This window comes from Rutilus rutilus (genome assembly GCF_951802725.1).
Source record: "Rutilus rutilus genome assembly, chromosome: 1".
Lineage (NCBI taxonomy): Eukaryota > Metazoa > Chordata > Actinopteri > Cypriniformes > Leuciscidae > Rutilus > Rutilus rutilus.
The window spans coordinates 46,972,051-47,260,408 of NC_140209.1; the positions used below are offsets into that span (position 1 = coordinate 46,972,051).

The following is a 288,358-nucleotide window of genomic DNA, read 5'->3' on the forward strand; positions in this document are numbered from 1 at the left end:
TGTTTTCTAAGACCAACCTGTGCCATTCTCTTAACAGCTTTGTGTCGCTAGCTGCCGTGCACCGAACGATATCCCGCTGTTTTTAACTTTGCGGAACTCATTACTTGAGTGAGAGGGTTATTGTCAGTATAGATTGTAAAATATGGGGTATAGAAGAGGTAGTCATAGAACTTTTCACACACCACCCATTTAAGTGCGAGAAACTCCAGCTTGCCTGAATGGAGCCTGTATTTTTTCTCAGCAGGGGACAATGTTCTCAAGCCATATGCAATGACCCGTAATTTTCCTTCTTGTCTCTGGTAAAGTACTGCCCCTAATCCTTGCTCAGACACATCTGTGTAATACAAACGGGCCTTCAAAGTCAACCGGATGTTGAGATGGCAGCTGTTGACGACTCTTCCTCTCCTTCTTACGTGCTACTTGTGATGGAGTTTCTGATGTGCTAGCCTGAAGCAGCTCATAAATGGGTTTCGCCAACCTAGCAAAATCTTGAATATAGCTTCGATAATAGCTCAGGAAGCCTACAAGGCGGCGCACTTCTCCAACGTTTTGAGGTGTTTTGTCGCAGAGTACCCTCACAGCCTCCAGATCTTTTGGGTCCACTCTTACTCCATCTGCAGACACAAGACGACCTAGGTACCAGACCTCTTGCTTAAACAACTTGCACTTAGCTGGACGTAGCTTGACTCCATGCTGCTGAAGAGCTCTGAACACAACTCGCAGTTTCTCCACATGCTCTTCAAAGGATTTGGCAAAACCCAGCACATCATCCAGTTAGGGCAGGCAACACTCATCACGGATGGAATCTAACATCTCTTTCCATACTCCACTGAAAAGCGGCTGGGGTATTTGATAGACCAAAGGGAATCCTTACCCATTCAAATAGCCCCCAAGGGTTCACAAATGCGATCAAGTGCCTCGACCCTTCAGCCATAAACCCCTGGTGGTAAGCCTTACCCTGGTCGAGTATGGAGAACCAACGGTAACCACCAAAGGTGTTCATGAGATCCTGGATTCGTGGCAGAGGATGGCGATCGGGCACAGTTTACTTGTTTACTTATTAGTAGGGCTGTCAATCGATTAAAAAATTTTAATCGATTAATCGCATGATTGTCATGAGTTAACTCGTGATTAATCGCACATTTTTTATTTGTTCTAAATGTACCTTAAATTAATACTTTTCAAGTTTGTAATACTCTAATCAACGTGGGCATGGATAAATATGGATGCTTTATGCAAATGTATGTTTATTATTGAAACCATAGTCAACATAGAGCATGAAGACAAGACATGTTTCAAAGGTCATAGATGTTTTTCAAAGAACATGTTCATGTCTATTAGACACATGTAGAAAGAACAAAGAAATACCAGGTTCCCATTACTTCTCTTTCTTTGCACTGAGCAATTAACACAAACATGTTTAGATTTTTGCATGACAGGGCAGCTCTTCTGAAAATGCTAAATGTACATTTATGATTTATTATTAGGCTACATTATAGTTTGTCTCTCTCTGTGCCCATTTTGATGAAGCTAAATTCTCAATAAAACTGTTTTCATTGGTATATTTTACTGTTTCTGTTGTCAAACAACGGAATGAATATGAAATGGTGACTGAAACGCGACCCATTAAGACATAACCAGCTCTCCCTTCCAAGATGTTAATCTGCACAAAAATCCTGATAATCGAGCCGTCGTCTGATGAAATCAAATACACATAAGATAAACACAATATCTGTTTTGCGATTTCGGCTATACTTGCATGTAAAATTAGGGAAGCAACATCATATCTGTTTAACTGAATTAAAGCGCTGCTCCTCTCTCCAGCGCGAGACGCAGAGAGAGAGCGCGAGAGAGAGAGAGAGGCGCGCGCGCGTGCTGGGAGAGCAGTACCGGCGGTACCGGTAGATTCTCAGAAACTAAATAAGGTTTGGGCGCTTTGTTGAAGGGAAAAAAAAAATCGCTAAATGGGTCAGCAATGTCGCTAAGTTGGCAACACTGTGTATCTCCATTTCTCCAACTAGGTTTTGGGCCACGGGTCAAACAGAAAATACGCGCTGCGTTAATCGAGCGTTAAAAAAAATAGTGCCGTTAATATGATTTTGCGTTAACGCGTTATTAACGCGCTAACTTTGACAGCCCTACTTATTAGTCAATACACCATCATAGTATACCGTCTTTTCTTCGGACAGACACTACCGGGGCAGCGTAGGGTGATCAGGATTTTACGATCCAACCCTTGGTAAGCAAGTCCTGAACATACTCTTTCACCTCTTTCAAGAGTGGCTTGGGTATGGATGTGTAGGCCTTTTGCTCAGGGATATCATCCTTTAAGCTCAAGGTCATCTGTAGACTGTAGATCTGTGGATGTTCCCAATGTTGTTTTTATCACGGGCAAACACAGATGACTCTTCATTAAGTAGTTGTTTCTATAGCTGCTTGATTCCTTGATTTTAAATTACTCAAATCTGTCAGCTGCACTGGCTGAGATGAAGAAGTTTGCTTGGTTCAACTTGATCAGTCTGGATAATCTTGCTAATGGTTACTATTTCTCCAAGTATAGCTCTTTTTGGAATGGTCACGTCATGCTTAGTGTGATTTCCAACTGGGACTCTTATGTATGACTGCCCCCCTTTGTGAATCTCAATCAGTCCTTCTCCAAGCTCAGGATGTCCTAGAGGTGAGACCTCATCACTTGGCTCAAACAGGACTGCAGGGTCAGAAGTGTTGAAGTTATGAGGTACCCTACATTTCATATTAGCGACCTGACCAGGCAGAATAGTGAAACTTCACGGTCCTACCTTCACACGAGCTGTGTCTGCATATACTTTGTCTGCACGTATGAAGCCAACTGACTCCTCAACAGGATCATCTTGGATATTTACAGTGCTACTCATCAGGGAATGCAAGGTAGTAAGAATGTCTGCACTATCTTTTGGCCCTGTAATTAACTCTGAGATCACATTAAACCCCAACAGAGGCCTCTCCAACTGCAGCTGACTAATCAGAAAAGGAACTTGGATGGAGTAATGAGTCCCGTCATGGCCCGGTAAGCTTGCTGTTGCTTCGACCCATCCACTGAATGGAATTCCATCCCCACTGATGGCGAACACCTCCAGACCAGCTAAGTCCCACTATTTCAGATAAGGGGCGAACATCTTGTGTTGGTAGGTACTTTTTCCTCCAGTTTTGATCGATGATGCTAACCTGTGCTCCAGTGCAGAGAAGCATGCTCAGTCTATGGCCTGCAATTTCCCCTTCCAGTAGACACTTCTTCCCAACAAACTGAACAATCTTTTCTTCTGAGTTCTGAGGTTGCCTTGCGTATGGTTTCCTTGCAGTACTACCTTTGTGATTCCACGACCCAACATTAACTGTATAGTTACGGCAGGGTGACCCTGGTGTGGGGACTGCAGTCTGTGGCGCGCTCTTTGGCCTGGTGCTGGGCGCTGACCTTTTTTGTCTGTTCAAGTTGCCAACAGCCTTGTGACCCTCTTCGCCAAACAGTGATTGCAAGTCTCTACTTTCCCTCGCTTAGTACAATCTCTTTATCAGTCTGTTCAGTAGTAACAGATGCTGCCTTAATTTCTGAAGCCTCTTCAATCTGAGCACTACAAACATGAGTGACTATGTCGTGGCAGTGACTGCAGCCGACACTGTCTTTCCTCTTTCTCACTTGTAACCTTTACAAGCTGTCTAAGAAGTATGTCATCAGTTATGTCTCCTGCAGCGACAAGTTTTTTAAACTCACAACGAATCTCACTGTACTTGGGCCCCAGACCCTGACAAACCGTAAAGAGAAACACTTCTTGAAAGGTCTTAGCATCATACCTTATATCAGCTGTGCTGTGTTTAGAAGGAAACTGGATCTTTTGTTTAAAGGTAGGGTAGGTAATCCTTTTTATAAAAAAAAAACATTCCAAATTTGTTTAAACTGTCTTTATATACCAATACATAATTAAAATGTAAGTACTCTGAAAAAGAAAATATAAAAATCGAGTGACTGTAGACCTTTTAATCTGCAATAAACACAGCTCATTATTTCCATTCACTCCCACCCCCTCCCTTCTGAGCTCCTTCCAAAGCCACGCCCCCAAAACACATGAACGCGCGACGCCAAACGCTCAGGCTGGAACAAGACGCATTTATTACTTGAGACGAGTGGAGAGGAAGGAGCGCAGTACATACAGTGACATCATGTCAGAATCACATGTAATAAAATACCTAACTTTATCACTATGAATATAAACAAATAAGATTTCTTTTAGTACTCACTATCAAGCTAGCATATCGATAATGGTAAAGTTTCATTCGGTAACGAGCTATATTTATAAGGCAAAACTAAAAACAGGTTGCATTGATACACGTTTTTCCATTACCATCAGTTACACTGTGATGAAGGTGAATTTCGTGTAAGATTCATAACATATACGGTGTTTTGCATGTAAGAGTTTCCATGATGAAAACATTGTTGACTCTAATGAAGACTAACGTACACTCCGAGTCCGGAGACAAGTACCGCATCGTCGGTTCGAGGACAGGTCCGGGGTTGAGGGCGAAGCAGAGGAGGTCGTTCAAGAGTGCGGGCAGGGTCCGAGGAAGTAGTTTTTGCCTTGTTTGCCTTCGCTGACTGCATATGCAGGTGCTTTGAGCTGAATATTTCCGGGAACGGTGACATGTGATGAGTGCACGCATGGCAGCGCGCGCAGTGGGGCTCGGGCACGAGACATGAAGGCATCTGATTGGTTCTTTACATTCACACCGAATGGCAGTGATTGGTCAGAGTTTTTACTGTCCTGCAGCTGCTACAGAGGTCTGATTTTTTTCATTCCTTTTTCTAAACACATAATGTATTGACTACTATCAGGATGGAAGGACCATTTCACCCAGTATAAAAAAAAGTGTTTCTGAACAGGATTACCTACCCTACCTTTAAGGCCAATGATGCAATAAAGAAATTGCTGTGGGTTTTCGTTTTCTCCTTGGCGTGCACACATAAAATTTTGATTTTGAAATTTTGAAATTTAAAATCACCTAAGTGAGACTGTAGCAGTCCTCTTAACTCTTGAACTGTCAAATCCTCTTTTTCCATTAACATCTCCTTGAAATGACCAGGTTTAGTGATTTTCAGGACCCTATTATAATTTCACTCTCGCTAAAATGTTCTTGTAGGCCCTCTTCAATTTGTCGACATAAGCTGTTAAAGCTGATCTCAGAAGTGGAGTCATCAATCTGACCTCCATGGACTTTGAACTCTCTCCGTGAGATATATAGGAGTTCTCTCCTGAACACCTAGTCATCGGTATTGTGTGGAGTAGGGCAAGTCTGAAAAGGGGGTGGGAAATAGCTGGGCTGTGGGGGTGTAGCGTAAGGACTCTTAGCTTGAATCTTTCAGCCATGCTCCTTGTACATTTTCAACATCTGCTGGTATTCAGTGTCTCCAGTCTATGTGTGGGTGTGACTAGTATTTGTGTTTGTGTCAGATGTTGTGCGATCAGAATAAACCTGAGCTTGAGCTGTACTTGTGACGTGTTGTGTCTTTTTGTGCTTCTATGTGCTGGGACTGAGTAATTTGTGTAATTTTGTCTCTTAGATCAAGTAACGCCGCCATTCCCTCATCTTACCTTCCCAACAGGCTCTTACCATACAAAAACCCACTTACGAAATCAAAACATCCCTCTTCATCCCCCAGTTCTACTTGTGATTCTTCCCTCTCGTCGATTTGGTCTATGTTTTTAACGATAAAGTAGATGAACTCTAGTTTATCGCTAAAAACATAGACCAAATCTACAGCAGACAGTTCACAGAGTGCTTTCCTGATTTCCCTCACCAGGCTTCTTCTCTTGTTTGTCATCGTACTGACCTCCATCAGTGGTCCACTGTTAACAACAGTCAAACAACAACAGGGATTCCATTCAGGGATTCACAGCAAGCTGGTCTTCGGATTCTTTCAGATAAGCTCCACTCCTCCAGTAGGTGGCGCCATTCTGGACGAGCCCCCAAGAACTGTAGCGGGTACAGGATCTCTGTATCAGCTGACAGTTAAGCGTTCTTAGCAAATTTGTGGAATGGTGGAATAAACACAGGGCAACAATGTGCGTGTGATCAGCTCTGGTCTTGCTGGGTTATCTATTTTGCAAAATGTTCACATTAGAACAAACACAAATGTCAAAAAATACATTGTCACAATAAATCTTTTTTTTTTTATGCAAAACTTCACTGTTTCAGTCTCATTCTTGCAAATTACACAGCGTTTTCATGAAGATCTGTCCATCAGTCAATCACTGTGTTACTCATTTGCATATTCAAAACGCTGTTCAGTGTTTTGACTTTTAGAGCTTTCACTCAATTCAAATCAACTAAACAAACACAAATTCAAACAAAACATTTCTGTGTGTTTTACCCATTTTAGACCACTCACATGCATTTTTAAAGTAAAATACACTTATTATGAACTAATATAAGGACACATTTAAACATGTTCACCTTAAATCAGTGGTTCTCAACCTCTCCTGCAGGGACCCCCTGACAGGCCATGTTTCTGTTTTAACCCTGAAATGGCACACCTGATTCAATTAATTAAAGGCATAATGAGTAGTTGACTAATTGATTAATTGACTAATTCCTACTCTTCCTACTCTAATAACTACTCATTAATTGAATCAGGTGTGCCATTTCAGGGTTAAAACAGAAACATGGCCTGTCAGGGGGTCCCTGCAGGAGAGGTTGAGTACCACTGCCTTAAATCAACACTGTAATGCAGCATACATCATCCAATCGCGGGTGAACATCGCGATTTCATTTTGTGATTAACCATGTAAAACTTTATCAAAACGAATCAATTTGCAACACTTAATATGCACTAACATGTATTCTTTCAACATCCATTGAGATTGAGACTGAGACTGAAATATAAAACAATCGACTAACCAGTGGAATAAACAGGTGCATGTTATCAGCTCCGGTCTTGCTGGGTTATGGCGAGCAACGCAGCAGACCCATCGCAACACAATGCACTCACATCTAGCGCCCTCCTCTGGTGTGGCAGAACCACCATCCACTCAATGTATTTTCACAAACAGCGCTAATATTATTTTCATCATTTGTGAAGAACCAACAATTGGGGCACCACATAAGCGCTGCGGCAGTTTGAAAAAGGCAGCTGAGGCAGGCGGTAAAAGCATAACCAGTGTAACGAGAGGGTGCCCCGATCACACACTGCACTGCCATTTTTTTTTTTTTTGACTTTTTTTAATTTAGAAAAGAGCAGTGTGCTGCAGTTTTTTTTATGTTGCTAGGCAACCACCGAAACAGCTGTCCTGTCAGTCTAATCAAGGATTAGGCTATGTGAGAGCTCTAGAATCTTTGGTTTGCTGTTAAGTAAACTGTCATAACAGCTTTTTATTAACTTTATTTACTTATTAACATTGTGGTAGTTGCGGTTCATGAAGTCATGCCACCTTAAGTTTCTACTCCATCATTGCAGTCTCCGGATGTTCAAAGCAACTGTAAACTTCCGTCACCACAACGGAAGGCCTCTCCATTCATTCGATTGGACATCGGACAGTGGGGAAAAAAACACGATGGCGTCAGGCGCTTTTCTGCTCAGAGTCGATTTTTTTTTAACTTTAGGCGCTCAGAGTGCTCCTACAAAAACGCGAGGCGCAGCACGTGGCTAAAACGCAGGACAAAAAGTGCAAAATGCTCACTGCCAATAGATAACAATTTTAAAAAAGGCGCCTCTCACTGCAAAAAACGGGGCCTAAGGGGGATGCAGAGATGTTGCTGCGTCTTTATATTAACATTTCTGCTTGTTTAAATGATCAGCTCTGTAATTGACTGCCTTGCCTATCCTATTGTTTGTGACGCCTCTGTTTCTGGGGCTTGAAAGTGGTATTTGCGTAGGCTGACAATGAAGGAACGTATGTGTTCCCAAGATGAACTAACTTCTTACGGGTTTGGAACAACATGGGGGTGAGTAATTAATGACAAAATTGTAATTTTTGGGTGAACTATCCCTTTCAGTCCCTGTGAAAAGAAAGTTGCAACCTCGTTGTTGTGACATAAAGGGTGGGGTTTATTTTAGCGAGCACACCTCCTTAGTTTCCATCCCTCGCTCATAGACTGACGGTTGGAGGAGAATAGTTAAGGATATTCAACCAAAGGCTATAGAATAACACTTAAAGGGACTTTAATTTAACCCAAGCTGTCAAACTGACATCATCAGAGAAGGAAGGCCATTCCAGAGCGCAAATTTTCAAATTTTGATTAAAGGGTAACTAAACCCCTGGTCAGAGCCTGACTCCACCCACTGGCAATATTTGAAAAATGCTAGAAAAGTGGGCAGACCCCAGCGGAGATAGAGGGGACGAACCGTGAGCGGGAGACGAACCGTGAGAGTCCTGCTGTCAGACTCTCTAAAATGGAGAGTGACTCACAGGGTCGCAAGACGACGTGAAGCACATGCATCTGATGAGTTTTATCGAGTTGATGTCAATAGTGCGCGCTCTCTGTAGGCATATTCATATTTTGCCACTATGTGAAAAAATCCAGCAAAATGCGCCGACGCGTTTGTCGACCCCAGAGGATTAACTTTAGCCTAACCATAAATTGTGATTAAAATATATATGATCACTCACATCAAGACGCCGCTGTGGTGGTGGAGTCCATGCAGGAGGAGCAGCGTTTGGCACTGCGTCGCTTTTCAGCGCGAGCTGTGTGGAGAAGCCCATTTCCACCTCTATTGCGTTGGAGAAGCAATCCCGCGTAAAATGCAGGTTTCACACACACAGTCTTCTTAAATCTACGCTAGCTCATACCAAGGGCGTGGTGAGCTCGTACCAGGGGCGTGGTGAGCTGGAACCTGCTTATGTCACCTGCCACTGCTTATGTCACTTGCCACGCAAACATCCAATAGGAAAATTCAACTGCAGTAGCCACCGTTCAACCTGAAGAGGGCAGCACTCAGACGTTTTTACACCATATATTGTAAAATTAAAACACTTTATACCCAAATGTCAAAAAAGTTACTCGAATCAATGAACAGCACTAATAAAGCCCCATTCTTACAGATCATTAACTAAAAAACAGTTGGTTTAGGGTTTAGTTACCCTTTAAAGGTGCCCTTGCATGGATTATTTTATTATTTTAGAATGTTTCCTGGGGTGCATTTATAATGTTAGTATGTTTTTTAGATCAAAATTTGTTATAATTTAGAAATAAAAGGCATTTTTCCTAGCCTGATTTCAGCCTGTGATTTGAACACTCTGTTTGAAGGGGCGTGTCTGCTGTGAGACTTCAGTGTAAACGCCCACTGCTGTGATTGGCTGTTGTGAGACTTCAGTGTAAGCCTGTTGATCACGTGAATGAAGATCTTATCATTGCAACGCAGTTTCTGCACTCTCTCACTAATGATTTCAGCAATGCAAACATGATGTACGTACAGTAAGAGCTTCGTTGTGCAGTGTAACAGCGTCATTGATTTCATAACGAGTTTTGGCAAGTGTCCAGATAAACTCGCGCTGTGTGATTGACAGCTTGATTGGAAAGGGATCGTTCTTTGATCGCTATATCTGTATATTAATCACAGTAAGATTATTTTCATCCTACTAAGAGAAACGACGTGAAGTTGATCGTTTAGTCACTGGCTTGATTTACTGATGCATAAACAGTACTGAACGACTTTGAGAGAAAGATTATCTGTCTGAACTTGAACAATTACACATCAGACATTCACATAACCCACTGGTTCTTCAGAGGCTCGGATGAAGGAACTAAAAAAATACCTTTGTGTTCATTTGTACATCCAAACACTGAGAAACTGCCATGCTTCGCTCGTTTGCAAGCCATGATGTCTCTCGAAGAAAAATGATTCGGACGATGATTCGGCTGCGCAGGTCCGCCTGGCCTTGAACATGGGCTGGCATATGCAAATTTTTTGGAGGCGTCAATATTAATCCCGACTGTTGCGTCACAGTCGGTGTTATGTGGAGATTCGCCTATTTTTCAGGGGTGTTTTTCAAAAACGAGATTTAAATAAGAAAGAGAAAACAATTGTGTTTGAGACTCACTGTATGTCATGTCCATGTACTGAACTCTTGTTATTTAACTATGCCAAGATAAATTCAATTTCAAATTCTAGGGCACCTTTAAAGATTACCATGACAGTTTTTAACTGGTAACTTGAACGGATTAATTGTTCACAAGACTAATAATGTGCGCTAACAAATTAAATAGAGTAAATTTTGATTTCATGACGACTTTAGGCCTAGTAGTGGATGTTTTTTTTTTAGAAGTAGGATGGATAATCATTCATCCACACAGTCACACAGAGCCGAAACACAACCAAAACAATGTTAGCTTCCGCAAAATGCATGGATTTTTTTTAACAGTTTGAGGGTCAAAAGTAACTCATATGATATTCATTTTAAGTAAACAGTTAACTATTTTCTTATTCCTTAACTGATCAAATGTAGCCTATAGCCTATGTAGGCCTACTACTGAAAGGCTAAAGTGGAAAAGAGACAACTCTGTGAGAGAAAAGCGCAATTTCCTGTAATCTGCTCATCACAGAATGAGGAATCGAAAGCAACACAGTCTTTCACAGACCTGACCGTGGAAGACTTGCAAAATTGAGAGGAAAAATAAATCAACGGGGAGACGTCAGAATAACAAAGAAAGCATATCACCTGAATCACTCTTCAACACTATGCAATATTTTATATTTAGATATTAATTAAATTGGATAGGTGTACAAGAATATGCAATCAGTCTTGCTGATAGAGAGGATCGAGACGCTCAACGGCTACAGCCCAAGAAATTGAACGAATCTTGTCAATTCACTCTTAAGTAGTGTTTCAGCGACATCTGGTGGTAAAAAGGCGTATATATACATACACACAAACTCATTTGAATGAGGCAGATAGGAAACAACAGATAAAGAGAATTTTAGCAAATCGTATAGACTATTAATTTCTTACCACTGCCCACAACATCATCCTGAAACAGGAAGTGTGTGTGTGTATATATATATGTGTGTGTGTGTGTGTGTGTGTGTGTGTGTGTGTGTGTGTGTGTGTGTGTGTGTGGAAAGGGTTTGAAAGTTAGATTACATGAGTGAGTATATTTGAGGTTCATTTTGATATTATTTTAAATTAACTTTCGAAATGATATCATCATACTGATTTTAAAGTTAGACAAACCAGCCAATGCCACAAAACATCACATAATTGAGAGAATCCATTGCTGATAGCCTACCAATGAAATTTGGCACTGTTGTTTTCCCTCCAAAAATGATATTCCTGCTGGATGCAAAGCAACTGGCTTTGGAACGAAATTGAATCTAGAAATTGATTACCAATTAAAACACTATTGATAAGAAACCGTAGGCCTATTTTGTTAAATTGTTGGTAAAATTTTTTCATTTTGTGTGTTAGAATTAACAAAAACGATGTCCATTCAAAATGAAACCTCTTGCAAAACAATGATTTTCATGTCAGGTGAATTATACTTTTTAAATTCTGAATGCAAGACATTTTCTTTTAGGTCTAGTATTTGGGTTAGTGATAATAATTATATTTAGCTTGATATAAAATTAGCCTAATATGTCCATGTTGTGTCAATACAAGATGTAATTGACAGATCAAATACATTTAAAGGGATAGTTCACCCAAAAATGAAAATGCTGTCCTCATTTACTCACCCTCATGTTGTTCCAAACCTGTATGACTTTCTTTCTTCTGCTGAACAAAAAAGAAGATATTTTGAAAAAAGTCGGTAACCAAACGACTGATGGACCCCAATAGCCGCGTTTCCACTGTCGGGCCAGGGCCGGGCCGTGCTAGTGCGTGCCAGGGCCAGTCGCGTTTCCACTGTCACTTCCGGGGCTTGATCGGGGCTTACTCAGGGCCAACGGCCAGGATTTCTGGCCCGTCGAATACCTTGGGCCAGCTCGGGCTAGAGGAGTGGTTACCAACAGAGGAGGAGTTTACCGTTGGGAGACGGCAGCGCCGGATGATTCTGTCAGCATTTAAGACTTAAAAATAAAATAATTTAAATCGCGTTCATGTTTGAATGCCTTCTGTTTGTGATGCAAAAGACTATGCGCGCTAGCCGTTACCATAGTAAACATAGTAAACGCTTGAAGATACGCATAGTAAAAAAAAAAAACATAGCGAACGCTTGAAGAAATCAGACCAATCTTAAAGGCTATCACAGTCATGTTTTTATTTTATCTGTCATAGCCTACGTCTCGTCTCTTTAAAACGGACTATCAAAAAATAAAGTAACTTTTTTTTCGGGAGCTTCCTCTGTTTCTCTGACTGAAAATATCTGTATGGGAGTCGAGAGAGTGCTAAAGCTCCTCAGGTCGTATGGCATATATTTGTAGAAATTATCATTTTTTCTAAATGTGATGTAAATATGTCCTGTAACTAAGTTACCAGATAAAGAAACAGACGCGACTGAAAAAGTAAGTGTGTCCTCTTTCTTTTGTGAAATAGACCTAACGGTAATTTATTTCTGCGTGACTAATGTGCAATTTTTACATAATTTTTACATAAATTAATTCATTATGATCAATGTATCACTTTTTATTGTAAACCTGTGGTAAAACATCGATGCTTGGGTTTTAAATATTCAAGTAGCTGCTAAACAAACAAACAAAAAAGCTAGCAAACGGACGCTTTTATCGTGTTTGTTTTCAACGCTGTTTCCAGTGATTTCTGATTAGTTTTCTGATAAAACTTCCATTTGTTGGTGAAATGATGGGTTAGTGTGACGTTGTCCCAGAGAGGCGTGTTACGGGCGTGTTTTAGTGAAGCGTTGGGGAGCTCCTGGCCCGACAGTGGAAACGCATGCCCGGTGCTATTGGCCCGAGGCTATTAGCCCGGCACGGCCCGTTTAAAGCCCTGGCCCGGCCCTGGCCCGACAGTGGAAACGCGGACTTCCATAGTAGGAAAAAAAAAAAAAAATACTATGGAAGTCAATGGGGACCAGCAACTGTTTAATTACCAACCTTCTTTAAAATATCTTCTTTTGTGTTCAGCAGAAGAAAGAAAGTCATACAGGTTTGGAACAACATGAGGGTGAGTAAATGATGACAGCATTTTCATTTTTGGGTGAACTATCCCTTTAATGCAGATAAACCGTTTAGGTTTAGTGGCACTAATTGTTTTAGAATGTAGTCTGCTGCCAAAGATCCATTCAAACCAATCACAGTTGAATGTCTTTTCTGCAGTGATTGGATTTTTCGATTCAATGAATTTATTTGATTCACAATACCTGATTCTCCATCAGGTCAAACAGATCATTGACTCTGATCTAATTTATGGCTTAGTCCATGCTTTTCTATATATGGCTCTATTAAGCGCATATTTCCGTATCCAAGCAACAGATAAGCTCTTTCCTCACGCAATATTCTCTTTGCAATTAGATAGGCCTACATAAAACAAGTGCTACTCCCTGACGGTCTTTTTTTTTTTTTTCTTTCTTTTTTTTTTTTTATAATCCATACCGGAAAGGACAACTATTTCCGTGAGAAGAGAAAAGGTTTGAGCTCATACGATGTAGACACTAGACAGATCATTTTAGTCCGTTGATTCGTTCTCTCGCTGCTTGCTTCTCATCGGAATTGTTTTTGTCCACTTTGACCAAAAGAGGGGGCAAATTAAGTCTACTTCATTTCAAGGGACCGGAATCCGAATCAAAATTGCAAATCTGTATTTGTGTTATCCTGTTACTTAAATAGAAGGGAAAGCAAATATACAACAATTTATACATTTAATAAATATTTGCACTTAATATATAGTCTGTAGGCCTATAAGCACTTGCAGGCCTTGACATTAAGCCTTTTAAATATGTCATTCACTTGTCCGAAAAAATAAATAATTTGTGTTGTAAATATAATTTATTCTGAAGCAATATTCTTATCAGTGTTCAATCAGCTTTGATATAATTAAATCTGCATATTGTCATATCTGCACATTTAAAGAGCATTTCCCCCCTAATCTTATTAAATGTATCCTTCATCTTTCATTTTAAATTCCTAAATTTAGTGGATGAGGGAATGGGTTTACAAAAAGCTGTTGCGGCAGTGTGCATTTTACTTTCACTCTTAAATTAGCGCCAGTTCACCCTTCAAGGAGTTTGATTGACAGGCGATCTGACCTATCGACCTATCTGTTTACCATCGGCATCCATTATTGAAGTGCGACATTGAAGCGCCATCATGATACTTCACATCATTATGGGAACTTTTCACCTTCAAAATCAGGAAAACAGCTCTGAAAATCAGGGTTGTAATATCTTTCCCGTTTACATATTTGAAATCGATCAATATAATGTTTTCACTGACAGATTCTATAACGTTTATGTTTGAATGTTGAATATTTTGTTACATTGCAGAAAACAACTTCCCAGCTTGAAGAGTCCAACAACTGGAGCCCATAAAAGAGAAAAGATAAAAGAGTCTGTTTTTAGTTAAAGTAACACTAAGTAACTTTTCAACCTTCATAATATATTTCCAAAATCCTTGTGATGGTACATCGACTTAAAATAGGTTGAATGACACGTCTGCCATAGCCTGACGGGGTTTGTATAGTTTTTAATCGTACTTTTAAACTTCGGGGTTCGGGTAGTAACCCCTGCGCACAAAAAGAACTACAAAATTCGACTGCTTTACGGCATAGGCTACCTCACTTCCCCCAACACGTCCTCACATGCTGTTGGACTTGTAAGTATATTGCTTATATTGTATATCACTCGGACAAGCACCTGGCGTTCTTGTTGATGGATTAGTAGACATCTTCGGAGGCTAGCTGTGCTTGTTCGATGTCCGACGATTTGTAACGCGTTGTGTTTATTCCCCAATCGAACTCGTGTAACTGTCTGTCACACGTTCTACCGTCCACAGCATTACTTGATAGACAAAAATAGGACAAGAATGAGCGTCAAACAGAAACAACCCGCTTACGGGGTGTTCGAGGCGCACATACATACAGACTGCCGAAAGTTAAACAGGGCGCGCGCAGCTCTTAAAGGGGCCACACCTTATTTCCACTCGTTACAGCTTCTATCCGACTGAACGGGGACCGGTATACAGGGGGGAGGGAATCAGGCCGTGAGTGAAGAGACTGCTCTGCGTGAGTGGTATTTACGACAGTAACGTTAAATACAAGTAGTCCACAGCGACTCTAGGGGTCGTTGTTTGACCAAAACGGAAATCCTACATAGTGGGGCTTTAATAAAGAAAAAAATGTGAGTTTTCTCAGAAACATGCTGTTATAAAGAGTGGTTGCAAAGTACACAATGATTAATGTGCTCTCAAAGTCACTCTTTCAGAAAGCGTTACGAGATCCAGATCGAAAGGGAACAAATAGTTTGTCATTTTAAAATGTTAAGGTGCACCAAATGAAAATTACACCAATTTTGAACCCAAGTTCATTTAATTCTCACAGAAAAGACAAAGTGTGCACACCACTTGTGCTGGAGCCCAAAGTATTAAAAAAAAATCTTTATTGTCAATTCAATTACTCTTCTCTACAGCCAAACCACAAACATGTGACGAACATAGAACAGAGCAGAGCTGAACATGCCAACACACACACTCTCACACACATTGACACCTACAGTGTGAAACAGTCTACACAACAACATGACAGAACACTTTGAAAACAAAGACAATAAAAAAGATGAAGTAAAATCACACAACTTCCTATGCGGCTCTGCCTTGGGAGGAAAAAAGAGAAACTTCACAAATAAAAAAAACATCCACTGAGGAACAAACCATCGTTTGAGAATGAACAAGAGACAGGCATCTAAAAGTGGGCGTCACAAGTCAGGTTTGCTGCTAACATACAGTAAGCACACAGGAAACGTCTCTTCGTGTTAACTTCACTGTTTGGCTCTTTCTTCCATGCGAAAGCTCGGCTGAAATTTGAAATGAAACTACAGAAAACCAGCAATCAGCCCCTTAGTGCCGATAAAGGTTTCGGGGATTGCAGAAACTGATTTTGGATCAGTTACTGAGAATCGGACACGGTAACACAGCATTTTGCATTACACAGACGGACGGAGCCCTCGAGCATCCTGCAGTAATAAAATAGAAATATGTTAACAAAAAATAAATTCATACAGTATATAGGCTACTGGATATAGGTACTTTCTTTTCAATTTGTTGGTTAATTATTTATTTATTATTTGTGTTTTACATCAGCTCTACGTAATGTCCTGAGTGGGCAAGGCTTTTCTGCAAGTGTACGAGTAGGAGAGAAAAAAAAGATGCCGGTTGGGAACGAGCTGACATGAAGAAATGCTAACCTATAGGATGGCCAGTTAAGAGCATGTGTAACCATGACAACAGGTTCTCTTGTTTTGCACATTCTGAAGAGGAAAGCATAAGAACAGATGAGGTCATCACCTGTTGCGCTGGAGAGAGAGACAGAGAGAGAGAGAGAGAGAGAGAGAGAGAGAGAGAGACTGTGATGGCCTGTGTAGTGTAGTGTGAGCCGAGATGGTCAGCAGACCTCTCTCTCTCCCCAAAGTGTTTCCATCAGTTTTCGTGGGACGGATGAGAGCGGGTGTGTGTGCCGTTTCCCACGTGTGCCGCAGTTTCAGTGATGTGAGTGACAGGTTGTGTGCTGCTGGTTTGGATGCGGGTGTAACACGGTTCAGATTAAAAGCAGACGAGGGGATGGTAAGACCCATTCAGCCTGTCGGTGCTCATGTAGGTGCACCGAACAGCCTTGCAACCTTAACACTCTTTAGTGTACAGAAGCAATACATTGCGATTGCCATGGTAACAATAATTTTGTCGTCTGCAAGAAAGCATTTGTATAAGAGTGCAAAGGGTAATATGCATTTTTTTTTCAGATGCAATAGATATCTGAACACCCCCGAAATAAAATGACAACCATAAAGCAGTTTGAAAAAAAATTAAATGTTCCTTACAGTAGTACATTTCGTTTTAAGGGTTTCACAGACTTGTCCTGTGAAAAGTCAAAAAACAAAACAAAACAAACAACAAAAAAAAAAAAAAAAACACACACAAAGGAAAAGAGATAACATGCATCTCTCTCTTTTTTTCTACAATACTGTTTGGTGGCATTTTATTAGAGGAAGGCTCATAGTATTTTTTTTTTCTTCCATTAGTTCCTTTCTCTTCTATAGAAACAAGTGATGGGAAAATAAAGATAATAACAGATAAACAAAAAGAACCGAAAGTCATAAAGACCCACACTGAGAAACAAATGGGGAAAATACACTAAGAGGAGGAGAAGAAAATGTGATTAAAAAAAAACATTATTCAGCGAGAGAAGTCACAGATGACGAAGGTCAAGAGGTCATGACTGCTGGCCGCTCCACTGGCCCTCCATCGGTCGACGGAGCAGTTCCTCTACATGCCTCGCTACATCCATGGTGTCGTCCAGATCGAAATCGCCATCAGGGTCCAGCATAGGGTCAACACTAAGAGAGAGAATCTTAGTAACTCGCACACAATCTAGGTGACATCAATAGATATTTTCTGTGCTGGGTCAAAAAAAAAAAAAGTTTAAAAGTGCTAAACACATATTGGAATCATAATTACTTAACTAACAAAAATATTACATATAAGAAAAGTATGAGCCATTTTTAGATTTTGCACAAAGTAATAAACTACTAAAAACAATGTACATAATCTAATAATAGAAACCTCTCATCATGAGCACCTCTAAATAATTTTCCAAATTATAACCTTGTTTATTATGAAATGCTCTTAATATGCTGGTTAATAATGCTAAATGTATAGAAAAAAACAAAAGGTCTAAAGGCGTCATGCGTCAACTTGTCACACACCTGGTTTAGTTAAACGGTCAGAGTCATCTGTATGACAGATACAAATAATTGTATTTGCTGCATTCTCGTTTTCTGCAGCATTTCAGCAAAACTTAATTTTTCTGCTCACTGCGTTTCAGCTACTGTTGTTAAAGGAGAACTCCGGTCAATTTTAACATTGAGCTCATTTTTTTGTAAATTTGGAGTGCTGTCAATACAGAGAACAACGACAAAAATCGGTGTTGCCTACACCGTGTTATCCTCTTTTTAAAAATTGCACCCTGTTGACTTCAATGGGGCAATGTTTAAACCTGCTTTTAGCCTCTTAACATCCTTGATGTGTCATTACAAGTGCACAGGTCATGTGAGTGAATCCTTCAGAGTGAACACGAGTGAATCTGACTACAGTAGATGTGAAAGATAAGAATAAAAATGATGTTATTTAAGCCAGCGCACATACCTGTATTTACATCCTGTTTTCGGTCGAAGCCCATAGTAATCGATTGTCGAGTTCACACGCATAGGTTTAGTTACCTATGATCACGCGCGTGAACTCGACAATCGATTACTGTGGACTTCGACCGAAAACAGGAAGAAAATACAGGTATGTGCGCTGGCTGAAATAACATCATATTTATTAATATCTTTCACGTCTACTGCAGTCAGATTCACCCGCGTTCACTCCGAAGGAATCACTCACATGACCTGTGCACCTGTGCAGATGCTGGTCATGTGTGTGATACGTGGTGACGCACAACACAGACGCGCTGCGCTATTACACTGCGTAAACTAACTCGAGGCCCAGAGAGAAGGAAATGAATAGTGGAATAAAGTCGTTATTTTTGTTTGTTTTTGCGCACAAAAAGTATTCTCGTCGCTTTATAAACTTAAGATTGAGCCACTGGAGTCACTTGGACTATATTAACGATCTCTTTAATACATTTTCTGGGCCAGCAAGTTATAGTGTCTTAGAAGCCTATGGAGGAGTGATCCAGCTCTCAGATTTAATCAAAAATATCTTAATTTGTGTTCCGAAGATGAACGAAGGTCTTACGGGGTTGGAACAACATGAGGGTGAGTAATTACTGACAGAATTAAAATTTTTGGGTGAACTAACCATTTAAAACAACTGCGTCATCTGCAGCTCTTAATGTGGCGCTTTACGACTTTAGCGGGAGAGAGAAGCAACACGCACATGTAACCCTTGTGTTTTACACTGTTCTACACTTTTGTTAGTTATATGCAGTAGCCTACCGTAGTTTCCCTGTAGGGGCCACTGTATGAACTAGTTGACTGAGACGTAGATATTGAGAAAAGAAGACTGTTTATAGCTGATATACACGAGGTGATCAAGCGCTGCTTTTGAAGTGTTACAACTGCACGATTTTCTGACAAAAGATGTTTAAACTTTTCATCTAAAATTGTTGAAGTATGTTCATGAAGTATGTTCCCATTGATGTTTATTGAGAAACGTTACTTCTGCGAACTCTGTTGAGTTTCCGTGTTCAAATAAACGTTTAGTCGATGTACTTTAACTGATTAATGATCAGAAAATTGTATATATGTTATAGTGAAAAAAAAAAAAAAAAAACAGTTAGACTAGAGTTAAAATGATGATGTTAATCGAAAGTATTTTTGTATTTCAATACACGTTATACAAACGGAGATCGGGGAAACTGATATTCTTGATACATTTATTTTATGATGTTCCCATATGAAAAAAACAAAACAAAAAAAAACAAACTGTTTCTTGGACCTTTCATGCAGAACCTGGACTAAATATGACTTTTCTCCATTTCAGATAGGGTTGTGTTGGACCGAGACATCAATACATTAACTTGCTCTATTAAATGTTCCGTGTACAATAAATGTGCTGGCTGTTAGCGGATTCACACTATTTGGCCTAAAGTTTATTTTTATCCTCCTAAGAGTCGAACCTAGCCTATATTCAGTCGAACCTACATATAGTCGAACCTACATATATAGTATATATAGTCGAACCTACATAGTCGTACCTATATAGTCGAACCTACATATTCAGAGTGATACAACACTTATGGTGTTATATTGACAACTGTTACAGTGTTACACACAGAGCGAAAAGGCTTTGAATGAAGCGCGTTTGGCTCTCGATAAAAATGTTAGAGGATGTAGTGGTGAAAGATTATTATCATAAAAGACTCTTTAGATTGGTAGACCAATCACAGCAGACTGGGCCATGTGACCAATCAGAGCAGAGCAGGCTCTCGGAGAGGAGGGGTTTGAGGGGTTTCGAGAGACCCCTGAATTCTTTATCGAACCATTTCAGACACTTAAAAAAAAGGTGATGCTGCAGTGAATATTATAAGAAAAGTAATCTGTTTTTTATTTATCATTTTTTGTTACCTTGAATGCATGTAACCCTATTGTAGGAGACTTCCAAAGCAAAATTAGGAAGCTTTAAAATAGCATAATAGGGGCACTTTAAGAATAACAACACTGATGCAGAAACATAAAGACAGACGGAAACATATATCTGTGCACTACTCACATGGGAGGATAGAGTCCATAAGTGTGTTGAGGATTGACAGCTGGAGATGCCGCATGGTCCATGTAGGTGGGGTTTGCTGCAGGGTCAGGGTTAGGTGTCGCAAACCTGTGTCAACAGAAACGCACACACAGATAGACACCTATTTAACATCACCTGTTATTTTAGCATTATTTATAAACTATTCTTGTTTTTATTAATATTTTGAATTATTATTTTAGTTTTATGTTTCAGTTTTCATTTCAGTTTGATTTAGCAATTTTGTTTTGTTTGTCAATTTCATTAGTTGAAAAAAAAAAATATATAGTTTTAGTAATTTTAGTACTTTAACTTAAAATGATTTTCTGAAAAAATCAACGCTTGTGATTTTTATATTTATAAAAAAATAATAATTGAGAAACGAGTTTGAATCCAGTCCGTGTTTCAGTATGTATTGATACAGCTTCCCGTAACATTTCCTGACATCTTTCTACTCTCTTCCTCAATAAAATGTCTGTAAAAACTCAATAAATAATTAACCAAAGACATTCATTCTATTCAGCTCTAGTGCACAGCTTGCTACACAAACCAGTTGAGTGCTAGCGGTCAGAGGCTAACCCTTGTAAAAAGTAAGAGCTTGTTTATTAAAGGAACGTGTCGGCTTTTTGGGACTCTAGCTTATTCACCGTATCCCCCAGAGTTAGATAAGTCCATACATACTCTTTTCATCTCCCCGTGCGTGCCGTAACTTTGTCTGACGCACCCACCGCTAGCCTAGCTTAGCACAAAGACTGGAGGTAAACGGCTACAGCTAGCATACTGCTCCCAATAAGTGACAAAATAACGCCAACATTTTCCTATTTACATGTTGTGATTTGTATAGTCATAGCGTGTACAAATAACAAGGTCACATGAAACACAGCCATCTTCTAACTGTATACATACTGGGAACTATATTCTCAGAAGGCGAAGCACTGCTACGTGGGCGGAGTGATTGCTACTACACGCCGTCCCAAAAAGTCGGCGTGTTCCTTTAAATCACTCCCTCAGAATGCTGATGAGAAGAACTGAATTATCTGAATCTGATGGTGTATAACTCCCTGCTGAGTTTGACCGAAGTGGACAGCTTGCTAACAAGACAGACGGAGTCGGTCTTGTTGGACAGATAATGGACAAATAATGCTGCTAATGAGGCTAACAGATCTAAGTATATTCTGAAGAGTGGAATGAGAGCAGAGTCTCAGGTATCCGTGGCAACCTGTAACTGCCACTGAGCCAGGCCAGGGCTAATGCAATGCGTGCAATTAGATTTACCGCTCTGAGATGACAGGTTAGCTCCAGAATATCAGAGATTTAAAGACCTGTACTGAGGTCAGAAAAACACACAGAAACAGTGGTGTGTGTGTGTGTGTGTACTTACTCTGGCACTACTTGTTTGATCTGTGGTTTGACATATCCGTCCACAGCTTTAGCTAGAGAAGTGTAAAAGATAAACAGATTATTCCTAAACCATAACATAACACTGGCTCACACTGCTATATGTACACATGAATACAAATGTGAAAGAGAACACACACAGACAAACACACTAGATTACCCTGAGTGATACACTTTCATTTAAACCTAAGAACATAAACACACACAGACACACACACACACACACACACACACACGTTTACTTAGCTATATAAATCAGAGGTGTCAAAAGTATTCACATTCATTACTCAGGTAGAAGTATAGATACTAGGGTTTAAAAAGACTTCTGTAGAAGTTGAAGTATCAACTCAAGCTTTTTACTCAATTAAAAGTATAAAAGTACTTGTTTCAAAACTACCTCAAAGTATAAAAGTAATGTAAGGGGAAAAAATGCAATTAATGCTCTCTCTCTCTCTCTCTCTCTCTCTCTCTCTCTCTCTCTATATATATATATATATTTGACGCGATTTGCCCCGATTTCTCCCTCGCTTACCGCATCTAGGTTTCCTTCGGAGGAGTTTTGGCACTTCGCACAACCAAATGTGACTACAGCCTCTCACAAGTTAGAAAGACACCACAACGCCAATCAGTTTAGCGATGTGTATTCAGGAGGCGGGACTCAGATCTAAACAGTTTGTGTAATTGGCCAATTTTTTTTTTTTTTTTTAACGACGACAAGCCGGAATGAAAACAAGCCGAAATGAAATAGGAGTAACGAGGCTATTTTTAAAATGTAAGGAGTAGAAAGTACAGATAATTGCGTGAAAATGTAAGGAGTAGAAGTAAAAAGTCGTCTGAAAAATAATTACTCCAGTAAAGTATAGATACCCCAAATTTCTACTTAAGTAAGGTAACGAAGTATTTGTACTTCGTTACTTGACACCTCTGATATAAATGGGGACATTCCATAGACGTAATGGTTTTTATAGTGTACAAACTGTATATTCTCTCCTCTTACACTAACCCTACACCTAAACCTACCCATACATTTTCAAAAGGCATCATTTAGTATGATTCATGAGCTGTTTTCTTCATGGGGACCCAAAAATTGTCCCCATAACGCAGCAAATACCTGAACCACACACACACACACACACACACACACACACACACTGTATTTATAATGATTTTACTGGCTATATTAAATTAAGCAACTTTGTGCCTATTGTGAGGATTTTAATGTGATCATTAAGTTTCCTAAAGACTGCATAATTATACTAATTTCACAATCCTTCCTTGTCTTGTGACTTCTGAGTATGGTGTTAAGACAGATGTTTTAATGGTATCTCTGATTTAAACTTGCAAACCAGTATTGGTAAGTTCAAACTAGTAAGTTTAATTCAAGTCTTTTTAAATGAATATTTTCAAAATTCTCAACTCTCTTAATTTTCTTAGAAATTCTCTTAAAATATGTAATGAAATATTAGTGCATATAAATAATTTAGAATATATATATATATATATATATATATATATATATATATATATATATATATATATATATATATATATATATACACTACATTTTTTCTAGGTTTTTGAAAGAAGTCTCTTATGCTCACCAAGATACAGCAAAACATTTCTTATTCACAATGTTGAAAAGAGTTGTGCTGATTCATTTTTTTTTTTTTTCTGGATTCTTTGATGAATAGGAAGTTCAAAAGAACAGCGTTGATTTGAAATTGTAATCTTTTGTATAATTATAAATGTCTTTCCTGTCACTTGTATCCTTGCTGAATAAAAGTATTAATTTCTTTAAAAAAAAATCATACTGACCCCAAACATTTGAACGATGTATAAATAAATTCAGTAATGTCAAAAATTCTGTCTATAGATAATTAAAGATCAAGCTTACACAGAGGAGGGGTGTAGTATTTGGAGAAGACCTCATCTTTGGGCCGGTCGGGATAGAGGTACAGTAGATGATTCAGGTCACTAATGCGATCTGCCAGGGAGCGGATAGAGAAGTCTTTGGTTGTGTATGGCATGAGGTTCCACACCATCCTTTCCCCTGTGAAGAACACACATACACACTCTTTTGTAGAAGCTTTGAAATAGTTGTATGTGCATTTAAAGCCACTTTACATAAAGCACATAAAATGTCCCTACACTCTTAAAAATAAAGGTTCTAAAAGGTTCCATTTTTGGTTCCCCAAAGAACCATTCATTGATCCAGTTTTTATCATTTACAATTTTTTTTAAACATTTAAATGCCTTTTATTTTTAAGAGTGTATTATAAATCAGAATATTCTAAAGTGCAATCAAGCCATGGCAGTGGAGGAGCAGAGTAATGGTTCTACCTGCTTTGTTAGGGTTCTCTGCCACCCAGGCTATGGTGATGCCACCGATTTCCGAGTCACTGAAGCGCAACAGGAAGGTTCCGTTTGGTTTGGACATCAGCATGTCCTGAGCTTGCTGTTTATTCACAAAGCCAAGAATTGCTCTGGGAAGTACAAGCACACAAACACACGTGAACACGCATGCAGAAAAGGGCATTTGCACACAGAGAGGCTGTTATCGTGTGTGTTCTGTTCAGTTTTATCATGATTTGTATACAAAGGAATACAAGTTATGGGCCACTGGGGGTTGAACAGGAAAAAGATAAGAAAATAAAAGATAGAGAGACAGATCTTATCAAACCCACAAGAGGTCTCTCAGACCTTACTCCTTTGTTAATCCATCCATAGTTGAATGTCTTAACCGGGACTATCTCTCAATCAGCCAGTTGCCATGGCAAAGAGCACTTCATTATGAATACATCTATTATATATAAATCAAAAAGGAACAAAATGACCAGAATCCAACAAGAATGTGATACATTATGATAGGGGTGTCCAAACTCATCACTGGAGGGCCACTGTCCCAACAAGCCTCAAAACACCTGCCTGGAAGATTCTAGTATGCCTAGTAAGGCCTTTATTAGCTGATTCAGGTGTGTTTAATTTGGGTTGGAGCTAAACTTTGCAGGACAATGGCCCACCAGGAGCAGGACTGGACACCCCTGTGTTATGTTACTCTAAAAAATTATTAATTACTAGCTACTGATTACTTCTTCAACAGTATAATTAGATTCATTTACTAATTACTCTGTCTAAAAAATGTATTGCATTACTTATTACTAATTACTTTCTAAATCCCATATCAACCTCGACCAGTTGAACAATACAAGGATAGAAATGAAACTTTTAAATCTATCAAATAAATAATATAAAATTGCATCAATTATTCTTGAACTGACCAAAGTATTTAAAGGGAGAAGGTTACATTAAAAACATACATTTTAACATTAGACGTTAAATGTTGATGTTAAATCCACAATGTTTTATATAGAATTGTTTTATAGTATATCTATACAGTATTTAATGCAATTAAATCAGAAGTAACTGTAATTAAATTACAGAAAAATTAAGAGCAATCCCTCACTTTACTTTTTCAAGGGAAAAGCAATTAAACTACATACATAAATACAATTTATTATTCAATAATTTATATTTCAGCCAATAATCATAAATAATTGTGGCATTTTCTTGCTTGTCAAATAAGTGCACTTTCCATTGAAAGTCACATATAACCGAAAGACGAACAAATGTCACAGTTATTTCCTCATGAGATTCACTAGGTCAGACAGTGTAAATGGCACCGTTGTCAGATGAGTGTGAGAGATGTCTTTGTTATGTGAGGAGAAACAGCATTTATCCTTTTTCTGTCTGGATTGGTCATTGACTGAGCAACAAAGAGAGATTTTCTTTTTAGGCTTTACACATGGATGAATTGTTATCTTCAACATTAAATCTGTAGGAGTGTGATGTTTATATTTCTTCGTGTTCTCGCAGAAGTCAGTTCTTACCCATCATTCCAGTGGGGCTTCAGGTGTTTTTTAGTAAGTTCCATGACACCATCAAACCACTGCCAAAATGTGAAGTTCCTGCCTGGTAAACTCTCCTATAGTGACAAGAAGCAAATCGGGTTTTGAATTACTAACATGATATATTATATATTCTTAGATCAAGTAAATGATGTTGGGAAAAAAACAAAGATTTACCTAAAGTTGTATTGTGGAGTTCTAACAATACAACTTTCAAAGACAAAACTAAAGCTACTCAATGCTGTCAATATAATTTTTTTTTTTTTTTTTTAAATAGATATACAGTGATTGATTGATTGATTGATTGATTGATTAATTTGTTGCTGATTTTGTTGTCACATTTAATAACTTGAGAAATGTGAGATAATGTGAGAAATAAAGGGAAAACTTTGCATAGAGCTGATACAACTTAAGAACTTTTCTTTCAGTTCTTCAACTTCCTTGATAATTGTTACAATGATTGTAGATTTTAAATCATGTCAACTTAACATTTTAAAGGGACAATTCACCGAAATATGGCAATTATGTCATCATTTACTCATCCTCATGTTGTTCCAAATGTGTATGACTTTCTTTCTTAATAGAATATAAAACAATATATTTTGAGAAATGTTTTTTGTCCATGCAATGTAAGTAATTGGTCTCCATAACTCCAACATTCTTCAAAATATTGAAGAAGAAAAAGAATATTGAAGTAGAAAAGTTATACAGGTTTGGAACATCATAACGGTGAGTAAATTCACTCACAATATTAAGTTAAAATAATTATGCAATTGAACATAATTAGAAAAAAGCAAATGCAAACTGTTGCCTTTCTTTTTTTGCCACATCTATTTTTCTAGGACTACATCTATAGAGTGTGTAAAGATCCAGTGTTAAATAAGACATAGTAGCATGTTGTAGACTAAAACCTCTTACTGTAAATGCATGTACTGTATGAAGCTTGTTTCCTCACAGATGCTGAACATAAAAATAATAATAAATGAAAGTATGAAAAAACAATCTGCTGAATTTCTGGTACGTGTTCCTCACAAGTGATGTGTTCATTGGAAATGGACATGGAGTTGACATGAATCAGAGAGTAAACAGCTAGAAGTGCATGTGCTACAGCGAACGTTCAGGGTTTATGAAACACAGGCATGACTGCTTAAATCAGCTTAAATGAACTACATGTTCATTCTGTTTTTAATCAGTGATCCAAAAGCAAAGTCACATTACTTAGAGAGATGAACGCTTCCTGTCTTCAGTCCTGTCTCCATCTCTTTCACTTTAATCACTCTATTTCTTAGAACACGGTGTCCCGTGCCCTGACCGCTTCAGTAGTTAGCATGGCAGACCACACAGAGACACACAAACACACGGATGCACTGATGTCTCTTGAACGAACAACGGGGTTTAGATGTCAAAATTTGGAATCTAATTTAAACATGAAAATAAATAGAATATTTGGTAACACTTAACAATAAGGTTCCATTTGTTAAAGGTACAGTAAGCCATTTAAAAAAAAAAAAAGGTTTTGAAAATTGAAATCAACACCCGACCCAAACAGAAAATATCATGAATATTTGCTAGATGTCTGTTCTGTGTGTGTACAGATGTCATGGTTTGACTGTATTCGTCGTCTGACTATATGCACCAGTCACAGGCAATCCACACTCCAATCCAGAAGGGGGCGCGTGTGGTAATGCAGTGCTGTTTGCTAACAGCAAAAAGAGCAGCAGAAGAAGAGACAATCTATGCACCAACCCAAAACAAGAATGGCCACTCACCATTGGCGAGTTCAGATGGAACCTATGCAAGAGTGCATTTTGTAAACTGCTTAGTGCTTAAAGGTGCAATAGGTGATTCTCTATTTTACAGAATTGAATTTTGTTACACTGGTTGAAAGTCTCCTCATATCCTGATAGCAATCACTATGTTAAACGGTCTAAATGTATTTTTACAAATATATATCGTCCGTGGAAGGCGTAGGACCATAAAATGTAAATCCAATCATTATATTCGGTCCGAATGAAATACGATATCCTACCTGCCTGTCAACGTTTGTTTTTACATACCCTCGTGCACCCTGTTCGCGCAGACATCATACGTCATCAGCGTGTTTCATGCTATGCAGAGTACAGACAGAAGTCGGTCACGGAGCAGCGCAAACAAACAACAGCCAATATTTACAGTTCCTCCAAAACAACCAGCTTATGCTGCGTTCACACCATAGCTACCGTAATTAAGAGACAGCAACCCGTGATGTTCGAACCAGAGCTGTTCACGTCCTCAGACTCGGAATTATGCGTTTCCATGTCAACAGTATCAACACCGCAATGAATCTGCAGCAGTCAGGAACAAGCTTTCTAAGTTGTTTACGTTCATTATTATTGTAATGTTATGTGCTTTGAGACATGAGGTAGTTTAACGCCGTCTCTTGTGACGCTTTGCCAAGAGCAGCTGTGTGTGTGTGTGTGCCTTCATGTGTTTTGGATGAGGCTTAGCTTTGGACAGCGATTTACAGGGAGGGTGGGTTGGTATGCTTGCAATGCTAGCAGGCTAACGTTAGCATTTCCCAGATCCCCTACTGCAGCTTTAAAACAATAAAGGATGCTGTACTATACGAACTAGGGGACTAAATGCCGCTAAGTGGAATAAATTGTAATTTGCACTACTCTCTGTTCAAAATAAATGAAAAGAAACCTAGCATTGGGAATTTGTAGCTTTTCCTGTTGTACTGAACTCGCATCGAAACGTGACCCCAAAACCAAGGTACGTACCCCTAGTGTATAGTATATGTTTTTCATGCTGCTAACTGCACATTGCTAAGTTTCTGGATTGAAAACCATATTTAAATGTGCAACTGAATCTGATTGAACAATACAGTCTGATACTGTATGTCAAATGATCAGTGCATTAAGTCTTGGAGTGTAAATACAAAATAACAGACCTGCCACTTTTTCTATGTAATGTGTTACTTTGTTCATTTTTTTTTATTACTAATATTTACATATAAAATAGTTCTAAGCACTTATGGTCTGTCCTGACAGTGATTCTTTTTTTATTTCATAAATAAATAGCATAAGTTTATATTACAAGCGGTTTATGCATTTATTTGGTTTTATTGTCAGTACTGGGCTTTTGTACTTTTTTTTTGTACTGTGTTTGTGGATGACAGTGTTCGTCTGCCACCACCGAAGACCATTTTTCACCCAGGAAAAACCCTGATGTTTCCTAAATATCTGCAAACATATGTTTTTTTTATGCTTTGGTACAGTAAAAATAAGGCTAATTAAATAAAATACACACAGCACCTGTAATGTTAATTTCAACATTTACTAACACATCATTAAAATCAAAAATTGTATCTGTTAATATTATTGGTAACACTACAGGTTTCATTTACAATAAGGGTTCATTAGTTAGTTAACTACATAAGTTAACATGAACTAATAAAAAACAATACTTCTACAGCATTTATTAATCTTATTTAATGTTAATTCCAACATTTACTAATACACTATTAAAATCAAATGTTGTATTTGTTAACATTAAATAATGCACGGTCTGTGAACTGACATGAACAAACAATGAACAACTCTATTTTGATTAACTAACATTAACAAAGATTAATAAATACTGTAACAAATGTATTGCTCATTGTTAGTTAATGCAGTAACAAATGAGACCTTATTTTAAAGTGTAACCATATAACATGAATTAACGATGAGCTATTTAATTTAACAAAAATGTATAAATACTGTAAGAACTATATTACTCATTGTTAGTTAATGTTAGTTAATACATTAACTAATGTTAACAAACTTTTTCACATACATTTAACTTTTGATTCAAGCATTTCCACTAATGTTCTCAGACTTTTGGACCCCACGGCATGAAAGAATCAATCGTGAAGATTACTTGGTGTCTATCTGTGCAAGTGTGTGTATAGTGAGTATCAGTGACTTGTGTGTAAATAAACAAAGCCATAAACGCATACAATGCCTAAATTCCAAAGGCCTCTGTTGGGAACACTGCCCGCTTAATGTAGCAGATCAGCACATGGCCATTTTCAAAGGCAACCACAGCCTTAGGCCTGCCTGCACATCAAAAGCTCTCCGATCAAACCTCACTTTCTGAATAACCATTAACTATTGCAATGGACGAGAAGCAATGTCAATTTGATCGGCTAACATGCTGCCCCAGGTCGGCGGATCGCCACTTAAAATGAAGAAAACAGAGCCAGAATGATGAGAGACTAGTTTAGGATTAAGCCATCTGTGAGAACATTGCTCGATAAAGGCAGTGCTGTTGAGTAACAGAGCAGCAGGTCACAGTCATGGTCGAAAAATTTGTTACAAAAGAACTGGCCATGTTGCTTTCGGCTTAACTGAAGCTCATATAAAGCTCATGACCAATAGGGAAGTACAAAAATACTTGTATTGAAGAACAGCTAGATGGAGCGCAACTAAACGCAGGGGTTTAGTTAATTAATAAGAAATGTTTCTTGAGCACCAAATCAGCATATTATAGTGATTTCTGGATAATGTGACACAGGAGAAAATTCAGCATTGTCATCACAGGAATAAATTGCATTTTAAAATGTATTAAAATAGAAAACAGTTATTTTAAATTATAATATTTCACAAAATTACCATTTTACTGTATTTTTGATCAAATAAATACAGCCTCGGTGAGCAAAATTTACTTATTTAAAAATCAAACTTTTGAACGGTAGTGTGTGTGTATTTATATACATGTATGTGTATACATATCTAATAAAATATTTGACCTCACTAAACCAACAGTCCATTAGTCTTTATCTTGCATAATCTATTTTTATTGATCTATTTATTTTTGTTGTTTTCTTTGATATGTATTTCCTTTTCACTGGTATGGATAGACAAGGAAAAACAGATTTTACAGAAGAGTTCTGACCTCTTAAACTAATTCAGTACAGTACTGTGGTTGAGATTGAGTTGTGTATTTACCCTGTTAAACTGTGACCAGGTCATGGTCATGTTGCGGTATTCCTCCGGGTTGACGCTGGAGCTGCTGAAGGCTTTCTGAGCAAGGAAGACGAGATTCCCCTCGGAGAGACCTCGATTTGACTGCACTTCTGCCTTGTACTTCATATTCAGAGCCTCACACAACTGCGGCCACAACACCTTGTCAGGCACAATAAAGGGCACCCGTCCCTGAGAGAGAATGAAAAATATAGGACCTTATCAAAAACTTTATTCATCAGGCAGGTTCTCAGTGGGTCACAATCACTTTGGTTTTAAGCAAGGGCATACAATTTAGTAGGGAAGCAATATTCAGCGACTACTGAATTACCCCTAGCAATAATTTTGATCAAACAATTAAAATAAATGTATATGCAACCACTGTTGTGATTTTGGCCGCATCTGAAATACAGGGGTCGTACCATTGACATTACATGAAGGTTAAAGTAATTACGTTAGAAAACTGATCTTTTAAGGATGTGCATTTAATGCATGCTGTAAGGTAAGTGTTTAAAACGTGAACAGTTCAGTTGAATGTTAAAGTTGACTAAATGTTGTCAAACTGAATGTGCATAGCAAACTGAAATATCCACAAAAATACAAACAACACTGAAATAAGAGCATGTGGTTAATCTTTCGATCAGATGCACGTGAAAGTTGTGCTTGTTACATTAGCAACAGTAGACTCCTGGTTGCATTTTCTTCTAAAATCATTGATGGTCCAGTTAATATTTGATATAAAAAGAATATACACAACAGCGTCAATAAGAGCACCCTGACCCCTAAAAACACTGCAATTTGCACACTGCCTGCAAGTGCTCTACATACATTATGTATATGTACTCTGATGCTGATGTACTGTATGTTGACGATTGCACTATATGGACAGAGTAAAGTTAAGTATCTGTTAAACAGCCTTCTTGTCGTCATTACTGACTTTTAACTTATAACATTACAGAATTGATTAATTGAAGTCAATATAGACTCAAAACCTCAAATCTCTGATCACTTTTTTGGGTGTTATGCATGTATGCTTGTTTATTATTTATGATTATAACTATTTTTGCTTGTTTATGTAATTTATGATATTCTATCACAAAGTACAGAAAGCTAAATTGTAATGTTGTTGGTTTACATAATCAAAATCATGTTATGAGTGGGTTGGCTACCATGTCTATAAATAAAGGCTTTAGATTACTTGAAATTGTAGTCAAAAGTGCAAAAATGTCCCCACCAATCTCAAAATGAAACCTACGCCCTTGGTTTTAAGCTTGTTTTTAGGAAAAGAACAGAGAAATTTCATCACAATATAGAGGGGTATATTACATCAACTCCTTCACTCACCATATCCTGCTTGATTTGCATAAGTATCTAACATGTTCTGTACGCATGCCATTCACTGCTGCCCTTAAGAAAAATTTATTAGTGACTCATAATGATATGATACTAACTAGACATCTCTTGAAAAACCTAATATGAACTACATGTATGTTTTTATTGTGCTTTTTGTAGTTTGACAGCCACTGGTCACCATTCACTCACTTCTCCTTTTGTGTTCCAGGGAAGAAAAAGTAATACAGGTTTGGAATGACATGAGGGTGAGTAAATGATGACAGGATATCCATTTATGGATGCACTGTTCCTTTAAGGAGAATAAGGGTACAGTAAAGGAATGTTAGTCATATGTCGTTAGCCATCCAATCAACACCCACGCTATGAAACATGACAGTTTTGTTTGTTGTGGGGAGTTTGAAATCCTGGTGAGTGGGAGAGTTACATTACATTACATTACGTATGGTTTGAAGAATTAGTCTTGTGTGTTGTCAAGTCAGGGGTGATTTTTGATGTTCAACACGGTTATAGGATCTTTATTTATTGCCACATGACCTGGGAATTTATTTCCACTATTTTCTTGTGATTTCGCCATACAACGGCCTCATGAGCTTATAACAGGGACAGTCTCCCTGGTATTAAGTACTTTGCTCAAGGGCACAATAATGATGGACTGAACTTTAACCACCACACCACCCAACCAAAGATGCACTGATGTTATCAGGAACTAACCGGTTCAGCAAATGCATTGTCCCATAGAACTGTGGCTGTAGCGTTGTTGTCTTGACTTCCATGGACAATTACCACCACAGGCAAAGAGAGAGTCTGGGGGGGAAATGTGTGGATGAGAAAAATGAATGAACCAAGTTGCAATTGATTTTATTATACATAATCACTTTAATAATATTAATTGAACAATAACATTCAAAAATGTGGGGTCAGTAAGATTTTTTCTTTTGAAAGAAAGAAATTATACTTTTGTTCAGCAAGGATGCATTAAATTGATCAAAAGTGACAGTAAAAACTTCTATATTGTCCAAAAAATCTTTTTATTTCAAAATAAATGCTGTTTTTTTCTTTTTCATTCATCAAAGAATCCTAAAAAAATTATCTACAAAAACATTAGGCAGCACAACAGTTTTCAATACTGATAATAATAATTTTTTCTTGCACAGCAAATAAGCATATCAGTATGATTTCGGAAGGATCATGTGACTGAAGACTGGAGTAATTGCTGCCATTAAAGAAAGAAATAATAGAAACGTTTTGAAAAGTTTTGAAACAGTAATGTGTTGCATAAATATAACAACTATAACTGTTTTACTGCTAAATATACAAAACAATTATTTCGACTGAATTAACCAAAAAGCAACTCCAGTCTAAAATGTACATAGTCATTTTTGTTTGAAAATTAATGACAATCTATGTGATTACAGTTTTTTTTTATTCGCTTTGGTACTATTTTCACAAGTTAGGTGTACATTTTCCAAACTCTTAGTGCTAATATCACAACAGATCATCAAAAGGGCACTTTTTTCAAACATTTCATCATGTTTTCAATTGTGTAAGTACAATACACAAAATCATAAAGTATCCTTTTCACAACACAAAATAAGTGTTTCATCTACATAAATGTTTCATTCACAGTAACTGCCTTTCATAAAGCTCTTACTATCAAACTTTTGATTTGCATCTCTTCTTGTTCAGTTTAATACATTTGTCTATTATTTAATCCAACTAATCTTAATGGTTAATCAATGAATCATTTGGTACACCTATAGATTTCTATAGATATTGATTCTATATACAGTTTCTATAGAACTTGTTTGCAATTTCCAATATGGAAAATCAGATTGATCAGAGACGCATCAGTAGAAGGGAGACGGGCGGCATCAAATACAGCATTTTACATTACAGTATGTATGCCATGTGATACTGTAAACATGGTAGAGACATGGTAGTTACATTACTGTAACTCAACCTTCATCTGTAAAGGTCCACTACAGTATATTCAGGCAAATAGTCAAAATCATTTACTGTATTCATCGCCAGCAAACTCTGTTCTAGCACAAAACCTCATGGCTGTGCTTAATCACACCTTTTGATAACACACTGGATAGATACTATTACAAACATTATGGATTCAATTACATAAGTTAGGTTATGCACATGTATTTTCTAATGTGGCATAGCCTTGTATTACTGTAATTATTTCAGCAACAATGGTGATTTGAAACATGTATCTTGCATTGTTTGCTGTTGAATGAACTGATTGTTAAAAGTATTAAATTGAAAGAAGATCATACTGTTGTGTTTCGGTGATTAAACCAAATGTTCTCATTACATATTACAATAATCTTGTGTTTGAAACAATGATTATGTGGACTGAAAACATGTGCAACTGACTGAAAGCATTACATCAGGTTTTGAAAGAATGACTAGCTGTGTTACAAGTGTGATCAGTTTGGATTTTTGTACTAAGAGTTTTGAAAATGTACACCTTACTTGTGAAAATAGTACCAAAGCGAATAAAAAAAACTGTAACATAGAAATGTCTCAGTTATAATTATTTCTACATCCCTATATGTGGTTCGTAACAGTTCATGAGACAGTTCAATATTACAGTTCATCTCAATCTCACCTTAACCTGAAACACCAGTTCATTTCCACCAACACTGAACTGTGATTCAAACAAAATGGTGAACTTCTCCTCTGTAACAGACTCCGCTCCTCTGCGGTCTGAACGCCTGATCCGCTTCAGAGACTATAGGACAAATGAGAGAGAGAGAGAGAGAGAGAGAGAGAGAGAGAGAGAGAAAGTTGATTTCTTCTTCCCATTTAACATGAGTCACTTTCACACAAAACACCCTCCCAAAAATACTTAGGCTACATCTACAAATGTCATTCACAGTATATGAATCACGAATGTTAAATTAGACAACAAATTGCCTAACCAAGTGTTTATAATAAAGAAAGTTTCATGTTTTTCATTTCATGTTTTAGTCATTTAAAGTCATTTTAGTCATAGAAAATACAGTGTACAAAAGTAAGACAGAATTACTTGGGTAACAAGTAATTGTTACACTTTCTGGTTAACAAATGTACAGAAATAATATAATTATTTTGTTATTGTTTGTCATGGTTGATATGTAACCGAGAGTAGATCTCTGTTCTCTGAAGGCACAGAGTAAATTATGAATAAACTTAAATGGTGGCTTACAGCGTACTTTGAAACATTCACACACTCTCACAGACATTTTTTCTAAAGTTAGCCCCCTAGACGGCCACAGTGCACTCACCATGTTTCTAAAGTGTGCACTAAGGGTGCCTGTGGTCTGGTGGTACTCCATCACACAGTTGTTATTCAAGATCTCGCCACTGCTGTCACTGTTAGACAGACACATATACAGAGAATATTATTCAGCATGTAGACGTAAAGATGGAGATAAGAATTTTAACCAAGATCAGAGTCCATTAAGTGGCAAATGCAGCTAAAAATTGGGTTTGTGCAAAATAATGTGTGTGTGTTCATAAATGTAGGATTGTGTATCAGGGTGCCTAATGAAACATGCTTTGTTTTAGCAGCTCGAGGCATATTAGGCCAATTCACAATGAGTAATCAACAACACTCAAAGGAGTTACTAAATACATTGTGTTGTGTTTCTGCTCACTTTCTGGTGTTTTCATTCTTGAGCAAGGCCTTGGCCTGTTGTTCGCTGATGATGGTGGCTTTAACCTGCGGTGGGTTCATGTGCACGTTGAGTTTCCCACCTACCAGCAAACGCACTGTCGCAGCAAATTTAGTTTGTGTTTTCAGCACCTGAGGAGGCTGCTTTTCGATGATAAAGGTACTGCAGAGAAAACACACACACATATTTGCTGTAAATCCTAATCCATAAAACATACAGTATATCTACAGGAAGAAACACATGTACACTATCGTTCAAAAGTCAAGGGCCAGTCAGTTGTTTTAAAGAAATTAATATCTTTATTCTTCAAATATGCATCAAATTGATAAAAAAGCAACAGTAAAGACATTTACATTGCTACAAAATTTTAATAAAATTTTACATTCGCTCGCAAAAAAAGTACAAGTACTTTTCAAGTGCATGTCAACTTATTCTACTAACCCTAACCCCTTATTCTACATGCCCTACCCCTAACAGTCTACTAATACTCAACTAACACTAAGTTAGTTGACATGTATGTGACATGTTACATAAAGTCAAAAGAATGTCTAAAAACCATCAAAATAAAGTGTAACCAAAAGCACAATTCCTATTAAGCTCAGTTGTTTCAATGACTGCTTGGCCTGAGGCACCAAACACACACACATGAATGTACCCCCACATTAATCCCCTGTGGTAGGCGTGAACACTGACAAAAGATATGATGAGAAAGAGAGTGAAGGAGAGCAGAAGTTTGTAGACATCCCTAGTGTGCCACAAAAGTGACGACTGAATGTCTCTGACAAATGGCCTCTGTTGATTTCTCAGAGATTCACACGAGTATACACAGGGTGAATGTTACATAAACTAATTTGGCACCGAGATGTTCATCTTTTGATCTCATAAAATGTGAGAATGAACAATGTGAAAGGATTTCGTCATCATTAAAAGGAAAAACTGCGTCATCATTATTCACACTCATGACTATATATTATGACTATCTTTCCAGAAAAAGACTGGGGATTTCAAGCTTCAAAAAGGATGCAAAAGCATGATGGAACTATCATAAAGAGGTAAATTTGACTTGGTTGCTGAAAATTCTGATTTCCCATCACAGGAATAAATAACATTGTAAAATATATTAAAACAGAAAACACTTATTTTATTTTGTTTTGTATTTTATTTTGTTATATTTCACAATGTCATATTTTTCGGTATATGTTTTTACTGTATTTTCGATCAAACAAAAGCAGCCTTGGTGAGCATCTTACTGGCCCAAAACTTTTAGTAGAGTAAAGGACATTTAAGTTGCTAGTCATTGAAACTTGACATATGCTCTAGTTTTCCTAGGTGCATAAATAATGGTTCATCATGATAGAAGTAGCAATTTCATGAAGAATGAACTTTCATGAACTAAGGTATATATTTTCTGTGAATAATGACTTGAATTTCCATCTGTTTCACAAAAAAGCTACTGTACTGTTTGGCTTTAGAAAACTAGGAACATAGTGCATGAGTTGTGTATGGCCCACTTTGATACATTTATAATGCTTTTGCATCCTTTTTGAAGCCCATTTATTGTCATTTCATGGAAAAAGTGACTGACACAATTTGTGTAACACATATTAAAGAAAGTCAAACAGTTTGGAATGGCATGAGAGTAAGTATTTTTGGGGTGAAATATATCCCTTTAATATTTCTTTTTAGATTATTCATATTCATTATTCATATAGGTAGGTTGCAACATATAGCTACTTTATGGGGGTGCCTCAGGGCTCAGTGCATGGACCACTTCTCTTTCCCATCTACACCGTCATTCAGAAACATGGTTGTTCCTATCAATGGTATGCTGATGACACACAACTCTATCTCTCATTCCAGCCAAATAATCTGATGGTAGCTACTCACATCTCAGCCTGACAGACATTTCGGACTGGATGAAGGACCACCACCTTAAACTAAACCCTGCTAAGACAGAGCTGCTTGTGATCTCTGCCAATTTCATCACAACTTCCATTCAGCTGGGTTTGTCAACCATAACTCCATCCAGGACAGCCAGGAACCTCAGAGTTGTGATTTATGATCAGTTGAACTTCACAGACCACATTGCTAGAACTGCCTGGTCCTGCAGATTTGCCTTATACAACATTAGGAAGATCAGGCCCTTGCTACACAATTCCTTGTCCATGATCTTGTTTTATGCAGACTGTACTATTGTAATGCTCTCTTGGCAGGCCTTCCAGCATGTACTGTCAAACCTCTGCAACTGATTCAGAATGCAGCAGCAAGGGAGGTCTTTAATGAACTGAAGAGAAAGCACATCACACCTCTCCTCATAAACTTGTACTGGTTGCCAATTGCTGATCGCATCAAATTCAAGGCACTGATGCCTGCCTACAGAACTAGAATGTGCCCTCCAGAAGCTTGCGTTCTGCAAGTGAACGGTGCCTTGTGGTACCATCTCAAAAAGGCACAAAATCAATTTTTACGGACCTTCACCTGTTCCCTGCTGGTGGAATGACCTGTCTAACTCAACCCGAGCTGCTGAGTCCGTAGCCATTTTCAAGAAACTGCTGAAGACGCATCTTTTCCGGCAACACTTGACCCATTAATACTAACACTTACTATTCTATATCTGTTTAAAAAACAAAAACAAAAAATAAACACCTTGCTATGTGTACTGTGCTGGACTAACTGGAGACAGGTCACGGCACTTGCATATTGCTGCCGTTTTGTTAGTTTGTTTGCTTCTGTTGCTCTCCTCATTTCTAAGTCGCTTTGGATAAAAGCGTCTGCTAAATAATTAAATATAAATGATCAACCCACAACCCAGACTCTATACTGAGTGAAAAAATAAACACACATACAGAAAACTGAAAGGAAGCTGATGTATGACTTTGAATGTGGTTGGAATGTCACCATGGCAACTAATATGATGCTTTCAAATGCATTGTGAAGTCAACACTTAAATAGTAGCAATGCCTAGAAAGAGTGCATATAATAAAAATGCATGATGTTGATTACAGTGAGGATATTGGTTGTGTTACTCCACTTTGCAATCACTTAACCTTAACTGAACTGCTACTCTCTCTCTCTCGAACACACACACACACACACACACACACACACACACACACACACACACACACACACACACACACACACACCTGGTGACTAAAGCTGAGATGATGTCTGTGATGGTGCCGTTGAGTTCGGTCAGCAGCTCTTCGATGGGGCCAGGAATGGGCAGCTGCTGTCTCAGATGCTCCGCCCTCCGGATCTGCTGACGATTCTGCCAAATGGTTTCTGCTAGCTTCTCACACCTGTGCACATGCGACATAAGCAGAAATGTGTAACGAAAACATGAATGAAAGATCACAATTTGTGTATGTGTAATGTAAATGCAAAGTGTTTGGGTTAATCTGTAGTAATTATAATTAACTTTAGCTTAAACAATAGAGGTCTATGATACATCCGAAGTAAGTGTGTGTGCGCACCATGACTGCAGTATGTCCAGTCCTCCCTCGGGCGGCCCTCCGTTGCCAGCCAGCTGTTGACGTCTCTTCCACTGAATCAGCTCATCATCAAGAATCACCGTCTGCTGTTTCCGTAGCAATGCCAGTGTCTTCTGGTGTTTCTCTGCCAAGCCCTGAGCACACACACACACACTAGCTTGAACAGACGTGAACATATGTACTGTACTCATGTAAATGACAACGGCCCTCAAGTTTAGTACTGTACTTGAAAACGAATGTGTAACATCAAGTGGAACTGTCGTTTTCAATTTAAAGAAGACATATAATGGTAAACAGTATCTTTTGAAATGAATGTGTTCCTCTTGTTACCGGGTAAGCCAATCAAAACAGAGGTAATTTGTGTATGCCTTAAAGTCGTGATAAAACAACATTTTCTTCTGTATTGTGATGTATACCCAAGTGAAATGGATTATCGAAGATACATTTTTTTGATAAATAGAATGATCAAAACAGCATTTATTTGTAATAGAAGTCTTTGTAACATTGTTGTCTTTACTGTACCTTTTTTATTAATTTAATGCATCCTTGCTGAATAAAAGTTTTAATTTCTTGTTGAAAAAAAACTTGCTATAAATGTTTAAGACGTGGCTCTTAAAAGCATGTGCTACTAATGTTACAGTTTGAGTGTTGCATTATGCTAATGCTATACACACACTATTCATTCCGAGCGTGTATGTGTGAGTACCAGTCTGTATTTCTGCAGGGTGTTGGCCTCTCGGGTCAGCCAGGCCTCTACTGTGGCTCTCTTGCTGAGCAGGCTGGGCTCTCGTAGCTGTCGGTCTGCTGGAGGCAGCGTGGCCAGGCTTGATAACTGAGCTGCACAAAGCAGAGGAAGATTTATTCCACAAACATAAGTTTTGGAAAATCAAATTCCCACATTCTCGTATGTAGAAGAGCGATCTGGGTATGAAAAAAGTGGGTTGTGAATCTAGCAATTCCTGTGACAAACAGTTTTCTTTTTTTATTATAGCAATTATCTTTACAAATAATGCTTATTTATAAATTATGATTTGACTTGATTTGTAATTCAATGGTATTCTCAGGAATTATGTGAACATCCAGACTGTTTTAATAAGGACATTTTTTGCTGTATGATGAGTTGAATGATAAAATAGTCATGGCTATGTGTGTGTGTGTCCTGTAGCTCAAACAGCAAAGCATGGCTCTTACAATGGCAAAGTTTGATTTCCATGCAGGGAATACATGAACTGATGAAAAGTATATTTTGAATGCAAGGATAACAGCGTTTGCTGCATGTATAAATGTAAATGTGTGTGGACATATACCCTGTATTCTGAGGCTCTCCTGGTATTGTATAATGAAGTACTCCTGGTTGTGCTGTAGTTTTCTGAGGTCATTCTCTGTGTCCTGAGTCAATATTCGGAGCTCCTCAAACGCCTGGTTTATCTGATGGTACTTCTGCGACATGCTGTCCATCACCCCGCCCACCGGTGAGCTTGACTGCCAATCACAGACACACATGAGTGACAACCAACCACAGTTCAACGTTCAGTTTCACTAAAATTATGTTTCACAAAATTATAACAGAATATATTTCAGAAAAGCATAGAAGCATGATATATAATTCAACTTTTTGTATGTTTTTGTTTTAGGTTTGATAAACTAGCAGGATGAAGAAAGTTTGTAGATACCTTTAAAACAACCTGATCAACGGTTCTTCATTGAAAATCCCACAAACCAAAGCTTCAATATGTATACTGCCCTTATCCTCTCTGTCCCATTGTGTATGAATAACCCACGCAGGTGAGGTTATTCCTCTATTCCCACGTAAGACTGGGTGCACGTATATGTGTGTTTGAGCAAACTAAATATTGTTTGTGTAGTGCATACATGGTATGTGAACATAAATATTATGCGTTGAGTGGATGTACAGGTGTCCCTAACAACATGACTGGGCATTTTCATGTGTATGTGAGCCTCTAGATTTACTGATATTGTCTTTAGTTTTATGATTTTATGGTATGTCAGTTCAGTTCATAAAATCTGAAATTTCCTCTTTTACTCTCATAAAACTGAGCACTTTCTTGGCAGGTATCGTCGAATTTGTGTGTAGATTAGTATGTGTATATTCAGCTATGTATGTTCATCTACACATGCACAATGCAAATGCAAATTCTATTTCTGAAGATTGTAAAAGTCATTTACAGCAGCCCTGTTTATTACTCAATGCCCATGATTTAAACCAAGAAGACAACATAGTTCTCTCTTTTTATAAATGGTACAAACCATTTTTAATGGCTAGTTCAAACAAAGTGTTTATAAATCAGTCGAATGTAGAGAGAACTCTGGGAGTAAAATTATGAGGTCTGTAAAAATGTTGGAATCATATGTTATGGAACAATTCACAGACCTGGGTTCCCACACATTTTGACCAGTGCAATTCTGTGTATTTTTCCATGATTTTTTCCAGTTGTTTATCAGGTATCAATTCTTTAAATTAACAGATTTATTACTAACTATTACACTTATCTGTGTAACAAAAGCGCAATAACTAGACTACCGTTCAAAAGTTTGAGGCCAATAATTACTTTTTACTTTTTATTATTTTTATTCAGCAAGGACGCGTTAAATTGATTAACAGTGACAGAAAAGACTTTCATGTTATTACAAAAAAATCTATTTAAAATAAATGCGCTCCTTGCCTTGCATCAAATAAGTATATTAGAATGATTTCTGAAGGATCATGTGATAAATTTTCAGTATATTAACATAAAATCAGTTATTTTAAATTGTAATACTATTTTACAATACTAATGTGTTTACTGTATTTATGATCAAATAAATGCAGACTTGGTGAGCAGAAGAGACTTCTTATCTAATCTTAACTGTGTGTGTGTGTGTGTGTGTGTGTGTGTGTGTGTGTGTGTGTGTGTGTGTGTGTGAGAATGTACAGTATGTGTGCGTGCGTGCATGCGTGTGTGTGTGTAGTGCACAAATATATATATATATATATCATTAAGATTAGATAAGAAGTCTCTTCTGCTCACCAAGTCTGCATTTATTTGATATATATATACAAAATAAAGATAAAGAACACATACAATTAATTTTAAATAACCCGTTATTACAAATGAACTGATAAACCGACTGCCTACTCTGTCCACTCACATTAGTCGCCTCTCTGACGAGTCTTTGCTCCGTGTACAGGATGTGTTTGATACATCTCACCAACTCCAGGGGACATCGGTCATATGTGCTCTGAAAACACACACACACACACACACACACACACACACACACACACACACACACACACACACACACACACACACACACACACACACACACACACACACACACACACACACACACACACACACACACACACACACACACACACACACACACACACACACACACACACACACACACACACACACACACACACACACACACACACACACACACACACACACACACACACACACACACACACACACAGAGTCAGAATTAGAGGAAAATAAACACAAACGCACACCTCCATCTACTCGGTCTTGTTTACATTAACACACTCTTTCCTGACTGGCCTGTTCTTAATAATGGCTTTATCATCATGCACTGATATACTGTATGTCAAAAACTCTCATTTATTTTTTATTTTGTATATCTATATTCTCTCATTTTATTGAGAAACATCTCAAACAAACAAGAGATCTAAAAGAGATATAAAAAGAGATCTTAGTCTGCATGTTTTTCAGTGTGTGTGTGTATAAACATTTATTCAGGAGCTTTTGAATGTGTGAAAATCAAAAGTCTGATCTGTTATCACTATTTAACTCATTCCTGAACTGTACTCGCAAACAAAGAACAAGCAGAACCTTCAGCTGTGAAGCATAATGTCCTAATTTGATCTTGAGTAAGAAGCCGTCCTCTCCCACTTGATGCTCTGCTTTCTTCTGTAGTTCCTGGATCAGGTTGTCCAATAAACGCTTGGCTTTAATCTCCTCTTGAGGGTTCTCTAAATCTATCGCATCCCTGACAGAGGACATACAGACACAGCAAATAACATTGATGTAATAAAAAATGTCAAAATCTGCAAATCAGTTGCAGTTCAAATGAGCTCAGGCAAACTCTTCACATACCAGAGTTGTCCCTCTATCCACTGGGACAGGTAGTGTCGCACCTCTATGGGGAAGTGTTGCCCGTAGAGAGACTGCATCTGGTGCAGAGCATCTCCCTGCAGCTGCTGGGCCTGGATCCACACTGCCATTTTCACTCTGACAGAGACACAGCGTCAGGTACAATACAACAAACAAGTGAGAGTTAGGGAAAATTAGAAATGCAAAAAAAAAAAAAAAAAAAAGGGAATACCAAAGAGATGCTCACATTACCACGAACATGTTTAGGTCACATTTCACCCCAAAAATTATATTATATATAATTATGACATTATTATAATGACAATTAAGCAACCTCCCACCAAGCCATTTGTCATTACTGTAATGCTAAAATAGAATTATATTTTATTACAGTTTTATATTAAAATAAAAAAACATTTTTTTTTCCTATATTGTTTTAAACTTTTTTATTATATTTCACATTATAATATTTGTAAAAATTATATATAGACAGTCATTGCTCATATATTTTAGAAAATTATAAAATATATATATAATATTTACTACTTTAATATATATTATAATTAAACACTATATATAATATATAATATAATTACACATTATATACAATGTATTGTATAATTATATATTTAAAGGGGTCATGACACGAGAAATCAAATTTGTCATATAAGAGGTCTTTGTACCTTTAAAATATCAAGATTAAGTTTAAATTAAGTTTCAGAGCTTAAAATGTCCTCCTCATCATAAACAAAGCAATTATTTAAGCACGCTCCAAACGGCTCATTTGGATATTGTGGGATTTGGGATGTCACACGGGCAAATATATTTGCATATGCCTGCCATATAGCGATCATATAACACTGATGAATAGTTATACATCATCGCATCATAGGCCCTGCCTTCTGGCATTCAGTCGCTTAAAGGCTACGTTTGCCTACACTGGATGTGAGCATCACATTGCGTCAATATAGATTCACATTCAGTTTCTGACATACTCCGCGTGCTTGTGTCTGTCGACAACAGGACAAATGGAAGAGTGAAAGAGCTTTTGCTTTGACACGTCTCTGTACAGAGTTCAGAAAGACCTCAGAGTCAGAAACAAGTGGATGGTTTATTTTAATGGCATTCTGGATTGCGTCTGAGGATTATATGTTTGTTCTGAGCATTTTGTTTTGTGAGAGTTCGCAAAGAAACTTTTTTGAAAGCTGAAGAAGCCAAATGTATTTGATCCGACAGCTGCATCACAAACCATAAGTAAATGTTTTTTGTAAATGACAAAACATTCAGATGCAATAGCGAGTGGGCATTGTCATTTCAATGACAATGACATAGAGGATCAAAATGAGGGTTGCAATCATTTTTCCGCATATATATGTGTTTTTTGTACATCCATGTCATGACCCCTTTAATTAAAAATACACTACCATTCAAAAGTTTAAAGTTGGTAAGATTTATTAATTATTTTTGCTCACCTTTGCTTACCAATGCTACATTTATTTGATCAAAATAGTAATTTTGCGAATTATTATTACAATTTAAAATAACTGTTTTCTATTTTAATATATTTTAAAATGTATTTATTCCTGTGATGGTAAAAATATATATATTTTTTGTGAATAATATGTATTATTAAAAAAAGCTCATACGAACAAAATCCAAATCCATTGTCATAACGAGAATGTAACCTAAAATGTGTGCTTTATTGTAATGAAAATAATGTACACATGCAAATAAAAAATAAATTTGATAAAGTACTAAAATAGTATTATAATGATTATTAATCTTCATATATTGGTTTATATATTGGTTGACCACCATTCATTTGTTAGCTTGTATCTGTGTTTGTGTGTGTTAATCTAATTCGTTTTAGCCGTCAATATAACATCCCCACATGACTTGCTTGTCTCTCAACTACAGGCACTGCATAAAGCATCAAATTCTATGCGCATAAACACACTCGAAACTACATATTCAAACATAACTCCAGGCAGGGTCATCTGATCAGTCCGCTGACAGTTTTTATGGTGATGACTGTACATGCGGAAGTGTTTCCCCCTGAAGTGCACTAAGTCAAGGTTTCTTGCAAAACACACACACACACACACGGCTGTAAATAAAGTCATTTTCAATAGAAATTCACAAGATTAATACCTTGACATATTTAATTTTTTAGATTTATCTTGATTATTAATTAATCATTAATTAAACTTGATCTTTAAAAAAAGTGAAAATGAAACTGCAATCGTGTCAAAATTGGTTGAGTCCCTGGACTTCAGTCTGAAAATCCCCTGCTCGGAAGTTGCTGTGGTAAGAAAGTGTCTTCAAAGAACATAAACATGCAAGACAAAGCAGCAATTTAAATGAGCCATGTGAGAAACCGTTGCATTTGATTTGTTTGAGCTGTCACCTATGAGCATATGAGCTTCAAATCAAAACGGAAGTAGCTTGTAAGAGAAGAGAGTTCACAACCCGCCTCTTCCTGTCCAACTTGTTGCGTGTGTGTTTGCATACGTGTGAACATGTGTGTGTTTCCAAGCAGTGCAACCACACAGACATGTACATGAATTGAAAGCTGCACACCTACACAGACACAAAAACCACTGATTTCCAGTCAGCTTGCCACACACACGAACACTACACTTATAAAGAAGGCAGACACAAAAGCCACTCATTGCCAGTCAACTAACCACAAAGACAAACACTTGATTCCGGTTGATGTGATGGATTAAGGAGACTGATGTTTGATGTGATTTTTGGATGGTTGCTGCTGCTGAAATCAGGTCAGATGTCTCTCTGATCTTACGAAGCATTCCTGACCTTGACAGCTCACTGTACCCATTAACACTTCCTCTCACACCTCACTTTTGGCCTGCTCTCTTCACCACTCATTCAATCCTATTAGATATTTGTTGGCTGCTGATAAGCCTATACTCTTAAAAATAAAAGTTGCAAAAGGGGGGTTTCACAGCGATGCCATAGAATAACCATTTTTGGTTCCCCTAATCTTTCAATGAAAAAAAATCGTCTTTTTTTTTGTGTGTGTGAAGAACATTTTAATCATCTAAAGCAGGGGTGACCAATCCTGTTCCTGGAGCACCACTGTCCTGCAGATTTTAGCTCCAGCCAAAATTAACACACCTGAACCAATAATCAAGGCATACTAGAATCTTCCAGACAGGTGTTTTGAGGCTAGTTGGAGCTAAACTCTGCCGGACAGTGGCCCTCCAGGAACGAGTTTGGACATCCCTGATCTAAAGAACATTATCCACTATGAAGAACCTTTTCACAATTGAAAGGTTTCATCATGGATGTTAAAGGAACACGCCTTTTTTGGGGGACTCTAGCTTATTCACTGTATCCCCCAGAGTTAGATAAATCCATACATACCCTTTTCATCTCCGTGCGTGCCGTAACTCTGTCTGACGCACCCACCGCTAGCCTAGCTTAGCACAAAGACTGGAGGTAAACGGCTCCAGCTAGCATACTGCTCCCAATAAGTGACAAAATAACGCCAACATTTTCCTATTTACATGTTGTGATTTGTATAGTCATAGCGTGTACAAATAACAAGGTCACATGAGACACAGCCATCTTCTAACTGTATACATACTGGGAACTATATTCTCAGAAGGCGAAGCACTGCTACTTGGGCGGAGTGATTTACTCCAACTCTGAGTGAACTCTCTACCCCTCACCACGGGGCTTCTCAGGTGCTGCGAGCAAATCACTCCGCCCAAGTAGCAGTGCTTCGCCTTCAGAGAATATAGTTCCCAGTATTACTAAAAACATTGTATTATGCATGCCAGGTCAGTAGTTGGCGATGCCACTTTGTAAAGAAAGACTATGCGCTTGCGTACATAAGTATTCCTATACAGAGCACTTGTGGCAAACGGCATGCCTATAGCTGAACACTTAAAATACGTGTGCATGACGTCACTGTTTTCACAGATTTTTTTTTTGTTTACACGGAGACGATCACAGTATTGGTTTAAAAATCTTGCACTTTGAAACCCGTTTTCAAAAGTTTGTGTTTTCAGAATTATGAGTTAAATTACAATTCCCACATCTTTGATCATCGTGTCACATAACGCAGCGTCTCACATTTGCACACAGAATGTGACCACACATGTAGTCCTAAGGCCAGAGTTTTATGATTATAAGGGCCAAACAAGGTTTTCAGTGCAGCTGTGAACATCATACATAAAACATCTGAAGAGGCCATTTTACACGAAGATGCTCTTCTTCTAGACTTCTCATCTGCATTTACCTACAGTACCTAGTTCCCTTGAGGCTAAAGCACAGATCAAGCTGTGATTCCATCATATTGTGAATTCTGGACTTTCTCTCCTGCTGAGCGCAGTATGTTAAAACAACAGAGACTACCGTCTCAAGCTTGTTTGTTTCTACTGGGGCTCCTCAAGGAACTGCGATCCTCCCAGTGCTATTGTCCATAAGTACACATAACACGAGGGATTCAGATAAGAACTTTTAAATTGTAGATGATACAGCGCTGGTAGACCTATCCTGAATATCTGAGGCCAGTTGCATGAAACCGGGTTTATTTCCTACCCAGGGGTGCATTTCGCGAAGCCAACTATGGTCGCAAGTTTCGTCGTTATCTACAAAATTCAACAGAACTTGCAAACACAGATGTCTAACTATGCTTTTGGGAAACGGCCACGTAAGTTTGAGATAAGTTTGAGCAAACTCTGGTTTTTCGGGCCCAAGAAGGTGAATTGTTTTTAGCTGGCTAACTCTCGCAGGTTTTTTTCTGGGTTAGAGATCGCAAACCAAAACGAATCAGCTGTGAGCAAAGTGACATGTATCTGATGCAATAAAGTCACTCCCCCCTCATATCTCTTGCCCCATATTAAAGCAGTTTAGTGAAAATATTTTGCTGCTATTTATTTTATTTATATTATATGAATTATAATTATGTATAATTCATATAATATATCTATATAATAATTATATTAATTGTCAATTAAATTAAAATAAATATATATAATATAATCTTTAATATATAAAGTTTTTAATCTGATTAAGTTTACGTGTATTCTTCTGAGCTCTTTGTGAATCTGTATAAATTATTATTTAAATTCAGTTGATAAATGCATTCATTTTTTCATTCAGCTGCCTTCTCAATCTCTCGCTGCAGCAGCATTTATTCCTGCCTTGTATATACATTTATAAATTCTTGATATTTATAGAAGTGAATTGCACCAGCTCTCTCGCGAGAAGTGAATCAAACTGATGTCAGAGATAGTCTTATAGTTTTGCGACAGTCAATCACTCTTTGCGGACACCATAGAAATGAACGAGAAGTGCCGTAAACTGAATCCTGTCGTGCAATTGTCTGTGACTTCTCTTATAAAAAAGCATTTTTTTCATAAACTCTATGTAATGTAAACTCTAAAAATAGATCAATCCAAAACTAATGTTTAAGACTAGCCGATGGGCTGTCGATTCATTAAATTATAGGCTGTTTCCTCACAAAAGCGGTTTATTCTGCGTAGTGAAGTCTCTCCTCCATTGACATCCATAAAAAAAACAGCCTCTGGTCTCCTTCCCTGCGTACCATTGCGGCAGCAAGAGTTAAGCTTTTTTTGCTAACCTTGCAGGCTTGTCTTCAAGTTGCTTTGCTGACGCTCTCCATGTTCCATGTGATTGGCTGTTTGCTGCACATGACACTCTCTAGAGTTAATCACAAACTCTGGCTCAAACACTGAGTTGACAGGCAACGATTAAACCGAACGTTGTGAGCCCACTGAACCTGATCTAAACCAGGTTGGATCTGTATGGTTTGATCAACTTTAAACCTACTCTGAAACTAAGAGTTTATTCAACAGGCGGGGGTGCAGATAGAAAGTGTGGTAAGGTACAGTATAGAGTCCTGGATAAGCAGTGACAACCAAAATGACATTTTATTGACCTCTCGGTATCTATTTCTGCAGAATCATACTTGGTAGCTCTGCCTACAGTAAAATCTCATTGGTTGAAAGTCCCACAACACATAGCTGTATATTAAACATCAAATCTATTCTGATTGTCTGCAACTGTGTTGCCTCACATGGTTTCATGTTCATCGTGGACAGACAAATTGCTTGCCACTGTAAATTCTGGTCAGGGAACAGTGTTAGTAAACATAGAGGTAAATTCCAATATCTGTAAATCTATAATATCAACAATGTCTACAGCATTATTTAGGTCTATATCAAAAATTCCCAAACACTTCAGGTAGGTAGGTTCAAAAAGAAAACGAGGAAAAACAACAACAACAACAACAAAAATCCATATTTTTGTTGCTCAAACAGAGTGAAATTTTTTAATAAATCATTAATAGTCAAAGTTAGGCTGTGTATGAAGCACTGTGGCCTTCCTTGGCCTCAGGACCTTTATGACCTCTTAGTTGTGGAGGAGGCTAAGAAAATAAAAATACACAAACAGTACACTTCTCAAATACCTTGAACCTCCACCTTCAGGGAGGAGGTAGATAATTCCTCCTCTCAGTAAAAACAAATTACAAAGGCATTTTTTCATTCCCGTAGCTGTAAGCCTTTAAATAAGGACAATGCCTGACTCTGTGAGGGGATGTGCACCATGGGGGAGGGGACTGAGTGCATATTGTCAGTCCCTGTTTTACTATGACTTAATTATGATTTGTCTAGTATTTGTCTTATGGGTTATAATATGTGCCAAAAGCCAATGTGCAATAAATGGTATTGTATTTTATCATAACATTTTATAGACATATCTGGAACTTTTATTTGATCGAAATTTTGGTAACACTTTATTTGGAACTCTAATGAAAAGTTTGTAGGTGCAAAGTAAATCAGTCAACAGAATGTGTTAAAGGTACAGTATGTAATATTAACAGCTAGCGGTTCAAATGGGTACTGCAGTCCAAATTCAAAATATTGGATAGGGTTGTTTCCCCGCTACCTCCTCCTCAGACTTGACGCTCACGCGGGTTGCGCAACGCACAATGGAAGGCGATGAGCACTTACACTTGTAAATTGATTCATCTGCGTTTTAATATGCCTCTGGACATAGAGCTTTTCAGATGGATGCCGAGGCTTTTTAGGTTAGGCAGAATCTGCGATCTCTGAGTTTGTTTGCTGACTTCCGTGGCTACAATACGCTGTGTTTTCCACCAGCTGGCAACCCGGGGTGTCTAAATACTATTGGGTAAACTGGCAGTGGGTGAGATCACACAGGCCAAAACAAAAGCAGACATTTGATAACCTTGATAACTCAAGGTAATAATTTTTGTTCCCTTTCGTTTTCGGTCACTTCGACATTACGTCAGAAGCTGACATTATGGGGAAACATCTTTCTCCTTAGCTTTTGATGTAATGTCTCATTCCCTCATCTCAGGGAAATGAGGTTACATTTATTAACCGGAGACATTTTCTACTAATTTCCATCATTACATCATTATAACAGCAACAACAAACAATTGTAATTACATCTCAGTAGGAATCACATTGCAATTAAAATCACATCAGAATAAAAAAGACAATCATTCACACAGACATGCAGACATTCATTTTACCTCTTATCTCAAGCTCTCTGTTACCATCTAAGAACAGGAACTTTTGGAGAGGAAACCTGGAAAACCTGTTTGGAAGAGAGACAGAAAGAGAGAAGGAGAGAACTGTATAAGCATTTTTGTCTTGGCTTGTACAATTTTAAGCAAAAAAAAACAAACAAAAAAAACATTGAGAAGTAGAAGTATACATTTCTGTATGAAGAAGTACACAATGCAACACTCCTATTTAATTAAACAGAGATACTGAACACGCCAGGTAAGAATACAAGAGTTGAAATGGATAGTTCACCCCAAACTGAAAATTCAGTCATCAAGTTGTTTTCAAACCTATATGAACACAAAGGAAGATATTTTGAAGAATGTTTGTAACCAAACAGTTGATGGTCCCCATTGTATTATTATTTTTTTTTTCTACTATGGAAGTCAATGGGGCCCATCAACTGTCAAGTTATCAACATTCTTCAAAATATATTATTTTGTGTTCAGCAGAAGAAAGAAACTCATACAGGTTTGGAACAACTTGAGTAAATGATGACAGAATAAAAATTTTTGGGTGAACTATCCCTTTAAGGTCTGCAAAACTGTTACTTCCTCTCAGTCTGTTGTTCTTTCCTCAGAGGGAAAGAAAATCTAAGAGAGAGAGAGAGAGAGAGAGAGAGAGAGAGAGAGAGAGAGGAATCTGTCTCCACTGACAGTTGAAACGTTAAATGTGAAGCATTAAATCTTGATCTATGGTTACTGGGTGCATTCACAAACGCTGAATGGGGAAACTGAAGGAAAAACCACATTCTCTGGACAGAGAATAATCAACTGATTGGATAACTAAACATATGCCAAATTAACACTCATATTGAATGCAAAATGGGGTTCTTTTCTACAAAAAACAAAACAAAAAACCCCGCAGTGTAGGGTTTAGTGCATTCTGGATTGATCCCTGAAAATCGCCTGATTGTCTGCCATGAACTAAGACTATGACTTATCTCTTCTAAATCAAAAATATGACCAGCTTCAGTTCAGTCAGTTTTGGCTGTGTATTTTGTCTGCACTGCACAGGATGAGAGCAGGGTTCAAAACTAACACTTGCCAAGCACAAATATTAAATAAAGTTGCTCGCCAATTGGCTGATCATTTAGTTTGAAACAGCATGGTTTAAATCACATTGTAAGAATGAGAGTCAACCCTCTCTTATGTAAGAGACTAGCTTGATTCAAATGAAACAGTCTGCTGAAGAAAACACATGTGCCTTGCCTTCTGACAACTTCCTCTAGGATGCCTTGAGGAATTTTTTTTCCTCTAGAATTCCATGTGGCTAAAATACATGGGATATTCCTTGCATTCAACTTTCAAAATGAAAAGGAATAAATTCACAATGTGTCGTCTTCATGGTTTTGTGCAATTTCACTGACAGATGGAGCTGTCATCAGCTTGTTTACGATGCTGCAAGTGACACAATGACCTGCGCGGTTTGTCACTCATTGAAATTTGTGTGCAGTTTTATCTACAACATTTGGTCACAATTCATTTTCATTCTATGGAAAAGATCAGCAAAAAACACTATCTATATTTACATCCATTTGTAAATATAATGTTTCGATCAACAGCTATCGACAACTCAGTCGACAATTATCCCTTTCGACACAAGCGTGAAACCCAAAGGTACAAATTCTTGCCCATTTTCAACACAACTGACTTTAGAAAGCCAGCCAGGATTAGACCCCATGGGGAGGATTATGTAATCTCACAGAGAAACTCTCTCTTGACAGAGGCCATGGTAAGATAAGAGGGAATCCATGCAGAAAACCATGCGCGACAGATGTTAATGAGGCGAGGAGGGGAAATTTGTGCGTGATCTGATGTGATAGCGCAGAGAGAGAAAGACAAACATAAACATTTGAGAGTGAGTGCTTGTGAGGAGGAACAGATAAGCAGGGAAGAGAATACAAACACTGCTTTAGATGGCAAAGAGGCATTTGTATGCAGTTTCATTTGGTGAGTGGCAACAAGTTTATACAGAGTGAACTGTCACACATATCAACACAAAAACACTCATCCGACACTTTGCAGGCAGCTGGAAGGGCCGAGGTCAACTTTCTTAAGGGGGCAATGTTCAAGCGGCCACAAACACACACACCATCTGTGTTTTTATTGCATTTATTGATGGCCGCACAAAGACAACCCTGAAGCTGTCGCGTCACTCACACTGAGCAAATACTTTCAAGCTGATCTCCAAAAGAGCATTCCTTGCTCTCTCACACTCTTCCATCCCTCCAGCTAAAAAAGGCTAACATGATGAAGCAACACCAAATCAATCCACCACCATTTCCACACTGACTATCACTCGCTTTCTCTACAGGGAGGATGAATAAAAGCATATTTATGGCCGGTGAGGATATAGCAGACCCGACAGCAGGGAGGGACTGGTGCCAGCTGACCTTATGCAACAACAACATAATGTAATATAATAATAATAATATATATATATAGACACACACACACACACATTCCAAGATCAGTTCTCTTCAGATGTAGTTCTTGCTTTCTGGGAATAAACAAGCCATTTTCCCTCTCGATCTTTTGACAGAAATTAGACTAGAGTTAATCAATAAAACAGTACTTTTCTCTTTAGAGAAATAATTCAGCTGTTATGTACTCATTTCTGAAGCCGTATGATGTGCTTTCTTCCATGGACCAACAAAGACGATATTTTCCATACAATGAAAGTGAAAAGTGACAAGAAGCTATGGCATCAAAAAGACTAAAAAGCTAAATAAATAAAAAACATAAAAGTGGTCTATTCAACTTGTGCGCCATTTTCTGAAGTAATTTTATAGCTATGTGTGAGGAACAGTCACAGTTATGTTCTGTTATGGTCATGTTTCTTTGTGTTTTGACACTGCCTTCATTGTCTGCTAGTTTGACCCAGTTTTCCTGTGTGTCTGATTTTTGTATTCACCTGTTGCCCATCAATTATCTCATTAGTACCCTTGTTTAGTTCTGGTATAAGTACTCCCTGTTTTGTTCAGTTCTTTGTCTCTTGTCTATGTTTGATGGTTGTTATTTTGCCTGTCTTTATCTTCATATTACTCATTGAGGATTATTAATTAAAGACTATTGACTTTCATCTTTGTCGTAGTGTAGTCTATACAACCAGTCTGTGATGGGAACATACTCAAATTAAATAAAACATACAGAAAATTCATGCATATTCGCTTAATTTCAATAGTGCAGTTCGATTATGAATATGGGAGATCATGCGATTAAAAGTGAATAAGTACTTACATTTTTGACTACGCTGAATACAGCATAGCAGTCAAATGAGCTACTGGTTATGGTAATTTTATGGTGCTTTTTGTCATTTATGGTCACCATTCACTTTATTATATGAAAAACATCAGAGTGACAATTCTGCAAACTTTAGCAGTTGCATGGAAGAAAGAATGCCATACAAGTTTAGAACGGCACGAGGGTAAATTATGAAAGAATTTTGTTTTTTGGTGAACCAACTTTTGGAGTCAGGTGAGTAAGTTTGTTCAGAAAAATCTTCTTACCACATATAAAAACAAACCATCCGGGACAACAGAGCACTGTAATAAATATGGACATGACACAGTAGGCCTAGTGTCTGGGGGGAGAGTCCACAGTCTGGGGGCTACAGCCTGAAAGGACAGGTCTCCCAGGGTTTTATAACGAGTCTTTGGGACCATTAAAAGACTCTGGCCTGAGGATCCAAGGGCACGGCCTGGGGAGTGTGTGCATAACAAATCAGCAATGTATTGTGGGGCCTGACCATTTAAAGCTCTAAAAGTTAAAACTAATATTTTAAAATCAATACGAAATTTGATGGATAGCCAGTGTAGAGAGGACAAAATGGGTGTGATGTGTGTCCTTCTGGCAGATCCTGTTAAAAGCTTTGCCAGAGCATTTGAACCGCTTGAAGACGATTTAGAGCAGATTTGTTAAAAAAAGTAAAAAGAGAGTTACAGTAATCTAAACGTGAAGAAATAAAAGCATGGATAACCATCTCAAGATAATGCAGAGTCTGATAAAAATTGCCCTCAATTTTGCAATATTTCTTAGATGATAAAAACAATTTCTGACCAAAAGTATAGAATGGCAGTCCAAAGACAAACCAGACGCTAAGATTTCTGAGGCTCGACTGGACAGAGGAGCTCAGAGAACCAAGGTGTTGAAGGATGGATGGGATTTTGTTGTCTGGGGCAACAATTAGGGTTTCAGTCTTTTTCGAATTTAATTGTAGACAGTTACTAGCAAGCCACGATTTTACACAAGAAAGAGAATCCAATAAATCTGTTAAATCCAATAAATCTGAGCAATACAACTGTATGTCATCAGCATAAAAATGGTACGGCACATTGTGCTTTACAATGTTGAAGAAACATGTTGCTTTAAAGGAGAACTCCGGTCAATTTTAACATTGAGCTCATTTTTTTGTACATTTGGAGTGCTGTCAGTACAGAGAACAACGACAAAAATCGGTGTTGCCTACACCGTGTTATCCTCTTTTTAAAATTTGCACCCTGTTGACTTCAATGGGGCAGGTTTTAAACCTGCGTTTAGCCTGCTTTAACATCCTTGATGTGTCATTACAAGTGCACAGCCATGTGAGTGAGTTTATTTAGAGTGAACACGGTGAGTAGTCAATTGTCGAGTTCACGTGCGTGATCATAGGTACTAAACCTATGCGCGTGAACTCGACAATCGATTACTGTGGACTTCGACCGAAAACAGGATGTAAATACAGGTATTTTCGCTGGCTGAATTATTATCATTTTTATTCATTCCTTTCACATCTACTGCAGTCAGATTCACCGTGTTCACTCTAAATAAACTCACTCACATGACCTGTGCACTTGTAATGACAAATCAAGGATGTTAAAGCAGGCTAAACGCAGGTTTAAAACCTGCCCCATTGAAGTCAACAGGGTGCAAATTTTAAAAAGAGGATAACACGGTGTAGGCAACACAGATTTTTGTCGTTGTTCTCTGTACTGACAGCACTCCAAATTTACAAAAAAATGAGCTCAATGTTAAAATTGACCGGAGTTCTCCTTTAAATTAAGTGAGTGTTAACTCAGACGCTACATTACAAAAGGGGTCGTCAATGTGGAAATTGCAATCACCAAGAATTGAACCTTTGTCTAATTTAATAATAGTAGATAAAAACTCAGAAAACTCGTCTAAGAACTCTCATGCAGGACCAGGAGGTCGGTAAATTAAAATACAATAAAGAAGTCAATAAAAGAAGTCAGCCGCTACCACATCTCAGTGAGGGCCATGAAATCAAGATTTTCATTTGTGAACAAGTCTCCCAGATAAAGTGCCTTGTTCGAAATGGAGCGGGCATTCAGTAAAGCAAACCGTGTTTGCTGGGCGCAATAGACTGGAGGTGTGCGCTGACTGGCGAGACACCTCGGCGTAGCCAGGGCACTAGTATCCACCGTGACGGTTCGCAGGACATGCTCACACGGAGCGAGGATCCAGGCTTGCCGGGTTGAAAAGATCCGATCATGAAGACAATTACTGGTTACAATTTAGAAAACTCTTCGGAACAGAATCTGTGTCTGTTTGTCTGAATCTGTGTCTGTTTGTGTGTGTTTGGTATCATTAGTCTAAATCCTGATTAAAAGGTCAGTCTATCTGAGAGCACAGGCAGTGACTCATGCCTGTGTGTGAGCTGATGAATGTGTGTGTGTGCATACCATCTGCCATTGCATATCTGATCAAGTTAGACAAACCCTCCAGAGAGGCCCTCATGACATCTATAAATACCTTGGTCTCTAAAATACCCTAAAACAATATACAACCAAGATTATTTCCAAGATTGAAAAGAAAAAGTCAGAAAATCATAATCAGCAAACGTGAATTAATATGTCACGCATCTGGCGGAGATTAATTTGTGAGAAGATAACGTGAGCATCAAACTTCCTGCGCAGGTAACAATAGCAGCCGACTCAACCGCTGTAATCGCCACGCCTACCACTAACCTCCGGTTGCCATGACGATGAAGCGCTTGTGAAAGGTGCATTATGCCTAGAGGCTATCAGCCGGTCGCACTTACTCACCAAGAAAACAACACACACACACACACACACACAAGAAAACATGAACACTTACAGGCAGTTTGTTTCTTTTTTTAGGATGAGCATGAAAAAAGACATATCATGTTTGAATGAATCCACTCTGATTACCTGCATCATATGTCCATTAGCACAACGTATGGAATCTGCTTTTCACATTTTTAAGCAAATGCTTGGAGCCGATATGAGTGGGATGGATGGATGGATGGATGGAGGGAAAATGAGAGAGTACATGAAACATGGAAGTCCAAAGGTGAAGTGTTTAAACTCAATGATCCTTGGACCAGACAGACAGACAGACACACACACACACACACACACACACACACACACACACAACATATCGTACACAGTATGAATAGTTTGAAGTGTTCTGTGAAGTGGATACATTAATTAAAGCATTAAAGCACAGGAGGAACACAAACCAATAGATTAATTCACTCTTATACTGAATCCCACAAGCCTCGCGATTATTCATTCCCTGAAATGAACACAGAAACACCTAAAATAAGGCCAAAATGGGGAAATTATTAATAATTTTTTTCTAAATGATCAATGAGTAATGACTATATAGCTAAGCAATGTTATTCAGAGCATATGTTGACTTATTGATTCCACTGCGCTGTTTCCCAGTTCATCTGTAACGCTTTAAAGAGCATGTGTACAATAACGCCACACAAAATGTGCACGGCTCTCTTGGGCCCTATTAAGACCAAGGCCAAAGTGACTTTAATAGGGATGTTCATTCATTCATTTATTTAGTCAAGCGAATGGATTGTTTTCTTGGGACTAGGTGGACAGCAACATCACAGCGCTTGAAACTGGGTGGACACAAATATCTGTCATATATTCTCTCATTGCCTGTTCCAAATTATATCACCATTAATAAACACAAACCACCATCACGAAAGACCTCGCATTCTCATCCCAGCAACGGCAAAATGAACGACAACAAACTACTTTTTGCACATTACTAAACAAAATACAGATTAAAAAATTAAAGCTGCTGAAATATGACATATATGTGATGTGTGTGTATAATTTCAGAAACTACTAAGTTTCTAGTGCTTACTGTGCTAAACACAGCAAAGAGAAGAAGCATTCGCCTGAGGATGTAACCATAGAAACGGTAGGCAACTCTAGCACTTTCTGTTAGGATCAATAAAATGAATTCAACAAAACAAAGCCTAACTGTCATTATTTATTTAAATACCAAAAATGTATCAAAAACATTTAGTTCTTAGTTTAGAACGTCCTGAAACAATCTGAAGGTTAGTTAGCTAGTGAAAGTCACTAATTATTCACACACCTACTATTACACTTATTATTCTTAAATTGCCCTTTACTCAATATTTGTGCTTCTTTTTAAACAGGAGCATATTTGGATTTTTAAATTGCTGATATGTTTTAGGCATCAGGTCAAGAATGTAATTTAATTATGTAAATTCAGAAAATGTCAATGAATGTGGCTGAGCAACTTGGACTTTGAAAGCAATCTGTTGTCTGTCTGACAGGAAGGGCCTCGGCCAAATGAGCAGCATACCAAGTGGCGTTTATGAGACCCATCATACTGTTTATTGGGATGCTGAGGCTGACTGTGCCAAAAGCTTTGCAACTTCAGTACTTAATAGCCAAATTATCTTCATTTGCTCTAAATTTAAAGTGCCCAAATAATGTTTTTGTCGAATATTACCTTTCATGCAATGTGTAATGTAGCTGTCTGTGAATGTAAACGGTCTGCAAAGTTGTGATGCAGAAAGTGCACGATAAATAAATATATTGACTCTCAAAAGAAAGAATCAACTCTGAACAGCCTGCCTAAACGAGTCATGGGAATTCGAATCCCACTTTCGTGAGGGCTACACGTCACTGGGTAACACATTTGCATAGTGCCCACCTATAGTCTTCATTGGCTGTCTGAGAACAACGTTTACTTTGACCCTCAAATGCTGTAGCTGGTGTCTCAAATGCTGTACATGTCGAGAAGGCACTGTTTCTGCTCTGCAAAAGCAAATTCTGCTTTTGATGTAAAGAGTCAGAGGTTAAAATTACCACAGCGATACAACAGCAGTATAACCTTTTGACGATTGCTTCTCAAATCTCTGTGAGGTCTAAATGGGATTTATAAAACGCTTATCCATTAAAGATGGGACAGTATCTACTTTATTTGGACCAACTTGCTCCTCAGAATCACAACCTGTAAGTATGATTAATTATTGATGTATATATTTTCTACCGGGTATTTAAAATACATAGTTTTGTGTTTTATATTGTGCTAGTTCTCTAGACTGACTAACTCACGTTATTACTAACTTAGGCTACTGATATAGTTCTGCTAAGCAGCTATGGGCTCACTATTAACTAAAAATAATGCATATTATCTGATGTTTTTACTATTTTGAGTAATGATAAAGGATGGAGCAAGATTTGTTTTACAATCTTTAATGTTACATCAGTCATTCATATTAGTGCTGCTCGGCTAAAGTATGCGCCATTATTGATACAGTTAATGCAGTTCCGGACAGTTCACCGCAATAAATAAAAAATATACACATCGGTTTGTTGATGAACATACAGTACACTTGTTAAAGCTGATGCTGATGCAGTTGCAACATCTCATAATGTACCTCAAGCTGAGTAGTGTATCACTCACTGAGAAACGTCCTTCTCAAGTAATCCTTGCGATGGAGGTTCGGGTTGAATAACTAGTTCTTCCAATGTTTCAGCATCGGACTTGCACTCAGATTGATCTGGTGAAATCGACTCCAATACTGTCTTCACAGTGTGTGCAATCACTGAGGATTTAGGAAGCCTCCAGAGCAGAAGTTCATTTAAGGTAATGGAGGTTCGTTTCCGACGCGCGTGGTAAGAGGTAGATCAATCACAACAGTCTAACCAATCAGAGCAGAGTAGGCTCTCGAAAAGGAGGGATTTAGAGAGACTGAATTATTGGATGAGTCGTTTATGAATCATTGAAAAAATGTGGTGATGTGCAATGTATATTATGAGAATTTTTTTTGACCTTATAATGTAATGTAAACCTATTGTAGGAGACCTCCAAAACAAAATTAGGAGCCTTTAAAATATCATAATGGGGCACTTTAAACTTTGAAATTGTTCTGCGAGAACAGCGACAGATGTTTAGCAAGACTGGTATGTGGAGTGTCTCTGTGCATTTGTGTCCGTCTGTCTATTAACAGGCCCTTTGTGAAGCTTATTTTAAACCTCACACACTTTTTAAATGCACAACATCTGATCATGTTTCTGTTAGAGTCTAGTATATATGTGTGGGAAAGGGAACAGTATATGTGCATGGTACAGTAAATGTCTCTATCTGTATCAGCATGTTTGTGTGTTACAGTATGTGATTTCCATTTAACTTCCGTTGAACTAGGTCGGTCTGTAGGTGTAGCAACCAGTTAGTAAAGCATCTTACATGCAAGACAAACAGAGGATTTCATAAAGCTGAATTGAACTATGGACAGATGGTCCAGTTCTGTTCCAGGGGAAAAGCAGCTGTCCTGTACACATTTCTAAACACACTTTTAACAAAGGTGCACATAACCATCTAAAAGCCCAATTTTACCTGAATGATAAAAACTCAAGTTCAGCGCACTTTCAAAAAGAACATACAAAGACAGACTGGGAAAGGTAGTAGTGAATGGCTGTTAAAAATAGAGAAGAGAGCTCAAGAACGAAGGGAGGAAGTGAAATGGAAATTGCGCTGTCTGGACATGCGAGGTGTAGAAACAGACTGAACGCTGGTGGAATGAGAGGAATGAGAGCTGTTAAGACGAAATGATCAATAAGTAACTTCATAACTACTGGTTGCCATAGAAAACTCAAGTTTAAAGCGTGCCGGAGACACAGTCAGAAAGAGAAACTGGCATACTGACTGACACACACACACACGCACACACACACACACACACACACACACAGTGTTTTCATGTTTTATGGGGACTTTTCATAGACGTAATGGTTTTTATACTGTACAAAATGTATATTCTCCCCCCTTACACTAACCCTACCCCTAAACCTACCAATCACACGAAACTTTCTGCATTTTTACATTTAAAAAAAAAAACTCATTCTGTATGATTTATAAGCTTGTTTGATTTATAAGGCGTTTTTCTAATGGGGAACAAAAAAAATTCAAAACTCACTGATATTACTAAGTTTGTGAGGGCATTTGGTCCTCACAATGTAGGGTTTACCTGGTACACACACACACACACACACACACACACACACACACACATACACATATCTTTAACATTGGCCACTTTCATGTTTCAGGGCTTGATTTTTCAGATTTCATCATTTATTTTTCCTACTTTTTAAGCAACTTTACCCAGAATTTTTATCTTAAATTCTGAAGAGCCTTTAAAAAATATGAATTACATTACAACTGTCACACAGTTGTGCCATTATTTCCACCAAAATTAGCAATTTAAATAATTTAAAAGTTCAGCATCTGTCAGTCACTACAACGTTATGTTGTGTCTCATTTGGGAGCCCCAATCACCTCTTGAGTTTTAGAAAAAAGACCAATGGAATTGGTGAGTGGAATTTGCATACCGAGCCATTCCCTCATACATATGGGTATACAAGATGGCAGCAAGCATCTGCACTCATTCAGAAGTGCAGTGAAATTTCCCTGGGTGCTTCAGCGCAAAGAGCAGATTTCCCTAAAAGAGCAAGCATGGTCGGTGAGCGTCTTTTTAAAGATGCCTTTCCGTTCGTGTGTTTCTGGATGCGGTCATTTCCAGTCTTCATCTGACGGCCACTATCACTGTCACACATGCCTGGGTTGAGACGGCGTTCGTGGATGGTTCAAGTCTGCACTGACCATGACCATGTCAGCACCGCGGTCCCAAATCTCCCTCCTCGTGAAGGCTGGAGTCCCCTGTGCTGTTACCCAGCCCACTGCCGTCCCTCAGGCCACTAAACCCTCCAAAGTCCATCGAAGCGACTCTGATACAGGCAGCCCAGAGATGTGCGAAGCTGCTCTCAACCCGGAGGAGGGCTGGGTCTAGAATCTTTGTTTTTTTCTTTAAACTGTTCCCACATTACCCACATTTTCAATAAAAGAGCAGTTTCCTCAATCTCTGGGCCATTCAGGGCGTGATCAGGCAGTGAGTGATGCTATGCTTCCTCATTCCCAGCCTCTCCTTCCACATTCACCACGAGCCAAGAAGTCACGTTTCGAGGACGTGTTGCCTCCTCACGCATCTCTGGCCATCCCTTCGCGGGATCCTTGGAGCCAGTTATGGAGACAATGGAGACGTTCTGTCCCCCCTGCTATAAGCCTGAACCACCGCTCAATGGCCAGGGCCCTCATCTCGGCTCCTCAGCATAAACCTGAATGAGTGGATGCGTGCCGCCATCTTACATACCCGTTTATATGGGGAGTTCTTCAGCATGCAAATTCCATTCGCCAATTCATTTGGCCATTTTTCTAAAACTCAGAGGTGATTGGGACTCCCAAGTGAGACCCCATTTGTCAGTCAACATAAAAAAAAATCTTCGTCCCCTCCATCAGGGAATGAGGGTTACATCAGTAACCAAGATGTTATTGTACTTGTTTATTCGTTTGAGGACTTGTTTATTAAACAGACATCTGTGTTAGTGAAGAGCATGTCTGAAATTTTGTCAAATTATGCAAAAAGTGTGCAAATTTTATTTAATTGTATTTACTGAAGGGGGTGGATTGGAATCCACTGCTGCTTCAATGTATATGTAATGAGTGATTATAATCAAGGTATTAATCAATATTTTTCCTTCTAAATATCAAATGAGTTGAATGACTTCTCTGGAGATTTTACTTTATTATAGAAGTTACCAGTGTTATTACTGAAATGTTCTTTTCATGTATTCTTTAATGTCAGTATTTGATATTTACAGAAATGAAACAGGGACTTGTTTTGTGTTTGAGAAAGGTCTTCAACATGTTAAAACACACTGAAATCTATAGTTTAAGGGACCATTTCTCAGTTAAAGCCTATAATTTCCATTTGGCTAAAATGTCCTATCCTGAGAGAAAGAACTTATCCTGATGTTTTGAGACGAGACTCCTGTTTATAGTTAGAGCCTGGCCAAATCCAACCTTGGAAAAGATGTGTGTCGGTGTGTGTGTGTTAGTCTTCTTGCTTACAGGTTAAGGAACCACTAGCATTGTTGGAGATTGACTGAGTTGTTGTTCTGGACATGCTGGCGCCCACCAACCCAAATCTGCGACCTGAAAGGTCACGACGTGCCTAAGTGTCCGAGTGTCAGCTGCATAATCTATGGAGATATGCTTCAGTCTATCTGTATATGTGTGGAAAATTACTATGTTCATCTATTTCTCAGCCAGTGAGAATCATTCAACCTGTAAGCAATGACGTAGCTTAGACGAAATGGTATAACTGCTGTGATCAACTGTAAGCGGGGCGGCCTACGAACTCCTGTGTGAGTCTTGAAGCTGACTTCTGCTGATGAAACTGCAAACTATCTTCAGTAAAACTTTTCTTCAATTTTTTATAATTCTGACTCCGGGTCTTCTTTCAAACATCTGGTCCTTGGGTCCTAAACTGTATACCCCTAACATTACCATAGCCTACATAAAATGCTAGCTAGTATTTAGCCTATAGGCAAAACAAATGTATCCGAATTTTATGGAAAAATGTTTAAATAAGAAACGCACATACACCACAATTTATTTCCAACTGCAGTGGCAAAACCCATCCATCACATCCAATCGAATCTCTCCAGATTGACTAGAAGTAGCATAATTTTAGCTGTCTTGGTATCTTTCATATCCTCCTTCAACTTTGGGGTGTAAAAATATTTCCAAAAATGGTTTTCAGAGTGTTTTAAAAGGAAGAGAACACTTGCAGTACAAAAAATTTCGTAAGACTAAAAACCAACTTTCAGTTACGGCTAAAAAAGAAAGTCTGAGACCACAATGAAAAATCTGAAATTAAAAACAGAATTTAAAGAGTAAGTAACTGGATCCCATTAACTCTTTTTTGTACAGGTTTTTAGACTTTCTTGCTTCCATTGAAGCTCAAGATGTTTTTTGCATCATCAGAACAGGTTTGCAGGTTAGAGAACATGATCATCAGGTTTGACTTAAACATGAATTCAATTCAATTCAATTCAATTTGACTTAAACATGTGGAGTTCATGCAGCTCAAGTGCTGAAAAAGAAGACAAACTAAATACTAATCACTTTTTGATTTAAACTTTTCACTCATTTTTTTTTTCACTATATAACTAATAATGGGGGAAAATAGTAAATTAGACAAATGCAAAAAAATTTTAAATAATCAAGCATTTGCAACCCATTGCAACCCCATTTGTGTTAATATACACACATAGTCAACAGGAACTCCGCATAAAAAACTGATTTGCATAACTGATCACGAAATGTCTTTTTCAGTATTACTGTTGACATTGTATGTTTTCTTACAGTTTCATGAATTGTTGTTATGTAAAGGAGGAACAAAGAAAATTGAGATCTGAGACTCCCAGACCACAAGGCAATTGTTTTAGTCAACACGATGCAGAGAAAGAGACACTGACCTGTTTGCAATTGTATACACAAACATGTTGAAAAGATACCAAACCAATAAATTAGATTTACATTTTTGAGAGAGAAAAAAAACAAAACAAGTGGTGAGTGGTGTATGAGTATGTAAAGCTCACTTTCACTGAGCTTCTCAGAAGCTTCTTAAAGGGACTTCTGGGGTTTGTTAACATGTTGATGATCAGTTGCTATTGTGTTCTGGGTGGTTACTAGTGTTTGCTTACTGGCTCAAGTCAAAAGAGCACACACCTGTTTTTAAAGAAATTTATACTTTCATTTATTCAGAAAAGCTGATAAAAAAAATAGTAAAGATTTTAACATTGCTACAAAAGATCTATTTCAAATAAATGCTGTTCTTTTGAATCCTGAAAAGATGTATATCAGTTTCCATAAAAACATTAAGCAGCACAACTGTTTTCAACATTAATAATAATAAGAAATGTTTCCTGACAAATGTTTCGCTTACATTTCCTTTCAGGACTGTCACACACACGCACGCACACACACGCGCACGCACACACACGCACACGCACACACACGCACACGCACACGCACACACACACACACACACACACACACACACACACACACACACACACACACACACACACACACACACACACACACACACACACACACACACACACACACACAAATCAGACAGACAGTTTCTTTTTGCAGACCACAAGCCTATTTTAACCTAGTAACCCAGAAGTTACCAGGCATAACACTATTACATCAGTATGAAAAGCATGGAAGGTGCTTGTAAAACATTAGTAAAAAACTTTTGAGTTTGATAAGTTCCAGCATAATGAGGGAGAGCACAAGTTCAGGCAACTCATCAGTGCACCTAAATTTCCAATAAAAGACTAACAGCTTGTAACTTGATGCTTGCAGAGGGAGGTACATTGCTTGTAAAGCAAACGTGTAAGTGTGGCTGGCATGCTAACAAATCGCAGGTTCAAGGCTCAGAGCAGGTCAGTGCTAGTGCTGTGAACCATATGTCATCTGCTGATGACTGCTAACACCTGTGACCATTGCCGCTGTAAGAAGAGTAGTCAAAAAGAGGTCAATCTAAAAGAGAGAAGCAAGTCCTATGTACACCAGCTAATGCTGTAAAAGTATCAATACAGCATGCTCTGGCAATTACTTGAACTGATTATAAGCTAAAGGATCATTCAGTAGTAAGCTACAGTACAACTGATACTTTTCTATTGGTAACTTGTTTTGAGGTTATTATACATTTAAATAATGATATAGCCATCAGCACACTTGCATAGTGACACAATTTTGAACCAAGAAAAAAGCTAAAAAGAAGGAAAGGAAACTGGAAACCATATGCATAAAATTCTGGCCAAAATATATTTCAAAAGTATTGTTAATATATCATAAACAGCATGGCTTGAAGATTTTTTTTTATTAAAAGTATATTTTGTTTCAACCTTCAAATTGCCAAATACTATACCTTATAGGGCAAGAAAATGCATTTCCAATCTTAAAGTACAATTTGGGTTTGGAATATAGAATGAAAACATATATAGGCCTACTGTAAAAAAGGGCCATAAAAGTAATAAATGCTATATTTATATAATTTTTGGCATACAGGAAAATCAGGACCACTTTTTATAGTAGTGTACTTTACTTTTTATATCAGTCTGTACTATACTACAAGTGCACTGCTTTAAAAGTGCACTACTCAAACTGTACAGCGGTTGCTGATGGACTAATACAATTATATAAAGTCTGACTAAAAAGATAATTAAGTCAGTTGTTAGAAAGTTAATTGAGCTGCACAGTAAGTGAACTTTCAGGTCAACATTTGAAATTTTGTAAAGTGGTAATTACAATCATTTTTTTCCTCATTTATAGGTTGCTTTTGATGGTATCAGCCCAATATAATAAATGCCATTACCAAAAAGGGCATATTTTGATTAGACACATTCTCAACAGTGTATTATTAGTAAGGGTTTTAGGCAGCACACATTGACTCAAGACAATATGTAATTGTCTTGGTCACTATGAGCCAGCTATGAAATTGATTATGTGATTCTGGTGTAGCTTAGTTTATAAGATGGGAGTGGAAAGCAGAAGGAAGCAGATGGGAGTGGAAAGTTCTGTGCATTAGGGATGCACCGAAATGAAAATTCTGGGCCGAAAACTGAAACCAAAAATGATTTTTTTTTTAAAGAATTATTACTTTTATTTAATTTATTACTTATTTATTATTAGACTTTTAAATTAAATGCAATCATTTTACTGAATCTGAATAAAAAATAAATAAATAAATAAATACAAGCCAATAAAATAACCACACTTTTATTTAAAGTAACACACAAAAATTGGAAAGAAAATAGCCCTATATTAAAATAATATTAAATAGAAATAGATCAGTATATTATTCATCATTCAGTTCTATGCAACAGACTCAGAGATTTAACAATTTATTTTTTGACTGATTATCAAAATAAAGTATAGTCCTTATACATAATTACCTTATACATAATTATAGTCCTTATATATAATAATAAAACTATTAGGCTATTATAAGAGCATGTGAGCAGATCAGTGAACAAGAGGTAGTCTACTAGTCAAACAGAAGTCTACTACAGATAATTTCATGTCAGCGCTTTATTTGAGCGGACTTTGCTTTTCCGGTGAGCGTGATCGGTACATACATGAGTGGAGAGTTTGGGCCATGATCGACAGAGCAGAGCAGAGCAGAGGTCGCAGCGCACACACACGGAGCGGAACATTGAGCAGAACGCGCACACACACGGAGCGGAACATTCATGAGCAGAGCGCGCACACACGAAGCGGAAAAGCGGAGCTGCTCGTCAAGATACTTTTTTTTAGTTTTTAAAAAGTGATCTAGCCTACTGAGTACTGACCATGCGCAAATTAAAGAACACAGACAACCGGATCATTTACATAACGAACAACGCAATCTGTGAAGAGCAGCGCAAATTAGTGTCTGCTTTAAGACATGCTTTTTTGGGCGTTAAATAATGGTGCAAATACCAGTAAATTGACTAGCGGAAACATTAGTTCACATTAAATCACCTTGCATGAATCATTTAAATACTCTTATCCCATACATTTTTCATCTGAAAGGGAATCTCCTACAAATGCATATGCAATAAGGTCAGCCGCAAAAATAACCACGCCTTTTCAGCGCAAATTTTTCACTGTGTCTTTAGTAAATCCTGACTGTAGTTTTTTTAAAGGGACTGTGTGTAGGAATTTCTCCCATCTAGTGGTGAAATTGTATTTTGCATTCAAATGAATAATGCTCTCCAGCGCCTCACTTTTTCAAATGCCCGTTGCATCTACGGTAGCCGTTATGCACCAAAAAGCTATGACAGGATGTCTTATAATAGCACTTCGAGTTTTTATTCGGGTGAACAGGTTTGTTATTTAAAACAAACTGAAACTTGAAACAACGAAAAAAATAATGTTACCGTATGAATTACTGACTGTGAAAAACATTAACTATGGTAATTAGTAGTAATGCCTTCTTTACTCGTTATATTTTTTGAAGTACATGCATTGTTAGATATCATCATCATCAGAGCCTTCTCTAACCTTACTTTACTCAATAGCTGCATGGGCGTCAGTTTGGTTTGAAATGCGCTGGGTACAGAGACCCATTCGGAAGTGCATTTTCAGAAGTGCTGGGTACAACGACGCATTTTTTTTTCTTTTTTTTCTCTTTTTCGCAGGTCATGTTTTGAAATATGATGTCCTGTAGCTAAGATTACTAATGAAAATAAATCAAAATGTATACAAAAATGTGATGATGTCCGACTCGTTTTATGAAGAAGAAAGCCTTAAGTTTTCAAAAAGCATTAGACATATGACCCACTATTCTGCTTCAGAAACCATGTTGACAATATGACATGACGCGGTTTAATGTACCTAAACAATGATTACCAAATTTCTCTCTCATATTGCTCCTCATAACCACTGAAAACGGTCAAAAAAAATCGAACCTAAAGTCAAATTATTATGGATGTTATATGACACTAAGCGTTTCAGCTTCACATTTTCAGCAGAGCAGCGGAGCGGCTGTGGGTTGACTCCACACGGTTCTCCAAAGTCTAATAATTATCGACGTTATCTGAAAAAAGTGGTGGGTACAAAATGACTCATGACGAAATCTGGTGGGTACGCGTACCCACCGTCCCCCCTCCCCCCCGAAATCGACGCCTATGGCTGCTATTCATCAAAGAGCCTGTTTAACTTTTAACTGTAAATGTTCTACTGTCTATATAATAAAGTACACAACCAAGCAATGAAAAAAAAGCTTGTAACATTGACTTACCTGTCGAGAAGAAAGCAGGCAACTTCAGGGTCTCTTTTGAAAGCTTTCTCCTGCATTAGCTATCCCGACATTAACCCTTGTTTTTGTAATCTCCGGTCACGTTTCCTTTTACGGTCTATTTTGGACTTTTTCGACGACGAGGACTCATCCTGTGACTCAGCATATGTATGAATGAACGGTGTATAAATAACCGTGCAGTGCAGCCTTTTAAACTTGCCGGGGCAGTGACAAGCGCCTCTCACTGCTCTGCTCCTCCGCTTCTGCTGGCTTCAGTCACGTGACGCTGGTTCTGAACGAAAACGCGTTGTGGAAACGCGTTGGCCTAGTACTTTTTGTCCCTCTCTGCTATTATAGTTTTTCAAGATGGCGGAACTACATGGAAGCCTCCGTGGACCTACCCGTCCCATGTATATAAAGATAATAAATTCTTCGTTTACGAGGATTAGTCTGATCATTGGCATAGGTATTTGTACACCATTGAGGGCATATTTATTAATAAAAATATTGATTTTAGATAATAAAATACCTAAAAAGCTACACATAGTCCCTTTAACGCCACAAGAGGGTTTGCACAAGCTGTTAGTAAATCTGGCCCTATATCAAAATTCATCTGATGTAAGGCATCTCTAACCATTCCACTGTAATTCTACAAGTCACTGCTTGAGTCCTGGCCTGGTCAGAGAGGAACAATATTATCTAATACTCTACATGTTTTTGCAAACCCTTGTTGTATTCACACATCCGACTTAAAGGGGTCATATAATGGTACATGCACTTTTACAAGTTGATTGTACTGAAATGTGTGTTGGCAGTGCCTGTACACAACCATCATAAAATGATAAAAATCCATCCAGTGTTTTTTTTTTTAATCTTCTTATATGTTTTCCCCCATCTCAAATCGAGCCGTCTGACCAAGTGACGTCACATGGTCGGACGCCCCTCCCACGATTGTTGATTGACAGCAGCGTTTCAACACAGACCTCGCTCGTGAGCAAGCTGTCATCATAGTCCGCGCGTCATTGTTGATACGCTGGAGCACTGTCTATGAGCAGAATGGCGTCTAAGCGATTGTGGTGTTCTGTTCTTGGGTGTAATAAGGAACACAGCAGTCATTTTGATGTTCCTAAATCCGAACCGCTGAATATTCCCCACGATCAGCGTCAATGCTTTCATGTTTGCGCGAATCATTTCACACACCAGACTGCTTTATAAACGAGAACATTGAAAAAGGTATTAGCTCCTGTGTGAGTAGGCCTATGTGTTGTTTATGTGCCTAATAAATGTCATAGTCTCACAGACTGATTATTTTTAAACAGATCAGTCAAATTTGAGTGCTTCAGCACTGACAGTTGTACCCAACACTGCATAGATAACGTTACGCATCATGGACAAGCCTACATTTATCGAAAAAAAGTTTTTCATGACCATTATCTGTAACACCAATCTGTCAATGAACTAACGTATACATCAGTAAACACATAGCGTTCGTATCTCACTACTCTATCCTGCCAGTACATACAAAGATATATCAAAGTGACATTACGTTAACCAACCATTCAGAAACGTCCTGTTTTCCGACTCCGGTTCAAATTGATACGGTTGCACAGTGTCCTCAGAAACTCCCGCTGCCATTCTTCAAAATATACTCTCAACTGTTGTCAAGGCAACACAAGTGTGTTGTTGTGGCAAAACGCCCACAGAACAGAGGGGCGGGGCGAGCAAAGCTCATTATCATTTAAAGACACATGCACTTAAACGGCGTGCTGAAAACAGAGCTGTTTTTGACCAGGTAAAATGAGTGTTTTCTTACAATACTAATGAGAATTTTTAATTAAAGTATATTACAAACTTTTAATTTAGACCCTAAAGAATCATATTAGCTTGTACAAAAATGGCATTATGTGACCCCTTTAAAAACACATGACAAAGAGTCAAAGCTGTGTGTAAGTGTAATCTTTTTAGATTTTAAAATACTTGCTCCTATCCTAGTTAAATATGCAGAGACAATATGTAAGCCCTTTGTAGGCTGAATTCCAGAACAGCTGTAAACATAGCAAAACATTTCTCTGTTGTTTGACCAGCCCAGCACAGCAACATTGCTCAACCAATGGCATGAGATCGAGGGGCGGGACTATCTGTTTGTTTAACAAATGGCAGATGGGGAGTGTTCGAAAAACCTGTCTGAAAACTGTTATTTTTGCATTTTTGGGCACTGAAAAACACACTTCCATTTTAAATCATTAGTGGTTGAAACTGTAAAATTACACAAAAGCATTTAATTATAGGAAATGTTAAAATCCAGCATTCTGAAGGTTGTTGTTATCCCCTCTCCTTCCTTCTCGGTCTTTAAACAGGCCTAAGTAGAGAAAGACACCTTGCAGCAGAATTAACTGACAGAAAGTCCCAGGGCAAAATCCTGACCGGTTTAACATCAGGCCATGTATCAAGCTACTGCCTTGAAGCAGGGAGCGCCTGCCACCATATGCTAAATCATCAAATTCCAGCCGCACTTTAATCCAGCCAGACCAAGACCCATGATCCATTAGAAGGTCTGTCACCCAGTAAATCACCCAGAATGCAACAGCACTGACTGATGATAGTCTAGAATCCACAGGCACAGCAGGCTATAACTTAGACTGCAAGCTGTGCATCCTTACCATAGAGTATAAAAAATTGGAATTGATTTAATTGAGGAATCTTTTATGAATATAAATATGATAAAATGCACGGGTGAGTTGGATTACGCATCACTTTTTTTCTAGCAACGTAGTAGAACTGCAATAATGTCTGTTTTCAAACAAGTTCATGCCACTGTTCAGACAAACGAGTTGTCATTCACCAAACTAACAGCGTTGGTTGCGCTCATGTTGCTGAGTCAAACAAACAGATTGCAGTTCTGTTTGATGCCGCTAGTGGCTCTGGAATTACACCAAACAAAAAGCCAATGTTAGCATTGGCCAATGCATTGCATTGGAGTGGTCCCCATATTTAATATTTTATGTGCGCTCTTGAGTTACTGTGGCGGTAACAAAGCTCAGGGCTCAAGGGGGTGACAGAATAATCTTCAAATATTCGCCCCATCAAACTGAATGTGTCATTATTCACTTAGTCTGATAAAAGCATGTAAACTGAAGAAAAGAAAAAAACTTCACTCACTATACTATAGCACTTGAAAAGTAAGGTGCAGTTACAGAAATATTGGCCATCCATCTCTTTCATTACTCAGATTTGTTGAAAATGTTCTGCTACTGTCAATATTTGTATAAGTATCAACTGAATATTGACTAAATATTTCATGATAATTTACCGTATACAGATTATTGCACTTCCCATTCAGATTGAACCTGGTTTAGTTTCATACAATAAATCCTGTCTGTGGTGTAACTATGTTTGGTAAGTTGTGTAAAACTTTGATTGTGGCCAGTTATTGGGCAATGCAGTTGTCATTCTGTGATATTAGTTCTAAGTTATATTTTTACAGGCTACAGTTGTGCCAGAAGCTGTGATGAAATGGACCATCTACCGCTGTTAATCTTGGCATTATATTATCTAATGCTGTCCAACAAAGACTGACCATTTTTGACTGACAAAAAATAAAATAAAAATTTCCTCAATATTTTTTATGGGAGCAGTTCCCTTTAAATATTAACTGAATGCTGAAACCGAACACAAAAATCCCATCGAAAACCCCTTCCAATTTTTCCTTCGAGTTGTGAATGTTCCCGTAAATTCCTCAAATGATACGGAGAAGGTCAAGGCTAAGAGTTGTTATGACACAGAAATGTCAGCGCTTCACAACCGCACATTAGCATTCAATGGCATACGGAGTCATCTTCTGCTTTTTGTGGGATGTGATTTCGGTAATCCACAAACTAATTGCTGAAGTTTCGGGAATCCATTAGTGTGATAGTAGGGAGACAGAATTTGGAAAATCATGACCACATTTATGACAAAATGGTCATGCAGTCACCAGACCCAGCCATCAAGAATCCATCACCGGAAACCCCGGAAATGAACATTAAAAGCTCTAATGCTGGAGTTTGAGTCTTCACTAGAACCTACACCAGATAGTTTAAAGCAAAGTTTTTAGACCTTAGAACCTGGTTACATTATTCACATAACAAAAAACAAACAAACACCATTTTGCTTAGTCAAAGTGTACCCTGTAAAAAAATACAGGAGTGAGCCAATACTGAACACACATTTTTCATAACATCTGGCTGCTGTGTAAAAACAGTATCAGAGGGGGACTGAGTAACAGTGCAGCTTGGCCAAACAAGTACAACAGTTGCCCAATTTCCTTTGGGCAATAGTCATTATGCAAATGATCCTGCATTTCCCAACTTTTCCATGTGCAAAGATCAGAATATAGTGTTACTTTAGGCCAGGGTCTTGGATTTTGGTTTATCTTCTGTTGAGGGACATTACTTTTGGTCTTGGAGGTGATGTTCTTCTGATCTTCTTGTAAAGCACTAAAGTCTCACTCTGCCCTGTTTAATTTTTTTTTGCCAAATCAAATGAATTCATAAGCATTTAAGTGGTATTTTCTAAGCTCTGCATCACTATTAGTCCTACACATAAAATGTACTGTACTTGACAAGAATGATACCTCAAAACGGTTTGTTGAGGAGAGGTGCACTAATACTATCAGGTTTTACAAGCAATCATTAAGAAACGAGTGGGACAAACGGGAACAAATTGCAAATTTCAGTATATGCACATTAGCTAGAGCAATTTGAAAGCAGTTTCTTTAACATGATTTGAGCTAAAGCAGCATATTATTGTTGCCATATTATTATTAACACTTAATCTTAACAGATAGATACTCTTTTAGAGAGTTTCAAACTTTACTGGTTCAAGTAGATTAAAGCTATACTTTTATGCAAACATTACATAAAAATAGCAGCCCGGCCCGGAGATGGTACTAAGATGGCCGCCAATTGAACTGACTTGCCTTCATGGGACTTTTTCTTTCGTCAGAAAATGTCAAAATCGAGTTGTCATGGAGGTCATGATACCTTATTTATCCTTTTATAAGGGAATCACTGTTGCAAGAGATGACCACATGCATTTTTTTCAAGAAAATGAGCGACTACAAGCATTCCTTAAACTAAGATTATTGTAAAAGAGAAAATCTGTGATGAAGTGTTTTCCTACCAAAATTCCTAACAGGCATAAAAAAAATCTGTCCTGAGAGAGCATGTTAAAGAGATGAGGCATTCTCAAAACTACTTGCGCAACAGAGTCAATTCTTATTTTCACATGACACTGCTCACTGAAAGAAAAAACAGAGTTGTGTTGCTCTCTGATCTGAATGAATGTTAAGCACAGATGGGCTACAGAGACAAGCAAAAGTGCTAAACAGAGGAGCATGAGCAAACAAAGTTTACACTCCATTTGATAGCGTTTGCATGTGTCTGTCTGCAGTTTGTCCACCGCAATAGACTCTTATAGTGATGGAACACTGAATGATTTACAGTAAAACAACATAGAGGTCACACAACAGGAACATAAGGTTATGTTTCAGTCTTCTCTTTTCTCTTAAGTGAGATGAATGAGAGAAACTTCAAACTTTTCAGAGCATGAGATGGTGTGAGCGACTAAAATCTGACGATGAGACAAGTTATTCAGTTATTTAGCCAATAAGAATGCACTATTAAATGTATGGCAAACAAAAATTGTAAACAATGCAGCTAAATTATTTTAATATATTTTTCTAAATGAAATAATTTTTTGTTTAAACCTTCAAATGCCAAAATATTAATAAAAGGGGAAGAAAATAAAATGTATTCCCTTTATACTTGATACAAATAGTTTTAAGGTCAACTCCCACCCTATAGACATTATGTAGCTCCGCCCCTTTTCAGCGCTGCGCTCGTTGTCGTTTGTCTTCCGGTCTGTATTTTCACAGCGATTTTTCGTGTTTATTAATGAACGGCTCGTTTTAAAATCTTCCCGGTCGACTGACATTTGTTAAGTCATCTACTTTAAACATTACAGTCCTCATGATAACTTTCGTTAACTTTACATTAAGTAAATCCACTTCAAAAGCGAATTACTCCTGGACAGCAATGCCATTGAAATATACAGAGCGACTGCAAAAACGGAAGTTAAAAGACAATATTCTAAAGATGGCGGCGCCCTCGTTTCTCTGGCGCATAAGGTCTATAGTGCACATTAACTTGCCCTTTATACTCAAGTAAAACTGAAATTCTATCCTTGTAGGAGTTGGTATCACCTGGTTCCATTTCAGTTAGTGATTTCCCTAACTTGAGTAACCTGGCCTGAAAGCATTGAACCATTTCTAAGACAGCTTTACTTTAACCTAATCATTCACTGCATAACAACAACTTTGTCAATAAAATAGCCTATAAAAAGAAGCCCTAATTAGAACACTGACATAAACAAATGAATTTGATACATAAAGCAGGTTCACAGTGTGACAGGAAACTGGGCCGATCTGCATGGATAAACTGGATTTAACCCTTTTCTGTGATTTGACCCAATTGCCATTTAAATCTCCCCTCACACACACACACACACACACACACACTCGCACGCGCACACCTTGTTGAGGTTCCTGAGTTTATGTCAGGATACTGACTTCAAAGACCATCTGGTCAGGCTACTGTTCCCAGGAATTTATACTGGAAAACAACTCACCATGTCCTGGAACATTGACAGAACAGTTAGAAAACAAACACTCCCTCACAAAACAGATTATTACACTAGTAAATGCCTATTTAAGCGAATACCCAAACAGCAACAATGAGATGCCAGGTATCAGAAACAAACAACATCTACCATATTCAGAATGTATCGAAAAGGAAGATTGTCATGAAATATGATAATGTCTTATCACATAATTATAAATAGTTATTGTTGTCACAATAGTTCATCTTCCTCCACCTGTGCCTAGTTAGTCTCATTTCATCCTGTGTATTTATACTCCCCGATCTGTTCAGTCCCTTGTCGGTTCTCGTTGATGTTTTATGTGGTTGTTTCTGTCCTGCCAAATGAGTTTGATCAGTAAAGACTGTGTTTCACCTTCACTTTTGTCATTTTCCTTCACTTTCCACAACTACCACAATGTTACAATGGTAGATTAGATAAAAAAAAAAAAAAAAAAAAAATTATATATATATATATATATATATATATAGTTTAGTGTATGTGTGTATAAGCCAGTGGTGAGGCTACATAAGGGCCAGGGTGGCACTATCCCTCTCAGACTGATGACTGGTCAAATCATTTTTTTTGTGGGAAAGGAGAAAAAAAAAAAAAAAAAAATTCACACACAAACATGACAATAATAATCGCTTAAATACATGAATGTAGCAGATGTCCCGAAACAGGGGGTACATGGCCGCTGTTCAAGCATAAAAAAACAAAAGTTTTATTCAAATTATGAATTGATTATATATCGCCTAAAGTGTGCAAAGAGCGGTACCTTTATAATCAATTAAAAGCTGTCACTCATCTTAGTTCATCGCAATGACGCAATCTCACAGTGACTGTCTGACTTGCATAATGTCTATGCTACTGCTAACCCGGACGTCGAGGTCACTTCAGTGATTTGGGAAAAGCACGTAAAAGTCCTGGCATAAAGCGATGCATAAGGATGTAGTGTAACGACGCCCAGTTCCAGGAATGCACTAATATTTTGTTGGTGGTACCAGTTTGCAACAATTATTAGTTAACACTAAGTTGTCAACACTTCGGAGAAAATAATAATTCGTCGTTACACTACATCCTTATGCATCGCTTTATGCCAGGACTTTTACGTGCTTTTCCCAAATCACGGAAGTGACGTCGGCGTCCGGGTTAGCAGTAGCATGAGCCGTCAGGCAAGTGTTATTTAAATAAACTCCTGATGTACTTACAAACTTTGCAAAGCCTCGTTTTATGAGTACAGAACCTATTTGTACTACTGTATAAGTTTGGTACCATTCTGGGCATCATTAGTGGGGTAATTTACGAGATACATCATAGGATCCATTAGCGCCTGCACTAAGCCATTCGGCTGAGATCTCTAAATAAGCTCTAACTTTAATAATGTTCAACCAAGGGAAAAAAGGCTTCTGGGTGGGGTGTTTGGCTCGAGGTCGTGGTGCAAAGGACCCTAGGTTGATTTTACTCCGAACCATCCCTTTAAAGACCCCCTGTGGTGAAAATCTAGTTTTTAATTTTGTTTATATGTCTGTGTGTTTTTAAAAAAATATGCTTTAAGGCAAACCATGCACAAACTCATAACACAATTGCTGAGTATTTTCTCCTTAAACCTGCAGTCTCAAAAACGCGGTTTGAAATCACTGGTGTTTCTGACATCACAAACTACCTTGTAACCAATCACGTCACGAGAGGAGCGGGCTTTAGCATATCATTTACTGCTCTGAAGCAGGGGAGTCTCAAGAGAAGCCAGGTTATCCCGGTATATTTTCTATTAATATGGATTTTTAGAAGGCATGGTTTGTGTAACATTAGCAACACATTATAATATGTATAGCAATACATAAAATGCATTACCATTCTGATACATCGACTTTGTAGACGACCCTGTATAATTCACTCTTCCACTTTTTCTGGACAAGTTTCTGGTTCAAACATATATGGCTGAATTAAACCAGTATTTCCACTTGCCATTGTCCAGCGTTTACTACAGTAAAGTTGAGTGGATCAGGTATTCTGACCTGCTGTGAGTGAGTGGAGGTGGGGTCTAATTTGCATATTCATGGATCTGAGTATACTAAATGAAGCAAGTGTGAGTTACATTCAAGCTATTTTAAGCCATGAAGATTTTTTATCTCAGGAAAAAACTTTAAATATGTAATTTTGGTGATCGAAGATGAGTTTTAAGGGATACAATTATTTACTACAGGGGGACTAAAACAAGTATTTTTGCTATACAGTACCACAAAATGTCCACTATTGATTAAAAATTCTAATAAAAATGAAATATAGTACAATACTGTCATCAAATGTATTTTTAATGGAAATTAATGTATTAAATATTTCATGTACAATAATAAAACTTCAAAAGTTGGTGGTTAATATTCTCTCATTCTGGAAATGCCTCATACATGTTGTATGTTGTGTATGATATTATCAACAATTCATACTGGATGACATATGACTGGCAATCATATATCATTTCTTAAAATTTCAGATCATTTTAATTCTTCTAGCTTCAAAATCAAATTCAGCATCCTGATAGCTGCATCAATTAAAGTTCCATTTCTGAACAGGAATTTAAAAGAAATTAGTATTAAATTAAATTATTAATTTAATAAAGAAATTCACTTCTGTACGGTGCACATTCCTGACGAGAAGGGGGTACCGGATTCTTTTGGTTTTCCCATTGTCACCTGAAATGAAGTTCATTAGAAGAGGCAGGAGAACAGTACCAACAAGCACATGAGTGATTTGTGTACGAGCGAGTGTGTGCCACAAGAGAGGGAGGGAGCAGTGAGTTAATCTTCTTATATAACCAAAAAGCAGAGGGGCCAACGACACACACACACCCTCTAGAAACACAGAGAGAGACAGCTGAGGTTCTGGTGCTAAAAGACTGTCCAACCCTTTTAACATGTGCATATAATGAACACCATTTTTTTTTCCCGTCCTCAGGCTGTTACATGAATGTTGAAAAAAAACAAACAATTGGAGCAGGTTGCATTTATTTTTGTTTTTGTGCATGCATTTGTGTGTTTTGAGTAGAAATGAGTCATGATGGTCAACTCCAGTAATTGACTAGTCAGTTAGGTGATTATTATAACCCATGTAGGCCTACTCAAAATGCACACAAACAAACCAAAATAATAATTTCAATACATTTTTTATAAATGTTTTGATATTGTGTAAGTTCAACTTTAATATGCTGACAGTATTACGAAGCAACATTTGATCGTCGTCAATCTCGTCATATTTCTAAATCAATCAGCCACTGCATGCTTATCTTACATATTTTTCAACAGCATTTAGGCTACCCGCAAAGAAACATAATCAAGAGAGATCTTTATGAGAGGAATGTAAGTGAATAGGAATCAATCTCTATTCATTATTCTTTTTCCATTTTTACCCATCGCACATATAAAGAGGGTTTATTCATTCAATGCTTGAGCATGCTCGTGCACACTGACGTATACTCACACACACACAAATGCAGTCACATGAACAAAATCACTTTGGAAAGGGCTGGTTCACAAGGGCCCCACCTCCTCATAGATGCCATTTTCACAGCCTATTGAATTCCAACAAAGCTCTTTAGTAGACCTGGTTTGCAAAACAACTTGAAAACACACAATCATGCTGCAAACAAGCAAGATATGAAAAAAAAAAAAAAAACTATAATCTCGATTTTCCTCTCTTTGGTTATTCAGTGTGAAGAGGTTACAAGGAGAGCAAACCACAGTCTGAAATACACTCAAATCCCTTGTTTATCAAAAAGGAAACTTTTTCCATGAGATCTTACCTACCCATTTTCAATCATTCAAGTCCACTAAAATCAAGCCTTTATATTTTATATTTTATATTTTAATATATATTATATATTTTAAAGTCAGTATGACATTCAAATCCACCCTTTCTATTTACCACATGAATATTATAGACCTTATTGAGAACAGTTCATAATGTCATAACTGGATCAAAGCATGTAAGCGGAGTGCAATATTATAGCGGAGTGCAATATTATAGCGGAGGGATTCCGCTCTGCTCAGGGCCGCACGCTCAATCCAGAAAATTCTTGGTGAATATGTGAAATAAGCAATAGGTCTAAGGTTATGGAGTTCAAATATTGCTTTAATGACGTTGTGAACTGCATAGCCTAAATGCACAGTAAACATCAAAGTTAAGAACGAAGAATGAGAAGAAATTGAAAGGGAGTTATTGAAAGATAACTCACTGATGAGAGTGCCGTTTAGATGAATATGTATGCTTTCCTTTCAATAACAAAATAATCATACAACAAAAATAACAGCAGTGAGAAAACATCTGATGATCATAGTGATGTGGATATGTTTGCACGAAATCTGCAAAAAAGACATTTATTTATAGCCTACTAAGCACTGTTAAGTAGTTTAAACACTGCTTTAAAGCCACAAATAGCATAATTGTTATCTATAGGCCTACTGTAATTGAGAATTTATTCAAGAAATCCATTACAAATAGAAAGACACAAAGTACATGAGTGGAGCGTTTGCTCCAAATGATGCCTCAAACTCTAGTAGATGTGACACTGTTTCACAGAACTTCTGAGACATAATGAAACTGCACAAGTCAGCAATGATTCAATATGCCGGCATTTGATAGCTGACAACCTTTTACTGTCTGCATAAAAACCATAATAGGATTAAACACTAAGGCAGCCCAAAATAATGTGAATGTATTTGCAAATATTCATCCTTGTGACCAGTTTATGTATCAACAGTGGACTAGGCATTACCTGGAAACACACACACACACACACACACACACACACACACACACACACACACACACACACACACAAGAGATTACACTGACCTTTAGATGACTTTCAGGTGTACTGAAAAAGGGCCCATAGGACGTGATAGTAACAAGGGCCCATAGGATACAAATCCTGTCGAACTTTACTTGCTTATACAAATAGGCCAACAAGGACCTTCAAGATTATCCTTTAAGTCTTTACTCTCTCTCTCACACACACACGTGCGTGACAGTGTGGTAACAAGAACCTGTGAGGTTGAAGCAGCACTAACAAAGAAAGATCTAATTAAGACTAATGAACAATGCTGTCTGGTTTCTTGCCTGGGAGCCCTGAACACATGGCAACTCGAGAACTCCTATGCAGAGGTAAACACACTCTCAATCTATTACCAATAAATGCACTGTATTTTACGCTCTCTGCAACTCATTTGTCTTGAGAGAGTGGAGAGAGTGGAGAGAGCTCACATTAAATACACATTCCTTATAACTCACTTTAATTTAAGCCCCTGATATTATATATGATATAATTTATTGGTATTTTACTTTTATTTCGTAACTTACTAATTTACGACGTTGCATGCTCGTATTTATTTTGCGCTTTAGTGAAGTGATACAGCGCGCGCCGGCGCATTTGCGCGTGCAATTAAAGAGTGCACGCTACGAATACAGTATAACGATGACAGGACATGGAATTTCGTTTTTCTGAGGAGAGACACTTTATTTTTCTAATTTAAAACGTAACGACGTTGCATGCTTGTAGTTTATTTTGTGCTTTATATATAGTGAAGCGATATAGGCCTACAGCGTGCTCCGCCGCATTTGCGCGTGCAATTGAAGAGTGAGAGTTTTATTAATTGATTAAAAATAAATAAAAAGGTAAATGGAAAAAAAAACGTACTTTTTATTAATGACTATTTACTAAAAAGTTCAAATGCAGATGTGTTTACAGTAAATATCTAGTGAAAGTGATGTGTCAGGCCTTGAGTGTCTGAACTCAGTTCTTATAGGTTCTGTCTGTCGTACTGTTGATAATGCCTTGTTGTAACTTTCCCTGGTGGTTGACACTACAATCCTATTTTAGTCTATAAAAATGTATTTTTGCTTTAGCTAATGGTAACAAACATTAGAAATGTTTTCAAGTAGGTCCTCCCATCTGCCATTGTTTTGTCAAACATTTTGTCCCACACCCCAAACTCATGCCACATGTTATAATTGATTACGTCCATCCATGTAACAGTCACTGCATGGGTTCAATAGCACAGGTTATTCTGATTACAATATTTAAGAGTGAAAACTCAACATTCTGACAAGGAATAATGTGTGCTCTTTCAACAGAGTAAAAAATCCAACTAAAAAGAATTACAACAAAACAGTTTTCAAACACAAGCAGGCACACAAACTTGTAAGCACCGATATAAAAACACTCACCATTGGTTAATCAGGTTTATCTGAAAGCTCTAGTCGAGTTTCACAAGAACATAACATGTCCATTCAGAATTTAATCTGGTGTGAAATCAGTAAAAATATAGGTATATCATATGAAATATCAAGCACACATTCATAAAAAAACAAAAACATACCCGTATTATTTTAAGTCAACACACATGCAGCACTGGTTCTTCAGGTTTGACTGAGTACAAGTGAATCTAGACAGCACTTTCACAGACAGCTTAATCTCGGTTCATTTAAAATCCATCTAAATACTGTCTGTTTTCAACACACAACATGTGGGCATTAAAAACACACACACACACACATGTAATTACAAAAGCACGATGCACGCTGATCTCCATCTTTTTACTGGCGTCATTCCAATCAGAAAATAACTACTTCAAAATGCTATTTCAAAACAACTAATAAAAGAAAGAAAAATATGAAAGTATCATCCACAGTGAGGGTTCAAACTTAAAAATTCTGTCATTAACTCGCCCCAAACCTATATGAAGTTTGGATGTTTTGCATTTTAAAAGTTATTAGTGAGTCCAGATCATGTAAGAATTCAGGATAAGTAGCCTTCAAGTAATGTTGCCTTTGTGAGACAATAACAATGGCTCTTTTGTCTTGATGTAGCCTAACTTTGCATTCTGAATGCCTGTTATTTCTGACCCCTGCATCTTTTAACCCCCTGAAGCTCCCGCTGTGGAGGATGAAGCCCTCAGAGAGAACACTGCATAGGAATGATCACATCTGAATGGAGCGCACCCTGTATCTTCTATGCACCCGCACTGATGAAGTCAGGAAGTGAGATAAAACTGATTATAATCAAACAGAAGCACTTGAGACTGATTTATAATCATAATAATCATCTTATAGAGGTTGCTATACCCTTCCGTTGCGTGCCTTTTCTTCAGACAGATGCATCTCTCCTCCACAGAAACACAAACACCTGCATCATCTCATAGAGAAATATGCCACTTTTTTACACAAAGTGCATAAATAATGCTATATGCTTTGGGTAGAGAGCAAATCGATTTGATTCAAGATTAGTAGGTTTTTCATTCGATTCAAGGACGATTTTTGCAAATTCAGAAGGATTCGATTTGAGACAATTCACAATGAGATTCAATTAATGAGGGTGTGAAACACACAGCGACATTCATGGGGTCAGAGAGTGAGGCCAACCAACCAAAAAAAAAAAAAAACCTTCATTGTTAGATGATAGTTCATGTTAGTTCTTAATGATGCTACATCACGTTATTGAATAGCCTATACAAATTGGTATGTAGAAATTTAAACCAAGATTTAAAAAGGCTTTAAAAGTATTTTTAGTTCATGTTTACTATTGTGTGGGATAGTAGTAATGTATAGGCTAGACAACCTTATTACAGTTTTCCAGATGCATAAAACATACAATGCTTCCAATAAATAGACGACCCTATATCTGGCACTTTCCCAACTAATCCTAAACTTTTCTTCACAGAATAGTAAAAAAAAAAAAGCCCTCTTTGTTCTCAATGGAACAACGCAGTTCAATGGAATAACGTATACGCTACATTATAACGTAGTTCAAACGACTTATATAATAAAGTGATATCTGATTTGTAACCAGGCACTAAAGCGATTACCCATAAAACGAGCTTTGAACCAATCGGGTTGCTTGGGTCCTAAGCTGGGACTCATCACTTTGCTGAGACTTAACACTTCACCACAATGTGTTGACTCATTACTTCACCACATGTGTGTTGACTCATCACTTCACTGGGACTCAACACTTCACCTCACCGGCCGCGCTTTCCACGCGTTTTTTAAAACGCAATATGTGAACGGCCCCTTACACAGTACCTACATTTGTGACACTCTTGAAGCCAAAATATTGCCATATTTCAGACGTACAGTTCTTTTTAGGCACAAGTTCTTCGCTGTTGTCATTTTCCTCGCTTCTCTACTCCCGCCACCAGTTTTTATTTTCCACTCTCTGCTCTGAGCCACTAGGTTCTCATTTGGGCCCGGTCTAGCCAATAGCATAATAGCACCTACTGGGGAGGCGGGTATTAAGATAGTATTAGATTTAGATTTGGATAAACAACCTGTGCATGCAACACACAAATGCTTGGCACATGAAAATAAATGTCATTTATCGCACCTCTCTGCAATACAGATATCACATATACTATTATCGCGATAACGATAGTTTTTCGATATATTGTGCAGCCCTAATAGAAATGTATCTTCATACTTACAAGTAAAGCTTCATTTTACGGGATTCATGACTTTATCAGTGGTTTGACTTGAGATATAGTGCTATTGTGAGAGAGCTGTCATTTTTTCATGTGATAGCAGTGGCCGTCCTGAGGAGAGATCAAACATGGGCTGCGTCCGAAAACTGATAAATGCTGCCTTCGGAGGACGCATTCCAATGTAGGAAGGCATCAAGGCCCGTCCGAAACCAATGTCAGCTTCACTTCCTGTCTCCTGAGATACCTTCATCTGATGGATTTTTGAAGCCATATAAATGTTTCCTTCACTGTCTTTAAATATCCCACAATCAAGTGTTTTCCATTCTGTGACATTTGAGCTAAAAAATAAAGATTTTGCTGGTCAGTTTGTGTGCAAATATATGTTTTTGAATAATGTTTTCCACTTCTGATGTCATTTCTAGCAAGAAATTACTATTGTAGTAATTAAATATTCACTTAGTTTTAGACAGCTTAGATCATTAAACCATTACGCTGCCTAAGAAGTCTGTTTCGTGAGGTACCTTAATGCATAAACGCTGCCTGCAAAGTCAAGGCAGCGAGGCAACAAGACAGCTCCCTAAGTTTTCGAATGCAGCCATGTGCTGCTGAAAATCATGCTAGGGACAAAGGGACAAAGCGCGAGCACAATCCAGTCCAGTGAAAGCTGGGAAAGAGCACAGCGCGTATCTGTGAGGGTGCGAAAGATGGCCACACAACGTCTTCATTAATTTGTGCATGTCATAATTTATCACCAATGCATTGAGAAAACGAGTGAATCGTTACACCCCTAATAAATACACAACAAAATAATCTAAAGATGATCTAATGATCTAAATGATCTGTGTCACTAGGTCTGTGCAGGTCAAACAACTGAAAGTGAATCTCTAGTCCACAGTGAATCTTCTACTTCATTATGGCCATATGACTGTTCTTAGTTTGGTTTCGATACATGATCAGTTTTTTTCTTTACGTTTTCTTTCATTCTCTTCTCACCGCTTCAGATCAACATGAAGGCATTTTTGACAATGAACTTTAACCTTTAACAGTCTATGATGTGCCAGGGGTCAAATAGCTGGTGATCTTCAGTTACCCACACTGTCTCTCATGGTAACCGGATCACATCTTCTTCTTACACACACACACACACACACACACATTCTTGTACATCTATCTTTATGAGTACATTTATTGACACAATGCAATCTTTAGCCACTTACCCTAACCTTGCCCATCACAACTAAGTGCCTAACCTGAACCCTTACCCTAAACCTACCCTTAACCTAATTATAACCTTATCCCTAAAACCAAGTCTTGACCCTCAACCAGGCCTTTAAAGGGGTCTCAGAAAGTGAGGACCGGCCAAAATGTCCTCACTCCAATGGTCTAAAACTCAAACTGGTCCTCACAAAGATAGCTGTACAAGTACACACACACACACACACACACACACACACACACACACACACACACACACACACACACACACACACACTTTTCTGATTATTGGGTCCAAACCATCCAAACAGGTTTTACTGTGACATACTTTAAGTACAGCTAGGTTGTCTGCTTATCCTTTTTGAACGTTTTAGTAATTCCAGTCACTATGTCAAATAAATAACAAACGGCAACAGCATTAGATCAAACCACGTTCGTGTCAACACACCCGGAGCAGATTAGGACTAATCCTGCGGAAATGTGTCCATCAATGGAACAGCGCTCTAAAATACAGTCTGATGGTCACCTACAAAAGGCAAAACTAACAGGGTCTTGCTCACATATTTTTGTACATAATATTTAAATAAAAAAAATGATATAATTTACATATATTTATATTAATATACAGTATATGCATAGATAAATATTTCATATATAAAAACATTCAAAATATAAATATATACACTTGTTTCACTTGTTTTCTCAATGCATCGGTGATAAATTATGAAATAATATTTGTATTAATATATATGTTGTCAGATACATTATTTGTAAAATCTTGGAGTGCTTAGTGACGAACTGCACACGACCTGATCATTGATTTGACTGTTATGATGCCAGAGAGCAGAGGTTAATTTGACTGGGCAAACGACGTGAGACTATTGTGACAACAAAGGCAGGCGAATCAACGTTTACATCAGTCACATGATTTCCCTAATACGGATTAGCTTCTAAAGCATTAGCTTCTAAAGCATTAGCTTTGCCTACAATAAGTGTAGCCAGGTAATATCATCTAATGCACCCAATACTCAGGAAAGGCTATTAGCAGAATTAACGGTCTGTTCAGCATTATGTGTTTGTGTGCTAAAGAAGTGTATACTGTGGCACATCTTCACTTTTCTCAACGGCTCTCCACTGTTATAGTGTAAACAGCAAGACTAGTTGCTATGACGTCCAAGTAATCAATCAATAGCATGACCTGTTTGGTCCACTGGAGCATACAAACATACAATAAGGGCCACTGACAACTAGTCAGACCTCTGTTTTATGTGTAACTGTGTGTACAACATACAATTTCGAGTACCAATATACAGTATACACACAACCCTCCGCACCCCCACACACTAAAGAGATCATTTACCCTATTACCTGAGAAATGTATTGAATTTTTTACATATATGTCCTATTCACTGTCACCCTAATGTCGCATAAACACCTTCACTCCTTTATAGGGAATAAATAATATAAGTAATAAAAAAATAAAAATAAAAAACAAGTGAAAATGGACTCCACTCCACAGCGCTTCTGAAAGCACAAGGTCAGCTGTAAAGAGCTGTAATCAGAACTGAGGACAGGGACAACAGAGTGAAAACTATTAGAGCAAACAAACCGCAAACTGTCCTAGTGTCCTTATATAACACCACTGATGTCTAGTCAGATTCAGCACTGCAAATTAACCATTTTCTAAGTCAATATTTTTGTCTTGTTTTCCAGTAAACATAAAGTAAAAGCAATATATATTACTGTTTTTACTGTATTTAATAAATGTAACAAATGCAGCCACTTTTCTTTTTTTCTTTTTTTTTTGCAGACTCCAAACATTTGAACGGTTGTTAGTATTGTAATTTAAGCATTTTCAAAATGCATTTAAATGAATTCAAATTTTTGTGAGGTTTAATGCTTGGAACAACAAAAACATATTTGCAAGGGATTTAAAACATATTTTCAAAATGATAAGATTCTGTCCTAAAGCTAAATGTTTGTCACATTGTTCAGACACAAATATTCAACTTTTCCCTTTAAATTACAATGCTTATGATAAAATTATAATGCAACATATTTTGGATTTTTATGAATAACATTTTCACCAGTGGTCTTGAACATTTGGATACCACTTCTTATATGGTATACACACCAACAAGCAAGAAAAATTAGATCATCTCAGTTCCCCATAACCAAGACTTAGAGATCATAAAATTTTTAATTGGTGCAGTGATACTCAATGTATTATGCAAAGTTACACAGTGGTTGAAGCCCATTTTAAAGATGTATCTATAGAATCAGGTGCACTCATACATACATGCAAACTCTCATCCTCTTACACACACACACACACACACACACACACACACACACACACACACACACACACACACACACACACACACACAATTGGACCTGCTGTCATTCCACCACAAAATTCTCATATGTTTTGTGCATCTGTATCATTCTCTAGTCCTCATCGCTGAAAAACAGCTTCAATTCTTCTTATGCCGTGAGGTATGAGATACTTTACTGTGATAAATCATTGATGTTTGATGCTGCAGGCACTCGTTACTCCTTCTCATGCCTTAACATTCATTTTTAATTCACACTTTTAATCTAAATAAGAGAGAGCACCGAGACTCCCAAGCAAGAGTTTGTTCCGTCTTCCAGCCAATCACAATCTGTGCAGGAGGATGTCAGTGTGAGAGAGCTGATTGGCTGAGCTGCATAGTCACCACCAGTACCAACAAAGAATTGATTGGCTGCTGCCGCACAGGACAGAACTCTAGTGTTGACCTGTTTACAGCAAGCCGAAAGAGAGAGATAACGAAAGAGACAGAGAGAAGGAGAGGGAGGGGGAAAATATGTAGAGAGGGATTAAACAAAATGCATTTTATGAGCTTGGGGTAAGAGGACTAAAAGAGCCCTTCAGGAGACCACGTGCATACATATAATCAAAGGAAAGTTGATGCATTTCAAAACATCATGTGCTTCTGGTGTTGCTGTAGTTGTACAATAATAGCATCCAATCCAAACGGAGAAGCAAATGGCACTCAGGCACAATGCGAGATTCGATTGTAGCTCACTTCGTAGCATAATTTTGTGATTTCTATTTCTATTTTTGGGGGGAGTTCGCAGATATAACATTTCACGGCCCACAGTTACTGATTTATGGGGCATATTGTGCATTTGATAAATAATGGACCTATTTGATTTGAAGTGAATGCACCAGCTAGGGCCACTAGCATTAGCGAAGCCAAGCACCTAGCACAACAAGCTACGCTAGGAATGCGACTACAAATTAAGTATATGTAAGCTTTAAAAAACTCATTCTTTTTTTGTCAGCATATTAAATGCATTTCAAAACATCTTCAAAAAGTTTAAATCTCCTCAATGAAACTTTTTCCCGGTCCCTGAGCACAGCACACGCTCTCATAATCTCTGTAAGTGGGGCGTTAAATTAGCCATGAGGTAATTCTGTCAAGACTGTGGCTGGTTATATCATACATGTTTTACACTGCATCATATTAGAGTCTCTGTACTAACCATTCACTACCATTCAACTTTAATACCCACTGAAGCATAGACTGTTTAGTTTTGTAACTTTACCATCTAATGAGAAAAGAAGACCTAAAAAAAAGGATCATTAGAAGAGGAAAAGATCTTGTCATACAGGCATTACAATCAATCTGCATAACTGCCTGCTGGAGTCTGGTGGCAGATTAGAAGACCAGCAACACGTCTGGGCAGCTAGTGCTAATCACAAAAGCTTATGGATCATGTACCGCTTTCATTATTATCCTCAGCGCTGTTGTAAGATTGTCTTGCGTTAAGTTCATCTCTTGAAGGCCTTCCACAATCCCCTGGTCCAAACGGCAAACGCCATGACCTTTATTAGATGTTTGTGACTCCAAGAAACACACAACAGAATTTGAGTCTCATTCACTAATAACTGCATGTAGAATGTCAGCTCGTTCACACAGAAAATCGTTGTTAGGTTCAAAGGTTGATTTTTTATTTATTTTATTTTTTACATTTTATAAAAATGTACATTGTTTAAAACCATTTATTTGAATTGTATTTAGAATATATTTAATTGCAAATTAAGTTAAATGCGTGAAAAGTTCACAATAAGGTTTGTATACAAGGTTAGTGAATGGAACATCAGCACTTCTCTCAGAAGCTCACGATCCTTAGCCCTCATTCTTCAACGATGATATGCATTTCTCAAACAAAAACGTACTATGGTGTTATCATGACTTTCTTTGAGGTTCCCAAGAGAATCTTGTCAATGCCATGGTCCATGAATACAGTAAACGTACAGTAAAGTTCAGCCCCTTCTATTGAACTGGTTGGTTATTTCAGCAACCCTAATTACGCCATTCAACACCTTCGGCATTAACTGAAATGCCTACACTCTCAGAAGAAAAAGGTACAAAAGCTGTCACTGGGACAGTACCCTTCAAAAGGGTTCTAATATGTACCATTTAGGTACTAATATGTACACTTTTGGAACTAATATGTACACTTTTGGAACTAATATGTACACTTTTGGTACCAATATGTACCTTTGAGGGACTAATATGCACTCTTTAGGTACAAAGGTGTACCTTTTGAAAAGGTACCGCCACAGTAACAGTTTTTGTACCTTTTTTTTCTGAGAGTGTAAAATCAATGTCAGATCTCAATGGGGAACATAAAAGTTGCTTATATAAAAGAGATCTTATAGTATACAGTATCTTAAGCCACTTTTTTCAATATAATGAATGAGGACTGGGGCTATGAAGCTCCAAAATGGCATCAAAAAAGCACCATTCAATGTCAAATAGCTGCGTGAGGAACCGACTGAGATTCACACTCTGCAGTAGTGTCCGATTCATGAACGAATCTTTTATGTTGGATCTTTTCAATGAATCTTTGATCCAGTTCACAAAACACTGAATAAACTGTTTGTCTAAATGACTCTTTTATGTCTGAATGATTTTACGTTTTTGAATCCAGATTATTGTGAATAACAACTTTTGGTCTCTCTATCACACAAACATATCATTTTAAAACATATCTTGTTATATATTGTTGTTTATATATGATAATTATGCTAAGCTCTGAGCTGACAGCTTTAATGGAGTGTTTTTACCTTTTTAATACTCTCAGATGAATAACTAAACATCTGTCTCTCGCTGTCTTGCGTTCTCTCTTTCTATGTGCTTAAGGGGCACTGCTTGGCTTGGTAAGCCTGTAATAGGCTTAAGCAGGACAGAAACACTGTCCTCTCTGCTCTCATACTATAGCTTTATGGCCAGCCTCTCTATCAGTGATTTATTCTCAGAGAGAGAGAGAGAGAGAGAGAGAGAGAGAGCATGGTGGACAGTGAGCAGTCAGTAGAGATTTACTCATTCAAGTCAACTGGAACAGATCTAAAATGTTGGCCACATGCACACTGATGCATTCAGCGGCGGAAACGAAACAAGAGCAAATAAAAGTGTGCTGATGGACAGACAGATATTAAATTAAAAGTAACTGCATTAGGTCATCTGCAGTTTATTTAAACTGACCGCTCTATGAACCTGATCAGATTAGCTAATTAGGACTCTGCCCTGAACTTAGACATCAGTGGCCTCTCCCCCAGCGTCTCACAAACAGTTCCTAAAAATGCTTGTTTCACAACCATGACACTGAAATGAGGCATAAAATATAGGCACAGAACAAACAATATTCATTACTAGGAAATATTCGATCATAATTCTACAAGTTCTATACTGATAGCAATAAAAGTACACATGTACTAGGTATATCTCTACGTACTCATGAGTTCATATTCATACAAATACCCAGGCCACATTTAAATCCAGTTGATTCACCTAGATCTCTAAATGCACTCAGTCCACTCCACATCCCACAGTCTTGCCAGTCAAAACTTTCACTTCACTGATTCAGGTTGGTCTTCATTCAGTCAGTCGATCGGTTTGTTCCTGTGGGAAGCTCCCAGGAGGTCTCCTGCTTTTAAGTCATCTGAACTTCAATTCTGCCTTAGTAATGTCACTCGTCCTCTGCACTTGCTCTTTGAGGGTGAACGAATGTCAAAAAAGCCTTTTCAAGATTTAAGAATATGCAACAAGCATAGTAAAATGTATAAATATATTATTTTACAAACACTACTGTTCAAAAGTTCGGGGTCAGTACTTTTATTCAGGATGCATTAAATCAAAAGAGACAGTTTAAGACATTTCTAATGTTACAAAAGATTTCTATTTCAAATAAATGCTGTTATTTTGAACTTTCTATTCATCAAAAATTCCTGAACAAATATCACAGTTTCCACAAAAATATTAAGCAGCACAACTGTTTTCAACACTGACAATAATCAGAAATGTTTCTGGAGCATCAAATCAGCATATTAGAATGATTATTGAAGGATCATGTGACACTGAAGACTGGAATAATGATGCTGAAAATTCATCACAGGAATACATTTGAAAATATATTAAAATTGTTGTTTTTATTATTATTATTATTATATTTCACAATATTACCGATTTGCTGTATTTTTGATCACATAAATGTGAGCATAAAAGACTTCTTTCAAAAAAAATCTTACTAACCCCATATTTTTGAACGGTAGTGTATCATACATTTCAGCACACGTCTATATTTTTTTCTGTTCCTAAAGTACTTTCATTTACTGTTACTTATTAAAAGAGAAAGTAAAACATATTCCATGAACATGTTGGTGGTCTAAAATGAATTAAAACTTTGCCTTTAGACAAATATAAATGCAAAAAACAAAAACAAAAACAAATCCTTCACATTTTCAGATGAATCACTTATACACAGGAAAAAAAGGCAGGTAATTATTGAATTCAATTATGTATATGTTTAGTTATGAATTGCCTGTGTGCGTTTGGGAACAGCAAGAGCAAAAAAAATAAAATGAATCGGAGGACATTTATGGAGTGGACAGAACCAGTCAATAATAATTCATCAAACTCTGGGGACTGACAACCAGATTGCCAACAGGAATGGCTCGAACACCTTTTACAGGTAACTAAAGTCAGTCACATTCTCAAACTCACAGCACCAATAAGCAGCACCTGTAACCATTTGACTGATAATGATAGTAGGCTAAATATCAAGACATGCATTTCATCTTTAAAAATGTGTTTTTCCTTTAGCTTTTATTTTTTTTTATTTAGCATTACAGACTAAATATGTTGCTTTCGTCCTCTTAGATATTAGGTCGAAACTCGAATTTTTTTCCCCTCAAACACATGGGTGATTGTCTTGCTCTCTGACTACTCAATCATTTAAATAGTTGAAATAATAACAACGTACACTCTTAAAAATAAAGGTTCTTCATTGGCATAGATGGTTCCACGAAGAACCTTTAACATCCATGGAACATTTTCATTCCACAAAAGGTTCTTAGATTTTTAAAATGTTCTTCTGACTAAGAAAAAAAGGTTATATTAAGAACTGTTCAGGTTCTTTGGGGAACCAAAAATGGTTCTTTCTTATATGGCATCACTGTGTAAACCACTGAACCAATTTCTTTTTTTACTTTTACTATACGATTACTTCCCATACGCTGTGGCTACTTCTGATAGGTCGCTGAACTGATGAGAGATGCAGTGGGTATAGGGCTGACTAAAGAGGTATGAGCATCAGAACTAAAGATCAAAGACTTTTCTCTTTTACCAAAAGACTCAGTTCATTGGGAGTGACTGCTGCAGGCGTACATTAACCACAGCAGTCTCTCTCTGTCTCATCTGACACTCTGTTATCTTTCTGTCTACCCAAGCCTGGCACAGAGCGAGATGAGCGCTGGATGGGTGGATGGCAGTCAAGGTCAGTTAGCAGATCGTGAAAAACCCAAAACAAACAGATAACGTGTAAAGAAAGTAGAGGAAGACACCAGCAAAGAAGCGCAGAGAGAGCGCAAACAGAAAGCGAAAGCGCATAAAGGAGCTAGTTAAATATAGATTGAGGAAACTACAAAGTAGAACACACTCTTGCAATGGTCTGATGTTGCTCAATGGTTAATATTCTGTTTAGCTGTTCTCAGAGATTTCAAGAGCTTACAGTCTAGTTGGTGCACTTTGAATTCATTTAATATATAACACAAAGTTTCTTGTAAAGCTGCTGAGTGCAACTGCACAAAACCAGCACTATAGTTTCTGAATGGACAAGGATTGAAATAACCGCTCCATCACTCACTAAATTTCCCTTACTTTCGTTTCCTCAAACTCTCTGACTTGATTCATGTAGTGTTTAAAACGACAAAAGCGCTCTGCGAACATGCACCACGTAGCCAAAAGGATGTGGGCACAAACATCTAAATAATGTGTTTGGCCAGGCCCTCTGAATCTTAATGCTACAGGATACAATGACCCGCCTCCAAATTTGTGGCAACCGTTTGTGGACGGCCCTTTTCTGTTTGCACGACAGTGCACAAAGCAAGGTCAGTAAAGAAATGATTTACTGAGTTTGATGAGAAGAACTTGACAGGCATCCATAACACACCCCAAACAAACACCTTTGGGATGGACTGGAACTTTGCCTGATGTAGATCTCATCGCCTAACATTGGTGCCTTGCCCTTACTGATGGTCGTGTCTGAATGAGAGCAAATACCCCCAGCAATTAGGCTATAAAATATCTAGTGGAAAGTCTTCTCAAACAAGTGGAAGCCCTTTAAAAGGACTATTTGAAATTAAATATCAAATAAAACACCAGACATATGATTCTGGTTCCGATTCCTTAACGGTTCCATTAACAATTCTTTTTCAGCATTTAAATATTTAGGGAGATAATGTAATTCCACTGTCACATGACAAGATCATTTCAATAATAAATATATTTAAAGCAATTCATGAAAAAGTTGTGCCATAACTAATTACTAAACAACAATACTAGACAAGCAAATATGTGGTAACATACACCATCGTTCAAAAGTTTGGGGTCAGTAAGTTTTTTTTTTTTTTTGGAAAGAAATTAATACTTTTAATCAGCAAGGATGCATTAAATTGATCAAAAGTGACAGTTAATACATTTATAACACTACAGAGGATTATAATTTTTTCTAATTAATGATTTTGAACTTTCTATTCATCAAATAATCCTGGAAAAAAATGATCTGGGTTTGACAATAATATTGTTATAATAAGAATAGTAACATTGACAATAATATGAAATGTTTCTTGAGCAACAAATCAGATTATTTGAATGATTTCTGAAGGATCATGTGACAACTGAAGACTGGAGTAATGATCTGATCACAGGAATAAATTACATTGTAAAATATATTCAATAGAAAAGTTAAAATGTAATACTATTTTCACACTATTACTGTTTTTGATCATATAAGTGCATCCTTGGTGAGACTTCTTTTAAATGATTCCACATTTTTGAATGGTAGAGTTTTTCACTCATTAAAGGGCCCCTATTATGGATTTTTGAAAATGACCTATCATGTAGTGTGTAACATAGCTCTAAGTGAATGAAAACATCCTGCAAAGTTTTAAATTTGAAAGTGCACCGTATATAAAGTTATTGTCTTTCAAAAGTAAGAGTCGACTCTGTCTCTGAGTCAATTAAATTAATCGTTTTTCAAACGAGTCATAAGCCATTTCGTTGTGACATCAAGATGAAAAATTTGCATATTGCCCGCCCACTTATTGCGCGCAGACACCAGGGAAAACTTGAACCTCAAACCGCCGGCTGATTCCTGTGGATACTGGATAGCATTATGTTGAGAAGACGCTGTGCTGTACAATGTGAAGATAAAGCCATGATATCACAGCAGTATAATCCTAAACTTTTGCTGTGTTCCCTTTATTTTACTGACGACTGCTTCTCAAATCTCGGAGTTCAATGCAGGAGTCACAAGGATTCGAAAGATGGTGTTAAAATACTTAGTTTTGAGTTTTATATTGTGTAGGTCTCCTGCTAACTGGCTAACTCACATTATCACTGTCTTACTGAAATACTTCTGCTAATCAGTTTGTGGGCCACTATTACCTATAACTGTGTCTATTAATGCAGATTGTCTGTCGTTCTCACTACTTTGAGGAAAGATTAAGCATGGAGCAAGATCTGTTTTACCAACGTTTATGTTACATCAGTCATTCAAGCTAGAGCTCGGCTAATGTATACATTGCATACATGCACTGTTATTGATACAGTTTCCAAGTGTTCACCGCAATATATTAGAAAAATACTCGGTAAATAAATTATTACAAGTAAAATAATCAGTTTGTTGATGGACATGCACTTGTTAATGCTGATGGTGAGGAATTACAGTTGCAACATCTCATAATGTACCTCAAACTGAGTAGTGTTTCACTGAGAAACGTCCTGCTCGAGTCGTCCTTGCGATGGAGGTTCGGGTTGAATAACAGTTCTTCCAGTGTTTCATCATCGGACTCGCGCTCAGATTGATATGGTAAAATCGACGTCATTGTTTATTACTGTGTTTAGTTTACGGTGTAGGAAGCCCCAGGACACGCAGAGCTGACGTTGTTATGGCAATGGGCGTTTTTGTTTTCGACACGCGCTGTACATGGTAAATCAATCACAACAGACTGAGCTGTCTGGCCAATCAGAGCAGAGTAGCTTGCGGAAAGGAGGGATTTAGAGAGATTGATTCATCCGACGAGTCTTTTGAGAATCATTGAAAATGTGGTGATGTGCAAATGTATATTATGAGAAAATGAAACAGTTTTTTGACCTTTGATGCATGTAAACCTGTTGTAGGAGAATCCAAAACAACATTAGGAAACTTTAAAATAGCATAATAGGGGCACTTTAATTCTTATAAAATACTACTGACAAAACATGTATAATATTTAGCTAGACAGTCAAATAAACAGACAATCATTAACTACACTGTTTGATTCACTAAAATGAGCCAGCTCATAAGAGTCTTTCAAACATCATTTGATTCTGGTTATTGTAAATCCCAACACAGACAATCAATAGGCACACAGGCTTCGCAACAACTGTCATCCCGAAAGCTGGAATACAGACTCTAGACTCAGGCCAGGACTAATTGGCCTTGCATCAAGGAACTCTAGAGTAGCGTCCTTTCGCTCATTTGACAGTGATATCTCCTGTAGGTTTATTTAAAGCAGACAGGACGTGATAGTAATTTCTTTGGAAAAGCTGTAATGAAGCATATGGTTGGCTTTATGAATTTCATTATCAATACAATAAGCTTAACTCTCTTCATGTATCACAACATAAGTACATGACAACTGATGTTGGTTAAAAAGATCCTAACCATTAAACAAGACAAATGTGCTGATCTTGCTGCACAGAACTTTGATTCGCTCTCACATTTCCAGGTGCTCGTTAAAGAAGATATTTCCAAGAAAACGCACAAATATATGTGTAACCAAATAAAAAACACAACTCTGCCCTCTACTTCGGTTTACGGACGTTCTGTCACCTCCCTCTGCCTTTCTATCTTTTCCTTTTCTTTAAGTACACAGTGTGCTGGTCAACACATTGAACTTATTCCCTGTACAGCAATCACATCCCAGTCAACTCTCTCAAACGCTGTGTGTCGACTCAGACAAGAGGGCATCAACCGCACAAACTTTGGCAGCACAGGTCAAACTAGGTTGTGGTCAACAAACGCACTGTGTCAACAAGGTTAAATGTCCAAATGCACCTCAAGTTCAATTATTTATGAAATATAATATTTCAACAGACCTGGGGTTCACCAGAGTTTCACCTCTAATCCCACACCAGATCCTCGACATTCCTGATTTCTCATAGTCAAGGTTGGCCAAACAATTTCGCTAAACATGCATTTCACATTCACTTCCAGTGGTGGGAAAAGACGCAAACGAAGAGAGCTTGAACAAACTTAGCTGAGAGAGAGAGAGAGAGAGAGAGAGAGAGAGAGAGAGAGAGAGAGAGAGAGAGAGAGAGAGAGAGAGAGAGAGAGAGAGAGAGAGAGAGAGAGATCTGCCCCTTTTTTCCACAAGTGGACAAAAAGCAAAACAAACACTAACGGCCAAAGTAAATTTTCTAGCATGATCGAGATAATTATGCAGTATGTAAATGTAAGTGTGAGAATTAGCAAGTAGAAACAATTAAGGCAATACACTTAAATAATACATTCAACCTTTAAATAATTAATTTGTACCCTTTGTGTACCTTACTGACAAGAAACCAAATGGTTCAGCCTTAACCATATAACAGATTTTTTTGTTGCAAACACCCGCCAATTTGTATGTTTACTCTTTGTTGTCATGACAGCTGTTTCAAAGCTTGTGTGATCTCAAGTAATCACCTCCAGTGCTAAATTACTGCCAACTGAAAACGCATCTTTAAGTACAGCTAGTACAACGCAAGATCAATGAATGACTGCACTGGTCAAGTACATAAACACTCAACTTAAGCGACTCTTAAGTGCTCATCAAGAGCCATATTTAGGTTGAAATGCACATACTTCATAATCCTCCTCCAGCTGAATCTGAGATGTGACTCAATGTAAAACAAAGGCACACTTCAGATTTATGAAATAATAAACTAGGCTAAAAATCTAATCAATTCATGAAATCACAGTCTGTTGTGCTGTAAAACTAGTGACATTTTTACCAAACGTGACACGATCAGTAATGTATTATCCATTTCCAGAAGGGAGTGCTTTATTGCAACAAAATGTGACTGAGCAGATAGACAGTTTCTTGTCATTTATTAATATACACTCAGGAATGGTAAATCATGCATCAAATATTTTCCCTTTTCGTCCTTCCCGGTCTTCATATAATGATTCATATCTAAAAGATATAGCCTACATCTGGTTAATGGCATTGGTAATTACTAATCATACTTGCATTATATCATTTGACAACAAACATCTTCATTGTTCACATTGCATAACAACAGAAGACAATGTTAAAGTATGTTTGTCAGTTTAGCAATAAAATATTGATTTGAAAGTCCGAGTGATTCCTGGAATGCACAAAATAAAAAATAAAAAAATAAAACGGACTTGTTACTGTGGCTATTTGATGAGTCGTCATCAATAATTTGCTAAACTAGGTACAGCTTACCAATAATCTGACTGCACAATAAATAACCTGTTGGCAAGATACTAAATAAAGGCCACAATTAGAGCAATTAAAGAACACTTTTCAATCACATTGTGGACAGTTGAATTTGATCATAATGTCCATTCTCAACTGAAAAAGTTCAAAATCAATTTTCATTTGCTATTGCTGCGATTCCATGTGAGTGATCACATCAACATCAGAGAAGAGAAGAGATGTCATTACAAGATGTCATTGGGAGGGGCAGGGATGAATTGCGGACCTGGCCAATGGAGCCAGTGCCCATGGGCCCTTGGTTACCAGGAGTATGGGGGGCCCAGGGCTTTAAGGCAGCACAATCTAATTTGGTACAGAAAACCCATCAACAATGAAAACAAATGTTTAATTATGCTTGAATATTAAATGACAACATGACACAATCACATGGGGAACACATGGCAGGATCACATGACTAAGACAGGGAATCACATGACAAGACATGAAACATGACTGACATGAAACATGAACCAAAACAAGACGTGATATATATATATATATATATAGGTCCTACAGCCTTTTAAAACGAGGCTCTTGGACTATGAAGGCTCTCTGGCAATCCTGGTACTGCTACTACGGGCCCTAAATGAATGCCCACAGACCTCTTATACTATTGTCCAATCCTGTTTTAAGGCCAATTCACACCGCAAAGACAAACGGCAACAAACATCACGTTTGTTGGGTTTTGTCGGATCAGTGTGTTACCCCTGTCGGCGTCTGTTCGCGTTGGTCGGGGTTTGTTTCCACCCGACTGAACATGTTCAATCAGCATTTGTCTGTGTCTGTTGGGGCAGTGTGAACATGACAGTTATTTTTCATAAAAAAATCTAAATCCAACAGCCAACTTGTTAGTTGGCGTTTGTCTGTGCGGTGTGAATTGGCCTTCAAATGGTAGAAGCACACACTTTGCTCACGCGATCAGCTTGTGATCCAGTGTTTTCAGAGCGGCTCGGTTCACAGTAAACGCCATCTCTGCGTGTGCTGTGAAATTAGCGTGATTTGGGAACACAGCGGGCACAAGTCCGCTTTATTTTCACATTTGTGGACATTTTCTTTGCGGACAGATGATTACAGCATTTCACAAGATCTGTAATGATGACACGTTTGTAAACCTGTTTTCACAGAAACTTCAGCTTTTCGCCAAAAAAAGCAAGTGTAAAATAATAAGTAAAAAAATGAAAGTCAAATAATATAGATACTTATTATGAAATATAGATTTTTCATTTACATTTATTTTACAGTGCATTTGTTTTACTATATATTACTGTCTTATAGGGATAATGATAACAACAACAACATTATTATTAGTATTACTTATATTACAAATAAAAAGAGGTTTGAGTCCACTAAATTTTGATCTGCCAAAGTGCACCAGATTGATGCATTTAACTTTAAAATGTACAAAAATATTCTGATATAAAATCATAAGTGTACTAAAACATATTCTATTGATCTCTCTAGGCCCATTTTGTTGGATCATTTTTTTAGAATAATTAATATAGGCAGGAAAAATAATAATAATGACGGGGTGGTGGGCACATTGGTCTTTCTTTTCCTTCTTTCTTTCTTTCTTTCTTTCTTTCTTTCTTTCTTTCTTTCTTTCTTTCTTTCTTTCTTTCTTTCTTTCAGGCATGTATTATAACTTCAAGGAAGATGGGCAGTTATAATAATTAGTACTTTTTCCAATACCTTTCACACAAAGAAAGGAAAGCTCAAAAAGTAATTTAATTAAATCACAGCCTTTTAGCACTAAACCATCTATTTTAGTTCATTTGACAGATACTGTGCCAAAGCAACATTAGAGATATACAAATATTTTAAATTCATTATGAATCTGTGGCTGGATTTGACACCTCAGAGTGAGAACAGTTTGAATAGGCCTATCATTCATTCATGATCATCATAACTTCCACTCTCTATTACAGTTAAAGGGAAAGAACTGAAAAAATGGGGGGGGGGGGGGGGGGGGGGTCTGTGGGGGAGGGGCTCTTGGAGATAACTGGCCCCGGGGCCTTTGCAAGTCATAATCCGTTCCTGGGGAGGGGAGGTTATTTTGATTAAAAATGACATGGGCACATTCATTTGTTATTATTATTTTTTTACTGATGTGCATGGCTAAATCATTTATAATAAATACTGCAATATTAAAATAATGGTTGATTGGCCATTTTTACATTTACAGTAGTGAATACTATGGTCATTTTCAGCATGCTCTTAAATTAAGCTTGACTTTAAGATTTAGTTCTCAATAATCCTGCCACACATTCACACAATTTTTTTCCACAATACATCAAGATTTTTGCCGCTGAATAAAAACTATATACGCTACAGGGTTTATATAATACTCTTGTAGCTAATATAATAAAGCTAACTGACAGATGCATAACTATCGAAAATAGTGTTCTTTACACTTTAAGAGCATACTAAAACTCAATGTTTTCACAAACATGATCAAAAATACATTCAACGCACATGTGTAAGGTACATAGCCTACAGCCGGTGTAAACGTACAAAAGCGCACGCACGCACACACACACTTTCACTGCTGAACGGAAACTAAACAAATTGCATGATGGGAGATAAAAAAAAATCTACTGTGGAAGATCATATCAAAGGAGAAAACAAAGAGCATGGCTTCAACTTTCTCACAAGGGTAACTGTCGTGTGTCAGGAACTAATAAACTCCCTTTAAAGGAATTAAAAAAGCACCCAATGCCCTTCACATAACGGTTAAAACTCATATAAATGTGAGTACGTACGCACGACTTTCTTGTAATCGACTTGCCTGTCTCATTGCCAAATGAATGTGACACCTCAAAACGAAAGGACAGTTCACAATTCGGCAAGAGGTATGGCTTTAATAACACAACCCTGCTTGCTTTATTGAAATCTCCAGTCACAACCACAATGTAGGCTATCATGCATGGCGACAGACCTGTCTCAGCGTTTTAATCATTAACTCTTCGTAACGTAATTAACTTTAACCCACAGAAACCCAATTGGCTCTTCGACCACGATCCCAAAAGAAGTATTGCTAACAGACCAGCGCTCAAGTTCTCCCCTCATAACGGTAAATTCAACAGCCTGATGAAAACTTTCTCCCGGAGCGTGCGCTTGCGTTCCTCTGAGCGCTTAATAAATGTCAGAATTCTCTTCACATGCGAATGGGTCGAACGCGCAGAATTATGGAGCCGCATTCGCTGGACTCTGGAATGGAGCTGGAAATGTGAGCTGGACTGTCCAGACTTGACAGGCGTGCTGAGGGGGGCTGGACTCTCAGCCTGTTGATCCGATAAAAAAAACAGGGTGCAAGAGCTAGGGGCTTGCGAAACACCGGTGTCAAACGCGCACTGTCTGAACTAAACGGGAACCTTTTAAATTAGATTCTGTCAGACATGTCATATATTTCAGAATCAACAAGAGCAACGTAAACAGCTTTAATTCAGCGTGAAAAGTGCAGCACAGTGAAGCCTCAATAGGATCAACCGTGGACATTTGTTTATAAACAAATATGCTGTTAAAACAACAACATTTGACATCGACAAACAACATTTAAGACGCACTGAATTCGCACAGATGCATTAAACGTACCTCGGCAGGTCTTCTAAATCCGCTGTCGTTTCGCATAAAAGTACAGCAAAGCTCCAGTTAGCGCCAACGACCCAGAAAGGCAACCTTTCTGCCCCGTCTATCTCAACCAGCAGTGGGTTATACAGTTTTTCATGTGCTTCTACCCCTCCTCTCACTCTCTCGCTCTCTTTGGCGATGTCCGAATCGTGAACGAGTCGTTCGTTTGAGTCGAATCGCATCAATGAATCGGCTGAACCGTTTAACAAAATCTCTCTAAACGATTCTTTAATGTTGTTGGACCGAAAAGGTCCGAGCGGTTCTCGAGTCAACAAATCACTGGACTGAGAACCGTCTCTTTCGGCCATTTCCGATTCGTAATGAACAACATCAGCCTACATGAGTGAGCTCATAGCAAGAGCATTGGGACCGAAAAGTAAATTGATTTTAAAGTAGGATAATAGAAATAAATATGGTTATGATTTGAATGACATTTTTAATCAACACCCATACTAAACATTTTAATAAATATAGTTTTATCAAAACGTGCAAAACTTTTTTTTTTGCCAAAAGATGTGCATGTTTTTATGTTGTAGTTTCTACATTATTTTGTTTTTCGAGCTGAATTAAGCCTGCAAACAAACTGAACTGGGACACATGCGATTTCACTGAACCCCCTTATAAAACTCAATTGATGTTTACAATATGAACGTTTTAGCACGTAAAATGCCAAGCTGGGGCATCAGGGGCAACGTGATTGTGCAATTACGTCACGACGTAAAGAATCACTGTGCTCTGAATATGTTCTTTTAAACGAGCTGTTTGAAAGAATCGATTCGCGGAAATGAGTCGGACTTCCCAGCAACTACTCTCTCGCACTTCTAACCGCCCGTTTCCGGTGTTGTTTCCCTGATGAGAGAGTCGCTTGTGCAAGGAAATGTAAGGTAAGCTTAATGCACAGTCGTTCGCTATAGTCGTCTATAAGGCCCGTGCGAACATTGATAGGCGAATTATTATTTTAGATGTGCAAAAGGTCTAATATGAGCGCTGCGGGACGGGGGTGGGGCTATAAAATATAAATACGGTTAGCGGAGCGCGAGGACTGCTGATTGGGCATTAGCGGTTACGCGTGACTCGAGTCGAGCTGTCTTGGGCTGAGTCTGATATTATAACCTTAACGCGGAACAAACTGTTTACTTTGAGCTGTAGAAGCGCGCATACGGATGACGAGTACAGTTGTTCTAAAAGTGATGTGGGTTAATTCCCACGCTCATAGAAAACCTGTAAATATAAGGCAATGAGAATTGTGCTCAGATCAGTCTTGGAAATCCATATAATTTTAAAAGTAATGGAAACATGGAAATTTAGGCTATTCAATGAATGTGCAAATGTCTTATAATTCTCTGACGACCATGGGAGTTTATTGTCAGACAGTTAACCTTCAATTATAGGCATATAGCCTATATATATGATACATACTATATAAACTCCTTTAATGTGAGTTTCACTCCCTCAGTAGCACGTTTTATTAACTTGGACGTTTTGTGTGCGTGTAGTTTAAAATGCCATACAATAGTCTAATTATAATGCAAATATAATGGCAAGAGGTAAATCCAGTGGCGTTGTATGTATTGTTTATGTACAGCACGTAGGCGTTTTCCACTAAACACACTGTCTTCAGCTGCTATCTCAGCACTTTTAACCGGCTCAGGAGAGTGTGGCTCTGGGAAACAGCCAGATCTGGAAAAAATCCACTTACGGCGACCCCTATTTCTCCTGTCCTCTAAATTTCGAAGACGGACGTGAACCCGGATCCAGGTTGGACACGCACGCATCTTGCAGATGGACGCAAACTGTGATCAAAAGGCAGCGGGCATGTTTTACGGGTTAGACGAGATGATAAAGAGCATGCTATTTGAATAAATCAGTTTTATTAGTTGTTGGTTATTTGGAAAAACTCAAAAGCTCGTTCGCCTTTCGGTGTCTTTTCCAACCATTCTATCTGCAGGCTCGATCTTTATGGGCTAAAATTGGTGCAGTTGCATTAGCTCCCGAGCACACGCTAATTAAATGAGTGATTAATTCAGCCGCATTCAGTAGGTCATTATTGCCCCCTGCTGGTTAAACTATATAACTACATTCACAGGCATAGAGGTTGATTAAACATTGATTATTCTTGTTTGACTTGGCCGAGTTAACTGTAGACAAGCACATAGTATATGGTTGAATTTTTAAATTACATTTCAAGGTAAGGAGAATCAAATAGCAAACATGCCAGTATTTGAGTTTAACAATACAAATATCAGCTGCAGTATGTGAGAGAGAGTGAATGCTGGTCAATACTATTGTGTAAAAAATACTTTTTGCAAGAAAACTATTAAGAAGAGCAATGGGCTCAGGTGCAGCAAATAAACAACCTACACTGGCAGAACTCCATCCTGGCAAGATGAAAACACAGATTCAGCATATTCTCTCTCTCTGAGGGTGCGGGATCCGTGGAGATTTAGTCTCCTTCCTCCAGAGTGTATTTTAATACAAGGCATGTTAAATAAAAAGTATATCTGTTTATCATTATTTGAAATTCTCAAATGCAGCAATCTCTTTCAATCTTGATATTAAGCACGCGCATGCATTTACGCATCCACTCCCCTATTAATAAATAGCAGTTAATTCAATAGCACTATGTTTAATGCCACATGACATATGAAGGGGCTCATGAAAAGCCAATGAACTTGCTCTTTAATTAATTCTCATGTCTTTATAATCAAACAATCAGTTTCTCAGAGTAGCCAATGTAACAGCTTTATTTCAGAAGGGATTTGTTTCTGCAAAACATATTCATTGTTAAATTATTTGTTTCTACAATGCTCATGATGAATAATTGTGGAGAAAAAAAATATGCCGTAACATTTACAATTATACAGTTATTTTATACTATCATGGAAAATGACATGAATAGAGCAGAATCAATATCTTAAAAAGATAGGAATCAAAAGAACAAAATAGCAAGGATTGTTATTAATGGCACATCCTTTGTATAAGCTGTGAGAACATTTCTCTGTAGAAAGTGACCATGGTTTTGCTGCTTTTAAAAGAGATTTTTGTAAATTCAATTTCAGAATCAGTACAGCTTCACATATAGCTTGTCAGGACTGACATATACTTGAACAAAGACCATAATGCTGTATCATGGAATAGGAACAACGAAAAAAGTAACAATGCAAATAAAAATCCTGTTTGTGAGACAACACAAATTAAACCGATGTATTCTCAGTCCTCCTGAGTCACCGGTCTCCATAAAAATGCAATTATTTGAAAGTATAAACATCATTACTGCAAACCTAACAAACAGCTGGACGTCTAATTAAAGAACCTTGACGAAAGGTCAAAGCACGACGTCCAATGCAGGGTCTCTATCTATCTCTTTTTAACCTTTACAGCAGAATGGCTGGGGGTAATGACAGCTAGAGAGAGATAAACACTCAGTAATTACCATTTGCGTAAAGGCAGATGAGATTCATTCAGGAAGAGTGACCTTTAAATATCTACTGAAACATGATCACTTAATTCTGTTCCACTGGGTCTGAGATAAAAATGCCCCTACAGGGCACCCATACAGGGGCATTTATTACAGGGACACCTTGTAAAAGCCAGTCCTGATTTCCCTAACTGTTAGTTCTGGTCATCTTTGTCATTTGTTCAGACTCTATTTCCACTTTCAGATGTTATGGTAGCTGAACGTACAGTATGGTGAACACACTACTGTTCAAAAGTTTGGGGTTGGTATGATTTTGAAAGTTTTTTGAGAAAAGGCTCAGGCTGCATTAATTTGAACCAAAAATTGTGAAATATAATTTGATCTGTTTTATATTTTAATGTTATCTTTTTTAATGCTGAATTTTCAGCATCATTACTCCAGTCCTCAGTGTCACATGATCCTTCAGAAATCATTCTAATATGCTGATTTGCTGCTCAAGTATTGTTTGATGAATAGAAGGTTAAAAAAAGAACAGCATTTATTTGAAATATAAATCTTTAGCAACATTACAAATGTCTTTACTGTCACTTTTGATCAATTTAAAGGTATTGATGTATAAAAAAATCGTACAGATCCCAAACTTTTGATCGGTAGTGTATATCCCAGCAGATAACTGAAGAACCGCCTCAAGGACACAAAGAGCTGGTGACTGTTTCTCATCAAGAATTCATTGTACAATAAAGAGAACATACATAGTGCAGTGTGTATATATACACACTATAAATTGAGAGTAGAAGGATAGATACACAGACTGGGAAACAAACTCAGACTGACAGACGTTTAAAAAGTAGTTACACAATGAAGAAACATCATTTTCCATCATATTTCCGTTTGAAGCGCTGCCTTACATGACGACACAACAGATCAGTGAATTGAACAAAATTATAAATATCTGTATATATGTGCATGTATGAAATGTGTCTCTCTCTATATATATATATATATAAGATTCACCATCTAATTGTTACAATTATAGTGCATGATTTGCTTGCTATCTAAGTTAGCGCAATAAACATCACATCTAGGACACTGTATATGGTGGAAATATCACATTTGCTCATCTGCGTAATGTATATTTATATATATATATTTATCTTCTTCCATTCACTTCCCGAAGAAATCCAATAAAAGAGTCAAATATTTTTCAGTAAAACAGTAAAATACAGTATATTTATATAAACCAGAAGCTAAAATGGACAATATAGACCTGCATGCACGAACTTATCTGACAAATGATAATTCTGTACTAATCCAGATTTGAAGTTTATGTTCAACACGGTACAAGATCATGCCGAGTTTTGGCAGCTTTAAAGTACTGCTTATCAATACTACTGTAAAGTTTACTCCCCTTCACACTCATTTCAAAAGATCAACGTGAAGAATGAAGAATTCACTGGCTTTATGCTTTGCTAACAGATCAAAATATGTTTCATATTTTACTAACACCAGTGGACACTGCAATACAAGTGAAAGTCATGGCCAAATGTCTGCAAGAAAAAAAAAAAAGCTAAAAACTCCCGTTATTGGTCTTGAATGCCTCATGCTCTTGTAATAAAAGACAAAAAAAGAACATACATCTTAATCATTTAAAAAAGAATGAGTTCAATTCAGTATTATCAATGTTGATATGAGGATGAAAAGTTAACTTTCGAGCGCGTTTGCACGCTTGTGGCTATGCCTGTAAAAACCGAAAAGAAAAGAATTGGCTCGGAGAGAGAAAAGGGCTCAAGCACGTAAGCACATTATATACATGACAATTACTTTTCCCTATGTAAATAACAAAACTAAAAAAACTAAAACGTTGGAAACCTAAGCATTTCGGCAGGTGTCCATTTCTGAGATTGCTGAGGCTGCAAACCCTTCTCTCATGGGTGAGGGATGATCGGAGCTCAACTCCATGTCCAGAGTGAGGGATTCTGGGGGGGGGGGGGGAACAGAAACACTATTAAACAGAAGTATTATGAGACATTAAAATGTCTGAAAAAAATTACGATTTCTTCATACTGTACGCATAGGTGCATTCACGCCATGTTGTAATTACCATAATCTCAACCTGTAAAATGCGCTAACATCCTCGTAAAGCACGTAATTGCAACTTGTAGGCTGGGAATTTTCAGAGAGCTCCTATTTGTGCCACGTGACCACCGGCTTTGATAGTGTCGGCATAAAAAGGCAGAATTCCCAGTCCGAGAACGTCACTTGTTGTCATCTCGAAATTATGGTAATTATGACAAGGTGTTAACGTGCAGCACATATTGAGAAAGCTGTTGAAATTAGTCTCACCGAGAGGTCCCGGATTGGCCTCAGTGGCTTCATTGTGCATGAGAGAGTCGAGTGTACGAGGGGACATCGGGAACAAATCACTTGTGTTGCCAGAGTTAGTCCTGCAAAAGAAAGGCAGCGTACATTAGACATGACACACAATCAATCATTACGTCTACCATCACATATAGACGTCATGATTTTAGAAAGATCTGAAAGTTCATTCACCACATCACGAGTAAACCTTCGCTCCAATATTCACACGACTTACCAAAACACACTCACACACCCACACTCAAAGTCACACACATGAGCATCACTTGCGTAATATTAGGTAACTTAAAGTGATTGTTCACCCCCCCAAAAAAAATTCAACCTCATGTCGTTCCAAACCTGAATTACTTTTTTAATACTGTGGAAAATAAATATATTTTGAGAAATGTCTCGGTGTCTTTTTGTCCATCCAATGGAAGCCAATGGGCTCCAAAGTTGGCATGGGGTTGGAACCACATAAAGGTGAGCAAATGATGGAATTTTCTTTTTAGGGTGAACTATACCTTTAAGAGATTTTTGACAACTCAGTCAGGTGTTAGAGGCAGTGGATTGAACACAGTGCACTGAAAATGTATATTACTACATAGTTGACAAGCTGTGATGTAATGTGAATCTGGAGTTGTAGTTGTTGCTTGTCCACTTTTATTTCCCCGTCCTTTTCACCTGAGCCGTAAATGCCGTGTGATTGATCATTCTGTATTAGCATATGGAAAAGCTACTGTACTAACATTACATTTTTGCCATTCATATGTTTGCAAAAAAAAGAGGCTACTTTAAAATGGCCATTGATAGAGTAACATGCTTTGATTTTTAGTTTTTTTATAGGTGGCTGATTTTACTGAATAAATACTGACATACTGTATATCATAGCCTGCTTAAAATATGACCTCTTCTATGGTGTTCTGCTCGGCTACCCATTGAAGCATCGAGTCTTAACCTGGCGAATGGTTTACCAGAGGGCAAAGTTCACCCATGCCTATTTGTTAACACTACAAACAGCTCATACGGGCGGTTTGTTTTTGGTAAAGCTGCATTTCTACACTATTTCCTGCTTGTGTTGAGACAAGAGAACAAGCACAAAACCTCTGAACCTGAAGTCTGCACTTAAAACACTAGCAGAGGTGCAGAAGTCAGGCAAGAGTTCATACTTGTGGGTAAGTGGTCATGAACTCACAGACGATACATCAAAGGAATCAAATGATACAAATGTCAAACTAGTGTTTTCAGATCACTCAAGACATTTAGTTGTTGATCTTGTCTAGTATGTCAGGTTGATGGGAAATTAAACCAGGCGTTGTTAATTTCACGGGATCGATACTTGATGCGTGTATTTTCTGTCTAGAGGAGAACAAAAGTGATACTTAAAAACACTCTAATTTTGGTTTAACCAGTGTAATTTAAACCAAAAGGTGGTAAAATTTCACATCAAATGTTATATCAATATACCTCTCCTGAGATTCAGGCTGCCCAAGAACAAAATTATCGGTCTTAAAAAACAATAGGCACATATTATATTTTAAAAAGTGCTACGTTCTGCTCATACTGCAAGAGTGCTAAAAGTTGCACATATCGCAAGTATGAGAAAGGGTATAAGAGTTGTTACAGTATTTTTACTCTAAACCATTGTAGTCATATTAGACTTTGTAAGCGTTTTTCCGGAAACACTTTCTCACGCCAATACCATTACCAGGACCAATCCGGAGAACTCGCTGTCAGAGATAAAAGAGCACTTTAAAAAGATTGCCAATAAAAGTTTAAGCCAAAAACTTGTTTTTCTTCCTGGAGCATTAAAAGCCCTGACTATCTTACAGCATCCCGAGCAAACGCTAGACGATGTGGTCATTTATTACCACACAAGGAAAGGACATCTCCAAATTTTACATTTCATTTGTTCAGATTTTGACTGCTGCTTTAACCTGGAGTCTCATAAAATGTGAATTTGCTAATAGAGATGTAACCCATTGGGGAAGTTATGTCAGTTATTGTTGAATTACCCTATCCTGAAAAAAAAAGTGCATGAGCTCTGGATGCTGAGCACAAAAGAGTGCAGATGATATTCTTGCAGATGCTGAGGTTTGTTTAGCATGGTCCAGTTAGCCACAACTACCTTTCTCCATTGACAGTCATTCAGAAGTAGCAAGCAATGTATGTTTTTTGCAAGCAAACCATAAATCACAAACTATATAATTAATGTTAAATAATGTGATAAAACTGTATATCTCCAGATGGTCCTGTGGCCGGCAACAGAGCTGGTTCAGAAATACAGTGTGATGTGATATAAACAGTGGCAACAGTTATGAGTGGATGTGCTACATCTAGTGAGGTCATTTGTGTGGTTGTTGCTCAGTATCCTTGTCTTGCCATATTCAGGTTGGGCAAAGCCTCCTAAGAGACAGTTCTCAACGTCTATCAACAGCCTCACTGTTACTTTTACTGATATTTTGGTTTGAAATGGTGTTTTCATCATATTGGGGATACATTGAAATTTTCTGTGGACACGGCCATAATAAGGGTCACATGTGTGACATGAGTCTTCTGTTTAACATACTGAGGGACCAAACCATTTATACATCACATAAAATGCAACACTCCATTCATAGCACTTTCCTCTAAGGGGGGAAATAGAAAAAACTGGAAGATGGGGAAAAGAAATGAACATGGGAGAGAAGGTAAACACTTTTTAGTGAAAATATTTCACATACTGATACAGAAGTTAGCTTGTGACCTTAGAAATTAATAAATAAAAAAATCCCTTGTCTACAGCGGAAGTAGTTCACCAACACAAAACTGAGATTCAGAGACATGAACAACAGCCATTCCAGCCTTTTAACTTGTACAAAAAATCCCGTGACATCCAGACCTCTTGTTATAAAGGGATGAAGTGAGTAAACAGAAACCCTTGGTCAAGCTCTAGAGATGTTAAAAGGAATGATCTATGTTAGCAGACAACTACAGGAGTGTGTTTGACCACAAACGTTCACGTCTCATACACACACATAGAGCAGCTCCCTAGTGCCTACCCAGGGAAGCCGTTCCCAAGCAGCTCACTGTCCGGGAAGTCCATGAAGACAGAAGGACACCTATGGAGAGAGGTCAGTTTATAGCCTGCCTAACACACACACACACACACACACACACGCGTATAGATGACCTCCAGTAAATCCAACCCCTCTACAAAGACAGAAAGCATTTGTGATTCAAGCAAGACTGAGTTTGAAGCAGCTTTTATTCCAACCAAATTTTTCTTGTAGCCAAGCATGTTACCTAACATGGCATGTACATTTTGATGTATTACAGTTTATATACCATGTCCATTAACCATTGCTCTCATTATCTTAAAGTCAACATAAAAAAAAAAAACATAAAAAAATCTGGTGCCGTTTCAGAGGCAGAGCAAGTTATATTTTGAAAGTCTAATATGGATATAAATATAAATATAGGAATATGAAAGATTACAAAAAGACAAACATTATTTGGAATTATCTACACTGAAAACAAGGAATTGTTCAAAATATCGCCCAGGAACGCATATTAATGTAAATAGCGTCAATTGTTATTTCATGTTAACAGTGGAAATTGATTTCTTCGTTTTGATTTTTTAAATTCGATTTCTACATTATTCTTTTTTAAATGTATTACATTAAAGTTCTGAAATCACATGGCTACAAAGTGTTTACACAACAGTTCACCTCAAGTTGTGCGCTCAATACATGTTAATGACAACAGTGAGCCTGAACCTCCTTTAATTTTTTTGTTGATCATGTGCTTTTTAAAGCATTATTTTCTCTCTCTTTCTGTCTTCTTGTGCAAGATTGTGGTTTAAAGGATGGTGTGAAGGGTCCTTGGAGGATTCAGTAGTGGCTACATCCCTGATCCATGTTGAAAAGAAAACTGAGAGGAGTACTTTGCATGTGCTCCTGCCTGAAGAGTCACCAGAGATTTCAAAGTTTACAAGAGGACAGAGAGAGAAAACAGAGACTACAGCAAGATCAATCATTCACACACATACTGAGGTGAGGAAGAAAGGAAAGCTACTTACGGGGTGACACAGATGAACTTGGTCTTCAGGTAGGGCTGAATTACTAAAAGAAAAACAATCGCCGTGTTATTAAACAGGGAGAGTGAATAGTATTTTTGATGAAAATATGTAACGATAACAATGTAAAAGTCTTTTGATCGATTTAAGGTGTCCTTTATGAATAAAAGTATTTCATTTCGTACACTACCATTAAAAAGAATTGGGATCAAAATAACCAAAGAATAAAATCATGCTTTTGCATTCTCTCTTCTCTTATTCTTAGATGATTTCCTCAAAGGGAGAACGTTTCTGGTAAACCACACCCTTTCAGTGCACTTCCAATACAAAAATAGTCTCCAAGACAAATGAGAATGAAATGAGACACACTTTTGCCAAGGAACAGACAGATGTTATTCTAAGCCAGAATGAATTCTATTCCCGCAAAGGACACTCACCACATCCAGGGTCAGGGAATTCAGTATCGGGCTGGGCCTCGGGGCGGCAGTACTTGCCAAACGCCTCCTCTTTGGGGATATCGGGGTAGAGGTAGACCAGCGGCGAGACGAGGATGTTGGTGGCATCCATGATCTTGTAGCCCATGATGATCTCAGCGAAAGACATGCTGTTGAGCTGCTGCTTAGTGTACGGTTCAACTGACTGGATCTGGGTCTTACCTGCACATACATACATTCACATATTCAACTATACAACTACAGAAACATTTAATAAAGTACAAAACTTTTATTTCAACATTGACTTGGTACCGAAGTGCTGACACTTTTGACATGTACATGGAAATGCATTCACCATTGATGTCCTTCTCAACCCAGGTGAAGGTAATTCCTCCCTCTTTGCTGCTTTCACTGAAGCGTAGCAGGAATGTCCCAGGAGGCTTTGGACTCAGGATTGCCCTCTCTCTTTCTTTACTGATGAAGCCCATAATATACCTGACGCACACAAGAGCTTTATATGACCACCCAAGCAGTGATTGATGTAATGAACTATAAATACCGCATGGACGCACACAACGAGTGCAGCAGGAGTTCTCACCCTTCATTCCATAGAGCCAAAATATATTTCTTCACTAGGTCAATAATGTTGTCTAGCCACACCCAGAATGAGAAACCTTTTCCCGCCATGTTCTCCTGCGAATCACAAACAGAAACAGAAACAGAACAGCAATGTTTACGGAAATCTGATCAGCTGGGCTGATTTGCACTAAAATTAACTCAGGACAGGGAACAAAAAGTTGTTATAGAAACATACTTTGCAGAACTTGGCCCATGTGATTTGGCAACCGGAGTAGTTTACACACGGACCTACACAAAATCAGAAATGCGCAATTAAACAGAGATGCACAAAGAATGTTAAGATATATACTGTATACACACACAGAGAGAGAAAGAGAAAAACAGTTTTGGGTCTGTAAGATTATTATTTTTAAATAAATTCCTACTTTTATTCAGCAAAGATACAAACGATTAAAGGTGACTGTGAAGACTATTTCAAGAGTTCACCCCTACATATAATCAGATATAGTAAAAAGAATGCATATTTGGGGTGCTGTCTGAGGTGAGGGTTTCAAGCTCGGCCCGAACTCAAGAGTTCCCCGTAGTTGGTCATTTCCCTTTATCACCGTATTTACAGATTACAATCTGTATTGTAAAAAGCGCTATATAAATAAAGGTGACGTGTCTTGACTTGACCGTGCTCCTCTAAAACTTTGTTAATAAAACATCATTACATGCTGTTGATTTGAATGAAAATATATGTTAACACAAAAATATGAAGCAGCACAGCTGTTTTGAGAATTGATAATAATAATGAAAAATGTTTCTTGTGCATCAAATTATCATATTAGAATGATTTCTGAAGGATCATGACACTGAAGAATTGAGTAATGATGCTGAAAATTCAGCTTTGACATATATTAAAATAGAAAACAGTTATTTTAAATTGATATAATATTTCAAAATATTACTATTTTACTGTATTTTTGATCAAATAAACGCACAGCCTAGGTGAACATTAGAGACTTATTTCAAAAACATTAACAAATCTTGCTGACCCAAAACCTTTGATCTGTAGTGCATGTTCAGAGGCACATTTCAGCAATTTAAAATCGTGTGATCAATAATACAGAAACCACTGATTATATATATATACACACACACACACACACACATACATATACATATACTATATATATATAGCATAACAATTTGAGAGAAAAGTTTCTTTCTTTTTTTGTCAAAATCCTCAAGCATATTTATTTATTTCCATGTTTAAATTACACACCCACATACCCAAAAGTTTCTCTGCAAGTGTGGTGAGCTGCTCAATGGTAAGTCCTCTTTTGGTTGTGGATGAAAACTGCCAACTGAGCACCTCAGCCACCTGATCCCACGTTCCCACTGGAGGTTTGGTGAAGAAATTCACATTCTGTGAAAAAAAAGGGGGGAAAAGAAAATGATTCTTAGTCGCTTATACTGAAAAACCTCTTGTGCTAACAGTATGTATGTCTTGCTTTGGATCAATTTCAAACCTTGGGATGGTTGGTCAGCATGTTGTACCACAGGATGGACGCCCATGCATTTGGCATTTGACAGATATTAGAGATGACCACCACTGGGAGAGAGTGTGTCTGGACAGAGATAAAGACATTTATTTATAATTTAGAATAACAAATCCTGCTATTTTTGTACAGCACGCTCTGTTAGAAATCTAATTAGTGCAAATAGACCTGAGGTTGAATAATTATTAAAGCAAACAGTGCTGAACGGCTTAAATTATCTTGTTTAATTAACATGTGTAGGTATGTTACGTGACCCTATTGTGTCCATCAACAGAAAAGGAATGATTTTGCGTGTAGTCTTATCAACTCATAATAAGCATCTAGGCAGCGCTGTGTGTGGTTATGGGTTTGATAAGAGACAGATTACCCAAGGACATGCTGCCTGGTAACATAGTAATATCCTCCTACTGCTGGTACCATGGCAACAGCCTATTACAATGACCTTATTGGCTTTCAATACACTGAATCAATCACCAGTAGCAGTGTGATGGACTTATTCAGTAATAGTATCATCATCATCTTTTGATTTGATATACAGCTCAACAGGACAGCGTCTTTGTGACAGGAATCATGTCACGATAAGACATGTTTGACATTTGATTTAACTCTAAATTCTTGATAAAAATGAAAGAGTCATTTTTAGATGAACTAATCCAGTGCTGCTGCTGGCAGAAGTGTTTGTGTGTAGTTTTTCACCTCAAGGTCGATCTTTAGTCCTTGGTGGTAGACCTCTGTCTCGAATGTGATCAGGTGAAGTTCTTCAGTCACTATCAGAGACGCCTGTAGTTCAGAGGGCAAAGCTTAGGTGCTTTCACTGACTTCGTCAATAGAAGCCCTAAATAAAATGAAAAACTGTAACAATGCTAATTATACAAATCCTTACGTCACTGTTGGTTCGGCCTCCATTGCCACATCTCTGCTCTCGTAGAGTCTGAAAGACAGAAGAACGAGTCAGGATTATAATGCATGTCAAGCAACAGACAGTAAACAGCTGATCCAGTCTTCTTGAAGCTTGTATGGCACATTCGATTAATTATATTATTAAGAAATTTTGTTGAGGCACTTTATATCCCAGAAGTTGATTCTTATTAAAGAGGATATTTTAACTATAATTATCTAAAGAAAGAGTGAAATAAGTCATTTATTGAGTGTGAAAATTATTTTGTCTTGCTCACGCAAATTATGACTGTGTCATAGTTAACAATCAATTTAGCCTCTAATAAAGTGGTTTCAAAAGTTAACAGCGTAGATCTTGAGATGAAATACATTCAATGCTGGACTCATTTTAGTTAAGTGTGTTTTAAGGGAGTTTAGCTTTGGTTCAGAGAGCCAACAGTGTCCACAGTTGAAGAAACACAAAAGTCCACGGAATATTCGGTTTTGATCTCCGAAAAAATAAATAAAATAAAATAAAATTGGCGTATTGGCTGAGCTTACCAGATGTTTGAACTCTGCTGACAGGCTGCCATTGTTGGATTCCTCCATGTTCATCACCTTCGTGTTGGTGCCAAGGATGTTGAACTTGCGTGAACTGATGAAAAAGAAGCAGAACACTGTGTAATGCAACAACTTACAGATACAAACAAGAGAGATACTTCCCTGTAACTGTTCAATATAATTTAAATGATAGAAATGAAACTTCTACAAAATGGCTGAAATATTTATTTTACACAACTGTGTACTTAAAATAAGCTGATAATGATAATACATGAATTAACCATGAATAATGTAAAAAATCTGGCTAATTAGTTGGCCAGCCCAACATAAATTGGTCTATAACTAAAATGGTAATGGAAATGGCATCTTTTTTAACCTCAGAACTCACCCTCGAATGGCTGCCACGTCACCTGACTCCCTGCAGGACATAGGTGGAAAAAATGTCAATTGGCATGTCAAAATACAACTCAAAATCATTTCGTTTCATAGACAGGAAGTGGGACTTACTTGTCAATGCACACTTTGATTTTCAGCTGGTAATTCAACTCTGGGAATTTCACAAGTAACCTGAAAGAGAGGGGGAAAAGTTCACAATTTGTGTCTAGACCTCCTTCCTTTATGACTCACCTTTGTGTTAACCCACCTGACTTTGGTGGTGAACTGAACTCCTGTTTTGATGACAAGGGGTCGGTCAGGGTGCATGGGCATACAAGGCTGTCTCTCAACAACAAACGCACTGCAATTAGACAAGAGCACCGCAGAAAACATCATTGATCAGATCCTGTTTCACTTGTTTTTACAGTTTAACACGTGAGGGTGATTTCAAACCTCTTCATAAGGTTGCGGAACAGGTCTACGATCTTCTCTTCCAGAGCAGGGCGGTGCTGAATAATTGGATCTCCTTTGTACGAGACCTTCTGTTGAAGCTCCTCAAGTTTCTTGATCTGCTGTCTTATCTGCAACTGTGACTCAGCCAAAGAGGTGATCCTGAAAGGCAAAAAGTTGAAAAGAAGGAATTAAAAAAGGTGGGATTCAAAAGCAGCACTGTTTGTGAACTGACTGTGTACCATGTCTCTAAGCGGTCCAGGCAGATGTTCGGTGGTCCTCCGATGCAAGCGATCTGCTGTCTCCTCTTCCAGTCGGCCAGTTCTTCATCTGTCAGATTCTTTTGCACAAAGTCCATGGCAGACAGCAGCCCTGCCATCTCAGTCACTATTTGCTGCAAAACAGAGAGCAAACTTTTGACACATTTGTAAATGTTATGTAAAGTTACTGGTCATTATTTTCAAGATTCCAGAAGTCAACGCCGTGTTTTGTGCTGTATCTCACCCTCCTCAGCTGATCCAGAGCGCTCAGCATCTGCTCCAGCTGAGACATCTTCTGCCTGGTAGCTGCTGCCTGGCTGTTTCCATTCAGGTCCTGGGACAACTCTGCATGGTGACATAGATTTTAAGCGATTTTATCAGTGATCAAGACTAGTTAAGAGATTTTGGACAAACCAAAAAAAAAAGACAGCAACATGTACTCATCATACCTCCAGCACTCTTTAGAGTTTTGTAGTTGAAGTCAAAATCATCTTGCAGATTTTCTAACATCTTCATCTTCTGCTCCATATCCTGTATAGAAAGAGTAAGGCAGCTGAATGAGTGAGAGGGTGTACCCCAAAAAGGACAAAATATGAGACCCTCATTTTGTGCTCGGGGCAATATGTTAAATAGAGGCCTTTTAAACTTGGCCAATAAGGGGTTGCTAGATGGTTCGTGGAATGTATGTGTAACTCTAATTGTGAACAAAACAAACCAATGATTTTCAATTAAAGTGTGATTTGACGTACTAACCTGTACTCTCTTCCTGATGTCCTGCAGGTTGTGTTCCAGTATCTGCTGTTTTTCTGTCACCACAGTGCCTGTGGGATGGGCAACCTGGCCATCCTACAGAAGAGAAACAAATTGGAGAAACAAATCTAAATATATGTCCTTACAATGCAGAATCCATTTCCAAGCAAAGCGTGTTTACTTGAAAGGACCTGAAAACTGGCCTGGTGAATAAAAATATAAGGATACTATATTTATTTTAACAATGAATTTATTTATGAATGAAATCTAGATGGAATGTTTAATAAATTCAACTAATTTTCACTCTTTGTATGGTGGAATTTATTTACCATAGAAGTGCAACAAATCTGAAATCTCACCCATGAGTAAATACAGCATTTGTGTGTGTGTGTGTGTGTGTGTGTGTCTCTACCTGCTGCACAGTGGTGGCCGTCTGCAGCAGACGCTGCTCTTCCCACAGGCAGCGGGCCACGATGCGGGCGATCTCCATGGGCTTCTCCAGATACTTGCTCTGCAGGTGCTGTTTGATGCGCCGCAGGTTGTGCTGGTACAGGACGTTGTTCTCCTGCAGGAAGCGGCTGTACTGCTGATCAATCTCACCCAGCAGGTTATGGAACACAAGCGTTGCGTGAGATTCCTTGTTGGCTGCATATGCCCTGTGGCGGACAGAAGCAAATGGCTCATGTGATAGGCAATGCACAGCTTCCTCCATTCCAATCATGCACTTGATAATTAGACGTGCCATTATTTATAGAATAAGGAACATCTAATACGGTAAGTTCCAGTAAATAAATACAAATACGAACCCTGGGTTATATTGCAGTTCGATAACCAAGTCTTTTCAAGCATGTACAACTTCAAACTAGGATAGGGTTAGTGGATGGCCAATATGAGTTTAATGTACATTTATACATCATTCCAACCCTATGCTAACCAAAGCTTTATTCAGACATTTGTATTAGTCTAAAGATGTCAAAACTGCAAAACTGGACAAACAGTGAGTATTCTGAAAGTCCCATGTAGTCTTGTGCAGGGGTGTGTGACAGCGCAGCTTGCTGTCATCATCAGGCACATGATCTCACTTGTTCTGCTGTTAGCAAAAATTCCAAACTGCTGACCTCATCCAGCGGTAAAGAAACAAGTCATCGCTCTATCCACTACGCATTTTACATAACCATGTGGTAAAAAAAAAAAAAGAAGATAATCCAGTAAATTAAATACTTAAAGGGATAGTTCACCCAAAAATGAAAATTCTATCATCGTTTACTCACCCTCAAGTTGTTCCAAACCTGTATGAGTTTCTTTGTTCTGCTGAACACAAAGGAAGATATTTGGAAGAATGTTTGTAACCAAACAGATCTCGGTCCCCATTGACTACCATTGTATATTTTTTTCCTACTATGGAAGTCAATGGGGACCGAGATCTGTTGATTACAAACGTTCTTCCAAATATCTTCCTTTGTGTTCAGCAGAACAAAGAAACTCATACAGGTTTGGAACAACTTGAGGGTGAGTAAATGATGACACAATTTTAATTTTTGGGTGAACTATCCCTTTAAATGCGTATTGCTTTACTTAATTTTTTCCTCTTGATATGCACAAACTAAACCGGGAAGGATTATTCATTTAACAAATAAATAAGGTTGGAATCATTGCAAAAACAGTGTTATATTTCATTACTCTTGTGTAAATAACATAACAGTTTTTTCCACAGGTATCTTTCTACTCTGGTATAATAAATAAAAAATACATCAAAATCTATTGGTTCTTTACTGTCAAACAGTACCGTCATACAACCCAGCCATATATGTGCCACGCTTATTTTAGCTTATCTTTGAAAACTGCAAATTTAATGACATGACGTAACGGGTGAGGACTGTTTCTCTATATCTAAATAAACAATGGTTGGTTTACAAGCACAACAATCACCACCAGTCTTTGACCTGAAGTTTTTAATCAAACAATTACTGGCTTCATTATACTACTGATGTTTGTCCCTTTGTGCGCTCAAACAGACGATCCATTCAGAAAGTTCTATGACACTGCCAGTAATAACATAAACCAAACATGCCGAGGGCTATTTGTTTTGTTGTGTGTTAACACTATAAATCATATTGAGAACAGGCGCGCTCATTTATGGGTGCGAGTAGTAAAAAAAGTTATCAAAAATACACTGTACACACTGATGATGGCTTAGGCCGAAACGCGTCTGTGTGGACATGGTTACAATAAATTTATGAAATTATACCTTGAGAGTGCGGTTTTTCATCTTTATTTTTAACACTATAAATCAGCAACACTAACTAAACAAAATGAGTGCATGAGATGGCCTTGTGAAGGACAAAGACTTCAGTTTAGTAAAATTCAAAAGAAAGGGAAAGACACATTATTAATCTATTAAAATAAAAAGCAGTATGCATTAAAGCAGTGTTTCTCAACTGGTGGGTTGCGGGACCGTTTTGTGTGGGTCGCGGAGTGTGTAGTCAAAGAAACAACAACAAATTAAATTATAAATGTTTTTCTGATGCATCTTTTTTATTTTAAAAGATGTGCACGAATGCTGTTCACTCTTCTGCCAGACGCAGTTTGTAAGTAAAGCATGCCAGAGAAAAACGCTTTGTCCTGATTCAGTACAGGCGGTCAAATTAAATGTTGTCAGGCAGTATCAGTGTCATTATTCTGACATTATCTTCGTAACTTGTTACAAAATGAAAAATTTCTCACTTCAGGAAAAAATGAACTTTCCTGTCCTGTCAGACGTTATACTGTGCTCTTCATTTGCCAACAGCAAATGTGAGTCCCATGGTCAAACCAGTTGAGAACCACTGCATTAAAGTCAACATGAAACGGAAGTGGCGATCATCTTGTCTTCCCTATTGTGATGTATATTCGAGTGAAACGGCTTCTCGAACGAGAAAAAAAAAAACCCCGTAAGGCGGGACTTGATTTTGTCCACTGGTAATTGACTGAATCATTGTCATTGCCATATTGCTGTGATCTCATGTAAGTGACAGGTGGTCCCACCCTCGCGCCAGTAAACATGTCATCAGAGAAGAGGAGTGATGTCACTGCAGAGGGGGAGGGGAAGTTATTTTGATTAAAGACTACAAGGTCACATGAATTTAATAAAAAATGAATCAATCAAAAAATTTCTATTTGGATTTTAAGGTGCCTTTAAAGAGCTACATTTCAGCTTCAGAATTATATCACTTACACTTAATACACCACGACTCAAAGGTTCTTTAAGTGCAATGCTGTCTCCTAGGGACTCCTCAGAGTTACTGAAAGGGGATATGTGATAGCCTACTTCACTAGTTCAGTAACTAAATATACTGAATTTCATTTTCTTTACTACATTTACCTCTCCATTTAAAGATGCGTGCTGTGATACAGAGACTGAGAAAATGAAACCGGACATGAGTCATGTTAGAGTGACATGTTATAGTCCACAACAGAATCATAAAGAAGCCATAAATGGCACTGGTTCGTGTTATTGTTCACAGCAGATTTTCCTGGATCACTTTACGGGCAGAGGAGTGACATCACCACAGATGATTCTAAGAATAAGGAAGTTGTAGGAAACTCAGAAGCGAAGACCAGGAGGCTCGGGTGTATCTTTAGCAGGATTCTTTATTGAGAACATGCTGTTAGGCCCTGCAGGCATCAAGTCTAACAGAGGGAGCTATACACTCTATTTTATAGGCATTCGATGGGCTGACACATTACTCAGGGGTGACATCTTTAGATCAAAGTAACAAAAGAAGAATGCAGGAAGTTACCACCGAATGTAAACTCGGGTAAAAATGGTTTGAGTTCCCCCAGGTCATGGGAACTAAGATTATGTTAACATTCACACATAGTTTGACTCTCAATAGTAACCTCTCACTGGAAACTCTATTCAATCTAATCAGAAAACTGATGCCATCATGTTCATCTTGAATGCCCAATTAGAGCTGTGTGATATAGCTAAAAAAATGTATCACGATATAATGTTTCATATCGTTCGGTATCGATAATTATTGACATTTTGTACTAACCACTGTTGTGTTGTGGTTAGTGGTTGAATTTAAACCACTGTTTTTTGGGTTTTTTATCCACATTATTACAGCAAACAACAAATTATATTAGTTTTAGCAGTCAAAAACTACAATAAAATATAAACAAAAATATCTTCTTTATGTCTTATATTAAGATAAAAAAGTAGAAAATGCCAGAGAAATTTCCTTGATTTAAAAAAATATATATATATATCTATTAAAAGAACATTTATTTTAAATAAGCCAAGTGTGAGTTTTCCTACATCTTGAAACTTTTAGTTTTATAAATGGGGGTTAATCTTTGAAGGATGAACTAATAATGTTTTGGTCATCACATTAAAAATAACATTTAAATATGATAATATTTTAGTTTTGAAGTGCTGGAAAAGATGTGTGACGCACTTAGAGCATTTTACTATTCCTGCCTAACTTCCATGGTTACAGTTAGTGTTACTACATTAAATCCATGGTGAATGTTGCTGATCTGTGGACGTAAAGCCTATAACTAGTTCATTCATGGCACAATGTTTCTCCTGGTTTCCAAGTCAGCACTGTTTGATCCGTTAATAACGGAAAAATGTGAATGCTTCTCACTAGATCTCGCAGCGATGTTATTACTTCAGTGGCGAATTCAAAAGCTCAAATGCCTACTTTACTGGATCTCTTAGCGCTGTGTAGTAACAGTGTCACTTGATCAAGATCGGCTCGCGCTGTATTGACATTGGACTCCAAACCGATAAACGGTCCGTGAAGCACAAAATAATGAATAGCGCAGTTTCGTTCCGCTTTCTTTACGTTTGCCATTTGATGTTGGACAACGTTGTGGTGGTCACGCCAGCGATGCGCGCCATTTTAATGAAAATATCGAGCGCTATATCGAACATTTTTTATATCGTTACCGACAATGGTGTACTGTTGATAAATAGATACCGTTTTATCGCCCAGCCCTATGCCCAACACAATATAGTTCAACTTAGTTTTTCATGTGCTAATATTTCAGGACATAGGATCAGGGGGGCAGGGATTCATATTATTTTGAAGTTTCCCCAGGCGCCGCCATTGGCTAGCGGACCCCCACCTGCTGTTAGCATCCCATTGACTCCCATTCATTTTGGCGTCACTTTGACAGCGAATAACTTTACATCTGAGGCGTTTAAAGACTCCATTTGTCCATTATTTATTTCTAAAGAAACACGAAAATGTATAAAAGGCTCCATTACCTTGTAGCTTCCGTTATGGCCCCGTAGAAGCAATTTTTGTAAAAATAGGCTAACGATTGTGTCATAACCACGCGACTCTCTGTCGCACAGTAGAGAATTACCGTATGGACAGGAGGAGAAGCTCGCGGCGCAATCGCGGGGACGTGGAGACAAAGTGACAAAATAATTAATCAGAATACATAGCAAAAGTTGCTCCTGCTCCTAGCTCATGGACACCTCCTACTCACACTCTCCGTCTCTGCAAGTTTCGGAAGGGAATGATTTAGATTTCTCTTGGCACAGCTACTAGAAGACAGACGGGTTGCTCACGTCACATCTACGTCGTCAAGCTCAGTTTGAGTCTGCACAGTACGCTCGACCATCAGGAAGTAAGAGCTTCTAATTGACTTCACTTGTCTCCGTTGAATCCGATGGGGTCGCTGTGTCCAGTTTATATACTGTCTATGCATAGGATCAGCAGATCTCAAACAGATTCTTAAAGGGATAGTTCACCCAAAAATGAAAATTCTATCATTGTTTACTCACCCTCAAGTTGTTCCAAACCTGTATGAGTTTCTTTGTTCTGCTGAACACAAAGGAAGATATTTGGAAGAATGTTTGTAACCAAACAGATCTCGGTCCCCATTGACTACCATAGTATATTTTTTTCCTACTATGGAAGTCAATGGGGACCGAGATCTGTTGATTACAAACGTTCTTCCAAATATCTTCCTTTGTGTTCAGCAGAACAAAGAAACTCATACAGGTTTGGAACAACTTGAGGGTGAGTAAATGATGACAGAATTTTCATTTTTGGGTGAACTATCCCTTTAAATTTGTATTCCCACAAAGTGCACAACCAAACACAATATTTAGGAGTGTGGCCAAGTGATTAATATCTCGACTTCTCTTGGTGTCAGAAAGTCTGTTGGCTTTAATTCCTTCTGCAAGAAGCAATCATCAGGAACCGACTCTTTCAAAATAGCGCTCTTAAAAGTCAGCATGAAAATAACATTCACTCTATCTATCTGTGAACCGATCAACTTAAAACGTATCTTAACACCAGAGTAAACAGGACTTACATGTATTCTCGACCTGCAGATCTCTCTGGGGACAAATGTCGAATTTCTCCAATCATTTAGTCCGCTTAAACCCCGCCCCCCCAGAGTTGACTGCAAACTCGCACTGATTTTTGAGTGTAACGCTTGCATCTCAAAATCTAATTAACAACTGATGCATACAACCAAGCCCCTCCGTCCTAGATTTTTTTCTTTTTAGATAATCCGTTAAACTCGGATGTACAACACGGAAAAGATCTGTCGCAACTTTAACTTTCGCAACTTTAAAAATACACAAAAAATAATCAAAACAAATGTTAAATCTTGCAGCTCAAAAAAGCAGACCTCCAGATTGCCGAGGTCCTTATCTCTTATGTCATATCCTGTCTACTGCTGGCAACTCACCAGTCCTGGCTCTCGATCCAGGGGGCCAGGAACTGCCGCAGCTCCATGGGGAAGCTGTCACTGTACAGGTGATACAGCTGCTCCAGATACCGCGTCTCCAACTGCTGTAACTGATTCCACTGGGCCATGTTGACCTGCAGGACAGAAAGAGATAAGGAATTGAGAACTCATTTAACATAAGGAAACAAACGCAAACTGGTCCGTTCAGCTTGTCAAGATTCTTTTCCTTGTTCCTTCCTCATAAACAGTTCAAAACAAATGCGCACTCAAAGAGTGAAAGTACCTCAGTGGCTGTTGAAAACAGACATAAATATCACATATCAAGGTCTGCAATATAGAATACTGCTTCTATATGCAGTTACATCCAAAAAAAAAAAAGAATACCTAGCAGATAAATGTTCGGACGACAGTCTTTGCTAGCAACCCTGTCTTGTCAACAAAACAGATATACATCAGAGATGTCAAGGAAGTGAAAGGTCCCTGTCTGTTTTTACCAGCGTGTCAAGGCCACAGAAATCAGTGGCTGTTGATCGTTACGCAGCGAGAGCATCCGTTCAAAGAGGAAAACCTCAAAAGCCCATGGACACCGTTTCTCTCTACATTACCTCAATATGCTGTGGAACGCACACTCAGTTTACCACATCCACACACAGAGGTTTGTGCTGACAAACAGACTAAAAAAGACCAACACTTTTTCTTTACACACTATCTCTCAGGTTTGCACACTGAATAAGGATAGAGAGAAAAAGAACACAAGAAAAGGGAAATGCATCCTTAAGTCTGAGTGAAAAAAAAGACTTCATGAACGAAACTTGACTGCTTTTCTTTATTTCACTTCTCTTTTGACTAAATTTTTGAGCAGTGAATTAGCCAAACAAGAACTGTAAAACTTATGTTTCCATATAAAAATGTATAATTATAATTTCCATAAAGTGCATAAAAAAATAATCCAACCTCTAATTCTATTTAATAAATTATAAATAATACATCAATTCTAATCCAATATTTAAATGCATACAATTTATATACCAAACCTCATTCTTTATAGAGTATATATATTTAATAAACTACTAAAGAGACTATTTACTAATTTTCATCGGATAACCTTTTAAATAAGTATAAATCATAACTGAAATAAAGCAAACTTACATTGTTATCCACAAAACGAACTGCAACCTTGCTCGCCATGTCTACCTGCTGTGTGCACAAAAGGGAAGTGAACTACTTTATTCATGCACAGGTGAAACTATAAAAGTATGAGGTGGAGGGTTGGACTTGGAACCACAGGTTACGTTGAAAGATACGTTGAAAGCACCGCCATCTTGTAAAAGTATATAATACTTAAACTGCAGTTAATAAAGGTCAAACAATCCACTGTATTTACAATATAGTCCATTATAAATAGTTTATTTTGGCTGGATAGACTCATTTATGCTAGGTTACCTGTTGCATTTATGACCAAAATAAGGTAATTTTACTGTGTAATAGGGAAGTGAACTACTTTATTCATGCACACATTGTACAGGTGAAACTATAAGAGTATGAGGTGGAGGGGTAGGACTTGGACCTATAGAGATAGGAATGCACAAATGCAGCAATGAACACAGACCAATTAACAATGTGACGCCTCATTAAGTAAAAGCTGGTTAGACAAAAGACAAAAATGGAAATCTTTGTCTGGATTTTAGTACATGAACATCAGATGAAGAATGAAGATGGAGTGTTCAGGGCCAGTCGACAGGACGTGTCACTTGGCCTTTTTCAGGTAAGTTCTGAGTTGTCACTAAAAAGTTAGCATTCATTCATACTGTACATTCATTTTTATGCCTCATAAACAAATATTTGGATTCCTGTGCTGTATTCTACACTGTTAATGCAAAGTCTGCTGATTTGTCACCTCATTTATTTTATCTAGTTAGTTAACATAGGTTGTCAAAAATGTTAAAATTACTTTTAAAATAACAGTACTGAAAGCGTCTTTGAATGGTGCTATATAAAAATGTATTACTATTAATGTTTTTTATTACATGGCTTGGTTGAATTCTTGATTGAAGTCTGGTATTTCTTGATAACAGACCGCTACTAAGTATAACACACCGTTGCCATGAAAACAGAGCGTTGCTATGGACGCAGGATTCTAACCGTAGAGATGGAACAGACTATTGTCTTTAGCAGAAGCAATACGATCGTTTTTAAATCAATAAACTCCTTTTTAAATCAATATTTTGTGTCAAATTATTGATTTGTTTGGTAGGTAGCCATGTAATAAGCAGGATAATGTAGATTGAGGCGGTTGTTATAGCGAATATGCACCATGTATATATATATATTTCTTTAAGTATTTCTGTGTTAAAAATATTTAAAAAAATTTGAAGGGTTGCACAATTCACAGATCTCGTGGTTTATGACAAAAGGCATCAGTGTTTTTCAGGAACACTGCATATTAGATGATACACATCATCTTGGATCATTATTTCCAATAACTTTAAGAGTATAGGAGGAAACGACAAAGCTTAAGATCTATGTGCTCCCTGAGGGAGGATTCAGTGGCCCCCACCACCTGGCATCCGTTCTCAGTTTACAGCTACACAATGCTCCCAAGAACCATAATAAGAAAAATTCCCAGGAATAATAGTGATGATGACCCAAATCATCTCCTGAAAAACAAACAGCAGTCAGAGGACTTTAGATAAGCGCACATTCACAATGCTCTTACTTCCTGTATCAGCTCTCACGCTGCAACCTAAATGTCAGCTGATTACTTACACAACCTTGGAGAGGCTCATAACAATACCATGGTGCTCAATTTTGGTTAGCCTTCCTTCCTTGATGTGCTGAGTAACTAGATGCTTTTCTCAGAGCTAGTGTGAGCTTAAATGATGTTGGTTGGTTTTGTGGCTCAAAGTGCAAAGAGAAAATGTCATAGACACAGAGGATGAGTCACAGTGAGCTGAAGATTAGCAAGCGTTTGAGGTTGTAAAAAGTTCTATCAGAAGGATCCAGCAGTCCCGGCGGAGTGCTGAAGGAGAAGAATAGGATCAGAGATGGGAGCAGTAAAGTTTGGAGGAAGTTTATATTTCGGCTCTCAAATGAGTTACCATAAACGAGAGTGTATGCAAACAACCCGAAACCACAGAAGGTACACTGAAGTCCAACCGTGGAGATCAATAGCCTGGGGTCTTGAGGTGTAAAGATGTATTAAAGTGATCTATATAAAAAAACTTCCTGTTATGTCAAACAACTTCCTGGTCGACCTTACTAGCAACTTTGGCTACACATGCAGATTTAGTAGGGCTGTGTGATTAAGCGAAATTGAGTTTCGATTTTGATTTTGGCTTTCAACCATTACGAAAGTACGACAATCCAGATAAAACGACTATTGTGTCCCATTGCGTTCCTTTCCTTTACAGCGGTGCACTTTGGCTCCTCCTTAAAATTCCAAACTTAACGTGCAAATCAGTTAACTCATGTAGCGTTTTGTAAAATGGGACGTGCTTGATATTAAAAGAGTTAGGCTATTAAAAGCACAAAAGAGAACTCGCGCTGTTCCTCAGGCGGCTTTCTGTGCACCCTCCAAAACGGAGCGGAGCAAAGAGAACTTCTGAGCGCGCATACACACAAACATATGTCAAAATGCCGAGCTTGATAAGAATTCACGTAAACCCAGTCATTTATGTCCTTAGTGAACAAACAGTTGGAAGAAAATAGAATTTTGTATCAGTATATTGGATCTGTGCATTAGGTCTTAAAGTGACAGCGGCCGAATATACCTGCTGCTATCTGTGTCAATAGCCGCTTTCCGACCAAGTAGTTACAGGGACTTAGTTATAGGAACTGTCCACTTCTAAACAGTTCTATGAACTACTCTCCCCCAAACTCGGTTTTGCTGTTTGTGTTCGCACTGGCCAAGTGGCCATAGGAACTGGTAGGAGGGGTAAGGGCGTGACGCAAGCACGGCGACTTTTATTTTGACGGCGCGACAGACCTTTATTTTGCCGGCGCTGAGAACGCCAGAGCAAACAATGAATGCTCGCATTCTCTGTGTTTATTAGTTAGCGATCTGTCTAACAGTACTGTTTAATATGTTATTAGATAGAACTGTTATAGAAAGTAGACAGTATATGAAAAAAAGGTTATTAGCCTATGCCGTGTGGTTGATGTCCAGTGCTGCTAGCTGAGCAGATAAACATAATCATGTTCGGCTTAATTGGTCCCCTCAAAGTTGCGTTGGATTTTCTCTTCAGCATAAAGGTTTAGAGACCCATCTATCACTGTTTTCCATGTTTGTATAGTTAGTTTCTGGAGTAAATATATAAGGCTATAATCTGTGTGTTTATATTCTAGCTGTTTTAAAAAATGGCGGGTGCTGGTGTTCCGCGTGCGTTCGGCCAATCAGCATACACTAACGTCACGGGAAGTTCCTATAGTGCTGGTTTAGACCCTACTCTGAAGTAGGACCTAAATTAGTTCCACTAAATGGAGTTCCTAGAACTAAAATCGTTCCTAGTTCCTGCGGTGCGAACACGCCGACATCTGGGTACTTTAGACAATAGTTCTAGGAACTGTGAAAAGGTTCCTCCGGTCGGAAAGCGGCTAATGTTAATCAAACAACAAAAGAAAATGAGAAAATCACTCACTGCTCTTGACTAAATGACTTTTGTAGCAAGTTTAATTCTTATAGTGAAGATATATTATGCTTTATTTTCCATTTGTTAATTAAATATCTGTGGAAGGCTGTTAGCCAAATACTTACAAACTTGAATGAAAAACTTAAAGCACTGTTTGTTTCATTTGTGTCTTTTTCTATTGTATTTGTCCTATTGTTTATAAAAATATATATATAATCGAGCAGCCCTAGTACTTACTTAGCTTATTAAGTGCTACAGAGATGACATTTTTGTCAGCCAAAACCCAAAAACTAGTTACCACTATAGCATTTCTGGTTCCATCAGGGTTTTTTTTTTAATGGGTATTTGGTTAGACGCATGGAATAACCTCTGTGGTGAACACAATCTCAAGATGTTTTCGTGCTTTCTACAACATAACATAAATCAGTAATACCCCCTCAAGATTTTACCAAAGCTTTTACATTTCTTGAATAAGGCGGTTGCTATCAAGGGGCTAAATGGGACTATAGAGGTTGCAGATCGAGTTTGTTTGCAAAATGCTGGATTTGTTTGTTTAATTATGGCACAATATTAACTCCATAGCACACGCGTTCTGCGGCCGCGTGTAAAGGAGATAAATCATATTTCTGCAGATATATTCTCCTATATTCGTCATTCAAAATGGGAAACTGACGCTGCAGGCTGCAGATACACAAACCCACCGTAAACAAAGCAGCGTGTGCTTAGTTTTGAATATCAATCATGCTGATCACGTTCTTTATTCCACTTAGAACAGCCTTCTATCTGTACCGTCTAGAGTCTATACTTCTTTTTTTTTTAAAGAAATGCTGTTTTGCTATTATTCTCATTCACCAAGCTGAACAGGCAATCAGAGTTCTCTCTCTCACCGATGGCCCGATGCAGATTCTACATGCTGAATCGGCCCAAAAAACACCCCAATGCCGTCCGACTGGAGCCACTGGTGCGGAACATACCGAAAAAAAACAAGTCAGACGACGCTTAAAAACGGCCCGACATTGCTGAACAGCTGATTGTTGGCTTGGTGTGTCCCTGGCCTAAAGGCTGTATCAGTGATTTCAGGCCCAAAAAAAAAAGATCACATTCATCTAATCTTTCCTAACGATCTGCTAGCTGCCCGCCCCAGAAGCAGGCCGTCAAAAAAACGCATCTCTGTAGGCAGCCTAGGCTCTGAGATCTGCTCACAACACCCTCCCCCTGTCGGTGATTGGTTGGAACACTATTTGTTTTGGTTTTGAGTGGTTGGTGAAACCAATTGTTTTTGTGTGCAGATCTCAGAGCCTAGGCTGCCTACAGAGACGCGGTTTTTGACGGCATGCTTATGGGGCGGGCAGCTAGCGGATCGTTAGGAAAGATTAGATGAATGTGATAAAAAAAAATTTGGGGCCTGAAATCACTGATACAACCTTTAATGCAGACCCAGGAGCACACCAGGGCACCGAACCTGAGATTACCTGAATGAGTTTGGTTGCACTGGAACTGAGGCGCGATTCACGTGAATGTGAAAGAATCTCAGACTCGGATAACCACTTGTTCAGGAAGTAAAAAGGTAGACATTTTAGCTGATGACAACATCATTAGTTCAACAAAACACATGTAAGGGATGACAGTGGTGATGATTGACCTTGGATACAAGCAAGAGCAGGGTTCAAAATGAGGGGGTCCCTCATGAGGGGAAACCTCACAAAGAGTGAAATCCTGAATGAAAATCCTGTAAGTGCTTCGATTATGTTTATATCTCCATAATTGCTTATAGTAAAATATTAGGAATTCGAGTTCCTATATCAAAAGTTGCATTAACTAGATACCCAGTGTAATGATTAGAAGAGTACGTTTGTCAACGTTTCTTGCTAGCTGTATGTGTATGAAGCCAAATGATCTGCCAGCTAACAGCAGACCTAGCAGCTAGACTAGTTATTCAAAGCTATCTTAACAACCTACTTGTCCAGTCAGTGATTACGAAAGATAACCAGGACTTAATTCAAGTCTGTGTGAGTTGATTAAAGTGAATGTGATTTGAGCATGAATGAGTATATACATGAGAGCTTGGTAAGCTATCTAGGAAGCTAATATTATGTTTCTTAATTTAGAATCCTGCATCATGGAGAGAAAAAGAGGAAAAAGAACTTGTAACTTTGTTGTTGCTGCAGAGTTAGAGGTTTACCTGTTAGATTATAGCCACTTCTCCAGACACCACTACAATACTGGGCCTAGCCCAAACCATGAAAAACATCCCAAGACCATTATCCCACCTTCAACATTGGTCCATATAATTTTGCCTACAGTATATAGTGTAGCAAGGTAGTCTTCAGAATTTTTAATAATTAAATAATTACATTTTAGGGGACCCCCCCAAGAGTCCTAAGTCATTTTGAACCCTGAGCAAGAGTGAGCGTGAAGTGTAATCACGATTCACGCATATACTGAGTGCAATCACTAGCTGCAAATGAATGGCTCACAATCAGTAGTCTCCTCAAAAGAGTCAGTTTGCAAAGAGCAGAAAGCCGCATTCATGTGACGCATATGGCCTACAGACGCAAGTGTTTCTGCGTCACTCTGCTGAGCATATTAGCATCAAATTAATAAAAAAAAATATATATATATATATATATATTGACCAGCGACCTGTTTTTTTTTTTTTTTTTTTTATGCGCTGTGCACATTTGCAATGACATAACATCAGAGCAAATGCACCAGGGTTCGATAGAATTAAGAGAGAGTGAAGCCAGTCATGCGATCGTGGTGTAGTTTGCTTATAGCCTACAAGTAGCTTTTAAATTCTGCCGATTGCATTTAAGCTTCAAAATGCATAAAAGTTGTGTTCAATTGTAAAGAACATCATGAGGAACAAAACAAGCAAGAATCATAAACTTTTGGTGGTCAGGTCACAGAGCTAATTTTCTGCAAGTATCCAAATGCCAATGGAAAAATCCTATTGGGTTTTTTGTCGAGGGAACCAGGGTGATGCTACAAATATATGGCAGGACTTTATACTGATTGAATTAGCCACTTGTTTATTATAATGCAATAGTATTTTGGAGATGAAATGATGTAACACTCACAGATGAGGCCAATATTCAGACAATATTAAAAGACCCAGACCTGGCTTTGAACTTAGCCTCCTTTCCATTTCCGTGGAGGTTGAGGAAGGAATAGGCTGTCATTCTATCTCTGTCTTTATGTCTCTCACCTCCTACCTGCCTCCTACAACACATTCATTCAAACTTATGGGGTATCTGTGAAGAGATGCACAGTTTAGTTAAGTGGCATTTCCTGCTGTTTCCAGTGCATGACATTGATTTTATGTTATTTCGAAAAATTCCAACGTCTGAATTTACCGTAACACTCAGCACAGGATCATATTCAAAACAATAGATAAGCAACTGTGATTTACCCACAATACAATATACAAACACTCATTATTCCACTTAAAGAAGCCCTTTTTCCATCAGACAGGACAATGCGACTTTTATCCAAAGTGCCATACAGTATTAGCCTGACGTCATCATGCTCAGATTCTAGTCAGAATATGAGTCTGATACTGCTCCATTGGGCTGTGATTATGGGCCGTGTTTCGACCGAACCAGGAAAGAAAATGCCTCTGCACTCAATTGGACAGACCTGGCTACAACCAATCAGAGCAACGGAGTAAGTGACTCAACTGCACGCACGCTGGAAGAAGTAGAAGAAGAAGAAGAGGAGTATAAACAATCTTTGCCGGTGTTGTAAAAAGAATTTAAGGATACACTGAGTGCTTACCAACACGATCATCATTTTTGAGAGAAATAGTAAAGGTGAATGCATATACGAACAAGTTCTCCGTTTAGGATTAGAACTCGACAATACAGCAAACAAATCTTATCGCAACCCAAGCGCTCTTTGGTGACGTGGATGATTACGTTACTGTTGATCATCTGTCCATCATTGTATAAAGCCCGCCCTGACAATTTGATTGGTCCGAACAGCTCTGGTTCGAGCATAGCTGCTCCACAACGGATCAAGTCCAGACCGAACTTCCCGACCTCAAATGTTGTGGGCGGGGCTAAGTTCGGCTGGCATCCAGGCTAATGCAGTATATTTCCAGTCGGTCTACTGGGATAATAGGCTAACCCAAAGTATACTTTGGTTTTGATGTGAATGTTTAGCATATGCGTGCAACAAAATCTATGTCTAGTATCCGCGTTATTCCTCTCTAGAAGTGACTTCAGTGTTCACACCTTGTGGACCAACTAATTAGTTCAAAACAATCTGAGGCTCATGCGCATTAAAGGCTGATGATGAAATTAAAAGGGGACCTTATTATGCAAAATTCACTTTTACATGGTATTTAAACATAAATGCATGTCCAATTCGTATTTGTTTGTGCGATTTTGTATCATTTGGATGCCGGACTGCTTTGCAAACGAGGATCAGATCAACACTTGATTTGCACAAAAGTTGCTTCTCAAAGATGGGTTCGTACCAACTGTTTGTGATCCAACTTCATATGCAGCCTTTCTGAATGTTCTTGTTAACACGTTGTACAGCTAATGTGGCTAGTTACCATTGGCTCTGACTGTATTCACAGAGACCCAGATCTATGTTGTTACTTTGAACCAAAAAACGCTCGCCGTATAATTCATAAATGCACATTTATTATGCACAATACAGTCAGGTGATGGACTTTTTAAACCCTGTATGTTTTCTGTATAGATAATAGACTTGTACTAAGAGTGGAACGTTTATTTGCAAAGGCCAGCACATCAACACATTTCAGTAACACGAGTGATGTTTTAGCATGTTTTAGCTGTTCTTAATTTATTTAGCTAAAGCTATACAATACAAAAAATTGCTAAAAAACAATGGTATATAATACAAAACGTTACTAATTGGTTTGTATTTTAAAACATTCTTGCTTTCAAAACCATCACGATTAGCCTAAGTATTTTTGCAATTTCGACAAAACCTTGTCTGTTAGATAACATCTTGGTGACAAATCAGCAGAATTTGCAACAGCATTGTAGAATACAAAACAGAAAACCAAACGTGTTAAGTTTGCAAGGCATAAAAAAAAAAGGTTGTACCAGATCAATGAAAGTGATTGTTTCAGTCAACTGGCCCAAAACACTCTCATTCGGACCATCCTTACTGTCGGGCCCTTTAACCAACTTTAATCCAAAGTCATTTGCCTTTTGATTTCTCCTGAATGTTTGTTTCTCTGCCTGTTGTTCATCACTTCTGTTGGAAACAGAATCATGTTTACTGGCCAAGTTGGAATGGATCCCAGGATCATAAACATGATGAAAGACATATAATATGTCAAAGTACGAAGAAATCATAAACTAAAGTCATAAGGAAATCTGTAGAAAGTTCCTGGTTCATTAGAATTGTGCATGGTATATGTAACTAATCTGAAAAATGAATGCAGTATGAAACTGATAAATCTGCAATTATGTGGACAGTCATTTGGACTATTTGCAATATGGTCCAAATATTTGAATTATCCCAAAATAAATAACCAATTAGTAACATATCAAATGTAATCCTTTTTAGGTAGTTTGTAAAAGAGCTGATGGAATCTGACCTCTATCTAATCAATCATATTTTGCCATCCAGGATGTCTGACTTGGCCATGTAAACATTAGGTTTAGAAAAAAGTTGATCTGCTGCAGTATGAACTCAACCTTTGAGTCTCTTAAGCACGAGTCAATCAGAGACAGTCTGGTGAAAAGCAAGCTCAGGACATAAATAAGTAATATCAGGAAAGGCTGACAGCTGCTGCCTGCATTTCGATGAAACTAACAGGGGTTTCACATAAGCATGCAAGACTGCAAACGTGTGCCATAGCAAATGAAACATGGAGCCTTCAATATGATGATCACAATGAGAAGAAAGTATGTATCACACACTTTTGAAGTGGCAAAAGCATGTCATATTCTGACTTTCATCTTACATCCATCAAGTCAAAATGATAATGGCCACTTTTGCAGTAAGGCATTTTAACACTGGCCTATGAGCCTCTTTAAATCAAGAGACAGCACAAAAAAAAAATATCTGACTGTTCTTAAACATCATCACAAAAAAAATGTCATTTAGATCCACCTAAAAAAAAAAACAACAAAAAGAGCAGGAAGAAATGACAGAACTCAACTGAAAAAATGGTCTCAAATCTCTCTCAAAGATTTTGTCTGCAGTACAAGTTTCCTTTGCAAAATTGGAATACATTTTAATTGTATCGTTTCTAACACTGATAGCCTTTGGAAATATTAAAACCTGAAAACCCAGCAGTTTGGCATCAGCGCCAGATAATCTTCAGTGTATACTCACTGTGTATTTTTAGTATATGTAAAACAAAGAAACACTGACAAACTATCTTGGTTACACCCCAGTTATTGGACACTTTTGTGTGTTAAATGAATCATGGATGACTGCAAATAGTGCATTTCTACAATGGCATCTCTATCATATTGACCAGTGCAACACAAAATTAAGAGTGCCATTAGAAACACAAGCCTAATATAAATTTGCCAACAACAACAAAAGGTGGCACATGCAAATTAAGATATATGGAGTCGATCTGGAGGGTTATTAAAGCAAGTATGGCTGACTTCCATGTTTTTCTTAAGGAGCGTTTCCTTCTTGACGGAATAAGCTTCAACGGTTCAACAAACAACTGCTGTCTCTGACAGACATCTCAATGGTTCCAACAATAACTGCTATGAATCAATAACCTCCCCACCCACATATTTTCAACTGTGAAGGTTCGTCTTCAACCGCAGTTTCCCCAGAATTAGTTTAGAGTCCGTCATGCTGATTGTTGCTAATTGTGACAACAAATGTGATGCCAATGAAACGAAGTTTCCCTTTCATCTTAACCTACTGGAAAACTAGGAATATAATAATGCCTGGAAGATATGTTATGCTAATGGCTCAGAAGGAGCACATCCTCATATCACCCCGATACATACAGTATATGACCAAATAATGCAGATGCTGGAAGAGAGCAGATGCAGGACTTGTTTTGGGGTATGTGGGTGCAAATAAGAAAGCTACAGAAATAGCATGATAAAACTTACAAGAATTAGCTGCAAATAAGGAATAAATAAAAATAAATAAAAAAAGTTTTAAAAAAAGCTTAATTTATTTAGCTAAAGCTATACAATTTAGTATCACTACATAATATGACATTCCACTACCAGCAAAAGGTACAAATGACCTTCATTAGATCAGTTCACTCGGTGATAATGGTGTGAGTCATTAGAGACCCAGAAAAAAACAAGATGTACATACAAGTCTATTATTGTGGTCTGAGTCCCTGGAAAAACGAACTCAACGCCCTTCTCTGAAGCGCATTATAAGTGAGAAGACGAGATAGAGGAACTCACTGCCTGACAAAGCAAGGGCGATGATATCTACTCGTCTTGACTTATTAGAACTGATACAGACTTGTACACTCACATGAAGATGATAATCTAGTATTATTATTAGAGAAATATAACATATTGACCTTAAATTTACAGTTAAAAACACCTGCATGTTTCATCAGCTGTATACATTACATTAATGGTAAATACAACTTATTTATTTACTAAAATTCCAATTAAAATGACTAAAATCTGATTATTTTACCTTTATAAGTATAAGCTTATAAGTACTAACATATAGAAGGTGCAGCACACAAACACATAATACACATGATGATATGACACTAAAATAAATAATGCAATAAAAACATTACTTTATCAACATAAGATGTGACATAAAACCCTAATGTACATAACTGATAAGAGAAAACTAATAAGAAAAAGTTATTTCAATTAAACATCAATGGCGAGGTGTCACACAGACCATTCTGGGAATGTCAATGTATTGTTTCCTGCTATTGAACTTTTTAAACAAAAGAGGAAGTTCCACATAGCTAAAGAAACAAAGGATGAAGGTACGGAGCACTAATTATTGCAATCATGACGTAAATGTACATCATTAAACTCCAACCCTTGGAGAGAGGAAGTGATGTGGTACCACGTGATACCATCATATTATCAGACGGTAATACTTTTAATGGTACGCTGTGTAGTTTTTAAAGTATTTTATTGGCTAAAATCAATGTTTTTATTCATAAATATATCCTCATTGGTGTAAGATTACCTCTGCCAATGATCTGACTTATCCTCGTAAGTGAAGAATTTATTATCTTTATTTGCATTGGACGGGTAAGTCCAAGGAGGCCTCCATGTCGTTCTGCCATTTTGAAAAACTACAATAGCAGAGAGGGACAAAAAGCACTAGCCTACCTCTACGCGTTTCCACAACGCATCAAGTGACTGAAACCAGCTGAAACGGACAAGGAGAGGCGCTTGTCACTGCCCCGGCAAATTTGAAAGGCTGCACTGCACGGTACTTCATAATGCAGGATCATACGTATGCCGAGCCACAGGAGAAGGAATAAAAAAGAGAAATCGCCAAAAGAGCGAAATAACGAACCTCATCACCCAAAAGAAAACTCGATGAAGTGCTATTGGAAGAAGTGTTGTCGTAGCTTCTTGGTACATAACGACTACCGTAGTTGCAACACGCATTCGAAAAAGCGAAGCGCTAGAGAGCACTATTCGTTTGAATGCAAAATACAATTTCACCACTAGATGGGAGAAATTCCTACACAGTGTACCCTTAAGAACCGATCAAAAGTTGGCTGACACATATTTCTTGTGACCTTATAAAATTAAGAACAATTTGTAATTTTTTGTGCCAGATAGTACAGGGAAAGCAGTCATCAAGTGTGCATCACACATGGGAAATGTACCTCATGATGTTAGTTAAAGGGGTAGTTCACCCAAAAATGAATATTCTGTCATCATTTACTCACCCTCAAGTTGTTCCAAACCTGGATGAGTTTCTTTATTCTGTTGAACACAAAAGAAGATATTTTGAAGAATATGGGTAACCAAACAGTTGATAGACCCCATTATGGGAAAATCAATGGGGTCCATCAACTGTTTGGTTACCAACATTCTACAAAATATCATCTTTTGAAAATATCTTCTATCTTTGGGTGAACTATCATTTTCAGGGAATATCCAGTGTGTGCAGATACTTTGGAAAAGCTAAAATATATCAAGTTTTGATTAGATTAAAATTTTTGGTCACTACATCATTCCCATAATTTAATTTACATAATACCGTAGTTTAGTACCTTTACTGTTACTTAAAACTGTAGAACAAAGAAATAATAAAAAATGAGAAGTTGTATCCAAACCTTTCGTGAGTACTGTAATATACTAAGGGGTAAACCACCATAATATAAAATAATTTACTTATATCAAATATATATATATATATATATATATATATATGTGTGTGTGTGTGTGTGTGTGTGTGTGTGTGTGTGTGTGTGTGTGTGTGTGTATGTATATATGTATGTATGTATATATATATATATAAATCTCGCAATCAATCATTTCGAATGTGTTAATCGGTCATAGTACTCGTTTGTGAAACTGGTCCCATTTGGCGAGTAAAAGCTTAATTCCGTAAAAAGCAATGAAAGTCAGAAGCGAAAATGCGGTGACCAACTATAAGCAAAGGACGATACCATCGCACGCGAGGATTCCCTCCGCCATATACTGGAAGAGGTGACGTCATGGCGCAGAGGTGGGGAATCCCCCAGGAGACAGCGAGTGAGAAAAGAACATAACCTTCCAACCAGTGCAACTAGAAAGAAGAAACACTAAAGCTGCCAGAACCGTATAAAAAGCTGATTTTATTTGGCCTACTCCACAGACTGCAACAATAATGAGAAATGAAATCGAGTAATAGGCTGCTCTATCAATGATAATAACAACAATAATACGTTTTTATTTATAATTCACTTTCGTTTAATATGCATCTTAATTTACGTCACCCTATTTATTCTCTGTAGTGTCTAATTCAGAAATTTAAGTAGGCCTACTGATGATAGGCTACTACAAATTATGACAATCATGTAAAGCACTGATTCTGGCTCTGAGTATTAAGGCCTATTTATTTTACACTCACTTTATTTCATCTATTTCTTAATTTACCTAGGCTCGTCCACTGTAATTTCAGCATGGTCTATTTGGTCCTATAAGTACACTTTAGAACTATTGTAAATTCTGAGAAGCACACAAATAAGGCTTTACTAGCTGACTCTGAGAAGAAGAGATCAAGGAGAGTGGACTCCACTGACAACACGGCATCTATAACCGTGCCATGCCATAAGCAAGAATCTGCATTTATGAGGAAACGAAGATATACAGCGAAACAGGCGGGGGAAAGGTCAGGTTACAAAACAAACGAAAAACTTTTGTTTCTATAAACTCTTTGTTTTGGTTATGGACTTGGCAACATACTAAGACGTGTTTGTGAAACTAAGATCTCCAAGTAGCCAAACTACTGCCTTGTCAGGTCACAGTAACATTCTTCTAGCTTCATGTAACGGCTCATATGAAACAATGTGTTCATTATTTCCGTCACGGGCGCATATCCCGTTCGCAGAATCTAGCGGTTTAGATTGTGATCGATACACCAGCACAGTCTGAGCTAATAAAGCAGCACTGCAGAACACAATCTGACACAGAAACTGAAGAACACATCTTCACAGAGAAACATCCACAGAATTGCGTCAAAACGCGTTACTTCACTGCCTTAAAAAGCAACTTACCCCTCTATGTGTCGCTCAAGGTTTCTGAGAAAATGTACCCCGCCGAAATAAGCGTAGTCAACACGTTACTGACTTTAATAACTACCGTTTAAGAGGTCATACGCCGTTTTAAAAAGATATTTTCAACTTTTCCGTCACTACAAACACGCAAGCTAAAGTGGACTATGCGAAAACGGGCTGCACATTTCCAGTTTCTCTTTGATTGACAGGTCTTTCACGCTCTCGTGAACGAGATCAGAAATATGACCAATCCCTGAACTCGAATGACGCAAAGAGGCGGGTCATAGAGCCTGCGCGCTCGAGAGCGCCTGTGTTTATTGCCCTGGCTCTACAGGCTCTTCCGACAGCTCTGTCCTCCCTCGTGACGCGCCGCTGTGAAGCAGCGCACGGCGGGGGGAGAGAGCGCTGCTAGAACAGCTCGCCTGGAAGTCATCTGAATTACTGGCAGTGCTTGCGTCATCTCAACTTTTAATTCAGTGAATGTGAAAAGTGTAGCCTACTGTCGTGAAATCTGCCCTAATCAATCCCCCCCCCCCCCCCCCCCCGAAAGAAATAATCATAGCCTAACATAGGCTAATAACGATATTTAGAACGTAATTGTTAAGAATGGCAAAATATAAAAGGCGTTTATTTCAGAAACAATATGGCTTAGCAAACAACTTTCAATAAAAGTTCTTGACTGGACTATTTGTAAATAGAGACGTTTGTAGCCCTAAAACCTGGAATAGTATTAGCTTTTTACAGCTTAGGAATTTCAAATGGGGTTTTAGATTAGCATTTTTTTATTTATTTTTATGAATTTGTATATGTTTTTTATTTTGTTTCTATACAATATTTTTATTTATTATTATTATTATTATTATTATTATTTAAGTTTATTTTGTGTGTGTGTGTGTGGGGGGGGCATGCTTTAGGTGTGACTGTCTGTAATTTATAATGTAGAACAATCAATAGTCTCTTCAAGTAATGTTAACCACAGTTATTTCTTACTCAGAAATCACAAACTATTTTAGAAACCCCTTTGAAATTCCCTAAGGAAACCCACGCTGAATTAACTTTCTGGGTAAACCATTGACATCATGACTGAGCAACTCTGCTGTTTATTTCAAATTGTGGTTGATTTAAAATAAACTTCGGATGGTCCATTGTGTTTATACCATTATTGGATATGCATTGTTTCATTAAATAGGCCCTACATAGTATATTTCCTTATTGAAATTTAAAAACTGGGTGTTCAGGTCAATGGACATCTGGACATGGGCTTCCAAGGAAACTTCAGAGGATGTTTTCGACAGTCCATAGTTCCGGTCCAAGTCCAATAGGCTCTAGTGTTTTTTTCTTCACATCTGGTCTCTCAGTTCTGTCTCAAAAAGAAACTGATGCTGACAAAAAAAAAAAAAAATTCATATGTGATGCTGTGTCAAGATATGATTCTGGAAATTACACATCACATGCATGGCATTAATACTGAAATAAAGGTCTCATGATATGCACATGCTTTTACTTTATTAGTGTCTGTTTGTTCTCCCATTAAAATCTCACTTGGGTTAAGAATATAAATTTCACTCTTTCACTAAATAATGACAGAATTTTCATTTTTGGATGAACTATTCCTTTAACAAAATTCAAGTACTGCTCTTTTGGCCAGATCTGTTAGCCTGTAAAGATCTAGGCTCAAGAGTCCTGCTTCAAACAGGCTCAGTGAATATAGCACTTCCTCAAGTTTTATTTTAGAAAATGCAAAGTAATTTATTGTGATGTTATATTATGTTAACCTTTGCAGACGATGAATAAAGTACAAGGAAATAATGAACATGCTATCATGCAATCAATGTCATTTCTCGCTAGTCAGCACTGTTTTCTGCATGTCACATTGGCGCATTTAAAGCATTTCTGCACTTCTATCCACACAACTGATTAAATGCAAAAATGTGCCATTTTCTGCATATGCACATTTTATACATAATGATATATGTAGTATGTGCATTAGAGACATTTAATGGTCTCAAAGATGAAAATAGGCCAGAATGCAAACTCACATAAACAAAATGAGTATTCAGAAACAAAATATGAATGATGTAATTTTGCATTTAGAACTACATGTTTGACTTCAGTTAATATGGTTAAGTAAAGTAATTCGGAAAGTCACACATAATAACCAAAATATGCGCTTCCCACATATTTATTCATACAAGAGATAAAAACATGCACACAATCCTCCCTGTCACTACAAGCCTCGCCTATATTTTTTTCTCCACGTTTGTCCTGGTAGGAAGTTCACATACAGCTCATAAAGAGAAAGTCCAGATAAACATCAGCTCAGGTTCTTGTTTGCTCTTCCTGCTGCTCTCTGCAAACACACAACCATATGTTCCCCTGAGACTCTGATGGAAAACACAGATGTGCAGTGGTGTATGTATACAGGCTATATGACTGTGTGGTGCAGTGACCAATCCATGCATCTCATACATCATTGATATAGCATACTTTTTTTGTTGCAATTTACAATAGATATATCTATGATATATCTCCAAAACAGACTATTATCTATTTCAGTGATTTCAATGAAATTTTATCTGATTCAGTGATGTATATATATTGCTCAAAGTGGCCTTCATTTTGTTCCGCTGTCTTCTGCCTCCCTTTTGGAAAAGCACTCTCCTTAATCAGATTCCTCTCATTGATTATTTAATGTATTCCCTCTACAACCAACATGACACCACCAAGGGCAGAGAAGAGACAGAGAGAACATGAGGGGATAAGAGAGAGAAACGGATACAAAAACAGGGCAGACACCAGCCTGTGTAGTAACATCTAAAAAAATCAGCCTATACAGTAATGCATTATCTCTGTCCAAACATGGCACATCTAACTTCCGAAAACAAGCTTTTACTTTTAGCGTACTTCATTTCATTAATAACAATGTATTTGGATGCTTTTAAAACCTTTGAGTTAAATTAAGGATTCACTTAAAAACTTATTTAATCTCTGGTCTAAATTATATCATATATAAATTATATTATATTACATAACTGACCTTAAGAAACATCTCACAGTAAATTTGAAAGCCGGAAATCAACACCAATAGAGTTCATTTCAACACTTTAAAAGTGTATATGTGGGAACCACCCACAAAGTGTTAGTTCAACACTTTCAAAAGTGTTGCCTCTCGCAACACCGACACAGTGTTACAATATGAACACTAAGAGAGTAAAATATTAACACCAATGCAGATAACAACAACACTGTTACAGAGTAGCCTAGGTTTCCCCATGCTGCCTTTAGCGCAGCGCGATTTTATTCACGCTGCTAGGCAGTCTGGATACCATGGACCAGATTTTCCCCTCAGCTAGGGAACCAATCACAGAACGGGGAGGGAGCAGCAAGACGATGACGACATCTATGCGACACACCAAAGCAGTTTGTTTATATATGGCTCCAACATGACAGACGTAAAAATATATGCATATTTTTAGGAACACATCTACAAAAATATGCCTGTATTTCAAGTTGATAAAATAATTTAAAATCCACATCAGTTTATTATTTACCACGCCCTCCCAGGATCTATAACGTTACCTAGGCTACTTTCACTTTTAAAAATTCATCATAACTGCGCGCGCGCGATCTGCTTGCAGTCGTCGAGATAGATGCTGAGGAGTTGAAGAAAAGAATAGCTAGTGGAGATTGTAAAGTTGTCGACAATACGTCATCAAAAATCAAGTCCAGTGTGTGGGAGAAATTTGGAGTTATCTGAAGAAAATATTGTGAAAGGCTTTGCTGCAAACATTTTCGTGTTGGATAGCCGCAAATGTGGAACTTCATCCCTGAGGAAGCACGCAGAAACTGTGGTAACAAAGCAGTTCTATCGAACGGTATTTTTCAATTTTAACACTGTTAAGTATGTGTGGTGTGCAGGGCGTGTTTGAACCCAGAATTGTCAGATGTAGGCTAGACGAAATTGCGTGGCAGATATAGTGACATAACTTCTGTATGACCTGGCAAAAAACATTTTTGTAAGTGTGTCTATAATGTGATTGTCTAAACTGATTTTATTTCAGGTGCGGGTCGGGTGAAGATTTTAATTAGTGCTGCTGTCGGAAAACTGGTCGGGTGCTGTTTTAAGCACTGCGGGTACGGGCGGGTGCGGATTTACAAAATCGGACCCGTGCAGGACTCTGGTGTACCGTGTAGCCTACACATAAATCTCTGACCCATCGTCGTCTTCTTCGTTGAATTTCTGTCGCTCTACATACATCATCTGGTATAATTGAAACGATTGGCTATGAGCTACGTACAGGCGCATTTGATAGACATTTGTAGCGCCCAATAAACGGCTCTGGGCATTCGTAAACCACGCCTCAAATACGAGAAAATGAACATGTAGTTCCCAGACCACGTCTCAAAGAGAAAGTGGTCTGACGTTAGCCAGGCTAGTTACAGAGCTGGGTGCAGTTAAAATTCTACACTGTTCTGGTGTTGACCTAACACTTTTAATAGAATGGAAATCACAATCTTCTCAACCTTATAGGAGTCAAATATTACACCATCCTGGTGTTGATGAAACACATTTTTACAAATAAAAACACTAAGGGAGTTACCAGTTTTTCTTATTAGTGTTCTGCATCTGCCACTTTAAAGAACTGTAAAATAAACTCTTTGAAATAAACACTCTATAATTACTCTTTCAAACCTTTATTTCAAAACAATCCAGAAAGTTCAATTGTAACCTCAGTCTGGGATCATAGTAGAATTCTGTTCATTGTAAAGTTAAAAATAAAGGCAAAATGCAAACAGTTGTTTTAACAAACTAGTTTATTAACCCTTTGATCCCTTGATCTAGTTTATTAACTAACAAGCCCCTTTACAGCATAGGTTAACTTTTAAAATAAATGGCAATATAGGCATTTCTGTCACCAGAATTATATGAAAGCTGCTTATTCAAATGGTCTGTAATACCTCAAGTCCTGTACATGTCAGTGACAGTGAATGTAAGTCCTGTGTCAGTGAAGTTGATTCAGTACGTTCGACTTTGCAACAGTACAGCAGTGCTTGAGTCAACAACATTCAGCAGATGAAAAACAATTGCAGAATATGAGTGGATCAGTTGTGTCCAGTTGCTAACAGTAAAGTTCAGTGCATAGTTGTTTCACAGAGCAGGAAAGGCTGTGCAGATCCAACTTTCTCGAAAAATCCTGGAGTGCTGGTTCCCTAGACAACACAAAATCAGACCAATTACAATCAATACAATTTGTGTTTTATGAATACAGCAAGTTTATGGTGGAAAAAGTTCAACCATCTTAGACTTTCGTGACTCAAACAAGAAACTATTTTGGTAAGATTAAGACTATTCATCCAAAAATTTGTATTCTGTCATTAATTATTCACCCTTATGTTGTTCCAAACCAGTAAGAATTTTGCTCATCTTCGGAAAACTTGATATTTTTAATGAAATCTAAGAGATTTCTGTCCCTTGATCGACAGCCTATTCAACTACCACTTCCAAAGCCACGGAAAGGTATAAAGAAAATCACAAGTAATCCATGTGACTCCAGTGGTTTGACCTCAATTTTACGACTTTTTTTGACAATTTTAACTCAACTTTATTTACAAAATATTAATCTTCAATGCACAATCACACAACAACATCAGCTCTCGCATTAACAACATGCACGAGTTGTAATGATCTCATGAACGCATGTTGGAAATTAATATTTTATAAATTAAGTGGTACATTTTTTTGCTGCAAACACAGCACTTGCATAGTTTTAATAAAATGTATGTTAAACCACTGGAGTCGCATGGAGTACTTTGATGTACATTTCTACCTTTCTGGGGCTTGAAAGTGGTAGTTGCGTGGACTGTCAATGAAGGGACAGGAACCTCTCAGATTTCATTAAAAATATCTTCATTTGTGTTGTGAAGATGAAAGAAAGTCTTACATGTTTGGAACGACATGAGGGTGAGTAATGGCAGAATTTCCATTTGTGGGTGAACTAACCCTTTAAAGGGATAGTTCACTCAAATTAAATTTTGGTATGTTTTAGCTTACCTCAAGGGCATCCAAGATGTAGGTGTCTTTGTTTCCGCAGTAGTTTCAATTTTGATCTTTTTAGGTCAAACCGTTCTTGTCTGTCAGTCATATAATGCAGGTCTATGGTCACTATCTCAAAGAGCATGCACAGAGAAGTCCAAATTAAACAATCCCCCATCATAAGTACACATTGATGGCCTAAGACACGAAACGAGCGGTTTGTGTGAGAAAACGAACAGTATTTATACAGTTTTTACCTCTTGTACACAACCACGTCCAAGTGATCTGAGGGCGCACGCGTATTACAAGTGCGCATTACAAGTGCACAGGTCATGTGAGTGATTCCTTCGGGGTGAACGCGGGTGAATCTGACTGCAGTAGATGTGAAAGAAATATATAAAAAATTACGTTTATTCAGCCAGCGCTCATACCTGTATTTACATCCTGTTTTCGGTCGAAGTCCACAGTAGTCGATTGTCGAGTTCACGCGCGTGATCATAGGTACTAAACCTATGTGCGTGAACTCAACAATGGAAATGAATAGTAGAATAAAGTCGTTATTTTTGTTTGTTTTTGCGCACAAAAAGTATTCTCGTCGCTTGATATACTTAAGATTGAGCCACTGTAGCCACTTGGACTATATTAACGATCTCTTTAATAACTTTTCTGGGCCAGCAAGTTTGGGCCACCTAGCAGCCTATGGAGGAGTGAGACAAGGCTCAGATTTCATCAAAAATATCTTAATTTGTGTTCCGAAGATGAACGAAGGTCTTACGCGGTTGGAACAACATGAGGGTGAGTAATTACTGACAGAATTTTCATTTTTGGGTGAACTATCCCTTTAATCCGTTGTGGAACAGCTATGCCATAGACAGTATATAAACTGGACACAGCGACCCCATAGGTTTCAACGGAGAAAAGTGAAGTAAATTAGAAGCACTCACTTCCTGATGGCTGAGCGTACTGCGCAGACTCAAACTGAGCTTGACGACGTAGATGTGACGTGAGCAACCTGCCTGTCTTCTAGTAGCTGTGCCAAGAGAAATCTGAATCATTCCCTTCCGAAACTTGCAGAGACAGAGAGTGTGAGTAGGAGGTGTCCATGAGCTAGGAGCAGGAGCAACTTTTGCTAAGTATTCTGATAAATTATTTTGTCATTTTGCCTCCACATCCCCCCGATTGCCCGCGAGCTTCTCCTCCTGTCCATACGGTAATCTCTCTACTGTGCGACAGAGAGTCGCGTGGTTATGACGCAATCGTTAGCCTATTTTTACAAAAACGGCTTCTACGGAGCCATAACGTAAGATACAAGGTTTTAGATTTAAAGTTATTCACTGTCAAAGTGACGCCAAAATGAATGGGAGTCAGTGGAATGCTAACAGCAGGTGATGGTCTGCTAATCAATGGCGGCGCCCAGGGAAGCTTCAATGTTTTCCGAAACATTGGCCCCCTGAATTATGCTCAAACCAGAGCTGTTCGGACCAATCAAATTGTCAGGGCGGGCTTTATACGATGATGGACAGATGATCAACAGTAACGTAATCATTCACGTCACCAAAGAGCGCTTGGGTTGAATTCGTTTACAACAAAGATGATAGCCGCTGGATAAGTTGATAATAAGTCAGATAGAATGTATTTGGCGTGCTGTCCGCTCGGTATTCGGCCCGAACCCATAATACTCCCCCCGTATTCCAGGGTGTGGAAGAACAAGCCAAGAGTGAGTGGAGGGATGCTAAAAACTGTCAAGGTGAGTTGACAGAGTGAATAATATATGCTTCCTCTCATGCTGATAGGACATGGTAATTGTTTGATGACTTGATTGGATTGATTATTTGAACGTGCTCATCCCGAACTTTGTATATGAAACATCATGTGTAGATTCCGCCATCGCGTCTGTTATAGAAGATATCGACAGCGCATTAATTTTAAAAGAGGAACAGAGAAACGCGATCAAGGCATTTGTCGATCGGAAAGATGAAGGAAGAACATACGTCACTTACTCCGTTGCTCTGATTGGTTGTAAGTCTATCCAATTGAGTACAGAGGCATTTTCTTTTCTGGTTCGGTTGAAACCTTTACAGTCTATGGTTGAAACTTCAAACTGCACGGGTAGCAGGTAACATTAAGCTAATACGGAAAAGTTACATTTATCCCATGCTAACGTTACTGTGAAAGTTGCGGCAGCATGTGAGTTATGCTTAACAATCATTCAATCAATTCAGCCGCATTCTGAGTCTGACAATGTAAAAAAAAATGTATCCAATGCCATAGCAAGTGTTATTAGCTTGGGGAAATACATCTAGTGAAATGAAATTTTAAGTCCATGTCCAGCTCTAAATTGTAAGGAAGTTATATATTTGATTTCATTGTACACTTTACAATAAGATTCATTTGTTTATTATTCATATAACATTAACTAATCATGAGCAAAACATTTGTTAGGCTACTGTAGGCCTATTTGTTAATCTTAGTTAATAATAATAGGCTACAACTTTTAATTGTTTGTTCATGTTATGTCACAGTCAGTGCATTAACTAATGTTAACAAATACAACTTTTGATTTTAATAATGTTTTAGTAAATGCTGAAATTTATATTAACTAAGATTAATAAATGGTGTAGAAGTGCAGTTCATTATTAGTTCATGTTAACAAATTTAACTAATGAATGATTATATAAGTGTTAGTGTTACTGATTTCATGATAGCTAACACTTTAATGAATACATACATAAAATTTATAACATCAACATAACTAAACATGAATTCCTCATAATTACCTACTTGATTCTCTGTTTTATTTGGTAAAGTAAATATTATTTAGTAATATTATCAACATTTCCCTATTTTTGCATTCTAATTGTATAAACATATTTTCATTGGTAATGAAGAGAGGCTCTCTGACCTATGGCTGCTCTCCATCGAGCGAGATATTCCAAATAATTGTGAGGAAGTCATTAAAATATATAAAAACACAACAGACAGACGGGTACTGCTTTAAATACAGGTGATTTATTTAAAAAATGTTTTTTTAAAAAGTGCCCTTTTTGGTCCTTCTGCCCCTGCCCTGGAGGAGGTCTGTGCACACCACTGGTACAGCCCCAAGCAGCACACTAAGCAGGCATTTTTCTCAATTCCCGTTATGAGAGTTATGGGAAAGTTGCCCTCCGCAATATGGCGGCGCTGTTGACGTACGATCCAGCTGCCAATAGGGCGTCTATGTATTTATTATGTCTATGTTCTAAATATTCTGCACACTTGTATAGGTCATAATGAAGTGTAATGGACGCGATGGAAACTAATCAAATTATACTTCAAATATATATATATTTTTTTCAAAGATGTTTTCTGTAATTTTAGGTAGTTTTTATCACGCTGATTTAAGTTTAAGTGTTATTTTTTTTTTAAATTAAGTTTGGGCTTAGTTAGTTATTTGATTGCTATAAAATCGGGAATGTGACGTCATGATTGACAGCTGTGATTGACAGCTTCTCTAAACGAAGTAGTCACTGAGGCACCAACTGACTTTTTGGGGGTTTTCGGGAGGAGATTGGAGCTTCAACTTTATTTTTACATGTTTTTCACACAGTAAATTTTGCCGTTTCTGCGGGAGTGAGGGCAGGACCTTGATATCAAGGCTTTACTTCCTACTACTAAAAACGCAAACCCGCGAAAACGCAGACGTCGCGCACATGCGCATTATGTGTTCAGTCCAAAGGTATGCGCATTTTGAATACATATGTGCGCACTGCGCAGGCGTGTAGTCCTTCTTTACAAATCAACCCTCAATAAACTACTCGTCTGGCCTTAAAAATGTATAATACCGAATTTTCTTGTCGCGTCTGCATAGCCACGTGAACCGGCAACATTTTATCTGTACTGAGGTAAAGGGAAGGGAAGGAGGCCTTCACAGGGGAGGGACTGGTTGACACTTCACTGCGTTGTCATCATGTCCAGGCACAGGTCCTTCATCAGATCTGGATACGGTCTGGATCAGGTGGACTGCGGTAAACCTCGGATAAACAGAGAGACTAATATTAGTGTAGACGCCATCCTTCTTATGATGTAACATCAGGATTTATGGGGAGTGTTCCTGGTTCCGGCTGACCTAATCTATGCAGCCTAACATTGAATTATAGAAGTCTATAATGTGTTATGTGTATGCTAGGCCAAAGAGATGTGTTTTTAGACTAGATTTGAACTGACAGAGTGTGTCTGCTTCCCAGACAATGTTAGGAAGATTGTTCCAAAGTTTTGGTGCTAAATAGGAAAAGGATCTACTGCCAGCAGTCGATTTTGATATTCTACGTATTATCAACTGGGCGGAATTTTGAGATCGCAATAGACATGAAGGACTATAATGTGTTAAGAGCTCGCTCAAGTACTGGGGAGCTAAACCATTTAGTGCTTTGTAAGTAATCAGCAATATTTTAAAATTGATATGATATTTAATAGGGAGCCAATGCAGTGTTGACAGAACCAAGCTAATATAGTCATACTTCCTAGTTCTAGTAAGAACTCTAGCTGCTGCATTTTGGACCAGCTGTAGTTTGTTTATTAAGCGTGCAGGGCAACCACCCATAATAGCATTACAATAATCTAGCCTTGATGTCATGAACGCATGAACTAACTGTTCTGCATTTTTCATTAAGAGCATATGACGTAATTTAGATATATTTTCAAGATGAAAAAATGTGGTTTTACAGGTACTAGACACATGACTTTCAAATGAAAGATTGGTATCAAAGAGCACACCCAGGTTCCTAACCAACGACGAGGACTTGGCAGAGCAGCCATCAAGTGTTAGACAGTATTCTAGGTTATTACGTGAGGACGTTTTTTGTCCAAAAATTAGAATCTCTGTTTTTTCAGAGTTAAGTAGTAGGAAATACTGAACTTGTGATCGATAAGACGTCTTCATTTACTGCCACATATGATTTAAACCATGCTAATGCAATTCCACGACAGTTTTCAAGACAGTTTCCAATTTTCAAGTCTATTTAAAAGAATGTTGTGGTCGATAGTGTCAAATGCAGCACTAAGATCGAGTGACACTAATAGAGAGATACAACCACGATCGGATGATAAGAGCAAATCATTTGTAACTCTAATGAGAGCAGTCTCAGTACTATGGTACAGTCTAAATCCTGACTGAAAATCCTCACAGATATCATTTCTTTCTAAAAAGGAACATAGTTGTGAGGATACTGCCTTTTCTAGTATCTTTGACAGAAAAGGTAGATTCGAGATCAGCCTGTAATTGACTAATTCTGTAGGATCAAGTTGCGTTTTTTTAACAAGCGGTTTAATCATAGCCATCTTAAAAGTTTATGGTACGCATCCTAATGACAAAGATGAATTAATGATATTAAGAAGAGGATCTATGACCTCTGGAAGCAGCTCTTTCAGTAGCTTAGTCGGTATAGGGTCTAACATACATGTTGTCGATTTAGATGATTTAACAAGTTTAGAAAAAGTGAAGGGGCGTCGTCCATCTTTTTTTACAGTCTATGGTCTAGCACAGAATAACGATGGCAAAATATAAAAGGCGTTTATTTTAGAATCGTTACATTTTGAATTGACGTTAGAATGTTGGAGAAGTGACGTACTGTAATCTGGTGACTGTTGGTGCAGTGTGAATTGACCGTTCGCAAAGACCCACCCCCTTTAGTTACTGTTGCTATGTCCAACAAGCCGCGCTGCTCTCACGCCACACCATGTTCTCACGCAGTGAAAAATACATCGCGGAGCAGAGAGGACACTGAGCCTCAGTTAAAGCTGCTCATGAACCGATCCTCTCTTCCTTCTAGTTAATTTATAGCATTAAATAAACATGAATGAACATAAGAAGGAATGTTGTTTTAACCGCGGAAAGACGTCTGTCGCCACCTACTGGTGTAACGATGTTCATACAATCTTTATTTGAAATGTCAAGTTACATTTAAAAGGTAATTCGCTCTATTTTCACTACACACCGTTTTTCAAGTTCAACTCTCCTGACTGCTTTGTCGGACAAAAATGGCGGATGGCGGGTTATGATTGGTCAGATCGCCTGTCAATCAAACTCCCTGCAAAGAGTCATTTGGCCTTTAGTTTGGCTTTTGCTGTCTTCATGTCCAATATTTGCACATACATGTTCATGTATTTTTCAAAGTCCTAACACCAAATTTGAAAGAAAATGTCCTCATGACACTGCAGATTACTTGCTGGTACAGCTTGATATTGTTGTGTGTGCAGTATCTGTACTGAACTATCAGTCAGTAGGCCTAGCCTGTGTCTGCTTTACCACTAAGTCCCTTTCATAGTCTTTGTTCACCATCATTTTCAATGCAGCTTTTCACTACTGCTCACCAGAGCAATATCACAGCAATGATGCAGTGTGCAGCTGCTGCTCACTCTCTGATAACTGTACATAGCTTGGTAATGAAAAATGAAAAAACATAGCTTGGTAATGAATAATGAAAAAAAGAGAGTGAAAAGATGGACACTTTTATTTGTTTATTAAAAGCAACCTACATCCAATCCATTTATACAGCCACACAATCTCACAAGGACAACAGTAGAGCCAATAAGTAGCTTCATTCAGACCATCACACCTTGAAAACTACTGCCCATATGTGCAATGAACACTGCAATAGCTGTGTATTTTCATAACAAGATCATAAATAGCATGATACAAAATGCGAGCTTTCAGTGTATTGTTTGTAAAAATCGGACTATTTATGCGATAATGTGGGTTGATTATCTGACATGAAGGCACTTATGAAAGATCAGTGACTGATCTGAATATTCAAATATTGAATAGAAATATGATATATTTCAATTTACTTCAGTGAGCTGAATTACACAGTTACTTGGATAGATCATATCAGTTTACTTTTTTTTTTTTCAGTAACCCATATCAATAACCTTTTCCATAAGCTACGGTTTACCTAATAGGCTACTGTATTTGTGTGTACATTTATATGAAAGACAAAAAACAAATCTTGCTTTAAGCATGATAAAGGTTATATGTACAAACAAGGTAAACAGTCAAATTATTTCACCTCAGAATAAATAAAACTGAATTCTCAAAAGCAAAATTTTCAGAGACTTAAATTCTGCTTGATTTTACAGGTTTCTAAGAGCTTCTATTGACATTTACATACCTAGATCAAAGATCAAATTATGCCATCTCAAGATGCAGGTCTCAAATGCAGCAACTACAAGTCTTTTACATTAAGTCTGAATTAGAGAGTGAAGCATTTCATTACCCTCGGTTTCACAGACGAGGCTTAAACTAGTCCCAGACTAAAATGCATGTTTGAGCTGATTTGCACTGACAGATCTCAAAATAGTCAGTGCCATTGTTTTTCCTCAAGATGCACACCAGTAATGTTTTTTCTAAGGTAAGTTTATAAAAGCTATGTAAATGTCCTAATTGAACTAAGGCCTAATCCTGGCTTAATCTAAGCTTTGTCTGTGAAACCTGGCCTTGAAGTTTAGATCATTAACGTCAGTGGCCAGACCAGAAAACTCACCATAGTTCTTAATCTAAGTGATAAATAAAATCTTCAGTTTCAAAAGACAAAAAGTTAGTCGTCAGTTTATATTTGCAGTACTTTCTTTCTTTCTTTCTTTTTTTTTCTTTCTTTTTTTTTTTACATTTAGTATGATTAGACTATCTTATAATTCACTTTCCCTCAAAACAATATTTCCATCTGACAACAGCTCTCTAGCACCTCAAAGTTTTCACTTCCAATTGCTTCCAACAGTTCATTCACGGCTTTAAAGCACAAAGCCCAGACATTCAACAAGACGCATTGGGCCTGCTAATAATTTATACTGTTGAAATCAGCAGCCGTCACATCACATGATAAAGAACACAGGGTGTTCATGAAATATAGGCACTTCAACATTTTTATAAACATAATTGGCTGCAACCGGGTAGCCTTGATAACAAATGAATAAGTTAATAACATCTAAATGCCATGAGAGTGTTTATGAAAATATTCCTCCGGAGCACAAACCTCCTAACATCCACCTTTTCAGAAAATACAATAACATTCAGTTGTTTTGAAGATTTTAAATGTACATTTCAGTCAGTGATCAAATTAAAAATTATGTTAACTTTATTTGAGTGTTATAAATTTTACCACACAATAAAAAGTGATCATTAGTCAATTTTAAAAACGGACAATTAATGAAAACAAAATAGTAATAATAAAAAAATAAGCAACCTTTGGGTTGAGGAGATACCAAGAAATAAAGCAAACCAAATGTTCATCAAAAGGTCGAGGCGACTCCACATTCATTTGCTCTTTAATCCTCCATCAAGCACATCTCAGTTTCCTACATCCCATCATCCTTATTTATCTCCAGACCTCCACACTCTTTTCCCCCCGTGTTGAGCTTTTTCCAGGGCTTTAACATACTGGACTTACTGGCCGGCCTTCTCCCTTGGCCTCACCGTCTCCTGGAACACCAGCCGTGAGTGATCAGCTGCCTCTAGCAAGGCCTCCATCTCTGGGCTGTCAATATTGACCAGTTCACCTTCCTCCACCTTTGACACTAGGCCTCCTTCCTGCACCACAAGCTCCTCCTGGAGCTCCTCATCCTGCTCCACCTCCTCCTCTTCCTCTTCCTCTTCCTCTTCCTCAGGCTCGGGTGTTGGTTCAGTCGCACCCCCACGGACCTTCTTGACGTGGAAGGTGAAGGGCGGCACACGGTAGGTGGTGGATTTGGAGCGGGCGTAGACAGTGTGGTCGGGTGTCAGTGTCTTCTTCATCTTCTCTCTGGAGCTACGGATCTTATTGCGGCGCTGGGTGTTAGGGGTCATCTTTGTTCCCAACTTATCCATCTTCTTGCTCAGGCTCTTCTTGGTCTTCTCAAGGTTCTCTCGGGTTCTCAGACGCGTTTTCTCCAGGTTCTCTTTCGTTCTCTGTCGGGTTTTTTCCAGGTTCTCCTTGGTCTTCTGCCTGGTCTTCTCCATATGCTCCTTGCTGAAGGCCTTCTTCAGCTCGTCCATCTTCTGGAGGCCGCTGCGCTTGATGCGCTCAGCACGAGATTCCTCAATGATCTCCTCAACCTCCACTTCCTCTTCGGAGCCGTGTTCTTCCTCGCCTCCTTCACTCAGCACCTGCTCTCCTTCCTCTTCTGCAGCCACTGGCTTCTTAGAGACCTTCACAGGTTTCACCTTGTCCTGAGAGCAGAGGTGAGAAATGTTAAGGAATTCAGATTAGATTAGACCAGGCAAATCAGAATATTCTTGAACTTCTAGATCTGAACATAAGCAGTTGATATTAAAGTGGGCATGAAAAGCACCATTTTATATAAAGTGAATCACAGAGCTGTTCATGTTCACTTTCAGTATGATTAAAATGGTACTGAATATAAAAAGCTAGTATGTCCAAATATGTTTCATAATAGTGTACTCAGCAGCTTTTTTCCTGTCCAAAATGCTCTTTTGACACTTTTTAACAATGGCAAAAAAAAAAATTCTATTAAGTATTAATATTACTGTTGTTTTGTTGTTTGACCGATTGCTTTACCGGTGTTGAATACATGTAGTCCTATATTACCTTGTATGCTTGTATTGACATGGGATTATATTGTTTATTGAAACAATTTGAACCCAAATCAATACGTTAAGTCCATGTATCCGGCTGACTATACACAATCCCTATTCTGACTTAAATTTGGACACTGAATTTCTTGTGAGAAACTAATCATCAGCTTAATAATTGTATTTAGGCTTCAACCAGTTGGACTTCTTTCGTCTCAAGACTTATAATAGCTCTATATTATCACCCCTAAGCCTGTTCTTAACATGTTCGCGTTGAGTCATTCAGTCCTCATTTGTCTCATGCAGATGGACCAACATTTGGAATTCAGGACATGCTATGACCTGTCTAAGTGCTGGGAGTGATAATCATTATGATTACATGCGTGAAGGAGCTTTGTAGTAAGATAATGAACTGATTTTTATGCATCAAGGATGAGAAGATGTCAATGAGATTCATTTGAACTGTGGGCCATTACTAAAATGATACTGAGCCTAAAGACGACAAGTGCAGCGCTCCCTCTATAGGGCACTGGAAATGCAGTGGTTTATGCATGTAAATTAAGAAATACATTTTAAAGCAAATGTGTTACAATGTTTGTTTGGTTTCAATTTCGTTATAAGCCTATACATGTATATTTTTAACAATGTATAAATTAATATGTGTGTGTATATATATATATATATATATATATATTTATTTATTTATTATTATTATTATTATTATTTATATTTTTTTTGACAAATTTAGCTTGGTTGAGTGCTGTCAATTGATAAAAAAAAAAGACTAATTAATCACACTTTTTTCTTTAACCCTTAAACGCATACCTCGGGTCTTTAGTGACCTGGGACGTCATGCACTATCCTCCTCCTCGTTCATTTTTTAAAGTAAGATATCAACCTTAGTATTCTTCAATCAATTCATTATAAACAATATAACATGAAAGAAATAATAAAAAATTTGTACAAATTGTATAGGGTCGCTAACGACCTGAGGTGTGTAACCAGGCTTAATTGTCTGCTGTGATACTACAGCAGGCCTAGTAGGCCTCATGTAAACTCATGTAGGTCTGGTCGTAGTGCATAGCACAGGATCACCTATGAAGCAAAGTACCAAAGTCCTCTGAAGGACTGAATAAATAAAAAGTTCAGTACTTTTTATTTCAGTCTTTCTTGCACATTCAACTAGGACTGTTTAAGTAACCCAAGACAATCATGGGATTTGTCATCAAAATAGAATCCCAGAATTTTCCTACAACTGCTTGCAAATAAATAAATAAACTAAATCAAGAACAAGCACACACACACACACACACACACACACACACACACACACACACACACACACACACACACACACACACACACACACACACAAAGCCATCTACATTTGAGTGAGACAAGAAAACATATCTTAACCACAAACATCATTAAATGGGGATGTCAGTGGATACTTGAACAGGTCAACAAAACAACAAAACTAAACATGAAGAAGCGAAAAGATATTTCAATAGCCTACTTGGGGCCAAAAAATTATAATTCCACAACAAAGTGAACCGAATGTGTTCTACCCATAAAAAGATGCTAAGCATATTGACACGGTCCCAACTCTCCATTCAGATTGTAAGTTGTCATATAATGTTATAAAGCATATGCTATTTGAAAGAGTTTTAACATGGCAGAATCTAGTATAACACACCCTCTGGTGGTCTAAAAAAGAATTGATGCTTTGTGTTTTGTTTAAGCCTAAACTAAAGTGGATCCGGGAGAGTTGCATAAAAACAGGACTCTCTGGATCTCCTGCAGTTTCCAAATAAATATTCTATTATACCTGAATCTGTTCGTTTTTCAGTCTCTAGCCCTGTGCCGATGGAAGTCCTCATAAACTTGCACCTGTCTCCTTATTGTGGAGGCTGAAGATGCGTGTGCGCTTATTTTAGTCTGGCCTTTCTTCTCATTTTCATTTCATCAGCCTCATTCCCTGAACAGAGCTCATTCATACACTCCATAACCATCCATCACTATTCCCTCCTGCATCATAACAAGTACTGATGCTGTGCACCCGTATCCACTGACTGACTCACTGGCTACTCAGAGACAAGAGCTGGACGGAAGATCTGTAGATATTGTGCTATGTGCGAGAGACACCTAATAAACATCCAAGAGGAACTGCACAGTCTTAGATGAGAGCTTTACTTTATGCCTTGGCCGACTCTGGTGACGCCTTCAATCTGAGTTTAGCTACTGTTTGTCTCACAGTCATTTGCAATGTCAAAACAAACCATTTCTGTTTTTATATCCCAAAAAAATGTCCTCATGTGAACCCCAGTTCGATAAACAGCCTAAATTTCCAGCACAAGCCAGAATGTAGAGGACCAGAGATGTTACACAATACTCAATCCAAACAGCCAAAGCCAACAGAGAGAACTCAATGTCAACACACAGAGAACAAGTGAGAATATATGGAAACACTGGGGAGGAAATCACATAACTGGAAAGCCTTTTTTCCCCCATAACAGTTTGCCCGACCACAACAAATTCCAGTAACGTGCTGGCGAGTAATTCAGATTTGTTTTAAAGGGAACACCGAATGGATATTATTTATTAATGGTCGGCATGTCCACCGTATTAGAAAGGTCAAGATCCACCCGTAAACATGAAAGTAAATTATAAACTAATTTGTGTTTTCAACACTGACTATTCTAAAAATCTTATTGTACACTTGCAATTAAAGTACTGGTAAAACACCTGAACCAGAATATATTTCAATTAAATAAAAATAATATAAATATTATTTTTAATGTATATTATTAAAATTAAAAAAAAATTGAATTTTTATACAGCAGTGATTATTTTCATAGCACCAGCTAAATTCCCCAAAAATGAGCTCGTATTAAACTGTGAATGTTAAAATAATTACAGTGCAGAAAAGAACCGTTGGCAGAGATTAGTTGAGACTTCTCTCATAAAACAAACTCCAAACAAAGTTCTCAACAAAAAGATTATTAACATTGATTATATGATGAACTGAGCAGTAAATTCAGGAAACCAAGGCATCTTCTCACTCTCAATGATTTCTATTCAAACGTACGTTCTACCATTCCAAGATGGCAGAGCCGTTGATGAAATGCAGCATCTATCTGTCTTCGCTTAGCAAGCACCGTTTAATGCAGGAAACCATTGTCAGAATAATTGAAATCATTACATCGAGGGCTTGGAGCCAGAGGGGCGTAAGTGGCATTTTGGTCGAATATGAGTTATTGATATCAAAATAAAGGTCTCGATGAGCTCTATCCAATGGTGCCAAAAAGACCTATCTGAGATCAAATTGTATTGAATAAAGCAACAAAACAATAAAGACCTAACACAAAAGTGTGAGTAATGTTTGGAGCCAGAAGGGCGTAACTCCACACTTACGCCCTTCTGGCTCTGAAAAATACATGTAGGTCAGGGTGTTCCTCACACATACGCAGAGTTCTACAATGCTCTGACAGTGGACAGTGAGGAGAACTAAACAAACTAGTGAACAGAAAAGCAAATAAGACGCGACATGATTCTTTGGATGTGGATTACTCACAGAGTAATTGAAATGGTTGAACAGAAAAGTGAAACGAGTAAAAAGAACATGAGAGAACTGTCAGTTGTATAGAGTATTTAAAAAAAAAAAAAAAAATGAATGAATGTAATGAAATAAATTGAACAACTCATGAATTGCCAATCAGAAGTGTGTTTAGCAAGCTCAGTGACTTTTATTACAGTCTGTGCTGTTCAGCAGATGCCCAGAATGGAAAAGTGAAATAAAATATCACTTTAATTAATTATTATTCATACTGCATATTATCTTCGTTATACCGAGGCCACAAGTCAATTGCTAAAAACCACATTAATGTGTACAGTAAAGTACACTTTAAGACAGATTCTTGTAAAAATAATAATTTAATTATTGTAAATATAACAATTTTATTAAGTCTAAAGTTGAGTCTGTGGGTACAGAGCTAAAACCTGAGCCCTAAATTAACCCTTACCAAGACCCAAATACTAGTACAATTTGGCGTTGGTGTGTAAATAAAATGTTTGCCAGTTGACACATTAAATATAACTAACGGGGATGCAAGCCGCTCTTTTTTTTTTTTTCTTTTTTTTTTACTGTCACATATTTTATTTCATTTAGGTATCATTCAAAAGCTTAAGACTCAAAATTCATCTTGTGAAAACTGTTTTGAAATCGGACATTGCGTTACTGAAATGGTACTTTAATTGTGTACCCAGTACTCAATGGTACCCAGTGGGCTCCTCCCCCTGGTATTTTATAATAAAAAAAATTCTAATCTTGGCAAAACGCATATCGTTGGAAAGGTCTGAGTTTCAAGGTTCCATGTTTGCCCACTGTTTTGTGATAGAAGTGATATTGTGACAGAAATGTATTAGATTGTCACAGGACAAGGCATCAAAAAAAAATATTTTTTGGGTGTCACCCGGTGGCTATTTTTGGTACAGCACCTAAACAAAATCTCATAGGAACTTTAATATTTGTGATATCAACTTCAAATGTGGAACACAACTTGGTAAGACAATTGGATTTTATTTTATTGCAACCATTAGGTCTGTAGCAAAGCATTCATGAATTACAACCATTGAATAGTTTGACCATTACAACCATTGAACCAACCGTCTGAATAGTTCATTTTCACGTCTATCCTCAAAAAGTGGGGTGACAGTTATGACTAAAACAATATGTGACCAGCAAAATTCCAATTTTTTTTTTTTTTTTGTGACAGATAAAGCTAGAAGTAACTGCACTATTTCCATGCAAGGAAAGTGGCTATTTAATTCCATTGTCTTGCAGTTTCATTGCTGGTAAGAAATATGTATGGCCAGTACATTTTCTCAATTCACTCACCATTAGCAGCCAAAAAGTTCAATTTGACCCTTGTTTGCAATTATTTAATGCAGAACAAATACAGTAACCATAAACAGCACATTAATGCTGCTGCCAGTGTGTCTGGATGCTGAATAATACCCTTAAAACTCCTGCTCAAAAGCTCTGCACTAAAAAGAATGTCAACCCACACTGTATATATAGACGGGTCCCTGTCCTAACCCCCTAAAAGAGGCAAACAATTACACAGATTAACAGCTATCTGTGGACCAATGCACCATGACAACCGTTACCAAGACAGCGGCAAAAACAGTCGGTGGTTTGCATGACATATCCAGCTAAACAAAATCAGCCGGTGATGGGTTGATAACAGCTGTGTATGTGTGTGATGTTGAAAGGCATGTTAAGGTTGAGACACTGAGCAGCTGTTGAGTTCTGTTGGATTCAGAACAGCAGCTGTACAGCAGAACGCCCACTGAGAACGTGAAACAAGCATGAGTTTAGTATGGGTTTCATCATGACAGGTATTACAAAAATATCATCTCTCTCTCTTGCATAAGAGTCAAGATCCGTGTTTTGTCAGTCAGGACGCCACATGCACTTGTTTTTCTAGGGCCCAAGACAGCATTAACAAATGAATCCAAAAGTCACAACACCGCTCTATAGGATTCTGTCTCTCATTGGCTGAAGGCTATATTAAACTACTCCGGCTGAAACAGGAGCCAGCGGCTGTTTTCATGCTTCTGTATCTGACAGCTTCATAATGTCAAAAAGAGAAAGGCTTTTCACCTAATAACCTCCTTTACCAGCCTGTTTGTACAGATTCAGAATACATATATCCTTGCACACACATTAAATATACATGATCAACAGTTCTACTTGTATTTACAATCACTGCATTTGCTGCCATCATGACACCAGGATTCAGTATAATTGGAATAGAACGATTCCTAATTCGGGTTTATTAAAACTGAAGGTGAGTCTTATCTTCAGATTTTAGAAGTGCATTTCGGCTGTGTCTGGCTCAGGCGCTACAGTATCAAGTGTTGCTCCGTCTTCATCTGCAGCCCAGCCCATGCAAGCGATATGAAAGTATGTAGTAATTCCAGGACCTGGGAGAGCACACCTGCGGTTATCATTTCCTGTATTATATACATATCTATAATGATATACATATTATCTAACATGTTAAAAAAATAAAAGTGACCAGTGACCATCTCTTCTGACGGTTAATAAACACACACACACACACACGGGTGGCAACTCATGCCTCATTTATCCTCAGCCCATTCATCAAGCTTCACATACACACACACGCTCACACTGAACACACACTGCTGTCTGGGTAAATATGATACCCTGAATTCAGTGCAAAAATAGAGCAGAGGCCAACAGTAACGCTGGAGATCACGCAAACCCCTATAAGTCACAACCACACCTCATCATCTCCCGTCTAGCAAACCACTATCCAACAAACACCTCTTAGCATTTAACATTTTCTTACCAGACTGCAATAGAAATGAATGGAAGCCCACCACATAAGATCACGCTTTTGAAAATCATAATTATTATGCCATAAAAAGCCAAAATTCTGACTTAAAAAGTCACAATTATGACATAGGAAGTCGTCATTTTGAATTTTTTTACGATTTACCAAAGCATGATTTTATTATTTAAATTTTTTATAGAAATGACACTACTGTTACAATATCACTGTCTGTGTGCACGAGCAAGCTAATACAAGTTGATGTGTGTCCCAAAAATAGTAAGTTTTGACATGCATGTTCACCGCAGGTGCAGAGCTGCAAACGGAAATAACATTTTAAACAATGCAATGAAAATGTCTTTACATGAGGGGCTGGTACTGAGACGACCAAGAGGTCAGTGGCCATATTTTCACGAGTTCTACTTGTGACTGTAATTACTATTCTGGTACTGACTTACAACATTTCTGAGAATAATGTCAATGGCAGTTCTGAATAAATCAATTAAAATGTCCAACCATAGGAAATATTAATGTGTGTACCCTCTCTCTCAACAGACACACACACACACACACACACACACACACACACACACACACAGGAGTCCAGTTTTACAGGGGTAATTTATGACCTCAGGGATCTGTGATTAGATATCTGATAAATGCCAGTAGTGTAACCTGCTGCTTGAGTGGACATTCCATCAGAGAAGATTGAAACTTAAACTTCATGAGCAATTAAATCCACACACAGACACACACACACACACACACACACACACACACACACACACACACACACACACACACACACACACACACACACACACACACACACACACAAATGAACTCACACACATATAGACTCATACACTACTGTTCGAATGTTTGGGGTCAGGAAGATTTTTACTGTTTTTCAAAGTCTCACCAAGACTGCATTTATTTGATCAAAATACAGTAAAAACTGTAATATTGTGAAATATATCATATCAATTTAAAATAAGCCGGGCCAACAAAAAAAAAAAAAAAAAAAAAAGTTGCTGTTTGGATGTAAATAGGATTTACATGAATCTTGACATTGTCATTCTGGAATATGGCCATGATGTGTCTTCCTACATGAATAATTAAGAAATGAAAAGCTATCAATTAGGATCAGAAGAGCTGTTCCCAAACACATTACATACTAGAAACATAATAATCACAGCAATAATGATCAAGTCATAGACTCTTAAGCATTTGTCTATTTAAATTTAGCAACTTTTTTTTGGCCGGGCAGTGTATGTTCATTCATGTGATGGCAAAGCGGTCATTTCTCCAGTCTTCAGTGTCACATGATCCTTCAGAAATCATTCTAATATGATGATTTGATGCTCAAGAAACATTGCATTTTATGTTGAAAACAGCTTGCTGCTTAATATTTTTGTGGAAACTGCAATATGTTTTTTCATGACACTTTGATGGATAGAAAGTTCAAAAGAACAGCATTTACTTAAATAGAAACCTTTTGTAACATTATAAACATCTTTGATTAATTCAATGCATCTGAAGAATTATTATTAGTTTTTTAAATCTTACTGATCCCAAACTTTTAAAATGTAGTGTATAGTGTCCATTGTCTGTGATAACAGTGAAAATAATTTGATTTACCCTAGAAATAAATAATATTATTGTAGTAAAACCAATAACAAAAATGTATAAAATTAATATATTAAATAAGTGTAAATATACATAAATTAATAATAAAAAAATGTAACAGTAAAACACAAGATGCTCTTTGTATCATTTTTCATTTGTATCATGATCATCAGATTTTATTTTCACTGTACGTACAAGGGCACATTTGCCTAATGGTAAACAAATATGCATATCTACTTATGCATGCATGCAATTATAATATTTGAATATTTACATTAACACTATATTAAATAAAATATGAATAAAAACGAATACGTCTCATGTTTCTCAGCTAATGTGCATTTCTGAGTTTGCTCATGAAAGATACACATGAAGTGTTCTTTGCATGTGATCCATAGATCTTCTCTGATCATCCCTAACAGACCATAATGATCCTCATTAACATCTGCCTGGAGAAATGATGGGAAATAGGGGCACAAGCCAACAGAACACTTTACTAATATACCAATAAATGACCTCACTGACTCCCGTCATCTTCCATCTTTCAGTTAAAAACATTAGAGAGCAGTTACATCACCAGCGTTCCCCGCGCTGGAAGGAAACGACTCGTTAGTGAGGCTAAATGCAGTAACGCTGGTGTAGAGTCAAGTGCTGGAACACACCGAACCTCATCCTGACTATATGTTACACTTTAGACGCTTCTGTTTCACTGCAATGATGTCAGATCACTGACTGAAAGCTGTAACGACACATTCACTGGCACACAATCACATCTGTGGATTTCAAAGAGTCATTAAACACAATTATATAACGGAGAAATATTTAATACCATCCACTGCACTGTCAATCACACTGCTATGAGGAAACCATTTAGGCGACCATGACTGATATCATGCTAATGTATTGTATTTAATACTGTAAAATGTACTAATTCATATTAAATGTATTTTATTTCAAATATATTTATGGTATATTAGCAAATGACATATTAGATCTCTGACAAAGCTCGTTGCAAATGTCCGGTGGTAGGCCTACTTCTAAACCTGAAAGGTTCTCTGGCGGTACGGTAGTGTCATTATGGTATCCTTGCAGACATTACCGAATTCTGCGCTATAATTAGAAATGTAAGGGACAGTTTCGAGGGGGATGGGGGTCTCAGAGGGAGTCTCTGTCCATACTGCGATCCAGCACGCTCCGAACACATTTAATACACAGTCCAGCTTGCTTGCACAAGACTCTCTTCACAGTGAAATGCTTTACCCTACACACTGATCTAGCACTTTAGTAAAACACTAAAGATAGAATCTCTTCACATATGAAGTGTCTGGTGCTATTTTCGGAGCTTTTACACAAAATATTAAGGTGACACTTTTGTTGACTAGAAGTAACTTTTTAAGTGCATCAACTTATTCTTCTAACCCTACCAGTATATACTCGAATGATACTCTAATGATGAATGTACAGGCCTACTCTACATAGACATGTAGGTGCAACGTTACTTATAATCAATGTGTTAAAGAGACCGTCAAAATAAAGTGAAACCAATATTTCAGAACATAAACATTTGCTAACCTTATTCACTTACTGCTAAAAGAACCTTAGTTCCACAATTTAGATTAACCAAACACTAAATGTTATGAAATAGCACTGCCAGGATTGGCTATTTAAATTATGGCATGGCCATTCTTTTCCGGTCAAACATACCTCATGTCTATGTAAATTAAACGTATAAAGCCTTAATGCAAAAAAAAAAAAAAAAAAAAAAAGGATTTACTTGGAAACAATTTTACTCAGAAATTGCTAGTAAAAAAAAAAAAAAAAAAAAATTGAAATACAATTTTCTAGTAAAACATACATAATATTTGTGTTATTTACAATTTGTAAAAATGTACTTGTATTATATATTAGTATTATGCAAATTGAGCAGTTACCTAATTTGACAATTCAAATAATGAAGCTTGCTCTTCCTACTCAATTTCCCTCATGAGTAAACTAAACATAGAGATGTTCATGTAGAAAACTCTTTCATATTCTATTGAAGTACAGTAAGTTATGATAAATAGTGTGAGTGTAAACCATATTGCATTGAAAGATATCAGACTGGGGTGTATGATAATACTCAAATCTGCAGAAATCAGCAAATCTATCTTAAATTACAGCAGGATTATAATTCTATGGACGGGTAAACAGCAGTTAAGCAGAAGATATAGCCGAAATACAAATCTTAAATGTCTTCATTCTATACCCTCAAACACCTGCCAACTATCTTCTGCCAAAGCCAACTCTCTCACACACCAGAGAGAGAGAGAGAGAGAGGGAGAGAGAGATTAAGACATTAAGGAAAAAGTATAGGCATTCTCTTTCTGCAGGCAGTGTACAATTACCTTTTCTATTTTTCCAGTAAGCACATTTACCTTGCTTAGACATCTGTGAAAGAGTGCAGTGCATCATCTGGAAAGCATTGCAGTCTATTATATTTGTGAATAATCTATAATAATATTATAAACCTCTTCATCCTAATAGACTGTTCAAAACTTTGAGCGAAGAAGAATTATAATACATTTATTCAGCAAGAATGCATTAAATTAATCAAAAGTAACATTAAAAACTTAAAAATTATGTGTCAAATAAATGCTGTAAGAAATGTTTCTTGAGCATCAAATCAGCACACTAGAATGATTTCTGAAGGATCATGTGACACTGAAGACTGGAGTAATGATGCTGAAAATTCAGCTTCACATAAATAAATTACATTTTAAAATACATCAAAATAGAAAACACTTATTTAAACTGTAACAATATTTCAAAGTATTACGATTTTACTGTATGATCAAATAAATGCAGCCTTAGTGAGCATAAGAGACTTCTTTTAAAACATGCTTTCTCACTACATCTCTCTGCCGTGTGGTGTGTGTGCTCTTTTGAGCTGTATTACATTTCTACAAAGTTCAGCTAGTTTTGACATGCATGTAGTATTTGCAGTATACTCATGGAATGTGCTGACCCAGCGTTTTTCAGAGGTTGCTGTGAGGTGAGACCGGAACCTTTGAAGGTTCACTTAGGAGTGAACTGACACTTTATGATACTGAGTGGGGAATTCAAGGCCAAGCCTTGCAAAGGAATCCATGTGTACTCCATAAGAAACCTGGGAAAGAGGATTGCAAATACACTCATGCAGCAGACCAAAGCAAAACAACATGAACATGCTTAAAACACTTAACTGAAGTGTTTAATTGTGTTATAAAAAGCTAACTCAAAGGTAACAATTTATAGATTAAGGGCGTTTTCACACCTGAAAGTCTTGCACCAAGGTCCGAACCAAAGTTCATGTTTTGATACATTTTATACATTCGGTAAGTTTTGGTATGGTTTCACATTGCAATTATGCGAGCGCACTAAAGAACTTTACATGACATACTTGCGTCCTGTCATCATCATCTATGTGGGCTGCATCTTGACATTGATTGGTTTGTAAAAGGACGTGCGTCTGACGTCAGCGTGTTGTCAATTCGGCGGGTAACTTTGACAAGAATTAATGAACAGACTCATATCGTTGCCACTATACTATTATTATTACGGCATTACTACCTGTAGCACCAACTATACTCAAGGCTAGTTCAAGGCTCGTCCTCGTTGTGCGAACATTTTACTGTCGCCGGCAGGAAAGCAGGAGAAGACTGCAAGCAATCCTGTGAGAACCACCGGAACTTCCTGTAAAGGGCCTGAAAGTCCGAAACATACAGAAAATGCTTTCACACAATAAACGAAGCAAACCTTTGTTCAGTTTGATCCGGACCGAGACTACCTCTTTTCGTTTGACCAGATTTCGTCTGTTTGGTCCGGACCGTGGTCCGGGGGGTTTCACACCTGTAATTTTGATTCGGATCAAACTGAAAAGTCTGAAAATCCGGACCAAACAAGGTAGGTGTGAAAGGGCCCCAAGGAACATATGGTGGTCTAAGGCACTGCCATTTTTACTATGACAAACAATGTGCCCATGCTAGTTTCTACAGCTGTTTTAAAAAATGGGTTACCTAGACTAGAACAGTGAGGAAAAGATCACAGATCAGCTGGACTCAAGCTTTTATAACCAATCAGAATTAGTTCCAGTTCCACAATCAGAAGGTACCCCTTTGGTTAGAGTTGAGAATGGTAACAAAAATGCTTTAAGTTCAAACCCTGCAAGAAGGGATCCATGCAGCTGAGGAAGTCAAATAATTCCAGGTTGCTCAAGGGTTCCTTTACAAGTCACTTTGAAAGCAAGTATGTGCTAAAAGACTAATTAGTACCCATTAGTTAAGACAAATGAAAGGAGATGGAATGCACTCCTTACTAACCTGGAAAATGAGCACTTTGAAGTTCTTCCTCTTGAGGAGCTCGTGTTCATTGTTCTCTAGTTTCTTTATCTGTCCCACTTGCTTCTCCAGGTCCGTTCGCACGCTCTTCACGTTGACGTTCACCTTTCGCACCTTGTCCAGGAGCTTGTTGACGGTCCCGGCCGTTCCAACGTGACTCTTCGCCAGCTTGGCTAGCTCCGTCTGGATGCTGCTCATGTTCTTCTCCATAGTCTCCTGCTTGGCCTCGAGACCTGTCTGAGTGTGCTGGATCTGGTCCACCACACCTATGATTTTGTCTAGGAGTGCCAGGACCAACATGCCGGTAGCCTGGGCCTCAGACTTCTCGGACTCACCGGTGCCACCTCCATCGAGTCCCGGCCCCAACACCAGGTCCACCTCCTTCGCTGGGTCACCATCGTCATCATCATCATCGCCTCGTTTTGATTTGAACACTTTGGTTGTCGTGGCAGGTTTGGTGGAAGCCGGCACCAAGGCGACCTCCTCATCATCATCATCATCAGAGATTTCGGCGAAGATGGCACGCTCCAGTTTGAAGTCTGTGTCGGCCATGGCTCGGTTTCAAGTATACACTGATGAATACGCACAGAAGCTTACTTGCAGACAGAAAGCAGAATCACGCACACACTTGGCTCGGTGTGAAAGAATGCAGTCCCAGGGTAAAAATAAAGCACTAAAAAAAGACTTGAATGACAGTAGACACCCAATGATGACTCCAACTTGCAGGCAACAACCTTCGGCAACTCTTCGAACCAATCTTTTAACAAATCTTACACCTGTACTATCTACTACCACTACGTACTACTCTCTAGGTTTGCTAGAATGCCTCAAACTTTTCCTCCCTTCCTCTTTCCCTCGTCTACTCTGGGACGTCAGCCAGTCGGTGGAAACAGACTCTCTTCTCCAAGGTGTGCGCGAGTGTTCATGTGGGTAAGGAAGAGTGTGTGACCACAGCTCCCTGTGAATCCCGTCCGTCAGGTCTTCCCTTTCCCTCTTCAGTCCAGCCCCCAACCAAATCACTTACTGTAAGGTCACACCCACACTGACCCTTTAAGGGGAGTCTCCACCCTCCCAATAGAGCCTGGCAAGGGACACACATACACATACCCACCCACTCACTCATTGATGCAAGGGTATGAGACAAACAGCTCAAATTGATTCATGAGTCATTAGAGCGTAAACCTGATCCTGAAAATTACGATCAAAGATATGTGTTATTGGAATCACCATAGGAATTACAATAAATGAGGTAGATAGGACGCACTTGTAATCGTAGCACAATTATGTTTTAAACTTTGTGTTCCAAGAGTGTTGATATTTAGTCCAACAGCACTGGACGTTATCGTTTTTAATCGCTCTGCTCACATTTGCAAAGTTCCAGACCAGAGTATGCAAGCGGTGTGGATTAGTGGTCTGATTTTTGACTGTTTTTTTTAATGTTCGAAGTTTGCGGATTTTCCTTTCTAGCAAGTAGGAGTGATTACAGAATGCTTTAGGAAGGGAGAGGGGAAACTGCTGTTGCTCCACTTACACAAAGCTTGTACTGTAGCCTTTGTCAAAGTATTTTTGTTAGCAGAGAACTGGTCAAAATTTGTCTAAAATGTAATTAAGCAATTTCACAATCAGAGTATCGGCGCTGTTGTTCCAAATATCAGCTCGGCTGGCATGAAACTGCAGCTGACACTTCATGCTATAAATCATGCTATATATTATCAATAATGATTATTATATTCATTTTAATATACATTTAGACATGATTTATCAACAGATCTTTTCTCACACGCATACAAAAAAGAAAAAGAAAATCTCAAGTTCATATCCAGTCCTTCTTTATTGACAAAAAACTGACAATCACAGCTTCACTGGCTGCTTTTACTTGGTATAGTTAATTTCTCCAAGACTAAATGGACTGCCTCTGACATCTAGCAAGCAAACACGTTTCCTTCAAGAGCCATTGCATGTGCATGTTGTAAACTCAATTATAAACAACAATAAAAAAAAACCCGGAACTGGGCACTGCAGCGAACAGATTCATACGGTTAACATACAGTAGCTTAGATGTGTATTTGCCTTTAATTGTCCAAAGACAACAGCAAAATACACACAAAAAAAACCCAGCAACACAGTTCAAGACCAACTATAATATAACTACTCTTTACTTGTGTTTGCAAGTGAAAAGAGGAATGAGAAGATCTGCAATAAATCTGGCTATTCTGGGGGATTATTTGCAACTATTATTCTGATATGCTTTATGAGGAAATCCTCCTCTCTGCATGACAGAAGATTGTAAAATGGCATACAATGAAGCAGGCTTTGCTGCATTTGAAATTAGGTCCCTTTGTATGAGAACTGTTTTAGAAATGTGTTTAACAAAGGATAAAAGATAAATAAAAAAAACCTAATAATTTAACAGACAGGGAAAAAAATATCAGAAATAGACAAAATCTCCACCTGTACTATAATGGTAGGGACATTTTAATGATATTTGATTAAAGAATATGTACACATTTATGAGGCTTTTATGACAAAAAACAAGCTGTTCATTCTCCTGTGTGCTGTATGGTAACAGCACTTGAGTTTGTATTACTACATTATCAAGTATTTAAGAGTAATGAAATCATTGCAAATATGTTATGCAGTTCTAGCTCAAGATTATTTTCAGCTCAGCTTCTACTAAATATGTCTAGCTTACTTGAAATTAATTCCATTAATGTCCTGATGTAGAACACCTGAGAAATGTAGAGCCTTACAAAGTCACAGTGTTCACACAAATCATCAAATCTCACACATAATCTGATTGGCTCCTGTTGTTTAGAGGTGTGGCAGTTGGGAAAAGGAGAGAATGTGGGTGTGGTTTAGTCTTCAAACTTGCCCTCCAGAATGCTGTCAAAAGTGAACGGCATGAACTTGAAGCCTTGTCCAATGTAGAATTTATTCTGAAACTCCACCCTACAGAAATAAAGTGGGAAACAAAGTCAGTGAATTACAATTCTGGATGAAATTAAATGAAAAAAATGTGTTTATTTTCTAGCAGCACATTTCAATTGAGCTGTCAGTGTCCAAAAGAGAGTGGCATTTACAATTACTTATTCAGTTCGGTTTTAAAACATGGACTTAATATAAATTTGGTTGGCAACTTTTCAGGGAGTCAAAAGAATCAATTCTGCAGTGTGCATGTAACCATTGATAGGGGGCAACAAAGAGTCATCTGCTCTTAAAACAGTTTAACTGTAATTTATAAAGGCAAGCAAAGTGTGTGTGTATTTACCAGTGCAATCTAAGAGCATGAAGGAAGGCAGACAGGCCTTCCATGATCAACAGAATACACACTGTCAGTGTAGCAAAGAAGGCAAAGATGATTGACAGGGCAAAGAATCCACCAAAATTCTTAGAAGAGAGGCCCATGTGCATCACCATTGTCCACAAGACCTCAGACAGCTCTGTAAGAAAAAAGAAACACATTTTAAGAAAAACCTTGTAAACAATTTATTTATTTCTCCACATTGCATATTGAGAGGAAAAGTACATTTTGGCATGTAAGTACATTTTTAGAGGGTTCCCATTCATGACTTACCCATTCATTACTTGTTGGAATGGGATTTTATGAATGAATTCATAATTGGAGGAAGCAGTTTACTTCTTTTACAGGGGCTTACATTACCAAAGTCTTTGCCTACGACTCTAAGTTTATAAAGTAGAGCTCAGCAAAAATTATATTCACTGCAGAAATTTCCATTTATTTCTCAGGCCCAGATATGTCCAGGTTTCAGTTTGTGTTCAATACAATAAATGTGCATGCGTGTGTGTGTGTGCATTACTTACGTGCGTGGGCCAGACTCAAAGCCCAAAGTCGTAGATAAGAGGCAGTGTTTGAGACGCAGCCTAAGCAGTATTCTATTGTGTGAATGGCCTGATGCACTGCTTCATCTGCAAAATTAAACTAAAGGGAGAGAGAAAGAGAGCAATAAGAGCTATTCAGACTGATGAAAACACATGAATCTAATCCCACTCCCAGCTCAATCACAGCATGATTAACAGCCCTGGATCTCACGGGCATACGAACAGAATCACAGCGCAGGGCCTTTCAGATCATCAGCATCATTTGGTGTGATTTAAATCAGAATCACGCTCCAGCACGGCTCACCAGATCGTTCCCATGTAATGATGGTGGCTAAAAACTAAGGAAAATTGACGTCTAGAAAAGAATCTATCTAGTTGTGCTGGAAAAGAACCGAACACCATAAACAGGAGACTACCAACACTGAAACCTGCAGGGATACACACAAGCCGCACACGCACACACACACACACACACACACACACACTCACACACACAAATGTAAAAAATGATAGCAAACATCTACACAGAGAGTCGAGAAGGCTGTCTGCTCTTACCACTTCTTCCTCTGACTGCTTGAAATATAATCAGAGACATGCAAAGACAGACACACAGGGTTAAAATAGGGTTAATGACAGAGTTAGAATCTGATGAAGAGACAGTGGGGGAAAAACTGTTAAGCTCACAGAAAATGCAAAGATCTAATGACCGACACATTTATTTTCCGTCACAGCAAAATACAGTGGCCCCAAAAAGTATTCAAGTCACACAAATACAAATGCATGAATGCCTTAATACAATGAATCAAACCAATTGGCATTTATTTTAAAGAAACACAGCACACTTAAAAGTACACATTTCAGAAAAAGACTTAAGTTTTAAATTATAGAGTTAATTTTTATAAAAAAGACAATTGTCTGGACATTTTCTGTTTGTCAAAATTGGAACATAATGTGTTGAACTACACTCTACTAGGACATCTTTGTAAATTTGAGGAAGGAATTCATTTGTGATGAATTCATACATCCTCCAAAACCATATTGATACTGTAAGTAATTGCAAAATAGCTGGGAAATTTAAGCTGTTCACGAGAAAAGGTCTAGCGTCATTTGTTTGCAGATACCACTAAATTCATACATTTTTAAGTGCGGCTTCAGTAACCAAATACTTTAGCAGGGTCACTGTACACACCAAAACGAGAGAGATAAACAATCCTGGAGATCTGACTTCAGTCTCCAGTAAATTGACTATGGCTGACTGCGTTTTACTGACAGGCCTGTTTGGAGCGGAAAGAGGAAGATTATTGGCACGAGTGTACTGAAATGACTGCATCTCAAACCTTAAAATAAAGCAGGTAATTGTATAAATAGTTTACTATCTTCCTCCATTTTATTCTCAGAGAAGAGAAGCTCAATTAGTTGAGTGCGTGTTTGTTTAGTGTTTTGAGACTGGTTTCCCTGGGATACAGTGGTTGGGGGGAGAGATAGTGCTTTTAAAAGTGGAAGACCCAGTTTAGACCAGCACTGGTATGCAGATCACAGATCCAGTGAGTCACAGAAAGGAATGCCCACTGCAGCAATTTTTGGTACCCTGGTGTAGCTTGTCACCGTGTGGGTGGTAACAAGTTGCACATAGACAAGAAAAAAATCTATTTAATTACGTTACAATAAAATGTTAAGCTATTCTCAGAATCAAAACATGTCATCACACAGAGTGTCGGACAGAAAAACCCGACCCAAACAATTATCCAAATAAATATGCTCTTGGGTCGGCAGAACAAGAGTCATTCTCTGGCTATAGAAAGACTATTGTTAGACTTCACAAACTAATGCTACATCAAAGCATCTTGGTTAAAAAAAAACTACACAAACATGGGTAATCTATTTAATTAGTATGACAAAAAAGTATTATTTCTATGTTATTCTATAGCCTAGTTGAGAGAGAGAGAAACAGACAAACAATCGAAAAAAGAGAATCTTCCCTCACCTCAGGTTCTTCGTCTAAGTTTTGGGAAAGCTGGTCATGTTGGATGATCTCAGCTTCATCATCTGTGGGGCCGTTACCCACACGGATTCCCCCAAAGTTTTGTGTTCCCTGCAGCAAAAGTCACACTAGGTCATAGGTGAGCCATTATATAATAATCTAGCACATCGGTTATCAGGGTTCCCACGCTAGCTGACCAATGAATTTACATTGGTCGTTCAGTCATTTATGATAGATTTTGTAGAGATTGCACCCAAAAAGACTTTTAGCTGAAGAAACACTTTAGAACTGAGCATAATAAAAATATAAAAAAATACACTATAGCTCTTTTTTCAAAAAAAAGAAAGAAAAAAAGAAGAAAAATAATACTTTTAATGAGCTAGGACAAATTAATTGGATCTAAACAGAGTAAAGACACTTTACAAAAATATTTATTTCAAATAAATGTTCTTTTAAACTTTCTATGCATCAAATAGTTGCATCAGTCCACATCCCACAAACGTCTCACTTTGGATATGGAAATGACACGATAAAAACACAAAATCACTTGAACTTGAGTGTCTCAAACAGGTCCTTACCAGGTGTCTTCTCCAGAGGTATTGCCTGCGCATTACTAGGGTCTTTATTATAAGCATACATGGTACACAGGCGAGAGCTGTAACAACTAGCAGACACTGAATTACCATCTACAGAGACAGAGAAAGAGAGAGACAAAACATACGTTTTAAAAGTCATGGCATCTCACCTGCCACATATAGTGATTAAATCAGTATGTGTCGGTAATGTGTACCTGTCCCCTGTATAGCGGTTTGTTAGTGGGATCATTGTAGCTGAAGAGGCACATGTTGATAAAGGCTATTAGAAGACTGGGGGCATCTTTTGAGGTCTTGGCATCATATGCCAACCACTTGTAAAAAATGAGCAGCATCAGGTAGCCAAACAGACTGATCATGAAGACGATCTCAGGAATAAAACCCAGAAAGATGTTCAGAGGTTTTTTGAAGTACCTTCAAACACAGACAAACAGACTTAAATTAGCATAAAATATGAACACAGATCTATTGAGAGTAATAATGGACAAGTGCATACAGGTGATTGAAAAGACTGAGAATAACTCCAAACGTCATGTGGATGACTCCCAGAATTATTGACATCTTCATCTTGAAGGAGTTCAGAAACGTCAGTTTGTTGGTGGCAATGTTCCAGATCTGACAGGAGAAAGTAAAAAAAAAAAAAACTTATTTAGAGGACTGAACTTAGATTATCTTTGCTACAGAACCGTTTAGAAACTAGGTGCTTACTGGATCAATGCCAATTGGATAGGGTCCGTTAAACACGTTTGGCACAGCAGGGTTCAGCTGTAATATCCGGTTTTCCGCCAGTGTTGTAAACCTGAATGAGATGATGGAATATTCCATGTTAAATTTATAGTTCATTCAAATTAATAGCTATGCATAAAGATCTGACCTGAACGATAGAACGGATCTATTCAAACTCAAACAAGTGGCTGATCATGAGTTACAAAGTTTTTGTAAAATTAAAGGGTTGGAACGAACAACTTACGTCCAGTTGTCTCCTTTCTCTCCAAACATGGGTCTGACGCTCCAGCTTGAGCCAAAGACATTGAGGGATTTGGAGAAACAGTCATTGTAGATAATCCCAGTGTACACTGAAAATAGTCCCATCAGGAGAATAATGTAACGGCCCGCAAATATCATGTTAAACATCTAGAGAGAGAGAGAGAGAAACTGATTTGTGACGGTCCAAATTGTCACATATATGCATAATAGACAAAAAGAAAAAAAACTACATTTTAAATAATGTTTGTAAAATTACATCTTTTAACCAAGTACTATCAAAGTCAGTATGGCCAAAATAAATACAGATACCTGTATTATTATTTAATAATATATAAAATGAATAATTAAATTATATTTATAAATATAAATAAATTATAATTGAATAATTATAACCATTTAAAAGTGAAAAAAAATAATTAAAAAAATGTATGCCTAAACAGTCAATTTTCAAACTACGTTTTTTGTTCACCACAAACAAAAGAAAATAATCTTATAACAACTTTTAACTTGAACTTGAAATAATCATCTGACAAACTTAAAACAATCATCTCACTAATAATAATCACATTTAGCTTAGCCTGTCAGTTTTATTTTTCACTAGTTTAACACAATTATGATAAATATTTTCTATATTCAGGACCTATATACACATAAAGGCTATATGACATGAGCAATATCTGATATGAATAAGGACAAACATCAATAATGAGATGGGTGCATAAATGGATGGGTGGATGGATACCTCATTGTCGTTTTTCTGGGCAATTAATCGGCTCTCTCGCAGTACCAGATAAAGTGCAGCACAGGTCATGAGTATACCGTGACCCAGATCGCCAAACATGACCGCAAACAGGAAGGGGAAGGTGATGATGGTGTATGGAGCTGAGCACATGAGCACAAAAATGGATGCAAACAATATGTTGTGACACCTACAGAAAATACGTATGCTGATCTGAAGCCCATTTTAAATCACTGCAGAGGACTTTGGGACTTGCTCAGAGACTGAAGGTTAAAGTTCAGGGTTACCTGGGTTGATCTCCCGGTAGTTGCTGATGCCGTAGGCATCGACGATGTTCTGAAAGCCAGAGGTGAACTTGTTGGTTTTGTTGTAGGTGGGAGGAGTCTGCTTGGTCTGCATTCTGTTCAGGATGGAGGGAACAGTGGATCCACTTTTCTCCTGCAAGAAACAGTGGAATTGAACACAAACAGCTATGCATAAAAATAAATGCTCCAAGTTTGCTTCCCAGTAAATAGTGGTGCATTTGTATGAATGCCCACATTTATAAACGTTTCACTTGTCTTTGCAACTCTACATTGCATTTATGTAAGTGTTAATATGTCACTCGTTTGCTTAAATTTTAAATAGATTCTGTATATCCTAAACTGAACTTGAGTAGTAGGTGAAGTCTACAGCATGCAAGTGCATGTGGAGGCAATGTGTAAGACAGCTGATATTAATAGCTGCTAGTTAAATAAGGCATGAGGAAAAATGCCATGTGTAAGGACAGGCTTTGAACTAGCACGCAAGCCCGATCCCTCACATTTCAACATGGACTTAACACTATTACACTTCTAGTTTAGGTTCAGAAGGAAGCTACTTTTTTGTTACTAAACAATGGTTTGCACAGATTTACAAACTGGTCCATCTGGAGGTTGCTGCCACTATATAAACTATGTACAACCTGTTTTAACCCTATAAAGACAGAGAGGCAGACACAGAAGAACAGAAGGTGAATTTGTGTGAGCAGTTAATCCTCTTAAGATGTGACTATTACGAGGTTAACATTCCAATGACCTCTGACCCTTACACTACAACCTCTCATCGCAGGGATTACAGGTATTACACCCACCCTGCCCTCACTGTCTTGCTGTAAGGCGTGAGAATCTGGACCTCACGGAGGCATCCTTAACTCGCACACACCTTCTGCTGTGAGTAACCATGAGAATCTACAATCTATCGCTCAAGGGATCTTCAGCGCACATACTATATCATCCTGAGACCAACCAATTCATTGCAGGTCATGCGTACCATGGATGTTCTAGTGAATTTTTGTCTGTTTACACAACCTGTATAATAAATCAGCAAATAAATACTATATAAACAAATAACTCTATAATATCTGTATAACAAAGAACAGAACAAGCTGTGTATTCAAGTTGGGTTCGTTAGTGGAAGTTCAGATTTCTGTTCAGACACGATCATTCTGACTTAATGCACTGTATACTAGTATGCATTCAAAGGACAATATAAAGAGTCTTTTAAATATATTTGATCATTTTAGTGAAAAAGATGTATGTATTTCCCAGTTAATTTAATAAAAACCTGAACATTTTTATTTATATTACATTTTTTATAAAAACAATTTGATAATTTACTATTTACTACTGATATAAAACACAAACACAAGCATTCTCTCTTTCTTTTGCATTTGCACTAAACACTGAGGGAGTGGATGACCATTGCCAATCTCGCCCATCGTTTTATCCATTTTTTTTCAACAGGGCAGAGCAGAAGTGATTGACAGAGTACATTTGTGGCACTATGGGAGGAGGATCGGGTTTCAGCTGCTCTTGACCACAGGAAAATTCAAACTTTGATCTGAGGGGTCTCATGACTCAATGTAAAAGCATCTGAGCATTCCGTCCTAACACTCAGTCCCCTGTGTGCATGTGTCTGTGTCCAGGGATAACACAAGCTAAAGTCAAGTTTACAAAGTGTGAGTCACTGAATGTGATGACAAGAACAACGCATGTGTGGTGATAATACATGTGATCTAACATACCAATGTTAAATGGACTAAATTCATATGTACAGAACAAACCCATACAATCTCAAAATAAATCTTGCATCTCAGATTCTGTTACTTAATAACAGGCTGGGGAATACATTCAACTGGAGAACAGGGTAACTGCAAGTTTAAAATACTCACAACATGTTTTATTCAATATATAGATATATATTGAAATTAGTTTATACTAATATATCAATACATACATTAGAGGTCAATCTATATTGGGGTTTGCTGATACGTAATATGCTTAAAGAAAATAAATAAACAGATAATTGTGCTGATATAAGTCAAATCTATATACGGAATGTTTTAAATAATGTAAAATAAGTGTTTTCTTCCTGTTACAGGGCGGCTCAGAAAGCTGCTGGCTACTGTACAAAAAATGAATAAAAAGGACTATCGCTTCAATATGTCCTGCAACAATGTTCTATTTTAACAGAATGTCAACAATAACCCATTAAGTCATATCATGGGGTCTATAAAATATCCATAAACTACAACTGTAATAAGCCTACTGTATATTATTCCTCATATTAGTCTAAATACGTCTTTCATATTACTTACAGAGCTCTTAAAGTATAGTATATAATTATAGTATAGAGTTCAAACGACAATGACACAGGCCAATTGTAACAGTTACGATGCAGATTTGAGATCAGATATCAAAATAAAATGACACTGCATGTTTTCCTACGTTTAAGGGAATTCAATTATTTTATCAGGCCCCTGTATCAGTGATGTGCTCATTACAGAGAAATTTAAATGTAATGAATTATATCAAGGTAAAGTTATGTTGCAATTTGATTTGGTGGATTCAGTTATACTGGGTTAGGATAAGATGAAGGATAAGATGCCAACCTCCTCTGGCTCAAGATTTCAGGATGTTTATAAAAAATAGGTGTGTAGCCCTGGCCCATTGTTGAGGTTGACCTCACTTTATATGCATAAACTTTTTATGCGTTTTGGCCATTCATTTACACGACAACACAATGCCTGAAAACGCAAAATTTTGAAAAACAGGTTTCAAAGTGCAAGTTTTTTAATATTATTATTATTATTATTATTATTATTATAATATCTCAAAAGAAATAGCAACTGAATTTAGGCTAATAGTTTGGGCTCTGTTGTTAACCTTTAATATTATAGTAATGTGCAAGTAAGGGCTACCTATATAGTTTAAAACATAAATGTGTGCGTGTGTGTCCTCACCGTGCCCCGACGGAGCGCAAACTGAATGGAGTCTAGATCTGACACAGGGCACCAGATCTCAGCGATCAGGCACTTTTGAGTGACATCAATGTTGCAGAGGTTCAGAGTGTGATAAATGGCTTTCATCTTCCGGACCTTGATGAACCAGACTCGGACAGTCTTGGCAGCCGCCTGTAAAACACGCTGCCTGTGATCCTCCGTCTGATTCAGCACCTACAACACAAAGCACACAGGGAGAGGAGGGGTCAAAACAGGAAATGTGAGATCACTAGACAGAGTTGCACAATGGTCACAATTAGAGCTGAAAGAGCAGTGGTTGGGTTGAAACCTGAATCTCGGTGGATTGCTGTTGAGTGTCTGACTTAGTGCATATCACTCTTTCAAACATCTGATGCAGTGTTTCCCATTAATTGCCTAGACTCTTGCGGCCCAGCATAGTCTAATCTGTGCCACCAGTTTCATAATGAATTAAAAATAGTTTTAAACTAATCTCATAAGACATAAAAGTTTCTAGCGTTGTTTTGTACCATTGCTTTGGCAAAGTATCTGTCAAACAAACTAAAATCAAAAGTGTGATATGACTTTGTGCCTTTATCTAAACCCAAAAGACTGCAATTAAATTTAGTGAGCATATAGCCTGTCTGTGCTGTGTTTCAAAGCGATGATCCAATGTTTTCCATTGTCTCAGTGAACTTCATCTCTGCATGTGCTGTGAGTTTAGCTTGCATTTGGGAATGTAGTGGGCACCATTTACGCATTATTTATTTATGCATTATGCTGCACAGGTGCAGTTTATATTTCATGATGTATTTTGTCAAAAGAATTTCACATAAGTTCATAAGAAAAGTTAAGCTTTGTTTTCTAGAAAGACTATTTATAATAGGTATTAGGTGGATAAATGTATATTGATCAAAGCGATGTGAATGGGAAAGCCCATAATGCTAGAAAAAATGCCAACCGATTCAACATATATCATCTACAAAACCTCAATGTTGTCAAAAATTGTCTTTTAGAAGGATCCTAGAATAATCTGCTTCACTAAACTCAAAGACATTTGAGTTTAGTTTAGACATTTGAGTTTATTTAAAGAGACAAGTTCTTCACTGGCCATGATGGAGTCACAAAAGAACAACAGCCTGAAGTATATGAATCAAAAATACAAAAAAAAGTATGCATATCAAAAACCCAAATTGGGCTTGGGTGCAGGACAACAAAATAGCAATAAATGAACAAATAAAAATAATGTCCACACACTGAAATTGTAGTTCCAAACAATATATTTGCCAAACAGCGCAACGTTTCGACCAATCAGGTCTTCATCAGGCACAATACCCTTGTGGAGTGAGATGTAACTCTTTATAAGCAATAAAGAGAAATGTGATCAAAATGTGTAAATAAATGTAAAAAGGTTACTTTACATTACATTCTACACACACATGCTGTCTTCATGCCCACTTAAACACTTTGGCCAAATACAGGAAATATGTTAGTGGTCCAGTGCAAAGAACGCAAGTGTAGGGATTCTCACGTTCTGCCTGTTAAACTGTTTTCACGCTTATGAGCTTGTGACCATAATAGTTATTTTTCTGCCAATCGAACATCAGACCTCAAGCTGTGTTTTTTTGTTGCATTGAACAAGAAACACGAACAAGTAATTAACCAATGCCACCTCACTAGTTACAAGTGTTATTCACAGCTATTGCAAGAATAGGGGCTTAAAGGGATAGTTCACCCAAAAATGAAAATTCTGTCAGTAATTACTCACCCTCATGTTGTTCCAACCCCGTAAGACCTTCGTTCATCTTCGGAACACAAATTAAGATATTTTTGATTAAATCTGAGAGCTGGATCACTCCTCCACAGGCTTCTAAGACACTATAACTTGCTGGCCCAGAAAATGTATTAAAGAGATCGTTAATATAGTCCAAGTGACTCCAGTGGCTCAATCTTAAGCTTATAAAGCGACGAGAATACTTTTTGTGTGCAAAAACAAACAAAAATAACGACTTTATTCCACTATTCATTTCCTTCTCTCTGGGCCTCGAGTCTTTTCACGTAGTGTTTAAGCGTAGCGCGTCTGTGTTGTACGTCACACGTAGGCTCACTATTGGCCGACGCTGGTCATGTGAAAAGTGGAATAAAGTCGTTATTTTTGTTTGTTTTTGCGCACAAAAAGTATTCTCGTCGCTTTATAAACTTAAGATTGAGCCACTGTAGTCACTTGGACTATATTAACGATGTCTTTAATACATTTTCTGGGCGAGCTATGTGTCTTAGAAGCCTGTGGAGGAGTGATCCAGCTCTCAGATTTAATCAAAAATATCTTAATTTGTGTTCCGAAGATGAACGAAGGTCTTACGGGGTTGGAACAACATGAGGGTGAGTAATTACTGACAGAATTTTCATTTTTGGGTGAACTATCCCTTTAAGTTTAGTTATTTGTCCATACAGAAAGTATACGAGCCGCTCCTTTTTGCTGTTGTATGAACAGACACACCTGCTGGTAAAGATGTTTATGAATCCCAAACCCTGGTTGTCTGAATATAGCCTATGTATCTTCTATTTAGGTAAAAAGAATTTCACAATCATTCAGGAGTGGCCAAGGAAGTGAGCCAGCATCTGGTTGTCATGTTAGACAGATAGAGTGGCAACATTAATGTCCAAATGCGCATTCTCGCTCACTTGGGTGGGACATACGCAGTCGCTCACTGTGAAATCAGACACACTCACCCACACTAGAATAACCCACATGCTCACCCACGCTGGAAACATGCAGGCTCACCCACTCTGACAAATAAGACAAACTCGCCCACTCTGGGATTTATGTAATCCTCAATAATGTGTCCAGAAGACCTTCTGTCTTTCTTAAACAGTAACAAACACAAACAAGGCATGTGCATCAAACCAAAGGATTCTCTCCAAAGCTGTGAGTAGAGCACAGGGACATTAACGACATTAACGACACACACAAGCATAGTGAGCATTCTCTCTCACCTCCGGGACAAACAGGCCCGCTAATAGCTCGAAGTGAGTCAGTGACATGGAACTCGAGTGTGCGCTTTGTCCCGGCCCTGTCAGCACTCTTGTGCTTGGACGTGTTCCTTCATTTCTTTTGAAAAGTCAGAGAGCAAACAGATATGTATGTGGGTTTTCAGGGGGTGTGGGATGAATCAGTGAATCAGCGAATAAGTGTGGCGAACATGAAGAACAAACTCCCTCAGTATGTGGGTATGCACAGACAGGAACGCTCACTATGAGACAGCCGCTGCGAAAGGCACCTCACAGTTGTGACGCGATGCCAGCTTAAGTTTTTGACCCAAATCAGATTTTTGTTGATCGATTTCTATGTTGTCACAATTTATAGGTAGCCCCGCCTACTGAGAAACCTCAGTGGCCCATAATCTTGCTTCACATAGCTGTCTATCAGGTTAGAGGCCATATTAAATTTAACACAGATGAAAACGAGGCTGTGAGGGATGGACTTGCACTGTTTAAAGTCATGTAATTTTCACAATTTTATGGAGTTTTGTCTATTGAAAGATGTTTTTCGTCAGCTGAACAACGGTATGTTGTTAAACAACAGTACAATCCACTGAGCACACTACTTGTATTTCTCACAGCCTCGTTTTCATTCCTGACAAAATTAAAGGTCTATTAAAGACCAAATTATGATTGGCTGTGATTTTTTGTTTAACGCAGTATATCGCTTTCAGCAAGTGTTGAAAAATGACATGATGCTAGAATGATGCTTTTTTTTTTTTTAATCGAACGTGAGAAGTAGGCAGTGGTGATAAACTGCCTTGCCATGTGCTGACGGTCCAAACTGTGTGGGCATCTGTGGGGGCGGGAAGGTATGGGTACTATGTAAATGTGCGAGGACACACTCACCCAAAGTTTTCCTTCCCAAATAAGGCAGAGATCTGAGAGATTCTCTCAAAGACCCAGAGCTGTAACAGCATCCGGCAGTCCCCCATTAAACCTTGTAGTAGCCTCTAATGACTCACCGAGGGAGATTCCCTCTGCCGTACGAATCGACAGAAAGCGTGTACGCACTGATGTAGCCAGTGGATATTTCTGTCAAATTAACCTGTGCTTTATTGTAAATCTGTTATTTTAAACTCAACTCAAGATAATGAATAAATAAATAGAGCAGGAAATTGAAGAAAAAGAGTTTTGAGACTAAAAAGAGTTTTGAGTCTAATTCATATGTTATTCAAAGAGATGCACAGACCTCCAGGGGGGCGCCACAGTATATTAGGGAAGGCAAGAAAAACGATCAATTCAGCAAGTAAAAAAATTAAAAATAAAATAAATTATATATATATATATATATATATATTCACTCTCATCTCATGGTGAGTGATCTGTGAAACTGCTTATAGTAAACAAGAAAAAAAACCAGCTAAATAATCTAATTGAAATGGCAACAAAACTAGAATAGTACTATTGAAGTTGCTGTGTATAAAAGCACCGTCAAATGCATAAATGTAATATAAATGAAATGGTCAGATTGCAGTGTTCTGCTGTATTTTAGTGAAATTTGTAAAAAAAAGGAAAAGACATTAATGTTTTACTTGTAACAAAATCTGCCCTTCTCTAATCTAACCTGTGTTTCTGGGCACACTCTTATCTCATGTAATTCCATTACGCCACTCAGCTGCAGTTTATGAAGCAAATTACATCAATTGATGTACTGTCAAATTATATTCAGTCATATCATCTCACTTAAACACCAACATGCATTCATGAGTTTACTGGCTCTGGAAACATGGTTGAATCTTTAAAGCTCTTTCCCTCTGTAAACAGTTGTGTTTTGTTTCACAAGCTCATTTTATAATCCCTGACTTAACCTCTGATCAGAGTGAGGATTTCAGGGACAACAGGAAATCGGTTTCAGGAAATCAAATTTATTGATGTAGCTACCATCATAAAATCACGTGTTTTAATGAGGCCCAAGATCAGGTTAGGGTTTCCACTCAAGACGAAAAAGATTAGAGACACACACTGAAACGAGGACATAGAGACGTTGGTCAGACCACAAACAGTTGGTCTTGCCAAAGTTGCCATTGTGTTGGTGCTTACATCATTACTATAGCAAACCGACAAAGATACAACGGTTATTGACAATACTGTCTGAAAGAGCAGATCAGATTTCATCATTTGCAAAATGACTGTGCAAACAAGTCAGTCCTGCAAGTAAACTAAATCAGAATGTGGGCAGAGTGAACAAAGGAACAATTCTAACAGCACTAGACCAGGTCTGGACTCGTAAGAACCCTGATCAGTCTTTAAACCTCATACAATAAAAAGATGAACTTTAGAAAAAATACTCGGCCAACATCCACTTATTTTATTTTTAGAGAATGTGTGCGTGTGTGTGAGAGTATGTGTGTGTGTGTGTGTGTGTGTGTGTGTCTGTGTGTGTGTGTCCTCCCATCTTACCATCTGTAGATCATCAATTCGAGAGTTGACTCCGGCTGCCATTTCTCTCCTCTCTTGTGGGGTCTCGGGACAGGGGTATAGAGATGCCCGAAACCTAACATAAATATATTAGTAAAAGACTGCATTAGATCTTTATTGTGATTGTATAGAGTACACAAAAATACAAGGAATGCAATACGTATGAACATGCAATATTTAGATTTTATGAATTTGTCAAATATTTGTCCCAAGTTTGGATTCATTAGTTTGGATTTTTTTTTATCAAAAGGGGCAATAACAAATGATAATGTTGCAAAAGATTTCTATTTCAAATATATGTTGTTCTTTTGAACTTTCTATTTATCAAAGAATCCTGAATAAGCAAAACAACTGTTGAGCACCAAATCATCAGATTAGAATGATTTCTGAAGACTGATAATGTAATGATGTATGTAATGATGCTGAAAATTCAGCTTTACCATCACAGGAAAAATGTACTTTTTCAAAATATACTAAAACAGAAAACAATTATTTTAAATTGTAATAATATTTCACAATGTTACCATTTTTCCTCTGTTTTTGATCAAATAAATGCAGCCTTGGTGAACATAAGAGACTTCTATCACAAACTTTATTTATCACAAATATTATTAACCCCAAACTTGAAATGTATTATAAGGAACAAGTCTGCAAAATCTGAGTACAACCTCATGTTTTTAAAATCTCATGTAAATAAATGTTTTCTTCTGTTTCGGTCACTATGTTGTGTGACTTCTTATTGGCAGTGATGCTCTCGTACCCTTCACAAATCTTCTTGACTCTGTTCTTCAGCTGGTCTCCCTGGAAAAAAATGATGAACACCGACTTGTGCACATGGTCTCCCTGAAAAAAGAGGGGGAAAAAAGAGGAAGTTGCTATTAAATATGCAGTTTATTTAACTAATAATCCAACATGGAAAACTATATAGACAAGAGATTAAATATTTAGCTTGCAAAGTTATCTAAAAGCTATTTATTTTTCTCTCTCACAGGACAAACTTACTGTGGCGGGGTCCTCAAGTGGGTCCTCGATGTCTGCCTGCCGCAGGAAGACGTTTCCACGGCAAACTCTCCACAGCATCCTCTCGAAGGTGGGAATCCTCTCTCTGCCGATCACCCCTGCAACAAACCTGCAACCAGTGTCAAACATGAGTGAATTATATCATTATCCTCCAACAGCAGACATCTGGATAATGAAACTGATATTCAAAACAACAAAACATTTGCTGTACTTCAAAAGGTTTAATATTAAATCTTTATTCTTAAATCTGGAGTTTTATTATAATAATACTGCGACACCAAACTTCTTGTTACATATGTAGCCTATAATGTATAATCAATTACATTTAAACCAACATTTTGATCTTATAGCCCATTTTATTTCTACAGTATCAATTGTGTTTTTCCATTACTTTAAACCTAGACTGAAACGTCAATCTAGGTTTAAAGTAAAGTTGGAATCTATTCCAACTTTCGTTTCATGCTGATTTTAAACCCTCCTCATGGTGCTTTCCTTTCATTCAGTGCTCGGAATGGAAAAAACATGTTTTATGTTATGTATTAAAGGCATGCCAGGATTATTGATCACAGATCAATGACAAACCCGCTGGCATTGGCAGCAGTTGCATAAGAATGGGTGTTAAATCCCTCTTTATTACTTCAATCTCACTAGCATAAATCTATTAAAAAACAACCTCCCCCATTGTATTGAAATTTTTACAGCTCAATCCAGAACAATACGACCATATGACTACCAAAAACATTTGATGCATTTATTATCCATACGCCCTTAAACTTAGAGCCGTTCAAAAGACCTTTTCTGCATTCTTCTAGAGCTATGGCAAAGAAAAAAATAGGCAGGCAAATCAGAAAAATCACAAAATGCACAAACCCCATTAACGTCTATGTTTCATCCAAGCATATATGCACACATACACTGCTGGCCTAAACATTTTTTAAATTCAGATTTAAATAGGCAAATACTTGAGAGTCTATAACTTGATCATTATTGCTGTGATTATTATGTTTCTAGCATGTTATAATTTTGGCAACCATTCTTCCAACCCTAATTAATGAAGGGCGTAGCTTTTCATTTCTTAACCAACCATGTAGGAAGACACGTCGTGGTCATATTCCAGGATCACAATGTCAAGATTCCTCAATGTCAAGATTCCTCAATGTCAAGATTGACTCTTGCACTGTCAATACAAGATATTGACCAAAAATTGATGCACCTCTTCATGGAAATAACATCACAACATTTATTTCCATCAAGAGCTGCATCAATTTTTGGTCACGATCTTGTATTGACAGTGCAAGAGTCGAGCACTCTGTAAAGTCTCCTCCAGCACATCCCAAAGACTTTCAATGAATTTAAGGTCTGGATTCAGAGATGCCAATTCATGTGTGAAAATTATTCTTCACGCTCCCTCCCAACCATTCTTTACCAGTTTGAGCCTGATGAATCTTGACATTGTCATTCTGGAATATGGCCATGATCTGGCCATGGTTCCAACATGAATAATTAAGAAATGAAAAGCTACACCCTCCATCAATTAGGATTAGAAGAACTGTTGCCAAACATATAACATGCTAGAAACATAATAATCACAGCAATAATGATCAAGTCATAGACTCATAAGTATTTGCCTATTTAAATCCAAACAGTGACTTTTTTTGGCCAGGCAGTGTTTATAAACTTAATTTTTCTAGAGTTCAAGCAGTAACTGTGAGCTGTAATCTTTAAGGGATGCCGCTTACGAGGTCAAATGATGTGGAAATACACCGAAAGCAATTCAGAAGAATATATATATGTCTGTAATATCTAGAACTGCGTATGAAACGTCCATTTAAAATAGCTCAATAAGACTGAGAGACCAAAACCCACTGACATACTCACCCAAGCCTGAGTGGAGCGACGCGTCCGACATCTTTCGGATCCAGTAGATTTGACGACTCTTCCAAAAGAGAAGGATCTTCCATCTAACAAAAAGAGAAAACAACAATTCATTAAGTTATTCATCTCTTTCTATAAAAATTATCCGATTTTAAAGTTCATTCTAGTGTTGTTTTACACCGTGTCCTAACCAGACGCGATGCGATAAAATTCCAGCGACAAATAATTTGTCTGTCCACACTAGACGCGTCAAAATCAATCAAAACTCACAGCCAATCAAAACAGCGTGTGGGCGGAGTCTCGTGGCAAGTGCACAGCACCAGAGAGTAATCTCTTGATGGCACTCGCAAGAAAGGCTACATAATCAAATTCAAAAATATTACACCATTTAAACATTATTAAAAATACATAGTCTACTGAGTTACTAAAACAATCTTTGTCAAAGAATACACTTGTTTGTTCACAGTTTGAACGATCTTGTTTCCATTTGTTTAATTTCAAGATTCTTATCCATTGTTGCTTTTACAGCTACAAAGCTGGGAGCACTAAATGATATTCAAAGTCACATTGCATGCTTTTAACATTAAATAAAGCACATAAACAGTACCTGAGATTATCATTGCCACACTTTGCGTTTGTTGTTCCAGCCGCGACGTCGCAGAAAAGTAGAAACCGTTTCTAAAATAGAATCGCCGCGTGTCGCCGTCGCGGCTGATTAGGACAAAAACTCTGATTAACATGGAAAAGATACCTTTTATCGCACGTCGCGGCGTGTGTAGTTAGGACACAGTGTTAGGAAATTGTTTTCCAATAAAGGTTGTAGTTAAAGGAGAACTCCGGTCAATTTTAACATTGAGCTCATTTTTTTGTACATTTGGAGTGCTGTCAATACAGAGAACAACGACAAAAATCGGTGTTGCCTACACAGAGTTATTCTATTTTTAAAATTTGCGCCCTGTTGACTTCAATGGGGCATTGTTTAAACCTGCTTTTAGCCTCTTAACATCCTTGATGTTCGACTACTATGGACTTTGACCGAAAACAGGAAGTAAATACAGGTATGAGCGCTGGCTGAATTAACTTAATTTTTATTAATATCTTTCACATCTACTGCAGTCAGATTCACCGTGTTCACTCTGAAGGAATCACTCACATTTTCTGTGCACTTGTAATGACACATCAAGGATGTTAAGAGGCTAAAAGCAGGTTTAAACATTGCCCCATTGAAGTCAACAGGGTGCAAATTTAAAAAAGAGGATTACACGGTGTAGGCAACACCGATTTTTGTCGTTGTTCTCTGTATTGACAGCACTCCAAATGTACAAAAAAATGAGCTCAATGTTAAAATTGACCGGAGTTCTCCTTTAACTTAATATAGTTAGATGCAAATTTCTGTGACCTTATGTCATCGTAATTCTTCAATGGAATAACCATTAAAAAGATTTATTTCACAGCCAATCTTATTATTCAATAATACTCATTCAGCCGATGCTTACAGGGATAACCAGAGATGATGTACCTATCTCAAGGACAAAGGGATGGTAGCACATGAATTAGTCCATTTTAGGGTTTGAAACTGCTATTTTATTTGAGATGTTTAACCCCTGAGCCACACCATCCTCACACCACCCACCACCAGTCTCTGTGAGCACCCAACAAGCTCGTGTAAGAGTAAAGTGAATGATTAAAAGACAACAGCATTCTCTCAAATGATCTTTTACAACTCGTAAAACAAATATATCGCAATAACATGTTAAAGTTCAGATCAGTGTTCAGGAAGCAGAGAAATGTATGGTCAAAAATTTCTGAAAGGCTGAAAGATAGAAAAGAAACACCCTGGTAGGAGCTAATTATCACAGGCACAAAAGGCTGTTTTTTACATTTTCAGTTTGTGAATAGGGAGTCGAACACCTTGCAGAACTGGTCTTGGGAAGGGCAGTTTGACATCATCATCATCATCGGCTGAGATGTGGCCAGGAATTCAGAGAATGGCCTTTCAATCTGTCAGACATGCATCTGCCTTTGTCAGCGCGAACATTATCATAGACATATGGAAAAACATGTTTTGGTTCCTCTGTTTGTGTTATTGTACTTCTTCATTTGACTATTGAAGGGTGGCCATTTTACACGGTAAAGGGGAACACTAAGTTCCCAATTCATTTTAAATGGAAAAGAAGTGGAACGTGGTAGAACAAAAGCTGTCAAGGATAACAGCACCGCAGTAAACTTGAGCAACTAACTGCTAGCTATGTCATCTAGTATTTAGCTTTTATGTGGTCAAAGAACAACATGGAGGATAAGTTTATGACGGTCTTTTATGGCTTTATTAGCCATTAATTGCATGAAACAGGACAAAATATTACAGTAATCTTCTCATTGAGCTGCAGCATATTTTTGCTCGAGCAGAAGCATTAACAGAAATCATTGTGGTTGCACTGAGACGTTTCACAACGCCTGTGTGCAAAACGCCTGTGCACAAGACAGTCTGCAAGATCACAAGCGAAGCTCTCTGCCTGACATGCACCGTGTAAAATGCCTCTAAAACCACAGGAAACTCTAAAGGCTAAAAGGTTTAGTAAGAGATGAGATATTGCAGACCTCATCAAAGAACTGCTGTGTTCGTCTGAGGATGTGCTTGAGCTCAGTTAGCTCCAGGAAGTTCTTCTTCAGAGCTTCTTGGTTGGTGTTGATCTCCTTCAGCTCATTCTCCAGCTTTTCAAAGGTGGCCTACAAAAGGACAGAAATTATTTGGCGCACTCAAAACTGTTTACAGCTGTCAAATTCACACATATTAGCTCTACTGTTCCAAAACCTAATTAATTAGCTAATAAGCACAAACAGAGGCAAAATAATAAATTGTGTGTGTGTGTGTGTGTATACATATTTTTTAAATGTTTTTGAATGAAGTATCTTATGCTCGCCAAGGCTGCATTTATTTTATCTTAAATACAGTAAAAATATTGTGAAATATTATTACAATGTAAAATAACTGTTCTATTGTAATATATTTTAAAATGCAATTTATCTCTGTGATGGCAAAGCAAAATTTTCAGAGGTTATAACTCCAGACTTCAGTGTCAAGTGACTCTTTATAAATCATTCTAATATGCTGATTTGGTGCTCAAGAAACATTTCTTATTATTTTTTTAGGATGATTTGATGAATAAAGTGCAAAAGAACAGCATTTTTATATAATTAATTTAGATTTAAACACTTTTCAACATAATTAACTACTTTTATCAAAACTAGTCAGTATTGAATGAAACATAAGACTGTTTGTAATCAACATTTCTCTCTTTCCATCCAGCATCTCTGATTTGTTTTTTAGCACTGTGTTCATCACAATGCATTAAATGATTTGTCTTCTCAGTGAAGGATACATGTAATACTGCCTTAGAATTTGTCCAAAATAAGGTCTTTTAAGCCGGGTGCACACTGTGCGATTTATTATTATCCTTTACGATTGTTGCTTGTCAGACTTCACGAACATGATCCTCGCTGTAAGCCATGTCACACTGTAAGATCTCAGTTGTCATTGATTAAAAACGGACGCAAGCACGCAAGAAAACTTGTCCGGAGTTTTACATCATCAATCAATGACACGTTCAGTGACTGTGAGCTGCATTACACCCGGGATTGAAATGATGACTACAGAGAAATCTCTAACGTTAATTTTGGTCATGGCTAGTCTTGAAAAATGAAGACAATTTGACGGTAGTCGTCGTCGTAGAAGTCACACTGCAGGACTCTGAGTCAAATCTTCTGACACTGCCAGAATTTCGTCGGAGGTAAACTTTGATCATAACGGTCATTAATCGGTTGTCGGTGAACATGTCAAACTAACGATCAAATACTTCAGATTTTAGCCTAGGATCAGAGGAATCTTTTAGGATGTGCAAAATTTGTCTCAGACTGCACAGTGGATTTTGCACTCTATCACTCGATTATTACCTTTTGGAACAACCTTCACATAATCCCTTAATATACTGCCACTTTAATTATGGGTTCTGATTATTTTTTTACCTCCAAGTCAATCATGTCTCGTGGAAAAGGGACCTCTGGGTTCTCCCCTGTGTCTACAACAGGTATGTTAGCCTTTTTGATTTCCTTCTCAACAAATCCTTGAAAAGAAAAAACAACTGATATAAAGCAGAGAAAACATAGCCAGAAAAAATATGTTCTTGAGCTTCTTTCCACTAATTGTAATCAGAACACAGAATGCTGTGTCAGCAATGATTTCAAGCTCATTATGTCAGCAATGCTGACTCAATAACTTACTTAGTTTGCGGTCCATCTCCTCACAACGACGGACTTCATTCACAAACTTCCTCTGGAAAACGTTCACATCTGGGTTCAACTGCAATTCAAAAGAGAGGAAAAATAATTTACCTATTAAAGGTTGTATCAGCGATTTCAGGCCCAAACATAAATGATCACATTCATCTAATCTTTCCTAACGATCCGCTAGCTACCCGCCCCATAAGCAGGCCGTCAAAAAAACGCATCTCTGTAGGCAGCCTAGGCTCTGAGATCTGCACACAAAAACAGTTGGTTTCACCAACCACTCAAAACCTAAATAAATAGTGTTCCAACCAATCACTGACAGGGGTGGGTGTTGTGAGGTTTTGCGCTCGTGCACGGCTACCTATGACGGCTGCACGCGAAAACCTCACAACACCCTCCCCCTGTCGGTGATTGGTTGGAACACTATTTATTTTGGCTGCCTACAGAGAAGCGTTTTTTTGACGGCATGCTTATGGGGCGGGCAGCTAGCGGATCGTTAGGAAAGATTAGATGAATGTGATCATTTATGTTTGGGCCTGAAATCACTGATACAACCTTTAATACACAATACCATTCTCTCAAAGACAACAATAAAGGAAGCCACATTCACTGCTAGGAGTGTAGGGAAAAATAGCAAAGAAGTCAGATTCACACTAGAAAAATGAATACACATGAAAAAAAGACAACACTGTTGTCTTTATAGAGGTCTTAATTACTAGAAGAGGGTTCAAGGATGAGTGAGAAGTTCTGAGAACTCTTAGGCCACTTTGAGCATAGTTTCACAATCACTTCCTATATAATGTCATAACGTCTGTGTATCTGTTTGCCACTTAAATCTTCTAAGATTTCTGAGTGTCTCTGTGTGAAAGGACAGTGCTGTTTTGACTGATACACACACGACACTCTCTGGGTTTTCAGCGTCTGCCGTCCTAATGTATGAGGACATGAACACATATGTGACCAGAGTTGCTTTGAGAGTCACAAGCTTTTCACTGTTTCATTTGAGAAAAACTAACATCAAATACATAGTTATAAAACTTCTGTTTAACTTCAAGAAATTATGACAGAAATATATATATACAGTGAGGAAAATAAGTATTTGAACACCCTGCTATTTTGCAAGTTCTCCCACTTAGAAATCATGGAGGGGTCTGAAATTGTCATCGTAGGTGCATGTCCACTGTGAGAGACATAATAAAATAAAAAAATTCCGGAAATCACAATGTATGATTTTTTAACTATTTATTTGTATGATACAGCTGCAAATAAGTATTTGAACACCTAAGAAAATCAATGTTAATATTTGGTACAGTAGCCTTTGTTTGCAATTACAGAGGTCAAATGTTTCCTGTAGTTTTTCACCAGGTTTGCACACACTGCAGGAGGGATTTTGGCCCACTCCTCCACACAGATCTTCTCTAGATCAGTCAGGTTTCTGGGCTGTCACTGAGAAACACGGAGTTTGAGCTCCCTCCAAAGATTCTCTATTGGGTTTAGGTCTGGAGACTGGCTAGGCCACGCCAGAACCTTGATATGCTTCTTACAGAGCCACTCCTTGGTTATCCTGGCTGTGTGCTTCGGGTCATTGTCATGTTGGAAGACCCAGCCTCGACCCATCTTCAATGCTCTAACTGAGGGAAGGAGGTTGTTCCCCAAAATCTCAGCAATACATGGCCCCGGTCATCCTCTCCTTAATACAGTGCAGTCGCCCTGTCCCATGTGCAGAAAAACACCCCCAAAGCATGATGCTACCACCCCCATGCTTCACAGTAGGGATGGTGTTCTTGGGATGGTACTCATCATTCTTCTTCCTCCAAACACGTTTAGTGGAATTATGACCAAAGAGATCTTGCATGGAGCCCCAGTCCGAGGGAGATTGACAGTCATGTTTAGCTTCTTCCATTTTCTAATGATTGCTCCAACAGTGGACCTTTTTTCACCAAGCTGCTTGGCAATTTCCCCGTAGCCCTTTCCAGGCTTGTGGAGGTGTACAATTTTGTCTCTAGTGTCTTTGGACAGCTCTTTGGTCTTGGCCATGTTAGTAGTTGGATTCTTACTGATTGTATGGGGTGGACAGGTGTCTTTATGCAGCTAACGACCTCAAACAGGTGCATCTAATTTAGGATAATAAATGGAGTGGAGGTGGACATTTTAAAGGCAGACTAACAGGTCTTTGAGGGTCAGAATTCTAGCTGATAGACAGGTGTTCAAATACTTATTTGCAGCTGTATCATACAAATAAATAGTTAAAAAATCATATATTGTGATTTCTGGATTTTTTTTTTTAGATTATGTCTCTCACAGTGGACAAGCCCCTACGATGACAATTTCAGACCCCTCCATGATTTCCAAGTGGGAGAACTTGCAAAATAGCAGGGTGTTCAAATACTTATTTTCCTCACTGTATATATATATATATACTCTATATAACTGTATACTAAAATGTACTTCTCAAAGTAATAATAATAATATTATTATTATTTCTAAGGAATATCGTACAAACAAGATATGTTTTAAATGTTTTAAAATGTACACAGTTCTGTTGTACAGCATCTTATTTGACAAAAAAAAAAATCAATATTTTGTTGTAAATTAATTGTTAGGCCTATATTTTCATTTGATTACAATTTAAAAGCCTGATTACATTTTAAAGTTTATATCAATTTGTATTTAATCATAAAACACAGAATCCCCAAAAACTTAAATTGGAAACAGAATTTAGGAGAAAATAAAATGGATTTCACAGGACCCTAAATTAAAAGGTTGCTACTCGGTGGAGTTTAATTGTGAACAAACAAGTTTACATATTTACATTCCTTCTCAACAAATATGTGGAACGCATTTCCTTCACCAATAATGGTAAATAAATATCGTGATAAATATCGATATTGTATGGAACAAAAATATTGGGATCATATTTTTTGCCATATCGCCCAGCCGTAATCGTAGTTGATCCATGATCCGTACGGACCAGGCCTCACGGTTCGGTACGCATGTGATTTGTGGATTAATTGCAAAGTTTAACCATCATAGAGTGAAAGTTTATCATTTGCATGTGTTTTGTCTTGCCAATTTAGTACTCGTGGACTGTTATGCTCTGTGCGCACACACCCGAAGCACGCACACACAGAGAGGCAGGATTCTGATTTGCGAACAGCGAATTGATTCCCCTTTCGCATCTCCTTGCGCTTGAACGGACACACACACAAAACTATGCTAAAATAACCGTCTCAGCAAGTAATCTCGAAAACACAGTCAGTTATGTCTTAAGTGAACGTTGAGAAAAAAATCTGATGTGTATCATAGATCCATGCATTCACTTTTAAAGTGACAGCAGCCTATAAATACCTGCTGCTGTCTATGTCATTAATGTTAATCGAACAACAAAACACAGCTTTAACAAAGATTAATCTAAATTTAATTGATATACTATTGTGTAGTGCTGATCTGAAAAATTATCCGATCGGTGACTCAAAAAACTTAATTTGATCCGAACCATGAGTTTTGTGATCTGTTGAACCACTACTAGGCCTACACTCTACTGTATCTTGCTTATTACTTACTATGAATTTCTTAAAAGAACACTCCACCGTTTTTTGAAATAGGACTTATTCACAAGCGCCCAAGTAGCAGTGCTTCGCCTGTGCTTCCCCCCAATATAGTCCCAAGTCAATATCTGCCTAGGAAATCGCCTAGTCTTAATCTGCATTGCTATTTGTACTCGTTGTGAATACGCAGGCCACAAGTAGTAAATCGTTTTTTAGATTTTTTTATCACTTTTAATCATGACATGCTAGCTGGCAACAAAGGATTCCATTCATTATGCTAAGCTAAGCTAGCGGTGGCGCTTCCAAACTAAAACAATGCATGCACTGAGACAAAAATGCGTTTGCCCACCTATCTAATGTAGGAAAGACGGTGAATAAGCCCTATTTCAAAAAACGGTGGAGTGTTCCTTTAAATAACCAAACTTCAACAACATAAGGGCAGATCCCTTGAGCGCAATGAAGACACTTAAGCGACGCTCGATCAAGAATATTCCAATATAAGATTAGATTTCCTTTGATTCTTCCGTCCTCTTTTTTTTTTTCTTTGCTAAGACGCGAGGAAAGGAAGTGAGGAAACGAGGACTCACAAATCTGAAATGAGTGGCACCCACTGTCAGCAATGCTGCAGGGCCAATAACAATCAGGAAGGAATTACAACGACACGATGCATGTCTGGTCCTGAAGCATTTCCAGAAGTAGAATTTTTGAGTAGAATTGTCAAACAAAATGAGCAATGCAAGCTCTTTGAGTCTAGCTAAAACAGAACAAATATGACATATGCACACAAAAAAAACGGAAAAAAAATTAAAATAAACAATGCAGTGCCATTACTGGATGTTTGAATAAGGCAAAAACTTTTGTTTTTGTGAATTTTGAGAATGTTTACCTGAAGTCACTAATGCATATGTCTAGCATAGTCTTGTAAATACTGAGCTTGTCTAAACAAGAAAGGCGATGAAAGCATATCAGTTTAGATGCTTATTTCCTCAGCGGAACATTCAGTAATATTTAATCGCACCCATTATTATTAATGAAGTTAACACTGCAAGCGAGTAACTTTTGCAGCTTCATTCATTAAAATTGCAGCGATCTAACTTTTAGAGCCTGTAAAGAAATACTCTGACTTAACAAGCCAACTAGACTCTACCTATCACACTAACACTTAGTTGGCAAAATGTAGTTCCCCCATTGAAGATAAAAGGGGCTTTCACACCAGAGGATCGTTTTCATAGTTCCTATACCTTTCAAGGAGCTGGAAATGATTTTAGTTATACTACCCTCATGTTTATCTTGCACAAACGATAATATTCGCTAAACGCCATTGTGTACAAATAAATCTTTGACCCATCGTCTTTTTCCTCGTCGAATTTCTGTCGCTCTACATACGTCATCTGGTATAATTGAAGCGATTGGCTATGAGCTACGTACAGGCGCATTTGATAGACATTCATAGCGCCCAATAAACGGCTCTGGGCATTCGTAAACCACGCCTCAAATACGAGAAAATGAACATGTAGTTCCCAGACCAAGTCTCAAATGAGACTTGGTCTGACGTTAGCCAGGCTATACTTCAGCACAATAGGAACTAAAAGTGATGTAAGAGTAAGTTGATTAAAACTAAGCCATAGGAAACACAGACACCCGCCATTTTTAAAAAGCCACGTAAACACACAGTTTACATATACACTTACTCCATGAAAATGGAAAACAGCGATAGATAGCATTTACCCGTCACCTCTGTCTGTGGCATTGTGGTATTTTCTCAGCCTCGATGATATGTAGCACTGCCAGTTGATATGTACCACTGACCTCCTTTTTGCTCTTTGAATCGCATAACTTATACGTCTACAATTCCATCTCAGTTATCACAGACCGATTGCAACCAGGAAAATGGCCCTAAAAGAAAATTTTGTTCTTTCCTGTACAACGACGTAACTCGCTGCTTCACTACCATAGTACGATGCATTGTTGAAGAAATCAACTAGTCACGACTGTTTCCCGAAAGCATACTGTCGCAAAGTGATCGTTCAACCACGTTGGTTAATGATGTCACGCAGGTGTTTGAGTAATAACTTCTTTGAATGAATCTGTTTGAGATCGAATTAACGCTAGATGTTTTGCTATGAATTGCGGACATGGCATCTGAGGACTAATTCTCACTTTTCACAGTTATTTTGCTTTATTTACAGATTCAATCATAGGCTCATTCTTACGTACTAGAGCACGGTCACACATGCGCACTCTAAAAAAAACGGTGCTTTAAATCTCTTGACAAACTAAAAGACGTAAATGACATTTGTATGTATTCTAAGATTATACTGAATGTCAGCTTGCTTATTTTGCTCAAGATAAGGATTTATGAAGATCACGTCGTTCCAACCACACAACTTTGCGATGCTGTTTGCGAATGTTCGGCCGAAAGTAGGGCTGCACGATTAATCGCAATAAAACCGCACGCGATTTGGCAAAGGCTGTGATTATTTTATGCGCAGCTTGTCAGTGGAGTGCGGCTGATTGGTAGTAAATACTGCCCCATTTGAACGCCAGAGGGCGCTCTCATGCAAACACGATAAATATGCCCCGCCGCAGAAGTACAATAATGCGCATCATTCCAGGAAATCCCTATCGCTGTAGCTGAATAAACAGAAGATTGAAACACTTTGATTAAACATGACTTGTAAATACACAACTTCCTTATTCTGTGTAAGAAGGCACATCATCTCACAGAAGGAGGAGCTCAGCTGTCGTTATGAAGTGAGTTTGGAGTAAATGCATGTTATTAAATGTTGCATGTTATTAAAAAGAGGTTCATAAATGCTTCTCATGTTTTGGAAAGATGTTTGACGCGTGTTGTTTTTTCAAATGCACGTTATAAGTGACTCAAACTCGCAGTGCTTTCAGATGGAGCAGCGTTTACAGAGCCGTACATCAATGACAAACTGCGCATAAAAAAAAAATTAATCGCAGCATTTGCGGTTTTAAAATCGCGATAAGCCATCTCGATTTAAGTGTGATTACATGTAAATTGCGATTTATCGTGCAGCCCTAGCCGAAAGCTAGTTATAAAGTTTTAAATATGGACATTTTTTCTTATACAAACGCATCGCTTTGCTTTAGAAGGCCTTTATTAACCCCCCGGATCCGTGTGGAGCACTTTTATGATGGATAGATGCACTTTTATGGACTTCAAAACAGAAACAGCCAATAAAGCTTGGAAGAGACAGGACATTTTTTAATATAACTCCGACTGTATTGGTCCGAAAGAAGAATGTCATATACACCTAGGATAGCTTCAGGGTGAGTAAATCATGGACTAATTTCCATTTTTGGATGAACTATCCCTTTAAGGAGTTGCAGTTATCACTGAGTCTATTTAGTATAGTCATTTCATGTTTATTCATCTTCGTCATGTGAGTTTCTACTACAAAGCTATTGCGTTTGTGACACTACAATTGTCCTACTGCTTCTCTCTTAAATCAAAACACTTGAAATTTCCTTAGTTCAGGCATCCTGGGAGCATTCAGCCACCAAATGACATTTTACACACAATGTAATGCTGACATTTGCTGACAATGATGTCAGTGTTACTGCTATGAGTCACTATGAATGAAGCGCCTTCTACGGTTGTTTGACAATGAACCGGAAATGTTCCAGGAACAAATATCAATATGAAATGGTCTATACTTACATCTCTAAACTGCACCATTCCAACCTCCCCCAGCTCACTGACACAGCAGTAGGCGGACTCAGACTGGAGGAAGAGCTGGGCCAGGGTCATCTCCTCACTGCGGAACAACTCCCCCATAATGCACTGCTCTCTACTCAATGCACTAAGGGGAGAATGTCTGGGGGAGGAAAAGGAGAAAAAAAATTTTTATATCAAATAATATAAAGACAAAAATGAAAAGAAAAGAGTAAACGTTGGAGAATATTTTTAGTTTGACAGCAGACAATTAGTTAAGTCACATTTGCTGTGCAATGCAGAATATTTTACTAAAGAGGAAGGAAGACAGGCCCTTAAAACAGTACATTAGCATGTTTAACCTCAGTTGCCTCACTATACACAAACAATTCTGATGTCTTTACTGATTTTGTGCAAATTTTGTTATGCTTCCAGACCTGTGAGATGATGATGATGCCACAGCTAAATGCTCTGTCACGGTGAGCTAAACTTCATTGGATATGGCAGATGGTTTACAAAGTCAACAAAATCATGTGAATGTTCTGTTTGCAAGGCTTTAATATTCAGTGGTCATCCGACAGTACTGTTCTTTAAATATAATTCAACAAAAAATTAGATAAATATAATATCATCATTATGCATGGCAAAACCCTACTCCAAGCAGTTTAAAGGTAAAACTTCTGCCTCATTTCATAACACAAAAAGCACAATTTTCAATATAGACTATGTAAAAAAAAAAAAAAAAAATCCTGAACTAACGATTAATTAGAAACAATAAAAACAAAAAAAGCTTCCACAATGAATCTTGTGCCCAGGGGACACGCAAGGAATGTGACGCTTCTGTGCCGCTACACCATTCTCGTGGCATGTGATGCTCGAAACAGCTGTGGGAATAAGCACATGCCATCTCAGAGGAATGAAGAAAACACACAGGAGCATTCAGTGATTACACAGAATAACCTCATGAACTTAACTTTCCCTGGACCTACAGCTACAACTGCGTGGAATGTGCTCTCCTAGGGCAAATCCTTATCATCTCAGTGTAATGCTCATTCTCTCAAATGAGTGAACTGTAAATTGTAGCCCATTCTTCAAAGCAGCCCTTCACTTTGTGTGAAAGAAGTTTACGATTCATTAAGAACGATTGTACGATGGACTCCACTCACAGGGAGCGGATTAAGGATTAAGCTGCACCATGTGACTCTCCGTACTAAACATTACCAACACAGAGGCACTTTGTGGCATGCTAAGACAAATAAAATCGATAGAGCACAAAAAGCCATGTAGGCTAATGCTTTTGTTAGGTCCATTTTGACGACGTTTACGTGCTCCAAATGGCACAAAAGCAGCCTTGATTTCATGGGTAATTCCACACGTGCTGAATAATGCAACACTTTGGGGAATTATCAAGATGCAGATACTCTTTCAGCTGTCTCTGTGTATCCTTCTCTTTTTTCCATTCTCCTGTACAACTGCATACAGCTATCCCAGCATCATCAGGTATCAGTGCAGTGGACCAAAGCAGAGACTTTGAAAAATAGATCCTTCAGTGAGACTGCATATTAATAATGTTGGTAGGGTGCCTAATCAGGTTTAATCTGAGTAATTTGTACTGCTATAATCTGACTGACTAAATCAACGGTGCCAGAGCAATAGAACAGAACAGAATTAGAACAGAATAGAAGTCTATATGGCCTCATGAAACCATGAAGTCATGAAACTGCTGAAGGTGCAGTCGTCCAACAAGTCAAGTCACCTTTATTTTTTATAGCTCTTTATACAATAGAAATAAAGTTACAAAGCAGCTTCACAGTAATAAACAGGGAAGTAACCAAATGAAAGGTGCAAACTTCATTCGAACATCAAATTCTGAAGTAAAGCAGCGGTAGCAAGATAACAGTGTCACTACTCAGCACAATTCAGTTTAACATTGAACCATATCAGCACAATACTGTACCATACAACAGGGGTTTTCAATATTTTAGATGCCTCGGACCCCCAAATACGATTATCCACGTTGAAGGGACCCCATCCTAAGACTTAAAAAGGCTATTATGTTACATTCTTACGTTTTTTTCTGTTAGATGTATTATATAAAAAAAAATCTTTCATTCAAATGTTATGTTAATTATATTATTGCCTATTTATTAGGTTTAATCTTATTTTACTTTGTATTTATTTTCACAGCGGTTTTACGGTTTTCCCCTACACAACAGAATGTCATACAGAGATGACATTTATACATAGAGATTACATTAGCAGTATATTAGCTGCTTTGCTAAATGGTGAGCGATCAAGAAAATAAATAATGTAACAGTTGTTTTTAGACTTATACTATACTAGCTGCTACATAGTCACCCAGCGGAAATGACTTGCAATGTAACGCAAAAACGCCTATTTTCTGTAAGAAGGAGTAAACGCAGACACCGGCTAGCCTGACAGAGGACAGATTAGTGTAACGTACGTTGGCTGTCAACCCAAGCTTACGCGTCAACAAGTAGCTGCTAGTGGAGCAAAGTGCCACTTTATTCACTTCAGTAGTATGCTATGAAAGATGGCAGGGGTCTCTTATAAAGTTCCAACTTAAACATTAAAACACCTGACGTTAAGCAGCCATATTAAAGAGTTAAAGCGCTAATGCTAATGATCCTCGACAGGTTGTTACCTCAGAGAACATAAACACTCAACAACGTATCCCAAAAAACTGAAAGAAGGCACGCTAACGTATTGTTCTAAATTCAACTCACCGGGCGTTTCAAAACAGCTAATACGTGAGAATAAAGTTATTTTAGTAAGAACAATGTAACTTACTGAGTTTAAACGGTTGAAATTGGAGTACTGTGGTAGTCTCTGAATCCTCTGCGTCGTAAGCATCAGCTGACCAGAACGAGGCAGAGCGAACATGACGTCATGAACAGCCCAGTCCTGCTCACGTGACCGAGATTACCTGGGAGCCGGGCAGAGCGGGGCAGAGGAGAAGAAGGGAGGTTCCGACTGGGACAGTGAAGGTGGACATTGGGGGGTATCTGTTTGTGAGCTGGTGCTTTCTTGCCGTTTTTATTTCTTTACTTGGCATATTTCTTGTCGATAAATATTTCCCTGCAACACTGTTGAATTGTAAATGATTTGTTCTTTTAGTGCTTTAAGTTTAATGACTTTCTCAAAGGTTAAACATTTTGTATACTTTTATATATGTTTTTTCTCTCACTATTTTCACTGTTCCTCACTCCCTTTTGGTATCTGTGGTTTGCTTTTCGTATGATGGTAGTTACCACGGACCACATCCTGTGTCTGTCACAATATCGTTGACCTTACTTGGTGCCTTTGATCCTCCAGGACTACTTCACTAAATAAAGCAGCTCTGTAGAAAACCCATGGAACCCATGAAGAAGAAAAAAAAAAAACTTTAGGAGAAATTAGGCTCAGTAGGGGAGCAGTTCTCCTCTGGCCAAACAAATCAACATGGTGTGGATATGATTCCAGGCCTTAAATTGATGCCAGAGCAAAGGAATAGAATAGAATAGAATAGAATAGAATAGAATAGAATAGAATAATACATTTACATTTATTCATTTAGCAGACGCTTTTATCCAAAGCGACTTACAAATGAGAACAATAGAAGCAGTTAAACTAACAGGACAACAGTATATGCAAGTGCTATGACCCTTCTCAGTTTAATCTAACGCAGTAAAAAAAAAAAATAGTAGAGAAAGTGTTAGTATTACTGGATCAAGTGCTGTCGAAAAAGAAGCGTCTTTAGCCGTTTCTTGAAAGTGGCTATGGACTCAGCAGCTCTGGTTGAGTTAGGCAGATCATTCCACCAGCAGGGAACAGTCATGGTAAAGGTCCGAGAAAGAGATTTTGTGCCTCTTTGAGATGGCACCACAAGACATTGTTCGCTTGCGGAGCGCAAGTTTCTGGATGGCACATAAGTCCGAAGTAATGAGTTTAAGTAAAAGGGAGCAGAACCAGTGGTTGTTCTGTAGGCCAACGTCAGTGACTTGAATTTGATGCGAGCGGCAACTGGCAACCAGTGCAATTTTGTGAGGAGAGGAGTGACATGTTCTCTCTTCGGCTCGTTAAAGACCACTCTAGCTGCGGCATTCTGGATCAGTTGCTGAGGTTTGACCGTACAAGCTGGAAGACCAGCCAGGAGAGCATTACAATAGTCCAGTCTGGATAAAACTAGAATGGAATGGAATAGAATAGAATAGAATAGAATGGAATGGAATGGAGTGGAGTGGAGTGGAGTGGAGTGGAGTGGAGTGGAATGGAGTGGAGTGGAGTGGAGTGGAGTGGAGTGGAGTGGAGTGGAGTGGAATGGAATGGAATGGAATGGAATGGAATGGAGTGGAGTGGAGTGGAGTGGAGTGGAGTGGAATGGAATAGAATAGAATAGAATAGAATAGAATAGAATAGAATAGAATAGAATAGAATAGAATAGAATAGAATAAAGAAGTATTTATGTCATCACAAACCCAGAAAACTGTTGAAGTTTCAAAATTGAGCTTGATGTAACCCTCTTCTATATGATTCAGCTGGGTTCCTTTTTACCTTTTTTTATTTAAAAGTGACCAGTATTCATTTCAACAGCAGAGAATCTCAAACAGTGGCTTGATCTTGAGAGCTAATGCCAAGAGGTCACTGCCTGTAGAATCTGTCACTGTCCCTTTAATGACACACAGAGGAGGATGGGTGAACTAGCACCAGTGTGAAAATTTTGAGTCACAAGGTTGACGGGACTATTCCAAAGTGCTGTGAGCAAACAAATCACAAATCAGAGAGTTCAGATCATTAAACCCGATAATACGGCCTATGACGTATATGGGTTGTGGAGGATATCAAGGAATGCTTTAGATTTAAAACAAGTTTAACTCAGGTAATCTCAATGTCAAAAAAGTGGACCAATTTACCTGAATTCACAAAAAGAAAAAAAATTATATTCAGTTAAAGAAAATAGCCCTTGTTCTTCCTGGACCTATTACTAAAGGATTAACTCAAAACAAGAAATAAATAAATAAATAAATAAAATTCTGTCATCATTTACTCACTTCACTAAAAAAATAAGAAAAAATATATCCATCCATTCTCCAAACTTATTTTAATATAATGTATATTTATGTAATTAATATGTTTATTTGGTTCACAAAACCAATATGATTCATGAACTCCTTAATTCGTAATGATCCGTCTTCATCTCACTGATCTGTCGCAACAGTTTCTAGGTTATATCAGCCACAAATGTCAGTCTGTTTCTCATCCAAACGAAACGGCTTCAGAAGATACATATATATATATACAGTTCACAAGTAGCTTGGATTATTTTAGGGTACTGTAATGGTGCTGTTGAATGCTTTTTGAAGTTCTAATCCCTCATTAATTGTAACTGCTTGGAAAAGAGCAACCAGGACATACATTTATTTTTATTTTTATCCATAAATGATGAGAGGGCATCTTAGAAGTGCACATAGGGTTACAGATCATTTCTCAGTAGTCATGATCCTCCTCAACATGTAACTTGAGGCCTCAAGTGTGTTTGTTAGTACAGGGCAGGCTATGACTAGTGATATCTGTTGGTTGCAAAAAAAAACACAAAAAGCGTTCACCATATGGAATACTGTCCTCGCTGGCTTCTATCTTCTATGAAGAAAGTGTTTGTAGATCTGCAGCATGTGTGGGTATTGTTTAGTAGGCCTATATGTGTTTGAACGTGGCGTTGTTTTAATGGCATATAATGGTCTTATTATGTAAACACGTAGGCCTATTTCTGTTCTGTACATTCCAAACTATAGGTATATTGGGACTTCTAGACCTTTGAGTTTTATGAACTGTTCTGTTAGAGACAGTAGCGCAAAATAGCTACACAAGTGTGAGGAGTTATAAAGGGTGATTATTTATTACGATGACACTCCTTTGTTATATGCTTTCAAAATTTATTAGGTAACATAATATGACTGCAACTTTCTTTATTTCGAGTGCAGAGAGCACGCCCATGTGCTTTTAACAGATAAAGCGCGACCTAGAGGCTACTGAAGGCATATGTAGCCTACACCCTCAAACCACCAGGAGGCACTAATGAACAACACATTAGCACAGGCCAAGAAATTACAACGTCACCCTACCTGAGGGGCTGTGAAAATGAAAACACACCGAGATGTTTTAAAGACTCGTTGGTTATCAAAAAATAGTTGCATCATACTACTTTTGCTAACAACACTTTTAAAAGGAGGACACTTGAGTTCTCGTTGGATGCTATCTCACTGGCCTAGAACTTGATACAAATTTAACTGTGGTGCCTGAACAAAAGCATTTTATTCTTAGATAGAGCCAGGACTTCCCATTATACAGAGTATAATGTGACATTTTGAAGTCCATTAAAAAAGAAATAACCTATATGAAGTGCAAAGAAAACACATAGACTGCAGGGAAATGAACCGTGCAAACACCGCTTCAGGCTGCATGAACAGGCTTCCTGTCTGTGAGGTTTTTCACAAGTTATATTTCACTTAACTGACACTGAGATTATTTTGTCTTTGAATTATAGTGAGATATAATTTCCCTAACTGCCAGAAGCTCTACTCTCTTGCCAACTTTTTAGCCTGTTTTATGCTTTCTTATCAATTTATTATTATTATGAAGGTTTTTATGGCTTTTTCACATATAAATTCCTTTTCATGAACAAAATGTGAGCATGCCTTTGACTTATCTTATAAATAAGCAATAATATAAACACAAAAAGGCACAGGAGGTTAATACAGCTCAAGAAACCTCAGAGAAACGTATGCTAGTGTGCTGTGCTGTTTATTTGTACAGTACAAAGGCCCCAGGGAAGCATAATAACACGCGGAAGTAGACCAAACAAGGTTGAAAATACCATCCTACTGTTTTTAGGGGTAAAAAACTAAAATTGTGTGCCTTTTTAGTTTCATGCTTTGGGAAAGAAGGTGTCAATGTGCTGTCCCACAAGAGACTGCGTGCACTTCTTATTGCAAAAGCCTCTGGTTTCATAACATTACCTCAGGCTCTTTGATCTAATTTGATGGTTCCCATGTGACAGAAGCATGAGGTACAGCCGGTTTGTGTAAGAGTTGCACATTTTGTTGCTTTAGATTTACCTAGAACCTTTAGCATTTTTTGATGCCATTTTTAGTTCCACAAAGACAGTTAAAGGTATAGCCACATAAATACCTTGGAAGTCAATGACGTCTGTAAACTGTTTGATTAGTTGCCAACATTCATCAAAATATCTTCTTTTGTGTTCAACAGAAGAAAGAAACTATAATAACATGAATTCTTATTATTGTTTGGAATAACATGAGGGTGAGTAAATGATGACAGATTTAATTTTTTGGGCGAACTATCCCTTTAAGAAAGATTTTAGAAAAAAATCCTTTAAAGGTTTTTGAGGAACCATGACGGCTGATGCCAATAAATAACCTTTATTTTTACGAGTGTATCAGTCTCATATATTCTAGTTACTGTCATACTCTTAAAAATAAAGTTTTTTATTTTATTTTTACAATCCCCCCTCTATATATATCTATATATCTCTATTGCCTTGATTATAAAATGCTATACAGTTTTGTTGAAAGGCCCAATGGGCTGTTTGATGGCATGTTCCATAGTGACATCATGCCCTGCAATTAAAAAGTCTATAACATTCATTACATTACACTCATCAACTGGATTGTACATGCTGTTCTTCAACATCCTTATGATTGACAGGCCAAGAGCAAGAGCCAAAACGAGAGCACGCATTTGAGATGTTTAAAATGTGCTTCCTTCTCACATTCCTCGCTCGAAGGCACACAGTTCCATTGATCTGTTTTTCAAACTTAGTCGTGATTTAGTGCCCACTGGAGACAAGTTTAGTCTAAGGGCTGTATCTTACTTCACCTTAGGTCGCTCATATTTCAACCGAATAACCACTAGAGCATGTCCTAATTTAATCAAAGGATTGATCAACTGAAGAAGACAAGATAATAGTTATTTATGGACACACACACCTCCCACACAAGAATTTTCTGGTTATTGTTGTGTTTTCTGTGGGCTGGAACAGAGTAGCCTACAGACGATCTCCCTTTCGATAAAGCAGTATCTATAGGCTATTGGATTCTACGGGCTCACTTTCAAATGCTTTAAATAAATAAACTCCATTAATGTGAAATTCTGACGATAGAACGAGACGACGATGGAACGAGACGAAAGCCTGCGAGAATGGGGAAAAGATTGTGTTCCCTCATTCACGTCTATTGCGACACACTCCGTCTCTATATGCAAATATTGATGTTATTTGCTGCTTCTTAAAGCTTCATTTAAGGCTGGAACACATTACGCAGCTTTTAAAATCTGTACTGATTTTAAAGCGCTAGGCATTATCATACAATTGTCAACTTTGTAAAAGGCAGGAAAAACTAGTCATTATACATCATACATTACCAGACGTTTAAGTCGTTATTATTATTAGGCCTATACCAATTTACTTCATAATACTTTGGAGTGTAGAACATGTAATTGTGGTCTTGTCAAACTACACTGCAAAATCATTTTCCTAATCAATATTTAGGCCTTGTTTTCAAGGAAAATAATCGACGAAAAATGTTTTTGAAAATGTTGTATAAAAATAATAATATTTATAGGCTAGCCTATCCATTCTGCTTGACATAGATTGACAGTTAAATCATGGACATCCAGTATTTTATGGCCAAAAGCCAGCTTCTGTAGTTCATCGCTCCTGTATGTAAAAAAAAAAAAAAAAAAAAAAAACTGACAGGAAAGGTTTAGCAAATGAGTGGGCGTGGCCTGATTATGATTCATGCTGTACTGCTGTACGAACGCTACTCAAGGTAATTCTGGAGTAAGAGGTGGTCTGAGGTAATCAATTGGGATACACCTTTTCCTATCAGCCTTTTGAGTGACCCTGCCTCAGTGATAACATTGTTTCTCACACACATCATTATGACCTGCCATCCCCTTTCCATTGTTCTCATAACAGGAACATGTCCGTTTATTTTTTTAATGGTGAAAGATTTAGTTGATTACAGCGAGAAGTATTCAACGAAATGTGAAAAACTGGCAGAAACTCTCAAATCCACCAATTCTTTAAAAACACAGACAAACACAACCACACACACATCAATAAACCATCAAATGAATTGCATGACCTCAAAGGAAGCTTGAATTCCTGCAGAAATGGAGTAATTCAGATCCATTTTGATGTGCTGATAAAGCAGCTGTTAAAGAGAGTTCATATCTTTAATTCTTCATCCTGCATGCGGACACAGCATGATCCCATAGAAAATAGATATAACGGAACATAAACACACACTTAGATTCTCTCAGGCATGATCCTGAAATGATGATCTAGATTCCTATGTCCTATGTGTATCTGCTCGCCCTTAGAGGAAGAAAAACAAATATTACTTTGAGATAAAGAAGATTGCAAGGAAACAGGCAGAAAGTCAGAAAGACAGAAAGTCAGAAAGTTCAAGTGTGTTTTGATCTTTGCGAAGACATTTTTCTAGAATGTAGAATAAATAGCTGAGAATGACCAAAATAGCTGCGTTTTGTGGGAAAACGTGGTTGTGCCACCGGGGACAAAACACAATTAACACAACATAAACTTGGAAATAGAAAGTTTCGGGTTTTAGAAACAGAGAAAGATTATGATGTAAACTGAATAAGAAGTATTTCACGAAAGTCATGTTTAAGTAAAGTAATGTGTGACTTTGAGCATGTGAATTCCTTACAGAAGGTCAGATGTTCTTGCTTCCATTGAAGAACTGAACAAGATGTTCTTTGGATCATGCTGAAGTTTTCACACAAGCGTGAATTTCAAGTACTGCTGTCATTGAAGCAAAAAAATAAAAATGTCAACTGGAATGTCAATAATAAATATGACATTCATTATATATTTTCAATTAAACTTCACAAAAACTGGTTTGCTGATAACAGAAGATGAAGATGTTAAAAACTTTGAAGATTGATGATGTTAAAAGCTTTACTTTTTCAAAAAAAGCATGACATATGAGACATTAAATTAATTTTTACAGCACTTACAAAATATAGAAAACAATAAAAACCTCTTCCCACTCCCAAGAGTAATTAGTTTAATTTGAAACAGATCTGGAGAGGAACCTGTTTATGTGGGCAACCATACAACAAATTACTAAACCATTAGTCAAAACAGATATGGCAGAAACAGGTCAACAAATGTATTTCTTACATATTTGACATTTAATAAAATAATAATTACCAATTGCATTTTCTGCCATGCAGTTATATTACAGCTGAATACTTTCTTGATATTATGCCAATTAAATCCTAAAATAAAATTTTCAACCATATAAAACAAATCATATAACATTTAAGTAAGGAATAATTGACTCCGGGCCGCTGAATTATTCGAAAAATAATGCACACCCGAGGAGGTAATGCGGCCATGACGTTACACCTCGGTTGTGCATTATTTTTCAATAATTCAAATGATTTCAAGACATTTGTCAGGTTTTTAAAATGCTCATGTGCGTTGAACTAATTTCTAATGCATTTAATCCCAAACCCTCCGTTGCTAATTCCAAAACGTCATTTTAGAGCTAGTAACGGAGGCTTGAGCCACTGATACTGCAGACTAATGCTGTTATTAATGCCGTTATTTGAGAAAGAGAGATTTAGTGTATGTGAATTACCTGAGTTTGTGTGCATTGTAAAAAGTGAACAGTTGGATCAACTTAAAAAAATTACTTCAATTGGTAACACCTAAAGAAATTAAGTTTTCTCAACTTAAATTATCACATTTTATCGTGAAAAACGTGATAATTTAAGTTGAGAAAACTTAATTTCTTAATTTTTTTAAGTTGATCCAACTGTTCACTTTTTACAGTCTCTTAACAGTGTTTGGCAGCAGCGTCTCTCTACTAATAGCGAAACTGTAAGTTTATCTGCTCCAAGAACAGCACTGTTATCAGAATCAAGCATTCAACAGCCGCAGTATAATGGAAAATGTACACGTACAGTATAACAATATAACACATAACATTTTAATTTTTTGTGGTGGAGTAAATGACAAAATTGTCAGTTCAACTACATATTTGAACTGATCCCAACAAACCATCAGAAAAAAATATGCATGAAGTTGTTTTCTGCAACCGATGGAGTAAATGCTCCATAAACAGAGCATGAAATAAGTTGATAGTTTGGATGGTGAGAATTTTCAGTGTTATGTAAGGACATGCAACATACAACAAGCATCTTCTATTTTTTTCTTTTTTTTTTAATATAGTGATCTGAGAGGGAGGATACATTGTAAAAAGTGAACAGTTGGATCAACTTAAAAAAATTACTTCAATTGGTAACACCTAAAGAAATTACGTTTTCTTAACTTAAATTATCACGTTTTTCACGATAAAACGTGATAATTTAAGTTGAGAAAACTTCATTTCTTTAGGTGTTACCAATTGAAGTAATTTTTTTAAGTTGATCCAACTGTTCACTTTTTACAGTGTATGTCAAACAGGATGAACTTAAGGCAGGGGCTAGAGAAAACATTATATTCCATCAAGATATATGATGTATTACCCTGTGAAAAGTCATTTGAAACATTCATTGCCTCATGCATGACAAAGGAGACTCTCACACACACATACATCATGAACACTTGAAGCAGAGATGGCTCCCACCTTTCATCTTTCAGTGCTCATTAATGTGATCATCACTTGTTCCTTTTCCACTGTGAGTCTCACCTTAATGAGCTCTAATCGGGTCAGAGGCGTAAAGGAATGTCCTGGTTATGCAAGAGCTCGCCTCTGCCTCCAGGGAAAGTCACAGAGGTTAAAAATGAGACGGTGAGAAAGGAGGCTTGTCATCCTGTCACAAAAAGTCAAGGGAGACAAAGAGAAAGCAGGAGATTGCATAAGCAAATTCATTATTCATTAATTGATTATCTGTCATTATTTACTCACCCTCGATCCATCCTCTCTCAGGGCCTCTTACACCAAGAATGCAAACTATAACTATAAATGTAACATTTTAATAATCGTTCTAATACTATGAGAATAGGAAAGTCCACACCACACAGCTGTAACAATGACGACATAGTGGAACAATTTCGTTGGAATCATTTTCAGAATGACTTTTTCTAGCTGATGAACGATAAAAACATTGACAGCCAATCAGAATCCACACAACTCGAGCGGCAGATGACAATAAACAGCGCTTATAACAAACATAGCACTATAATTGTTTGTTGATGTGGACACTAAAATATAGTTATCTTTATTGTTATAGTCAGTTTTCAAGTTAACACATTACAAGTAACATGAGTTATGTAATCAGATTACTTTTTAAGTAACTAGTAAACGCATTACTTTTCACATCACAATTTGTGCGCTGTGTGCTGTGTAGCCATGATGCTTATTGTAGTTCTAGACTAAAAGTGAGTTTGCATTTACTCATCCCACTTGCACAAAAAACGATTCAGTTTCCTCAAAATGAATAAAAACAGTGAAATCCAAACTCAGAATATTACGCAAACCTGCAATAATGAAATATGTTAAATAACACAAATAAATGTATTAACCAATGTCTTTGTTGCTGACCTTTGATGATCCAGTGCAACCATACTAATAATTAGGGGTGAAACAATATATTGTGTCACAATATATCGCAATACAAAAATGCAACAATATGTATCGTGGATAGTGACAATATGTATTGTGTATAGTTCACCCAAAATTAAAAATGTGTCAGTAAGACATTAAACTGCTATATAATGTTGTATATGATTTTTTGAGGGAATATTTGTGGGTCCTGATAATGCCAAATGTCTTATGTTACAAGTAAAAAGTGGCCTACATTATTTTAAATATATAAGCAAGTATAAATTTAAAAAATGCAACAACAAAAAAAGCATATTTATTAAAAAATAAATATGCAAGCATATTCGTCTAAAATAATTCTGTTTTCAGCTTCAGAATCATGAATATTTTTATTCTGGTGTTACCATTGTCTTGTGCATTGGGTTACCAGCACCAAGTTCAAGCCTATTCATTTACACAAACCAATGTAATATCAAATTTAATATTTTAATCAACAGTACATTTTTTGTTAACCTTTTATCATATATCTTGGATTATCGCAATAATATCGTATTGTGAGTTTAGTATCGTGATATGTATCGAATCGTGACATGAGGGTATCGTTACTAATAAGCAAAAATAACTTTAGATAAACATCACATTTGTGTTTAAATTATTATTATTATTATTATTATTATTATTATTTTGCTTTTATTGCTGAAATAAGAGGGTGCTTCTCATTTCATGCAAGGAAAGAAAATGAAGACGGAGGAATCGAAGGAAAGCTTAGACTATTTGTATATTGGAATATTCTTGATCACTCGAGTGTCACTTCAAAGCGTCATCAGCTGCGCTCAAGGGATCTGCCCTCATAATGTTAAAGTTTGGTTATCATAATCAATATCAATAAAGCAAGATGCCCTGTTAAAATATGTTAGATGTATGGTTTATTTAAACTGCAACGTAAAACATAAATTCAAATTATTGTGAAGGGGGAGGAGAATTTATACATGCTTCAGGTTTTTCTAGAAGAAAGATTTAAGACCGCATAGGATACACGTGTGCATTAACAGTTTATGGCAGATTATCAGAGAATAATGACATTTCTGTTTGTTTCTCATCCAAAATTATCATATGTCTTCGAACATTGTTAATGCATGGAAAAGAGTGATCAAAATTATTTTGTGTTCTATACTTATAGTGAGAAAATGATGGGTATATATTTTGGCTGAATTATTCCTGACAGGTTTGACACCTTATTATTATTATATGATATAATCAAATAAAATAAAAAGCTAAAGCACTGATCTAGCTTGTTTTGTTTGTACCAACTATTTAAACCTGCGATTGAGAACATTACCTGCCAAACCGACAGACTATTTTGTCTATGTTTCAGAACTTGTAAAAAAGGTTATGCTTCATCAGCTTCATAATGCCCTTCTGGCATCCACAGGTTATGTAACTCCAAAGGTGAGTGACTCAGACCACTGATCTGATGGATATTATGAGATTCCTCTTTGTTCCCATATGTTTTGAATTCCTGATCCCTTTCCGGAATTTTCCTTGTTACTGCGGCCCTCTGCTGTGGGGAATTGGAGGATGAGATTAGAGATGACATTTCAGAATGAGTTTCAGTTGCACCATACTCATGTCACAGTATGATGGAGGGCAGGGAAACTGAGGAAAGTTTCAGAGATTAAACAAACTCAGGGCGGCCAATCGTTGCAGTGCGGCTCGTTTCATCAGTATCAAAGATAGACAGTTACTTTAACTTTAAGTAAAATACACTTTAAGTGTTCCGCAGCACTTCATAGAACCTTCATAGAACCATCTCCCATTATGGGATCATTTTATGGATTTCGTTTTTTAATTCATTTTAATTAGCTATCCATTTTAATTCAATTTGATTAATTAAACAGCTTGTAAACAATTTATCAGTATAGGGGGAAAAAAAGAAATAACCCTTTAAACATGACATTCCTTATATAGAACCTTGTTGTCATAAAGAGTTCTTTCAAATTGAGTCAAGATTGAACCCCATTGAACCTTTTATTCTAAGTGCTTTTTTAAATAAGTGTTTTTATAATGAAAAAGCGGTACAATTTCAGCATGTCATTTCAACAATTGTATGTATATATCTGTATAATGCACACTGTCATTATGTATATATCAATATAATTCTGGCCACCATTATATTGGGAGTGAGTAGAAGTAATGCAGCATCGTTAGAAGGTGAAGACAGAAACAGAAGGAATGAAAAGAAAGGATAGGAAAGAGAATCAGTTCATCTGAAAAACAGCAATGCGTTCCTCTAATTCCCATGGGAAACGGGAACTCCAGAGATCAGGGTGGGAGTGTGTATGTGCGTGTGCAGGAAGAATGCTAACATGCAGAGGAAGAACACATTAAAACAAGAATTATTGGCAGATGTCAATGTTGTCTAACCTGTGTGTGTGTGTGTTTGAGGAATGCAGGAGCATGCTCTCTTCTTAAACACAGACTGGCATTTCCTGTTTGCGTATTTGAATATTCAGAGTAAAAGGCACATATACTGTAAAGAAAAGTTAGCTTTCAAAAACAACTTTCTTGAGAGTTCGGTAGAACGTCAGAGTAAACAGCACTATTTTTTCTATGTACTTCCAAAGTACCCATTGTATACAACCTGTGACTGAGAGATGCGCATAAGAGTGAGTTCATTCAATATGACAAGCAGAGTGAGTACGTCAAAGCAAATTTACAGAAAAAAAAAGTAATATTTTCCAGTTATTAATATTATACATTTTCCCTTTCCAACAATTGTTTAAAGCACGCCAGATGCTTCAGGGTAAGCCGAGTTCATGTCTCAACTAATAGTGATAGTAAGCTTGGCATCCAAATGCAGAAACTACTGCCTCATTCTGAGGGAACAGTGGCAAAGAGAATCCCACCTTTCAAAGAAAATGATGGATTTTTCTCACAAAGTCATTTCAAATGGTTACCTCAGCCTCACAAGGTTAGGAAGACTACATGGAGGAAAAATATTTCATATTTTCCTGCAACCAATTGCTGGTTGGTATGTGGAAACTTGATGCCTTAGTGTTAGTCCAATAAAGGAACATTTTGTACACTTTCTTTTGTTAATCTATCAAGAATGTATCATGTATATGTCTAAAACAAATAATAAAGAAATATTGAAAACTTCCATTACAAAAGTAAATCTATTAAACTTTTGATATGGCTGGGTTTTTGAATATACACTTCTATATCTATCTAAAAATTACTGAAAGCACTAAAAGTTTTGGTTTTTTGAAAAAATGTAATTGAAATCAACAAGGAAACATTAAATAGATTATGAAGGGCAAGACTTTTTCACTGTTCTTTTTTCAAATAAATGCTGTTCACAGCTTAAACGAAGCAGCACAACTAATAATTTTGAATTTCTTGAGCAGCAAATCAGCATATTAGACTATTTCCTGAAGGATCATGTGACACTGAAGACTGGAGTAATGTTGAAAATTCAGCTTTACCATCACAGGATTAAATTACATTTTAAAATAGTAATATTTCACAATATTACCGTTTTTACTGAATTTGATCAAATATATGCAGCCTTGAGGAGCATAAGAGACTTCTTACAAAAACAAAATCTTACCAACCCCAAACTTTTGACCGGTGTATATTAGAACATATTAAAATGTAAGCAAACAAGATTCTTCATAAGTTTAATACAAAATGATCATTTATTTTCTTCAATATCTTGCCAGGCATGCCAATAATACATATAAGTAGTCCGACTGGACACAAGTGCAAACTTTAAGCACAACTGGTTAAAAAAAAAAAAAACTAAATTAATATTACAATTTATTTTCTCATTAATCATAAAATACCACAACTGTAGAAAAATAGTTTTTTTTTTTTACATTCTTTTTTAAAATAAAAAATATACAATTAATCAAAGCCTTTTGTTATGTTGTGCTCTGCTCTTTTCAAAACGCAAACATCTCCCACAACTGTCTGAAACGCACAAATCCCAGAAAACCTTCTGAGTGGCCCTCAGTTATAAGCCCCACTCCATCACTGACGACTTGGAAAATTTACCTCACGATACCCATGATGCCCTACCAGACACAACAACATACAGAATATATTAACAAGGCAAAAATGCCCCTCGAAAACAAAACAACGATACAAGATACAATGGTACATTTGTGCAATTATAGCAAACTTATGAATAACAGAAAAAGTGGTACAGAAATGGTGTGAGAAACCAAACAAACAGTGGTTGTGGATATGTATGACCATGCCATCTTGAACTACTTAAATGTGGTTGAGAAACTTGAGTATAATTTTTTTTTTTTCCCACCAAAAGTGCTAGAACAAAAGTAGTCTCTGAATCAGTTCTTTAAAATGCAGATGCCACTTCTAAAGAAGCAGAACGATGTCAAATCTACTGTTCTGAAGAAAGCAGTAGCGTCAGTTTTTCATTTCATAAAACGTTGACCCAATGAACAGTGGCGATAAATAAAACATCAGTCGATTCATCAGAGCTTTCCATTTCCTTCCTACAAGGCAGCAGGCTCTTCCTGGGGAGACTCCGACTTGAGTTTTGGACCAAGTACAGACAGCAGAAAAGGTTCAGTCCACTCTAAACGCATAAACAGTTTGTTGCTGTGCACTGATGAGTTAAGAACCTTGACCAAGAGCTTAAGTATGCTTTATTAAGGGCTTATAAAATCTCATTCAGATCTGTTGTAGACACACGCGCACTCCTCTGTGGTCATAAGGGAGGTTGACTCGCATTCACGTATCCTACACAAGACAACACAAAGACTTCACACGCACATACAAAGGTGCTGCAAACACTCGAGTAGACCGCCGCTGTCCAGTCCAAACTAGGCCGCACCGGTTCCAGTTCAGATAAGTCTTTCGGTCGTTAACACAGAGGCCCTCCGATTGGCCAGTCGTGTCTGTCACTTAACACATGAGCTCTTGTTGTATCTCTGGACGGGATGGAAACGCCTCTGTGAAAATGAAAGTGTCCCGTCCGGTCTTCAGCTCCCCCTGGCCTGGGCAGGTGGGATATGAAGGGATGACAACAAGTTCTGGGGAAGGGACGGGACTCTCAGGCTCTGATTCGGATTGGCTGGCTTCTTGCTCATCAACAGTGTGGTGATGAGGGTCGACCCTTAACCAGGGATGATTTAAACACTGTTCCACAGTTGCTCGTTTTCTAGAGAGAAAAAAAGACTGTTAAACACTCAGACAGATTGAGTGTGAGTGTGAGTGTGAGTGTGTGTGTGAGCGTGTGAGATTGTACAACATGCACATGACATGTCAATCAAGTCACATTCTGGCACACAAAACTGGAATGACACTGTGCTAATATTGGGAGAAATGTATAATGTATAAATAAATTAAACAATAAGCCTATGAATGAATAAAATAGAATAGCATAAAATGTAAAAATAAAATAAAATATAAAAAAAATGGTTTATTTATGAATAAATAAGTATAGTATATTTTATATAGAATATAAAGTATATTTTCCAGAAATAAACTAAATAATAAATGAGAATTATTTTTATTTTTTAATTAAATTCAAATCAAATATACATGTACTTTGCTCACTGAGCAAAAACTGCAGATTTAGCCCTGTGGTGAAAACATAAAAGAATGTGCTTATTTGTACAATGATTAAAGCACATTAAAGTTCTCATTTGGTTTCTCCATCAGTTCTGCAAATATGAAGGACTATCGTTTAGGTTCCCAGGATTTTTCCTTTCCCAATTACTCACACACTAAGGAATTTTTCCACATAGCTTTAAGCTCTCCATTTTCCTCTCCTGCTTTCTCAGTGCCGATGATCTACAAGCATTAAATTTTATGGGGTGCAGATTATGGTCCTGGATCAGAGACTGTGCTACTATCAGTTCCCATAGAGCCATGATAGCGGCAGGTCTGGACTGCAATTAGTTACACCAACGGACCCCAAAAAAAGCTTCCACCATTCATCAGTTGCAGCATAAGAGCCCAGGGATGTGGGAAACCAGTAAGACTGCAAGGATCATTTCACTGTATATTCTAAACCAAGAGGCCGTTACGCTTTAATGAGAGATTGAAGCATGAGATTACATGTCTGGGGCAGAGCCAACTAAAGCCACTACATCAATCAGGTTATGCAAGTTTGCCTAAACAAGACTGGAGCGGGACACTGTCATTCCACCTCCACACTGACGAATAGCAGCCAACTTCCCCTACCTGGGGTTTTTGAGGAGCAGTGACTGGATGAAATCCACGGCGAGGTCAGAGATGCCCTGAAAGACGTCCTGCGAGTAGTCCACGTTGACCTGGGAGATGTTCAGGAAGGTCTCCTGCTTTTCTTCTCCCAAAAAAGGTGACTCGCCTGTCAGCATCACATAAGTCAGTACCCCAATGCTCCTGTAGGGGGTAAAGCAGCAACACATCAGTATGGAGGAAAAACACACCATCAAATTTGACTTGACCATTTCATTTCACCCATTTCATCACCTGAGAGTAATAGTAAACCTAAAAATGACATATAAATTAACCAGCCCAAGCTGGTTTGCTGGTTTTAGTTGGTCTCCTAGCCTGGTTCGGCTGGTTTTTGGCCATTTCTCAGCTGGTCAGGCTGGGAGACAAACTTAAAACAGCTAAGACCAGCAAACCAGCTTGGGCTGGTTCAAGCATGCTTGCTTAAATCTTATAATCGACCGCGAACTTGCATTCACATCTGCCTCGATCCAATCAACAACCAACAGATAGAACCAAGTCCCGCCCTTTTTCTTTTTCAATAATCAGTGTCACACAGATGTATGTCAATATGGAAGATGGTTCACTACTTAATTTACCTCATGCCCTTAAACTAAGGCAAGAATCATTTTTATTTATGTTTACATTTATATTTTTGCTCATACTTGAGGTTTAGAGGTTTGTTCTAAATACTTAAATGACCAAAAGTAATATTGCTTGCCTAATTATGAGAGATAGGAAACTGTATGTTGTTTAAACACAGCAGAATGATGCAGGAAATGGAGACTGTGTGAGACGACCACCTTCTCCATCCAGTAAATGAGTATAAACGTTCTAGAGACTGTTCTAGATTATCAGTGGATTGTAAACAGATTGCACACATTGACTTTACCATGCTGATAACACTGACCGGATTACAGAAATGCTTCAAGGAACTTATATCTGCTTTTGCAGGTTCATTTATCTAGATGTCGTCACACCGTTAAATTGCCTTTATATAACATTCATATGTGTGTCAAATACCATGAACAGATACTCTCTCTCACACACACCCACACACACACCTGGACTCTGGACACTCAATAAACTCAACTTACCACATGTCAGTAGCTGTGCTGATGGGCTCATAGTCCAGGATCTCAGGAGCTGAAGGAAAGAGAGAAACAAACATCTCATAACCCTTCACATCATAGCTACACACACCAAAAACAAAAACAAAAAAAAACTCAGGATCCAAGCACTACCATACAAGTGTCAAAAACATCCTGCTGACACACGGTTTCATGCTTGATCTTTCTACAGATTTTCAATAACTGAGGTTTCGATCACGTGAAGTTTCACTAGTCCTACACAAGCTTTCATTCTACCCCTCTTCTTCACTATACTGAGCTGACAAGTCTTCACCTTTACTCTGTATCTGGTTTTGCAGCAGTTATGCCGTGCATGGGAGGGTTTGAGGTTTGCAAATGAGGGATGTCCGACTCACCCACATACTCTGGAGTGCCTAGGATCTCCCGTACCTCCGTCACGCTGTCCACCCGCCGAGACAAGCCAAAATCGACGATGCGGATGTCACCCAGAGGCTGAGCACTCGTCAACAGGATGTTCTGAGGCTGGAGAAGACATTACGAGTGTGAGTGAAAGGAAACACTGAATAACACTTCAGGCAGGAAAAAACAAAAAAATATGACCTATAAGAAAACATACTAGAACTAATCTTTTATTTAATTACTTTTTAAATGGATCTAAGTTGCATGTGAACAGTACCCTTCTTTAACGCCCGATTAACACCATTTATCAAACAGTTTCAACCTCAAGTACACACATAAGTTCACTGACATCAAACAAACTTTTATACTGCACAAAACTAGGTGTGATGCCAGATTAGAGCAGTTTAAAACTTTTAGACACCAGGATAGGCATACTTGATGAAATTAGTATCATTACAATTAGTTTGTGTACATCAGTAACCAGTGTTTAAACAGGTCTGGTTAATTATCTTAAATAAGAACTCTATCATAAGTAATTTAGTCACATTACTTCTGCAAATGTTATCTAACATTTTCGCCAACCTCATTTTAGTTCACACGCACCACCTTCAAATGACAATAAAGCGGCAGCAGTCACGTTTTAGACCATGTAAGGGAGTCTAAGTTACAACAAAACTGTTCTAAAGTAAGTCAAAAAGATGTCGGTTGCATCATTATGATCAACGTGCAAAACATGCACATAGTACAATGCCCAACACTCACCTTAAGGTCCAAATGAACTACGTTGTTTTGATGGAGACAGGCCACGCCCATCAGAATCTGCCTGGCCAATCGGATGACATCTTTCTCTGTGAAGGCCTCATCATTATCGGCAACACACTGGTTAAAAATTTCACCTCCCGCAGCACTGAAAGACAAAGATTGCGAGCGTGTTAATTTAGATCTCAGATTTTACACTCTCACATATTACATGCCCTAATTGATTCCAATTCAAAAAGTAGCATTTTACGGAAAAAATAAATCTATGATTAGAGACATCCTAAAAAAGAAACACACCCTCATGCAACCATCCTAAAAACGGTCTCAAACATGATGGTGAGATGTGTCATTGTCCCATCTGATATCAGCATTTGACAGATCAAGCATCTAAGTGAGCTCAATAAAACAACAACAACAACAACAACTCATAGAAATCACCCTGAAATCAATAGTACATAGGTTACATGGTTCAAACAACTCTATGTGGGTGGTGTACCAATGCCAGGTGTTTGTGCTCATTTCTATACATAATAATTAGCCATCTTCTTGGAGAGGCCCAATTATAAAGTTAGAGGAGACTTCTGGGTAACAGCAAAGGGGGTGGAACTTCATCCTTGCGTAACCGTGGCGAGGGTTACCATGACCATGAGGATTTGCAGGCGGATACTCCTTTGGGCGATGAAAGAAAATCAGGACCATGTGTAGTGAATTTCAAGCCGCACACAAACGCTCTCTCCCATAGACACTCATGCTTTTCATCTACAGTATAGAGTCTGGATGTATTCGTTTGTGTGGTGTCTGTTACATAACAGTTGAATCCAGCTGTATAAATAAGGGATTCTGAGTATCGCTTATCAGATGAGCCACTAGAGGCTTATAAAGTGAGGACACTGGGATATTGGGAACCTTTCAGCCCCCTTTAAATCAAACATCACAAAAACTTACGCTCTTCACTCTAATAGAATAAACCCTCCACTCTAAATTCCCCCGAAGTCAGCGTCTTCTAAAGTAACATCAGAAAAACAACCCAAAGAGGTCTGTTAATGCTCACATGTGCAGGGATCAAATCCTCACTGCCTTTCATGGATGGAAAAAAAAACATGTTTTGGTTTCGTAGTGCGTGTGAGACAGAACATTTTAAGCATCTATGAAGTGGCTCTGTGGACCGACACAGATTTATGATTGACCCAAGAAGAGCAGTGGTTGAGTAAATCGCACGCTTACAGGCTGCTGGATGTTGACGTCCCATTTTCATTCACTTCACCTGATCAAACGGCTGCTGCCCTTGTAAATGAGACGATGAAAACCAAGACTGAACGCTTGACAGAAGAATTGCAAGTTTACTCGGAGGTTTTAAGCAATGAGAATGTGGGGCAAAGGCAAAGATTCGCTGCTCAAATAAACTTCCTTTTCTGGAACAGAAAGGAGGACAAAAATATACTCATCTGCAACCCAAGACCACCAAGAGCACCGTTCCCCTCTCATGAGAGGATGAGAACGAGTACTCTGACTTGAAGCATCTTGCAAAACATGCGAAGAATGCGCTCCAACGGAAATTTATCTAAATACAAGTAACTAAGAAACACATTTGTAGAAAACCGTGATTCACTTCTATGATTTAGGATGGCTTGGATACATACCTACTGTGGACTGCAGCTAAGCTTAGAAAACTGCTTTCGCACCAACCAACTGGAAACAAATTCGACAAACGGTCCAAAAAACAAAAAAGCTCCATTAGTTGTGTAACGAAGATATAAACAATTATTACTACCAATACCAGATACACCATAAATTAAGGGGTTTTAAGGATGATATCCCTTGATAATCCCTTAATTTATGGATAATCTTTTATTGGTACTAATTATTTTGTTTGGGAAGATCAGAAAATCCCCACAGCAAATGAAGCATATGCTCAATGTCTTAAAAAATAAACAAAAAAACTTTCCATGTTGCACAAACCATCTCAAAAAGCAAAAGCTGTCAAATCTCCATAAATGCCAGATGTCTTGTCTCTCTGGCTTTATTGAGGGGGGGGGGGGGGGGGGGGGGGGGGGGATTAACAGAGGCAGTGGGACACTGTAAATCTGCATCTGTCAAAAGGACTTAAGTCACCACTGAACGGTCCATTTCAGACTTCTGAGGGCTTTTGATCAAGCAGATGAGGAAAACAAAGAAGCAGGTGATGAAGATGAACACTTGCAACAAAGAGACTTACATAAGAGCTTTCCTAGAAAGATGTCAAACACTGGACTAAGGGAGGGCCCCATTTCGTTTCGTTTAAAGAATGAAAAACATTACCACGGGTAGAGTAACTCAACTAATGTTTCACATTTTCCAAGGACCATCACTTCCGAGTGCATCTCTGCTATGGTGTTGTAGGTGGATGCTAGCGTGTTTTTATGGCCCAAAACAAGACCTAAAGTCTCTATTCTGGTCACTAGATCCTTCAATGTAAATGTAGACTGCTTAAAAGTACAAACAATAGCCAAAACAAGATTATCCTCTTCTTGGCTGCTTGACTTCTAGTTAGGCCTGTTACTTGATGAGTGGCCTTAGAAAAAGCAGTGGCTAGTGTGTTCATGTAAGAGTCAGTGTTGGCATTTAACCGCAAAATTTGTGTGGGGTGTCTGAATGTTTGGTAAATGTAATTATGACCTTTTTTATTGTCAGTCTTACAATAGCATGGGTTTTAACTTTAAAATGGCAGAGAATGACGAGAATTCGGTTTGTTTCTGACAACAGAGGATGTGGTGATGCATTGCACATGCAAGTGCGAGTACGAGTACGTCGCAGCTCTGCTTTTAGAAGAAAAGCCACAGGAAATGGAAATTGAAGTGTCTCTTTCTGTCTGTCTCTCTTCGGTTTAACTGGTGTCTACTGCTAAACCTTCCCACATCAAGTTTAAGGATTTAACTAACAACAGAAAACCAGGGCAAAAACAATTACCCTACCAAACCAGACGTACTGTTCTAACACAAAAGCACTGACACGCTTGCATGCAAAACAAGAGAAAAGTCAGACCGTTTTTTTTATATTACAATATTTTATGATATAGAAACATAAATGGGATTTTTATGTTTATTTATTTATATATAAATACTATAATTGGGCCTATATATAATGTGTAAACAGACAAACTAGACCATGACTTCACGCAGACCTTAACTGCGCTTGCACAACAATTAAAACACAAGAAGCGTTACCTTCCTTATAAGGTAAACTTACTCCACAGGTTGTCTACACACACAATGTGCTTGCATGTGATAGATTGATATACAGCTGTCTCTACAGAGGAAGTTGCTTAGCGGTGTGGAGCAAGTGGGCTGAATTTTCTTTTTTTTGTGGTAAGTTACCTTTGAGAGAGAACAGATGTAATCTACCAATTCTCAAAACCTCCGTCATTCGACACGTCAGCATCCTGCCTCGCTATACAGATCAATGCACACAATGCGCAAAAAACAGGCTGTTGATTTTATGCAGAATTTGCAATAAGACAGTCGGGGGAAAAACCATGAAATGCCTTCAAAAAATGAAGGAAAAAAAAAATAAGGGAGATTCAAATGATAGAGCTTACGAAAAGCTTAACGACCTGTCATTTCCTCCTCATTAGTGAACTTTATCAGCTACTGTGCTACAGGAAAAGCTCAAATAGTGTGATTACACTTCAGCTGACAATACACAGTAAGCCCAAGTGTTAAATTAATAATTCACTCAAAATTGCAACATTTGTTGACATTTCTTCCCAAATGTTGTTTTGGGAAGAAATGTTGTTCCAAACCCATATTAAGTTTTTATTTTACACAAAAGCAGAAATTTAGAAGAATGTGCTGGTTGCTCTTTTCCATTTAATCACAATGATTTGGGACTGGAGTTTTGAAGCTTTAAAAGCCTTCTCATTTAGTGTTCCACAATGAAAGCCATATGGGTTTGGAGCAATGTAAGGGTGTGTAAATCATAGCTGTTTATATTTTTGGCTGAAGTAATCTTGCAGGGGAGTAATGAGGTGAATTTAGGTTATCAATGCTTTATATTAAAAACTCACATAGCTTGTCATTTTTTGGTCAGGCCTGCTGAACTTAAGCAGAAAATGACAAGGCAAAGGAAACAGATTGGCAGTTGCAGATTGGTCGGAAAAACGGCCCTCTCCTTGGGCTGAGAAGCGTTCGGATTTGACATTTCACAAGAGGCAAAACACAAGAACACCACATTCTCACTTGGGAAATTATACTTTTTTTTTTTTTTTTTTTTTTTGTGTTATTGTAATGGAACTTTCAGCTCACTCAGCTAAGAAAGAACTAGCTCAATGTGGTTTGTGGTAACAGAAAGGTACAGACAAACACAAGCTCCAAATATAAACGCTTCCAAACAACAGAGTTATGAAAAAAAAAATCCATTTTTTGATTTGCCCGTTGGGCCATTACTTTATGCCTCTAATTCTAATCTTCAAAAGCCCTGGTGACTCGGAATAACAAAATTACAGTGCACGACGTCCAAGCCATCATAAAACACTCCGCATTACGCTTAGCTTTCACGGTCAGGGAATGTCACTACATAACTGCGATTATGTGTCTTACCACTCTAATACGAGGATGATCTCTGTGGTGGTCTCATAGACCTCGTGCAGTGCCACCACATAGGGACTCGTCTCCGCTGACTCCAGCACTGCGATCTCGTTCAGAATGTCGCTGCGGCAGTCCTGACCCTTACGCCTTTTCCTCAGGAACTTTGCAGCATGCTCCTTGCCAGTAGTCTTCTCCACACACTTCTTCACTACTGCAAACTTGCCCCTGCGTGCACACAAACATACACACAAGAGTGATTAAATAAACAGCTTGGGGAATGTTTAGGGAATGAGAAGAGGAAATCAAAATATAAACACTTTGAATGATGACATTCAAGTTGTTCTATTAAACATGAGCTTTTATTACACAGCGCTCCAGAACAATTGCACATCTGTACATTTAATATTTATATTACATTTAATTGCATAATTTATTAAGTTTTATTTTTTTATTTAAATATCTGATTTTAGAAAAAAGCAATTAAATGTTTAGTTTAATAAATTAAAAAATATGAAATATACATGTATAATAAATTATAATTTTAAGTTTATTAAATATCAGAGGGTACTTAACTTATAAAACTGGTTCATAAAGTTAGTTAGCATGGTGATAAGATGTAGTTGCAGAGTGTTGCAGACTGATAAGTCACTGATCTGTCATTTTTTTAAAACGTGAATCTTTGACACACAGAATGAGCAAGTCAATCCACTTTTACGAGGAAGTGTTCAAAAATAAATATTGTCTTTATTTTCAAATGCATGACGTTAATGTGCAAGTCATACGGACTACTTTTATCACATTTTTCAGTCTTTTTTGGAGCTTAACAGCTGTTGGTCATGATCTGACGCAATGTCAAAAAGCTGCAAGAAGATTCTTAAAATCTTTTCTACTGATAAATAACAGCCTACAGGTTTGGCCAACATAAGGAAGCAAAAAATGTGTGATGTTTACTACATGCAAAGTCGAACATCCTTGTATTCTTTCTTAACCCGTCAATTTCACAATTTTCATGATCACTCACTCCCTCCCTCCTCCCTTCTTCGTTTTTAACGAGAGCCTGACACCTAAATGATAAGACTGACAGTTGGAGCTGTCCAAGGCCTCTTACACACACACACACACACACACACACACACACACAGGCTCATTCACACTGATTTCCTGCTGCCTCTCTCATCTGACCTCCCAACGCCTCATCTATCAGTCAAAAGACACACAGGGTGCTGCACACACAGAAAGAACAGGCCTGTCAGCGTAGGCATTCTCTTGTTTGACTGCGAGAAGGACAAATGGCTCTTAACCACACCTCCTCTCCAGGCCATATCATTAAAAGACACCAGTTTGTGTGTGTGGTAGGGACCCTAACAGACAGACCACCCACTCTTCCAACACTCCTCTATTGAGAGTCAATGGTGTCCACTCCTGCCACCGTCTAGTTCAGCCAATGACCAAACACGGCACTAACAAACAAAATACAGCCCCCCAGTGACCTCTCCTCTATCCACTGCTTGTCGCTTCCCATCTACGTCTCCATTAACACCCTACTTAAAAGTTTGACACGAACAAGCAAAAACGCAGGTGGACAATAAAACATTCAGGATGGAGCTTCCAGTTGTCATGTCAAAGACCTAATGAAATGCCCAAGCGAAGCAGTCCTTCCTGTGTTGACATTTGCTGCTGAACAAAGTCAGGGGAGGACTTATGAAGGAGTTAACCCTTCCAAAAAAATCTGAATAAAACAAATATATACACAAATAATTTATATAAAAAAAAAAAATGCATGCATAAACTAAACAAATAGGCAGGGGAGGGAACACATTGTAGAGAACATGAATAATTCGTAAATTGCAATATATTGGCCGAATCTCCATCTACTAAAAATAAATTATATTTTTCTGGCTGCAGAAAATTTACTAAGTTTAATTTCATGGGGTGTTTAAAAAGCTTTGGTTGTTTGGTCTTGCTGTTAACAATTCCCATGATTGCAGAACACTTAAAATCCTCTGAAAATTCCCAAGGGTACAAGCCAAAATCCATCCATTGCCAGCGTTGTAGTGGTTTTCCTGCTAAACGTGAGTGTGGTTGGCAGGGTCGAGGTGAAGCGAGCACGTTCCAGCGTCTGAGCTCAGAACAGTCACAGTACAGAGTTCAAATGGAGCCCAAGAACCGAATGTGATGATGCCAACTCCCAGAACAACCCTGTTGTTCATTAGTTCAGCATGTGAGGAAATTGTTGTGAACAAATTTTTTTTTTGAACTGTCCAGACATTAAATAATGAAGTGTACAATTTCTGAATTACAAATACAACCTTAAAGCATTAGACTGAGAGGTAACAAGGTCAAAGGGCATCACTTAGCTGCCATAATTCTGCCAGGCTCACATTTCTTTTGCCCTCTTTCTCAGAGGGGTGTACAAGAGCAGGTCTGAAGGGTCAGGAGCCATCAAACTGTATGTATGTATGTATGTATGTATGTATGTATGTATGTATGTATGTATGTATGTATGTATGTATGTATGTATGTATGTATGTATGTATGTATGTATGTATGTATGTATGTATGTATGTATGTATGTATGTATGTATGTATGTTTTATAAAAATACATAAAAAAAAAAAACGGTAAAATTGATTCAATTATTTAAATAAAGTTTTGCGGTTTTACATCCTCCCTCACAATAAAATTTAACTTTGTTCATCACTCCACAAAGCACCAAAGATGAATAAGAAATCAGAATCCCATAATACTTTGAAACATCCATTTTCTCTACTTATAAATATGGTCAGACTCAATCTAAAACAATGACTCTCAAAGGGTAGGAAATGTACATTCATTTTTAAAGATGACCCATATACTGGCGGTTAAACTTCCTGTGTAAAATCACACCATCTTCTCTTTCACTGTCTGTCTGCCTCCATTTCTCGGTTTCATTCTTATGCCCAGATGGTAGAAAAATGTCTACTTTTGAGAGTCAAAGAATGGATAAACATTTAAAGACCAAAGTCACGCACGTGTGCATGAAGACACAAACACAAGACCATTTAGACACTAAGATATATACGATCTCAATCCGTTATTAAAGGGAAATCATACAACCCCATTATTAAGTGAAAGACTGCAACACATGCACAGCTGGCCTGTCTGCTACTGGTATGGCAGAAGGCTCAGTCAGCATCCCAGAATTCTGCAGTAGAACATTCCTCACTCAGACCACCTCGGATAGAGGATCACTGATTCTTAGCTGAACTCATGAACTTTATTGGTTTCCTGAGGATAAAAAGTGCAGATTAACAAAACAGCCGCACAGCGAGAGAGAGAAAAAGTGTCAAGTTTCATGAAAAAAAAATTGCTGAGAAAACATGAATGAAGTCAATGGAAAGCTTCTGAAAAAGTGGTGCTAGGACTGATGATGCGTTTATGAAGGTATGTGTGGATGAAGTTCCTCAAATAGATCATATTTTGGTGCATGATTTGAGATGGGATTTTGAAGGTTGGGGTTAAAGTCATTTTTGGATACTCTGGAGGAGCTCCAAAGATGATATGCTTAAAAATATCCTCTAATCTCACCGAATTGGGACACAGCTCATAAGAACTTTAATGAACTGGGACATCCACTACACTGTATGATGGGTAACTGGCAGATATTCAAGTGGAACGGACAAGTTTATTTGGTGGATTTCAGCATCCCGCATTTTGTTCTCTCACACTGTCCATTTCCACACCAGTGACGACTTTGGGTACACAAAGCATTAAATGAGAACAAGCACTACTGTTATAAATCAGAAGGATTCAAAAATATTGTGGAAGAAAATGACTGGAAATGGAAACTGACCTAAACACGACACAACTAAACTGATCCTCCAAATAAACAAACAAGTTGTCTTTATTTTATCTAGCTGAATAACACAGAAATTGCTGTTGGAGTTTTGTATCAAATCAATGGAGTGCTGACAACAGGGCCAGATGGTTTGGCCATTCAGTAAGACGAGTACATTCAGCAACACAGAAGGAACATTTTACAGTCTACGCTGTACTCCACTGACTCCAGTGGGATGTGTGGAAGTGTGCGCACATACTAAAAGTAAAATCTAGGCCAACATGTATGTTATGGTCATCGGGAGTGCTAAAGAATGAATTTAAAAGCTGGCCTGTCACTAAAAAAAAGATTTTCGTTTAAACTACGGTGGCCAGGAGAGTTCAACGTGCTGCAACTGAAGAAAACAAAACGCAAATAGAAAAACACCCGCAAATTAAGAACAAATTAAGTTTCACAACACGTGTGCTCCAAATACTCACAACACAACCAAATACAGAAACTCGCTGCAAATAGCACAGACCACAACGGAAACGTTTGCAGAGGACCCCAATAAGTGACGAACCCGGCTGGGACATGCATGAAACTGATGATGTTTTCTTAATTTGCAGGTGTTTTTCTATTTGCATTTGTTTACTTCAGTTGCAGCGCGTTGAGCTCTATAGGCCACCATAAAAATCACAAGACAAGCTGACCCGCTGAGCTCAGTGTAAATATCTTTGCTGCAAAGCAACTGTCACATGTTTACATAAAAACGATGTATGTCAATATATGATAAAGAAAAAAAAGGGAAGGGATGAAATCAGATTAGGTTACGCTGAAGGAATGCAAGATATTTGTGTGACCGCCGCCTTCTGCCTAGTGCCTACCTAATCTCAACATCAATATCCACCAACATCTGCATTCCTCCAATGCTTATTCAATTCACCACTATGGTAAGCAGCTTGCCTTGTGACTCATGCATAGTGTTTTGTGCACTTTAATTACAGGAAAAACTTGGGATTTACTCATGCCTTAGGATCCTCACATCTCTTGTAGTGTGGAGCCAAACATAAAACGTTTCAGAGAGAACCAAATGCCAACTAAATCCAGTCCAAATCGAGACATTTTACAACCCAATCCACAAATTACCCATCAAATTGGGTTAAATGATGCGGAATGGCAGTGAGAATTAAAATCCAGCAACTTGGAAAAAGTTCACCTAAAGGCAGCAGATACAGACCATGCAATTGTCAACAAGCACAGCATGCGTTTAACTCTTAATGAACACATCTGTCCGAGAGAAAACAAATCTCAGTGGTCAAACGATACCATCTTGTCTATAATTAGTCAGTGGAGCGTTAAAGAACAATGTCACGGCAAGCAGCGCTATATCCATCACACATGGGCCCCGTGCGGCTCTGAATTAACATGTTTTAAATTCTTTGTTTACTTGAGAAAACACACTGAAAGGATCCAAGTCTTATTCTCAGGCATGAGGGGCACCCCTGGAAAATGCCAATAAGAATGTTAAGTGGTTCAGAGTTCACTTTTGATTGATTTATCACGATGAATAGAATATTTTGAATCCACTCACTAAGCAATTCAGTATGATTCGTTCAGTGTCCCTTTTCTACGCATTATATTGTTACCAGTAGGTGGCGACAAGCCAATTTGTGTGTAATGATCGAGTCATTGAATCTTTTATTCAACCTATTCGTTCACGACCGAATAGCAAAAGATTGACAAAAAAAAAAAAAAAAAAAAAAACATTTATTCTAAATAACACCTTCAGTTTAATACAACTCTTCATTAATAATTGATTTAAAACACTGACTCACTCAGTGATTCTCTCTTTGATTTGCGTTATTTTTGCAGACTGGAAAAATTCACTAAAGCAATTATGCGCTACACAAAACTTGGTGAACAAAAACATGCATGCATGTAAGTGAACGACAACGATTGGTTTTTGAAAGAAACTACTAATTCACCTGATTGCTCCACCTGCTGGTCTACGCTGCAGGTAAACGAGGCGAACTAGAACGGTCCCGTTATAATAAACGCAAAGGTGTAGAAGTGCGTGATAAACATTTTCGTTTTTTCATAAATGCATGTCGGTCGTTTACAGGATTGACAAGCTACAATAAGGGCTAAACATCCATCCAGTTGATCCTCAGATTACACGTGCGGGAGCCAAACAAACCCAGTTTGGCTTCCAGCTGGCGGTGATTCACTCCCCCAATTAATTCTAACACCGGTTCCCAAGTTTGTGAAACTGCCTGCGGGGATATGACTACATGCCTTATACACATTTTGATCTTTTAAACACGATAGCTCGTTAATACAGCAGATAATCCACACTGTTTTTTTTTTTTACCTGCCAAGCTCTCTGCCGACCAGATCATAGGTGTTCTTGAAGGGGTCGGTCCTTATCCGCGTGCGAATCTTTGTGACCATTCCGTTCCTGTTCATCATTGTGCTTTTTTTTTCCGTTACAGTCCTGCTGCGGGATAATACCTTGCGTTCTCTGGAGTAGAAATATAAAGCTTTAGTCCATCAGGTCACTATCATAGAGCGCTATTCTAGCCAATTGCGGTGGGAAAAAATGATGATGCTTAGAGAAATTAACTGTTGCAGAGGGAAAATTTCACAAGAAATATTCCCTTGCCACTACAGGTTTATCACAGCGTTCGATGTGGTGCAAATGTTCTAAAGCTACTGTACAGTTTCCAAAAAAAAAACTCACAGAACTTGCTAAGAACCGCGACAGATCGCCCGTATGCCAACGTCCAAACAGCGGTAACTCAGTTTGAGAATGCGGACAAACATTCCCAAGCACAAGGCTCATCACAAACCCCGCCCTTTAAGAGGCGGCCAATGGGAGCGTAGCATTTGTGAAATGGGCGAGGTTATGGCATAGGCTGCCGTTCAGAAAGTGAAGTCAAGTATGTAGCCCTTTGAAATGGGCAGATCCATGAAATAATAATAATAATTCAAAGCACAAATCTGGAAAATACCTACACAATAAATGTGGATGTACTGATACACCCATAAAAATATAGCACAAACATACATGAAAATATGTCAAATACATTTATATACATGTAGGCCTATTTTGAATATTTTAGTTATTTATTTTTCCAGGTAAATATATTTAGTCATTCTTTGTATTATTGTAAAATACAAAACATTATCCATATATATATATATATATATTGACATTTGAAGGTTGGTTTCAAATACATTTTGGAAAACATATTTCTTTTATATGACATTTTTTTTTAATTATATAGCCTATACAACAAATAGTAATATGATTCAAATATATTTTGGCCCCATATTTATTTATCTATTGCTTTGTGAGAAAATTAGCACTAAAACATCTTTTTCTCCCCTCCTCTCCCATTGCACACTCAAAAAAAACTTTCTTTTTAAATGTGTTCACTCATCTCGAAGTCTGTTGATTCCCTTGTTGTCACATGGCAACCAAACACACAGTGCCCTACCTTGACTTGCCTCATACTTTGACTGACACACACACACACACACACACACACACACACACACACACACACACACACACACACACACACACACACACACACACACACACACACACACACACACACACACACACACACACTCACTCACTCACTCATTCACACACAAGCAAGTCACCTAGAGAAAGTATGAAACTAAAAACAGAGATTAGTGGCAGCAGGGAGTGAGAGAGGGTGAGGTTTGAAGCCAGCTGGTATGACAGGAATCCTGACACTCATTAGGTAATTGGTTTTGGCAGATACCAAAAAACTGTGTGTGTGTGTGTGTGTGTGTGTGTGTGTGTGTGTGTGTGTGTGTGTGTGTGTGTGTGTGTGTGTGTGTGTGTGTGTGTGTGTGTGTGTGTGTGTGTGTGTGTGTGTGTGTGTGTGTGTGTGTGTGTGTGTGTGTGTGTGTGTGAAATAACTTTCATAAACAGTTTTGGTATCCAGGTAATACAGAGCAGACTATGATGGATGGATGGATGGATTTCATTTCTGTTTTCAGTGTGTTCATGTGCTGCTTGAGTCCAGATTGTGTTTCTTCAAACCACAAATGTGTGATCAGTTTAAAACCAAAGAGCCATGTGGCCGTGTGACAGCATAAATAGAAGTAAGAGAGCAAGAGAGAATGGAATGGGAAGAAGATTGAGTTTAATGAGAAAAGGGCATTCCTGCATTTGTTTGTCTGCCCTCTCAGGGAATAGCTTATGTAAGGCTGTTTTGCTTGACCTGTACTTCAAGTTTTAGTTCAAGTCTTCTTCTTTTTTTTTTTTTTTAAATGTTTAAACATCCTTAAAACAAGATAAACCTACTTGAGAAGCAAAATTGTGTAAGATAATAAGGTCGGTTTCAGGGAGTATACAAACTGAATTAAGCTTGTTTTTCTTACCCAATTCAGAAATTGTTTGGCTGTAGAAGTAAAGATGGGTGTCCTGTGCCAGCAGAGCACACACCTCTGACTGCTCTGCTGGGACATCTGACTGCTTAAATTATACTCCGGGAAATGCCTGATGGAATCTCTGCTTTGTTTTGCTCTACAGGACCAATGTACCTTGACTGAGCATTCACTCTTTTTCTTTCTCTTCACTGGCTGCTTTGGCAAAACAGGGAGCTTCTGGCTGCATTTTTGGCCTTGCTATCCATTCATGTGTGTGTGCACATTAGTTAGAAAGGTCACAAGGGGACACAAAATTGTGACGCCTGAGCTGAGCAAACACCTTTTGTCATGCATGCGTGTGTCTGTTTGTGGGGATTCCAGACTGTGTGTTGCTATATGACAAGGAGGTCTGACATAGTGCATTGAAGCAGACGGGCACTAGATGTTCACTACAGGCCTATCATTTTTCAGTTAATCCATTGGCATGAAAACAAAGGAACCAAAAACAAAAGAAATCAGAATGAGAGAGAGAACTGAGGTTTAATCGTCATTGCTCAGTCATTAGGTTAAAGCATGTTAGAAAGCATGAAAGATTCTTGGGGAAAAGTCATTTTGATTTAATGATGATCATGTTCTCCAGATTTGAGAATGATCCATCTCGTGCTCAGAAGCAAGAACATTTGACCCGCATACGAGTTCACATGATGAAAATTTTACTTATAAATTAACTTATTTGATTCATCTTAAATATTAACATCAATATTAATCTTAATATTAACACTAATATAAATATTATTAAAATAACCATTAACATTAATGTTAAAGGTACACCATGTAACTTTTTTTCATTTTTTGTTCAGTCACGCAGATCCAAAGCACAACCAAAACAATGTTCTTCTGCAAAATTAATGTTGTTTTTTAACCGCTATGGGCCAAAAGTTGCATAGTGTAACTTTAATTTTAAGAACAGTATATTAACATTAATATGAATTATATACATTATATATACAGTACCAGTCAAAAGTTTGGAAACACTATTTTTAATGCTTTTGCAAGAAGTCTCTTATGCTCATCAAGCCTGCAGTTAAAAAAAAAAAAAAAAAAAAAAAAAAAAAACAGTAAGACACCAAAGACTGGAGTACTTGCTGATGAAAATTCAGCTTTGCATCACAAAAATAAATTACATTTTAAAGTATATTAAAAAAGAGAACCATTATTTTAAATTGTAATAATATTTCATAATATTACTGTTTTTTTTTTTTTGTTGTTGTTTTTTTTAACTGCAGGCTTGATGAGCATAAGAGACTTCTTGCAAAAGCATTAAAAATAGTAGTGTTTCCAAACTTTTGACTGGTACTGTATATATATATATATATATATATATAGCCTATATATATATATATATATATATATATACACTCACCTAAAGGATTATTAGGAACACCTCATTAATGCAATTATCTAATAAACCAATCACATGGCAGTTGCTTCAATGCATTTAGGGGTGTGGTCCTGGTCAAGACAATCTCCTGAACTCCAAACTGAATGTCAGAATGGGAAAGAAAGGTGATTTAAGCAATTTTGAGCGTGGCATGGTTGTTGGTGCCAGACGGGCTGGTCTGAGTATTTCACAATCTGCTCAGTTACTGGGATTTTCACGCACAACCATTTCTAGGGTTTACAAAGAATGGTGTGAAAAGGGAAAAACATCCAGTATGCGGCAGTCCTGTGGGCGAAAATGCCTTGTTGATGCTAGAGGTCAGAGGAGAATGGGCCGACTGATTCAAGCTGATAGAAGAGCAACTTTGACTGAAATAACCACTCGTTACAACCGAGGTATGCAGCAAAGCATTTGTGAAGCCACAACACGCACAACCTTGAGGCGGATGGGCTACAACAGCAGAAGACCCCACCGGGTACCACTCATCTCCACTACAAATAGTAAAAAGAGGCTACAATTTGCACAAGCTCGCCAAAATTGGACAGTTGAAGACTGGAAAAATGTTGCCTGGTCTGATGAGTCTCGATTTCTGTTGAGACATTCAGATGGTAGAGTCAGAATTTGGCGTAAACAGAATGAGAACATGGATCCATCATGCCTTGTTACCACTGTGCAGGCTGGTGGTGGTGGTGTAATGGTGTGGGGGATGTTTTCTTGCCACACTTTAGGCCCCTTAGTGCCAATTGGGCATCGTTTAAACCTGAGCATTGTTTCTGACCATGTCCATCCCTTTATGACCACCATGTACCCATCCTCTGATGGCTACTTCCAGCAGGATAATGCACCATGTCACAAAGCTCGAATCATTTCAAATTGGTTTCTTGAACATGACAATGAGTTCACTGTACTAAAATGGCCCCCACAGTCACCAGATCTCAACCCAATAGAGCATCTTTGGGATGTGGTGGAACGGGAGCTTCGTGCCCTGGATGTGCATCCCACAAATCTCCATCAACTGCAAGATGCTATCCTATCAATATGGGCCAACATTTCTAAAGAATGCTTTCAGCACCTTGTTGAATCAATGGCACGTAGAATTAAGGCAGTTCTGAAGGCGAAAGGGGGTCAAACACAGTATTAGTATGGTGTTCCTAATAATCCTTTAGGTGAGTGTATATATATATATATATATATATATATATATATATATATATAATTAATGTAATATACATAAATTCAAACTTAAAAAGGTTTATTTTCAGGTTTAAATTCAATTGTGAATCTAATCATTGATTCTCAAAGCATTTGGACCTTGGTATATAATATAAAGGACACTTCAGGTGCACACACAGAAGCAATTTACACTCTGTTGTTCATACATTTCGGTGTCAGTCTGAATCTGGAGAATTCCATTTTCTATAGTGAGGAATTTTTTGTTTATTATTTCTTTTTTCTTCTTCTTTTTTTTTTTTTTTTTTTTTTTTTACAGCTACACCTTCTTGTAGGCTACTTTTGCAGTGTCTGGTGTCCCTGCACTAAAAGAGCACAAAAGCCTTCTGTTTAAAGCCAACCTACAACCCCGTTATACATTCACACACAAGCTTTCACTGGAGCTGTTTCTCGAGGTTGACACTAAACCTTTTGCTTTAGTTATTGAATAAGCGTGCAAACACAACATCAATGCCAGTTGTTAAAATACAATGCTGCTAGTATAAGTAGTTCTCTGAACAGAAACTTATTTAATGGTCTATATAATCTTGATGAAATGCCAAACCTGTGTTTTTATTCGACATTTAAATTTAGTGTATTCTGTAGAGTTTGAATGGACTTAAAATCTCATATTGCACATGTAAGTAACATTTATGTTTTAATATAAAGCTCCAGTAACAACTCGTGACAAATCATGGGACTTTTTTTAATCGAGTTTGGAGGTGTAAGGCAAATGACATAATTTCAGAATCATAGAATCCTAGTTATCTCTCATAATGATAAAAGTTAGTGTCAACAGAGCGTTTCGTACTGAGATCAATCAACCAAAAGCTCACCGCTGTGTGGGAGGAAACATCGTGTAAAGAAAAAAAGATGACACAGTTCGACAGGTAGCAGCATGAGACAGATTTGTCCACATCCTGCTGTTGTGTGCAACATTCACAGAGATGAGCGCACGCACATGCATGCAGCTGAGGTAGAACTATTTGTTCAAAACACTCTAGATACACGGAAGGTATTAATGTCACACTAGGTCAAACGAAAAAATCTTGTGTGTTTATTGCTGCACAATCATCATTGTATTAGTAGCAAAGTTAAGAATGTGATTAGAACAGACACAAAAGCTTCATACAATAGAGGTGGAACAATGTTTTGAAACGCATGCGTACATAAAAGATTCCAGTGAATGTCATTCAACATCAGTTCTTCCATATAAAGCCAAAATATGTACAGTATTATAATGAAGATGGTAATCATGTTTTGTAATGCTTTACTATACATGGTGTTGACTCTGGAAGCCCATTTACACCACTAAAACAAAACAAAAAATGCTATTTGTGCCTTTATTTCTCACAATTTTGACAATTTCTCGGAATCGTGACTTTATTTGGTTAAAGTTGTGACTTTATTTCTCAATGTTGTGACTATTTCTCATAATTGAAACTTTAAATCATATTTATCTTTATATTGTATTGTACAATCTTATATCATATTCATCTTTCTTTTAGTCATGGACACATTAAAGGGATAGTTCACCCAAAAAGGAAAATTAGCCCATGGTTTACTCACCTTTAAGTCATCCTAGGTGTATATGACATTCTTCTTTCAGACGAATACATTTGGATTTATTTAAAAAGAATTTTTAAATATGGATATTTTTCTTACATGAACAAATCGCTTCACTTCAGAAGGCCTTTATTAACCCCCACAGATCCGTGTCAAGCACTTTTATGACTGATGGATGCACTTTTATGGACTTCAAAACATAAACGGCCATTCACTGCCATTATAAAGCTTGGAAGAGCCAGGACATTTTTTTATATAATTCCGATTGTGTTAGTCTGAAAGAAGAATGTCAAATACACATAGGATGACTTGAGGGTGAGTAAACCATGGGCTAATTTTCATTTTTGGGTGAGCTATCCCTTTAAGTAGCCTACGTTTCAAATAAATGCTGAACTTTGAACTTTATATTCATAGAGGAATCCTGAAAAAATGTATCACGGTTTCTACAAAAACATTAAGCAGCACAACTGTTTTCAACATTGATAATAATAATGAATGTTTCTTGAGCAGCAAATCATCATATCAGATTACTTTCTGAAGGATTATGTGACACTGCAGTGAGTAATGATGCTGAAAATACAGCTTTGACATCACAGGAATAAATATTTTTTTAAATTGTTATAATATCCCTTAATATTTCTGTTTTATAAAGAAAAACAGCCTTGGTGAGCATAAGATAATTCTTTCAAAAGCATAAAAAATTCTCACCAACTTCAATCCTTTGAACAGAGGCGTTTCAGCAATGATTTAGCTAAAAAACTTTTGTTCCCACAATATTAAAAGTGACGTTAGACTTTTAAAGCTCAGGCGAAAAAGAATGAAAGGGGCTCACATGATTTCTGGGGTTAAAGAGGCTTCCAGTGAACTTGCCAGGGGTTTTGTGGTTTGGACCCAGCAGTACTTTCAGCGTTTGGAGTTTAGATTTCTGAATTATTTAAGCTGCAAAAAATGTGATTAAATTTAAACACAATTTTGTGAGGCAAGGGCACATATGGAAAATCTGAAAAACTGTTTACATAACAAACTGAAATATATAGGCAGTCACAGGCATACACCAAGTTTTTCAGAATGACTTGATGTGATGAACCTTCGTTTAGCTGAATAATCTCTACATTCACTATGGTACACACACAATAGCAAAATCCTTTAAAATCCTACTGGATCTGTGTCCAACCTCACACAGAAGTATTTGTATTTGAGTGTGTGTAAGTGTGTGTGTGCTGTGTGCATAACACAATTCCCCACACAGCGGACGGATTTCCGCATCTCTGTCAGGAATTTCCTAGATTTCCTGTGCAGACTCTGACAGGGAGCTAAACAGTGCTCCCATGCTCTGCGCCTTCTCCTAAGGGTCTCGTCTGAAATCGAGAGAGGGAAAACCTTCAAGTATAATGTTCCTTCATCTTAAAACCTCATTTGTAAAGGCATCCAACCAGACGGCAGGGTTCAAAAGTAATGGCTCCACATAAACTGGTCCACATACGAAAAAAATCATAAGGGGTTTCCCCAATGAGAAATACACTTTAAGAATATAGCTGTTGTCTGCATTTAAATTGAGTCGTAAAACACTCTGAATGTGACTTTGAGCGTGTGTTTTTGCCTCACAGACATCTGGGCTTTTTGGTAGCTTTTTAAAGACTCGGATAATCTTTTTTTTTCTTTTTTCTTTTTTCTTTCTCTCCATCTCTCCCACAGTTTTCATGCAGCTCACAAACACACAATCAAATTACAAAAGAGACTAAAGCCGTGGTTCGCAACTGGTTTTACTTCTGGATGCACATTTTACATAGTAATGAATCAGAAATTGAGTCAGACATCAAGGTCTGGTTTCACTGACAGGGTTTAGATTAGGCCAGGATTAGGCCTTACTGTAGTTCAATTAGGTCATTTCAGTAGCTTTTACAAACATTACTGGTGTGCATCTTGAGACAAAACGATGGCACTGACAGATTTCAAGATCTGTCAGTGCAAGTTGCTTTCAGTTAAAACAGCTCAAACATGCACTTTAATGTGGGACTAGGCCTAAGCCTTGTCTGTGAAACCAAGGGGTAAGTGATGAACCAACACAGTAGAAAAATTACTTTGACTTGTCTTTAAAAAAAAGCAAATATAATGTCCTTAAAAATAAACACTGAAATATATTCATTATACAATTTTATATTATATTAATTCAATTTATACATAAGCCAAAGTATGCTAAATTATTTTGCATTTTTAATCACAGCCATTGATGTCAACAACAAAATATATATGGCACATATTTTCTCCTCCCATGCATTTAAAATGTCAGAAGCTTAATTTAAAGCTTAATTATAAACATATCCTCATCAAAAGATAAGAGAGGCCCATATGCCTTGTTTGTGTTTCAAACACTCCCTATGCAAACTATTGTCTTTTCATCTCAATAATAATTTTTAATGCTGATGTTAGTGGTGTGTGGGCTTCATTGACCTATAATGATGTAATGATTTCCAGTCATTCACAGCACGCTGATATGCTCACACAGTGGCTGCAGCATTTTTTTTTGAGTGTGTGAGTGGAAAAAAAAACAGATATGAATTTTGCTGAGAGCTAACTGTCAAACCACACAAATGACTCATTCATATTGGCTGTTTTACTCTGAATGAGAAAGAAGGAGAGATGTTGGCTCTTGCCTTAGAGAGTTGATAAAATCAAATAAAGATATCAAATGTGACATTTTGCAAACCTGAAAAGAGTGAGTAAGACAGGGAAAGAAGAGAACGCATCATTAGCCACAGACAAGTTTGTACAGCTATAGGGGCCAATGTACTGGATTAATATAAGAACATTTTCACAGATGTTCAATAACACTCTTTCTCATATGTTATTGTCTAAATAGCCAGACCATCTGTCCCCTCAGATGTCACTCTGCATGGCTGGGTGATTTGCATGACAGGAAAACCGCACGACAAGAAATGTCTCACAGCATGATAAAGAGAGACATGCATTTATCTGGGGTTCTCAGAGGACACAACTGGCAGACCGCATCACAGTCACAACTCACGTTCACCAATATTTTAACACTTTTATAGCTGGAAGATCACAGTATACTTTAAAGATGCACTTAGTAATGTTTTGCTAATAAAAAAAATACATATGAAACTATCTGAGCTGCAACTAAAAAAAAAGCTGTTTGATACAAGTTTAGTGTTTTATTTAATTCTTACTAATTAAATTTGTATTAATTTAATGCCATTTAATTTAATATGTTGGATTTAATCTACAAATCGTAATTTTCCTATACGTTAATATTAAACAAAAATGATAGATTAAAAGAAGTCAAGTCAAGTCAAGTATATTTGTATAGCGCTTTTCACAATACAGATTGTATCAAAGCAGCTTCACAGTATTAAATTAAAATAATACAACAAGGTTTGTTTCTAGTGGAATTTATTGATTGATAAAATCAAATTAAATATCCCCAAAATATCCCCAACTGAGCAAGCCAAAGGCAACAGTGGCAAGGAACCGAAAAACTCCATCAAGTGACCTAATGGTGTCCTAAAACTCCATCAGGTGACCCAATGGAGAAAAAAAAAAACCTTGGGAGAACCCAGGCTCAAGCAAAACAAAAGATAAACAAACAGCTTTTGTGCGAAATTAACAGTTAGGCTAAATAAACTTCATGCATCTGTACTGACAGGGCATTTTCATGCCTGCAAACTAAGAGTTCATCTTTTTAAACAATCAAGCATCCTTCAGTTAAGCAAATTCGGGTCAGTGATTTGGTATGAATTCAGGCCACTGATATTTTGGGTCAGAGACTATTTTGGGGGATTCATTTGAAGCACCAAAAAAACATCCTTTCTCCTGAGGTGTTAAGACGCTCACAGGAGAGGTGTGTCTGTCTAACACACACAATCACGTCTGTATGTAGTCTCATTGCTCAGGCCATTGCTTTTCCCTGAAACGTGAGTTGTAATCTCACAATTGTTGGAGAGGCTGTTTAGAGTAACGACACACCCGTTTTACGGCAGCGTGACATCAACAAATACTTATTTAACTCATAAAGAGCTATTTCCTCTTGCAGAAACCCTCAAAGACAAAAAGTGCCACATTTAAAGAAAGTCCAAAGGTGGTGTCCACTCCTTGGGCCTGGCATGCAAGGAATTGCAACCAAAGAGGGAATTCACCTTGCTGGGACATTCCCAATTGAGGAAATTACTCACTCTGTATCTAGCCTAAGTCACGGCGTGCTCCTTACTGTTGTGGGAAGGGAACGCATCTAAACATGGCACAGAGAAAGCAGATGTTATTATGCAATTAATGTCAATGAGGGAGAAGAGGTCATATCCTCTAAACTCTTTAGTCAGGAATTTGTCCAGTGCTCAGGGCCCATGCGACACAACACGTCCTACTTCAGTAAAAAGATGCTATAAACTGCTATCAGCGAACATATGTGATCTGATGCTCAGGAGGCACGTACATCCGTTCAGAAAAAAAGTCCAATGTCATAATTTTTCCCCTTAATTAGTTCCCTATGTGGTGTTCATTCTTATTTTGGGAAAATGTATTTCACCACTGGGCTCTTGGAAGGTATTTTCTAACTGAAAGGGATTGAAAATAGAAACTAAAGTATGTCAAAAACAGTTCAAACTGTCAAAAACAATATATCCATAAATATGGAACTTATCTCACAGACCTGATAAGTGATAACTTAACAGAGCATTATCGCTCACCACCCCTTCTCCGTATACATTTGAATCATGGTGCATTAAAACAAGGTGATGATTTTAATGGTGTTTTTTCTGATCTCAGTCCTCCATAACGCAAGCACATGCCATCATATTTATCTTATTATCCAACCATTTGTGCTACGGACATCCATGAGTCATGTTCATGAAGCTTATTGAGGGTTAGGCCACCATAGCAACGCCCTAACAACCACCCAAACATATGGTGATGAGGTTTGCAGGGAAGCACCACTCACATTTACTTCAGAAAATATATAGTTTGTACAGGATACATTTTTTATTTATTTTTCAGACATTGGACGCAATGCCACAGAAGTTAGACCTTAATATTCCAAAAAGGCAAGAATTTGTCTTTGTGTGAAAGTTGTGCTAGCCTCTGTGTTTGTCACCAGGAGGCTAGAAATACTATAGTCAACTCCCTCAATGTTGACGCATAAGAAAAAACCGCAAGCTCAGCTTTGGAGGCAACATTAATATTTAGGGAAACCAAATATTCAATCACATAGCTGCTATCATCCATACTGCATTAATGCCAGCAGAAACAAAGACAAAAAAGCAAAGTAAGTAAAACCTGAAACAGGGTAGCGACTGTGTTGAGTCTCTTTCCACCGATCTGCTCCTCGGCAGGAATGAATCGTTTAAAGGAAAGAGAGGAATGGAAAATCACTCACCCTGCAGAGCACATTTGCATTTACGACATGATGGATCTAGAGAATTTATAATAACAGTCATTCTCACAGTCTCCCATTTCATCTGAAATTAGACTCAAGTAGTTTCAATCTCCTGTACCCGTATTCATACAACAACCACAATTTTTAGCTGAGTTCATGACTCAAGGGGAGCATGAATTCCTCAATGTAGACATTTCAGTATGTAGCACTGGGATTTCTCTTAATTATTCTTGTAACACACAATGAAAAAAAAAAAAAAGATGGAAGTCTTTGCAACTGGGGCAAGGCAGCCTGAGGTTATGCTATTGTCTTTTAGTAATTTAACCTTTTGTCTAGGGTTTCTCTGACATGCACAACATCACACTGCCACATTAAAACACAATGATCTACAAGGTATATGTTTCTGTAAGCACATTAAAGAGGAATTTGATTCAGATTTGATTCAGAAGATTGTTAAATGTAGATTTAACTAAGAGGTCAAGGTTTGGCTGGTTAGCATGACCCAGTACTAGTAGGCTATATACAAAAAGTATATAGTGTTTGTAGAGTTTGTAGAGAAGATCATGAAAATGTACATTATTAGAGGATAAAAATTATTTCACTTCATTGCACTGAAAGAATGAAACCTTTGTGGAACAGTACGTTGAGGATGTAGTCAAGTGACATTACACAACAATGAATGTATTTTTAAAATAGCTGTCTAGAAACATTTAGACAACAAGACCAGTATAAGAATGTAGTAGCTGGAATGAAGTATTTCACGACTGTTCATTTGTAAAGCAGGTCTGCTATGGAAACAAAAGACGTTGAGAAAGCAAGAGCGATACATGCCATACCTGTTGTTGCATAAAAACTTGAGAAACATACCATAAACACACAGGTTTCCCAGAACTGGTGTGAGAAAAATTATGTCATGTTGTCAAAGGAATTTTTATGTCAGATTGTTGAAATATTTCAGATGGCGCAAGTAATTACTTTTAGTATTTTCAATTTTGTCACCCAGTCAAAAAGAATTGCTTTCTTGTCAAAGTAAATATGAGAATGAATTCGGAACAAAAATTAGATGTGAGAGAAAGAAAGGTAACACGGTTCAGTGAGCTAACAAATGAACAGTTTCAGTATAGATTTAAAGTAGTTGAGAGCTACTACAAAAAAGTTGAAAGAGAACATTTTCAAGACCATCTGGTCTAGATTCGGTGAGTGACACATTTAACTGGTGTGTATTTCAAATCCCAGATCTATGTGTGGTTGTTCATTTGGGTGAAGTAATGATAAAGCAACTCCTAGATAAACCCATGGAAATGGTGAAATAACTTTCTGTCAAAAATAAGACAGAAAGAAAAGTTGACATACTCATATCTCCACTGAGAGAAATCAGAGAGAAATCACATGACTGAGATACCAAGAATGGCATGAAATCTTGTCCCAAACCTGAAGGGTCACATGCCATCGCTCATGTATCATCATCAAGGTGTCTGGGACTAACTCAGCTTTTATTCTTAGCATAAAGTTGTCTTGTCTCTCTTTCTTTTGCTCTGGATTTAGCTTCTTCCCTTTAGTTAAATAAGTTCTAGTACTCTCTGAGCTCCCTGTTTGGGATTCATAGAGACCCTTTAAAAAAAAAAGTAGGCTATACGTCAAGTTCCTTTTATTAAAGGATGGTACATTAATGGTACAATAATGGTACATGCACTTTTACAAGTTGATTGTACTGAAATGTGTGTTGGCGGTGCCTGTACACAACCATCATAAAATGATAAAAATCCATCCAGTGGTTTTTTTTTATCTTCTTATATGTTTTCCCCTGTCTCAAATCAAGCCGTTCGACCTTGTGACGTCACACGGTCGGACGCCCCTCCCACGATTGTTGATTGACAACAGCGTTTCAACACAGACCCGCCCTCGCTCGTGAGCGAGCTGTCAATCATAGTCCGCATTGTTGATACGCTGGAGCAGAATGGCGTCTAATCGATTGTGGTGTTCTATTCTTGGGTGCAATAAGGAACACATCAGTCATTTTGATGTTCCTAAATCCGAACCGCTGAAGACGCAGTGGCTGAGTTTTGTTTTCGAAGGGAATATTTCCCACGATCAACGTCAATGCTTTCATGTTTGCACGAATCATTTCACACACCAGACTGCTTTACAAACGAGGGTCAGTATAAAACTGGTTTTGCTAAGAAGCTGCTCCTGAAAAAAGGATCGGTACCAACTATCCGTGTTCCTGCTGCACTTCAAGAAGAAGAAGTGAGTGTAACGTTTTATTAACCTTTATATTAATCTTTATATTAATCTTTGCAAATCGCTAGCACGCTTCACGATGAATGCGGCTAAGGTTTACACTCAGGGTACATTACGGCATGTTTTCTATGTACAACGTTCTCAATATAATTCATAATCCCACGTTTATAATGAACAACGCGTTATGGTTATTGTGTTATTATTACAAACGGTGTACGCACAGAACAGAGGGGCGGGGCGGGCAAAGCTCATTATCATTTAAAGACACATGCACTGAAACGGCATGCTGAAAACAGAGCTGTTTTTGACCAGGTAAAATGAGTGTTTTCTTACAATACTAATGAGAATTTTTAATTAAAGTATATTACAAACTTTTAATTTAGACCCTAAAGAATCATATTAGCTTGTACAAAAATGGCATTATATGACCCCTTTAAGTATAAATCCTCTAAATTTATATAAGCTCAAGTATATTTCCAAGAATACTTTATGTAGTAATATCAATGCAATAGTAGTACTTGTTTAAGTGTACTATTTCAATACTACTTGGGACTAAATTGGCCCACTTTTTAGTGTATAATAAGCAGTACCACTGCAAAGATATGTGTGTATAAAATGTGTATAAAACTACAAGTAGTATTTCACTTGCAAATGTAATATCTCGCATGGCATTACTGTGGGCTATTTTAGGAGCATGAATATCCATTATGAATTAACATTGGCATTAGGAAACCCAAACCCAAACATAACACACAATATTTTTATTCTCTAAAATATATAGTAGGCTATAAGAGAGTGATTAGAGGGTCATTATCATCAACATTTCTGTTTCACATCAATTCAAGTGGTTTTTGATTGTAATTTTTGACTGATTCAATAATGATCATGTTTTTAAAGACACAAAAATGTTTTCACTGTTTGTGAATTTTTGATCTGGTGTATACTTGATGCTTCTTCATGAATGGTGATGCATACACTGTAAAAAAATATTGTTAAACTTAACAAAGTACTCGTGCTGCCTTAAAATGTTTAAGTTTAGTCAACTTGAAATGTGAAATTATACTAAGTGGATATTTGAGTTGACTAAACTCAAAATTGTATAATTTTAACAAACACTTTATTTTTTTAAGTTAAAACAGCGATTAAAAAAAATGTTTTACAGTGTAAACAGTGGAAGTGTATTGTCCTAGAGACACAGACACACAAACATGCATCAGTAACTACAGCAGTTTGCACTAGGAGAGAGGCAGGAAGTGGATGTTCCTTGTGCTGAGGCAAGGAAGGAAAATAAGAAGCTCTTTTTGGCTGCTTAGCGGAGGACAGTTCCCACAGCACACTTCTCAAGCTCTTTCCACACACACATGCGCGGAGTGGATGTGCCGAATTCCGAAACGTCTCAGGGGTACGAGGTCATGACTTTAATGGTAATGGATGACGTGGACACTCCTTCCCACAGACCAAACTCACTGAAAGAACGCACAAACACGCACAAATATACACAAAGTATGAAGTATGTCAATGTGATGGTGACCGCCGGGTCAAGTGGTTAACCAATGAGAAAACCTTTGACCTTGTACAGTGGGTCGTAAATTCCTGGTCAGATTGTGTAAACACAAGTAAGGAACAAATAACAAAACTTGAGTTGATTGTTTAGGGCTAGCCTGACCAAACCACAAAAGAGAGCATTGTCTAGGATTTCTGTGGAACAGTTTTTTTTTGTTTTGCTTTTACTCTAAACACTGAGGTGAAATGGAGGAGGGAAAGTGATGTGACTCTGTCATTCTATTCTCAAAGTCTTGGTGTTTTCCATTACTGTTGGACGGTAAAACTGTCAGAAGGGCTGAAAACCTACTTGGCATTGAGCAGATGGATTTTATAACATTTCTAATTGCTTTGCTCAAGGGTACAGAGATAAAAACAAGGCATAATTCACAGTTCATGGATGTCCTTACCAAAGATTGAACCTGCGACCTTTGTATTATCAGGCTAAATCCTTAAGCACCACCTCTCTTCTACAAACATTCTGTATATTTTTATACATTTGCTTTAATATACACAGGGGACTCCAAAAGTCTGAGACAGACGGTTTTATGATAAAAAAAATAAATAATAATCAACAACAAAAAACACTATGAAAGTAACAAAAAAACAGGAAGAAAAATGTAAGATTCATCATTTACAAAAGAGCATGCTGTCATTAAAGTAAACCAATTTATTTATTTTTTTACTTAACTTTTCACTTAAAGGGTTAGTTCATGAACTAATCCATATGAATTGAGCAGTTTAGTCAAATTCACATAAACATTCATCGACACACACATCTGGTAAGTGGAAGCTCAAGCAGGCTTGCTTGACGTGCGGTAATCAATGAGGTTTGAATGTGATGTTTGTATGATGTTTATATATGTGATTAAAAGCCTATCTTTATTTGTGTTTCGAAGATGGACGAATGTCTTGCGGGTTTGGAACGACATGTGGGTGAGTAAGTAATGACAGAATTTTCATTTTTGGGTGAACTAACCCTTTAAACTGCATCCTGAAAATAATTTGTAATAGGGAAACAAAATATAAAATAGAAACTGTATGTTAGTTGATATTGTGATTTTGATACAATAGAGAAAAGTGTACTAGCTTAAACAAAACAATATTATACATGAAAGCAAGTTTTCTTCTGTTGTACAGATTTTTTTTTTTTAAATATTGTACCTTTAGGGACACAACAGCTTGTCACGGGCAGTACCCTTAAAGGAGAACTCCGGTCAATTTTAACATTGAGCTCATTTTTTTGTAAATTTGGAGTGCTGTCAGTACAGAGAACAACGACAAAAATCGGTGTTGCCTACACCGTGTTATCCTCTTTTTAAAATTTGCACCCTGTTGACTTCAATGGGGCAATGTTTAAACCTGCTTTTAGCCTCTTAATATCCTTGATGTGTCATTACAAGTGCACAGCCAATGTGAGTGATTGCCCATAGGTTTAGTTACCTATGATCACGCGCGTGAACTCGACAATCGACTACTTTGGACTTCGACCGAAAACAGGATGTAAATACAGGTATTTGCGCTGGCTTAAATAACATCATTTTTATTCTTATCTTTCACATCTACTGCAGTCAGATTCACTCGTGTTCACTCTGAAGGAATCACTCACATGACCTGTGCACTTGTAATGACAAATCAAGGATGTTAAAGCAGGCTAAACGCAGGTTTAAAACCTGCCCCATTGAAGTCAACAGGGTGCAAATTTTAAAAAGAGGATAACACGGTGTAGGCAACACCGATTTTTGTCGTTGTTCTCTGTACTGACAGCACTCCAAATGTACAAAAAAATGAGCTCAATGTTAAAATTGACCGGAGTTCTCCTTTAAAGGACATTACCACTAATAGGTTCATTAAAGTACGTATTTGTACTCTGAGGTACTATTATGCACCTTTTAGAAATAAAAAGGTACAAATATGTCCTTTTAAGTGTACTGCCCCAGTGACAAGCTGTTGTTCCCCTAAAGGTTACATTTTTACCTTTTTTCTCTGTTGTACTTTCAGTTTTTATGCCGACATGTACTCGTCTCGCACACACAAAAACATTACCTGGTCAGGACAAAATTCTTCTATCTCATGTAGTCTCACCCTGATGACTTTACCAGAGAAACCCACACTTGCCCTGTGCTGACAAATGCTGGAAAAATGCAACACTGGAGGATTTCCAAGCATACACACACACACACACACACACACACACACACACACACACACACACACATACACACACACACACACACACACCTCCTCTGCTTTGTCAGCAAGTGTATACTCCTGTTAGTTGGGTTTGCTAAATTGAGGCCCCTGCTTCAGTGTATTGCTGATGAATTTTTCATCCCGTTGCTTTTTACTTTCCGTCCTTCCTATCATCCCTAAACTCAGGAAATCAGCACTATATCACATCAACACACTGTCAAATGCAGTACAGAACCGGCATTGCTCTGTGTGTTAATCTGATCTCTCACAGTTCCAGGTGTAAAAACAAGTGTGAGATGTTATCTAACAAGTGGCAAACAACCCAGGTATCTGCATAACCTGATCACTGCGGCATCCCTCATAGTCTGCAGGAACACATATAGGCTACTCAGATAGAAAAACACATTATTCAGGGCCTACACCTGACAACTGCAAACTGGAAAAAAAAACGTATGTTTTGTTTCACTCTATGGTTTATGAAGCAAATGTTTTCTGTTGGAAAGCATCTGACGAGGCAGTTATTATAAGTTGCAAGAGCATTATCAAAGTAAACTGTTGTCTTTTGTGCCACTCTATCTGATAATTTCTTTGAATTTTTGTTTTAATCAGACAAGATGCCAGTATGTGAACTATACCATCATGCTTTTCTGGATGAGTGGTTGTCTCATGAGCACAAACTTGATCAAATTTGAATTTTAGTCAGCTTGATAAGATTCTATGAAAAAACAAAATGCATACAGTGCATGCCCTTATTTGCCTCAGTAGCCCCACATAAATGCACTATAGACAATATCACTGCTTCACATCACTGTGGTGATTTCGCCATTGTTTTGTGCTGTAACCTGCAGCTGATTGCTGTCTGAAAACTTTTCTTATCTGTCCCGAGCACAGCGGGACAGCTGCCAATCTGATCTCAGACATACTGAGAGAACACTGCAAAATGGCAGGAAATTCCACTTTGAACAACTCCCAGCAGCAGCACAGAAGATGCTTTTAAAACCAGGCCATGAGCCTGTTACATAAGAGTACCGAGACTTCAACAAAAGGTCTATATTTCTCTCGGGGACAAGAAAAGGAGAGCAAGTTGCGATTTAAATAGAATATGCCAGCAGCAGAATTTGTCTGACCAGGACTGAATTACACGTTATTCATGTACATGTGTGGTTCAGGTAAACCCTACATTATAGGGACAAAATGGCAATAATGGCAATATCCAAAATCCTTGTTTTTGTGGGGACATTTTTTGGTCCCCAATGAGGAAAACAGCTTACAAATCATACTAAGTGATGTTTTTTGAAAATGTAAAAATGCAGAAAGTTTTATGTGATGGGTAGGTTTAGGGGTAGGGGGTAGAATCAACATTTTGTACAGTATAACAAAATAATGTTTATGGAATATCCCATATGAAAACACAAAGTATGTGTGTGTGTGTGTGTGTGTGTGTGTGTGTGTGTGTGTGTGTGTGTGTGTGGGTGGGTGGGTGACAAAGATGAATAATGGCTAAAAGAAAAAAAAGCTTAATAATGGCATGGCATACTTTTTTATATACCTGTGCAGCTCTTTGTAACTTTGTGACTCTTTTTGGATTGCCATGTTTTGTTCTCATCACAGAGACATTAACTCAAAAGTAAAGTGATTACTCCACTTAGTGGACATAATGGGCAGTGACCTGAGAAATTATAAGAGTTATAGGAGGATATTTGTAATTTTGTAGATATTCTTATATCCAAAGTTGCTCACAGTACACTTACAGTCAATATAGTGCAAGGTGGGGTCAAGTTCCTAATGGGCTTACTTTTTTTTTTTACCTTTTACATTTGCACTTCACCTGTAACCATCAATTATGAATGTGGAATAGTATTAGTATCTAAGCACTTGGTCTTATAGTAAACAACAGCACCAAATAAAGAGAAGATTTACCTTTTTTTTTTGTTCTTGAGCATTATGACCCTGAAATATGGGTATATTCAATCAATCAATCAATCAATCAATCAATCAAACTTTTATTACAGACTCAAAGTCCAATTTAAAAAAAAAGACATACAATCCATCACAACCCATACAATTTTGTAATCATAGAGTTACAAAATACACCAGTACCAGTGTCTCCACAGCTTTGACTGATACCGTGTAGTACTAACCCTTATATTTGATAAACCCACAATAATTTCATTTTTAGAAGCATTAAGCCAGCAGATAAATCTATACATAAGATTACGTAACAGTGCTTTAAAAGTGATTACTCTTACACTCACAAACATTTCACTTGCACTATGCCATCTAGGTCTCCTTAGTAAGATTCTCATAGCATCGTTATAAGCTACTTGTAGCTTCTGTAAACTAGATGTAGTTACACCACAAATGAGCAGTATAAAATGTTGTACAATATGCTTTAAAAAGTGACACCTTCACCTCATCTGAACAGAAACTAAACTTACGGAACAGTATATTTGCCCGCATATACATCATGTGGCGTTGCCTTTCAATATCCTCATCATCTGTCATGTGCTCAGTGATAATATGTCCAAGGTATTTTACTTTCTCGCACACAGTGAGACTCTTGTTAGACAACTTTAAAACTGGAAAATGTATACTTTTATCCTCCTTAGTTCTGCAAGTCATAACCATACTCTTATCAGGATTATATACAATATCATGTTCAAGACCATAATCAGAACACACATTTAAAAGCTGTTGAAGACCAGCACTGCTTGGACTAAACACCACAAGATCATCTGCATACATAATATGATTCACTAAAGTATTCCCAATCATACAACCAGTTTAACATTCAAACGTTCAGACAGCTCATCCATGTAAAGATTAAACAAAATTGGGGACAAAATCCCTCCTTGTCTCACACCGTTACTGACCCCAAAAGGGGCAGAGACCTTATTGCCCCATTTAACTCGCATCAACTGGTGGGCATACCAATAGGCCAAGATTTTCACAATGTATTCTGGTACCCCTCTTTGTCTCATTTTAAAAAATAGCTTAGCATGGTTAACCCGATCAAAAGCTTTAGATGCATCAATGAAACACATAAAAACTGATGAATTTTTATCTCTATACTTATTTACAATTTCCTTTAATGCATAGATGCAAAGATCAGTACCATGTTTAGCCTTAAATCCAAACTGGTTGTCTGTAGAATTAATAAACACATTTAACCTATCCAACAAGATTTTTTCCAAGACTTTAGACAAAATACTAGCTAAAGCTAAAGCTACTATAATTATCTAAGTTACCCACCATTCCAGCTTTGTTTTTAATAACTGGTAATAATAAGACAGACAACATTGAATCTGGTAACACACTGTGAATCAAAAAGCCAGTAAGACAAACAGCTAATAAAGGGGCTATCCTCTTACTTCCATATTTAAGATGTTCAACATAAATATTATCTAAGCCGCTAGCTTTATTTTGAGGTAATTTGCTTATAGCTTGATCCACCTCATGTGACATAGTCACTACTGGATCATTAACTTGGTGATCGCCCCCATCATATTCATTTTGGATGCAATTAAAAAGACTACAATAATGTTGTCTCCATAATTCCGCAATATTCTCTGCCCCAGAAACTCCATCTAAAGTACAAGGAAGAGACACTCTGCAACTATTGAGAGTTCTGACTTCTTTCCAAAAGTCAGTGATATTATGATTTAGGAGCTTTAGTCATAGAATCAGCCCTTAAAATTTGCTAATTTTTGCAAATAAAACGAATAGCATACTTATATCTTGCATTTGTAGACTTCTTATGCTGAAGCTCCGGCCCTTGCCTGGGTCTACCTGCCGTCACCCATAATTTATAAGCTTTCTGGGCTTCAGCTTGATATTTAGCTACATATTTACTCCATCCAGGCCTAGTCTTATTCATTATCCCCTTCGATTTAAAAAATGGCTTACTACAACCATGCAAGACATTAACTATATCATTATACATTGAGCAGATATCCCTCTGATGATTTACATCTTTACAGTTAACATCACTACACATCATTGCATCCCTTGGTAAATGAATATCATTCAAGCATTTGGCTGTACTTACATAATAAGCTAAAAGGTCCTCCTTAGTAAGTGCTAACCAATCCATTTTTACTGCATATATATTATGAGTGAACAGTGCATATTGACATTGTTTGTTCCAAAGACAGGCACACAAATGTAAAAACCTCACCAAACATTTGTTGTGGTTAAAAATGCTTTATTTCATAATGAATTATAACAAAATCACAAAAGCCACTTGAATTGTGTGTGGTTGGGTGTATTACAAAACTCTCAGTGACAATATGCTTTTAAATAACATATTACGATTTTCAATGATTGTGCTTATAGTTGCCATATAGTGGCACAAATTTGATTATTTAAGCTTGAGCGCTATTGGTATGCTATGTACATTTTCTGGCCTTTGTTGCCCTCGTTGAGATTTTTGTTAATAAAGTTGACACCAGCTTTCTGATACACCTGACAGGCGTCAGAGTTGATCAGCAGAACCATGACTTTGATCTGCGATTCACATCCTTCGTTCAGGTGCCATACGTAGACATCGTTTCCATTGGTTTTGGAATTGAGATTTACACTGACCTTTTTGAAGCCTTCATTATGAATCCTTACATTCTCCTGGAAGTCAGTGGATACATTAAGAGCAGTGAGAGCTTTGCTCTTATCGGTTGTGCGCCGATACCACAGGTAGACATAGTCTCCACCAGCACCACGATTGGTGTCTTCATCCACACGAGTGAAGCCCAGATCAAACTTTTGCTTGTCAGAAGTGAAGTCAGAAGTCGCTGCAATCTCACTGATGTAGCTCGGCTTCTCTCTCTTCACCCACAGGTACATGAGGTTATTCGTCGCACCACGGTTCAGTTCACAGCCCAGTCTCTCCCAGCCGTCTTGCAGAAGAGCAGTCTCTTCTTTGGCATCTTTGCTCACCTCGAGGTTCACAATAGGAATGTCAAATTCAGTGTTGCCGTAGAAGTACCACAGATTGATGTGCTGGCCACCAGATGTATTCAGATTCTTGTCGATCTTCTCATACCCAGCGCTATCAAGACCTTTGCTCATTTCATCTAAGAATGAAAACTGAATCCTGGTCACAGGTCTCATGCCACACTCTTTCTTGTACCAAAGAAAGACCCGGTTTTTAGCAGTACCTCCACTGAGGTCAACATTGATGAGCTGATAATCTTGAGCTCCAAGTATTTCCTCATCGTCCTTAGAGGTTGAAACACCGAGCTTTGTTATTAGATGTTCATTTGCCATTTTAGTTTCTTCAGAATTTTTCGGCACTTAGGAAGTAGGTTAACTTTCTGCAAAAAAAGAAAGGGAACTTTAATTATTTATTGCTTTATGCAGCAATATGAAAACTATATAAATTCTGTATACATGCATAATATTTCTTATACAAGAACTTCAGAAGTTTTAATGCAATGACAATATTTACAATTTACATATATTAATATATTTTCTTCAAAGTAACTCAAGGTAGGAAAATACTAAATGTTAAATTTTTGTTATAATAAATATGTTCAGATCAAGTCAAGTCACACTTATTTACAGTATATAGCACCTCAGCTTCAGATTAATAAACAACAAACAGTGTTAATGTTGAAAAAAATGATACATTATGAAATAACTTCAATTTGCTATACAGAAGACAACAGTGTCATTATTCAGTTCAGTTTAGTTCATTTCAGTTCCATAACAATGTCAATGTTATGTCAATGTCAAAGAAAAGTAAAAAAAAAAAAACAAAACATAAATTCAGTTATAAAAGCATCTCAACAGAAGGCAATAGTGCCATTATTCAGCTCAAGTCAAATGTGATTCAATTCCGATCAATACATTACCACCTTACCAGTAGAGGACCTGGATGTGTTGTAGAAGACAGATGAAGGATCTCTTATTTATCCTATAACCAGCTTCTCCTCCACCCCCTTGTTATTTCATCATTAACCAACTTATTTCTCAACCCAGCTGGCACATGACTGACCATCAACAATGAAATGTGGTTGAAGTAATTTCAGTTGCTGTTTCAATGGTTCAATAATCAAATCCTAAATAGTTGTGAAAAGGTTAACAAAATACATTTCCACAACTCATGTTGAAAAGTAAGAAACAAGGATGCAATATCAATGCTAATTCAATGTGCAAAATCAAAACAAAATATATAGTGATTCTGTAACGTCAGACGGGTGGTGAAAGAAAGATGATCCACGATATACGAAAATACTCTGTCTATAGTTTATTTACAAAGGCAAAACTCGAAACAGTGAGCGTGTGCTCAAACATACACTAACACTCAACAATAACCGACAACTGAATACTGAACCGAAGGAACTTAATATACACAAGATGATTAGACAGATGACGACATGACAACAGGTGATGTGATACTGATGAGTGAACACAGGTGATGACGGTGCTCTCGCTCATCCAGCCGCCGCCCCGCGTGCCCCGCGGTCTAGGATTGTGGTAAAGCCCGAGGCCCCGAAGTCGTCCTAGCACACCTAGGAAAACGACGGTGCTCGAGTCCCGCTGCGGCCGGACTTCCACCAAAGCTCATCGCTCGTCCAGTTCCAGAAAATGTGACTGGTCCAGTGTTTTCTGCAGCCAACAAGCCGGTTCCATTGCCCGCTTGCCTGCGCACAAATGCCGTTTTCACAGCTACCCAGATAAATCCCCAAGAGAGCGTATTTTCTGGTGTCCCGGCCACGGCCGATGGTGTTTTATGTGTAGAAAAAATGCCCACTGCCCAGTGCCCATTCCTACACACAAGCACAGCCTGTCACACAGGGCTCGCGCACATAAAATCGACTCAGATCGATTGCGCATTAAACGTGGCAAATGTGCCCACTACCCAGTGCCCACAAACACTACGTTCTGCATGTCTCAAGGTTTCTGTAAAAACGAAATCAACGTGCATTCGCTTCACTCAAGCGGACAATGTTTTCAGTGTGGTAAATGTGCCCGCTATCCTGCGGCCACATCCACACACAGACATGACAGTTCTTACGGGACTCGCCCAGCCCTCCCCCTCTCGGTTGACCACCGCAGAGGAGTCGAGCGCGGGCAATCTGCCCGCTGTTATCAGCGCGCCCCCTGCCTCAAATGTCATGAGCGCGATGCTTATGTTACAGCACACCGAAGCTTCTCCGTCGCTGAGCAAATGGAGCGCGCTTCGTATTCAACCCCTAGCTATTCATGCAGACGCATGGGCGAAGCTGCCCGGGGTTTCGAAGTGGGTGCTGGACGGAGGCTATTCGCTGCAGTTTCGCCGACGCCCTCGCCGCTATACGGCGCGCGTCGAGACCACGGTGAAAACAGAAGTAGCACATTTACTTCGAGCCGAAGTTGCGAAACTATTGAGCAAAGGGGCCATAGAGCCTCTCTCTCAAGTTCAGAGCGAAGGAGGGCTATACAGCAGATACTTCCTGGTGCCGAAAAAAGACGGGGGTCTCAGACCCATACTAGATCTAAGGCAACTGAACAGAGTGCTTGTGAAGCGACAGTTCAGAATGCTCACTACCAGAAATATCCTCGCGCAGATTCGCCGAGGAGATTGGTTTGTGTCAATAGATCTGAAAGACGCGTATTTTCAAATACAGATAGCGTCACGTCACAGGCGGTTTTTGAGTTTCGCCTTCGAGGGCCAGGCATATCAGTACACAGTCCTGCCGTTCGGCTTATCCCTAGCACCCCGTACATTTACGATGTGCATGGATGCAGCGCTCACACCCCTCAGACTGCGGGGCATGCGAGTACTGAACTATTTGGACGATTGGCTGATTCTAGCTCAATCTCGCTCAGAGCTCACAGAGCACACGACCATTTTACTCGATCACCTCGAGAATTTGGGTCTCAGAGTCAATTGGGCGAAGAGCTCTCTGTCCCCCAGTCAGATGATATCTTTCCTGGGCACAGAGCTGGACTCGCTGTCCATGATAGCACGGCTATCACCACAGCGCACAGTAGACATTCAGCGCACAGCAAGCTCTTTCCGCTGCAGCGCATCTGTCCCGCTCAAGAAATTTCAGAAGATGCTAGGTCTCATGGCCTCAGCATCATCAGTGCTTCAGCTGGGCTTGCTCCGCATGCGCCCACTGCAGTTCTGGCTGAAAGCACGAGTGCCACGCCGAGCGTGGACCTCCGGTCTGCTTCGTCTCAAGGTCGATCAGAAGTGCATCGCAGCTCTGAAACCTTGGAAAGCAAACGACTGGTACCAATCAGGTGTAAGCCTGGGGACTTTCTCGAGAGTGAGGGTGGTGTCTACGGACGCATCCACCTCGGGATGGGGAGCGCTGCTCGAGGGCAGACCGTTCTTCGCAACCTGCGCTCGCTGAGAGCAGCGCACGTGACAGGGCTCCTAAACATAGGACCAGACAGACTGTCCAGGAGCAATGTTCTGGCAGGCGAATGGTCTCTACACCCACAGACAGTCCAACTGCTGTGGAAGAAATTCGGCAGAGCGGAAGTAGACCTGTTTGCGTTTCAAGAAAACGCTCACTGTCTGGAATTTTTCTCCAAGAGCAGGGACGCGCTGGCTCATGTATGGCCCCGCCCAGTGGCGTAGCGTCAGGGCATGCAGGGTATGCACGTGCAAATGGGCCCGGGCCAATAGGGGGCCCGCCCATGAGGATCTTTTAATTAAAACGAGGAAATTAATTTTAAATTCTTGGCCACAATAAATATATTTCATTATTTTTTGTATGCTTGTCATCTGTAGTAATTTCTTGTTTCTCCCTAATGTCTACTTTCTCCGACATTTAAGGTGTGCTTTTTTTTTTTGCACCCCGCAGCTGACGTAGAAGAACTACGCTGTCATTTTTTATATGACGCACACTACATCGCCGCGCCAAATTAAAAAAAGAAAACACAGAGTGAGAGGTTACTATCGGCTAGCTAATTGAACATTAAAGGATGGAAAAATACAAACATAAAAGTGGGGCATTAAAGAGAAAAAGGAGGGTGGAGAAGTTATAGTCGCGACACAAAAAGTACCCAAAATAGACCGTTATTTTGTGCAAACCTAGTGTAAATGACAACGATGTCGAAGGTCCCTGTTACTGTTGACATCGTGGATGAATTTGCCGAAAGAAAGGCCCGGTGAATGCAACTAAAATGAGTGAGTAGTTTTATGTTTTTACATTTTGGGCCGCCGTGCCAAGATCAGTAGGCCTAGTTTATTATTGACATTGGCAGTGCCTTGGTTGTTTTAGATTTGTTTTTGTTCCGTTCTGGTTGTGAAAAATTGTTGGGTAGAGTGTGTTTTTTATGGTATTGTTTAGTATGGTATTTTCTTGATACACTACAGTGAACGTCTATATATGAACGTCTAGCCTATATCTATATCTTCGATGTACTTGTGGGCGGGGGGGCCCGTAAAATTTATTTTGCATATGGGCCCGGGACTGACTTGCTACGCCACTGGCCCCGCCGCCCGCTCTATGCTTTTCCCCCCGTCTCTCTCCTGCCTCAGGTGATAGAGCGGATCAGGGAAGAAGGATGCTCAGTACTGCTCGTAGCACCGTTCTGGAAAAACCAACCTTGGTTCCCAGTTATGATGCAGCTAGCGAGCACTGCCCCGTGGCCAGTGCCAGTGAGGAGAGACCTCCTCTCTCAGGCCCACGGCTCGATTTGGCATCCTCACCCAGAGTTGTGGTCCCTTCATGTTTGGGCCATCAACGGGTACCCGCTGAACTCCCAAGCGGAGTGTTAAACACGATCACGCAGGCTAGAGCTCCGTCTACGAGACGTCTCTACTCCTCGAAATGGTCAGTGTTCTCGGGCTGGTGCACAGCCCGTGGTGTGTCACCCACAGACTGTGGGGTGATGGAGGTGCTCTCCTTCCTACAAGAGCTGTTGGATAAGGGCAGGACCCCTTCCACGCTCAAAGTTTATGTGGCGGCTATAGCAGCGTTCTCGAGAACAACGCTTGGTCAGTCAATAGGAAGGAACGATTTAGTCATCCGCTTCCTTAGAGGGGCTAAGAGACTGAATCCTCCCAGACCTCCTTCAGTCCCTGTATGGGACCTTTCTACGGTACTGGAAGCCATGAAAGGTGGCCCATTTGAGCCTTTACAGACGATTGATCTGAAACACCTGTCTTTCAAGACAGTGTTTCTTCTGGCTCTCGCTTCAGTGAAGCGCATAGGGGACTTACACGCCCTCTCAGTGAGTGCGACGTGCATGGAATTTGGGCCTAATGACTCAAGAGTTATACTCAAACCTAAGCATGGTTATGTTCCAAAATCCCTCAACACACCATTTAGGGCACAGGTCATTTCCCTGTCAGCCCTACCGGTCCCTGATGAGGAAGGAGACGCGAGCCTCCTCTGCCCAGTCAGGGCATTAAGAGCTTATGTGTCTCGCTCGTCTGTTTTCAGACAGACAGAGCAGCTTTTTGTTTCGTTCAGCGGGCGTTCTAAGGGACTAGCCGCGTCGAAACAGAGCCTATCCAGATGGATAGTTGACGCTATTGCGCTAGCGTACGCTTCCAAGGGCATGCAATGCCCGTTGGGTGTCAGAGCGCACTCCACGAGAAGCATGGCTTCATCGTGGGCTTGGTCAAGTGGGATTGCCTTGCAAGATATATGTATGGCGGCAGGCTGGGCCTCCCCGTCTACATTTATAAGGTTTTACAACCTAGAGGTTCCCGCCCTGCAGGCCAGGCTGCTGTCGGTCTAGATAACCAGTATTGTCTGTCCTGATGCTATCAGTTCAGAATGCTGTGTCTACTGAGCTCGGCTCAATGATCGACAGTGTAAAAAAAAAAAAAAAAAAAAACAGCACAAAGATGTGTTTTGGGCAAACTGTGTAAGACCCACATTTCCCCATCAGTTCAGGCCGTACCCCGCCCTGTCTGTATGATGTAATTCGCGTCTAAGCGACGCTGCTATACGCGGAAGAGTGCGGCTTCGCCCCTCCCTCTTCCCGGACTCCCTGTGAGTTTCCTGGGTGATTGTGCACTATATGAACCCCGGGCTTTCGCCCTTGGGTCTTTGGTGTCAGATCTCAGCACGCACGGCGTCTTGCATTGGGTCCCCTAGCGTAAAATACTCTTACGCAGTACGAGAGACCTCTCGTAAGAGAACATACTCGTTTACTAACGTAACCTCGGTTCTCTCTAGTAGAGGGAACGAGTACTGCGTATCTTAGTACGAACGAGTACTGCGAGATACTCTTACGCAGTACTCGTTCCCTCTACTAGAGATAACCGAGGTTACGTTAGTAACCGAGTACGTTTTATCTCACATTTGATGATTTTTTGTTTCATTCACCCTTAAAATGTGTCATCCTTTTTGCCAATGGGAACACGGGAATGTTCTTACCTGTCCCATAAGTACATAAGAAGTACGCTGACATCACTCATTGTCAATGCAAATCCATTTGACTGAAACCAAGCCATGTATGTTTTCCAAGGCCAAAAGTGATTAGAAAGTTAAAAAAATCAAATAGGTAGATATACATAGGCAAGTATATTTATATAGCACACTTAATGCACAATGGTAATTCAAAGTGCTTTACATAAAAAAGGAATTAAAATCATCATAAAATTAAAGTCTCATTTCTTAATTTTTTTCAGTTTTACTGTAAAAAAAAGTTGCTGCCTTAAATTTTTAAGTAGGCTACAGTCAACTTGATGTTTAAATCATTTCAACTTAAATTACATTAAACTGACTTAAAGAATGAGTTGAATCTTGTATAACGTATAAAAAAAAGTTGAAAATTGATGAGTTTCAACTATTTTGATGAGTTGAAAAACATGTGTTGTCCTAATTTATTGATCATATAATTTTTTTTTTAGTGTAGACAGATGACACAGCATTATCAATTTTATGGAAAGTCCTGAACAATACAGTAAATTGTCATCTGATCTACCACAGACATTTGTATGCTTAAGCACAGCATTTTTTAGATAAAAAAAAAAAAAAAAAAAAAAAAAAAAAACATGATCAGGAGTTTCAGTTTATTGACTCAAATAATTTCACTTCCTAAAAGACAATTTAATACAAATTGATAGCAATTCAATCATATATAGTATACATATGAATGCAAATGCATAATACTGGCTCCTATAACAAATTTATAAAACATTTGTGTGAATCACTTGCATCTGATCAGTAAAGCACAGACATATAAAACCATTTAAAAAGTCAGAGGAACATGGAATTTCCCTGAATTCCATTAAGAGTAAATAATCTCAGGGTTATTAATCTCACAAAAAAATCGAATCTACTGTATGTAGAACATGTGAATTTTGAAAGAGACATTCTTTAACTAAAGGAGCCAAGTATATCAAAATATATTTTCAAATATATATTCAAATATATTTTCAATTGTGTGTCCTAAAGAAATGGTGACCAAGTCTCAGTATATCAAGTTTGAACAGATAGCAATAACTGTACATTTGCATGCTAAAAAACAGATGAACAAATTAAACAAAACTGAATTACAGAGATAATTTATCTCGTTTCATATTCAGTTTTTGTTTTCAGTGGGAAATAGGCTACCTTTTGTTTTACAACTTTTGTTTTGAATCTGTATTGTCAGATGACACATAGAAAAAGAATGAAAAACAAGCCATTTGTCACAGTTTTTAAATAGTCATTTCATAGTGTGAGTTAATGCCAACTCATCAATGTCAGTTAACCGAGGCCTAAACATCCCTATAAAATCCACAGTGAAATATTAGGAATATATCTTTACAAAGATTTTATTGAATGTGAAAATGTGAATCTGTGGAAAGTAATTAATAAATGCCAATCCAAACTTATGATAATGAGATATACAGTATTCATTTATTGGGAATATTTTTTTTTAACCAAAATGGAGTTTATCAAGCTGTATCTACCCTGGATACTCATTAGCGATACCAAATAAAGTGATTAAAAAATGAATCAGGTTAATTTTGATTATATCTGAAGAAAGCAAGTTAATTACATTAAAAGAGCAGAGTTGACTAAAGATTTCAAAGATGGAGGTCTACAAGCCATTGGCTTTGATTTCATAAATGGAATCCTAAAATTAACTGGTTAATAAAAATCTTTTCTTAATAACAATAACTTTTTGTTTCATATCCCCAGAGAATTGTTTTAAAAAGTGGGAGGGATCGAATTTTTACTTAGATGTGATTTCACTCCACAGCGTCTATCAAACTATCCCAGTTTCATCAGCAAGTCTTGTTGCACTGGAAGCTCTTACAACCATAATTTTACACCACACAAAACCCCAATATGGAATAAAAGATATATGACAATAAGAAACAAATCACTGTATAAAAAGGACTGGATGGAGAACGGTATTGTCAGGTTCTGCAAGAGAGAGGACCCAGATGCAGAATGAACGTGAAGGGAAGTTTTATTAACAATACTGTAGACAGGGCACAAGGAGAGTGAGGTGTGAAACAGTTCAAACAGTAGGGCAGGGCAGATGACACGACGACAGGCAGGAAGGATGATCACTGAAACCAGAACTGGGGTGACGAAGAGCTTGAAGACTGCAGAGGAAGAGGCAGCACCAGGTGGGATGATGGTGTGGAACACAAACAGGAACGCAAGGAACCGAAGGCTTGATGATCTCTTCAGTGTGAAAGGGGTTACAGTCTAGCTGTCAGATAGTGGGGGTCAATGGCCAGTAAATCTCAGGATGCAAGGCAGGGCATGAACAAACACAAGACTCACAAATAACAAGAGAAGACAAGATAAACAGACAAGGCACAAGAGTATAATTAAATGGGTAAATAAAGAAAAACTAAAACAGGAAAAAAAAAACTAGAAAGGAAAAGAAAAGAGCTAGGAATAAAACTAATGGACCTTGCAATCAAAAAAAAAAAAAAAAAAACACTTATAGGGAACTAGAAACTGGAGAAGATAACCTAGAGAAGAAATAAAACTAAAAGAGAAAAAACTAAACCTAACTAACAAGACTTGAAAGAAAAAGCAAAAGGATACACTACACTGTAAAAAATTTGCTGTAGTTATGCAGCTACTTGCCAGTAACTTACTGTAGATTTAAATTTATGCTATTTACTGGCAACAGTTTGTTCAAAGTTAAATGAACATTAAACATTAACAAGTCTTTGTCTTTACGGAATAAAACTATAAAATAACAATCTAATGCAAAGCATTCTGGGAACCAGAAATCTTCATCAACCTTTTTCTGTTTTTCCTTCAGATTTTGGTTCCCAGAATGCTTTGCATGAGGCTGTTATTTTAGTTTTATTCTGTAAAGATAAAGACTTGTTAATGTTTAATGTTCATTTAATTTTGAACAAATTGTTGCCAGTAAATAACATCAATTTAAATCTACAGTAAGTTACTGGCAAGTAGCTGCCAGTAATACTGTAATTTCTACAGATTTATCTAACAGTGTACTGCTAAACCATCAAATACTCAACTAACAGGAACTATGTTTAACCATACAAAGGCAAGCAAACAAGACTACACCACAAAGCACACAAAACAAACCAGCAAAGACATGAGGGAAAGAGGCACAATATAAAGGGACCAGAGCACATGAGGATCAGGTGAGCACAATTAGTGAAACGAGGACAAGACGTGGACTAAGCAAGGGGGAGTTGTAACGGAAAGAGGCAGGACAAGAGGAGCACATGGCAAACATAAACAAAGGGCGGGACCCTGACAGATATCTGCTCCTGCTTCATTTAGTCAGCAGAGGATGGTTTATATCACATGAGAGTTTCTGTCTCAAGTGTGATATAACCTGTAGTCAGACTCAGAACACATTCAGTTCCATGATTAAAGCTATCCCCAACACTAGCATATGTTTAATCAAAGGATATCTTTCAATTCATAATCCCCCCACCTGGTGTCTCCCATTACTTTTAGTTGAAGGTTGCGATTTCAAAGAAACTAAACTTCCAAACAAAAGTATCAGAAATACGTTTGATAACATTTTATTCCCGGCCTATGGGATCCTATAGAAACTTGATTTTTATAGTTCTTCTCAAAAAAATTATTCACAAGTTATGAACAAATTACTTAAAATTCCAATCAATTCCCAAAAATAAGGAAATCCATTTAAAACATTTAAATGGTGTATATCCATCCAGTGAATTTGTATTTAAAAAAAAAAAAAAAAAATAGGAATTGAAACTAGTAATTGTGTATTTTGTGATAATGCTGAACCTACTGATCATTTAGTTTTTTCATTGTATTGTATGTACAGTATGTAGAGGCTTTATGTCTTGATATTCATGACTGGTTTAATAAAAGATTATAGACTTAAAGTCCCTGTAAAGTCAAAATTAAGTATGTGTTCTGAGTTTGTCATACCACCGAAAAATGTGTTATTAGCCACCCAGCCCAATTTCAATGATTAAAAAAGCCGCCAAGTAAATAAAATAAGCTATCAAAATCTCGAAAAAATGAGCAGTAGTCTCAGCTCTCAAACGCTGGGGGCGTGTCCGCTGGCTGCGCTGAAACCACGCCCACTCGCGGGAAATATGACTCGCGCACAGCTCGTGCATGTCGGCGCGACGGGAGGATGAAGGCCGAAGCGGACAGCGGGAGATAGTCGGTTCGGCCCCATTCACCAGTAACAGCGGATTATCAGTGAATTCCAGTTGTCTCCAACGAAAGTAAACTATCCTGATCTCTACAGAGGCGGGTGTGGTGGTGATCATCAGCTCTCCATCAAGGTAACGTTAGCTCTTCACAAGATAAATCCACCTCTTCTTGATATGATCATTTTTCGGAAATTTAAATAAGGACACCGATCTGTTTTCTAAGTGATTGCATCCAGGGAATACGCATTTACATGACGAAGGCATAGCCAGAGCCGTGGGCATAGTAGCTAGCAAACTGTAGGCTGTCTGATAGTAACTCGCGATTGAGCGATAGGCTTAGTGACTCCGTGCGTCATCAAGTAGGGGCCCAATCAAGCTCAGGGGGTCGCAGTGCGTCATCGAGCCCCCGTTTTAGCCCCGCCCAAAAAATCCGGCTCACAGCAAGGGTGAAAAACTGTTAAACGGTCTAACTCCACAATTTAGTACTTCACAGTTCTCAGTCTTTGTAACATGTTTTAGCAATACATTTCTAGCACTTATAATGTGTTTAGAATTTTTTTGTAGAATTGCCTTTACAGGGACTTTAAAGCCTAGCCCCCCTTTTTAATCTCTTCTTCTTCTTCTTCTTCTTCTTCTTCTTCTTCTTCTTCTTCTTCTTGCACTTTTACACCTGATCCTACTTTCATATTGTAATGATATATTTTTGTTACCATGTTGTTTGTACATGACATGTTGTTCAATAATTAAAACAAAAAAGATACATATATTTTTTACTTCCGTCGACATCTAAGCGTTAGTGTTGTTGTAATGTGGTAAGAGACATGAAATATATTTTTCTTTTATATTTAATTATATATATTTTTTTAAATATATGTGTTCCCATTTGCTCAAAAAGCAAAAGAAAAACTCCACAACAGTGTTTTCACAACTTTCAAAAGAGAAAAAAATAGAGAGAGAGACTGATAGCGGCAATCAAAAGAGAGAAATATGTACATTTTACCATCACTCCCAGCCACTGTATTAGAAACCTTCACAGCAGCGTTAACTAGTTTTTTGTAATTTGATGCAAAGGTAATATAATACAAAGTTTTATAAATGTACATACAATTTTTTTTTTTTTTATAAAAAAAAACTTTGCAGGACTTACGATGCTCATGACTGTTAAAACACATCATCACAGTCTGTGAAAAAGGCCTATGGCGGGGAAGAGTTAAAAGGCTCATTTTGCATCATTGGGGTGCTGCTTGCAGGTATTAAAGTAGTAAAGCACCCTGAATGGTGAACACAGACTGTCCTGTATGTCTGAGCCAGCATGTCAGTGTTATAAAAGTTAAAACTACAGATGAAGCCTATATGAACAGAAATTTGTAAAGCTGGACATTGCTCTTATAATTATTGATAATACAGTTGTGTGTATTATCTCACTAGAAGTCGGTTCTAAATAGTGCTCTTCTAATAACTACACTGCATTAAACAGCTTTATCTCAGTGAGCCATTTTACTTCAGAATTACCAGTCAGCAAAATAACCTAATTTAGAGAGATTGTTGGAAATATTATACACGTTTTGTGAACCGATGATGGAGAAATGACTCTTGGTGATGATTCGTGGTCTTGATATTTTGTGTTTGTATGGTGTTGTAATTGTGCCACATTATGTGTGCAAGGGGTTATTTTGAGTGCACAATAAGGCCTATTTTGCCTATGCAAAAATGTTGCCTTTTCTTTTATATCTATTATTTTCTATTTTGATTAATTTGTTGTAAGCAACCTATTTTATTCTATTGTAGTTGTAAATGTCTTATCAGTGCCTGATTCTTTTAATGAGCCTGTATTAGTGTAAAATAGACTTTTAATTACTCAAAAGCTTGAGACTGTGCACATTTTTTGCAGTGCATTTAGGCAGTCTGCGTTGCAGGACATCTTTTGCCACTGTAGAAACATTGTCACAGATGACACATTTAAAAACAAGCCACTATAGCCACACTTTCACAAAGTCATGAGGAATAATGGTCAAAAAGAGCATCTGATCTGCCACAAAGCACCAAAATCTATGCTGAGCACAGCTTGTTTCAGATTTTACAAAATAATTAGGAATTTGTGGCTGATAAGTTAATCATTAACAGAGAAATCACATTTTCCTTGACCTTTTGACATTTAAAGGAAGGATAGGCCATTTGTTTTATAAACACTTTTGTTATACTGGATAAAACTCTCTTCACATCCTGGTAGAAATCAATAATAGGAGTGACCTAAATTTTAAAATATGTATTTTCTGTTTAAGTCTCAGAACCAAAAAATGGTCATCCAATCATTGCATTCAGTCCGAATAAGGCTATGCAGAGTTGTAGACAGATGTCAGTCACCGAGAGCCACAAACAAACAACAACAGCCTTTACAGTTTCTCCTGAACCAAAACAACAAGCTTATGCTGCGTTCACGCCATGTCGTAACCGTAATTACGAGATAGCAACCCTTGATGTTCTACCAGGAGGAGCTGTTCAAGTCCTCAGACTCACATTTATGCGTTTCTCTCATGAAGCTTTCCAGACTCTACTGTGTGCATTCGTGTGTTTTAAAGAAGGCGTGGCTTTGGAGAGCGCTCTGAAAGGAAGGTGGGATCTCATGTTTTCCAAGCTAACTTGATATTGCTAGCCACTCCGAAATACCTTTAAGAGGTTATTGTACTATAAAAATATCCAATAAGTTTCAGAAATCAAAACTTTCTCATTACTCCAAAAACAGCATTTATTTAAAAATCAAGCTCTCAAACCAACTTATTTTTGAAACAGACACTTGAACTTACATCAGCATGATAAAAACGACAGCAAATGAAAGAAACTATTTGATATTCAGATATTTGAAGTGTAATTTAATTGTTTAGTTGGTCTCACGTCCCGTTGAATAACATGGGGAGGCGGGGCTTATGACCTATACTAGGACCAGTCACCGGGGGGCGATCGAGACGTTTTGGCTTCACTTTTCAGGGCTTGTGTGGCACGCTTGTTCTACATCATTGCCTCTTTAGCCCCTCCCACTGATTCATATGTTGGGTATGCACATCATGTCACAGTTAGTGATGGGAAGTCCAAATCTTTTCCACAAACTGGGTCTTTCGGACAGTTTGTTTCAATGAACCGGTTAAAAAAAAACTATTCCAACCAATTAATTTACATAATCACACAATGATGTCACATACATGCAATTCTATTATGAAAGCACCCAATAATGATGTGAAACGCAGATGTTTTACATGTCTAAAGCATTTATAGTGAATAAACTATATTCAGTGTAGTGGTGTGACTCAAGAACTGTTGTAACCATTACCCGTTGGAGTACTGTTGGAGTAACTCCTGCCTACTAGCTGTGTCCCAATTCAGGGGCTGCATCCTGGTCGGAACGTTGTTAAGTGGGACGGACTATAGCCTATGGAGGACTGTTCTTGTCGCAACAGGCTCTATGCCATAGACAGGAAAAGAAAGGGACACAGCGACCCCATAGACTTCAACTGAGAAAAGTGAAGTCAATTAGAAGCACTCACTTCCTGATGGCTGAGCGTACTGCGCAGCCTCAAACTGAACTTGACGACGTAGATGTGACGTGAGCAACCTGCCTGTTTTCTAGTAGCTGTGCCAAGAGAAATCTGAATCATTCCCTTCCGAATCTTGCAGAGACGGAGAGCGTGAGTAGGAGCTGTCCATGAGCTACACTGTAAAACCTGATGAGTTAGTTCAACTCAAACCGTTTGAGGAAACCGATTGCCTTAAATCATTTAAGTTTATTAACTCAAAAAATTTAAGCATAAAAAAATATTTGATTTGTGTCCAAGTAACTCAATAACTTATTGTTAAGATAACTTGGGTAAATAAAGTTAATAGTACTAATTCCATTCAGTTAATATAACTTAAATCTATGAAGTACACTGTAAACCCGAATAAGCAATCAATTGCCTCAAATTTTTTTAAGTTCTGAAATTCAAAGTTTAATAAGCAGAACTAGCAGATTTTTATTTTGTACTTAAACATTTCAAGTTAAGAACAATTAAAATGTATGAGTACATTAATTCATACAATTAACTTAAAACTTTCATGTAATCTCAATGTGAACACTTTTATTAGTATAAACTTAGTTAGCTTTAAAAAGCTAATCTGCCAACATACTAATTTGCTAACATATTAGCAATAGTATGTTACACAGAAGCACTTGCTGTATGAGCGCAACAATATAAAGGGACTATTTGCTCTCAAATCAAGCTGCATGCACCACTTGTCACCATGATGGTAACTATCCTAAAGCCAACATTAACAGAAATTCTTCTAAATTAGCATAATAAAACATGAATCACTACTAAATCTCACACTTAACATTAATCTTACAAAAAAAAAAAAAAAACATTATATTACACTTAAAGGTGCATTGCGCAAGAGTATGAGTTTTCGCAGAACTACGCCCCCTCTGGCGGCAAGCGAAACTGCAACCAGAGGTGTGCACGCTCACGGACCACACGCACACGCACGCTTGCACGAGCACGAGCTGGTCATAACCCAAGGAGCATCAGCCGCACAAATCTTTTGTTTACAATCATAATGTCTTCAGAGGTAATAAAGTTTTAAATCTGCAAGTAATTTAAAATATGTGAAAGGAAAGGCAATTGAGTAAATAACACACTTATGTGTGAGGGGAAAAAATGGGGGTACATTTACATTTACATTTATTCATTTAGCTGACGCTTTTATCCAAAGCGACTTACAATTGCTATATTTGTCAGAGGTCGCACGCCTCTGGAGCAACTAGGGTTAAGTGTCTTGCTCAGGGACACATTGGTGTCTCACAGTGGATTCGAACCCGGGTCTCTCACACCAAAGGCATGTGTCTTATCCATTGCGCCACACCACACCACGCGCCACACCACACCACAGTGGTAGTAGTAGGTAGTAGTTTTTATTCCCATCTATCTCCATGTTGAACTGTGTTATGTGTTTACTGTATCCACTTATGACTATTATTATGGAAACACGTTCATGAACAATATAAGTTATTACTTTGTAAAAGCTCAAAATAGTAATCATGATACCATACCACACAGTCGGTCAACAAAGTACACCCAAATGTCTCAAGGTAATAAACAATCAAGTGGCACTATGACGTTACCATAAAAGCCAAACAGGCTAATCCGCCGAAGATTTGCGGGGGTTTAGCCTGTTTTATTGATAAGCTAAGTAGCATATTCCAATAGCAATACATCGTAATTAAGCAGTAATTTGCTCAAAATTTGTGTCTAAGTATCTAACTTATATATCAGCATTTTATATCACAATCATTCTGAACCTGATCACTGACAATGGTAAGTTAGTAAAACCTATTCCGATTGTACATTTATCTAGCTTACGCTAAAGCATTACACATTTTATGGATCGTCATTTATTGTCATTATTGGCCGTATCAGACATTAGAGAATGGGATATATCTTACCTTTTTATCAAGAAAAAAGCCAACTGAGGATCCCGTTTGAGCCCTAGAGCAGACCGGAGATCTCTCCATTTGTTGAAAGCCTTCCCTATGTTTACTCTCGTCTTACCCCGACGCCTGTCTGACTCCAATTTGGACCTTTTGGTTGCACTAGACAAAAGTTCTCTTTTTTTTATCTTACGTGGAGTTTGCGTTGGTGTTTGAAATGAACTACAAACTTCTCTTCTCTGAACTTCTAATGAACTTCTCTTAGAATCCATTTTCTACGGAGAATGGCGGCGTCGGCGCATACACAAACCTGCCAGACATATGAGCGTGCCGTGAACGCGCATGACGTCACGCCCAGTCTCAGATTCCGACCCGAATCCCTCTTATTTATTTTACTGTACAGGATTATAGACGCAATCGCAGTGATCAGAGAAGGGCTCATTCAGCCCATCAGGCAATTGTTTAAGCATGTATGGGTTAGAAAACGGGTATTTTTAACATGAAAAGTTGCGCAATGCACCTTTAATTTTAGCATTTACTCTCCCTTTCGAGTGCCATCGGCAAAGCATGCTGGGAAAAAGACATCCCAGCCGTTTCAGTTAAACTTAAGTTCGTCTAAATTAAAATAAATAATTTCATAAAACTCAAAACAATGAAACAGTTCAGTTTACTTAAAATATATCAGTTCTGTGAACTTGAAAGAAAAAGAAAGTGCTAAATACTCATAAAAGTTCATTTGAGTGAACTAATTCGTTTAATTTAAGTTTGTCCTACTCAAACCACTTAATTATTTTGAGCGTTAGGGTTTTATACTGTAAAGGTTTGCTCTATTTTTCTGGACTTTAGCCTACTCTTCCCCACTTTCTCTTTATTATCCTAAAAGTGAGAAAAGTGATAGATTTTTAACAGAATTCAAAAGGTGCTTTACCGCTATGTATAATCTATTACTCTTGAATGTGTTAATGTGTTAATTAGGCCTAGTAAAACATTAGTTATAATCATTTCCTTGAATTCAAAAATACACCTTAATTTTATGCAGAATTCTTGTTAACGGGCAGAACAGACAAATAAAGAGTACAATAAATAGGAAAAATGTACTAAATGCACATCAAAACCAGGTATAGAGAAGATTTTTTACTTTCATACCACTTTTGGCCTTGGAAAACGTACATGGCTTGGTTTCAGTCAAATGGATTTGCATTGACAATGAGTGAAGTCAGCGTATTTCTTGTGTACTTATAGGGATAGGTAAGAAGACAAATGCGCAAAAAAAAAGAAAGGACGACACATTTTAAGGGTAAATGAAACAAAAATCATCAAATGTGAGATAAAACCACAGCTTTACTGAAAAATGACACACAATACTGTGGTCACAGTGAGTTTTTGGTGATTTTCCCCCCAGCCCATTCTTTTATTGGAAAAAGTTAGTATCACATGCAAATTTATGACCAAGGTTGAATCACTGTTGAATTTTGTTTTGATTTTGCACATTGAATTACCATTGATATTGTGTCCTTGTTTCTTACTTTTCAACATGAGTTGTGGAAATGTATTTTGTTAACCTTTTCACAACTATTTAGCATTTGATTATTGAACCATTAAAACAGCAACTGAAATTAGTTCAACCACATTTCAATGTTGATGGTCAGTCATGTGCCGGCTAGGTTGAGAAATAATTTGGTTAATGACGATATAACAAGGGAGTGGAGGAGAAGCTGGTTATAGGATATATAAATAAGAGATCCTTCATCTGTCTTCTACAACACACAAGATCCAGGTCCTCTACTGGTAAGGTGGTAATGTATTGATCTGAATTGAATCAAATTTGACTTGAGCTGAATAATGGCACTATTGCCTTCTGCTGAGATGCTTTTATAACTGAATTGTTTTTTGTTTGTTTTTTACATTTATTTGACATTGACATTGTTATGGAACTGAAATGAAACTAAACTGAACTGAATAATGACACTGTTGTCTTCTGTATAGCAAATTGAAGTAATTTCATAATTTATCATTTTTTCAACATTAACACTGTTTGTTGTTTATTAATCTGAAGCTGAGGTGCTATATACTGTAAATAAGTGTGACTTGACTTGAACATTTTTATTACAATTTTTTTTTAACATTTAGTATTTTCCTACCTTGAGTTACTTTGAAGAAAATATATTAATATATGTAAATTGTAAATATTGTCATTGCATTAAAACTTCTGAAGTTCTTTTATAAGAAATATTATGCATGTATACAGAATTTATATAGTTTTCTTATTGCTGCATAAAGCAATAAATAATTAAAGTTCCCTTTCTTTTTTTGCAGAAAGTTAACCTACTTCCTATAAGTGCCGAAAAATTCGGAAGAAACTTATGGGATTAATATCCTGCCATGATTCAAAACTGAAAATAAAGTTCTGAAAGGTTGAAACTAAGTGTTCGAAAACTCAAAATCTTACAAAAAAAAGTTTTGCAAGATCGAAAAATAAGATTTGCAAGTTTGCAAAATGTAAAAAAAATAAAAATATCTCTGCAAACATTATGTTATTTTTGAGATTTCCTTCTTCAGAACTGCAACTTTTTTTTTACGATGTTGCGGAAACAATTTTCCAGAGTTTCAAATTTGTCAGTGTTCTCCCACTGTATTAGTTTGTTTTCCAGGTTTGAAACCTTGTAAATGGTGATCTGAAAACTGGTGTGCAAATGTGTGGAAAAAAAGTTTTGAAACTCTGAAAACAGAGTTTTGCAGGCTTCAGAGTGGTAAAAAAAAAAAATCTCTGCAAACATAATTTTGTTTTTGAGTTTTCCTCCTTCAGAAGTGCAACACTCTTTTTTACGGTGTTGTGCAATCATTTTTTCAGAGTTTCGAATTCGTCAGTGTTCTCCCAGTGTATTAGTTTACTTTCCAGATTTGAAACCTTGTAAATGGTGATCTGAAAACTGGTGTGCGAATAGGTGAAAAAAAGTTTTGAAACTCTGAAAACTGAGGTTCGAAAGGGCGAAACTTACTACATTACATTGCATTTGCACTCCTATTGCAGACTATTTTTTCAGAGCTGAGTTTACAACACCCACTTTGCGGAGATACGCACACACAGTTGCGAGCTTGCGACTCACGTGATTTGTGGCAGCGTTGTCACGCAGCTCTGCTCTGAAACTCTGAAACTCAGACTGAGCGAAAATGTATGGAGGCATATTAGTCTCAAATATAATTCACGCAAAAAACATGATTCACAAATGCGTAGACAATTTCACATGCATGAAACCTAATTCACGTACACACCAAAAAAATCCACGTGTGTGAAAAAATATATATATTCACAAAAAGCAATTCACATGGGCAAAATATAATTATATACTCATAAAATACATTTCACAAATGCAAAACACAATTCGTATATATACAACTGTGCACAAAAACCTTTGAATGTTTAAAATGTACGAGTGTATCCTTGCATTTGAATGTGCAAATCGTCATTCACGTACGAATCGCCTTAGATATGTGTGTGTGTGTTTTTGAGACTTTCCTGGCAGCATAACACTCGTAACACAGAGCAGTCGTACTCTTTAGCCAATCAGATTTAAGCTTATCAATCGACCAATCAGTATCACGTGAGGGCGGGCCTACCTACATGTTACGTCATCAGCTTTCGACCAGTTCATGGCTGAGCAGAGGTAAGTGCAGTTAATCGTTCATTTCTGTGTTTAGAAGTTAGAGATCATTTGAAGCAATATTTTATTAACTGCTGTTTAGTCCACATGTGAATATAAACATTTATTTTTAGTATTGATGGATTTTCAAGTCCTGTCCACCACACATTCAACCTATGATAATGTATGTTATGACGTGCATATATAGGAGACATGTTTTGATCTGCATATATTATGTAGTTTTATTGTTCCAGATTTCCAAGACAGATGATGTATGAAGTTGCAGACAACCAGTACTGTGATCTTACCATTTCTACTGTAATTCTTTGAAAACAGTCATGTTGCAAGCCATCCATTTTGACAGTTGTTTCAACAAGTGGTTGAAGTGATGCATTGTTACTGTATTAATTTGTCTCCTGCGGACTATATGTACACGCTTTAGGAATAAAGCCTTGCTATGCATGCATTATTAAATGTTCTTGTAAGAATTAAAAGATTCAGACATAGTTCAATTTGATGTACACGTTTTATTAATTTGAAAGTTTCTGAATCATTTGGGAATAAAATATATAAAATGACTTGATCATGATTAATGTTCCTGTTACATATGAAGATCATGAACTGACAGTCTAAACTGTGAAGCACAATATTCAGTACAGAGAAATATACGTCTCTTCAGGAGTTGTGAGATCCAGTCAGAGTGTACTTTGCTTTTAGAGTATATAAATATAAGTGCAATACATCAAGTGAAAAGTTAAAAAATGAATTGTGTTCAGTCCGGTCATCAGTAGACCTCTCTGTTAGGACATATAAGATTGTTTCCTGATATTTAAAGCACTAAAACCCTATAGTACAAGAGGTGCAGACAGAGGACGTGGGAGATTAAGTGATGGTATTTGAATAGAGTTTACGGAGTAATCTTAGTCGCATAATCTTAATTGCCTCTCTATGATAAGTAGCTTTGTCTTATCAGCATACAATCAGATTTGCCTATTTTACTAGGCAAAGTAAAATTAATGCTTCACAAAATTGTCATGAGACCTTAAGATGACAATAAAAAACCTTATTTAAAAACCTTGAGATGACAATACAGCACAAAACATAAGGAAATGCATGTTGAATATATTGCTAACACTCTACAATAAGGTACAATAACTAAGTTAACATTAGTTCATGTATTAAATAACCATGAGCAATACATTTGTTGCTGTGTTTGTTAATCTTTATTAACGTTAGTTAAAAATACAGCTGTTCATTGTTAGTTTACAGTGCATTTACTAATGTTAACAAGATTTAAATGAAGTATTAGTAAATGTTAACAATAACAAAAAATAATAAAGGCTGTTCACGTGCAGTTCATTATTAGTTCATGTTAACTAATGAAACGTTTTAATAAAGTGTTACCAATTAAGACATAAATACAAAAAAAAAAAAAGTATAAAAGAGAATTAAGAAACAACATGAATTAAGATGTTCGTGACTGCAATCCAGATGTCACACCAAACGTGAGTAATCCTGATAAAATGCAGGGAAACAAGTGTTAATAATAATTTAACATCATACACAAATGGCAAAAAAACACTGGGTGCTCATTAAAATAGGTCTATTCACTATTTAAAGAACAATCTCGATGGGTATTGACCACAGATGATTGTTTTGCACTCATTAGCGTGATTGTAGCTGTGAGAACTGTCTGTACCTTCAGCTAAAATACAACAAAACAAGCATCATTCTTCTTCATTTTTGACACGATATGGGACATCTGATTACAACAACACTTGCTTACATCAGTTAATAGTTCATAAACTATTGCTTCAAATGATCTCTAACTTCTAAACACAGAAATGAACAATTAATTGCACTTACCTCTGCTCAGCCATGAACTGGTCGAAAGCTGATGACGTAACATGTAGGTAGGCCCGCCCTCACGTGATACTGATTGGTCGATTGATAAGCTTAAATCTGATTGGCTAAAGAGTACGACTGCTCTGTGTTACGAGTGTTAAGCCTTGTTTATACTTTCGCCTGGCTCCGCAGCGCGAGTCTCCGCAGACTGCGCGCGCACCTCCCGAAACGGACGAGGCGTTTATACTTGACGCGCTCGCCGTTGTACTATTCTTTGAAACGATAGGGGGCGACTCGAGTAATTGTCCTCTAAACCACCAGGAATCAGCAGTGAGAAGAAGAAAGCTATACACACGTGACAATGTTTATTTTAGTACACCACCACCAATACCACACTACAAAAAGAATCGTGTTTAAAACCCAGTAAACCCTGAGATTATTACTCGTGACAATAAAACAAAATATATGGATATTACAATGTGCAAAAAACTAAATCAACGATCTCCTTCATATTTTCTAATTTCACTAAACATTTCATTAAGTTTCGTGAACATTTTTATTTAACATGGACCTTTATCATCATTAAAAATACTTTTTATGCTATTGTATGCTCATTTTTTAAATGTAAGCAACTCATTTATACTGCAAACTGGGTGCTGGTGTGGTGAGAAGTTCGAGCTCGGCCAGATTCGGCTCGAAGTCGTTCATCTTCGGATGCGGCGCCGCGCGCGTTGTTACAAAAAATGTCGCGCACACCGCCAGCCGAAATTGGGTCTTGCGAACCCAACGCGCACGACCGCCCACAACACAATGACGTCATTTTTGCCGCGCGCACCTTCGCGCTCGTGCGGACGCGTCGAGTATAAACCAGGCTTTATACTGCCAGGAAAGTCTCAAAAACACACACACACACACACACACACACACATATCTAAGGCGATTCGTACGTGAATGACGATTTGCACATTCAAATGCAAGGATACACTCGTACATTTTAAACATTCAAAGGTTTTTGTGCACAGTTGTATATCTACGAATTGTGTTTTGCATTTGTGAAATGTATTTTATGAGAATATAATTTTATTTTGCGCATGTGAATTGCTTTTTGTGAATATATATTTTTTTTCACGCACGTGGATTTTTTTTGTGTGCACGTGAATTAGGTTTCATGCATGTGAAATTGTCTACGCATTTGTGAATCATGTTTTTTGCGTGAATTATATTTGAGACTAATCTGCTTCCATAAAAATGAAGCTTCGCAACATCGCAACTTAAAAAAAGCCTGGAGGGAGGGCCTTCTGCTCTTGGCCAATGCTTTGCTGTCTGCTGACGTACAGTCCAATCACAAGTCGTATTTACTGGAAAGGTGGGATTGACCGACAGCTCCGCCAATGACGAAATTCTCACTCTCGAAATTCTCATACTCGCTCTCCTCACACAGCGAGCGACTCACTTTCCTAAGCTGGCGACTCACTCTCACTCACCTCACACAGCGAGCAACTCACTTTCATCAGCTGGCGACTCACTCTCCTCTGATGGCGACTCACTCTTCTCACATAGCGAGCGACTCACTTTCATCAGCTGGCGACTCACTCTCCTCAGATGGCGACTCACTCTCCTCACACAGCGAGCGACTCACTTTCCTCAGCGAGCGACTCATTCTCCTCACGCAGCGAGCGACTCAGTCATGTACATTGGCCTAATATTATAATAAAATCTCAAGTACTGTATTGGTGCAATAACTAACTTAAGTAAACTGTTCAATTTTGTGTTGTAAAAATAATTTATTCTGAACCAATAATCTTAAATTGATTCGCATTGCATTTTTTTATTTATTTTTTATTTATAAAGGCAATTTCCCCCTAACTGTCATCTTTCAAGTCAAATTCTATACATTTTAAGTCACTATATTGCTTTTACCAATCAAATTGACTAGTAAAACGTTTTTTTCCCACTGCAGAGAAAACTGCATCAGAGGTGGCATTTATAAAAAGTTTAATATGCAAAACAAGCATAAAAAACAACAACAACAACAAAAAAACATTGCTTTGGTATCAAATATTCAACATGAATGCATGAGGAAAAAATTAACAAAAATATTTTGTGTATATTATGTGTATCTTATGTTTGTTTAATGACTGCTGCTGGCCAATAAAAAAGCCAATAAAATTGGAGTTGTATGAATACAATTGGAGTTAAAAAACAAAAGATAATCATAAAACATAATGGGGCATTCATGTTGAATATTCTTTTGAATGGTGTTAACAAATAATAATCTGTTATAATCTGATAGAGAAAAACAACATGAAAATAGGCCTACAGTTAACTAATGTGATCTTTACAAAAACATAATGGTGTATGTAACTTTGAAATGTGTTTTACCTATTTTGATACCAATGTGAATCAGCAAAAATGTCACATTTTCAGAATATTCTATTTTAAAGATAATTTATCAAATAAACTTTTAAAAAAGCTGTTCATCCTGTTTGTGTATCCTGTGCTCTTTCGTCATTGGCGGAGCAGTCGGTCAATCCCACCTTTCCAGTAAATACGACTTGTGATTGGACTGTACGTCAGCAGACAGCAAAGCATTGGCCAAGAGCAGAAGGCCCTCCCTCCAGGCTTTTTTAAGTTGCGAAGTTGCGAAGCTTCATTTTCGCTCAGTCTGAGTTTCAGAGTTTCAGAGCAGAGCTGCGTGACAACGCTGCCACAAATCACGTGAGTCGCAAGCTCGCAACTGTGTGTGCGTATCTCCGCAAAGTGGGTGTTGTAAACTCAGCTCTGAAAAAATAGTCTGCAATAGGAGTGCAAATGTAATGTAATGTAATAAGTTTCACCCTTTCGAACCTCAGTTTTCAGAGTTTCAAAACTTTTTTTCACCTATTCGCACACCAGGTTTCAGATCACCATTTACAAGGTTTCAAATCTGGAAAACAAACTATACACTGGGAGAACACTGACGAATTCGAAACTCTGAAAAAATGATTGCACAACACCGTAAAAAAGAGGGTTGCACTTCTGAAGAAGGAAAACTCAAAAACAAAATTATGTTTGCAGAGATTTTTTTTTTTTTTTACCACTCTGAAGCCTGCAAATCTCTGTTTTCAGAGTTTCAAAACTTTTTTTCACACATTCGCACACCAGTTTTCAGATCACCATTTACAAGGTTTCAAACCTGGAAAACACACTAATACAGTGGGAGAACACTGACAAATATGAAACTCTGAAAAATTGTTTGCGCAAAGACGTAAAAATTTTTTTTTGCAGTTCTGAAGAAGGAAATCTCAAAAACAACATAATGTTTGCAGAGATATTTTTATTTTTTTACATTTTGCAAACTTGCAAATCTTATTTTTCGATCTTGCAAAACTTTTTTTGTAAGATTTTGAGTTTTCGAACACTTAGTTTCAACCTTTCAGAACTTTATTTTCAGTTTTGAATCATGGCAGGATATTAATCCCATAGAAACTAAAATGGCAAATGAACATCTAATAACAAAGCTCGGTGTTTCCACCTCTAAGGACGATGAGGAAATACTTGGAGCTCAAGATTATCAGCTCATCAATGTTGACCTCAGTGGAGGTACTGCTAAAAACCGGGTCTTTCTTTGGTACAAGAAAGAGTGTGGCATGAGACCTGTGACCAGGATTCAGTTTTCATTCTTAGATGAAATGAGCAAAGGTCTTGATAGCGCTGGGTATGAGAAGATCGACAAGAATCTGAATACATCTGGTGGCCAGCCCGTCAATCTGTGGTACTTCTACGGCAACACTGAATTTGACATTCCTATTGTGAACCTCGAGGTGAGCAAAGATGCCAACGAAGAGACTGCTCTTCTGCAAGACGGCTGGGAGAGACTGGGCTGTGAACTGAACCGTGGTGCGGCGAATAACCTCATGTACCTGTGGGTGAAGAGAGAGAAGCCGAGCTACATCAGTGAGATTGCAGCGACTTCTGACTTCACTTCTGACAAGCAAAAGTTTGATCTGGGCTTCACTCGTGTGGATGAAGACACCAATCGTGGTGCTGGTGGAGACTATGTCTACCTGTGGTATCGGCGCACAACCGATAAGAGCAAAGCTCTCACTGCTCTTAATGTATCCACTGACTTCCAGGAGAATGTAAGGATTCATAATGAAGGCTTCAAAAAGCTCAGTGTAAATCTCAATTCCAGAACCACTGGAAACGATGTCTACGTATGGCACCTGAACGAAGGATGTGAATCGCAGATCAAAGTCATGGTTCTGCTGATCAACTCTGAAGCCTGTCAGGTGTATCAGAAAGCTGGTGTCAACTTTATTAACAAAAATCTCAACGAGGGCAACAAAGGCCAGAAAATGTACATAGCATACCAATAGCGCTCAAGCTTAAATAATCAAATTTGTGCCACTGTATGGCAACTATAAGCACAATCATTGAAAATCGTAATATGTTATTTAAAAGCATATTGTCACTGAGGGTTTTGTAATACACCCAACCACACACAATTCAAGTGGCTTTTGTGATTTTGTTATAATTCATTATGAAATAAAGCATTTTTAACCACAACAAATGTTTGGTGAGGTTTTGCATTTGTGCGCCTGTCTTTGGAACAACAATGTCAATATGCACTGTTCACTCGTAATATACCCATATTTCAGGGTCATAATGCTCAAGGACAAAACAAAAAAGGTGAATCTTCTCTTTATTTGGTGCTGTTGTTTACTATAAGACCAAGTGCTTAGATACTAATACTATTCCACATTCATAATTGATGGTTACAGGTGAAGTGCAAATGTAAAAGGTAAAAAAGTAAGCCCATTAGGAACTTGACCCCACCTTGCACTATATTGACTGTAAGTGTACTGTGAGCAACTTTGGATATAAGAATATCTACAAAATTACAAATATCCTCCTATAACTCTTATAATTTCTCAGGTCACTGCCCATTATGTCCACTAAGTGGAGTAATCACTTTACTTTTGAGTTCATGTCTCTATGATGAGAACAAAACATGGCAATCCAAAAAGAGTCACAAAGTTACAAAGAGCTGCACAGGTATATAAAAAAGTATGCCATGCCATTATAAAGCATTTTTTTTCTTTTAGCCACTATTCATCTTTGTCACGCACACACACACACACACACACACACACACATACTTTGTGTTTTCATCTGGGATATTCCATAAACATTATTTTTTTATACTGTACAAAATGTTGATTCTACCCCCTACCCCTAAACCTACCAATCACATAAAACTCTCTGCATTTTTACATTTTCAAAAAAAAAATGGACGTGGAGGAAAAATGACAAAATAATTAATCAGAATACTTACCACAAGTTGTTCCTGCTCCTTGTCATTTTTCCTCCATGTCCCCCCGATTGCCCGCGAGCTTCTCCTCCTGTCCATACGGTAATTTCTCTACTGTGCGACAGAGAGTCGCGTGGTTATGACGCAATTGTTAGCCTATTTTTACAAAAACGGCTTCTATGGGGCCATAACGGAAGATACAAGGTAATGGAGCCTTTTATACTTTGTCGTGTTTCTTTAGAAATAAATAATGGACAAATGGAGTCTTTAAACACCTCAGATGTGAAGTTATTCGCTGTCAAAGTGACGCCAAAATGAATGGGAGTCAATGGATTGCTAACAGCAGGTGAAGGCTTGCTAGCCTTGGCTTAATGGTAATGGCTACCCCCATGGAAAGTACGCTTTCCGGGTGCTGGCTTACCCCCTTGCTCTATGCACGATCGCTTCCGCGTTTTGTCTCAACCCGCCCAGTTACATCCGGTGCTGCGTCGGAAGCTGTTTTTGCATTCGGTGGAGATAATGGCAAATTACACTGGCTGTTTACAAGAACTTCCAGCGGTTAACCTGAATGATGTTAACAATACTGTGAAGCAGCTAGCTGTCACGCCTAAGAGTAAGAAAGAGAAGGGCTTTCGAGCTACATCGACAACTTTGAGGGTGAGTATTCTCTCATATATAATCCTAGCCTGGCAAGCCAGACCTACATCAAGATGTTAGGTCTGGCAACTCACCATTGGTACGGCTCAATCCGAGGGGCGGGATAAACGGTTGTCTTTCAAATTCCCTCTGCACGCAATAGGGGATTATCACGCTTCCGGGTTTCATGGGCGGGATTTGTCAACTCTGTGCATGTCCACTTCCGGCGCAGTTCAACAATGGCTGAAACGAAGGCTAGATGTCACTGCTCTGTTCCACTTTGTAAATCAAACAAACAACCCCAACCCTACTTAAGTTTTCATGGATTCCCGACTGAATTGAGTCTAAGGAAGAAGTGGATTAAAGCGGTTCGTCGGGATGAAGGGCCAAACTTTAAAATAAAACAAGGTAAGTTAGCACGTTTGTTTGTAGCCGGCACTTTAGTGAATCAGACTACTACACTAACGTTAGCAGGCTAGCGTTAGCTGACATGGCTAACTTTACCAACCGGGGTCGGTAACGAGGGTTAAACACCTTATAACCATACGAACATCTGAGCTGACGCCAAACTGACGTTAGCATAAGCTAACCTACCTAGCTAATGTAATGTTATGTTAGCTAGCTAGTAGCCACTCACCTTCGTAGTCGTAGATGAAGTTCTCGAAAAAGAAACTGTATCCCTTGTCCACTTTGGAGCGGGCTGTGATGGAGTGTTGTTCAGTTAGTCGATGTACGTCAGAAAAAGTTATTTTGGGTAAATTTACCAGGGATGCAGTATACGTAAACTTAGGGTCGTCCATTGTGGGTTCGCCAGAGTGATGAGTGATTCACCGGAAGTGGCAGTGCACAAAGATCACCGAATGCGGAAGTACTACGTATCAGCGTGATAATGGCCTATAGGACAGCGCTAGAACCAACCAGAGCGTTTTCCCACCAGCGGAGCTAGTAGATTAAACTTTTGCCGTATCTGGTCGGCAAAACTACGAACACATCTTTTTTAAGAATGACTTAAGTGCCGGTGTGGTGAATATTACGGTTACTCCGGTGTGAATAGTCCGGGCGTAGGACCCGAGCAATCTGATTGGCGCAAAGCCCGTTTATGGGTAATCGCTCTAGTGCCTGGTTACAAATCATACAAAATCATTTTATTATAGAAGACGTTTGTACTACGTTATAACGAGTCATTAATGTATTTTAAATTATACGTTTCATATACTAGTATTTAACCGAAGCTTTAGATTGTGAAATTAAACATTTCTCGTTGTTAGTGTGTTTTTTAGTTATCTATATAGTAGCATAGCATACAGCTAACGTTATCCGATGATCGTGCTGTGAGCTTATACTGCACTGATACTGCCTTACCGTATTCACAGCCATTCGTAATGCAATTATAATTATGTCATTATTTTTTATCGCAATAATCAGCGCAATGTTACAGGTACACTTTTATTTATTAAAAGAGCCATAAGATGTTTATTTGTGTATATTACTGTTTTTCTTATTAACAGTTTAGACATTTAAATAAATCACAAAATGCTAGCTATGTTTTGTGGGTATAAATATTAATTGGTTGTCTAGCCTTGACTAAAGAACACTGTAATACAATTATGGAATCACAATCTTAATGTAATTAATCAAACCCCTTAATTCATATAATAATCTTTTATTTTGAAGAAATAACATTTATAAGTACAGTGAGGAAAATAAGTATTTGAACACCCTGCTATTTTGCAAGTTCTCCCACTTGGAAATCATGGAGGGGTCTGAAATTGTCATCGTAGGTGCATGTCCACTGTGAGAGACATAATCTAAAAAAAAAAATCCAGAAATCACAATATATGATTTTTTAACTATTTATTTGTATGATACAGCTGCAAATAAGTATTTGAACACCTGTCTATCAGCTAGAATTCTGACCCTCAAAGACCTGTTAGTCTGCCTTTAAAATGTCCACCTCCACTCCATTTATTATCCTAAATTAGATGCACCTGTTTGAGGTCGTTAGCTGCATAAAGACACCTGTCCACCCCATACAATCAGTAAGAATCCAACTACTAACAAGGCCAAGACCAAAGAGCTGTCCAAAGACACTAGAGACAAAATTGTACACCTCCACAAGGCTGGAAAGGGCTACGGGGAAATTGCCAAGCAGCTTGGTGAAAAAAGGTCCACTGTTGGAGCAATCATTAGAAAATGGAAGAAGCTAAACATGACTGTCAATCTCCCTCGGACTGGGGCTCCATGCAAGATCTCACCTCGTGGGGTCTCAATGATCCTAAGAAAGGGGAGAAATCAGCCCAGAACTACACGGGAGGAGCTGGTCAATGACCTGAAAAGAGCTGGGACCACCGTTTCCAAGGTTACTGTTGGTAATACACTAAGACGTCATGGTTTGAAATCATGCATGGCACGGAAGGTTCCCCTGCTTAAACCAGCACATGTCAAGGCCCGTCTTAAGTTTGCCAATGACCATTTGGATGATCCAGAGGAGTCATGGGAGAAAGTCATGTGGTCAGATGAGACCAAAATAGAACTTTTTGGTCATAATTCCACTAAACGTGTTTGGAGGAAGAAGAATGATGAGTACCATCCCAAGAACACCATCCCTACTGTGAAGCATGGGGGTGGTAGCATCATGCTTTGGGGGTGTTTTTCTGCACATGGGACAGGGCGACTGCACTGTATTAAGGAGAGGATGACCGGGGCCATGTATTGCGAGATTTTGGGGAACAACCTCCTTCCCTCAGTTAGAGCATTGAAGATGGGTCGAGGCTGGGTCTTCCAACATGACAATGACCCGAAGCACACAGCCAGGATAACCAAGGAGTGGCTCTGTAAGAAGCATATCAAGGTTCTGGCGTGGCCTAGCCAGTCTCCAGACCTAAACCCAATAGAGAATCTTTGGAGGGAGCTCAAACTCCGTGTTTCTTAGCGACAGCCCAGAAACCTGACTGATCTAGAGAAGATCTGTGTGGAGGAGTGGGCCAAAATCCCTCCTGCAGTGTGTGCAAACCTGGTGAAAAACTACAGGAAACGTTTGACCTCTGTAATTGCAAACAAAGGCTACTGTACCAAATATTAACATTGATTTTCTCAGGTGTTCAAATACTTATTTGCAGCTGTATCATACAAATAAATAGTTAAAAAATCATACATTGTGATTTCTGGATTTTTTTTTTAGATTATGTCTCTCACAGTGGACATGCACCTACGATGACAATTTCAGACCCCTCCATGATTTCTAAGTGGGAGAACTTGCAAAATAGCAGGGTGTTCAAATACTTATTTTCCTCACTGTATGTTTTGTGACGCAGTTATTTGTTATTAAGCAATAGGCATAATATGCTTTTTTTTATTACAAGCATGTAATTTGTGTACTAATGCATATGATTTATGTCATAATTAATTCTTAATACAGAACATCATACAACACAATAACATTTAATGTAATAAAATTAGAGAACCAAAACTTATATAAAAATTTAATTAAATTACACAATACAATACATAATGAATTCAACTGAATTATTAGATGTAATATATTACATTTTTATTAACACAAAACTACAAGCAAAATGCACATCGTTTTAGGACATTTATAGAGCTTTTTAAAATACACAACAATACAAAGCAGCTTTAAACAGACATGCTATGTCTTTACTTTTCTAAAACACTCAAGTTTCAGTAACACTGTATAATAACGTTCAGTTGTAAGTCATTTATAAGTGGTTAGTTAATGATGAACTAATCATTTACAGAACATTCATAAATGATTAGCAAATGATATACTAACATTTTATGTAGCCTATGTTTTGTAAATTCCGTTACACGTCATTTACAAGTGATTAGTACATGATTTTAACTAATCTTTTATAAAACATGAATATGCGTTTCATACATGTTTTATAAATAATGTTATTTTTTTGTATATATATGTAGCAATTAGAGGGTGCAGAAAGTGTTGTAAATGCCTTGAATACAGATCATTTGTAACAGGTAAGTGTAACACATTTACAAGTAATAAATAGTTTACACTTTAGATTAGGGGATGCAAAAAGTGTTGTAAATTATTTATTCATGCGTTTACACATCTATAACAGGTGTTGAACACTGTAGTGTGTAGTGTCGTGTGTAGTGTAGTGTGCACTGCAGTGTAAGTGCTGACTGGTGAGGGTATAGACAGCTGTCTTCTCTGAAACACATGAATCTTTAACCACTGCACCTGATGTGAGCAAAACATACAAAAAAAATTAACATAATGAACATTTATGAGACGCATAGTCATATTTTGTATATGATTAGTTAATCATTAACTAATCAATTGTAAATGACTTGTAACGAAAAAATGTACAAAACATACATAAAATGTTAGTATATCACTTATTAATCATTTATGAATGCATAGTCATGTTTCATAAATAATTAGTTAATCATTTACTAATCACTTGTACCGGAATTTACAAAACATACATAAAATGTTATTTTGCATGTTTATGCATGTTATGTAAATGATTAGTTCATCATTAACTAACCACTTATTAATGGCCTACAACTGAACGTTATTATGAAGTGTTACCCAAGTCTCTATACGGTTTTACTATATTTTATCATTTAATCATTTCACATTTAATCTCCAGATTAATGTAGAAAAACATAAAATAACTAAATAAAGACATTATATTTTAAATACTTGTTTAATGACATATTTTTTTATGAAGGCCAGTATCACTGATACTAATACAGCTACTGATGTATTGATAAATATGGGAAATAAAAATAAATTGAATAAAGCGTAAAACACTCTGCATTGCATAATTTATAAATTAGATATAAATGAATCCTTATTAAAGCTACAAAAGTTCTTTAGTTAGGAGCAGTGAGTAATTTTCTCTGTTCCCATTGTTATTTGAAAAATAAAATGAATGCAATACAAGTCACATACATTATGTAAGCACGTTACATTCTAATAATACAAATACATTTATTTACATAAATGTTACTGCAGATTAAGTATTTTCAAAAACAATATTCACAGTATAAGTATGAACTGTAGCTGAAATATAGCCATTGATGCATGAGGTCCACTACAGTGGACAGATGATTAATCAGATTTTTCTCCCAATCTAAAATCAAAACTTGGAAAATGTAACTGTGATATGACTCATTAGATATTGCTTGATGCTGCAATATTTTTTTATCTACAAGAGTCTAATAGGAAAGAAGGAATGGTTGGATATTCCGGAGCAACTTGGCATTTCTGACTGACCATTGACCATCTTGGTTTGGAGGGGAAAAAAATCGAAACACAACGGCTTGCCACTTGGTTGCAATGTATAGGATGATGCACCAGGGTCCAATGAAGAGGCTGATGTGCAACTATGCCATCAAAACCCATGTACATTTAAGAAAATGCTTTTTTAATAGCTGTCCACTGTAGTGACCACTATGCATGAAAGGGTTAATCCATATAAAACAGCGCTTAATCTTGCAAAGTAGGCTACGTTTTGGTGCTACTGCTATCATTACGTTAGTAATTCATTAAGCAGACGTCAGAAGACCTAGCCGAGGTAAGGCTGTTCCAGGCGGGATACATGAGCGCTGAGCACCCGGTGATCCCTTGGATCTCACATCTCCGAAAACGTCAGATCAAATTTTTAAATAGGCACTATCTGTATAAACAAACAACATATTTGAGATTGAAACAACTACATTATCGACTGAAAAACTCTTAAAACTACATTTCGTGACACATTAACAGTAGTATTTTTAAATTTCGCGGTCTTTCTCCTGCTATTGACGCAACTTGAGGTTTTAAATATTAGCTATAGAATATACACAATTGACATATACAATATAACATTTAATTTAATCTTACCTTGCATATAGCAGCGGGATTTAGCATTCTACATGAAGCTACCACATAATAACACTAAAACAGCTCACGTTAGCTACAAGTTATCGCGAGAACAGATTTAGATCAGGCATACTACTGGCATACTAATGGGGTCCTACGCCCGGACGATTCACACCGAGTAACCGTATTATTCACCACACCGGTCTTTGTTCTTTCTCAAAGAAAAGCTTAAATCCAAGTCCTCCAGAGTCGCGGCCAAAGCCGATTCGAAAGACCACTGTTCGCCCGCAGCAGCAGCCATTCTTTGTTTTCAAGTAGCAGGGAATTCACATGGAACCGTCACAACTCTGTAGTCGTAGGGTGCTTCTCATTTCTTATTTGTGCATCCTCGTTTCCTTTCCTCGCGTCTCAGCTCCGCCCCCTGTAGGATGCGAGGGAAGGCTGCAAGGAAAAGATGCGAGGACGGAGGAATCGAATGTAACTTTTTTTTATACATTGGAATACTTGATCACTCGAGCGTCACTTCATCGCGTCATCAGCAGCGCTCAAAGGATCTGCCCTTATGTTGTTGAAGTTTGTTTATTTAAGAAATTCATAATAAATAATAATAAAGCAAGATACCCTGTTGAAATATGCGAGATGTGTGGTTTATTTAAACTGCAAAGGTAAAGTATACATTAAAATGATTGTGACCGATGTGAAGGGGGAGGAGAATTTAGACGTGCGTCACGTTTAAGTCGATAAAAACTCTTCCGCATAGGATACACCTGTGTATCCTCGCTCATGACTCCTCAGGAAGCCTCCTAACTCCTCGATCCTCGACTCCTCGCGGTGCAATCAGAGAATTGAGATGTCCTTCAAGATGGCTGAGCTCGATCGGTTTCCGGGTCATAGGATGGAGGAGAGAGGAGACGAGGAGGGATATTGAGAAGCACCCATTATGTTAAGCCCGCCTCTATACATGATTTGATTGGCCTGACTTGAGTTTGTTTTTTCCAGCTCGAAAGTCAATGGAGAGTTACTAGACTACACTGGCTAAAATAAATTTTGCTGCCGCTAGGGTGCGTCTAGATTTCTAGACTAGCGAATCGGTTTCTAAAATCGTTGTGTCCGTTTCTGAGAAAATGAATTTTATGAAAGTTTTGCCGCTAGTACACTTCGCTATAGAACATGCTATGCGGAAGTAAAGACGCTGGCTGAGATTCTACCGGAAATACGTCAGCAGCGTTCGTGCATAGAGCAAAAAAAGAGAGACGTTTTTGAAAGTTGTATTAAACGGTCTGAAAACAAAACAGGCTTCAACTGTCTAAATATGTTCACCATGATCCATTTCTGTATATAATAAAGAGTATAAACTATATAATCGCAATAAATGTCACTATTGCTTTGTCTGATACAGATCATTTGATATGTGCTTACTTTACTTTTAATTTACTGAAAATTATGATGATAGATGAATATATAAGAACGACAATGGTCATTCATTCATAACACTGTAAGTTATCCTGTCAACTATAACTGCATTAACTACAAGTTATTTGCTGCAAAAGCTTATGTAATGTGCAATAATATTATCAGTTGGCAAATGTTTCAATTATGTAACAACATAAACACCTTTCTGTAGCGTCTTTGTTTCAACACTAAATATAATGTAATAAATTACAATACTATAGGTATACCTTACAAATACACAATAACAAACAACTATAAATACAGATAATTAATCCTTGGTGTATAGGTTCGTTTTCTTCTGATTTGGGTTCAAACTCACTGATTAGCCATTTTTTAGCGTCGGAAGTTTTCAAAACAATTCCACATGTGTAATGGCGGGAATGTTGAAATACCCAATCATAGCAGTGAGCGTTGCAGCACACCTATCAAAAGTGAGTGTTTCAAAGGAAGATATGGGCTGAAATATGTGCCACCAGAAACTGAATT

At 37.8% G+C, this 288,358-nt stretch overlaps 6 protein-coding genes across 14 annotated transcripts; all 6 read right to left on the reverse strand.

The window, feature by feature from the left end:
- Positions 1 to 15,493: 15,493 nt before the first annotated feature.
- On the reverse strand, positions 15,494 to 102,039 carry stat5a (signal transducer and activator of transcription 5a). Its single transcript, XM_084389720.1, has 20 exons — positions 101,855 to 102,039; positions 50,836 to 50,900; positions 43,284 to 43,418; positions 43,020 to 43,176; positions 42,310 to 42,399; positions 40,467 to 40,641; positions 39,866 to 39,996; positions 39,142 to 39,293; positions 38,812 to 38,967; positions 35,648 to 35,827; positions 35,276 to 35,363; positions 34,618 to 34,740; positions 32,709 to 32,801; positions 30,630 to 30,836; positions 25,639 to 25,733; positions 24,092 to 24,234; positions 23,646 to 23,801; positions 21,735 to 21,786; positions 20,339 to 20,443; positions 15,494 to 17,460 (listed from the first exon to the last, which is right to left on the reverse strand). The coding sequence occupies exons 3-20, from the start codon at positions 43,409 to 43,411 to the stop codon at positions 17,337 to 17,339; spliced, it is 2,355 nt and encodes a 784-aa protein (XP_084245846.1). The 5' UTR covers positions 43,412 to 43,418; positions 50,836 to 50,900; positions 101,855 to 102,039; the 3' UTR covers positions 15,494 to 17,336.
- A 3,975-nt stretch (positions 102,040 to 106,014) lies between these two features.
- Positions 106,015 to 139,767, reverse strand: stat3 (signal transducer and activator of transcription 3 (acute-phase response factor)). Of its 6 annotated transcripts, XM_084413623.1 has the most exons (25): positions 139,555 to 139,692; positions 125,398 to 125,445; positions 124,249 to 124,382; positions 117,962 to 118,205; positions 117,553 to 117,645; positions 117,249 to 117,330; positions 117,044 to 117,144; positions 116,782 to 116,933; positions 116,543 to 116,701; positions 116,358 to 116,450; positions 116,222 to 116,281; positions 116,103 to 116,132; positions 115,715 to 115,808; positions 115,161 to 115,208; positions 114,974 to 115,057; positions 114,248 to 114,346; positions 114,009 to 114,144; positions 112,969 to 113,021; positions 112,753 to 112,847; positions 112,510 to 112,649; positions 112,158 to 112,376; positions 111,724 to 111,766; positions 110,705 to 110,764; positions 107,652 to 107,752; positions 106,015 to 107,284 (listed from the first exon to the last, which is right to left on the reverse strand). In XM_084413623.1, the coding sequence occupies exons 2-25, from the start codon at positions 125,434 to 125,436 to the stop codon at positions 107,178 to 107,180; spliced, it is 2,466 nt and encodes an 821-aa protein (XP_084269749.1). In that variant the 5' UTR covers positions 125,437 to 125,445; positions 139,555 to 139,692; the 3' UTR covers positions 106,015 to 107,177. The 6 variants fall into 6 exon arrangements, with proteins under 6 accessions (XP_084269749.1, XP_084269751.1, XP_084269752.1 ...); XM_084413625.1 differs by lacking the exon at positions 125,398 to 125,445 and having other exon boundaries at positions 139,555 to 139,758; XM_084413626.1 differs by lacking the exons at positions 110,705 to 110,764; positions 125,398 to 125,445 and having other exon boundaries at positions 106,514 to 107,284; positions 139,555 to 139,767.
- Positions 139,768 to 152,074: 12,307 nt separating this feature from the next.
- cavin1a (caveolae associated protein 1a) lies at positions 152,075 to 168,476 on the reverse strand. The gene is made up of 2 exons (XM_084430047.1): positions 167,458 to 168,476; positions 152,075 to 154,766 (listed from the first exon to the last, which is right to left on the reverse strand). Exons 1-2 carry the CDS (start codon positions 168,025 to 168,027, stop codon positions 154,005 to 154,007), a joined length of 1,332 nt encoding a protein of 443 aa, XP_084286173.1. The 5' UTR covers positions 168,028 to 168,476; the 3' UTR covers positions 152,075 to 154,004.
- A 1,453-nt stretch (positions 168,477 to 169,929) lies between these two features.
- On the reverse strand, positions 169,930 to 201,695 carry atp6v0a1a (ATPase H+ transporting V0 subunit a1a). 3 transcript variants are annotated; one of them, XM_084424046.1, is made up of 23 exons: positions 201,558 to 201,695; positions 198,753 to 198,909; positions 191,511 to 191,589; positions 191,256 to 191,353; positions 189,831 to 189,959; positions 189,144 to 189,233; positions 187,236 to 187,318; positions 185,340 to 185,466; positions 185,098 to 185,180; positions 184,320 to 184,413; positions 178,878 to 179,090; positions 175,903 to 176,053; positions 175,619 to 175,758; positions 174,860 to 175,023; positions 174,598 to 174,688; positions 174,386 to 174,504; positions 174,087 to 174,303; positions 173,875 to 173,982; positions 173,300 to 173,407; positions 171,871 to 171,888; positions 171,298 to 171,415; positions 170,744 to 170,915; positions 169,930 to 170,424 (listed from the first exon to the last, which is right to left on the reverse strand). In XM_084424046.1, the coding sequence occupies exons 2-23, from the start codon at positions 198,867 to 198,869 to the stop codon at positions 170,331 to 170,333; spliced, it is 2,613 nt and encodes an 870-aa protein (XP_084280172.1). In that variant the 5' UTR covers positions 198,870 to 198,909; positions 201,558 to 201,695; the 3' UTR covers positions 169,930 to 170,330. The 3 variants fall into 3 exon arrangements, with proteins under 3 accessions (XP_084280172.1, XP_084280170.1, XP_084280171.1); XM_084424044.1 differs by lacking the exon at positions 189,144 to 189,233; XM_084424045.1 differs by lacking the exons at positions 171,871 to 171,888; positions 189,144 to 189,233.
- A 13,322-nt stretch (positions 201,696 to 215,017) lies between these two features.
- On the reverse strand, positions 215,018 to 231,012 carry stk17al (serine/threonine kinase 17a like). Of its 2 annotated transcripts, XM_084419441.1 has the most exons (8): positions 230,920 to 231,012; positions 230,551 to 230,700; positions 224,394 to 224,606; positions 219,823 to 219,967; positions 219,057 to 219,183; positions 218,668 to 218,716; positions 217,559 to 217,738; positions 215,018 to 216,530 (listed from the first exon to the last, which is right to left on the reverse strand). In XM_084419441.1, exons 2-8 carry the CDS (start codon positions 230,646 to 230,648, stop codon positions 216,275 to 216,277), a joined length of 1,068 nt encoding a protein of 355 aa, XP_084275567.1. In that variant the 5' UTR covers positions 230,649 to 230,700; positions 230,920 to 231,012; the 3' UTR covers positions 215,018 to 216,274. The 2 variants fall into 2 exon arrangements, with proteins under 2 accessions (XP_084275567.1, XP_084275568.1); XM_084419442.1 differs by lacking the exon at positions 230,920 to 231,012 and having other exon boundaries at positions 230,551 to 230,793.
- A 21,343-nt stretch (positions 231,013 to 252,355) lies between these two features.
- Positions 252,356 to 254,049, reverse strand: LOC311292722 (uncharacterized protein). The gene is made up of 2 exons (XM_084412507.1): positions 254,025 to 254,049; positions 252,356 to 253,476 (listed from the first exon to the last, which is right to left on the reverse strand). The coding sequence occupies exon 2, from the start codon at positions 253,427 to 253,429 to the stop codon at positions 252,545 to 252,547; it is 885 nt and encodes a 294-aa protein (XP_084268633.1). The 5' UTR covers positions 253,430 to 253,476; positions 254,025 to 254,049; the 3' UTR covers positions 252,356 to 252,544.
- Positions 254,050 to 288,358: the final 34,309 nt, after the last annotated feature.

Excerpts from the sequence above, each read along its gene's own strand:
- stk17al (XM_084419441.1), bottom strand. The coding sequence starts at position 230,648 with ATGATGAACAGGAACGGAATGGTCACAAAGATTCGCACGCGGATAAGG. Across the intron at positions 224,607-230,550 it reads GTCGGCAGAGAGCTTGGCAG|GGGCAAGTTTGCAGTAGTGA; the intron begins GTAAAAAAAAAA and ends GTGTGCACGCAG. Across the intron at positions 216,531-217,558 it reads CTGCTCCTCAAAAACCCCAG|AAAACGAGCAACTGTGGAAC; the intron begins GTAGGGGAAGTT and ends TTTTCTCTCTAG.
- LOC311292722 (XM_084412507.1), bottom strand. The coding sequence starts at position 253,429 with ATGGCAAATGAACATCTAATAACAAAGCTCGGTGTTTCAACCTCTAAG.
- atp6v0a1a (XM_084424046.1), bottom strand. The coding sequence starts at position 198,869 with ATGGGGGAGTTGTTCCGCAGTGAGGAGATGACCCTGGCCCAGCTCTTC. Across the intron at positions 184,414-185,097 it reads GTCAAGAAGATTTGTGAAGG|GTTTCGGGCATCTCTATACC; the intron begins GTACGAGAGCAT and ends TATTTATGTTAG. Across the intron at positions 173,408-173,874 it reads ACCTCTGGAGAAGACACCTG|GGAACACAAAACTTTGGGGG; the intron begins GTAAGGACCTGT and ends CTTTTGCTGCAG.
- cavin1a (XM_084430047.1), bottom strand. The coding sequence starts at position 168,027 with ATGGCCGACACAGACTTCAAACTGGAGCGTGCCATCTTCGCCGAAATC. Across the intron at positions 154,767-167,457 it reads TCAAAGTGCTCATTTTCCAG|GACAAGGTGAAACCTGTGAA; the intron begins GTTAGTAAGGAG and ends CTCTGCTCTCAG.
- stat3 (XM_084413623.1), bottom strand. The coding sequence starts at position 125,436 with ATGGCGAGCAAGGTTGCAGTTCGTTTTGTGGATAACAAT. Across the intron at positions 124,383-125,397 it reads TTCGTTTTGTGGATAACAAT|GTCAACATGGCCCAGTGGAA; the intron begins GTAAGTTTGCTT and ends TCTGTCCTGCAG. Across the intron at positions 112,377-112,509 it reads GGTTGAGAAGGACATCAATG|GTAAGACCCAGATCCAGTCA; the intron begins GTGAATGCATTT and ends ATGTATGTGCAG.
- stat5a (XM_084389720.1), bottom strand. The coding sequence starts at position 43,411 with ATGGCAGTGTGGATCCAGGCCCAGCAGCTGCAGGGAGATGCTCTGCAC. Across the intron at positions 43,177-43,283 it reads TGGATAGAGGGACAACTCTG|GGATGCGATAGATTTAGAGA; the intron begins GTATGTGAAGAG and ends GTCCTCTGTCAG. Across the intron at positions 17,461-20,338 it reads TATGGACTCTATCCTCCCAT|TGTTGACCCTATGCTGGACC; the intron begins GTGAGTAGTGCA and ends TCTCTCTCTTAG.